Source organism: Cyprinodon tularosa, unplaced genomic scaffold, assembly GCF_016077235.1.
Source record: "Cyprinodon tularosa strain WSP-4 unplaced genomic scaffold, ASM1607723v1 ctg13, whole genome shotgun sequence".
Taxonomy (NCBI): domain Eukaryota; kingdom Metazoa; phylum Chordata; class Actinopteri; order Cyprinodontiformes; family Cyprinodontidae; genus Cyprinodon; species Cyprinodon tularosa.
In genome coordinates this window covers 862,558-1,107,293 of record NW_024038114.1, presented here as the reverse complement: position 1 = coordinate 1,107,293, position 244,736 = coordinate 862,558, and the positions used below count along the sequence as shown (strand labels likewise).

At 38.0% G+C, this 244,736-nt stretch overlaps 2 protein-coding genes across 3 annotated transcripts; one reads left to right on the top strand and one right to left on the bottom strand.

The window, feature by feature from the left end:
- Positions 1-334: 334 nt before the first annotated feature.
- On the top strand, positions 335-110,169 carry LOC119778006 (oxysterol-binding protein-related protein 10). Of its 2 annotated transcripts, XM_038277022.1 has the most exons (13): positions 336-864; positions 18,875-19,050; positions 33,099-33,178; positions 37,097-37,165; positions 48,642-48,836; positions 70,209-70,443; positions 78,354-78,484; positions 96,865-97,014; positions 97,088-97,586; positions 104,504-104,690; positions 106,308-106,490; positions 107,245-107,398; positions 109,017-110,169. In XM_038277022.1, the coding sequence occupies exons 1-13, from the start codon at positions 608-610 to the stop codon at positions 109,059-109,061; spliced, it is 2,361 nt and encodes a 786-aa protein (XP_038132950.1). In that variant the 5' UTR covers positions 336-607; the 3' UTR covers positions 109,062-110,169. The 2 variants fall into 2 exon arrangements, with proteins under 2 accessions (XP_038132951.1, XP_038132950.1); XM_038277023.1 differs by lacking the exon at positions 48,642-48,836 and having other exon boundaries at positions 335-864.
- A 2,351-nt stretch (positions 110,170-112,520) lies between these two features.
- On the bottom strand, positions 112,521-230,454 carry stt3b (STT3 oligosaccharyltransferase complex catalytic subunit B). Its single transcript, XM_038277021.1, has 16 exons — positions 229,898-230,454; positions 183,409-183,517; positions 171,639-171,926; positions 161,078-161,143; positions 147,229-147,328; positions 142,087-142,185; positions 140,174-140,320; positions 135,967-136,015; positions 134,865-135,019; positions 133,498-133,709; positions 123,266-123,453; positions 121,839-122,010; positions 121,195-121,368; positions 120,371-120,484; positions 115,891-116,097; positions 112,521-115,747 (listed from the first exon to the last, which is right to left on the bottom strand). Exons 1-16 carry the CDS (start codon positions 230,158-230,160, stop codon positions 115,673-115,675), a joined length of 2,418 nt encoding a protein of 805 aa, XP_038132949.1. The 5' UTR covers positions 230,161-230,454; the 3' UTR covers positions 112,521-115,672.
- Between the last annotated feature and the right edge of the window lie 14,282 nt (positions 230,455-244,736).

The window sequence follows — 244,736 nt, the reverse complement described above, 5'->3', positions numbered from 1 at the left end:
ATCTCCATATGAGTTTCGCTGTTTCAAATGAGGGACAAAAAAATGTTAAGGTTTTTTTCCTGCAATTTCTTTAGACAACCATGTGAGATATGTTTTTTTCCCCTTGGGAAAAAGTCTAAACTCTTTATAGGTTTATTTTTATTGCTTTCTCCTCCCTTGACATGATCTATGTTTGTTGGCATGCATCATAAAGTAACGCAATGATTGTCCTGCAGCTGTAACAACACACACTGCTGTGTTTCGGTGTGAAACGTGACTCATCTCAGGGTTTTCCTGCCTTTTTTGCATTGTAATATCCGGGGGCAGGTCCACAGTGTGGAGTGGGAGGGTCTGCTCTCCTTCCCAGCAGGAAAGACGCTGGAGCAGAAACAGTTTGGCAGAGCGCACACTGCAGCAGAGGAGAGCTCGGCTTCCACACACCGAGGATTATGTCCGCTTCCTGGGGACGCTGCAACCAGCTGATGTCTATCCACCGCCTCTGCTTCAGCCCAGCGGTCACTCATCGCCCTATTTACCCCATGCTCTGCTGAAATACCTCTACTACAGACTGCTGTTTCAACTCCATCTCTATCCTCCGCCTCCTCTCCTCCAGCGTCCCAAAGCCAGGATGGAAAAGACGCTCTGCAGTCCCGGGACCAACAGGACCAACTCCTCCTCGTCGTCACCCAAGAAGCCCGCAAGTCGGAGCGGTTCGCATAGCCCATTATCCGGATCTCTGGGAGGCTCGTTTGGAGCTGGAGGCGGCCGGGGGACGTTGCAGGGCAGCGGGGGGAATCTGCAGCAGCAGCAGCTTCATGCGCGCAGGAGGCAGCTGGAAGGAGTGCTGAGCAAATACACCAACCTGATCCAAGGCTGGCAGAACAGGTAGGCGCACAGGTGGAGCAGTGGGCGGCAGTGGACACATCACGATCACTGTGGATTCATACTTCGTGTTTTTATTTGCTCCGTCCACGTTGCACTTTTGTGCATCACGTCACTGTGACGTGGAGTAGGAGCCGAAACTTTAAGGCCCAGGCCTTTTTTTTTTTTTTTACACATGTATTTCTGCACAACTATGACATCATTCTGAAGTTTTAAAAGTCACATTTTCATTGGTGGAATAACAAATCCAACAAACAGGCTTATTGGTTAAGTTTTCTATATGGTAAATAGTCTGCATTTAATTTTATTAAGGATAAAATTAGACAAAGCAAAGTAAAAAAAAATCTATAGGAAAGCCCCAAAAAGTTTGTTTGTTGTCACTTGATGTTCTGTTCTTTCTGTCTAGTGAGGAGTGAGACTTGCGTTAAAAAGTTTCACTAATTGCCTTTTATTTCAGAAAAACATTCTAATTTTTTTACTCATATTTTCATTTGCTTCAGCATATAACATTTGTAAAAAAAAATGCTTTGTTTATATAAAGTTCCATAGTCTTGAATTTCACTTGTGAAAATAGGCATTAGTGATCTCTAATATCTTAATACAATCTAAACTGTTTTGAAATAGCTGTTGAGCTTGTGGGTAATCGTACAGAGTGACCTTGAGCAAAATTATAAATACCAGGATCTGCAAAGGTTATCACGAGAACGCAACAAGATTGCACTTTTCAACCTCACAATACATGCTAAAATGGGAAGGCAACTGGACTTTGCCTCAGTTTTTTCCTGAAACCTATCCAGGAGTCTCTGTCTATTCTGTCAGCTCTCAACGGAGTAAACAGCAATTGGAGCAGTGATGTTTTTAAGCAGCATGACAGTCCAAGTCATGCAAATCAAATAGCAATCCTCGTTATTCTGGATTCTTGGAGTCCGCCCCCCCCCCCCACAGTTCTTCCACTGCTATCTGCAATATGAGACCTCATAAGGATCTACTTAACCCCCCGCCACCATGAACGTTGGATATTTCTGTACTTTCACCATCTCTTTAAATTGTACTGCTGATTAGTCTACACAATTAGTTTTTTATAAGCTTATGATAGCAGTATGAGAGGGTGTAGGTGACAGGGTCTGTGCAGAGTTATACACACCTGCAAGTTAAGTTTTTTTCCATGACTAATTATAAACCTTGTTGGCCCTTGCTCAGGGTTTTTTTTCTCCTAGCCTGGTACAGCTAGACTGATTTACATGGAGCGTAATTCACTCTGGTTAAGCCGGGTATGCACTATGCGAGTTATAATTTCTTTTGCTCGGTTGTGCAAAACAAATTTGGGCTAACTTTCCGCCTGATCGTGCGTCGTGTAGTGTACATGGGGTAATGAGGGGCGATTAGCCTCTATCAAACAGCTCCCGATCAGGAATCTTAAGGTCGGGAGAAAATCAAACAAGTTTGAAATTCATTCGGCCATCAGTGTGAGAACATACATCGTGAGCTGTGAATGTAATCTTAAGCCTCAGCTGAGTCGTATAGATCCAGTGTATTCTCATTATTAGTTTGTATGAAATCATACGAAAAGTTATGCACCGTAATTTCGTACGTTTTAGACGTTTTTTTCGTCGCATTTCGTCGTATTTTTACGTCTTGCCTCAAGACAAGATATCCTTGCGCATGCGCATCTTACGCACCATTAAATAACATAGAATTTAACATACAATTAACCCTAACCCTGACCCTAACCCTAACCCTAAGATACAAAACAGCAAGCAATTTAGTTAGAGACCTGAAGAAGTGATTATTGCACTGTTTTTCCCAGTTTTACGTCCGTCCGCGGATCTGCTTTTTTCGTCTGTCTGCCTGCGCATGGGCACTGATCTGTATTTTCGAGGAAAAACGTCCAAAACGTACGAAATACTGTGCATAACTTTTTGTACGATTTCATATGAACTGATAATGAGAATATGTCGCCAGATCTGGCTGGACCAATCACAGCTTGGCATAAGGTACTTTGTGATGCATCACTCTCGACAAATTTTTGCTTTTCTACTAGCATGAGAGCAATATGGCGAGTTTGTTTCTACAACACAGCAATGTTGCAATGAAAGTAACTCACTAGAGAGCACACCTTATATCCTCAGATTGCTTCGGCAAAAGCAGCAGAAATTGTTCACTGAAGAGTTTCTTTAGTGGCTTGTCATGTTTCAATCATAATATTTTGAAAATGGAGTGCATTGCTTGGAGTTTTTGCGTCACATCCGTAGTTATCTAATTGGTACTTACCTGATGAGGCGGTTCGCCTTTGAAGTGGTGCTCTACCAGCTTTTTGCCAGACCCAACAAAACCTATTTTAATTAATTTATAATGTTTTTTTCTTTACAATATTCATCCCCACTGCGCCATTGAGCCACTCTGTCAGGTAAAAAATTACCTGCAGGCCATGAATAAATATATACATATTGAGAGAAATCAAAAACTTTGTTTTGGGTCCTTTTTACATGTATTTAGTTCAGGTTAGATCAAACTTGACGTCTCAAAATCCTAAAAGAATGATTTACATAACCAAATCAATAATTTTATCTAGTTTAGAGTGAAAACCATTAGTTTGAATGAACAGTTACATGTTACACTTTTTTCAGTGCATGTTCATGCACACGTAGCAATAAGAATACTGATTATGGGATTTTTGTTGCCATTATCTTCCACTTCTCTTTCCCCAAGGGTTACGGTACTAATGGTGTTGGTTAAAGAAAGAAAACAGTAGAGACAGAAAGCATAAAGGTATAGTTTATTTCTTGTTTGTTTCTGTTTTTCCCAAAAGCACCCACCTAGTCCCACAGCTCCACCACAGGGCACCCAGTACCCAGATATCCTGCTATTGTGCAGGTTTGGGTTCTTAAATCGAAACATATGCAGATCCTAACAGCTGGTGCTTTATTTGGTTTCAAAACAGTGTTGCATTAAAGGGAATATTTTTCTCTATGGCAAAACTGTGATTTCCTGGAAGGAAGGAATGATAAGTCTTTTTGTTACTGTATAATACTGACAATCTGTGACAGTGGCAAATAATTATATGTATGATTGGAAGCCAAAAAAGCATAGTTTTTGAAGGGAGTTTAAAGCAAAGATTGGGTGAGACATAACTGTTTTGGGCATTTTAAATTTACTTTGTAAATCTCAAATCAAAAATGGGCTGCATCTATCTTCAGTAGTTTACACTGTTATAAAACGTATTGGATCCCTTTGATCTTTTTCTCCGTCACAGTACTGTTTACTTCCAGTTTGTGTCATTATACAATATTAGACAAGAAGAAAAAAGGTTGTGATATTATTTTATTGGCTATCTAGCTTATCACTGTTTGCATGAAGTGGTTTATGCCAACCATTACCAAATGAGGTAATAGATATCGATAGAGCTTACTAACAGATAATCTTTTGTAAGTTTTACTCTGCACAACACCTCTATGGCACACGTAGTCCTGGCTCCTCACTCTGCTCTCAGTGTTCATTGCTAGTGTAGAATGGTGATTTCTGTGTAGATTTCTCCATATTTAGTGTATAATTATTTTTTAAAAAGCCTAAATATATTTTATTTATTCAGTCAAGACTTTTTGATTTTTTTTTATTCAAAACTTCTGGTATTTAATAATGACATGTGCCTTTTGTTGCAAGGTTCCAAGAGCCTTTGGAAGTAAAACAGGCCCACAGCAATATAGGTTCTCTACTGTGGTTTACAGTGAGTAGGGGAGGCTTTTACAGCTTTAGCCTCATCTGACCAAAGAACATTAGTCCAGCTAAAGTCCTGGTAGCATTTAGCAAGTTCCACCTGTCCATGTTTATAATGCTTGCTTTCCTCCCAAAAAGTTGGTTTGCAGGTTGTTTAAAAAAACTCTGGAAGAAAATAACCTTTGTCTTCTTTATTGGTGACTCTAAAAACTCTCATATAATCAACATACCCAGTGCTTTATTTTAATTACTTCTTTAATAAAATCTGCTCAACATATAGATATTTATGAACCCATTTGTTGCTGCCAAGGAATGTGTATAATTACAAGAATATTGTCCAAGCTTTATCTTTAGTTTCTTTTTTATTTAGACCTTGGTTATTACGTGCATTTGAGGTTGTCTAGATTTAATGACTCAGATCCCTGCTCCAGAGTGGCGCCATTGCTTTGTAGTCATAATTTAGTTGACCTGGTTTTCCCTATTATTTTTTGTTCACTGGTCGACCTTGATCAACTGAGTTTTGCCCTGATGATGTTCAAACGGCTGTGGCTGCTCTGCTGTATCAGAGACAGCTGGGCTGATTTCACAGGGAATTATTTTACCTCTGCTTCATGCTCAGCTGATGCCTAGGTTGGAGGAAGTAGGAGCGTGGCAGAGCCAGCAGAAAGAGTGGTCAGAATGTGGATTTGAGGAACGTTCTGCTCACTTAGAAAGTCTGTTCAGCAGATTACTTCATGGATCTCTGAAACTAAGAAAAATGGAGGAAGTTGTGTTGGGGCCTAATAAGGAAATTCAACATGTTTCATGCCACAAGGCTTGAATTGCAGCACTTATAAATATTACAGTGATATAAATCATGGTTTAAGAAACTGATTTCCTTTGCAAAATATAGTATCTATCAAACGTGTTCTAGCCTTTTGAAGCTTTATTAAATGTATTAATGGGGATTTTATTTTCTAGAACAGGGTCAACCAATTAAAAATCAGCGGGGTCCGAATAAAGAAAATCATCAGCCAGTAAAGGTCCGGAGACATTTTTAATCATAATCTGTCACTTTAAACAGAATTTAACACTGAAATAAAATGAGGTTTTTATGCATCAAAATTCTACATTGAATTTTTAAATAAAAAAAGTAAAAAAAAGAAAATTTTTCCATTATAAATGTAAAGTTTTTCTTTTTTTAAGTAGAGAATAACAATAGTTTACTTTGTTATATAGACAATTTCCTAAATTGATTGAAACAATTAATCGGATTAATCGATTATTGAAATAATGGTAAACTAATTTAGTAAGCAATAAATGGTTCACCGGAGTATAGAGACTCTTAAACATGTATTTAGCTGACAAGGCAACCCTCCTTGAACAGCAATTATATCATAACTGTAAAAACAAAAAATATGTAAACATTTTGCATTTAGAATAAGAAAACTTTTTCTTCTGTCAATATGCTCTATCCAAAACTTCCTAAGTGGAAAAGTTTTAGTTTCACCTGGTTTAATTCCATAAAAAATAAATTTTAACGAACGTTTGGTGATCAGATTATTAATCAATTGTTCAAAAATATAAAAGACAAAATAATCGTTAGTTGCAGCCCTAGTAACTGCAGCAGCTGGATTTTATTAGTGTTGGGTATTTGGGCCAGCTAAGCTTTTGGTTTCAGGCACACAGCCATAATGTCGCTTCTGAGTGTTGTTGTTTGTTTTTGTTGTATGGCTTGAAAAGAAATAAATAAAACGGTTTGATCTGCCAGTCATTTAATTCTGCGGTTTTATTTTTATAAATAAAACAAATCGAAGCAGAGAGGAGAGAAGTGTTTTGGATTCCATGGTCGCTTTTGAAAGTGCTGGATGCATGTAAATTCTAAGCCAAACACATCTTTATAGGAAAAGGTTGCCCTTCTAAAAGCTGAAGATTTTTCTTGAAAGTTTTGCGGAGACTGTTTTAAGGCATAATGGAAGCTCAAAAGAACACATTGAGGAAAATTGAGCCTGATTTCAGTCAGTTGCTGGAAATTAGTTAAAAAAGGTCTTGCTACAAAGACAAAAAATGTTCTTCCTGTTTAGAGACGTCTTCGCTTTGCTGCTCTTATCCCTGGGTAGAAGTTTCTAAAAAGCAGAACAAAACATCTCTTTGTACCTAGGCCAATTAAGTTGAAAACATTTTTTATTTCCTTTTATAATCAGTAGGTCTGAATAAAATGTTTTATAATTTATTTATTGTAGAGACAAATCAGAGCAAAGCTGTTACATATGTTTGGAATACAGGAGGTACTTCATATGTTTCCTTATCCAGTGCCTGTGTGGTGGCATGTTGTTGTTTTAGCATCGCTGCGGTTCTCATTATTAAGCTAAAGATTACTTTGCAGCAGCAGTCAAGATCACAGCAGCTCACTGTGGTGTGACTCATGCAGCATTTATGGACACCCTCCTCTCTGCCTCTTCCAGTTCATGCCAGCCAGAGTTTTCATAAGAAGTTCAGTGAGAGTTTTCTTAATTTAAAAGAACTGCTCTGGTGGTCACAGCTGTAGCTTAGAGCAAGACACAAAACTTCTGAACATTGTTTTTTTTTTTTTTTTTTTTTTTTTTTAGGTATAAAGATTTTCTTTTTTGCTGTAGTGTTAACATAAATAATATTATATAATAATAATATATGATTTCCGTTTTGCAGCTTCAGTGTGATTTGTTAATTTATTTATTTTTTGCAGTAAAATTTAGTTCTTTCCTTCCCACACAATAGCGGTACCCCATTGTGCCCGTGTGCTGTAGCAGTGCTGCAGAGGAGAAGGCTTTATGAAACTGTATATGATCTGGGCTTTATGCCAACATATGTGAGTGGGGAAGGGTACAGAGAGGGGGAGGCAGGGGAGGGGGGAAAAAGCTGTTCCCTTCTCTGTGAGCTGACAGGGAGGTGATGCACTGATCTGCATCTTGATGCACACCTACAGGAGAAAACCTGTGTAACCTTTATTCCAAAGGCATGAAACTGACTACAGAGCATTAGAATTGTTTGATGTGGAAATCTATTTCTAAATAAATATAAACGTCTTTTTTTTTCATTAAGGATGTTATTTCTCTTAAAGCAAAGGGAGGAATTCAACAGATGGATTTTCTCTTTTGCGGTGATCCTACATGTCATGTCTCCATTTCAAAGAGCCTGAAGGCAATGATCTGGCTTTATGTGAAAGATTTCTTTCAGTGCACCCACCTGAGCCAGTGCTGTGGCCTCAAGATAAATAAGTCTGTGGACACAGATAGCTAATATTGTCCCAAACCTCTTGGAAATGTCAGCTGAACCCAAAGCTCCAGTCATATCATAAAAAATGATCTCTTCAAATCTCATAAGCCTCAGTTTGGCTCAATGCTGTGGAAGGAATAAGAGTCATTTTCCCTTTCTTTTTAAGGATGACAAAGAATCATGGTTTGATTCGAAGCTGGTTGAAATGTGAGCTAAAACTTGATATGATGTAACATATCAAACTGGGAATGTTTAACTGTAGCTAATGCTTAGGCTAAATCTTTAAAAATACATTTAAAAAATATTTTTGTTAAATTGCTTTTTTTAAATCTAATCCATCTATAAAAACATACATACACTCATCACACGTATGCATTTACATAGCATCTCTTTGACAAACATATATGCACAATTTTGTGCATCTGATATTGTAGCATAAATAATGAGATCTGCAGCTTAGTACACACCATGCACCATTGCAACATTATTTGCTCAAGTGTTACACAAATGTTTAAGTGATTAAGCCATGCAGATTCTTGTGTTTGAACCAATATATGAAGATTGTTTGGAGCAACTTACACAACAGTGGAGTAAGGCCTGTTGAATAATTAAATAACCACTTTGGTTTGCTTATGGTCTGAGGTGGGTTATGAACTTTCAATCCAAGATGATTTGATCATTCATTTAAAAAAATTTGGGGTTCTATGTTAGACTGATATGTTACAGTTTTGCTCTTTAGGTCAGATGGGTTCCTTTTAAGAAACACCTTAATAAGTACTTTTTTCTCACACTTCCATATTTGTTTATACACCTAAATATATTCTTTGGTGCTTCAAATAGTTGGGTTTTATTTTAACCTTAAACTTTAAAAAAGGATAACCTTTTGGTCAAACTCATGTTGTTATAACAGCATTTGTCACAGCAGCTTGAGGCTCATGCAATCGTAAACCCATTAGAGGGGAAAGAGCACTATCTGGACAATCTATTGGTCCCCAGGTGTTCGATGTTTAAATCCATTCAAAGCTAATATTTAAAAGTGCCTGCAGCATTTCATTATGGAAACATGTGAGGGAGATGAGCCCAGGTTCATTTGGAGCGATTATGGATGTTAGTCACGTTTCGGAGTGGATCATGTGGGGAGACACACAGCGTGGGTGTGTGTTTGTGTGTGAGGCCGCCTGTGTCATGTGGAATGTAAACCTGAGTGGAGCTAATTTTACACAGTGTGGGTGGACGTTCGTTAACATAAAGTGCTTTTGTGTAATGTGGGATGCTCTTCTGTGTGCATGTCAGTTTGCTGGTGCAACAGCAGGCTAAATGTAGGTGAGAGAAAAAATAGATGTATACTCTCTGAAGACTTAGAGACTTAGACAAACTTTATAGTAATTTTGTATACACAGTGTATACAAAGAAAAAATTTGTTTTGTATAGTTTCGTACAGCTATCATTTTGTACAGCTCTTAAGACATTTCCATTTACAAGACACTTCCATTGAAGGCTAATATATATATATGTTGCAATTAACGCAGACAAGTCTTTTTAAAAATTCTATTATTTATATATAAATAAACATATATTCTATTGTTGCTCCAGCACCACTTTACCTACTGTAATGTTGCAGGTGTTACACACCGAGGTACTTCTCCATCATTAATAAACACATGTTTATTACAGATAAAAATGTAAAGTAACACAAATAAGACCTGCAATAAATTATACACAGTTTTAAAAATTATACATGACATTTGGATTATTTTATTATGTTTTTATTAAAGATTAACAAGACGAAAAATATCTATGCTACAAAGAAATTGCATTTATTTTTTGTTAGAAACTATAGCAAAACAGGGTTTACCAATTTATTTGAGGTTTTGTGGTCACAACAAAACTTCAGAAAAAAAAGAAAGAAAGAAAACTTTATTTTTCTTACAATGGAGAAATGAACTCTCTACATTTGACCCATCCCTTTGGGGAGCAGTGGGCTGCCATTGTGTGGCACCCGGGGAGCAGTGTGGGGTTCAGGATCTTGCTCAGAGACCCAGAGTACTGGCTGTGGGGACTGAACTGGATACTTGCAACCTTCCCCAGAGCACGAGCTCACTAATCTAACCACTAGGCCAACACTCACACAACAACAACACACACTAAATGTTAAAGATATTACCCCCTTGGATTGGTTCATTATTAGTATCTTAGCTTTCCTTTTTTTCTCCTCCTGACTGTTATACATATGAGAAGATATAGAAACATTTAAAGATAATAATATCCAGATTTATGCTGTCAGGATGTTCATGGTCAACAGCTGTGGATAGAAATGGGTAACATTTATAAGCAAAAAGCTCATTTTACGCTTCAGTCCATCCCCTTAGAGGAGAGTATGAAGTTGAAGCAGAACAGTTACAGTAAAGCTTTTCATTCCAGTCGAGCTCTGGCTCCTTTAGCATAAACACAAAGATGGCTCTTGTGTCTGTGAGGATTTATGCAATTTCAGGACAAACACCATCTCTGCAGGCTTAGTGTGGTCATTGAAGTCTGGGTGTAGTTAAGGCTGATTTGTTCTGCAGAGCTGGACTGCGAGCAGCTTTTGTGAATTGTGGCCAAAAGCTGCTTTACCAGTGTGGCTGTATGGAGACAGAGTTAAGAAAGCGATGGGAAATATTTTAAATTTAAATAAGTTTTAGACTTGCTCTGGTTAATGAGGACTTTCAGTGCAGTCTGGCTTTCTGTCTCTGTTTATGAAATGTGAGTTGGTATCTAAACACTTGTATGCACATCAAAGAATATAAAACATTTATAGCGCTCGCAATCTTCTTTTCAAACATCTCATCACATGAAATGAGGCTTTGATCTTGTAGAATTGAGGATCCTGAATCTATGCCTTCTTAAGTAGTCAAGAGTATAGGGAGCACACGGGGAGGATGAATCATTCCTTTTCAAATGCACTCAGGACCACATTTCTTTGATTAAAGCTGTGAGGTAATACAGCTTTCCTGTGAGTGTCTGTTGTTGATAAAAGGAAGAATATTTATAGATTTAGCTTAGTATCTTGGTAATTCTAGTGTCAGGTTAGACTTTTGATATCCAACTTGAGGAATTCTATCTGTTGCAGGTTTCTGTAGATGCCTTTTAGCAGCAAATGCGACGGAATTTTATGGACTTACCAGCTTTAAAGTAAGACATTATCTCTGTACAGGGTAGATCAATCTGTAGTTATTGTGGGTTGACCCAAAGTAAATAAAGCTTGGTAACAAGTGCCTTAAAACAATCAAGCGTTTGTAAATGAGCAAATCTGACTCCACTTTGTGAACATACAAATAGGTGTTACAATGATGCCAAGATAAATCAAAAAACAAAAAACAGTGATGCCAAGATAAGAAGACGGGAACAATTGGTTTAGAGAAGTGACTGTTGTTGTCTATCAATTATTAAAGGGAAACGCCTTTTCTTTTTTTAACATTTGGCCCTTGATTTTACGTTACGTTTACGTCTTCCTATGGGCAACGACTTGAAGGCACAAACTAAACTGTTAATAATTTATTCTTTATGGTACGCCAGCATTCATAACATGTAGGCGAATCACTGTCCCCCAGATATCCACGATTATAGTTTTTATATTTATATCTTTTAAAAACAAAGTGGCGCATGTATGACGTCATCCGCGCGAGCCGGCTACCATTCATTCCTCCTGTCCACTGAACTGCTACTAGTTTTACTCACATGCCTGGAAGATGACTAGTGCTATTACCACAGATGATCTCGCTCTCCAAATGGAATCGAACGATTCAGATTAGCTCGCCGAATGAATATAAGGGGTGGAGCGTAGCCGCCTGTGGCCCGGGCTTCCTGTCACAACTCCAGTCCTGCACGCGGATGACATCATACACGCGCCGTTTTGTTTTTAAAAGATATAAATATAAAAAATATAACAGCGGCCAGGCTTTTAAAATTACTAAAACTAATAGCATCACATAAGATCAGCAACTCACTGCAGGCTGGCTACGTAAACAGATAGCCTGACTTATCAGGACAGTATGGTATTCGCTTTTTATATTAGTGTAGCTCTATAAAGAGCAGAACAGCAAAAAGGATCATATGCCTCACAGATAGTACTTTAAAATTACCCCTACATTTATCTTGGGCAAATGCAATCATTGGGTGCGTCAAAGATGGACAAGAAGCTGAGTAAAGGGAGCTGGTGAACCACTTTGTGGTATGGAGTGGAAACAAGCTAGATGATTTTGGATCTCAGCAGAAGCAGGAACAAGTCGAGACCTATTAACCTCATGGGAAAAAGAAGTGGAGGGGTGGAGGAGTATAAATACCTTGGTGTTCACTTGGACAACAAACTAGACTGGAGACACAACTGTGAAGCCGTCTAGAAGTAGGGACAGAGCAGACTGTACTACCTAAGGAAGCTTAGGTCCTTCTGTGTTTGCAGCAAGATGCTACATATCTTCTATAATTTTGTTGTGGAGAGTATGATCTCTTCCTCCATCCTCTGCTTGGGTAACAGTATTAGAGCCAATGACTTAAAAAAAGCTCAACAAGCTAATAAAGAAGGCCAACTTCTAGAGTTCTAGGAACTCCCCTAAAACCTGTGGAGATTATTTCACAAAGAAGAATTCTTCATAAAGGGAAGAATATTATGGACAACAGTGGGAATCCTCTTCAGAAGATTTTTAAACAGCAACAGAGTGACTTTAGTCAGAGGCTTCTCCAGATCCGGTGCAAGACAGACAGCTTCAGAGGATCCTTCTTGCTTACAGCTATCAACACCTAAAACACCTGTTTAAAAAATATAGTATGAGTTAATGCAATATTTAATTTCCCGTTGGGATAAATAAAGTATTTTTAATTGAATTGATTCTAAACTTATTCAATTTTTTTAATTCTTGTATTGCAACAGTGAAATGAAGTTGTTACTCAAGGAAATATAGAAATTATTTGTCCGACAATTATTCTTCTTCAAGTTTTGATGTAAAATTAGGTGTTTACTTTAGGATGTTATACAGAATTGACTTTGAGAGGTACTTTACTTGAAACAAATAGATTAGATCACTGTTAGACATAAGACAAAGTGGTGCAAGTCAGAAAGGAGTAATTTATTCAGCAAATGAACTAAGACCAAGGAGTTCATTACTTATCCAGATAAATGGAAAGAGATTGAAGGAAATGCAAGAACACTGAGAAAAAAACAAAAACAAATACAAAACATGTATCTGTTAGCTCCAGATTAAAAATGTGTTGAGAGCCAGTGATTGTTTATCTAATTTTTTTATTAGAGTTAATCACATGTTCCGTGTTTGATGGTTGTGTGAGTCTGAAAGACTGTGATGAATATTACAGAAAGTAGCTTCTAACATGCATACAGTTTTTCACAGTCACTTTACTACAGAGCAACTTCCACCTATCCTCACTGCCAACGTTGAGGGTGATTCACTTCCTGGCTCTGCTATGTTGTCCCCCAGAGCATTTTTGAGAATTAACCACCAAACAAGCAGCGAGATGCAATTCTGCTGACGGGCTTGTCCTCGAACCATTGAATAGGATTGCAGTTAGAAATAAGAGCAATACTGCTGATTAGAATAAATGGCCTTTCTAGGCTTATTATGCAGCCTAATTGATGTTGTGATTTATTGGAATAATGGGAAGACCAAATAAGCTCTTTTTAATGCAAATTTTAATTGATACCAACTGGAAATTAAAAGTAGTTTTCCTGAAAAAATGTGTTTGCAAAGTTTGTTTTTGCTGTAATCTAGTATAGATTTTCATCCATCCATCCATCTCCTGCATGGTCCTGTCAGGATCCTGATGGGGCTGGTGCCTATCTCCAGCAGTCTATGGGTGGGAGGCGGAGACACACAACCATGCACACACTCACACTTAAGGACAATTTAGAGAAGCTAAACAACCTAAAAGTCATGTTTTTGGACTATGGGAGGAAGCCGGAGTACCCGGAGGGAACCCACGCATGCACCGGGAGAACATGCAAATTCCATGCAGAAAGACCCTAGGCTGGGAATCAAAACCTGAATTCTACTGGTAAAATAAGGTTAAGCAAAACTACCAATGTTTTGAGTCATAACTGTTAAAAGATGTTTTACATTCTCTGCTTATTGTTTTTTTTTATATATAAAAATAAATACTAGAACTACTGATCCTAAACAGATCTCCAATGCCATGTTTTTAGTTGTAAATATGTATTCCCTATGGTTCAAGTAACTTTGTGAGCTTTACAGTGTGATAGTAGCTTATCTTGGTTTAGTGCCCATCAAGTGAGCCCATAGTAAGCTGTTCTTCATATCAGCAGATGCTTTGACTCTCTGAACATATTGTCAGCATTTGTATAAAGGCAGGCATACATTAAAAGAAGCAATTTGAGTGTTCTATTTGCAATTAAAATATTTCCAAGCAGTTTTTAATAAAGAAGGACCAGGAAGTAGTTTTTGTTGCTCTGGGTTAAACATTAATAGGTTGTGGTAAATTTCCTTCATCCATTGGAGACGAGACAGTTGACACAGCAGGCAATGGAGAGGAGTAGAGCATATTCTGCAATATAGGTACAAGTAAAACTGTCTGGAGAAGTCAGAGACATTACTTTATTACAGAGATTTGCATTTCCAACTTGAATTCTTCAAGTTGGAAGCTGGTTGGAATCTTTTGTTGTTTTTAGGGTTTCAATGATAAACAACGTACTAAATTTTATAGCACAGCAGTCCAGACTCTGGCAAAGCAAACCTTTTAAGTTAGTTCTTACAGCCATTCAGATATGGATTTGATGGGGTTCTTTGGACCTTTGTTAGCTTCCTAACTTTAATGTACTTGACATAACGTTAAAAGCAAGAAGAGGGGAGACCAATTGATGGATTCCTCCTGTTACAAGTTGCTCAAAATCAGATTTACCAAGAGAACCCCAGACCATCAGTCTGCCACCAGATTATTTTCAGCAGTCTAACATGGTGGTGGGCCACCACCATGTTAGACTGCTGAAAATAATCTTTTTGTGACATGCAGCTTTGGCACCACATGTTACTGCTCAATTAGCTTTACCTAAGTATATTTTTTACACATTTCGGAAATAATTAAGATGTTTTCTGGAAAAATGTTTTGTTCTTATTGTGACCAATCATCTTGCTTGAGAAAAGAGAGGCCGGAAGGGCTTTAGATATTGTTTTGTGGTTCTCCACAGCTCCTGCATATGTTTTCTAAGCTCTCCTGAAGTAATTTTGTTCATAAGGTTAGCAACTGCTCCATGTTTTCTCTACTGGTAAATTTTGAATTTCATTGTAGTTTATATCAATCTGAATGTATTTGTAAGGTTTATTCAATGATGATTATAAAATTAATGTCTGTGTGTGCTTATGAAACATTTGTGCAAGGGGATGCTCCACTGTGTCTTGTGATTCAGTCAGGAGACCATCCTGCCTTGTCATTCTGGTGGAGCATCCTGTCTTTATGAACTGATCAATTGTTCTGTCAGAACAAATACTGTTTTGTAACCATGTGTTATGTTCTGTTAATAAAAGACGGCTGCAGGAGAGGATTTGGAGAAAGAAAGCTTGAAGTTGGGTTGGGCTTTTTCTTTCCACTCCTGCAGAAGTTGCTTGAATCTCTTTCCTGTGTAGACTCAAGTTCTTCTTTTACAAAACCTACATTTTCTGAACCTAACAGTATTTAATGAGTTTATTATGCTATTCACATTGTTAGATTTAAACAATTCAGTTTTGAATATTTCTCAGTTCTACAGGTATATCAGTAATAAAAACAAGTTATGTCTAATTTGAATTCTTAATGTAACAGGTTAGGGTATTCCATGCTTATTTGTCCTGCTTTTCATATTTATTTATTTAGGTTTATCTGAAGCATTTAATTGTGAACACCAAAAATTGTGATTGAATAAATCTGTAAGGGTAATGTTATATATATATTTTTACCTTTAAGCTGAATCTGCTTGGTGGCAGGTTAGCACCTCATCTTAACTCCGGTATCATCTGTCCTTTAAGTTATAAAAACTGACTTTAGGACCTTGAGCTTTCCCCTCATAATATCAGGAAAGGAAGTAATAACTCATGACTTCCTTTCAAAGCATTTTCTTAAGAAGTGTTAAACATGCTCAGAGCTACTAGACAGTTTCATCTTTTCTTTGAATAGTTAAAACTCTGTCTCTCATTTCGCACTTAGCTGAACATGATGAATTTAGATACTGGTTTAAGAACAGGTAGAGAGAATTTTTATAATTAAGTTACTCAACAAATCATTTCAGTCATGTTGGTTATCATGCCGTAGTTTTCAGGAATCGGCTACTTAATCAGCAATATAGTAGAATATCTATCCACCCTACACACCAAAATGCTACATTTCCTTTAACTACTGTTTGCAATTCTTACATTACAGTCAACTTTAATTTGGCTGTTTAAACTGTCCTTATTTCTGTCCCCCTGATCTTCCTTAAATCTGTTCAGAGTATCCTACTTTATTTTATTGTAGAAGACTGTATATGGTGCCAGCATATCAATTACTGCATTGCACTTTGAGGGCTGAGAACCTCCTCTCCAAAATGTGGTGATGATTTATTGAATTTAGTTATTAAACTATGGTCCATTCCCATCTGACCCCAGGAGTAAAAACGCTCTGCTGAATCTGTGGCCTTGCAGGTGTGGTATTATGAGCAGCTCTGAGATGACAGACTGAGTATCACGCCCAAGGTTTGCTACCCGGCATCATTCATCATGTTAAAAGTCTGCAGTGAGCTTTAGCTGCAAAAAAGCCAAAACGGCCTGGAGGGGTCAACGGTAAAAGGCTCCATTCTGCTGACTGAACAACAGGGTGATAGGACTTGATGTTCTGTCAGGGTGGTATACATGCAGCACGTTAGGGAGAAAAAGAGCATGCTGGATGTAAACTGACGCAGGCAGATTGTTCCCCGGTTGGCTCTGGTCGACATAAGTCAGCGCCTCCGCTGATAGAAGAGGGAAAGGCTGTGAGTGCAGATCAGTTTTCAAATGCAGGATCCACTGCTTCCTGTCTGTAAAAAAAAACAAAACAAGGATATGAAGTCCTAAAAGATGTCAAGACATAAAACTGACTCTACTGCATTTATATGAATGATATGAACAAAGCTGCATCATGAAGTTTTAAAAAAGAATCTGTATGCAGATCATTAGTAAAAGGTAAGATTATAAGTATAGATGGATATAGCTTCTGTGTCATTCAGGCACCCATCGTATGCCTGTTGATCTCTTTTGTGTCCCCAGGGAACTGGTGACTTCCTCCAGCAGTCATTGATTTTAAGGCAGGTAAAACAATTCTCCAGACGCTTATAGGGCAACACAGAACAAAAAAGCATTTGGTGTTGCACGCTCCCTTTTATGCAAAACACACATATAAGGGAGCTGTGGCTAAAAATATATTTATGGAAGGGCACAAATGAAAGGGTGTGATGTTTGTTTTTTACACACTTCTATTCATATCCCCCCATCATATTTGGATTTTATTTTTACTCTCTCCTACAAATTAAAAATTTGGTACAACAGAAAGATGCGCCTAAGAGTAGTTTAGAGAAATCTTGCAACCTAACTGGGATAACAAACTCCACGCAGAAAGACTATTGACCTTCTTACAAAGCATCAGTCTTAACACCTTCAACCCATGTCTGTGGAAGTAGTTTTCAAAATTTTCCATGAATAACATACATATGTATTTTCTCCTCAGTCAATATTTATGGAGACTGATTTTGTCTGGAGGGTGCAAATCTTTTGGGGATTTATTTACCAAGTTTGTCATACCCAGCAAAAGGAAGGCTGGAAAAAGTCTACAAACATCAGTTTGCAAGTCTTTAGATGCTCACAGGTATGGAAATTAGAATATTTATACCAAGGAGAGAATAAGTCCAATAGTACTGGGGATAAAGACCAAGACCAAACTGAGTATAAACAGTTCTGTAGCCATTGCTCTGATCATAATAGTAGTATTTTTTTTATTTATTTTTTGGTGTTGTGGTGTTTAAGGAAACTCTGGCATTAGATCATAGAAAGCAATCCTCTAAAAGTTTTACAGCATGGCAGGTTGCACTGTTGTGCCTTGCTTTTTCCATCCAATGCTCAGACACAAGATGATTTAGATGAAAGCCATGTGAGTAGAAACTCAGCTACATACCACTTGTCTAATGAAGAGTCTTGAAGTTTAACAAGTTGGAAAACATTAAACACACAAACCAGACTACATCCATTGTTGATGTGATTAATCCAGTTTAACTGGATTAATCCAGTTTAACTGGATTAATCAGAATAAGAGGAAGTGAACAGGTGAACACATACAGTATTTGTACTGTAAAATGCACCCCCCATCTCTTTGCATTAATTTGCAAAATTCGCAGCATTGTGCCTGAAAGCATTGGGCTGTGTAGTGATGCATGAATTTTAGAAATGACATTACAGGGCAAAGGTGATGTAGAATGGAGGCCACTGTGGACTGAAGCCTGTGTTCAACTGTAATGACCAGAACAGATCGTTAGGCAGCTCAGACAGGCCAGTTTATTGGGCGTAATATCCAATCCATTCACATCACAGGAGGTGAAATGCTTCTACCTCTCCTTGTCTTATAGGTTAAATATGTTACTGGCTCCGAATCTTCCGGTAAGAGACTAAAAAGGGAGAGATACAGTTACACAGGAGCTCTATTTAATTTGTTAATCACAGTATGGGGATCATTCTGCAGACTCCACTTCTGATTGCATCCTGCTCACGGATAATGGCTGGATGTCAGTCAAATGAATTGTTTGTATATATGACATGAAGTTAAGAATATCATGCATGGGAGGAGAAAACTTTTAGGTTATGATGGTAATATTTTTTTGCATCATTTTACTTTTATTCATTTCCCCCCTCCTTTTCTCTTGCTTTTATTTCTCTTTCACACAACTGAAAAAGTTTCCCTGTAATAATGTAAGAAGCAAAATGATGGCAATGATAACAGTAATGGTGCATTTTCTATTCCCCTCTTGGCTTATTTTTCTGCTTTATAAATCTCTTAGCTGCCTTCTGTTCTGGTCTCTGTGTTCCCTCAGGTATTTTGTGTTGGATCCAGAGCTCGGCCAGCTGCAGTACTTCATCAACGAGCAGGGGAAAGCCCAGAAGCCCAGGGGGTCGCTACCCCTCATTGGTGCCTCGGTAACGACTAGTGACGAGGCTCCGTTCATGTTCATTGTGCACTCCGTCAATGGGGAGCTGTTCAAACTTAAAGGTATGACCTCATATTAAGTTAGATTGCCAATAAAAAAAAAAAAAAAACTTTAAGTAAAATTGATGTCAAAGAAAGACTGCTGTGTTAAAAAGCCAATAACGATTGGAATTTTATGGTCCTTATAACATAGATTTGTCATGAGTCGCTAAACCTTCACCTCTAGTTTCAGCCTCACTGTTGATGTGAAGATGCTATTGGCATATTTAACTTAGTTAGGGTTGAAACAATTGGATAAACCTGATTAGACGATAATTTTCAACTAATTCATTAATTGATTAATCATTAACTGGAGTATAGAGACTGTAAAATGTCCCTTTAGCTGAGAGAGCAACCTACTTAGAGCAGTAATTATACAAAAATTGTAAAAACAAAATATGTAGACATTTTACATTTAAGATAAAAATCACTTTTTTCGTCTGTCAATATGCTCCATCAAGTGGAAAAGTTTTAGTTTCACCTGGTTTCAATTTTTTTTTATTCTTCTTTAGGGAACCTTTTGCTATCTGATTATTAATCGAGAAAATATTTCAAAATAAATCTTTAGTTGCAGCCCTAAACTTAATTCATAACATTATATGATTTAAGTGAGAGGCCTTTTGTGCACAAATAGTGGGATGCACCCGAGGATGCTACTATTAGCCACATTTTTAGCTCTTTAAATACTCTTTAATTGTTATGAAAGCTTTAAAAAGGATCAAGCACAAAATATCTAAAAGCAGTGTTTTAAAGATAGCTGTAAGCTAGTCATGCACAGGCTCTCACACCTACATTTTCCTTTTGTCATGGTGCCTCATGAAATAAAAACTTACATCATGCATATGTACAGTTTGGAGGTGTTTGTGCTTCTGCCTGGGCCAAAGCTGTGGTTCATGGAGAGTGGAACATCACTATCTCAATGTCCAAGAGTTCTTGGAATAAAAAAGATATTTAGATTTTGTCTTTAGTTTTTGGCTTGTTGATATAATTTTGGTTTCAGCTGCTATGCCAAAGGTGATATATTAAATTAGTTGAAGTGGCACTGTATATCATGGATGCAACTGCTTCATTCAGCATAAACAAGAAACTAATGCTTAAATAATGAACAACCATATTCTTACTCCAAAGAAAGCTTGCGTTCTTAAATCATTTAGAGAACTCTCATACTCCATTATTGGGGAAGGATTTCAAGATGCATGTTCAAATATGCTCTGCATGACTCCAAAAGACCAAGATATTATAATCACTGATTGCATTGCATTACTTATTCACAATATTAAATAAATAATGTAACAAATAATTGTAGCATAAATAATAAATTGAGTCATCATCTTAACTCTGTTTTAAAAGTAGGATAACAATGAATTAGTCTGCATTTTAAAAAAGCACCTTTCTTTAGAGAAATAGCTTCAGTTGGAGCCTGTACGCTAGCTGGTGGCTGCGCTGAGGGCCTTTGCTCTCTGTGACCTGTATCTACTGAAGCGAGGACTACCTCTTTTTACTGTTGCTCCATTTGAGCTGCTGGAATGCCCCTTTACAGCCTCAAGGGAGAGGATTTCAGAATAACTTGGCCTATATTCCCTGAATAACTCCATGATCCAGTAAATTGAGCCAAGTGAAGAAAATTATCCAGAAAAGTCTTGGTTCTGTACTGTGCAGATAAAATTCAAGTTCTAGTAACTTTGTGAGATATCAGAATAATACATTAAAACTGAGATCTAAATAGTTTTGATTTAATTAGATATCTAATTAGCTCAGACAGAAAAAAAACTGTTATTGTGTTGAGAAAAGGTATTTGGTTCTTACATTTTTTGATGTGCTCTTCAGTCATAATTAATTATTCAAATCACAAAATACACGTTGATATCAAACACGTAATTAAATACAGAAAGCTAATCTTAAATTACCATTATTTTAGTGACAATAAAACAACTACAGATAAAAGTAACTGTCCCACAGGGCTATAAAACGTTGTATATTCATTGGTACTAATAAAGAAACTCTGGAGTTTCTGTTTGATGGCACTTATTGATTTATAAATTCATCTTATGAAATGTATGTACATTTCCTCTTTGTAAAACTGTTCAAATACAGCCCCATTCCAGGGTTAGGGTTAGGGTCAGTGTGAGCGGCCATCTGCAGAGGCCGACTGGGGTTCGAAGAGACAAAAGTAGAGATACAAAAATCAGCTGTTAAAAGGCGGCCCGGTCCAGGAAACACACAGCCAGGCAGAACCAGCTCCCATGTCAGAGGATGAAGAGAGCACATCCAGTTAGTCACAGTCCGAGAATCAGGACTACACTGGAAAAACAGGCTGATCTCCAACATATATAAACAAAGATGTAGATGGCAGCAGAGCAGCTAATATTTCTCTCCAGGATGGTGTCACAGCCTAACAGGAACAGACAAGGCAAAGCTACTATGAGTAAAAGCAGAGAACAAAGTACAAATACTTCATTACCTATAGTATTCCGGTTAGTTTGACCCTTTGGCTGTAAAAATGATTAGATTGGTGTTAATTCAATTTATTTCAATTTATCTATACTTTTGTGATTAAACAAATGTCAGAAGCCTTTAACTGCATGTAATATCTCTGTCTAAATCTTATTTAATAGTGTTGCTAAAAGAAACAAAAGGTAATATTTTTTTTCTCAAAGAAGTGTTAATACAAGAATGTTTTCCCTCTTAAACTGTAAATTTAAACAGTATATAATACAATAATACCTTCATTTGGTCAATCAGCAGGGGTATAGAGTGCATTCAAGTGCTCCAATGCCTTTGATAATTATTTGCTTTACTCTGATCAGGCTTATGCACATGTCTTTCACAGGGTTAAGCTTTGGCTTTGAATTTAGCATGAAGTCAACTTTCAGTGTTTGAGCTTTATAATCTCACCAAGTAACTAGATCTTTATAAGGCAGCTCTGTTCTCAAAGGGGTATTGTTTAAGAAAAAAGGAGATTTCAGTAGGTTTGACTAATTTGTGCAAGGCACCACGGCCTGCTGGAATGAAGAATGATGTTTTTAGGCTCTTATCCAGTGAAGCACAGTGCTTTTATTGTCACACCTAATGTGAGAGTCTGCAAGAAATTATGTTTTGTTGCAGAACAAAGATGAATAGTGTTTCGTCTTTGTATTGCTGAGATCTGTGTTGGAAAATAAACCTATAAATCATATTAGGCTTCTGGTTGACACCTCATCAGATTAGCTATTTTTTTATCAGGATACAAACCAGCTCATCGGTTTGCCGTCATTAGGCCTCCAAATTATTAAAAAGCAGGTTTAATTCATTTAGATGGATTCCCAAATAAGCATCCAGTGAAGAATTAAATTAGTTATGGGGATATTAGGATTGTGCTGTAATTGATTAACTTTTCTTTCCTATTGATATGAAATACTACAGTTATTGTCCTGTTATCATTTTTAATTGTTAGCACTAGGTGAAAAAAACTACTTTTGTAAAGTCTAAACATTATTAAACTATACTGAATGTGAATTATCACTCTTTATTTTTATTATTTTTCCATAAAAAACCTGTTGCTCAGATAGAATGATTAATCTTCTAACACTTATGCAGTATCCCCCACAGTAGCTTCTTTTTGAGTTACAAAACTGACTTATAAATGGGCATGAAAGAAGACACACCTCTACAGGTATTGTAGTAGAAATATAGATAAAATATGTTTGTAAAGCTAAACCACCAGCATATAAATATATTAATTAATTCATTGATTCATTCATGGAATCCAGAATGTATTGTTTTATACAGGCATGTGTATAGGAATATACACTCACCGGCCACTTTATTAGGTACCCCATGCTAGTAACGGGTTGGACCCCCTTTTGCCTTCAGAACTGCCTCAATTCTTCGTGGCATAGATTCAACAAGGTGCTGGAAGCATTCCTCAGGGAGTTTGGTCCATATTGACATGATGGCATCACACAGTTGCCGCAGATTTTTCGGCTGCACATCCATGATGCGAATCTCCCGTTCCACCACATCCCAAAGAAGCTCTATTGGATTGAGATCTGGTGACTGTGGAGGCCATTTGACTACAGTGAACTCATTGTCATGTTCAAGAAACCAGTCTGAGATGATTCCAGCTTTATGACATGGCGCATTATCCTGCTGAAAGTAGCCGTCAGAAGTTTGGTACATTGTGGTCATAAAGTAAATGCTCAATTGGTACCAAGGGGCCCAAAGAGTGCCAAGAAAATATTCCCCACACCATGACACCACCACCACCAGCCTGAACTGTTGATACGAGGCAGGATGGATCCATGCTTTCATGTTGTAGACGCCAAATTCTGACCCTACCATCCGAATGTCGCAGCAGAAATCGAGACTCATCAGACCAGGCAACGTTTTTCCAATCTTCTATTGTCCAATTTCGATGAGCTTGTGCAAATTGTAGCCTCGGTTTCCGGTTCTTAGCTGAAAGGAGTGGCACCCGGTGTGGTCTTTTGCTGCTGTAGCCCATCTGCCTCAAAGTTCGACGTACTGTGCATTCAGAGATGCCCTTCTGCCCACCTTGGTTGTAACGGGTGGATATTTGAGTCTCTGTTGCCCTTCTATCAGCTCGAACCAGTCTGGACATTCTCCTCTGAACTCTGGCATCAACAAGGCATTTCTGCCCACAGAACTGCCGCTCACTGGATGTTTTTTCTTTTTCGGGCCATTCTCTGTAAACCCTAGTGATGGTTGTGCGTGAAAATCCCAGTAGATCAGCAGTTTCTGAAATACTCAGACCAGCCCTTCTGGCACCAACAATCATGCCACGTTCAAAGTCACTCAAATCACCTTTTTTCCCCATACTGATGCTCGGTTTGAACTGCAGGAGATTGTCTTGACCATGTCTACATGCCTAAATGCACTGAGTTGCCGCCATGTGATTGGCTGCTTAGAAATTAAGTGTTAACCAGCAGTTGGATATAGTTGGATATATATATATATATATATATATATATATATATATATATATATATATATATATATAAACTGCTGAAATAGTTGACTATGTTTATTTATATGCAGCCATGGATGGATACATCCATACATTTATAATTAATCTCTATTTCATAAATTGGATCAGAATATATACAAAATATCTAAAGATTCCAATAAGTTTTGCAGTGATATGGAATTTCAAAATGAATGAAAATATACATTTTAATTAAATGATAATCGACGTTCCAGTCCAATCTAAATAAATTCAGAAACACTAAATGTGGGTATATTAAATGTCATTAAAATTCATATTATACTGGATGGCTGTGGGATAGTTGTATCTCCTGTATTGATTAGTATTACAGCTGTGTTGTCATCTAATGTACTGCATTTTTACAGATAAGTTCCAGACCTGAGGGGGCCAATAACTGGTTCAGTCCCCCTCAACATAAGTTCTGCTGAAATCTGACAATAAGACTGTATGTCCACAATTGAAAGCTTAACCTTGTGAAAATAAACAATAAGAATAATTAAAATGTATTGATCTCACATTGGAGATATTTACCTCTCCATTTAAACCATCCCCTTGGGGAGCAGTGGGCTGCTATCATTTGGTGCCTGTGGAGCAGTGTGGGGTTAGGGGTCTTGCTCAGGGACCCAGAGTGGAGGCTGTGTGAGTGGGGCTAGAACTCAGAACCTCAGGATTCCAAGCTCTATTCCCTAACCATTAGGCCCCCAATCTCCACCAAAAAAACAAACAAAATATAACATCTATAATGCAATTGGGAATTTAATTAATTAATTTGAATCAGAATCAGAGATTTTGTATTTATTTTTTATTTTACACCACTCCTACTTTAAAGGAATAATGCTGGAATGTCTTTAAAAAGAACTCAATAAATATCTGAATTCAGCCATTGTAAGTATTCACATCACCTCTTTTACAATACCTTAATCACATCTGAAATCTCATTAAAATCTCAATAAAATGCCTTTTCATTCCTTCAGTGTGGCTACATTAATAGCTGTAGTCAAGATCCACACACGGATAATTCCAGCTCTGACGTCTTCGGTGTGCAGTTTGTCCAGATACAGCCTTAATAGTTAGCTTGGAAATTCAATCCATGTTCATTTGTAATTTGCACTAACTCATACCATAAAGGAGTTTGCACCACAAATTAGATGAAGTTAATAAATGCCAATTAGGGGTGCATTGAAACCTGTAATCACAGAAGATAATCTCTCAGTGGGTAATATAATGAGATAGCTTTAAGTCATTTGGTTTATATAAAGAATGATTATAATGGTTAGATGGGGTGGTTGCTTTAAATAAATGTAACTCCCCTGTATGTTATGATTGTTGACAGCTTGCCCGTTTGGTGGAAAATATATTTTCAGTGTGCTCCCTTAAAATCTGCAAACACTCATTAAACCAAGCTGCTGGTCCAAGAATAAATCCTCACCCTCAAAATTATTAGAACACATTTCACAAGGCTGTAATTAAAATGGCTGTAATTAGATTTTACTGGTGATGGTTGACAGAAAATAGTGTTTCTTAATCTATCTTTGTAGCTTTGGCATATAGTTCACCTTGCTTTAGAGATGAATATTGGAATTTAAATAATCCACTTAGATCTGGATGAGTGTCTGTCATTGCTGCTAGTTTTGGTACCACTTAAATTATTTCTTCTTACTACAGCTGAGTTAATAAACTGAGTTCCTGCTCCATTTTTTTCTTACAATAAAAAAGTAATGCTTCTAGTTGCCCTGTAGGAGAGTGTTATGAATGAAGTAGATTATTGCTTGTGAAAGTTTTAGACCAGTCATTTGTAAATTATCTTTTAAAGTGGTCTAAATGAGCAGTTTGAAAGGTTTCCTCGAGGACCTTTTTAATTGGATTTTTACTGGATTCCTATCCAGTTCGTTTTCCTGATCTTCCAGGCAGAGAACATACTGCTTTACTGTATTAAACCAAAACTATAAGTGAAATTAAGAAGCTGTGTGTGGAGAAGCTAAGAACTACACGACTCTGTAGTTTGTAGATACCTTTTATTAGCATTAACTTAAGGTGCTTATTTCCTAAAGAACCTTTTTAGTTTCTTACATTCTTTTGAAGGAATAATGGTAAATATTTCCTTCAATCCTTACTTTGATTAATTTATTTGTTTCTGCCACCTGTGGTTCTGGTATGAATGTTAAACCAAGTGAGCTTTCCCTTTGCCAACCCGCCAAACAACAAAGTACAAACCCACTCCCCCAATAAACCCGGCTCTACTGAACGTAGTAGCTTTGTATTTATAGCCTCAAGATTTGACCACTGATTTTTATAGTTACCTCTCTGGAGTGGGGCCTTAAAACCACATTAAAACACATATCAGTTTGTGTTTAGGCTCTTATCGTCTCCATTCATGTGCGATTTTAAACTTAAAGGTATAGTGGAGGATTTTCTTTTGCCGGGTGGAAATCAAAATAAGTTGTCCTAATTGTCAATGTTTATTTAAGGCCATCCTACGTGCTCGTCCCGTTAACTATTTTTTTATGTGTATGCACACTTTCAGGTGTATATCTTTGGTGAGCTATGGTTTCAGACAGTCATTGAAGGTCACCTTTCTTACGGCGGTTCTTTAAAATTAAGTAAGTATTGTATAGTAAGAGAAAAAGTGTCTACAAAGTGTATAAGAAGAAACGAAAGGCCTCACAAGAGAGAAAGAAGGCCACAGGAAGAGTATTTTTTGGGAGATTCTTTCCCACGTTGGCATACACTGAAAGCACAGGTCGAACTTCCCACTAATACTTTGATTGCGAAGTTTGTACTTGACATGTAAAGTTTGGCATGCTATTTGGAGAAATTAATTTCACATCACTGCTTTTAAAAGTTATCTACCTCTATATTGTAACTTTCCAGGGAATATAAGTTTATTTAGTAATTTGCATCGTTAGTAGTTATACGGTGGCCAAAGATCTTTATTTACGGCACAAACACGTCCAAAATTTCACTGCAGCAAATCCACACTCATTGGTACAATTTTTAATGTACCAGAAGTCTTATTTGGGGGGAAACTTTTTATATATAAATATGGGTGAGATGAGATCCATCTAAGCAACCATCTTATTGCGTCCCCGCACATCCTCGAGGAGAAATAGGCTAGTGCATGCTCTCACACGTGTTTAACAGACGTTCCATCACGGGAGCAGGTACAGGGTTGTGCATGTGCACTTTTTTCTAAAGCGGAAAGGGTGTTTTTTTTCTTCAAAAGTTTGCTTAAATCCTCCACTATACCTTAAAGATACTAAAATTGAGTCCGGCATGCTTAAGAAAATGTTGCTTTAATTGTGATTCAGACTTCAGTATTATCATGTATCCATGGTGTATAATGTTTGCTTGCAAAACCTAAACTGATGGATCAATTTGTATCTTATTTATGGCACCTTTAGCAAAAGAGAATGCTTTAATTAAGTTTTGACAATTTTTGTTTTGTTTTAGCATCATGTCACTCCGCCTTAAATAAACTGCTGCAGGATCTACACAGCTCTCTCAGGGTCGTACATCTGCGATTTATTTAGGTTGAAGCATGTAGGTAGGTTGAGACATGGTTAGTCATTTCATTTTGGGATGTTGCGGATAAAGGTGGAAGTCACCCTGAGAAAAATGTGAGGAAACTACGGTGATTTTAGGATTCTGCACTGAAGTGTATGCCAACTTATGAACAGGTGCACATTAGCATAGACACATCCGGAGGCTGCTCTTCTCTCTATAGAGAGTATTTCTCATTACAGCTGAGCTTTTGCACATCATAGAGCACATTTTTGGTGGATAAGAGGCATAGGGTAAGTGTTGCCTGCAGAATGGGAGATGTCAGTGGATGATGGCGAAAAGACAAGTAGTCAGAGGCTTGTTGCTGGATATTATTGCAGAAAGATAGCTCAGAGCAGGTGTTTCTACATAAAAACTATTCTCCTGCAGAGGCAAGCAGCCACTCTCAGCAGGAGAAAACATACTCACTGGTGCACTTGTCTCAAAGATGCCTCTTCACTCAGAAGCTCTTTGTAGATATTTTAATATTGGCACTGAATGTGACTGACAGCTGCTAAAGTACTTCTCTTGTATAGAGCAGCAACCTTTGCCAATATCTCTAGACACTTGGCTTAAGTCATTAATGTTAAAGGCATATATATGATGGATTCATCATATATACCTTACATCATATACTGACTTTCTGTAACTACTTAGCTGTTTCTATTGGGCTCAAACAGTTATTACAGAATAGAAGGCGAAGTATTGAACTGATCAAACAGTTTTTGCTCTATTTAAGGAGACATTATGTAAGTTTTTACTGAAAATAAAATAGCCCTTTTATTTGATCCTTGAAGACTAAAATATAATTTGATGAGCACCTCAGTAGTTCAGAGCAGATGCATCTATAAACATGTAGGCTATTTTGCTGAATTTACTTTGGGTCAGAACTTCCCATGCTGCTCGGCAGATGTGACGTCAAAGGCGTCCATTTTAAAAGGGTCTGACCTAGCAAACAATTGAAGTGCTATATTCAAGATGAATTTGTGGATACTCGGAAGCGACCAACACCCAGCTTAACTCAGACACTAATTGCAACTCCACGTAGCCTAAGGTGAAAAAAAGTCACAAAAACTGTCAAGGTTTGGTTGCGGTTTGGAGGACCCAAATGCAGAGAGGCTGAGGAGATTTCTTGGAGTTTAATGGTGAAAAAAACAGTAAACAAAGGCAGGAATCCAAAAATCCAACTAATAATGAAAAGCAAACCAGAACTATGGAGACATCTGGGGAAACCAAACACGAGGAGCCAGGGAAAGACGAGGTAGGTAGACAACAGCATGGGAGGACAGCAAAGACAAGGAACCAACAAAGAGTGAAAGAGGAGTGAGAGTATATGTAGCTGACTGAGACAAAGGCAGGGCTAACGAGCTGACAAGGAGCAGGTGTGAGAGGTGACAACGAGGGAGCCAAGGGGAAAGGAACACACATTAGAGGGCAACAGAGGAACACCACAGAAAAACCTGAAAACATGAATCAAGAAACTACAACAAAATAGGAATTAAACCAATAAAACTAAAAAACAAGGAGCAAAGTAAAGTACAACAGAACCAAGACCATGACAAAAACGAGCAGAAGAGTCCTGCAGTTCTGTCTTTTGGCCACAGGTGGTTAACATGGCATTAGCCAGATTGATATGTTTAGAACTGAGTTGAGTTCTACGTTATCAACCTTGGTTGGCTGCTGTTCAGTCTCTCTGTGAAAAGGAGGGAAGTTTAGTACAATACTTCGTGCTGATTGGGTGACGTCCCAGCTTGTACCGCCTTCCATAATACGCTTTTAGCCCATCGTAGCAATGAATTGTGATATTTATTGTTTTTACAATTAGCTGATAAATCAAGCTTTTTCCTAATTCCTGTCGGAAGACAAATGCACAAAGTGCTTCCCTTTTCTCCTTCCTTAAATGAGAAATTGTCACTGTTTTAGCTAAAACCAATTGCTGTGTCGACAGGTGAGTTCTCCATTTTTGTAATGTCCCTGCAAGGCCCTTCTGACTACTGTCATTCTTACATGCCCCACCCAAAAAAAAAACCACTGGTGGCATGTCATTGGTCCGACTCTCTGGTTGTTATGAGACGGACGTATTAGTGTGAGTCTTTCAAGATGGGTTTGTTATGAGACTGAAAACATAGATCTTGCAACAATCCAGCTTGCAGCGCAAAGTTAACAGGTGATAGTGTTATTAGAAAACCCCATAATGTTTCTTCAAATGAATTTAAAGGTTTTAACATCACAAACTGGAACTTTTGGTTTTTTTTTACACAGATGAGTCAAGTTTAAAAGATGGGTGGATGGATAAAAGAACAAATAGCTTTATGAAGGCATGGATGGATGGATGGATAGATGGAAAGATGGATGGATGGAAGGAAGGATACTGATGAGAGCTTCAACAGTCACTTGTGCTTTTACAAGATTTATCCTCTTAGTGGATGTCTTTAGTCAGGAGCTTCTTTAGATCTGCTCTAAGCAAGGCTGCTGCAGGATATCCTTCATGCCCACAGCTATGAATATCTACAACTCTCTCAAGAAACTTGAAAGATATAAGTAATACAACCTATTTTCTTTTCATATTAATAAACGATTTCTTGAATGGGATTAAACTGGATTTGATCTGGAATTTGAGGATTGCAGACTAGTCCAGTCTATGCAGGACCTCTGTCTTAATGTTTTAGTTCTTTCCTAATGAAAGATTTTATGTGCTCTCTCCTGGAAGTCTTTGCTTGACACTTATCCAGCTTAAAGGCAGTCATGCTAATCCTCTGTGTCTCCAGTGGGAAAATATTTAAGTCCAACAGTCAGTTTTCTTTTGATGAGTACCACAGAATTGGATCTAATTTATTCCAGTTCTGTGTAGGTCAGTTTTTACCGAGCTATTCTATGTGCAGCAGTTAATTCTAATTATACTACAGTTTTTGCATATTTATTGATTTAGGACACTGCATATTTCTGCGAGCCTTAGAGTGGAAATAGTAAGCCAACATAAAAATAAAAAAAAAGATTCTCTGGAGTTAATGCACTTCTACAATGTTTTTTCCTTCACTTGTTTAAAAATATTTCTATCAAAAATGCCACGGTTTAAATGGATAATCAAGTAACACCTTCTTTGAAGCTTAACCTGTGGCTGATATGGTCCAATGTCTGGGGTGGCCCCTGGTCAGAGGCTGCAGATGATGTTTCTCAGTCTGTCAGTTTCGCCCTTAATGAACTTTGCATTGCTTATTTTTCTGTGTAGTTATAAAGTTGTGGGAATGGCCTTGTGTTCTGCACCTATCATTGCTTGTGGAATAGATTTATGTTGCTCTTTCCAGAATTAAAGATGGTTTAGATCGGATTTGAGATAAAACAACATTAAAATACTTTTTACACAAACTAAATAAGAGTCATTCTAAAAAAATAGATATGAAACTCAACAATTTTCTTTTGGTTAGACCAATGTCTGACACCTTTTTCAAGATCTACAATAATTTATTTGTAACTTTGTTTCTTCAAAGTATTGCATGTATCCTTCAGTGATGAACATGTGAGATGAAAATAATTCACCATTTTTTAAGTATATTAAATTAAAAAAGAACAGGCCTTGAGGGTAGGAGCAATTTTGGCACACAGCTCAAAATGTTTGACCACTGGTATAGATGCAAAGAAAATTTGGTGAATTAACTGGCTAAAAATATTGAAATCTGTATCCGATTCAATCATTCTAAATCACCTCATTAAAACTAAATACCTGTGCAAATTCTTAGTTGTCTGGGTCCTGCGCTCCAACGGAGCCAAAAGAATTGACAAACACTTCTGGATAGCTGTTGAAACGTGCTCAGAAAAACTGTGCAAAGCTATGGCTTCATTCAATTTAGGTCTGTGCTGTGGTTCAAAGCATTGAATATTGAATATTGAAACATAAACTGATTTGGCTGCAGTCGAGGATTAAAAAAAAAAAGGAATGAAAGACCTTCAGATAGTCTGGAAATAAGGCCACTTTAGATATTACAGGGAACTCTGACTCCTTGAAGAAAAGTGTAACAAACTGAGAGGTAGCTAAACATTTTTCTACTATATGTGGGTTTAATTAAGGATTTTGTTTTTTGCTGCCATTTTAGTGAGACCTAATCTGCTGTGTGAACATTACTCCACTCATCTGTTCCATTAAAGACATTTCTCTGCAATAATTAGTCAGAGCAATCAGAAGGACCTAATCCTAATCTTGCCCTATAGGGGGTACATCTAACTGACTTCCTCAGCTCTAAATATTCAGGGAGGAAGTATGCAGGTAATACAGTGATGATCAGGCTCAGAGTAACTGATTATCTGTCTGCCTCTCTCCGTTAGTTGACCACATTTAAGCCTGCCTTGTAGCTGTTGTAAGCAGGTTGAATTGGCAGTTTCTGTCTGGTATTGAATGGTTTAAATTGATGATGCATACATGTGATTTGATGCTTATTTTAAAAAAGCAGTTTAATATTAAAGATAATAGATTTGATTGTCTTATTGTTTGTCTTTAATAATGATTTTAGTTTTAAGCCCGCTATTAAGATTCGGCTCCCCACATGAATTATAAAAAAATATGTCTGCACGACTCCAGGAGATTTAAAAAGAGGGCTTTTGTTTTTATAATTTAGGTGCATTTAATTTTAAAATACTTAGCTATTTTCCATATTTCTAAATTTTGATCATAATTAACTCTTCAAAATCTCTTAATATCATATATGTACAATAGATATTTGATAAATCATCCTAAACTGTTTTAGTTTTTCATCTTAAATTAAGAAAACAGGTCAAAAATCAGGTCACCAAGTTTGAAAGTAACCAAATTCAAGTTTAAATATGTATTTTACAATAAGGTAAGGTAAGAATAAAAAGAAAAAACTGTGTAGTAAAACTAAGTGCACCACATGATTCAGTGGCTTCTTATATCCCTCTTACCAGCAATAAATGCACAGAAAAGCAATGACAAGTGGAAAGTTAGCCACTTTTTGTCTTTCCAACATGGCGGAGACATGGTCACACTTACTGATGAATTAATGAAGTGCATTTGATACACTGCAACTGGGAAACAGAAATGGACAGATATGTTTTTTCCCGCTCAGCTTTTCTGTTTTGGACCTTTCTTTTTTAACCAGAGAATTAGTGACTGAACATGGGATAAGATTAAAATATTTACAGAAGCTGGCGAGATCAGATGAACGTACTTACGTCCTGACTTGTAAAGAGGATGTACTTTTTTATCTAACATATATATATATATCTATCTATATATATGTATATATATAGATAGATATATAGTGTATATATATATATATATATATATATATATATTCTTCAATAACAGCGAATGAATTTAGCTCCTGCTGTTTACTCCTCAATTCAATTTAAAGTTAAACTGCTGTATCTGAAACCACAGTACAGCAATAAAAATGGAATGGGCATCTTAAGGGAGATGACTCTCTTATTGCTTCACAACGACCTCCATGTGAACTCACATAAGGCTTACTAAAGGATTTCTAGATTCCTGAGTGTTAAGGATGAATTGGGGGTAATTCTGTTTCTCTGCTTTTTGCAGCATCTGATGCTAAGGAGCAGCAGTTTTGGATCAATCAGCTCCAAGCTTGTGCCAGACGCCACTCAGACAGCAGTGCCAAGGTAAAAATCTGTATTCTCCACAGTACATTACACAGAAGGTTATTAACATGACGCTGTTAGATTGGGGCTGTGGGATTTCCTTTATGGGGATCAAAAAACAGTTTAGACATTTTTGTAACTACTCTCTTATGTGGCGATTTTCCTTTTCTATTGTAATGCCACAAACACAGACTGCCAGCCTCCAAGGATCTTGAAACCACTTTGAGGGTTTGGGCTATAAGACCAAGACAGAATTGGATCAAGATTAGACAACTATTTAAATTAGCCCTTTATAATTTTTTTTTTGGTTAGTTTGATTTCAGTTTAGTTAAAATTAGAATGTGGATATTGACTCAAAGTTTAAAATGAAGACACAAGCATGAAAGATAAATAATTTAAAGATCACATTTACAGAAAATCATATATATTTAAATTTTTTTTGTTTTCTTAATTAAATGTATCGTGAAGGATTTTTGCAAATTTTTAAAAGACCTGCCCTCTCCACTTAAAAAAAAGAAAAAAAATGCAATGCACAACCCGGTACCTGCTCCCAAGAGGGAAGACCTAAAAAAAGCGTGCTAGAGCATGCATGAGCCCATTTCTTCTTGTGCACACTCTGTTTAATAGTTGCCGTTCTCATAGGTCATACAAGCTTACTTTGTCTAAATGTCTGCCCTAACCCTAAATCCCTCAATCACTCTATAGAGCGGGGACTATATAGTGAACTCAGTTAACTGAACGTTCGGACAGCTGGTCACTGCTTTTTGCTCCCCGTTGGTCACAGAAGGAGAGCTCTCGACGCAAAGCATTCCAGGATATATCTACCATTTCTGAGGCCTTTCTCTTCTTCTCAACACTTCGTAGACACTCTTTCTCTTATGACTCTTGGCCATTTTCAAAGAAGCGAGTTGAGAAATTTGAGCTTCAATGACTCTGAAACTGTAGCTCACCACAGAACGCTCACCACGCTTACACGCAGAACAAGACAGTTAACGGGACGAGCACGTAGGATGGCTTTACGTAAACATATCACCAGAATTATTCAAAATTAGGAGGATCACTCATTTAATGATCCACCCAGAAAAAGAAAAATCCTCGCCTATAAGCGTGTATTTACTGTAGGGTTGTCAAAAGTATCGATACTCAAAAAAGTATCGATACTGAAACGTTGTATCCGGATACAATACTCATTTTCAAAAGTATCGATACAGCCATCTAAAGTGCAGAATAGAGGAAAATGCACTTTCTGGACACTGTGTGATTGAATAATTCTGTGCATTTTTCAGTTTCAGACAATAAGACTTTTTTTTCTTATTGTTTTTTTTTTATTTCTTGTATTTTTTTAGTAATGAAAATATTTCTGTTGAATTTTAGAGTCTTTGTTTTTATTCTTGTGGTATCGAAAAGGGTATCGAGTATCGAATATTTTCCTTAGTATCGGTATCGAGTTGAAAAGTTTAGTATCGTGACAACCCTAATTTACTGTACTTAAAAAAAGCCAAAATGTGTTAATGTTGAGCATAAAAATCGAAGCTTTGACACAGATTTTCTCCAAAGTCCTTTCTGATTTTTCCTTCTTGAGCGCTTATTAGAGCAAATTAATCAGCAGTTTCAGCCATTTTTAAAAGTCATCCGGAGAATGTCAGGTCTCTGCAGACGGCAAGAACAATACGGCTTCCAAATGAATTAAGAGTCTCTTAAAATAACCCACCTGCTGAATGGGGATGAGAAATAAGATTGAACGAAATCAAATGCAATGAGATGAATAAACAATGAAAAAAATTTGGAAGATTGTCAAGCATTGTGATCAGAGATTGTCACTTTATGATCATTTCGACATTTTGATTACAAATGCAAAAAAATTACATTATTTATGCAAAAACGTAAAGCTATAATAGAAAACATACAAATACAAACATTTTTTTACGAATGAATTTAAGCAAAATAAATAACAACTAACAATTGTTTGTGTGCAGTTAACCCTAAAATTATCCATACCCGTGGAGACTGTTGGTGTAAAGTTATACTTCATTTTTATTTAATCGCATTTCTTGAGGAGGTATTGACATTTTGCAAGGCCAGAGTCCCTACATGTATCTGACAGAAAATCTGGAGAGGGAGCTAAGGATTATGGGGATGGCATGGTGGCCTTCCAAAATAAAAAACTTAGAGCTCAAGACAAAATACAACTAAGTTATATCTTAGTATGCTTTTCCCCACATGGAAGGCTTCATGGATTATTTTTAGAGATTTTTAATATTGGTTTTAGTTTAGGATTTTCCTCATATCCCAGTTTTACCATTATTTCTTTGGGCTGTATTCCTATTTCACTGATCCATTGCAGACTGAAACTTATTTATTGAGCTCCTGCTGGAGCTCTGCTGCCAGTGGTGATTGTCAAATTTAGCACTGCATGAAGGTGATATTATGCTAAAGTTGATTATTTAACTTTCAAACTTTTAGTATTGAATTTGACTTTATTCATGCAAAAAGGTGTGATTCATCCTGTGACACTGTAATCCTTTGACTTCGGCTTTTAGATGCAGAAGTAACAGAGAAATACTTAAGTGTTGGGTTTTTATTAAGTTTTACTTTCCATCATTGCAACAGCCTGGTTAAAGAGTTTGGACCAACTGAAAGCGGTCAAGTAGCTTTTCTATGAATTACTATTTATAGTGCTATACCCCAGTCTAGACAATAGAATATGACAGAAATGCTGAAAAAGCATAAAAGGTCTACTTGTACTTTTTGTTTTTCAGTTTGAAAACCTCAACATTTTTAAAGATCTGAACTTTCTAGTATAATTATCTATAAGAATCAAAAATGATATTTTGAAGGCGGGCATGAAATTAAAAGTGTGAACAAGCTTTGGGGTTCTCAGAGTATTAGAATGGAATATGATATAATATGGTTTACCCCGATATTAAAGATTCTTATTGAGATATGTGAGCTAGTCTAAAGTAAAAACAATTGCAAAGAATCTCTACAACATTAAGTCTGTAAGCTAAGATGGGACAAACATCTTTATTAATCATCAGTTTGGTTTATTTATGAGGTGGTATCTTTGTCTTTGTTTTGCTGGCTCTTATTTTGAAATCAACAATCATAAAATAGGTGTTTTTGTTTTTTTTTATATAGCTACAAGCTAGTTTTGGTTTTAAAATGAATCTCAGATTCTTGAAAGCAATATCAGAGGGTTGAAAAAAATATTTGGACAGAGTCCTTTGGGGAGTGGCAAAACAGTGTTTTTTGTTAAAGTTTTATTTTTTCACGCTACATAAAACAACACTTTCTATTTGAACATATTGTGACCCCAGCAGTTTTCATGGTATTTAGAAACCAAAAGCAGAAACTTGTCAGGATCAGCAAATCAGAAACACACTGGATCGCTAGAGTTACTCTTACACACAGCTCAAATAATCTGGCACCAATGTCTGGGAACAGGCAGCTTGAATAGAAGCAGGAACAGGTGGATCTGATGAGTGACAATGAGTGCTGGTAAGTTAAGCAGATGTGAGAAAATAACCAAATCCAGCTATCAGTGCCAATATCATGATAGAAACAATCTCTGAAAAAGATCGCTTTCACAAGTAAGTATCGGCTGATCACAGATCTCTCAAAATTAAGGATATTGAGGCCGATAAATTGGCTGGCCGATCAATCATGGCACCCCTACCTTTACTCTCCACTTTAAAGAATTATATTTTGTCAGTTACATACCAAGAAAAATGTATAGTTTGTGGTTTTACAATTAACCTTTTGTAAAAAAAATTCAAAGCTAAAATATGTTATTGCAATGCATATTTACATCATTTTATGGTTACTACTTGCCAATATTAATCATCATGATAATAGCATTATTGAGATTAATAATAGTGGGGAAAAGATGTCATTTATTAAAAAAATTATACTGAAAAGTTTTTATGATTTTTCTTTCAGGTAAGGAAACTGAAGAGCTCAGATGAACATCTGAGTGTTGACAGAGCAGGGGGAGGACAGGATGTTCTGGTGAGTTAAAAATGCAAGCTCTCTTTTTCATCACATCCTTTTAAACAAGTGACACTTTAAGACTCATCATATTGCCTCAATGGCAGGTCTGTTGTTTAGCATGTACCTCTTCATCACATGAAACTGCAGCACAGCTGGAGAAATGGAGAAGTCAAATGACTTTGCTCAGCAGTGTAAAGAACAGTAATAAAAGAAGAAAGAAAATTGGATGGTAGATTGGCCTAGTAGACAGTTTGGTGTTTTGTTCCTGCTCAGTGACTGTGGGACATTGCCACGGCTGTAGCCGCCACTGTTGGCTAATCCTTCCCTGAGCTGCAATGCCACTAAGATCGTTATCATATCTACTCTGCTTATGAGGCAGCCGGCAGCAAAGGCGCAGCTAAATTACTGATAACAGATGTGTTTGGGAGAGAATCTGGCAGGATTTATTTGTTTCAAAATGGACCTGATTAATCTTCTCTCTGAGAATTCATGAAAAACAACATACTGCCAGATTTTTCTTTGCCGATCGGTACGAGTCATAGGCTTCATTATAAAACAAGACACAACAAACAAAACACTTTTTTTTTATCTCTAAAAATTCTAATTTGAATTTTGTAGTCCAAATTCATATTGTGACCTCTTGAATCAATTCTTGGTAGAATTGCTTCAAATACATCTGCAAGTCTGACATCAAGGGATTCAAATGTTTTCCCATTTGCCCAGAATTTCCCCTATTTGGGACAATAAAGGGATTTTCTATTCTATTTCTATTATTTTTCATAGCCTAATAGTTATTTATTTAGATTAGATGGTGTTTTCAAATATTGACCCAAACCCTTCATTTTATTTAGGTCCTAAATATTTTCTTCACTATTCTAAAACATAAATCTGTTTTTATTTAAACCATGGCTTTACCTGTCTGTAAAGTCTATGATGAGAAAAAACACAGGTGGACTCTACTTTCTGAATCGATTTGCTTTAAAGGAATTGGTTAAGCTGATATTTTTTTAGGGGCATAAGATTAAAGGGAGACTAACTGAATACCACATTCTTTCATTTTGTGCTTGTAAAGAATCCCTTCACTTTATCTTTATGTGCAACACCCAATAAGACTGAGGCCACTCTCCTGTAAGTGGTCTTGGTGCTCAATTCCAGTTATTGGTAGAATCGGCTTTCCTTTTTTTTTATTTTTGCATGGTCTTTCATAGTTCAATATAATGGCCATAAGACATCTGTCTTTACAGGCCATGCGGCAGCACACTGTTTACATAAGTAAAATTGGATGGGACCATTTCTAAAGTGTTCAGTAGACGTAACAATTGATGCTGGGGTCCATGTCTTTTGGTAAAGCTGTTAAGAAAAGGGAGCTGATAATATTATGACCACATCATAACATAACAAAGGAAGGTTAGAAAAATATCAAGACTTAATATAACAACAGCGTTTAGCAGAGAATTTACTGTTACTGTGTAGAGAGGTCTGTATGGATGAGTATTCAGAGCAAAAGTAGTGAATTAAAGTTGGATAAAATGCATCATAACTGTTCAAACTGTTAAACATTTGATACATACAAGATTTAGTAAAGAATGAAACTGACTTACATTTGCATTCTCTTGTCTTAGAATAAATGATGGTAAGTGGGCCTTAAACTGCCTTAAAATTAGTCTGCCATGGGTTGCATTTGCCTGCTGTGTGAATGTTGCCGTAGTTTTTATTTTATTTTTTTCTCTTTCAGTTCCTTTTTTTCTGGCTCAGGCCACTGCTCTTAACTCACAAGGTTATATACAGTAGCTTTAACTCTCAGTACTGCTTTTAGAATTTAACTCTAAAGCAAATAGGTTTTAGGCATTATATTTTAATTAAGTCAAGTAAGTGCTTCACAGCTGTGTGAAACCAGAGTGGGCATTCTGTTTAGGAGCATTAAACTGAAATCGCTAAGTAAGACGGATCCATTATCGTTTGCTTTGTTTACATCTGCACAAATCCCCACTCTGACATTTTTAATAGGACTTTATGTTGGGTCGTCGGGTCAGAACTCCTGCAGTCATGTCCTGAACAGTGAGGCTGTTAGTAATGGCTGCTGCTTGAAAGCAAGGTTTGGAGCACAGCTGTGCTTCTCAAAGCTGATTAGCTTTAGCTCCAAACTGGACACAGAAAGCTGTAAAAATTAAACTAAAGTGAATTGTTATTCATATTTCTGGTTTAATTAGTTCTTTAGTGTTACATTTGGAACACCCCTACTTTTGAAAGAAAGTCCTGGGTTTTCTGTGACAGGAGTGATTGCATCCAGTCCTCGAGGGCCAATGTCCTGAAACTTTTGGTCCCCCTGGTTAATTAACCAGTCTGCAGGACAATATTTGACTGATCACATGATTATTTGTTTAAAATGTTGAAGATGCTTTTTCTCATTAGCAAATGAGAGGTGCTTCTGGTGTTGGCTCTGGTTCTGTAATGGCCCATGGTCTCTTTGCTTGGAGACTCTTGAATCAATGGCTCCAGCTGCAGTTCTCCTCCAACCATCTTAGATTTTGCATCACATTTCCTTGAGGCTGAATTTATTCCTGTTGTGTTTAAAACCTGTAAAATCATCCTTTTAATTCAACTAAACTTTCCAGTAATATACGTCTTAAAGGAGGACTCTGACTGCTCATAAGGAATTTTATACCTTGGCTCCTTGAAGTGCCTTAACTCTCAAAAGCTTTCCTGTCTACTGTGCTTATTGCCAGCATGTGTTTTTCTATTATGTTAGGAACATTTTGCGTAATGTCCTCCACATTTTAATGATCACACCTTTACCTTTGGTCGTTATTTAGATAAATGTTCCCATATGTTTTAACATTTTCTTCATCAACCTGGTCTTGGCAGAACCTCTGCAAAAAACGTTGTGTAGTGATGAAGTCGCTATCATCAATACCTTCCATTATATCTCTCAGTGAATTAGAATCTAAAGAAAGTTCAGGTTTGGCATCGGTCACAGTAAATATGTACTCCAACGAAGCACTATAATAGCTGCATTTTAGCTCTTGAGTGATGACATATCAGCTCTGTCTATCTTAATGTCAAATATTTCTTCTGAAATAACAGTTCCTTTAAGCAACCATATGCTGTCTTAAAGAAATCCACGTATTGGGGGACACCTAACAAAAGCTGCATTCATCCAAACAAAGGTGGTACATAAAATAACCTGCTGACTGTCCCTTCCCCAACATGAAAATACAAGTGTTGCACTACTTTCTGTGCACCATTTTATGTTATGACTCAAGGGTATACAGTTACTGATTTTCCTTAGTTTTGTGCGATAAGTCACAAATAATGTGGTCACAGACTATGGTGCAACACTGGTCAGCTTGGGTTACGACTGAAACAGCCAGAGTTTAAACACAAAGTGTACGATTTTAAAACCTCTTCAATTGTTATTTCAAGCATTGAATGGCTTCCCTCATAGCTTTAACTTGCACTTTTTGCAATTAAATGAAGTTGATGTTTTTTTTTCTGTATTCTTCTGTTTGTGCTCTGTTAACTTGTTCCTGTTTTGCCAATGACACATCACATGTGTTCGTATATCAGCAGAAAGCAACCAGCAGATAGACCAGGAACCTATAAAGGGAGAGCGGTTTGTGTTTGAACAGGGACTGGTAGGCAAGGTAAAGTTAAGTTAAGAAGCCTTTAACCTCAGAATCTGTGTGAGAGTGAAGATGCTGCATTTAGTCTCCTCTGCTTAACAGGCTGAAAACTGTACAGTGAAATCACTGTGACACTCTCAGAATAAATAGGAATTCTGGATTTAGCAATAGGGTTTGATCCATCATAGCCACAATCAAAACACACAGAAAAAGATCTTCAGGTTTAACTTACCCAAGAGTTTGGCAGGAATCAGTGAACAGGGGACCAAGACCGGGTCAAAGCTGAAATGGGATAGAATCCAGAACCAGGCTTGAATTGGTAGTAAGGGGTCAGTAAGAGGTTGATAATGACGAGGTAGATTCAGGCTGACTGGTCCAAGGGTTAGGCAGGAGGTGCCAGTCAGAAGGCAAAAACAAGGCTGATGCCCAGAAATCAGAAACCAGGAGAATTACCGGCATGGGCCAGGCAATGCAGAAATCCAGCAGGCAGAATCGAGATCAGGCATTCAAGAAGGAAAACGCTGGAATTTACTCAAACAAGGCTTTCAATGATCTGGTGCTTTTTATCCAAGGCCAATAAAGGAAGATAAGCGGGTGGAGTGAATGAGGCAGGCTTAGGATGTAGGCAGGGGAGATGCAGGTGATAATACAATAATAGACACTGCTTCAGCACAGAGAGGAGCAGAATAAACAGGGATGGTGCTTGTGTTATGATTCTGCAGACAATAATGCCAGAATCATTACACAAGCTTTCTGCAAGTTGTTTTTGTTTAGTTTACTTTGGACTTCTATCATGCCGGCAGATTATTTTTAAACCAATATGGTCACTTATTCTGTGAGGGGAAAATTTTAAAATACGGAAATCAACTGAAATAAATAAAAAACAGTCATCTTTATAGTTGAAAACATTCTTTCATCCTTAATTCTTTTCATAAAACAAAGGAGCATTACGCTACTAAAAGCCGTGTTTCAAAGTTATTGTTTTTTAAGTATTTGCAATTAGCGTTTAGCGTTTCCTGTGAAGCAGTAAAGGAGAAGTCTGCTGCCGAAAGCTGAGCTGTTTACCCATACTGCCTCACTCAAGGGACACATCCACCCACAGTTGCCTGACGGCTGTGCACCTGTGATGTGATTAAAATTTAGACTTTATTTACTGAAAGCTACAATTGATGGGGAGTGATCAGGAACCCCAAGTTTCAGAGTTATAATTGTCATATTTAAAATCTCAGCCGGTGAACATCTGGACTGTAAGAAGAGCTCAAGCTGGCTCTTTTTTGTTTTATTTAATTAGCTTAATGCTGAGTAGTCATGTTCTATTAGTTCTCTCTCTCATTTTCCAAGTTCTTCCCTCCCACTCATATACTGAAATTGTTGGTGGTTCAGTGTCAGTTTTAGAGGAGAAAAACCTCGCTGTGTCTGTCTGTTCTCTCACATTGAAAGTTCATCCTTTATCTGCTCTCTCACAGCGTGGTATTCAGTATTTCACAATGCAACAAAAGTCCTTTCTTGTAAGCTCATTTCCCTCCCTGACTCATCCTATCAAGTCAGCGTGTTTCTGATGCAAAGAAATGCGTACCAACAACCGTTCTAAGTCATGCCTTTCCTTTCCAACTCCTAAAAAACATTTCCGCAACATTATCCTCTTTGCACCAAACGTAACTCTTGACACAATGCATTCGAATAAGTGTTGCTCTTCTGAGAACTTCTAAGCTCAGACTCAACTGTTGAATTGCCAGGAAGGAATGGCTGATTTGTCACTCCACAGAACATATTCCCACAGCTCTATAGTCCAGTGGTGGCCTGCTTTGTACTTCTGCAGGACACTCTTGCCCTAGGCTTGGCTGCCACTGTTTGACCTGAAAAGTCCATTCCATAAAGCTCTCTTTATCATATTTTCCTGAGTGTATCCAGTGTTTCTAGGTGTTTCAGTCATGCCACAGACCTGACCTATATGAGTGGTTGATTGGCAGGTTACTGCTGCTGAGGAAATGATGGAATCATTTTAATTATCAATGAAAATCTATCAATCAATAAAATATCTGATGCAGATACTCATCCAGATTGTGCAAGACAATCCAGCCCTGAGAACCAGGATTAGGAAAAAAATTTGCCAATCTCAAGGTTACTTAGGTATAGAGGTTTTCAGCTGTCTCTGCTGAAAGTTGGCACATTTTACACCTCCTTAGTGTTCATTGATCAAGCTCTATAATTTACCTGGCCTATCATATCATGAATGAGTTGCTGTCACTCTGGATTTATTGCACAGTTGATATCATATTATATTACTGCGCTGGAATTCCCTGAAATACAAAGGGCACCCAATTCCAGAACAAACCTAGGTATAAGCTACTGGCATTCCAAGGTCCTGGACCTAATATGAATGTGGTCATGGAATTGACATCTGAATTGAATGATCTGGACATTTTTAGAACATTGGGCTCAATGTAACAAAGTTTTCATATTCCTGAAGTAAATTTGAGTTTTTCTCACACTATAGGCTCCTGCTAATGTGCCACATCAGATTCAACAAACGTTCTTCACTTCAGTATATGATCATAAATGATCCTCTGCGATCAACTCCACCTTTGTGTAAGGGAGCACATGTTCCCAAGAAATGTAAATCTGCATAATTACCGCCCTGATTGTTCTATATAAGGCTACATATAAGTAGGAGGGCAACAACTTCCCACGCTGTCAAAAGGTATTCATTCACATAAATGTCATGGAAGATGAAGAAGAAAAACTCTACTGTGTTGAAGATCGAGGTCCTGCTTACTGAAAGCGTAGCAGCAGATTTAAAGGACTAGTGAAAGCTAAGCAGTGGGAAATGATTGAACTGTTAATTTGATCCAAAAACAGTCAATAAAACTTACTGATCGAGGCAAGAGGTCCAACATATTAAAGTGAGTTTGCTGTCCAACACAACAACCTTCTGCTAAATCTCCTTTTAACATACAGTCACACCTGTACTGTACATCTCAAGACCACGTCTGCCACCCCTTCATCCTATTCTCTCTCACAATGCATAAACATATATAAAATGTTTACAGCAAAACTCTAATTAGATTATGTCAGATGGATCCAAACCCAAATATTCAGCATTTAGTGTAACAAAGCCAAGGAGCTGCCATTGACTAAAATGGATGCAAGTCCCACTGTTACATGATACAGCTGCAAATAAGTATTTGAACACCTGTCTATCAGCTAGAATTCTGACCCTCAAAGACTAGTTAGTCTGCCTTTAAAAAGTTCACCCCCACACCATTTATTATCCTACATTAGATGCACCTGTTTGCGGTTGTGAGCTGCACAAATACACCTGTCCACCCCATACAAGCAGAAAGAATCCAACTACTAACTAGGCCAACTAGGCCAAAGAGCTGTCAAGAGACACTAGATATTAAATTGTACACCTCCACAAGGCTGGAGAGGGCTGAGGGGAAATGGCCAAGCAGCTTGGTGAGAAAAGGTCCACCGTTAGAGCAATCAGTAGAAAATGGAAGAAGCTAAACATGATTGTTAATCTCCTTCGGACTGGGGCTCCTTGGAAGATCTCACCTGGTGGGGTCTCAATGACCCTAGGTGAAGTAAGAAATCAGCCCAGAACTACAAGAGAGGAGCTGGTCAATAATCTGGAAGGAGCTGTGACCACCGTTTCCAAGGTTACTGTTAGCAATACACTAAGACGTCATGGTTTGAAATCATACATGTCACGGAAGGTACCCCTCCTTAAACCAGTAATGTCAAGGCCTGTCTTAAGTTTCAAATGACCATTTGGATGATGCAGAGGACTCATGGGAGAAAATGATGTGGTCAGATGAGACCAAAATACAACTTTTTGGTCAAAATTACACTAAATGTGTTTGGAGGAAGAAAAGTTTGTACAATCTCAAGAACCATCCCTACTGTGATGCATGGGCGTGGCAGCATCATGCTTTGGGGGTGTTTCTCTAAATGTGGGACAGGGCGACTGCACTGTATTAAGGAGAGGATGACCGGGGCCATGTATCGGGAGATTTTGGGGAAGAACCTCCTTCCCTCAGTTAGATCATTAAAGATGGGTTCGAGGCTGGGTCTTCCAACATGACAATGACCTGAAACACACAGCCAGGATAACCAAGGAAGTGGTTTTGTAAGAAGCATATCAATGTTCTGGGGTGCAATAGGGAATATTTTGAGGAAGCTCAAACTAGACTGATCTAGAGAAAATCGTGTGGAGGAGTGGGCCAAAATCCCTCCTGCAATTGGTGCAAACCTGGTGAAAAACTAGAGCAAACATTTGATCTCTGTAATTGCAAACAAAGGCTACTGTACCAAATATTAACACCGATTTGCAGCTGTATCATACAAATGAATAGTTCTGGATTATTTCTTTTAGATTGTCTCTCTCGGTGGAGATGCAACTCGATGACAATTTCAGACCCCTTATAGTTTTTTAAGTGGGAGAACTTCCAAATAAAAAAAAATAGCAGGGTGTTCAAATACTTATTTTCCTCACTTTAGCCTAATATAATGGACAGTTACATGAAATGTGGTCATTAGCTGGATTGTGCAAGACTCCTACATCAGGTCTGGAGCACTATGTTTGTACCTGAGAGAAGATTAGAAATAGGGGAAAAACTGTCAATTGGACATTTTGTCCAAAATCACTCGTACGAACGATTTAAGAACAAATTTGTTTATACAAGAGCTTCTTGTATGAAGCCCACTGTGTCTAAAGAAGGTACATTTTTTAATGATAAAACATGCTGCTCTTGACAAACTTTTAAGATGTTGTAATTTGATTGTAAAGCTTTCCTGTGGTAATGCATTGAACCAGTTTTCCTTTTAGTATTTTTTCTCACGTCTCTACCAGGGATACAGGTCAATATAGAGGGTACTGTATGTCCTGACCATGTATTAAAGTGTTTGATCTTCAGGTTCTAACTTCAGATTGAACAGCTCATCCCTAAAACAAAGGCTTGTTGTTTTCCCTCCCTGTGAGGTAGCTCTGGAGGGGAAGTTGTTAATTTGATCTGTGGTGTTTTTCACTGCTGCAGTGACCAGACCCCCTGTGCTCCTCTGAGGGATAAATCTATAGTGCCTTGTTCCCAGTGTGCTGCTGTAAACTAATGGACAGTAAAGAAAGAGCAGACAAGATAGCGATCTGACTTTTGCTGCCTGTGTGAGCACAGAGGTCAGCCAACTGAGGATGCAGGAGACACAGAGGGGGGAGAGGGCCACCCATCAGAATGAAGAATGTGATCTGACTTTAGTGCAGGGAGAGACGACGCATAAAGCAAGATTCTGTGTGTGTATATATAACCCAGTTGTGTACAATTACATAAAACCAGATTACTAATGAGAATAAATCAAGGTTTTTATGTTAAAACAACCCTTTTACTGTTTCAATCGCTTCTTTTCCTGTTTTAAAAGGAGCTCTTTCATCAACTGTCACCTGAAGCTCTGTACTTACTCTGGAAAAGGGGACTGAAAGTCAATGGTATATAACACAGTTTGCTGGGTTCCACAGCCAAAAAAAAGAAGCTTTTTACAAATTATCTTATTTTCTATTTAATAAATGTGGCTCCTTTTATATTGCATTATTAATGGTCTTTTTTTAAATTGCTTGCTTAACACTTGGGTGCAATTTACTGATTGACATGCATAAAGAGATGGAAAGTACAACATTTATGATACATTTGTTTAGTTTAGTATTGCCCTTGTGCCACCCACCCAGCTCTCTCTTCTTAGGGTGCCCCCATTGGTAACCACCGGTATGACCTAAATCAAACTGCTGCAGGTTTATTTTTTTGTTTTAAAGCAAAGCTGTTAAAAATAGTCTGATTTGAACCAAAAGAACTGTTTCCCACCTGGGGCTTGTTACATACTGTTACTTTGGAAACTGCAGATAAAGCCTTTGAGTTCAGTCAAAATTTTGATCTTTTCCAGGATCTTTGTCTAACATTCCCCTAATTAAAAAAAGATAACCAAAGTTTTGCAGAATTTCCTGTTTTGCTTACTGATGTATGCTCTTTCATTCCACCACCTGCAGCCCTTGAAAAAGCTTTTGTGTTTCTTGTTTTAGATAAAACTGTGAAATGCAAATGTTGACATGTAATTTTAGTTTTGTAGAGGGGAACAGAAAATACTTATTTTCAACCCTTTAAAATAAGTTCATTCCACTTATTTAACATATTTCAGATCTCATATACAAATCCTATTTAAAGTGTTATTAAGCATGACACAAGAAAAAAAACCTGTACCGTCGACCCAATGTATCTTTTAGATATTACAGTCAAAGCTACATAACCTTGTCTAAGTGTGTATACCAACAATTGTATATTAAAGATGTTTGTTAGTTGTTGGAGAAAAATATGAAGCGATGGGGATATTACAAAAACTGGAAATACTCTAAAATTTTATTAAAAAAAACAAAAACAAAAGACCAGGAGTGTTAAAAAGAAAGAGCAACCCCAAAAAGATGAAAGTGTTTCAAACACATGAATAGCTCCACATGTTTGAGTTCAAAAGTAAAGCTAAAGATGGAAGCCTAGAACATATGAAGATCTGGATTCAAATCTCCCATTCTTTGTTTTGGAAACGGCCGTTCTCAATATTCACATAATGGCCACAATTTCAAAGGTTATGTTTGCATATTTAAGGATCCCGTGACCATCTGGCTATGAATGCTCTACATGTGTCTGCAGGTTTTCAGAAAAAAGGTAACCAAATTAAAGAAGCAGGTCAAGCTGCAGTCATTCTGAGACATTTTAAGCATAAGTAAATCTGGGTTGATAGAGGCTGCATATGTTATTATTTATCAGTACTATGACATTTGAGTAGAACTTGCATAATAAAGATTGTAGCATTGATGCATTTTTACAGAATACATATTGAGCTGTTGAAATGTGACACTCATGCCATGAATTTACAGATTTGTTTCGTCAAAGGATGGAAATATGCAGAGTTCCCTGTGCTTTAAATTTAAAACCTTTACCTTTTTGACTAGGTCTAAGAAAAGTGCTAAATGAGTCTCATTTTGCTGTTCTTAATGTGATGCTTTCATAGAGCGCTACAAACTTGTTTTTATACCATTTCATCAGGCATATTATTTGCAGCATTTAGTTAGCATCTACAGAGCAGGGGCTTTACCTTTAAATAAATGTGAATCAGATAAAACATTGTCTTTGAAGGACTAAGTAGTGGTAGAGATTTATATTCAGCAAACGGCCAGATTTTAAAAACAACAGTTTTCATTTACACGTTGAAAGCTCGAAATGCCATGCACATTGTTCTGATCCCTAAGAATAAAAAAGGTTTAAAAATACCCAACACTCACTAGAAACTCTGGATATTTGCAGACCCACTTTGTCGTAATGTAGGGATCATTAATGGTGATGCATTGATGAAATGTTGAGAAATAACATTTTTATGGGTTTAAGTCTAACGATGGAAAAATCTAATTGTTGTCCCAATATCCATGGCTAACAGCTATCTTAAATTCCAATTGCTTCTTATCGAATCGGAACTGCTGTATCATATCAAAGGCCTTTGGCTATTTCATACTTTTTATACCAAAATCAAAAAGAAATGAAGTAGGGTGTTTAAATGCTCAGTTGTAGTTACTGAGGCACCGGTTTGTAAAACTAGAAATGTAAGCAGAAATGTTTTTTTTTTCCTTTTTTTCCAAGAACATGAACACCAGGATTTTTCCAGGTGCTTAATGTAATTTCTAACCTGATGTAGATGGGAAAACAGACCTCCAGGACAAACTGGACCTTAACTTTAAAATTACCTAAAACTTCCTTACACACATAATTTCCTACATGACTCACTCTCTCCTTTCCTGTGTCGTCTCCCCTTTCCCCCCTCCTCCTCCTTCCCCCCAGGGATCCTCATCTGGTCGGGCACGTAGCTTCTCCCTTCTCCCCCACCTAACTCCATCTTCATCCCCCAGTTCCCAGAGGCATCAGGGCCACTCGGCCTCGCCCAGCAACATCGTCACCATCACCCACCACAAGTCTCCAGCTGCAGCTCGGCGGGCTAAGAATCAGTATCCAGGACAGCTGCTGGAGGTCAAGGAGGTGCGTGACAAAGGCGTAAAAAGGCAAAGCACTTTCAAAGACATAGTATGTTGTTGTTTTTTTCTTTTTCGATGGAATAAAGACAGTTTAAAAAAGGAGGATAGAAAGTTTGACCCACAGGCTGAACCCATTGTTGTTGCTTGTGAGCTGTTTTTCTGCCTTTTCCTCTTGTTGCAGTGTCTGTTATACTCTGGTAAATATCTGTGATATAGTGAATTACTGGTGGTTTGGTGTTATTCGAGTGATCACATATTTAGGGCATTAGAGGTGCAACATGGAAGTAGATTTAATATAAAAAAAGTTAGATTACAGTTTGGCAAATGGTAAATGGCATGTACTTATATAGCGCCTTTATTCAAGTTAGGAGACTTGACCAAAGCGCTTTACACTACAATCATTCACCCATTCACACACACACTCACACACTGATAGTGGCAAGCTACATTGTAGTTTGAGCAAAAGCTTTACATTACACAACACAAGTTGAAGGGAAGATCTTTGCTAAAATTAGTCCAGCTAGTATGTCGACTGATTCAATGAAAAACAATTATTAATCAATACCAGTAAAATTCTGTTTATTATTGCTGGATGTTATCCGAAATATAATCCATGGAAAAACAGTGCGTACTCTTTATCAGACAATATTGTTCCAAAATTTAGAAAATTTCTATTAAAAAAAGTCTTAAAATCTGTGGGTTTTTTTTGAAACTCTATGCAGGCCAGTTACTTATACGTCCGCTTGTACAACTAAATTCAGCCAATCATATATCAACGGCCATCTGTCAATCACATTTTTTCGGTCATAGCATCTTGATTCATATGTTTTAGCTAATACACACATGGTTGAAATAAGAAATAAGAATCATTTACTTTATCATTGAGTTATGTCCCAGTGTTCACGGGGATGGACGTCTGTGTCTTCGGCAGGCGTGGCATACTCTTCCACAGCATCTTCGTCCCTCATCCATGACCTCCAACACAAAACTCTCCTCCTCTTGCATGTTTCCACTGTCCATAGCGTTCCTTCACAGTGTCATTTCTAAGTCACGAATTTAGTGCTTCTTGGTCCCAAAGTAACCTACTAACACTAAGTGCTAACTGGTGAGCAAGATGCTTCGAAGAAAACGGTCACAATCAAACTTTCTTAAGAACCTTCGCCACAACAATCCTGCCCTTTTGATAATCGACGGTTGGAGAAGCCGTTTCCCTACGACTTTGAGCAGGGGAACCTTTCGTGACATGCATGATTTCAAACCATGATGTCTTATTGTATTACCAACAGTAACCTTGGAAACGGTGGTCCCAGCTCTTTTCAGGTCATTGACCAGCTCCTCCCCCCCGTGTAGTTCTGGGCTGATGTCTTACCTTTGTTAGGATCATTGAGACCCCACCAGGTGAGATCTTGCATGGAGCCCCAGTTCAAAGGAGATTGGCAGTCATGTTTAGCTTCTTCCATTTTCTAATGATTGCCCCACAGTGTACCTTTTTTCACCAAGCTGCTTGTCAGTTTCCCCATAGCTCTTTCCAGCCTTGTGGAGGTGTTCAATTTTGTCTCTAGTGTCTTTGGACAGCTCTTCGGTCTTGACCATGTTAGTAGTTGCATTCTTTCTGCTTGTATGGGGTGGACAGGTGTCTTTGTGCAGCTCACAGCCTCAAACAGGTGCATCTAATTCAGGATGATAAAGCGGAGGTGTAAATTCTGAAGGCAAACTAACAGATCTTTGAGGATCAGAATTCTAGCTGATAGACAGCTGTTATTCGCAGCTGTATCTTACAAATAGATAGTTACAAAATCATATATTGTGGTTTCTGGATAGTTTTCTTTATATTGTCATTTATGTGCAGACTGCATTTCTTAATGTTTTTTTTAATAATATTATAAATCAATAAGAAAGGAGCTGCAGTGTAAATTACTCATATTTTTAAAACTGGTCTTTTCCAACTTTACATCAAGTGTTCTGACCCGTCTGCTCATATTCCAATAACTTTATTTCAAATATGTTTTTTTTATTCATCATTGAAGGCATTTGAGTTCCGTGACAGCATACAGATATTTGGTATTAATATATAAACAGCAGCTTATATTTGTGTGAATAAGTGTTAAGATGTTTTTTTGCAATATGTTAGGAAAGGGAAAGGAAATGAAGTCTGTGATAATTTCAATATGCTTATTTCATTTCACAGCTAAGTAGCTGACTTTCAGGCTGAGAACTGTTTATTGTGTTGTGTAAAGTGGTGCTCCCAGAATGAGTCTGCAGAGGTGGAGTGAATTGTGCACAGGAAGAGGAGGAGTGGACTGTTAAAGTTAGCATTTAGGTCTAAAGAGCAGCTTAAATCTGATCTGTGGAATATATTCCATTTAAAATGTCAATGCAATGTCTAAAGGCACAGTATCTGTATTACAATGGAACATTTAGAAAAAAACAAATCCTTACTCAGATATAAACATGATTTTCCTTGGTGGAGTTTACCTGGAGTAATTGACTATACCTGACTCAGATTACTGGCTATACAGAATGCTAATAGTCACAGAGGGTTTATGGATGCTGTCTGCAGCGGGAGAACTCCAAGCATTCACTGGTTTTCTGTTATTTAGCTACTAAGCTGTTGTGGCATTTGGAAATTGAAGAGCATGTGAAGAACGAGGTCTGAACTTTCTTTCAAGTTCCCCTTCACACATGCATTTCACTGCAGGAGAGGATCAGTTTGAATTGTAATGTCACAAGTGGATATTTAGTGTACAGTTCACAAAAAGGTAAAGCTTGATGGAAAGGCTGTTTGGTTTGCAGACTTACTGCACTAAAAGCTTTTTGCTAATAGGAATGCTGCACCGAGTGGCTTTTAGAGCCATGCAATCTATTGATAAATGGATGGAAAGAAACATACAGGTTAGCTGATCAGAATCATGTCAGATGATTAGAATGGATATATCTACCAAGACCTTTTGCTTAAATGTGTATTATGATAGTTTAAGATCTCATTTTTTCTCTTTATTTAATCATACCCTTATAATTACCTCGTATGTGAAAAAAATGTTCCTTTATTTACAGTAGTTTCCTCTCAAGACTTCATTAGTCAGTTCAAGAGGGTGATTTGGATCGGATTATCTGACCTTATGCGTATGATGACATGCTGCGTGCTCTCATTTATTATACGTTATGTGGGCACAATACTGGTGTAATTTCAGAGGAGCCAAACTTATGCAAAAAAAAGAAAAAGGACTCAGGAGGAGGCATCAACAATCGCCCGGATCAAACACTAACTGACAAACAGAACACAGTTTGTTAGACTTAAGAGTCAGCTGTCTGATCAAGTAGTCAGCAGCACAGGAGCACTGCATGGGATGGGAGCAGACAGAAGAGTCCTGTCATCTGCAGAAAAACTCGGATGACTCAACAGTTATTGGGTGCATCAAGGATGGACAAGAAGAGTGCTGGTGAACCGCTTTGTGGCATGGAAACAATCATCTGATCCAGAATGTAAACAAAAAAAGGAAGATGATTTTAGACTCCAGAAGAAACAGGAACAAGTTGAAACCTATTAACATCATGGGAGAAGAAGTGGAGGTGGTGGAGGAGTATCTTGGTGTTCTCTTTGAGAACAAATTAGACTGGAAATGCAACTGTGAAGCCGTCTACAAGAAGGGACAGAGCAGATTGCTCTTCCTAAGGAATCTTAGGTCCTTCTGTGTTTGCAGCAAGATGCTACACGTCGTCTATAAGTCTGCTGTGGAGAGAGTGATCTCTTCCTCCATCATCTGCTGGGGTAACAGCATCAGAGCCAATAACTTAAAAAAAAAAGCTCAACAGGCTAAAGAAAGAAGGCCAGTTCTTTTCTAGGACGTCTTCTAGAACCTCTGGAGATAATTTCACTAAGAAGAATTCTTCATAAAGTGAAGAACATTATGGACAACAGTGGGCATCCTGTTCAGAAGAGTGTCTTCAGTCAGAGGCTTCTGTAGATCCGGTGCAAGGCAGACCGATACAGAAGACCCTTCCTCCCAACAGCTATTCACACCTACAATAATTCTATGGGGGAAAAGAAAAAGACAACAGGAAAAAAAATGTATGAGTTGCAACATTTAATCTCTTCCGAAAAGAGCTCTGGCAAAGTATTTTGGGACATAGCTGCTTGTCTAGTGACCATAGATGATCACTACATTTCAAGGTACATTGTGGGAAATTTCAAGTCCACTACTTTTTCATTCACTAGATGTTCACTCGTTTAAAATGGTGTAACCACTATATAATGCCCTATACAGTGATTAGGGCGGACCTTCGGACACAGCCACACTGTCTGTGCATGCCCAGATTTTTTTCATCAGCAGTTTAGGTGTGATTATGTAGCAGGGTCACAGTGCCACCAAATGGCCTGGCATATGTATTACAGAGTTTGTGTGGATGCAACATTTTTCCTTTTATGAAAATAACAGCTGTTTGTCTTCATGTAAACTAGGCTTAGTAAACTATTAAGATGTGCAGACAGGGGGAAGAAATGCGAGAAATAGGGTGTTGTGGACCAGGAATGAAGGCCCCTTCATTCAAGCAGTCAATGGTGAAAGGGTTGATATATAGTTTTGTTTAAAAATAAGCATGTAAACTGCTATCCACACCAATTTAGTGTTCGATGTATGCAGCTTCAATACCATAAACCTCCAAATATATCACAAGTATGAGTGCTTGCTTCTTCTCTGATCTTGTGGCTTGCTTTTCATGTACCTGTAGATTCTGTTTACATGTGGACCTTTACACTCATGTCAGCTTTTGGCACTTTGAGGGTGGAACTAACCTGAGAAAGTAAACTGTTCTATTGGCTACTTTTCAGGAAATATACACTCTTCAGGCTAATAGCTGTTCTCTTAAAGAGTATATTCTGGCTTGATATGTAACAGCTATCACTGTCCTCAGTTGACAATTTTGGAAACAAAACAAGAGACCAAATTATCTAATGTGCTGAAGTGTAAAACCCTCAAGTTTAAAGAGGGTGTACTTCAGACTCTTAAGCAGGTTTGACATCTAATTATCACATTGACAAAAAAATATGAATTTCCACACATTTTTCTAAACCAGTATATTTCTCATTTTGGCTGCTAGAAATATACTGATACGTCTAAGTAATTCCTCTTTCCTGTGCAAATCCTCTGCTGTCGGGGTCACAGCAACCACAAAACTTTAGCTCAGTTTATATGTCAATTTTTAAACATGTATCCAGGAGTCTTTGTTAGGGCCTGTTTGCTCATACAAGGATATTCACCAAAAAGTTGACTAGTTGACGTAATTAAGTTGAGTCGAATCACATTTGGTAAAACTCAAAAGTAGCTTCTCCCCAGTGGTGGCCTTAAATGCGTACCTGCATGGCGGTGTGCGTAAAGCCATGGGCTTAGTAGAAAGACACACTACCTACTTTTAAGCACGTAGAGTTCCATCCCATATGTTCCATGTTAGATGCATATTAAAGACCCACCTGTTGTACTCCATAGTCTTTTTATCCTGTATTGGTGTTGTCGGAAAATTTAGATTTGTCTTCTATATTAATTTATCTTATTTACTCACGATAAAAGTTTTCACTCAGTCTGTTTCACCTGCAAGGCCACATCATCTGCGGGATGATGTTTGTAGACCAGACATAGCTTTTTCCCATAACAAATCAGATTCTTTCTCAAGGTTTATTCATAACATGTTACTGTTAAACCAAAGTATCTGTAATTTGTTTTCACTCTGACTACTTTTCCATTGTTGTAAGTAAGGGTGAACGAACGCTGCCCAGATCAGAACAGGCCAGAATGCTGTGCCATAAGGGCTGTATAATGAACTGTTCTCTCTTTGCAAAGATATGAATATATATATATATATATATATATATATATATATATATATATATATATATATATATATATATATATATATATATATATATATATATATATATATATATATATATATATAAAAGATATAAATGTGCCGACTGATTGAAATACATCGATCTCCATTTATTTAACTAGGGTGAATAGTTGAATACTTTTTTTCCCACGACAATTGGTTTTATATTTAGCCATTTGAATCTTAAGTGTGCCTGTGCAACCTCTTTAGAATGAGTTCCAGGACTGAGTTGTAGCTACTTGGAAGGTGAAACCGCAATCCTCCCCCTCTTTTTACTATTTGACTTGATTCTGGGTTTGAGTCTTAAGCAGGTACAATTACGGACACAAAGGAGCCATTTGAAAGGTTAAATACTGAGATGGTAATGGGATTGGCTGACCGTTGGGGTGGGAATCTCTGAAGGGAACAAGATGATTAAAAGTTGGAGGGAGATGTAAGATTCCCATCTTTGGGGAGAATAATGACTTACTGTTCCCAGGAGGCTAAGGAGTTCCAGAAGGGAACTGTGTAGGGGCTGCAGGAGGGATCAGATCAGTAAGTAGTGCGAAGGAGGTTGGATAGGCTGATGATGGGTTTTACTGAAGCTTGGATGAACCATTTTCGTCAGCGTTGGATGTAGTCTTATACATCTACAGATTGCCCTAGTGTGAGCTGAGAGAATTGACAGAGACTTCTGAATAGTTTTTTACTCCTTTCAGAAAAAAATGATTGAAAATCCAGTTGCCTGTGATTTAAGACTGTTTTTTTTATTAATGTTACTGCCTATGTGTTTACATCATTCTTTCCTTCAGTTCTTTTCTCGATGAGAAAATCTAACACTATCAGAGAAAATAGTGTTAGATTTTATATAGATAGATAGATAGATAGATAGATAGATAGATAGATAGATAGATAGATAGATAGATAGATTTTTTTACTTGTCATTATGTTAAGAGAGTTCAATTAACTGTCTTTGCCTTAGCAATATAAATATTGAAGTGATTTTTCTCAGGTTGCCCCTGAATGCATGGAGCATTTACTCTTTTTTTTTCATATTTATTATAGTTGTCTTTTGTACCTTCTTGGGGAATAAATGCAAGCATTTGCAAGCCTATTAGAGGTTAATTAGAAATCTTTTTCCAAAGAGTTTGCCTTTAGATTTAACTATTCAGAACTTTAAATCCTCATCCATTTTCTCTGCCTCAGGCATTACCAGTCTTTTCCGGCTTCAGCTAAAACTAACAGTGGTCACACTAAGGAACCATTCTTCTTTCTCTGCTTATCTACTGGGAGAAGAATTGTTTTCTGTTTCATATTAATTAGCTTTATTTAGCTAGTTTAAGATGGTTAATTGCAATAGATTGTGTGATTTTATGAAATGGAAATGATACAATTTGAAATAATATAAAACAAATTTCTTTTACTTTAAATCTTTTGTTTAGAGACAGAATGTGCTTTTTGGATCTTTGCCTGGTGTGTGGTTGAATAGTAGAAAAAAGATTACTAAGCATTCAGGAAGGAAGGGAAAACACTGGCAAGGAGAGACAACAGGCTTTTAATGTTAGGGGAGCTGGAGAGCAATATCCAAGCTGATTAGGGGGGGTTAAATTCCCAAAAGATACTTGTGCGTATTGCTCCTGTTGAGCTTTAAAACATAAATTGATCATGTAATTGTGCATTATATCAACCTTACGTTTTGTGTCATTGCTGAACCCAGTCTTTCGCAAGATATTATTGTGAGCCAAACATAAGTAACCAAACATATTTTAGCTCCAAGATGATTCTCAAGGACTTGTGTACTACTTTGTAAAGACACAAGGTTTTGTGAAACACTTTTATCCAGTTATGAATTTTTAATTTATGAAAAAAAATACACCATATATAGTCTGGGTCAGGTACAAGCAATGGAAAGAAAATAAGTGAGAAAATAGCCAAAGTCTTGATCAATACTTATAGAAACCCTACTTTTTTTATATGATAAGCAAGTTCATAACTATATTTGATCATATTTTTTATTTTATTTTTTACAGTAGGGGAAATGCTTCATAATATCCTATCAAATTCCCATCTATGTCATTTAGGGATCTTGAAGAATTCCTCAACACAAGTTTTACAGCTAAGGCCATGGCTACATTTGGAATATCTACTTTACATTGCTACTGGGTCATTGCTGCAAATATTAAAGATTGCTTTTATCTATTATTTAAACATGTTATGCTAATTAAAAAAAAATTAACAATGAGACCTCAAGAGCATCTTTTTGCTGTTTGTCAAGGAAAATTCCTTCAAGATTTGGCATTTAGCAATGTAGGCCGTCCTCACAATCCACAACCATGGCAACCAGTCAGATTTGTTTGGCTGGCGGCTAGGAGCGAGGAATAATACATAAGATAAAAGGCCCGACCTTTACAGATGGGCAGCTACAGACCGATCTGGGCATCTTAAAAGTAATAACAGCACACAACGGGAGCAGGATGATGAGATAACTGCTCACTGCCATTAATTTATGTTGTTAATAACAATAATATTATTTTTATTCCATCATAAATATGGAAAAATCTGCTTGATGGTTGATGATTTTCCTTATTCGGACCCTGCTGATTTTTAATCGATAACCCCTGCACTAGACCACAAACAGCCTTTCAATAAATAAACCAACAAGTACACCCACACCTGAGCCTGAGCTGCTATGGTATCTACAGTAGCAGCCATTCAAAATGGCCATCCCCAGTCAAACTCCTGCAGAATGGTAGCCAACAGCTTCCAGCCACTGGAGTGACCCCCTCCTTCTCCGGGGCATGCAAACTGAATAACAGGGAGATGACAGTTCCCCTTAGATCTTAATGTCCACAAATCATGAGAGAAAGAATATATTAGTACAAAGATTTATATTTAAGAGGAATTGTAGGGGACCAGCCAAGGGCCCATCAAGGAAAGTGTGGAAACTTGAATGGCTACTACTGTATTTGCTGTGATGAACTAACTGAGCTGCTTATAACAAAAGTAATTTAACACAAGCACAAAATTAGAATGACGACAGATATGCTGTTAAGTAAAGACTGCTTGTGAAGCAAATCTTATAAAAACCACCTGCTTACCAAAACAGCAGGGGACATAAACGTTAGCTGCACTGCTAAAGTGTGTAAAGGATATAAGGCTAAGGAGTCTGACACAGTAAACTCCATTTCAGCTTCCACTTTGCAGCTTTGTAATGGACTTATACTTTACCATAAGAAAACAATGCAACATTTTATGGTGTGGCAGAAAACAGTTGACTTCCACACTTTTGATCCCGATACCTATGCCCTATTCAAACAGGGATAATATAAAAAGCAGCTCAAATACTTTGTCAATATAACTGGAGTCTGTTTCTAAGACATCCACCTCAACTACTCATCATAGAACTGTAAAAAAAAAAAAAAAAAACTCGATATAACTATGTCTAATATGAGTTTTCAATAGCAGACTGCTTTCTTAAATAATCTACCAAATGTGTGATAGTTTAGTACAGTAGGTGCTGCTTTTGGTGTGTTGCATTACTCTAAGACAGACAAAAGGAGGCTCTGTGTGATTCATATTCTTTCTGTTTTGGTTGAGAAGAAGTGGGTCATCGCTCACTGTGACCTGATTCGACTGTCACTCCTCTCGCTTTCCCTTCGCCTCCTCCTCATCATTTGAAAATTTTCTTCAGCTGTTCCTCCAAGGCCATTAAACTTTTCTGACAAGTTAAACAGAACCAAGAGAGCCTTTCAATCCAGCTGTTTAAGATTAGTTGAGACAAGAAAACTGGGCTCTGTTGATCAGTTGATTTCTGTTCACTGTCTCTGGTAATTTTCAGAAACACCACTTTTGATGTTGGATTTTTATTCTCAGCCGCAGAAGAACGCTGTTGAGGCAGCATCTCACTTCTATCAGCCCTAGCGTGATGATGTGTTCTGGCTGATCCTATTAAATGGTGAGAACTTAAAGGAAAAAGTGTTTGCATCATTCATATCTCAGTTATCTTATCTACATTCAAATAAACGATGCAGACCATAGTTTGCATAGTTGAACTACTACTTATTTTATGTAGAATATTTAATAAAGTACCTGTACTGTGATATTTTCATTAATAGTAGGTTTCAACATTCCTGCATTTGTTAGGGTGGTAATAGTGAGTGGTGTCATTGTTTCCATTCATGACTTTGCTTTTCAGCTAACTGTCAAAGCATAGGGTAATGAGACTAAGATACTAATGTCAACTACCAACCAATGCTCTCCACACCAAAGCAGTGCATTTATAAGTTGCTTTAATGATAGACAGAATATTAGAAAGTGGAGATGCACAAATCCAGTTTTTTTCAATCTGATACTGATACCTGGAATGAGTGTATCGATCAATGCAACTCATTACTACTGTTAAATGAATGAACTGCATACCTTGCCATGTGTGAGAAGGCATCAAGCTTGACATCACGGAAGTAATTTGGGGGGGACATGAGGAACGTGTCCCCTGCACTTTTTCAAAAGTCATTTTTTGGTCCCCTGCACATTTTACTGTCCAAAAACAATGTTACCCTACAGTACACCAATAATCGTCGTGCACTAGGACCAAGCAGAAAACCGCAGCTCAAGATGACCCCCGCTTCCCTGAGTTTAGACCGCTTACGAGCTCCTGATTGGCCCTCCTTCTATTCTTTTGTGATTGGCTGTCACCGCTGTCACTCAAGAGACTCACTTTATAAACATCTGATGTGCCACTGAATCGGGTCTGTGATTGGATGGTCACAGCGCAGCTAAAGCCCTAGGTACTACCATAATTAAAACTGTAGGGTTGCAAGTTTTTTTTTCTCTGCTTCCTGGTACGCTTTGGATTTTTGAGAAATCTTAAACGGTCCAGGTGCTACAGTCCTGGAGAAAAACCTGTGGTCTGTAAAAGACGACAGTTAGTGAGGTAGTCTGCTACTGTAAATTAGGGAGTTATTCTTCTCTTTGGTCACATAATCTACAAGGGTTGTTATATCAGTTGTAATAATTTACAAAAATCTTTGAATTGGTGTTGTGTGTGGGTGTGTTTATGTGTTTGGTTATCAAACTCGCTGCCAGGATGTCTGATAAAGTAAGAGAGACATAAGAGAGTGCTTTAAATTCAAAGTGTAAGTTACATTTAAACAACTGTGTAACACCCCTCCTAAAACACCTTAACTGGCTCCATTTATTAAGGGTTTTCACAAATAGAAGATGTTATTCAAAAAGAGGTCGACAATAGTCATCTGATTTTGCATTTATTCACTTAAAATTACCATTACCGGTAATTAAATTTTTACATTCATAGAATGAATATTAGACTTTTCTTTACTCTTAGAAGTATGAATAGGATACCTTGCAGGATTTAAATTAGAACGAAAGCAAAAGAATGTAACAATCAGAATCAGAATTACTTTATTAATCCCTTGCAGGAGATTCTTTTCTTGCAGACCCCTTTAGAAATAATATATTGTATTTTCTTCATCACTATGTCATAAAACATCCCAATTTTAGGTATGTGTAGCTTCATATTACATGCTCAGAGATATTCATAAAATATTTTTATATAAATCTTCATATGATAAAACAAAGCAGCTCAGTAAATGGGTCCAGTTAGGAATTGGTCATCTCAATTCTGAAACACTTTCAAGTTTTAAAAATGGTGGAAGCAGCATTGACACAAAAACACATCAGAGAGATCCTGTGCTGAGTGTTGATGGCTCTGACATGCTGTCACCTTCCATCCATTCGACTAATCGTGTGTAAATCTTCCTCCCTACTTGATGCGAGATGCTGAGAGTCAGATCTCATGTCCGTCTCCCTTTAGCCAGCCTGTCAAAGCCAGCTGTCGTGAACTCGTCCAACACTTCAACTCTCGCTGGAGCAACACAACTGGGCACTTGCTTTTTCACAGCAGAGAAATATGATTGGATATCTTCTATTTTTGGAAATATCTCCCCTCTCGTTGGTTTCACATAAGGCTGCATTTCTAGAAGTGTTTGGAAAAGCAGTGGGATCTGTCCTTGCTGCAAACCTGTTCATTCTTTGGCCTGGATAGTACACTGTAAATGTTTTGAAGTCATCATACCCACAGCAGCATGTCAGTAGAGATATCACAGCCATCTCAATTTTTACCCCTAAAGATGAAAATAAATCTTTTGTAAAATGCCTTTCTTTTAATGCTTCCCTACTGATGCTTGCATTCAGTAAATACTCATCAAGAACAGAGATTTCTTTTTCAGTGTTTCAGGAAATGAATCACACCATATTGTTCTTGCAGAACTGCTTAGGTAGTTTTTTGCTGATTGCCTTGCAGGATAATGATGACATATATAGAGAAATGCTGCAGTGCGAGGACCTCCTAAGAAGTCTGCTGCAGAGTTTCTGTGAAATGACATGGCATGAAAGAACATTTTTTAGTGTTGCTAGCTCAGGGATCAAATTTAGATTCTGCTATAGCAAAATATAATGGACTTAATCAGATTACCTGTTCTCCATCCAGTGACCAAGGTCTTGTCTCCTATATGATTTTTTGGTTTCATCAGATCCTTATATATCTGTTATGTTTCTTTCCAGTATTGCTAGAAGCTTTATTTTTTCTCTTTGTTTTCTGCAATGTTTTTGTAAGTTCCCTTTTATTCAAATACTACTTATCTGCCTTAATCTTTACGTCTTGTTTTTTTTTAAACTGAGATCCTTTCAGCACCACCTTCCTCCGGCCAACAGGTGCACAACAAAATAAGCTGCAAAAACACATATGATGCAAACTCTGAAACACGCAAGCACAAAAACAACTGCAAAAGAAAAATGATAGAAACATTAAAAAAAAACAAGCTGCGAACGGGTAAAACCTGCAGCAAATGGCAAAATGAGCTGCAAACACACATGTGATGCAAAGTCCAAAACACACAAATATAAAACATAATTTCTTTGCAGTCTTTTTCTGTTCCAATTTGGGAACAGAAAAAGACTGCAAAGAAATCTACAATCACGAAAACAAATAAAAACAAAAAAATTTTGCAACCGCAAGCAAAATACTGTTATCTTTCATTTCATATTCAAACACATACAGTAGTATCACTGTATTACAGAATAACAGCATCAGATATGGTTAGAATTTTGTTAGTGGTCTGGAGCACTTCAGTCTTTCACCTCCTTTTTTGCCCATGCTTAACTCTGTCGTTGTATTTTCTTTTTAATTTCCTCATGTCCAATATGTTTTCCAATTTCTCTTCATTGTTTTTATGAGCTGCCTATATCATTGCCTCTATTTACTCAAAGTTTAATAATGATTATAATCCTTTTTTCTCAGCTCTGTAAAAATGTCATGTTTTGCTAGTATCAAGAAAAGTGGCTTCATGTCAGTGAACGCTACAAAACCCAGTGAGCTGTGTTATATCTGAGGATGGTTTGTTTTCCCCTGAATTTCTTACGGTTGCATAGCAACAAATTTACTCTCCCAACTTTCATTGCTACACACTAATGACCCCTTCAGTGACTAATGGACCTTAAGGCATGCTCTGATTTACTACATTATTAGTGCCACAAAGATGCAGTTCAACTTCTAAATGTTTGTTTACTTGTGAGCATTTTTATGTCGCATTTTTATTTTACTTTTTTTAATTTCAGAGTGTAGCTGCCTGTAATCATAATATACATTTTCTTTCCAAATACAAATTAAGGTATTGAAAAGAAAGTGTACTTATTATTTTAAAATATGGTTGTGTGTTTCTTAGAAATTATATTTACTCCCTATAAGTGGGATCATTGTATTAAGTGGTATTATCCAATTTACAATAGAAAACTGGCTAACTTTCCCATTCATGCATCTAAAAGCTTGATGAAATATTCATGATAAACTCTGTAACACTGTACAATGAGAAGATCAAATAAATGCCTGACTGCAGGACAAAAACATCAAAGCAAGCATCAAAGAAATAATTATTTTTGTCAGATTCCCGCTCCAACGAAAGTTGAGGAGGAGAAAAAAGAGGATGGAATTTCATAATTGTTCATGGCTCGACAGGATAGGTGATTTTAAAGATCATAGAATGGCACATATTTTAAAGATAATGTCTAGCATGAGTTTTTATCTGCTTTATCTTTGATCATGAGAGTTTTACAATTGGTTGCAGTTAAAATTTTAGTCACCACCCCAATTTTAAACTCAAGACTAAAGATTTTCTTATAACTTTTACAAAAATATTTGTCTAGATCTGCTAAAAACCACACCCTGCTTGGGTAGTACAGTATGCTTTGAGGGATGCCTAACAAGAGATTTCATTACATCAGAGCTGAAGCAAATACATGCAAAAACATATTCCTGTCCTTGGCTATGGATTTAAACATTGTAATATCAACTTTAGCATGTTAAATTGGATGATATAATCCAATGATCATAAAAAGACATCATTGTGTAAACTTCTAGTTATTATTAGCACGATGCTGCATGACTTCCATAACTTTTGTGGAGAGTATGAATCCTTCTGCCATCATCTGCTGGGGTAATGGCATCAGAGCAAATTACATAAAGAAGCTTAAAAGTCGATAAAGGCCAGCTCTGTTCTAGGAACTCCTCTAAAATCTCTTAAAATAATTTCAAAAAGAAGAATTTTTCATGAAGTGAAGAAAATTATAGATGACGGTGAGCTTCCTCTACAGAAGATAGATAAACACCAAGTCAAAGAGTTCTTCAGATCTGGTGCAAACCGGTTCCAAAGATCCTTCCTTCCTGAAGCGATTATCAGTATATATAACAAATTGTTGAAAGAAAGACAACTATAAAAATTTCCTTTTTGGGATCTATTTGAATTGAATTTGAATTGAATGGCTAAAGTATCTGTTTTTTTGTGATGACATTTATTTGTTTTAACCACATACATTTTCTAAAGCCTGCCATACGCTTACATTATTCTGCTTGGTCTGGTTCAGGGAAGGGTCCAGGGAATGATTAAAGTGTGAAAATTTACACCTTTAATTGTTGCGACTTGCTTTCACACAGATTTTATTTATTTATTTTTTTTGACTGAACTAAACAGCGTCCATGGGAGCAGTATTGTTACACTATTGAAGATAACAGTCTTTCCTACAGTGTTTCTGTTGTCACTTTGGTCTTGAAATAAAGTTTTGTGCCTGAAAGTCTGAACAACTTCAGATAGTCCCACAATCCATGCTTTAAACTCCTTTTGTCTTCGTCACATCCTCTCTTCTTGCCTTTGATATTTCTGAGTTTGCCAGCACAATTCGCACTATGGCACTGTTAAAAGATTTGAAAAGGTGTTATGTGAAAGAAAGGTTGGTTCTGCTGTCAATGTTAATATATATAAAACAATTTGCTATAAGATGTTATAAGAGTAGTATAGTGCGGTAAATCTGACCAGACTTGGATAAAAAGTAACAAACTTGCACTGCACTCCTGCTGACATTAAGTTGTGGAGCTAACATATTATCTTTGAGAAATCCAACAGTTTACTAATAAAAATTAACCATAATAAATATCATGAGTTGCATATAAATTGCATAACAATTTCTTTTAGAATGATTTACAGTTAATCCACACATTGCTGGCTGCAACCTGTCCAGGGTGTACCCTGCTTCTCAACCATAGACAGCTGGAGATAGGCACCAGCACCTCCCGTGACTCCGCTTGGGATAAGCGTGACAGAAAACTGATGGATGGATGGATGGATGGATGGATGGATGGATGGATGGATGGATGGATGGATGGGATCCTTCTTTAAATGAGAAATTGTCACTATTTTAGCTAAAACCAATTGCTGTGTCGACAGGTGAGTCCTCCATTTTTGTAATGTCCCTGCAAAACCCTTCTGACTACTGTCATTCTTACATGCCCCACCCCAAAAAACACTGGTGGCATTTCATTGGTCCGACTCTCTGGTTGTTATCAGACGGACGTATTAGTGTGAGTCTTTTAAGATGGGTTTGTTATGAGACTGAAAACATAGATCTTTCAGCAATCCAGCTTGCAGCACAAAGTTAACAGGTGATAGTGTTATTAGAAAACCCCATAAATGGTAAATTGTAAATGGCATGTACTTATATAGCACCTTTATTCAAGTCAGCAGATTTTACCAAAGCGCTTTACACTACATTCATTCACGCACACATAATGTTTCTTCAAATGAATTTAAAGGTTTTTAACATCACAAACTTGAACTTTTGGGTTTTTTACACAGATGAGTCAAGTTTAAAGATGGGTGGATGGATAAAAGAACAAATAGCTTGATGGATAGATGGATGGATGGATGGATGGATGGATGGATGGATGGATGGATGGATGGATGGATGGATGGATGGATTGATTACTGGCTGCAAATGACACAAAAGAGAATAAGATAGCAAAAACAGTTTAGAGACCCTGAACTGATCTCATACCAAAAAGGTGCAGCATATTTTATTCCAAGTTGTTATTGAAATAAAAAAAAACTGTCATCAGTGAAAGGACAAAAGAGAATACATTGTTAGCCTGTTATTGGGGAAAGTAGTGTTATGAAAATGTTTGCCAACTTCTATCTGAAAACTAGCCTGGGTAAATTAGATGATACATAACATCTTCAACATTTTCCAAAACTTTATGCAAAGTTTTTCTAGTTTTTTTATTCTGGGAACAGCTGTGATACAAAGACATTTGTGTTCAACGTTTGTGTTATGAAACGACTGTGAAGCCATGAAATATTAATGAACAGAATATTTTCAAACTGATAAACAACCTAAATTCATTAGACCTTGGAGGAGCTTATTACCTGCCAGGGAGAACCAGTGTTGTCTCGTTCCTTTTTGTGATACATTTAGACTCTGATAGGTGAGTCAGACTAGAAGAATCCTCACAGGGAGGGATCTGTGTTTCTTGAGAAAGTTTTCTTCTCAGAAAACTTTTATGTGCTTCTTTTTTTAGTGCTTTTGTCTCACTGTGGTGTCTTGGTGTTTTAAGACTTGTTTCCTGTAGCCTAGATAGGGAGGATGTCAGCAAATTTATTGTTCACTTGTCAGCACCCACACACAACCAACATTATAGATGTAATAAATGTGGAAAGAAAATCCCTGACATTTACAATATGTCTTTATTTAATGAGCAGCCTTTTCATATTAGGTTAATGATCGTCAGAAACTGATTCCAGTCATCTGCTTTGTTGTTTTTTTACTTCAACAACCAGGTATCTTCTGTCTGTGTTCATATTTTTCAGATACTGATATTTCAATGCTACAGTCTTCCTACCATGTTCAACAAATCTATTTCTTATTAGGTAATAACATATAACATAACATACCGTATAATATGCACATTTTTAAGGCAACCTCTTCTACAACAATCAGACTAGTTTGTTGCTTTAAAGTCTTGGATGTTTAGTGCATTATTATCACATGAAAATAAAAAAAAAATGTCACAAGAAGTGTGTTTTTGAATCTGATTTCTTAAAAATAAACTAGAAGTGCACTGATATATTAAAATTTGTGGCAAAGATACCACTGCTCCAACATCTCAGAAGGACACCTGCAGTTGGCTCTGCTCCTGTCAAAGTTTGTGCTTCTCAAATCATAAAGAAGCTGCAAAAAAACTTTCAACACTCATTGGAGATGTGCACGGAGGAAACACTTTAGTGCATCAGCTGTTAAAAAGCAAATACAAAAAGGTAACTGTGTATTAGGGCTGTGTTATAGTGCTGATTCAGTATTGATATACTTGCTGTTTAAAGATTATTTCAACTTTGAGCCAAATGCCACCATAATCTATAAAGCCACCAAATAGTAAACCTTCCCTTTAAATAATGCAAGTAGTGACTTTGACTGCCACTTACAACTGTCCTGGGGTGAGTCCGATAAACAAAACTAACTCACATGCGAGGACTTATGGGGAGGGTTACTGAGGAAAAAAAAAAAAGCACTCGCAGCCATTTGCTGTTCTAATAAGCCACCAACTAATGTAAAATCAAAATATTTCTTTTCTTTTTCCAAAAAGATTTATACTTAGAAAAACTGATATGGAACCACAGCCACATTTTTTTTTTTTATTTATCAGGGGGGAAAACTCTCAACAGCTTCCAGCTTTATTGGTATGGCTGTAACGCACTCAGTCTCTATTGTATGAAACTTTCCATTTAGATTAGAATTCATTATCAGCTTAAACATTATTCCCTGAAAATAAATGGAGCATTATTCTTCTGTATTTTATTAATTCAAACTGCTTTTATTCCCAGGATTTGATGACACACTGAATCGCAATGAAACAACAGTCAAACTACTGATTACATCTACAATTCATGAGTCTGCAGTAAAAATGCGCCTTAAGGCTCTGATTTATTTAGTTTGCTTTCTCGTCAACAGTAAATGCCCTCTATAACCAAAACGTGACTTCTAAGGACTATAATCCATCCATACTTCATCTCTGAAGCTTAGCCTTAAGCAGATTGAAGACATAAATATTCACAGAGCAAGTCAAACACAATTTTTTTTCTACTTTCAGACAAACTAAGTTTAGAGTTAAATCTCTAAATGCACAAACTATAAAATGCATTTGTTGAATCGTTTTGAAGATTGCTTTGAAATTAACTGCTTGGTTAATTTAAGTCAGCGTGGCTGTATGTTTTAAATGCAACCAAAATAAATTTAAAAAGTAACAGTAGTTTTAATCGATTTTAGAAGATAAAATGAATGTAAGGCCCAATACCAATGTTTCCCACTTGCCCTTACTCATTACCATTGCACCTTTGAATTGAAGCCATAAGGGGTAGGGCTTCATAATCTTCCCCAGGAACAAGGGCACCTCTCACTACATAGTCGATGTTTAATTACACAAGTGACTGCATATATACGTACATGTGCACATATGTAAGATACGTCCCACCATAATACCCCTTTCCCTCTGGCCAAAAAACCTGTTTAAACCCAGGGGAAATCGCCTTTTAGTTGCAGTGAGAACAGTCACTCACTGACCGGTGGTGGAACACCAGACCCGGGTTGACCTGCTAATTTGCGTGATACCATTGAAGACAATGCATCTCAACACATCGCGCCAGTCACGTCTGATCTAACACGCTGAAACAACTCTGTTTACATTTGATAAACATTCCGCAGCACTGGTGAGAGGGATTCAGTGGGAGAAAAGAGCAAAACAATGAAGCCCGATTACTATACCCTGGGTTCCTTACATGTTTCTCTCACACTGGTGACATCAACAATTCTAACAGCATAGAATCATGTTTTTTATTTCCCCAAAGGGAGCCAAATGCTGATTCTTAGTCAGTCCACCCATGTTTCCCATAGTTCAAAAACATCACTGTTAGGTTAACTGGCTTCTGTAAAATTCTCCTTAGGTGTGATTGAATGGTTGTTTTTTCGGCCACCTGTTCAGGGTTTACACTGCCTTTCACCCACTGACAGCTGGAGATGGACGCCAGCACCCCTCACAGCCCCAGCAGGGATAAGAGTGTCAGAAAATGAATGGATGGATGAGATTTTCAGCTTTAAAAAGCTGTTTTAATTTTGCCCTAGAAGGAATGTTTCATCATCCTACCTCCAACAGAGACACCGACCAGCCACTGCCTCTGGTGGTCAGCCTGTCCAGCAGGCTTGTCCGATCTTCTGCTGTCCTCTTTGATTTCCATCTATTGCAAGTTAGTTCCAGAGAGGGGCATAGCTGACCACCTTTTCCCATTTCTGGTACTCCCTCTGCCAGAGCTGCCCTCTGCTCATGTCTGAGCACCAGCAAGCTATCTCACCTTACCTTTGTTGTCCAGAATAATCTAATAAACCCAGGGATGATGAGCCATTAGCTTTTTTTGCTTTCAAAAGTAAAAAAAAGAAAAATTTCTGAGTCACTGTGTAGAATCCCTGTCCTTCATGTTGAATCATTGTTGTTAAAGGAAAATTCCGGTTTTTAACACTTTTAGCCCATTTTCTGTAGTGTCCAGGATGAAATCGAATGATCGACACCAACATTTTGACAATTGGTCCTGTCTCTGCTATTTGGCTCATGCAGAATCCCCCCCTGGCTGCTTCAGAATGGCTTCCATAGTGCATGTCCGATAATGTCCTTAAAACAACCTTAAACGTTCTTTTTTTTAAATATGCTACTCACCGGGTCGTCAGCGCTGTTCAATGACGTTCCAAAAAAAGTTTCGTAAAGAAAAAACGTTCCTGTAGTGTTTTATTTAGCATTTTGTAAATCCCATTGAGTTCTGTTGGAATAGTCAATATCCCTCCGCCACCGGAAACGGAAATGGGGCCTGTTTACGCTTAGTTGTAGTCTTTTCGCAAGGCCCAAGTGTTTCTGCTTCACTCTGTGTACTCCGACGTCGAGGTGCTAACGTCTCTGTTAAACACTTTAAAAAACTCTGAAAATGGAATACGAAAGGTGGATTCTTGAGGAGGACATATTGGACTTTGAGTTTGACGGTAGAGGATACCGTCGCCAACTAGTAGTCTGGAGTGTGCAATGCTTCAGATTCGAACGGGAAGCGGAAGTTTATAAGCGGTTGTGATGTATCGGAAAAAATAGTTCTGGGATTTACAAAATGCTAAATAAAACAAGACAGGAACGGTTTTTCTTCACGAAACTTTTTTTGGAACGTCATTGAACAGCGCTGACGACCCGGTGAGTAGCATATTTTAAAAAAAGAACGTTTAAGGTTGTTTTAAGGACATTATCGGACATGCACTATGGAAGCCATTCTGAAGCAGCCAGGGGGGGATTCTGCATGAGCCAAATAGCAGAGACAGGACCAATCGTCAAAATTTTGGTGTCGATCATTCGATTTCATCCTGGACACTACAGAAAATGGGCTAAAAGTGTTAAAAACCGGAATTTTCCTTTAAGAAAAATTACGTAAAACATTCTGGGAAATTGTCTCTGGCTGTTCCTCAGCAAGTCAGTTTCTGAGATCCATTCTTCTGGAAGGCTAGATTCATACCCCTACCCCTCGTATGTCCACTAACCCTACATGCACAGAAGAATTGGGACACCACTACCCTCACAGAAAAGCAAAGAATTTAAGAGTAGGGGTGAAAAATAGGGCAAGGGGGTATATTTGGAATGGCCTTAAATGATGATCAGTTTTTGAGGAGGAACAGTGTTAAGAAGATAGGATGTTTAAATATCAGTAGTTTACAAAAAGACATCTCAAATAGTTTTACAAAACAAGTCAGTTAAATCGAATCAACCAGTGGAAATGAATCTTATGCTGTTTGGTAACTTTACCAGTCATAGCTGCAACATTTAATTTCTTTGCTTTTTCTTATGTTCTGCATGAAAAATGCTGAAAAAAAAATCTGCCACTATGCGTCTGTACATATATCTCAAACTTGCGTTCTGGAAAGAAATCTGTTGTTAGTACAGATATTATACCTTCAAGTCCATACTGTTTCCAATAGACCTGTAGATAAATGTTCCCTGCTTCACTCAACATCATAAAGCTTTTACTGACATTTTTGATGTGGTAGATTTATATGAATGTTGGTTGCATTTAAATGTCAATGTTCTGATTGTTTGCAGGTGATGTCCCAAGCAGAGGGCCAACAAAAGAACCTTGTCCACTCCATTGACTCTCTACCAACCAAAGGCCCCCTATCTTGTCTGGACCAGGACTTGCTGCTCCTTAAAGCCACATCTGCCGCTACGCTTAGCTGCCTTGGAGAGTGCCTGAACATCCTGCAGCAGACTCAGAGTCACAACAGCCAGGCCCCACCTCAGTCTCATGCCTCCCATCGTAACCGTGGAACCCCGTCCGGTGAGTCCACCACGGGACCCATTCCAGTACTGTTAGTGGAACCCCCAACCACTCCATCTACCCCACCCCCCTTATCTCTTCAGTCCTTGCTTCCTGAGCCTAGATACAATGGAAAAGCCAGGTTGGGGCAGTTAGACTGTGGCTCGTGTCCATGCATGACGAATACAATGAACTTAAATGTTTGCAGTAAATGCTGCTGAATGTTGCATTTATGTGTATAAATCTTTGTACCATTTGTGTATTTAGGTTTTTTGTCTGTTTGTCATGTTTTGTTGGTTTTGTTTCTGTCATCAGTCCCTTTCAAAAGGCCAAATATTCACTATTAATTTCAAACTTGAATGAGGTGTGTATGAAAGTGTTGTTCATAGAACCATTGAAAATAATTTAAGCTGCATGTATGGAAATAGAAATGGCCTAATTTAAATTGGTATTTTTAAAATAAAACCTATGTGCTTCTAATTCTCCTTAAAAGATTAAACCTCTGCCTGAAGAATCCATTCTGCTGCCTCAAATGTCAGCGCTCCACCTTGTTTTACCCTCCCTGTGCCTGGTCTAATAAAGATGTTTTGATTTATACCATCTGAAGCTTGAGGGTGGTTCTATTTGGCAATCACAACTAAGATGGATATCTGGAAGGACTTCTTAAAAGCATCCAGCTATATGACACAGCCATTTATCAATTTTTGAGTACTAATCCTGTTTTCTGCGAGTAAAGATGTACATTTATAATCTATTTATGGTGTTCAGGATGCTAAAGAACAACAGACTCATAAATATCTTTGGCTATGATTGGATTGAATTTAACATGGGTTTGCCAGAAGTTCATGTGTGGTCTAAGAATAATGTCTGTAGAAAATGAATCTATTAAGCCCAAAAGTAAGCATTCATGCTTATTGTGAGCATACACCTTTCAATATCAGTAATTAACTCAAAACTGAAAACTATGTTTGTTATATTAAGAAATTGGACTTAATTTTTGGGGTGAATATCGACTTTTCAGGTAGATATTGTGTTTTCAATCATTTAGAATAGAATCGAACATCACTTTATTGTCCCGCAATGAGTAAATTATGGAGGGAAAGCTTTATATTCTAGGTGTTTTGTTGACTAAATATTAAGTATAGCTTCTAAAATAAATCGTAAGCAATTGCGGCATGTTAATGTTTGGTTATATCCTCATTCTGTTGATGGTCCAATGGAGAATCTGAGCTAAATTTTTTTACAGGAATTCTGTTTTAAAACTCCAACCCTGACGGTTGTTCCAGTTTGTCTTTGACTTTAAGAAGGTAATTTTGCATCTGTGTGTAGATGGGGGACGGTTCCCACACTGAATTTGCCCCTCCTCACTGTCTCTTGATCTTCTTTTTGCGCCAGACATTGCCATACCCTGCAGAGGGTTGTGTGGAGTGGGACCGCCGGGCCGCAAGTACAAACCTCTTTCTTCCTTCCGCTGCCTTGCTGATGAGTCCAGTGGGGGTCCAGCTGCTCCCCATTTTCGGCATGTACCCTCCACACCTCAGTGAAGAGTACCTTGTTAGGATCCTTTTGCGAGTTATTGGTGGTGTGTTTCACCAGCATGGGCTGCATCCTGACTTCATGCAGCTGATAAAGGGATGTCAGGATAGAATGGTTCACGCTGGAAGCATTTCCAAGCATGAGGTTGCACTGAGTTTTTCTGGCACGTTGGTACTTTGGATCACCTGTTGCTCCTTCAACATCAATCAACCCATTGGAGTCAGCTCTAGTTGTGACAAAGTGCAGAAAACTAAATTTTTGAACTCCCAGCAAAAAAAATAAAGAGAAAACCTGCCAGTCAAAAACCAGAGAGCAGATTTTAAAGGTCATGCAGCAGAGGATCTTTGCTGCTCCCTCGAGTCCGTTTGGATTCCTCCTCTTTCCCTCCTGCCAATGCTAAAAAGAGCTTGATACCACACCCTCCCCCTCTCTTACCAGTGCACAGAGCTTTTTTTTTCCTTTAAGGAAATGAAAATCCATAAAGGAAATCTACTTTGCAAATAGTCTTCATTGCAACCTAAACAAAGAGACAAAGTAAAATTGCTCTTGATGAAAGCCTTTCTTTGAAAAAACAAACAAAGAATAAACCTTGTATGTACGGGATTATAAACTCTGAACTAAAGTCACTGGCCGGAAATAAATGATAAAACAATGGGAGAGATTTAGTGCATGACAATTTCATTGCATTCTTTCATTAGTCAGGCTTTTCATCCACTTGCATGCCCCTATCCAACAATAACATTGGATAGCTCCTGCTCATCAATTAACTCCACATCTTGGTGCTTTGTGGCGATGTCCCAATCAAGATGATTAATTATGAATATTAACTTTAATGAAGAAAAAACTTAAAAGTTTCTACATTTTTACCAGAATAAATCCAGATCTCAACACCAAGACTAAACTTGAGCTAAATTAGAAAGAAAACAATTGTATTACAAATAGGCTGTTTTAAATAATCTGTGATTGGCAGGCAATATGTTAGAGAGTTTTTATGTTGTATAATAACAAGTATTTTAATTTCCAATCCAAAATTTAGCAGGATTACAAAATATCTCCGAAGAAAATAGTTTTAAAAAAATAGAAGCCGACCATGTTTTATACAGAAGTCCTACATTATATTTTATAGTCAAGAATAATTTTTTTAATATTTTTTTTATAGGTCTGGATGATGCATGGATTTATTTTTCTTTTTATATTTCATTTTTAAAACAACAAAACTTGTTTTGATTTTTCTTTGATTTATATTTAAATTATCTATTTCAGCTTTTATTCACAATACCAGAAATAGATTTTAATCTTTTAAAACATTAATATTTTTATTTTGCCTTCCTGACAAGATAGGAGCTTGATAAATAAACCCTTAATGGTCTGTCACTATACTTATTGAACTAAAAATCTCTAGACAGCACAAACAGGCTCTCTTTTTAATGAAGCGTAGTTACAATGCCAAATAGACATTTTTCCTACCATTGGAATTTTTGAAAAGACCCACTCGCTCCACTTAAAAAAAAAATGCACATGCCAGGGCTGCAGACTTTTACCAAACCTGGGAGTGAGAATTTAAAAGAATTTGGACAGGCAACCCTTGTCAGGGTTAGACTGAAAGGCTCTGAGGACAGGTGCAGCTGTAGGTTGGAGGTTTTCAGATGATTTAACTGATCAAACTGGCAAAATGTGGAATTTTTATAACGAAGTAAATGTTACTGAAAAACAATAGGTGATCTGTAGTTATGTGGAATTTTTTTCACACAATATTCATTATTTTCTATATTCTGATGATTTTTTTAGAGAATTTAAGTAAAGAGGAATGGGCCCTACTAAAATACTTGCATCTTATGAATACTGAAAACTAAGAGTTTCACAATTGTGTGCTAGACAATTCAGACCTTCTAGGAGGCTGCATATTCTATAAAAACTTAAAAGACAGCATTTCTGTGGATGTTTAATTCTGGTAGATGTGATGGAATTTAAATTTTTAAACCTATTTGATGGACCAAAATAAGGAATAAGATAAGTAAAAATAAAGCTTTAAGAATTTAGATATTTTTGTTGGGTTAATTAGTCCTACAATCCAACTAGGGATTATTTAACTAGACCGAACAATAATTATTTAACTTGTGAGCAAAACATGGATTTAAATTGTGACTAAATCAGATGGCTAAATTTGAGCAGATAAGGAGTAGAGCTCATTAAAATAAGCATTTGTTATAGAGAAAGCAAACCATTTGATGTGATCCTACTCTCAGTCTCCACATTGATATAGGTATATTTTATTCATATTTACTCAAGTGCTAGATTGCTTCAAATCTTCATTAATTTACAAAGTGAATTATCTTAGCCCAGATAAGATAAAATTATAATGACATACCTTGTAATAACTGCTCAGAAATCAGGGACTTTTTTAATATCTTGCGCAGCTGCTGTCAACACAGCGAATAGGTGGGCTGGTGCACTAAGGTTATTATGAAAATGTGGGCTGGATTTTTATCAGCATGGTATTTTTATATATGGAGTGGAATGGACTTGAGCTTCAATGTCCATAATTTTTTTGTGTGAAAAATTGGGGACATGGAGTGTGAGCTTGTGAAGACACTGAAATGCGTTAGTCTCTCCCCCAATGGGTGAAAGTTGACAGCCCTGACAAGCACAACCCTGTACCTATTAAAAGAGTGTGAGAGCATTCACAAACCCATTTCTCCTTGTTTTACTAGCAGTGATGTGAAATGCATTTCTTCAAATAGCATGCAAAACTTTACCTGCCGAATAGAAATGTGCCAGGCATCAGTGAGAAGCCAGAGCTGTGCTTTCAGTGTACACCATCATGTGAAATAATCTCCCAAAAACACTCCGGTCATGTTTCTCTCTTCTGAGGCCTTTCTTTTCTTCTCATACACTTCATAGACAGTGTTTCTCTTACGACCCTCGGCCATTTTCAAAGAACCGCGGTGAGAAAGGCGAGTTTCATGACTGGCTGAAACCGTAGCTCAGCACATATATGCCAGAAAGTGTGCATGCTACAGCAGGAGGAAACCATAATTATGTGACTCTTCTGTTTGCTAAGAATGGGAAACCAAGGCTGCTGTTCATCCAAATAAGCAAATAATAGATATGAAAAAAATGTTCTCGTCTAATGAGTCTAGTTTCAGTTGCAGCGTTCTTCCGGTGTTCTTTTGTGTATCACCATCTTCATGTGTTATGCTTGCTGTCACCTGCTTTAGGGCAGTACTAGCTTACTTAATAACCCCTTAGAAAGAGTCTTGAGTTTTTAAAACATTTAGGAACTGATTTCCAAAATATTTTTGCATCTTAAAACATATAAACTTGTTTGATCATAGTTACTGAACAGACCAAAAGTTTGGATACACCTTCTCATTCAAAGAGTTTTCTTTATTTTCATGCCAAAGTCCACGAAGCAGCAATCAAAGCCAAAGGTGGCTACTTTTGAAGAATCTCTTCACTTTCTCACTTTTTTGTTAAGTATATAATTCCACATGTGTTAATTCATATTTTTGATGCCTTCAGTGTGAATCTACAGGTTAAATGTTAAAGGTTGTGTTTTCTTTTGCAGTTATTTTTAAAAACATGAAATTAGAGAAATGTAATTAAATTAAAGAAACAAATTATTTGGGGAGGCTTCAGAATATTTTTTGGAGGCTTCAGCCCCCCTTAAAATTGGCCTAGTGACCCCACTGGCATCTTCCATGTATGTTTCTTCACGTCAAACAGTTAAAGGCTGTATAGAAATGGCATTCCTTTCCTTCCCATGATAGGGTCTTATACCCTGAGCACAAAACATGATTTTGCATCTGATCCAACAGAAAATGTAGTTGTGAGTAGAGATTAACCGATGTGATACCTGTATCGGATATCTTCCACCATATTGACTATTTGCTGGATCGGATATCGGCGATTTGAAATCAGAGATCCAATCCTGTGCACTTTACATGGAGCTGTTATTTCTTTATTTATGGGATGAATTGGGATGCTGCCAACAGTCCAACACACCAGAGTCACATGTCTGAAGTAGCACCTACTGTACTGTAATCATGTAGTCAGCATTGTTACTGATCTAATTATGGGATGCAGGTGTATTAAGGTAGAGTAACATCAAGGACTCTTTTATTATCACATCAATATTTTTTAATTCATGTAATGCAACACTTCTCAATCTTGTGTGCTGGTCTATTTAACTCAACAATGCATTTGCATTAATGAGGAGAATAAAAACAATACTAAACTATAACATTTCAACAACTGTTCCCCTTCCTATATAGTTAGTCTTATTCTATCAATAAACAAAGAAAATGCACTTTCCACCTTAACAAATGGCTGGTCTATGATTACAGAAAGCACTACTGATGCAGAACTATGTCTGCTACATTACCCATATATAGAAAATTAGGAAGTCCTTTAACAAAGGACTGTGTGCAAGTGCAACACAGGCTTTTGTTATAACGCACAAGCAATTAAATCTGAAATCCAAAAAGGCTCCAGACAGATAGAGCTGTGGGAGGCATCTGCTGTGGTGCAGCTGGTCTAAAAGTAGCATGAATATGAGCATGTGTACGATCATTAAAGGTGGGGATGTTGGGTATAAGAATTTCTTACTGAATAAGAAAAAAATTGTATTTATTGTTTTTTTATTTTCTTCTAGATGTTACTTCATAGTGTCAATTTTTATTTTTAAAACTTACCTTGTCTGTTGGGGCTTACATTTATTAATAACCCTTTTTAAGCGTTGACATAAGCATCTTTGTTTTCATGTTATGACATTTTAAAGGTCACCTCGTTTTTTAGATCCCCTTTGCCTCTGCTGCTGTTGCACTCTGCTGCTTCTACATCACTGAAGCCTTTTCTTCCAATCCAGGCTTTATTTAAAACGCTTCCATAACTGCTATTTTAAACATTTCACTTTTTAGAAGATAACTTCTGTATCTTTAAGTTCTAGTCACACGTCTGTTAGATGAATTACTAAGCCTTGCAAAAGATGTCATACCCTTTCATTTTTTTTTTTTGTGCATTTGATCACAATACAAATGGAAGCTTCTGTATTTGCAGAAAAACACTTAAGTTTTGTCTGTGTTTCTTCACATGAGTCCATGCTAGTATTCCGTTGGTTTTACTTGTTCTTCTTATTTAAATAGCTACAGCTAAAGGTGTGAACAGTAACGTGTTTACGTCTTACAGCAGATTCTTGTATGACGTACGGACTTTGACTAGACCATTTTAACATATGCAAATCCTTTGATCTTATCTCTGGCTGAATTTTCTTGTCTTGCTTGTGGGTACACCTTTGTCCCAAAGCCATCTTTTGCAGAACTGTTTCGACACATTCCAGGATGCCTCTGTCCTTGGCACTCTGACCTCCTTTCCCCACAGCATGATGCTGCCCTTTTTCGTTATTCAATGCTAAACCCAGTCCCTTACATAGCTAGTGGCATGTAAGGGCCTGGAACTTTTTGTAGCTTCTTTTCATCAAAGGTTCTCTTTGTGGCAATAATATAGTCATCCTTTTGAAGCACATTAATATCAGACGTCCTGCCAACAGCTCATCCCACCTGAGCTGCAGCTCTCGGAAGCTTTCCTTAGAGTTTTCATTGGCTTATTCACTGCTTTCTTTTATTTATGTTGTCCTTGTTCAGGTCCTGTCTTGGAAATTTGAAATGATGGATTGAACAGTTCACTGTCGGATGTTTAAAACTAGCTTTGACATCTTTTTAAATTGAACCTATCTTTAAACTTTCCATTTGGGTTTATTCCTGTCTGCTGTGTTTATTGCTTTCTACAGTATGATGCTGCTTGTTCATAAATGTTCTCTAAGAAACCTTCTCTAAGAGGTCTTCCAGTACACCACCATTTATACTGAGACTGAATTAAAGTGGTTGATTGGTTTATCAATAACAGACATCCAAAGGCATCTGATTGCACTGGGATATATTTATCCATGTCAGAGTAATTGACACTGCATTATTTTTTGTAAACCCATATTTCTATTTTTCTTTGCTTGACTTTTATACATCAATTATCAATCAGTGTATTAAATAGGAAATGTTTTTGGTTGTTAAGTGAACAAAATACAAGGTACCCAAGTTCCTTTTGTGTAAGCTGGGGTCAGGATTATAGTTATTTTGTTCAGTTTTAATGACTAACTTTGATGTGGCACTAAGTCTAATCTATAAAGAGAAGCAAACAATCTTGCACGTAATTTCCTGGTTTCTCAGCTCCATAAGTCATCCCACACCTTTTTAATACTGAATGTCAGATCTAAATGGAAGATAGTGATATTTGATTTCTCCTTCGCCTCTGATTCAATCCAAACAAAACCACCAATGAATTTCTTAGCTGCTTTTGTGATCTAAAAGTTAACAGGTGGCTCCGATGCTTCTTTGTTTCAGATGGTGTTCCTGTGTGGACTGTACCAAAGTCGCCCTCAGACGAGACGCTGAAGAACGGAGGTCTGACTCCCCTGCAATCAGACGAGCCCTCGCCGGCCCTCAGGAAAAGGAATCTGTCCCATGGTGCAGAGGTGAGGGTCATTTTCCTTTCCATGTTCTCACCTCTGAATTTATTCTGTCACTTTTGGGAGGACACGTCATGTCCGATACTGCTGCAATATTACCTTCTTTGAAAACAGACAAGTTTTAAGAAAGAAAAATCTTTTTAGTATTTAGAACGATGCAAAATATCTATCTATCTATCTATCTATCTATCTATCTATCTATCTATCTATCTATCTATCTATCTATCTATCTATCTATCTATCTATCTATCTATCTATCTATCTATCTATCTATCTATCTATCTATCTATCTATCTATCTATCTATCTATCTATCTATCTATCTATAAAAATATATTTATATATAAAATATAAATCAAAATTAAACTGGAAACTCAACAAAAATTGGAATTTTCTCATAAAAAATGTACAGGACCTCTGTGTCTTGTTCTTTGTTCACCACTAATTTGCTGATTTAAAATGTATTCTTCAAAAATGTTCCCCCAAATCCAGCAGTCAGATTTCCTGTTTTCTTTTACTCTGAGCAGCACTTCTTTGTCACTAATCCTAATTCAATATGTGTGACAGAAACGCGCTCCTGCAACAGGTAGGGCAATAACATAACACATAATAAAACAAATCAGCCACAACAATAAAACCACAGATATAAACCAGTAATACTTTTATTGTGTATGAGGTACATGTGGATTTCTCAGGTTGGCAAACTACTTAAATATACTTTTTTTTTGTACTAATGTCTCTTAGAAATTCCATATCACTCTGAAGGGAGTTGTGTTTTCTCTTTTATAATATTAATTTAGGTTTAACATGATGAACTTTTGGGGCTGCTCAGTGGCGCATTGCTGCCTTGCAGCAAGAAGGTTCTGGGTTCGATTCTCAGCCCGGGGTCTTTCTGCATGGAGTTTGCATGTTCTCCCTGAGCAAGCGTGGGTTCTCTCTGGGTACTCCGGCTTCCTCCCACAGTTCAAAAACATGAATGTTAGGTTGATTGGCTTCTCTAAATTGTCCTCAAGTGTGAGTGTGTGCATGAATAGTTGTTTGTCCTGTGTTGCCCTGTGCTGGTGCCCTGTGCAGTCAATGGCCTCTCGCCCATTGACTGCTGGAGATGGGCACCAGCACCCCTCGCGACCCCACTCGGGACAGGCGTGTAAGAAGATGGATGGATGATGCACTTTTGACTTTTTATTGAGTTTACTCATAAGATCAAATATTCTTTATTCTCAATTTTTCATTATTTTTGACCTCGTAAAACAAGGAATAACAATGAAGATGATTGTAAGTTGCTGTTAGCTATAAAGTTCTATGTATTTATTTATTTTTATAACTACATGATTAATAGACTAATAATTTACTGAAGGCCAGGAGCATCTTCAGAAGCAGTTGAATTTCCTTCCAAAATTTGTTGTTTAGACCTTAAAATGTTACAGTTGAACTAACCTGACAGCATTAAGGATAAATGGATGTCTTTCCATCTCTTGTGTTTTTTCTTGATGCCCTGTGAGGGAACCACTCATCTGCAGTGGATGTTTTAGCAGGGCTGCTGTCAGATAAGTGGGTCACACAATATAGAGATGGGAATGAGCTGATCCCAGGAGGTCCTCACAGAATCCATCCTGGCTGTCTGTTGCAGAAATGGGCTGTCAGACAGTCTGGACCACCCTGTGCCTCTATCAGAAAACAGTGACAGGTGTCTGTGGTGTGTTATGGAAAGCTAAGAGGGAGAGGTATTAATGTTCTCCCTTTACTCCCTATAAGAACTCCAAACTATCTGCACACAAAAAGCTTCATATAAAAAAAAGAAAAAAAAGAAGCACGTTTGTCTGTAAATTTGCAACATCTTAAGTTATTTATTCATAATCATGCTTATTTGAATGTACAGCACAGACTCTCCTCTGTAAATGTTTAATCAGAGATGTTGAAAATCCTCTGTTTCAACTTGACAGAACCTTTGATTTATTTGTGTTCTGGTGTTTGTGCTGCTTTGTGAAGTACTTTGGATTTTTATTCAGTAAAGTTAAAAAGATGAAGTTTACTATTTTTTCTGGTAGTGAGGCATAAGGCTGAGCAAACCTTGCAAACATGTGAGCCACAGGGTTAACTAAAGTTAGGAATCAACTTTTTATTTATTTATTTTTTTTTTATAAATAAGGAAGAATAATTTGTTAAATAGAAGAAGGGAAAACTCTAGTTATCAAAGAAAATTACCTCTTTTGTTCGCAGTACTTTGGCTATAAGACCTTTTCATTACTTATTTATTTATTTTCTACTTCTTTATATATATAAAAAATTAAAAAAAGAAAAAAATATCTAAAATAAATTGCTTAATTGCTGTTTAGCACAAAGAGATAAAAAAACTGAGTAGTTCAGTTAAGCTTTTAAACTCTTTCAAAACTACATTTTCTCCATTTCAATCACCAATCTATTGTAATTAACCACATCCGTGTTAACTTAAGAATTTTAAATAAATCTAGCAGCAATATTACCTGCCATTCAGTATTTATACGCTCAAAGAATTAGGAAGAAATAATATTATAAATTAAGCCATCCACACCATTCCAGTCACTTCATTATCAACATACGTTATACATAAAGAATATTACGTAATTCAATATGTAATATGTAATTCATGACAAAAATACTCTATGAAAGTTTATTTTATAAAGTAAAAGCCAATCATTTAAGGAAAATTAACTGTATTCAGTAATATTAAAAGTATTTGGTTAAAAATTCCATGAGCCGCACCCGGAACTGAAGACAGTGATAGAAGGTCAGAAAAGAACCAGAACATCCCTCCTTAAGACTGATGTTTTGCTGTAGACTGATGAAGAAAGCATAGAACTGTCTGGAAGGGGTGCATTCACTTATACTGGATATCAAATCAACATAATGTCTCAGAAAAAGAAGATCATACTGGCAGTAGAACATGGTCATTTAGCGGTTTGGCTGTTTCACAGTCAGAATAACTTCTATGATGGACACATTCGTGAATCCTCTATAGGGATTATCCATCAGAACAGCATCTAAAACAAACCCAAGAGTCCACCACTGATTGGCTCAGAAGTTTTTAGAAGAGTCTAACCAAAGCTTGGACTTAGATACCACTATCAGACTTTAGAACGACCCAATCAATGAGGCTGAATTAAAACTGTTCTGTAAAGGAGGAAGGACCAAACTTTATCCACAAACATTTAAAAGCCTCTCCATCAGTTCCTGAATACTTCTGAAGGCAGATTTTGCTGCCAAGTTGGGCACAAGTCATTACGAGGTTTATGGGGTAAATAGATTTCCCACTGGGCAAGTAGGTGTGAACAGCTTCTTTCCTGAACAAATGAGAAAATACAAAAGATGTATTTTGTTACCTTTATCATAAATGTTATAAACCTTTTATTGATACAAAATACTATTTTTTTCCAAACTGTACAAGAATCCTATTCGTCCTCAGTTTCTATCCTGCTCCTCCTAAAAAAATTGAACCTTTTTTAACAAGATGTAAAGATTTATGACAGATAAGTATCTCTTTTGCTGTTAATATCGCCTTTGTCAAAGACTTTGACTTTGTCATAAGCTCTGAAATTCCTGATAGATACTGTTTTTCTTTGTGTCGACACTCGTGTCAGTCTAACCATAAAGGCCAGAGAAGTTAGGTAGTATTGACATCTGAGTGAAAACCCCTTAATAGTGACAGTTAATAATATCTGTATAAAGAAAGTGATGAGAGAAGAATTCATGTTGATGATCGGATCATCTACAGATTTAAAGACTGCTTGCAACCATCCTATATTATTAAAAAATATCAAGCATTATGGTGGAGTGATGCAAAAATGATGTGAGATAAAGTCACTAAGAAAAAATATGATTAAAGAGAGTTTTCTCCATTAACGCCTTTTTCACTCAGGCTTCATCTTTCAGGGTTTTTTTGTGTTTTTTGTAAAATTGAGGTTAGATTGGGATCCCTTTTAATCCTGCTAAAAATCCAGCTGCATTTCATTTCCTTACCTAAAGCTGTTGAACTGAAAAAAGTTGCATAGATCACGTCTCTGTAATATCTTCTTCTTGCCTGCTTTTCAGTATTGCATCAGATTCTAGATTAATTCCAGATTTCCCCTCGGCCGCTGTTTTTCTAAGCATTGTATGTGAATATCTCCTGCCCAGTGTGAGTCATTGGACATTTACTCCTGCATGATGAGGACAGAAAAGACGAAGCTTAATCCATCATCATCATCATGCTTAATTAATAAAGAGGACATTTCAGAGCTTTGGAGTCAGTGATGTAAAGTGTTCTGCACATGCTAAAAGTTGATATGGAGATGTAAGTTTGCCATCTTGTGGTCATGAGACATAATGCAGATAGAATTAAGTCCTTTGATTTTTCTGATACATGAATATGATGAACAATTTTTCCTAGAACAAAAGAGATGTAATAATTAACAGCTCTGATGCCATTTCTTGCTAAATACACTTGTCTCCTCGTAGAATTACAGGCTGACAATCTTCCCCATCTGTTGGTGAATCGTTTATGCTGTAATCTAATGAGCAGGTGCAGCATCAAGGCACAAAGTGCATTACCTCAGAATAATGAAGGTTTCCTGCTTGAATTATGTAGCACCACCGTGGCTTTTCATATTCAGTCTAAGTATGCAGCCAGCAGAAATGGAGATCAGGGATGGTGCGTGACTGTGGAGGAAATGGAGAGAAAATTGCTGCTGCTTGCAGAAATCTCTTGGCTCTATGCATGAGCTACAGCTCCGGTGCATTACTTATAATATTTGATTTCTGTATTCCTTTAGTTATAAGCCGAATCAGTAAAATGCAGATAAACTTCCGCAGTCACCATTATTAACATTGATAAATGGACTCAGTGCATCCTTTTCTTAAAAATCTGACCTGAAGTCTATAGTTTGAGGTGGACTCATAGATATTAATATAAGCAAAGATAACATCCTGACAGCTTAGAGTTAGAACAACTAGCATAAAATACATTTAAAATATTTAATCCTCAATGCCCCAACAGAAAATGACAGACTAAATATTTATGATCCTGATGATTTCCCTTTTTTACCAGCAGGGGGCAGCAAAGCAATCCAAGCGATTTTTTTTTTTTTTGTCTTCCACAAAAAAAGTTTCAGTAAATCTGATGAAATGATATTAATAATGATAAAATATTAACTGAAGTATGTAGATATCAGCTTTTGAAGATTTCTAGTTAACAATTTAGCAAAATCTTCTATGGATGTGGCTAATTTCTAGAATGAGACAAGTTTTTTTTTGTTTTTTTTCAAAATTCTACTTCAGACTGAATATTTTACTAAAGAGGCAAATAAGGTGCAGTGTGCCCTCAGCCATTGCTTATAAGTCACTTTGCTTTGTTTGCATCACTTTTAGGAGACACCTTGTTTGAAACTAATATCCTCATGATCTCTATTCTTTCCTTCTACCCTAATAAAAGCACAGAGCAAATTCCCTCTTTTAATATTTAATAGAAATAAGAAACCCTGCAAATGTATGCATTATGCAGTCTGTGAATGGAGACGTTTTTTAAAAATCACTGCAAAATCTCAAACCTGCAGACCCACTTTGTTCTTTACTCACAGTTATATGCTGACTGTTGATGTCCTTTAGGATTAGATCAAAATCTTAAATTTATTCAGTTATCAGAGGATGTTTTTTTTTATGAGAAAACTCACAGTTTGCTGAAATAAAGAGATTTCTGTGAAGAGGAGTCGGCCAAAATTCTCCTACAGTGACATCAATGACCCGTTGCCACTGATCACCCTCCAAGGAGGAGAGAAGCATTTATTAGATTAAAGGGAAAATATGTTTATCATCTGGTGGGTGAGCAATGATCTGGTTACATAGAATAATGATTATTATATCTGTTATGAAAAAATAGTTGGATAATCTTAAAAATTGATTGCAAAAAAACCTACTGGGAAAAATGCTTAAGTGGGTAAATACTTTTTTTCAGTACTGTTTGTAATACAATCATACTTGGAGATAGCTGAAGAGCATTGCGTTGTATCTTTAGGCATCTTAAGACAATACCCTACCTGGTTAAATAAGGTATTCTATCTAAAGTTGTATTGTTTTTTTTATTATATAAAGTTTGAAAAAGGCAATTGAAAAACAAAATCTATTTGTTCCTGAGTAAGAAAGCTTGATGAAGTCAGATTGCAATTTTAGACTCAAGGTTGCTTTTTTTTGCTGTTTTGCTTCAACTGTTCTTTTCAGTACCTGTAAAGTGTCTGGTTGTGCTTTTACAGTTCATTTATTTTGCTTATTTCTGTTTGTAAGGAAAGAAACTTTGTAGGTTAAAAACATGCACAGTTGATGAAGTATAAAACTGTTCTTTATTTGGTGTCTTTATGCTTTATTGGCAAAAATCAGGCATGTTAGAATCACAGCAGGCTGCAAAATGGTTTTGTTCACAGCAAGCAGTTTTTGACCTTCAACATCCAACAGAAACAATTGGACATTTGAAAGTGAAGTTAGAGATTCCCTCCAAACTTTCAATCTCATGACTATAATGAAGATTTTTATTTCTTCATTTAAGCTTTTAGCAAGAAAGAAATCATTGAGATTTTGATCTTTTACAAGGATGTCCTTGTATGTAAGCTACTACATTAAACATTAAAAAAGACACTTTTTTTCATAATAAATACATGTACTTAGCTAAGGTGAGCATTCCTCTAAAAAGAAATAAATGCTTGATGAGTGTTTTAAAACTTTCACATCTTTTAAAACTGCCAGATGGCCCAGCTCCAGCTAGCTTTGATTCAAATGCCAAATGGGAGCGCAGACAGGAAGCTCTTCAGTGTCTGCCTGGAAGCTGACTTTCAAAGCATCTCTGACATTTAACTTGGAAAACGGTGCTTAAAAAAAAAAAATTCACGCTATAACTGAATCAGTGTTTTCAAATAGCTCGATCTTTCAGGCAGGAAGTCTTATTTATTGGAAAGTGCACAGAAACAAAGTTCAATGATTGTCTGACTAAATGTCAAATAATAAAGTGGGTGGTGAAGTGTTTAATGCCGCTGCCTGGGAAAACACATCTACTCACCTGCGGAGTTTCAGAGAAAATGCCAGGCAAGTATAAAATGGCTCAGGGGGTTCAGAGTTGGAGGGAAATAAAAAAATACCCAGCAAAATACAAGGGAAAAGGGAGATGCACAAAATCTAAAAGTATGGAAAATATATTATTCAAGTTCTGACAGTTTGGTTTGAATATGAATACAGATCTTTAGACATAAAAATGACACATATGTATACATATTATATATATATACTGTATATATATTTATGTCCGGGTTGCTGCCTGATCAATGATTCTTCAAGAGATCTGAATCCTTTTACCACCATCAGCAAGCAAGGAGGCTGAAGTGTTTTGCTCTAGAACACAATTTAGATTGACAGATGGGGGGTTGAACCAGCAACCCAACAATTACAGAACAAACTCTGGCTCTACTGTTGCCCTGGTGGATAAAAGCCGGACCAGAAGACCTGTGATTATAAAACATGGAAAAATCCTTTATTGCCACAAACACAAAAGTACTTCAGGAGGTGACTGAGTCATTTAGAAGTAGGGAGAAGGTACCGCCCTCTACTTAGAGACTCTATCATTTATTCAATAAAATTCTACTCAAAAATACTTCATTAAAAGAAATGAAATGTTAAAACTCTTATGAAGGTTTCTGTAATTAGTTGTTTTAGCTGCAGACTGTAGAAAGATCAGATCTCCTGTTTCTGTTTAATTATGGTAACTACTTAACATTAATGATGCAGACATATACAATTATTGCTTAATAGATGTAAGCCGCTCCTTAAAAAAGTTACAGCCAACAAACTTTGTTTAAAAATAAGCAAATGTCCTCAATCCATCATTGTTTCTACCTTGGCATTGCTTTTAAGGGCAAATTGACAAAATCAGGATGAGATTTAATGTAATAAAAGGCAGTTGTATGTCTGATTTTATTTTTTACTTTATCTGTGCTTTCAATGTACTGCACATTGAATCATTTTTTTCCCCCTTCTTACATGCGTTTTATCCATAAATTAAATTGGAACAATCTTTTATTTCAACATTCCTTCTATAAAATTGTAGTAGTTTGAAATCTTTTTAGGCCTTTATGTGAAAACATATGACGGTGATGTCTAAAGGCTTTAATCTCAAGAGAAAAAAAGGAAACAGAAAAACTTTTTGTAGAAAATAAATTTTTTTTTAAATAACGTCTAGGATGGGGGCTGGTCATTCCTGGCACTTTGTGGGTTTTTGATAAATACCAGTTAAAAAGCTTGTCCACTGTAATGTCCCAGAGCTGATGGTGATTTTAATGCTTGACTGAAACCAAAAGGGCTGCTGTTATTTACTAGTTTTGATCTCATAACATCAGTTGATGCGCATGATGCCAAAGGATGTGGCTAATGGACTGGAGAAATGCTGGAAAAACTCCAGCCAGGATTGTTTCAATCGCAAACATATTGCAGAAATAACATTGTAAAAGTCTGCAACAATGAAATGTTGATCCAGAGGCGTCAGAATCAGCAGGTCAAAGCAAAATGAAGGAAAAAATATAAAAACCGCAACTTAATATGAAGGAAGAAAGTCTCTAAATGCAAATAAGCAAGGTCAACATAGAGCCTTGACATCTTATGGATGGGTTTAAAGAAAAGGAAAAAAACATCTTTTCCCAAGAGTTTTTAATATAATCTTTGCCAAATGTTATGGATCAGCTGATACTTCTGAAGAGGTTGGAACATTGGTATTCCCCTGGTGGAATGGACTCTCTGCCCTCAGCAAGACCTTTAATATTGCTTAAAGCCGGCTGCTGAAAAACAGGCTGAGTCAGCAGCGATGCAGGCTTTGCATTGGACCCTCGTGGCTCAGTGCTGGCCATGTATCAAGGAAAAAGCTTTCAATTTACCGGTTATTAAACAATCCAAGCCTTCACCCATGAAAACAAGCTCTTTGGGAGACTGAATGAAGGCAGTTGTGGATGCAAGCTGCTGACATCTGGTTGGTCTGTAAGGTTAAGAGGAAAGAGACTGTTCCTTTTTACTGGGAACTTTGAACCTCTCATTGCATTGTTTATGGCCGTATGGACAAATGGGCTAATCCTGTGTTTACCGCTGCAGGTCACATTAAAATACAAACACAGCATCACTGAACATAACCTAATTAATAGTTTAAATAAAACTAGACTCTACTCTTGACCTCTATTGGATTCTCAAGAGAGAAAACAGCAAGCAGGACTTTACTGGAGAGGATTTTTATCTTGACATCATCTGTCTATATGGCCCATGTTTTAATGTGAATGGAGAAAAGAAATCATTACGATGGAAGAAGATGAATAGCCAGAAAGACAACCACCTCAATCCTGTAGCCATTTGAAACTACAATAAGACTTTGAAGTGGCGGCATGAAAAGACCCTCCCTTAAACGCCCAGGAGGCTGAGATAGAGAGTTGATGAAACAGAATAGTAGATGGTTTGAATAAGAAACGACTTTGGAGAATAAGTTCAACAAAAGACTGGAGATGGATAAATTGGATACAGTCTGACTGCTACTTGGAGAAGTAGTATTTCAAGATGAGTTTGACTCACCTTTTATTTTTTGCAATATTTAGAAGCTCTAATGTGTCTTAGTTAGAGTTCAGTAAAAAACAAAACATCTGAGATGTAAATATGCATCAAGGCTAAAATATGACTAAATATAGTATAAGGCCAGGTTTGTTTCACATTGCATCCATGAGATATCATGTGTTTTGTACTGTGCTATCTCAGTGTAACAAGCGTAATCCATCTGTTCAAGCAAAAAAGCTGCAAAGTGATGAAAGCAAATTAAATCCATGAACTATTGCATGACTTCTTGATAGAAATGTATTAGGCTTTGCAGGATTCGATGTAGGGCCAACAGATTCTGCAACAGCTTCTTCCCCTCCGCCGTCAAACAGCTGACTGCTGAAAAAAACTCTAAATCATGTCACAGACTCTGCATCACTATGATATCACTATGTTAACACTGCTGCACTTTATGAAATGGAAATGTTCATTTTAGTGCTAAGCTGCTAAGAAATGTCGGTTTATATACACTCTGTGTATACAAAATGACAATAAAAGTAGTCTAAGTCTACCCCTTCATATGTTTTTTTTTTTTCAATGGAGAATCTGTTAGGTCTGCATGTTTACATAAAATTTTACTTTTGCCAGTAGAAGTGTAAATAACCATGTTATCCTATTTACTTTCCCTTTTGGAGCCTAAAAAATGTTTTTCTTTAATGTCTGCAAAAACAGTTTTATTAAAACGATTTATTCCGTAAAATAAAAAAAATAAAAATAAAAAAAATACACTGCCGTTAAAGGGGGGGGGGGGGGGGTTGTCAGTGCAGATCCAGACATTTGAATTGAGAAAGCTTCCTGGAGAGGTAGCGAAACGTCTTCAAATCTTGGAAACGGCAAGTCCAGTAGACTTTTTTTTTTTTTCTTTTACGGAATGACTATGACCTGGATGACTGAGAATCTTAATCAGCATTAAGCTATTTACTATACATTATAAATATTTATCAGACTCTCATGAAAATCACTTTTAGAGAACCTTTTTTATTGGATGCTTGCTTATCCTATTTCTTAAGGAAGAAAAGTTTATATATGAATCTGTTAAAAGAAAAATATATTTTTGTTTATTGTTAAAATGTCTTCAGCTAGATCAAATATAGCTTTATTCATACATAGGATTTCTCTTGTTTGATCAAACTTTGCTTAAGAAGCGGATTCTGATTATCTCATCATCTGCAAACTGATCAGGAGCCTTTGACAAGTTGCATGGAGAGATGAATGGCAGGAGGTCACGTGAGCAGAGGAGCGATGGGAGGAGGGCAGAGGATTTCATGGGAGCAGCTGGAGGATGGGAGGGAACTGGTTCTGACGTCATTGGGACTTTCCTTCTGCTTCCTTTCCTGTTTTTTTGAGTGGGTGGTGGGCAGAGAGGCAGTCACGCACAGAAGCTCCTCAGCTGCACTCAGCATCTCTTGGTACTGAAGTTGGACTCTTTATAGACGACTGCTCTCTAAGTCAGCAAATTCAGAGAAAGAAGAGGAAGTATGTTTTGTTTTTTTTCCTCAGGGACCCATCAGACATTTAGACTCATTAAATGTGTCCGATGTGGACAGGTTTCCTTAAGCGAGACCATCTCTTTAATGGGATTTTAAGCTAACTGAAGCTTCCCTGTTTGCGGACCACTTTCCTTCCTCCTGGTGGATTTTGCAGCCGTTGGTTCAACCTCCCACATACTTTTTCTCTTCATTAGAGATGAGATCCAGCTTTATGCAGGTCAAGCCTGTATCTTCACAGCAATGCAGCGTGAGTGTTTAATCACTTTTTGAGTTCCTCTTTGCATCTGTTCTCAGTACAGGATGAAATACTTATCCAGCATCTCCAGAGTGCATTATAGGTGAACATTAATAATCAGAAATGAGAAATACAGTGCCTGTCTAACACTAAGCATTGATGCAGTCTTCATAAATTATTAAACAAAGCAAAACAAAGCAGGCAGCAGGGATTGTTGTGGTAAACACATCAAACAGCTTTGATTATGGCAGACTGCAGGAAAAAGAAGGATTTTCTGGACTTTTATTTTCTACAATGTCTGTGGCTTTTTTCCCACCTGGGCCATCCTGGCAGTCGCCCAGGGCAACATTGAAGGGGAAACAATGTGTCTCTAATTTTTTCCCTGAACATTTTTTACATTTTGATGTATGGCCCATAAGGTAATTTATCAACTGTTAACTTGATTTGCTGTAAAAATTGCTGTCCAATAATGTCACCATTTATTTAATATTCAGTTGGTTTTAAGAGGTTAGTGTGTCTGTATATTTTATTAATCTCACGGTTGTGCCGGTGCCCATCTCCGGGCGAGAGGTGGGGTTCAACCTGGACAGATCGCCTGTGTGTCAAAGGGAAACACAGAGACACACCTAAGGACAATTTAGAGAGGCCTAACAGTCATTCCTTTGGACTGTGGGAGGAAGCTGAAGTACCTGGAGAGAACCCACGCATGCTCAGGGAGAACATGCAAACTCCATGCAGAAAGACCCCGGGCCCGAAATCGAACCTGGAACCTTTTTGCTGCAAGGCATCAGTGCTATCGACTGCTCCACTGTGCATCCCTTTCAAATTTAACATAAAAATAAATATATAATAAAGTAGACCTGACAGGTAGATGAAGGAAGCTGCATATATATTTTTTTAATTATTGATAAAACAAGATGGAAACTGGTCTGGCGTGGCCATAAAGGCCAACAGTAATACTGGCATATCTGCAGGATTTACCAACATAGACTGAATGTCACACATTTTTATTCAAACAGAAAAATAAACCAAATGGTAAATTTAAGACACATATTTAAAACTGAAGTAGGAACAGATAAAAATTTCAACAGTTTGCTTCAAAACAAAGACAAAAATTGACGGTTTTGCGATATGATCCTGGACCATGATGAGCTGATTCAGTCACCATAGGTTTACCTTTTGGCCCAGGAAACCTATAGAACCAAGTTAGCCTGATTGACAATTATTTGGCTGACCATATAACTACTTTACAGGATCTCATTTAGATTGATCCAAACTTTTGGGATCAATTAAAAAGTACATAAATATTGTGGCTATTATGTCTATACAGCATCCGTTACATTTAGGTACACATTTCCAATTCTGGTGTTTTTAGCATCTGTTGTAATAATAAAACATGTTTGGTTTTTGTTATTGAATGTAAGTTAGCTCCAAGGTATTGTTTCTTTTCAGTCTCTATATCATGCTGAAGCTGCAAATTATATTGATATATATATAATGGTATATATAATAATAATGGTTCCTATAATCGTCGAGTTGAGACCATATTTGGAATCTTTCTTCAGATAAGTTGGTCCTCATTTAGGTAAAACCATCGTGATGTGGTGATGAAGAGGTGTTGGCTACAGACCTCTTAGGGCTGCAACTAACCATTATTTTGTAAATTGATTAATCTGCTGATTATTTTTTATAATTGGATAGCCAAATCTTCCTTAAAGAGTACTTTTTACGAAATTAAACCATGTGAAACTAAAACTTTTTCCATTTGGGGAGTTCTGGATAGAGCATTTTGACAGATGAAAACATTTTTTTTATCTTAAATCCGAAATGTTTATATATATTTTTTACAATTTTAATATAATTACTGCTCTGAATGGGTTGCTCTGTCAGCTAAAAGCATGTTTTAGAGTCTCTATACTCCAGTTAACGATTAATCGATTAAAATTTAATTAGTTGACCATTATTTCAATAATCGATTAATCATGATTAATCCAATTAATTGTTTCAGTCCTTTGATGCTGAAGAGTTTCTGGTGGATTAGACCATATTTAAGATCTCAGTTTGAGATGATTTTAGTGTTTATTTAAAGCTGTCTGTCTAGATCCACCAACATCAAACTGACTCCATGCTCAGACTACTCCAGCTGAAATTTCCTCTTGCAGTCAGAAGTCTCTTTAATTAGTTAAAACCAGTGAAGTCAGAGCATACCTCCCCCACCTCACTGTCTTCCCACTCTGTTTCACTTCTCTATATATATCGCTGTGTTTCAGCTCTAGGGATTCATGTAGGTGTGTTGGAGCATGCTCTGTCCCATGCAGGATGTGCATGTGTGCTTTGCACATAATGTCTTTGGTGCAGAGTGTTCCCAGTGTGTGCATCAATGAGTAGTTATGTGGAGCTGCACAGATGTCTGTGCTGAATAAAATATTCAGGTGACAGTCAGATGGTTGGCTCCTGGAAATCTCTCTCCTCCTTCTGTTTCTTTTCCTACATAAAGTCATGTTGCTGGGAGCTTTTGTCAGATTGTCTTCTATATCCTGCAGGTTTGCTATAATGAAACGATGTTACAGACACATTCAGGATAGTGAGAGAAGTTTTAAGCAATCCCTCATTTCTTTATTTTTTTATCAGAAACCTATCAAAGTGCTCTAACATTTCCTCATGACAACCAAGAGTCTTTTAAGTTATTATTGCAGCTATGATGTTTTTTCATTTGTTTAGCATCAGTACATGTACTTATATATGCCTGGATTTATATTGGCCAGTGTGAGCTATCTAAATTAGAAGAGGAAATAAGTAAAGAAAAAAGAAAATCTGACACCTCCAACATAAGCCATTCGCCAGTTGATCATCTATTGAGGTTTGAAATGTAATGTACCAGGTTAAAAAGATGAAAATGTCCAGCGATGCACTTAAGGAAATCTTTGAAATACCTTTAAAAAGACTAGAGATCTTTTAATCAAAGCCAAAGTTATAAAAAATCTAAAGAAAGTCTGGCTTCTAGGGAAATGTTGTCAATCCCAAATAATTCATACCTTTAAAGCTTTTATGTGTTAAAAACAGTGTTGCACCAATGCCATTTTTTGGCCCCGATACGATACCCGATATCTGGCTGTATTAGCCGATTTCGATACCGATATCATCTGTGTGAATTTGGTATGTGTGTGTGTATATGAAGAACTGCGTACTACTTGGATGTAAAATAATTGCCATCATGGTTTTGTCAAGCTGCTGCCTACCTTTGTGAAGGAGGAAAAAGACTAATACAAAGTGAATTCAGAAGAACTTTTTACCTGGAATGGGTGACAATGGTTGAATAAACTTTTGGCTCTCAAAATGGTATCGGTGCCCTATTGTTGATACTCGCCGATACCGATACCACCATTTTAGTGCAGGATCAGGGTCCTGCCTGATACTGGTATCAGTATCGGTGCAACACTAAATTAAAATACATGCAAATTTGAAGTATTTTGAAGTATTGCCTTATTGAGAAGGGAAAGTAGTAATAAATTATTACCCTTAAAAATGTAAAAAGTTACAGTGTGTGTTTGGATTTAGCCCACTCAGTTTGATTGAAGAAACAACTTTTAATACAATAACAGCTGAAGTTTTAGGTTTGCCTGCATAATGTATCAAACTTAGTCTGGATTTTGACTGAGCCTTTCAAACACATGAACATTTCATAGCCTCTCTAGTTCTATATTCATGGTTGTCGTCCTGCTGGAAGCTGAACCTCCAACACATTCTCAAACTCCTGCAGCTTCTGTCAGACGTTCCTTCAGCATTAGCTTGTATTCAGCTCCATTGATCTTCTTTTCTATCCCCCACCAGTCACTGCAGAGGAAAAACATGCTTTTTTCTGCCATCACTATGTTTCACGATCTCCTTCACAGAACAGCTCCTCTATTCTGAGATCAAATTGCACAATCAGACTTGATTTAATAATAAGGCAACCTCTAAAAGCCCCCGGCTCCAATAGGTTTTATTTAGGTGACTCAAGGTAAAATGCTAAATATAAATGCATACCGTAGATTGTTTATAGTTAAAAAATATATATAAAGTGTTAAAAAAATACTTTACATTAGTCAATTTACCTGCGATCTCAATATAATATATTAATCTTGTTGCTTCAGATAAAAAAGGCTAAATCAATATAAATGAATGCTTTTGATAAAGAAAAAACTATTTTTTTAGGACACAGGGTAATTATTTGTCATTTCTTGCCTTGTATTTTAACTGTGATGAAGAAACCTTAGCCAGAAATTTTGGTTTCTTTGATTACTGTTAAAGATTATTTTTAAAAAGCAGTTTTAGTTGTTAGAATATGTACCAGAAGGCTAAATAATAAGGCAGTTACACTGTGTAGGCATTTAGCATCCAGTATTGCAGATCCAATTAAAAAGTGTATGCCACTGACTGTCACCAACTAAAGGATTAATTGGCTGCCGCCATGAAGAAAAGTGGCCACAGCCGCTGAATTTGAACTTTAAATTCATGCAAATAAAATATAAAATGTTATTCAAAATTGTGACTTCACAAGCGAATAGTTAAAATTGATAACAACAGAGGTATATCCATAAGTGTACAGGATTTTGTGCAGCAATAAAGACACACAAAATACAAGAACAGACATACAAACTAGTAAAAAGTGACAACATCACAAACTAAAACCCTCTTCATTCACTTCTACTATCATGGTTGACATAAAAAGGAGAGAGAATAAGGAATACAGACATGCACGATTCTGCACACATGCATGCATGAGGGTTCCAGCAGGCTGGGATTTATATCCCAAACAAGCTTAATCTTTTTCTATCACTGAAAAATCAGTTGATTAGCGGCCAGAGACAATTATAAAAATTGGGATTCTCATGCATAAATTGGGAGAGTTGGTAAGGTTTTATTATCTGTTACTGTAAGCTCATGGAAAGCACAGATAGAAGCAGAGAAAGAGGAGCAGGAAGTTGTCGCCCAAGGGTTTGGGAAGAATTTCTGCATTATGCATCAACCTCTTGTTTGTTTCCTATTTTCCTCCCTTCTTCTGGCCTCAGTTTGTTACAAAAGAAATCACAAACAAGGCAAACTTTTTTTTTTGCTTCAGCTGGAGCCGACTTTAGTTAAACCACTGAACAAAAGCAACGGACACAAATCTGTCTGCTTTAACTAATGATGCTTACTAACTAACAATGCTTTTTGCATCTAGGGTTATTTTGTGGTTATATTTTTATAGTTAATTTATGTCTTGACCAAAATCTCTCTTAATTTGCACTCTGAAACTCTTTAACTCTTAACTTTTGCAAACTATACATTTCTGGAATTGTATTCCTTCTCGAAACATTTAAGAACCGTTTTGATCGTCTATCTGCAAGGTTTAGTCATGCAGAGCTTTGATAGCAGGACATTCCTGTAACATTTGCCATAAATAATGAAACCTATTTTTGAGTTAAAGCCAAAAACATGTTTGATGATGAACATCTGTGACAGATGTAACGATATTCCCTCATGACTTTCCCCCAACATGACGCCTCAGGCAGCAGCTGTCACAGATGTGGAAGAATTAAACAGCATTATTAATAATACATTTTTACTTTTTTAATGAAAGTTCATTTAAAGTCTTCTTACTAAATATTCATAAAATACCTCAATTTACAAAAAGTTTACTTTTTTAATTTTAATTAACTATTTAATCAAACCCCAGAAGTGTCTCAGTTTTATTATTTTAAACAGGGATTTCTACTAAAAACAAAGTGAATATTTAGATTTTCAGTCCTCATTGGTAGACGATGAACATTTTAAATGGGAAATAAAGAAATTTGCAAAATTTGTTTTCTAGATTAATTCTCTGTGTTTTCACAAACAACGGGAAGCTGTGTTGTATCCAATATATGAAATTCAAGCTTCTGATTCAGAATTCAGACATAATCAGTAACCCTAAATGCTATTGTTATACCGCTATTGTTATATTTTCCTAACAGTTATGGTAAAATCAGGCTGTGAGGAAGCATTAACAATAGTGGACTACCAGAAATCCCTTATTTCCTTCTCTAGTTTAATGGAAATTGTTTCAGGCTTTGGAAATGGCTATTTTGAAGAGAAGAAATTAAAGAAAAGGACAGGAAAGTGAAAAAAGTATACATTTACCGTATATTCCCAGTGGTCTAGGGTCACCAATGTAAACCATTGAACTTAGCTGTTCCTACGTATCACTTCTTTTACCACAGGTCTATAAATCCATCACCAACCATATTGGCTGCTTCCACAAGCATCTGTTAGGCCTGTAGAAGCATTGGTGCTGCAGAGGTAGAAAATTTTTAGCAGTGTGAACAGCTAGAGGCTTCACATCACCAAGTGCAATACAGAGTTTTAGCTGAATTGTTCTAGGATCATGCCAGCTCTGGACTCTCACCCCTCTGCTCCACCTAGCTGCATATCACAGTTGATTCCAGCAACTCTATGCAGTCACAGGTTCCACCTGGTTAACCACCATGCATCTCTGAAGCATCCCAGATGCACCAGCGCTAACTGCTTCTTTAAGTTAGACGACTGTTCTATCTTTGCCACTTACCAAAACAACTCAACGTCTGTGAGGAGTAGAGTGGATTGTTCTGGAAGTTGGTTAATGAGAAGGAAAGTGGATCAGGTTAAGTTTATAAATAAAAGCCTACATGTTGAAACTGTGGAACACTTTTTCTAGACTTCTATGTAAAAACTAATTCTGTTTATAGAATTCATCAACAGCAATAATCAAGCACATATTAATTTTCATCTTTCTGTTAGCACTGTTTAGGAGAACATTACGTGTCAGACTGCATGGTATAAAGTTTGGTGTAGATTGTTGAGATTATTAGCCCTGGAATTACAATGAAGGAGAATCCTTAAACTTTAAGCATTCCAAGTCATTTTATGTAACTTCATGCTCCCACAGCTAAGGGAATAGTTTTGGGAAAAGCCTGAACTGTTTTCCTCCATGAATTAGTTTTCGTTCATCTTTGTCATCGTTAAATTTAAAAGTCAACCCTTTGTTTTCTTATCCGTTTGTGTGGGCAGCACCACCAAGGCCTGGAGGACATCAGTCCCAGTGAGGAGGTGACCGATACGGAGGACAATGAGGAAGAGGATCTGGGCGTTCTGGATGACCAGCGGAGCGTCATTCTTCACCTGCTCTCTCAACTCAAACTGGGAATGGATCTCACACGGGTGAGACCCCGCCCACCTTTTCACGTTTACAGCTGCAATACTGGAGGGTTTTTAACCTGTTTCTTGTCCATAGGTGGTGCTCCCTACATTCATTTTAGAAAAGCGATCTCTGCTAGAGATGTACGCCAACTTCATGGCCCACCCCGACATGTTTCTATCGATCACAGCCGGGGCCACAGCCGAGGACCGAATCGTCCGCTTCGTGGAGTACTACCTGACTGCTTTTCATGAAGGACGGAAAGGCGCCGTAGCTAAGAAACCCTACAACCCAGTCCTGGGAGAGACCTTTCATTGTTCCTGGGAAGTACCTCGGGATAAAGTCAAACCTTTGGTCAGATCGAACCCAGGGCCGACCCGGGAACCAGGCAGAGGATCCAACAACTCGCAGCAAGGCAACGATTCACCCGAAGGATCCTACAGAGTCCGATTTGTGGCAGAGCAGGTGTCCCATCATCCACCGGTGTCTGGGTTTTACTGTGAGTGCCGGGAACGACAGATGTGCGTCAACGCTCATGTGTGGACCAAGAGCAAGTTCATGGGCATGTCTGTTGGAGTGTCCATGGTGGGAGAAGGTAAGTCAGACCACCAGGACACATCTACTCTAACTGTTTACAGAAAACGCAACTCTGTACTTTATGTAGTCTTGGTTGAATTTCTGAAATTTTAAACAAATAAATAGCTAAAAGAAAAGTAAATCACCTTGGTTTTCTTTGGGAACTCAATGTTTGTCAGCCGATGAAAACACAGGGTGAACTCCCCCTTAAGATTCACTTTTGATATTTTTTTCGTATTTTAAAGTAAATGTTGGCTAAAAGAAAAAAAACAACAAAAGTTTAAAAGTTGAACACTAAATAGTACAGCTTTGTTTCAAAGTATAAGTATTTAAATGTATAGAAAAAAACAGTTTCTGTTCATTCTTCCCAACTAAATGGAGATTAAAAATCAGTCATCTTTCTGTTCTACATTTTTCCAACGTCTGCGCTAAAGATTTCCTTTCACCAGACTGGTCTAGACTAAAGCTGTTTTCATTTTAATCAAGGTTGTAAAATTGTTTTAGAAACAAGTAGATACTGTGATTACAGCCATTTTAAAAAAAGAAAACAAAAACTTGTTGAACCCTCAAACGGAGTACCAACAAACAGTAAATAACAAACCAATAAAACGGTGCCTAATAACTGCCTTCTGGTGTAATTGACCCATAAGAAACCAATGCATTAGAATTATGTCCCCCTTAGCTTTCCATAGATTTATTATTTGCTGTACTCTGAGAAAGGAAACTTAGTTTGAGGCTGATTAAATACAAATACTATGAGTTAACAGTGCCTCCCATTAATGCCAACCAATGTTGTATTGCATTGGTGTGGAGAGCTGCTGTGTTGTTCTTTCACACAAAGCAATAAAAAACAGATTTCTGCATGTGCCAGATTGCTTATTTCTTTAAAACACCATAGCAAATTGGAATTACTATTCTCATGCCAAATAGCCAGATTTTTCTTTCATCATATTTTTCATTTTCATTTAATTATAAATAATAATAATACATTTTATTTAACAGCGCCTTTCTTGACACTCAAGGTCACTTTACAAATAATACAAAAAATAAATAAAAAGAGAAGAAAATACAAAATACAGATACAGGAACATAAAAAACAAAAAACAATCATGTGCTAATGATTTAGTGCAAGAAAGACCCGATAGTTAGTGTAGTCATGCAGTGCTAATTTATTTCCTTTAAAAAGCTTCTCTTTTAGGTTTTTAAAACAGCCTGATGTCTTTATACTGTATGCTTTAAACTGATGCTTTTGTTTTTTGCTTATGGAGAACTTTTCTTTAGTGTTATTCATCACAGCTTGAAAGTTTGAAAGATACAAAATTGCAGCGTTGCAAGAGAAGTCTCAGCAACCCGCCTGATTCTAAAGGATAAACATCCTAACATAATAAAACCGCAGAAAAACAATGCCACCATACTGTCTCCTGATTTCAGCTGCTTCTGGACAACAGAACCATAATATATCTGCAAAGATGGTATCCAGCTTTACAGAGAGGTAGCTTATTCATTATTCAATATGATGGAAACTAGAAGGGAATTTGGCTTGGAATAATATTAAATAATTGTTGCATCAACACATCTGATAATTTTGAATCTGCTGGTAGTTTATAAAAGAGAAGTTACTCCATTACAGTACATTGTTATAGTACTTTTATTTTAATGTTTGAAGACAGAATATTGTAGCTAAAAATCTAGAAAAGTTAGTGCATTGAGGTCAAATACTTGATGCACATCTAATAGAGTGAAATGGTAGTTTGATTTGACAGCGTTACACGACTTAGAGCTCTGTTTATATCATTTACTGGGAGTTATAGTCCTTGTGGTGAATAACAGGTTTGCACACATCTCAGGTGGGATTTTGATCCACTTTTCAGAAACTCTACAATCCTCCAGATCATTTCTCAACATATTGACAAATTTTAAGTTTCCTTCACAGATATCTGAAGTTCTTTGTTCTTGAGACTGGTCAAGACGATGCCATTGTTCATGACCAATCAAGTGTCATAACTGATGAAAGATTTTATAGTGCGCTGGCCGATATAAGGCATTTTTTCAGGAGCTAAATAGAAAGAAAAACTGGAATTATAGTTATAAACAGATTTATTTACAGGTCTAAATCCTTAGCCTGCAAACAAAAAAAGAAAAAAAAGAAAAACAATCCTGTATGTTTGAGGTTTGTAGCAGAAACTTTAAAATCTGCACTTCATTCTAGTAGAAAACATCTCAGTTTGAAATGATGACCCTGACCTTCCCGTCAGCACCTGAACAATCCCTACAGTCAGTGACGAATCACCTACAGCTGAAATACAGGAAGTCTGAGATTCAGACCTCAGATCGCCTGTCGACAGATAGTGAATCATCACTGTTCCAGCTGGAGAACATGGTGACCTTCACCTCAGGACATATTGATCACTGTTTGGAAAAAAAAAACTTCTGAGATTCCTTTCAGGCTCAGTCACTGATGGGCAGTGAGTCACGAGGAGGAGGAAAGCTGCAGGTGATTTATTCTGAAATGAACCTGAGGGGTCAAACTGATCAATATTTAGGGGATATCTTTATGGACATAGAGCAACAATATCTAAACCAAAAAATGCACTGCAGAAGTATCCATAGCCTTTAACCTTTAATATTTGGTCAAGTCAAAGCTACAAACTTTGATGCATTTCATTGGGATTTCATGTGATAAAGCAAAACAAAGTAATATATGATTAGTAAGTGGAACTTAATTGGATTTTTGAACTTTTACAAATTAGAATCAGAAAATTGTGACATACATTAGCATTTAGGCACCATTCTGACCCAACCAGATAGAGATGCACCCATCAGATACTAGGATTGGCTGATATTGGCTCCAATATTAGCGGAATCAGATATCTAATCGTTACTGAACTGTTGTTTTTTTCAGCTTTTTTGTTAAATAAATAATATTAAGTAACTTATCTGTTAATTTTTCGTTAATTTGTTTTAACAATGTTTATGTCGAGGCTGAAGCTTTCACACATATGGCAATGTTCATTCATTCAACAGATGAATCAGTATTGGATGCCGGCCAATGTGCCTTAAATGTAGACATGGACAGAGCTTGATGGGGGCTCAGGGGTGGCCATGACCACCCTTACCCCTTGCTCACACTGGCTGCGGTGCGGTTACCGAGCCGACGGAGACCGCGACTCCCGCACACCCCCTCTCACACCGCCCTTTTGACTACGGTGCGGTGCGGTGCGGCTCCGGCAACAAGTCCAGAGATTTAACTCGCGAGAATAGAAGTTCACGTAACTTCACGCGATAACGCGGCCCAAATAAGGATATTTGCGAGAGCTTGTTGCGGAGGGCTCCGGCACGCCGCAAGGATAGCTTTCTTGCTGAATTTTCTGCAGCGCCGGAGTGTCTCGGTAACCGCAGCCGGACAGCTCAGCAGCCGGTGAGAGAGGTTTACGTCTTTTTAATGACTTGGAATCACTGCGCCGCCGCACCCAACGCACCGCAACGGTAAGACCGGAGTTGGTGTGAGCCGGGGGTCAGCCAATCATTGGACATCATTCATAAGCAGTTCTCCTCTAAAACAGAGGGTGGCAGCAGTGATACACGTGATGTTATAACTTATTTCAGATTGTTTGTACATTAAAAATAAACTGTAAATGAAAATACAGTAGTTAATAACTCTCTTTATACTAACACTAAAAATTATAAACACATAATTAATTTACTTTTTTGTACTCTATTTTATTTTTTGTGTTTTATTCAGTAAAGTTATAGTTATGACTCTGCATGTCATCTAGGAATCTTCAATATAATAAGAGATAAATAACTAAATCCATTTAATGTAGTAGTAGTATATGTTTATACTGATATTATGCAATAACAATTATTATTGTTCCGCCAGAGCTCAAAGATTGTCGGCTAAAGCTTTAATTTCAGCGCATGGATATGTTAATATAAGCATTTAATTATCAGCAATGGCTTCAGGAAAATCTAGTTTATCTTATTTAAAATTTATATATGGTGTGGTTGTTCATTTTCCTGTTGGTACAGTGCAGATTGAGCCTGAGGTTCTGGCGTCTATCCGCTCTCAATCACCTCCAGCGGCACATTGGTCCCTGCCACGCCACCCGGATAAAAATGTTCCAGCTACGCCTCTAAATCTAGAAAGTTGTCTAACTTATTTGTAGACCATGGTTTAATATATGAGGACTATTGCCTGATAGAAAAAAAAGGACTTGAGACTTTGCATTTTTTTATACATTATGGTTGAATATTTATATCCAATTTATGATTGAATAAAAAACAAAAGGATTTTAAAAGATCTTTGAAAATGTAAATGACACAAATGCATGTTCTCTGCCTGATTTCAACAAAGAAACTTCTGGAAGACAAGATCAGAACCAAAATTGATAAATTTTAGGGCCAGAATTAAACAACAAGAGTTAAACCTCCCCGGTAGGTTCAGAGGTAGAGCAGTGAAACTCGAAGAGCTCTTTTTTTTCCTTCTTTTCTGTCCACGTCCTTATACCCGACCATGGCTTGTTTGGAAGATTAAGGAGATAAATGGAGGACTGAAATCCATCTGCAGCAATTGAAAAACATTCAAACATCACATCTTTAGGAGACAGAGAAAGCTAATTTCAGCTCGTCTGGGGCTCTTATTTTAAATCTGAATGCTTTATAAGTGGCTTAAACAAAACATTCAATTGAAACTGAACAGCTACAAACGTTGGCAATTAGTCTTAGTCATATTTTATCTACAGGCGCCTTCCTGGTGTATTTTAATCCTTGAGCTTTAGGCGGTTGTTAAGACTGAAAAATTTTATCTCTAACAAAACCCCTCTGTTTTTTCCTGCTCACATTAGCACCACATGCAGATCCCCAACCCACCCCCCCACCCCCGCAGCAAAATACAGCCCCACAAGTGGTCTGCTGTAAGCTCGCTAAAACAGAAAAGTATTCAAGAAGAAATGTCACTTTGTTTATGGTAGAAGACCTTAATGATGTATGATGCACATGTATTCGGGTGTGATAAGAGGATGGTTTGTGGCCTATTTGTCAAAAACCTAAAGATAACAGGATGTTATGATTAATACAGAACTATGTTGTTTAATCCTACTGTCTGCAAGATTAAGAATTTTCCTCATTTGATTTAATTTGCCTCAGAATTTTCAATACATATATTTTTGGAAATATTTGCTACAGAAAAACATGGTACAACATTGTGAAGTGAGCTCTAGCTCAGTCAGAATGGGTTTAGAGGGTCTATGAAAATTGGCTTCCAAGCCTTCCTCCATTGCATTTAGCTCTGGACTTGGACTAGACCATTCTTTACCAAGCTCTGAAAGATTACATGGGCTGTTTTGAGCCGTTCCCTGGTGTTGGGGTTTTCCTCCAGCTCAACCTGAAGCCCTTTACCGACTACAAGTTTGCTTCCATGATTTCCTGTATTTTTCTCCATCTAGCAAAAAAAGATATTCCACAGCATCATGCAGTTCACAATTTGTTTTACAGTGAAGATTGTTTATTGATGATTTTTTTCCCCTTAGAATTACTTTTGTGCAGCTCTTACCAAAGCATATTTAGTTGTTTTTTGTTTTGTTTTTTGCAATTCCCACATTTCAATGTTTTTTTGTTTTGTTTTTTTTGCTATTCAACCTACATTTATTCAGGTTGCCTCCAAAAGTTTGACAATAAAAGACCAAATTATCCAAATAAGAATTAGAACTTTTCTTAACTTTTTCTGGACTTTCTCCCTGCGCTGTCTGCTGTGTTCCTTGCTAATCATGAAGTTGCTGCTTCTCTATTGTTCTTCTAACAGAAACGTACTGATGGAGTGGATTTGCTGATTAGACCTTATTTAATCTAAAAGCAACTGGTTTACATGGATTGTATTTTGGGGTGTTAGAGTCATGGGGGAAAACGCATGTGCAGACCAAATTTTTATATCCAAAAGTTTGTCAAAAAAACAAAACAAAAAAACAGCTGAAACCTCTATGGCGGAGGTCTTCAACAGGGGGGCCGCGACCCCTAGGGGGTCCACGGAGGTACTGCATGGGGGTCGCTTAAGTTCTGGTTGATTAGAACTTTTTTTTATACCCCCCCCCCTGCAATTTTTCCACTAATTGAAATGTCTTTAAATACACATTAACATGAATTCAACACACTGTAGTAAACAGATAAATGGAGGCAGAAGATGTCTTTCAGTCATCAATGCACACATTCTGAGACACACAGGAGCTCTTTCAAGCTGGGAACCGTTTAATTCACGGTCCCATTAATGAGGAATCAGAATCAGAAATACTTTAATAATCCCAAAAAATACTTTCATTACATTACTACATATGTAATAGAGTGACTATAGTTTGCTATAACACAATTTCATATAATTTATACATATATTTTGGGGGGTCCCCGCTCTATCTCGCCATCAGCTTGGGGGTTCTTGGCCTAGAACATGTTGAAGACCCCTGTTCTATGGAGTTTGTCTGTTTTTCTGGTGGAACAAATTGTGAATTTAATGCTGGAAAAATGCAGAACAAAATGCTAATTATAGATGTTATCATGATGAAACTGATCAACATGCATAATTTTCTGTATAGCCTGGCTTTTAAATTTTTTTTTAATTTACACTTGTGACATAATAAATATATATATATATATATATATATATATATATATATATATATATATATATATATATATATATATATATATATATATATATATATATATATATATATATATATATAAAAAGCTGAGGCACAAATTCTAAAAAAACATTTAACACTAGATGGTTAGAAATGTATTTAGTTATAGAGACACTTCAAGTGGTTTGAAGAAGTCCAAGTTATTCCTCTACGGCTTTGATTTTTATTGAATGATAAAAAGAAAAAGAAAAAAGCTGCTGTTACTCTGATTTCTCTCAAACGTATCGCCTCCTCCTCCTCCTCCCAGGAGTCCTGTGTCTCCTGGAGCACGACGAGGAGTATATCTTCACTCTGCCCTGCGCCTACGCCCGCTCCATCCTCACCGTCCCCTGGGTGGAGCTGGGAGGCAAAGTCTCCATCAACTGCATCAAGAGCGGCTACTCAGCCACGGTGACCTTTCACACAAAGCCTTTTTATGGAGGGAAGGTGCACAGGTGAGCCTTTTTTTTTTATCATCTCTGACAGCTTTTTTATGTACGTCTCACTGCAGGGCAGGACTACAGGCTGCTGCTTATCTCTGACACTTCATTCATAAAAGCTCCACACACTGAGGAAGATTATTCCTTTGTGAGGCTGTCTGACTTTTTAATTTATGCTCATCTATCTCTATTGTTATAGAGGTTGCAGACTGACGGCCGCAGAATGAAAATACTATTTTCCTCTGCTGATTCTCTATTGTTTAGGTTTTACTTAAATTGTCTGCAATAATTTTTTTTGTGACAGAAAAGCATTTGTTCCTACAATTGAATGGGAATTCATTAGAAAACATCTGACATGTTTTTCTATTTTTTTTTTTTTTTAGATTTCTATGCATTAAATTAAAAAGACTGTTTAAACACACAAAGAAATCCAGATATGAATAGAGAACACCACTGTGTGGAAATGAGCAAATTAATTTCTAATTGTGAAATGCTAGAATACAGGCCAAGATTAAAATGCCTTCAAACAATTGTGAAAAGAACAGGTGATGATGTCATAGATTAGCAGGTTTAGATAGGGCCATTATCATTCATTCTAGTTGAGAGAGTTTACTCAAGTGACATTATGGCATATTTGCTAAAATATTATACAGGTATATGCAGAATCCTGAAGGGTCCGTGTCTGATAGTTCAAACAGAATGATGCTTAAAAAAAAAACAAAAAAACTGGGTTCTGCATCAGAGGAAGATGTGCTTCAGTGTGAAATGTGTGACCTTTTACCAGAACAAAAACTAAGGACTATATAAAGATGCTGACTACAGAAAGAATGACAATCTTTATCCACGGGGAAACAACTCCTGTGCCAACATGGGCAGGAAAATATTGAAAACACGATTATGTCTTAAAATTGACTCTTTTTCTCAGAAAGTACTTGCAGAAACGCCTCATGTTTCCTCCTGGAAATGGGATGTTTACAGCCCTAGAATAGCTACTATAGATGACCTGCCAAATCCCTTAAAATCAGAGACTGCAGTTGTTTTTTCTTATTTTAATCGTAAATTGGTAAAGCGTCTCACCTGCTCAATTCAAGAAAATAATGCACTTAATCTTAGAAAAAAAACTTGCTTAGATTTAATATTTTTGCAGTTCATGTGACCTGCTATATAACTGCAGATAAAAAGTATTATGTTGGCTAACTTTGGTGCATTTGCACTAATGCACAATGCCTCTGCAAAACCTACTATTCCCCCAGATGGGGAAGGTTTAGACTGATTTAATGTGGAGAGAATTTTTTTTTTTTTGTAGGTTTCGACTGTGGGTAATTTAAATGTTGATTTAAGTGTCCTAAAGCAAAGATCCATTTCCATCTGGGATCAACAAGGAATTAACAGAAAAACTCTCTGAATCTAAGAGTGCTTAATGTCTAAATGAGTCAAAAGTCAAAGTTAAGTAGCTTAAATGAACACCAGGTTTAAAATCTGGAAATCCTCAAACATCCATCTAAATTATGCAGTCCGGTCATTTTTGTACATCATGTCTGCTTCATGAATCTTAATGGTTCATTTAATAGAATAGCTAAAAATCTCTATTTTCTGAAGTATATATATATTTTTTTATTATTCAACCTACAGGGTGACAGCAGAGGTGAAACACAACCTGACAAACACCATCGTGTGCAAGGCCCAGGGCGAGTGGAACGGCACGCTGGAGTTCACCTACAGCAGCGGGGAAACCAAGGTCATCGACACGTCCAAACTCCCCGTCACCAGGAAGAAGCTGCGGCCCGTTGAGAGGCAGGGCAGGATGGAGTCCAGGTGAAAACAAACCGCCTTCCAGTCACTGAAACAATTCACATTTAGAACACTGGGATTATATAAACCTTTGGGAATTTCTTCCTTTTAGAATTTAAAACTACAACCTTTAGTTTACGTTATAGGGATTGTGTGGGTACGCCAACTCCAAATTGTCCATAATTAATGATGCATGACGTTCGTTTGTTCTCAGCCTTCCTGAGTCAGCACTCTGTAGAACCACCTGGGCTTATTTTGCCCTTTATAGGCTCAGTCAGATTTTCCGTCTTGCCTCAGATTCTCTATTGAACTCTGTGCAGAGACCAAAGATCAGACCTGATTATATTTCCGACAGGAGGATTATGTTAACTAGCAGGAAAGTCTTATAACTGCATCAATATGTGACACTGGATGAAGTGGGAGTGAAGGAAATCTTTTATTAGACTTGAGTTATTCTGTTACGATAAGATAGACTTGATTCTCACCGTGGAGAAATTCACTCGGCTCAATAGTCAAAAGAAGGCGCCAAAAAGAAGGAAAAGGTTCATATATACATATTTAACAGGATTATTGCACAGGATATTAAATAGTAATTGCAGTAGTATAGTAAAGTTTTTAAAAATGTCAATTTCAAAGGGAAACAGGACGTTTTCCTGTTGGCTCATAGCAACCAGAAAGTACAACCGAAAACTAAGGAACACGAGACGTGGCCTTCAGTTGTCCATTGAGAAGATTTACTCTGAAGTGCTGTTTTGTCCTGTTTCCTCCTGGTCTGCAGGCGGTTATGGCAACATGTCACCAAGTCTCTGAAGGAAGGGAACATGGACCTGGCCACGGAGCACAAACATCGGCTGGAGGAGAGTCAGAGGGTGGAGGAGAGGAAGAGAATAGCCGATAACAAACCCTGGAAACCAAAATACTTCACTAAAGAGGTACTGAATCTAACTGAACCGTAGAGTTTGGGTGTTTGCTTAAAAGGGACAGTTTGGATATTTTGGTTTCTAGTTGTTTTCAGCAGTTTGTTCCCTGCATCAGACAGCATGTTAAATATTTTCAGTTTGGAGAAGTTCTCAGGGGGCAAATAGAGCTAATAAGTTATGTTTTATTGCTCTAGTCAGCCAAAATCATCTTAGAAACAAAACAAACAACTTGCCTAAAGAGCAACGATGGAGGGAGATGATGGCCTTCAGCTGGCAGAACTTTTAAGAAAACTGGAGCAATCTGAAACAAAAAAACAGCGAATGGCAGCAGTAGGTCAGTCAAGGAAAAATAATAAAGGATAAACTGTTTACAACGAGAAACAGGAGCAGCTTAGAATCTGTCCATTAAAATAAACTTTCTGATGAGCCGTTTGCTTCACTGCAGAGGTGTTGCTGTGTATTTAGAATGAACTGCTCTATAAAGCTAAAATTAATTTAGGTGGTATAGCTGAGCTAGATGCTCCTTTCCTCCCTGTAGTCCAAGCAAGCCTTAACTGCATCGTAGTGAAGTTTACCACCCTGAGGCCTGGTCTCACGGATGGATTCCCTCCTTAGCATCATGTGTTGAACACTAAAACAGGAAGAAATTCCATTCCTCATATCCTTTGGCTTTTACACATCTCCCTGGTTAAACACCTGAATAAAAAGGGTTTAATTACCTCCTCACTGGAAGTCAAGATCTCCAGAGTCCTGCAGAGGACCTGAATCTTTCAGTGTTAAAGCAGAGGAGCATCTATAAGGTGCAGGACAGGGACTCTCCATGGCTTCTGACATCCCTGCTCTGAAATATTGATTTTATTGTCCTAAAGCCACAAATTCAAAAAGTAAAATCAGGGTCTTTACTCCTTGGGAAGATCCATTTGTCCCCAACATATGGTTGAAAGAACCCTTTTAAGAACCAGTTCCTCCAACACCCATATATGATGCTACCACCTCTCTACCCTACAGCTATGAAGGTGTTCTTAAGTTAGCAAACTTCAATTTTTCTTCCAGATGTAACAGAAGGTGTTTCTGACTGAGGGTATTAGTAGTTTACCTTCTTGCTTCCTAATTCAGTCACTCAGGGAGGAAAATTTTCATATTTTTATTTCAGTAAAACAAAAATAGAAAATAAATGGAGGAAGCTGGCAAGCATGATTGTAAAGTATGGTGGTGGCAGTATCATGTTATGGGGATGGTTTGCTGCAGTAGGACTTCTGGACTTTATACATGGAGACAAATGGGTCTTTAAAGTGGCCGTCGGAAGACATCAATGTTTCTTACAATGTTGCCTCAGGGAAGTGGCCATCATACAGTTCTGACCTCAGTTCCATAGAAAACCCGACAGCGGAACTGAAAAAGCAGTTCAGTAAGAAGGAAAGGAACTATAATCACAGCAAATCGCACCCAAAAAAATTAACATATACTCTCAGTCACTGTTCAACCAAATATTTAAGTCTGTCTGGAGTTGATGAAATTCAAATTAATTCTAACATCCTAACTGACCTAAACCCAAAAATGAAAGCTGGTTTTAATGTCAGACGATCTTCTAATAGTGTGGACATCAATATGTGGTTTGTGTTGTGTGCAGGGTGAGGGTTGGATCTACAACAGCCCGCTGTGGAAGTCCACCTGACATCGGAACAACGCGCCTCACGAGGATAAAAACTCCAGACTCCAAACTGAGGCCGGGGATCAAAGCGTTTTCCTCCGCAGACCTTCAGATTCAAAGGCTGTGGAAACAAACAAAGCAAGCGAGGTGCCAAAGGGATTTCCTCAGTTCCAACCAACGGAGCGAGCTTAGGGAACCCTCGGGACAGAGGAACACTTTTATAGTCCTGCTAGTCAAAGTAGAATATTTCTATTTTTCACTTTACTAAGGCCTTCGATGTCCCTCCTTCCCACAGTGACGACAATTAGCACTTGTATTAGTCTGACTGATCATCAGTGTTGAAGCTTTAAAGCAGATCAAGTCTTCTGTAACACACCATACTGTAGCTGGAAATGACTGTCAATGAAGCACTTTTATCAGAGAAAAATCTACTATTTTATACGTCACAGTGGCTTTGAACTCCCAGAGCTTTACAGGAGAAAATGTCTGAGTGACTTCAATTAGTATATATTATTACACAGTATTTTACAGCAAACGGTCCAGTTTGTTCTTGTCTGCACTCTGAATGTATCTGGGCACATTTAAATACTAATCACTGTAATCGTATTGATTGATTCTACATGTTTCCTTTTTTTTTTCTTCCTCTTTTTGGACAACTTCATTTATCTCACTCAGTGGAAAAAAAAATAACAGCTGCCAAACTGAATATTTTCCATTACTACCTCTCATATTGCTACAACACATGTTTTCTGGTGGGATTTGTGGCTCAAAGCTCCTGGGTCCACTTGGTGTGTTTTGTATCTGTAACCCCAAGATGACACTGGTGTAATTAGGCAGCAGCAGCCTCACATACACACAGCCTTGGCCTGCTCCACTTCATGCTTCTCTTTAGGTTGCCCATGTCTATTAATATGGATGAGGCGGGTTGCAGCAACTCTGTTGTTCCTTACATGCGGGGGTTTGCTGGAAGGCTGCCTGTGAAGGTGAGAGGAGCGTCTACTGGAACAACAACCACAGGGGACCGGTGAAGCCGACTGGACGGGGAGAGGATGATATGTACCAGTTAATAGCAGCAGACAAACTATGTGGCCAACTTCCAGATTTTATAAAATAAAAAGAGATTAAAACATTGCAACAGCTTTTATTTTTTTTGCAGTTTATGAGCAAATTAACTCAAAAAGCATAGAACTATAATTTTATTTCCTACAAATTGTCTATAAGCTCCTTCCTTCCTTTCTATTTGTATTTCTGCTCCTTTTACAAATATACTTTTAAGTCAACCAATGGCAGTAATTACCATCAGATGTCACTAATTAGAGTCCGTCTGGTTGTGATTTATTCTAATCTTTAATGGCCATTGATGCACTGCTTCATTAAGACACAGAGGTTAATGCTAAATGTGAAGCTGCAGAGATCCTCTGCTCTTTAGAAGAGGTCCTGTCAGTGGAAAACAGCGTCTCCATGGGGATATTGCGTTAGCAGCTGGGCGGGGCGGTTCCTCAGCATAGTGAGAGGAGCTGGTCAGAAGCGATGAAGTGACAGAAGGAAGGAAAATCAGGGCGATTCTCAAAGAAAACCTGTCTGCAGTAGACTGGGCCTGAAGTCTTCTTCACACCACAGATCTGGTTCAGTATAAAATGATCTGTTTATTGTAGGATGTTTTTTTTTTTTTATAACCATGTTTTCAATTATCCCCACATGTTCAACCCTCGCTAACAGATGAAGTAGCTTTCTGCTCTCTGCCCACAGTTAAAGTCTATAAGACATATGGTTATTCAGCTCTAATAATCTAAAAAAGTGTTTAATCTGTTAATTATTAAACTGTGTATAATTTCCCCCCCACTTCATAAGGATCCATAACTTTGTTTTTATCTAGGAGGTAAAACCAGACTAAAATATAAAATTAGTCAGAAAAAGTCCTAAGTATTTTTTCCCATCATCTTCTCTTCTGATGATAAAAGCTTCATTTTGTCAGAACAGAACCAAACTAAATGACTGGGTGGATTTTAACCCCAGAATCAGTTCATGATTTAGAGTCTCATTATTAAAAGTGGTCCAGAGATATATTCTCTGTGTACTCATACCTGAGGGGGACGGCAGGAGATTCAAGGTTTAAAGGACATGAAAGAGCCTCAGTTCTGTTTCTGAGCTGTCGGCGTCTGAAAGCAGACTTGTTCCTGCAGCAACATCTGCAGGAGAGGCAGAATTTCTCAGCAGTGAAATGGGTCGTAGCAAGATGTTACCCAGCAGAGGCCTCAATACTGAGAGAAAGCAAAAATCTTAGGAAAAGGCAAATAGAATCAGTTACATTTTACAGTTCAATGTTGAAAAGTGGGTTAAAATTTAGACCCGATCCTAAACATTCGCTTTCAGGTTCTGCTTGCAGAACAATCGATCCTGCGACTCAAACATACTGATGGCTCTGAGGTTACAAGTAACCGGTTTGATCCCCCTCCAGCCTGCACTCTGGGTCCCTAAGCAAAACCCCTGGCCCCACAGAATGGTAGCCCACTGCTCCCAAAGGGGACGGGTCAAATGCAGAGAGTTAATTTCCCCAATGTGGGACAATAAAGAGATTTTCATAGACTTCCTGGATTGTTTACTTGGGGCAGAGTTTCTCCGATCAGTTCTCAGCATGATTCACTGAATTCGGTGGATGATTAACAGAACCTGATGGGACAGAAGGACTAATCGGTTCCTTTAAAGCAGCTGTTAGAGCCGATGAATCCGAAATACGCAGGAAAACCCAAGACCCATTTTTTTTCCCACCAGAATTCCTGAATATAAAAAGAGAATTTACCTAATGAAATTATTACTGCCCATTTCTAAAATAAAACTATATATAAGAAAAAAGGGACAAAAATCTAAAGCTTAATACAGAACTCTTTAGACACATTTTAAAAAAAAATCAGACAGGAAGGAAAGATGGACATATATAAACTGACTGACAGATGAAAGGAACCGATGGAAAACACATATCAAAGAAACTGATGAACCTCTGGCCAGAAGCACTGATGGCCTGATGCATGAAGGGCAAACTGATTGATGGATGAAAGAAAGAAACTGATGGATGAAGGAAGGAGGGATGAAGGGCAGACTGACACATGGATGGATACGCCACTTTTAGATATTAGGGCAGGAAAGTCTTAAGTAGAATTCTTCCATAATCATTATTCCTCTTACTGATCCAGAAAATGACGACATTTCAGATTTGTACGCAACGAGAAAAAAACAGTCACATCATCACACTGCTTATGTAACGGTTCATCTCAGAAGCTTCTAGTTTGGATCAGGAATGTAACCAGGAATATGATTTCCCTGGAAAACCCCATCATTCCTCCCAAAGACAGATCTGTAGTTAAAGGTGAATGCTGCCATCAAGTGGTTCAGTTTGCCCTCATCTGGCTTTTAGAATAAAAACCTCCAGAGGAAAAACTAATAAACATAATCACATAAATAAATAAAACATCACACACAGGCATGGCTGTCTTCCTTTAGGAGTATATTTAGAGGTGGCACAACTGAACAAGATGTAAACTCTGAAGGTGAGCAGGGACAAGTTGGAGACTGCATCGAACGAAAAGAGTCCAGGAAGAACCGCACAGAGCCAAAAAAAAAAGCAACAATTTAAGAAGATTTAAGGAAAAATGATCACATAAGGAAAAGTAAAATTACATCACATTAAGGCTTAATCTGAACTCTGTCCTCTCTTTACAAAGGTGACCCCAAAGGACAGGTAGAGTGCAACGACGCGTCCAAATGTCCCCGTTCCAGCAGCCTAAAGCCTCTGATGATAACAGTCAGAAAAATCAACAAACTGATTCAGAAACATAAAAAAAAAAAAGTTAATTTCTGTGTGATGGAACAAAGCAAAGACAGGAGAGTGTCTCTGGTTTGAAAGAAAACAGAAAAACGTTCCCAAAGCGTGCATAAATCCCCCTTTCAGTTTTTGTCGACATGAGCAAACAGTGCAGGGTCAGAGCTGTGTCCCAAAGCCGTACGGCACAATCCAGCTGATGCATCTTTCTTTATTGATTCAGTGGAAAACTGTTATAATTCTACACCTGTTTGTTGTCTGCTTGGCTAAAATAAATAATGATCAACACAGAGCAGTGATGGTAGGTTTTAAAATGTCTCTTAAATGCTTAAAGTCTGTTGTGCTTTTTCATTCAACCTCCTTTACACATATATATCCAAATACATGTAGATTTACTTTATATGAAATTTATTTTAAAATTATCCTGTTAATGGAAAGATCAGGGCAAAACGGATCCATTAGGGGACAGTTTTTGGCCAAAACTGAGTAGGTAGGTATAACTTAAGGCCATCAACTCAGCAAATGAAGGAGATGCAAAGATTTAAAACTGTGAAGAGAGCAGATTTATCCTCAGCCAACTAAAAAAGTTTCTTTTAGGGGGAAAAAACAAAAAACTTCAGGAAACAGAAGACAGCTGACAGAAGAGGACAGTTTCTGGAAAGGCTAGGGCTGAATCTCTGCTATCCACTGTTTGTCTGCGCAAATTTATCAGGTTTTTTCTTTACATTATAGCATCACCTGTCAGTGAGAAATTTTTACTAATGTCAACATAACTTTCTAAACCGTCTTTTTGCATTTTAAGCCCTAATAATTAGCCTCTGCTGTGACGAATATTCCTCTAAACCAAACAGAGAGTGCATAATGTGCATAGTTTATAAGGTACAAATAATTTAACTCTCCTTCGGTTAATTTGCAACATTCCATCATGGTGTGTTAACATGAAGCAGGTTGTGCTGGTTTGGGGGGGAATGATGCATTCTGGGAGCTGCAGTTTTGTCCAGCAGGGTTATTTAGATGTGAAAATGTTCTCAGTGGTTGAAGCAAAGTCCAGACTTTAATTAGATAATCTGTGGTGGGAGTTTAAGATTAGGGTGATGATGAGGGGCTCTTCCAACCTCAAACACTTATATATAAAACTTTGTATATAATCAGAATTACAGTTAATCATGCAAGAAAAGTTGCTCAGAAACATGAAGGTTTGAATACTGTAATGCTGAAAAAGATTTATCACTGGTAATTCAGAAGGTTTGGTGAAATAAATTCTCAAAATCTATCCTCTTTTTACATCATTTTATTTACTTTTTACAAATTTCCTCAGCCGCAGAAGAATGATTACAAATAAAAGAATGATTTATGCATTTGTCTAAAATTGCCCTTGAATTTTCGTTTACATTCACAAAAAACAAATTTTCCTGCAAGTTATGATTTTATGATGGAAAAGGATTTTATTTCGTTCTACAAATATTTTACTGGAAAAAAAACAACAACCCCCAAAGACTTTGTGGAACAGTTATCTCCTCTTTTTGCCCATCTGATGTAATCCAACATCGACGCTGAGGATAAGTATGCAGCATAGTATTAGGACACAGCTCTGTCAATAATTTTCCCCTCCTGGTTTATAGAATGTCACTCCATCTACTCAGACATCCGTCTTCGTCCAGTCTACACCAAAAACCTATTTCACATTAAGGTTGATTTCCAGATTTAAAAAACAAAGTCATCACTATGTGTGGTCAGCAGCAGATGCATGACGAGCAAAAAAAACAAACAAAAACAAATCGTAAACGGCAAGTTAGAGTTCGGCGATATAACTAGGCTTTACTCAATCAAGAGCTCCCCCTGAAGGCCTAATTTGAAATCACTACCTATTTTTTTTTGTTTATTTGTTTACGTTTTCTTGCTTCCGCCTTAAAAACCCAAACAGAAATGTACAGTCAATGCAAGCTGTGGAATAAAAGAGGGGAGATGTTAAAAAATCTAACATTCAAATTCGTTCTTCCAACATGATCTGAAGTACCCCCCCCACTCTTGTGTATGATTATTGCATTCACTGTTCTACTTGCTGTCCTATAAAAAAGACAAAGAAAAACCAAGAAATTTGCATTTAAAAATCACAATGATCCAATATATTACCATCATTTTAGAGCTTTTTTGTGTCTTTACAGAAGGTATTTACATATTAGGCCAATTGGTTAGAGAATCTGTGGAGAACAAAAGAGCCAGCCAGACGTTAAGGAGATGAGGATGGTAAAAAGGTTAATATTACAGATGTGCTGTGTGTAGACGGTGGCGTTCCTCCATACCGCATACTGTTCTCTGTACACGCGTCAGGAACAAGTTCCTCAGCTTTCATTCCGGCGTTTCCCTCGCTCTTAGCAATGACTTCCCATGTGCTATGGAGCCAGGTTGATGGGTCTTTGGTGCAAACGTTCCTCATCTTCCAATGGATCACACTATCTCCTGACTAATAATCAAGTCATTAACAACCCCTTTAAACACACGCACACACTCACACACACACACACAAAAAAGATTTTTAATCAATCAGAGCCGCCCTATGCCTCGCCACATTCAAGTAAAAAGTAGAAAACAAACAGAAAACAAACAAAAACAAACAAACAAAAAAAAGCAAGACAGAAGTCCTCAGGATAAAACGGACAACGATTCTGGTCAGGCCGGATATGACGCTCCCTCGATAAACAAGGGCGTATTAACGAGAAGCGCTCCTGACCAAGTGCCAGGCACCTGGCCGCCCCTTGTGTTCTTCATCATTGGTTGTTGGAGGTTTCTTTACGTTCGTGTGAGTTCAGAGCCATCTTTATTTTTTGGGGAGTTTCTTGCCCTTCTTCAGGACCAGCTTGTTCTTGATGTGTCCTCGCTTCCTCTTCGCAGTCTGTTCAGAGACGATAAAGTAAACTCAGTCAACCTATACACTGCCAACCATTTATAACGAACAGTATTTCAGGAGATCATGTAAATGTTTTATCAAAAATGGTTATTTCTTGTTCAAGATGAAAAGTATGTTAGAACAGATACCTTCTTGGAGGTGTACTTCTGCTTGGTCACCACGCTGCGGATCTTGTGGTCCAGTGTCTCCCTATTGTCCAGTTCCTTCACCTTGTAGATCCTGACAAGCCAGTGCTCAGAGGTAAATGCCTCCTCCAGGTGCTTGAACTTAATGTCCTTGTTGCCGATCTCAGCGTTGCGCGTTCGGTCAAAGCCAGGTGGGGTTCTGAAATCCAGCTGGGAGAGAAAAGATAAGAAAAAAAACTTATTTACACAACCCCTTTCACAGACACCATCAGAAAGTGTTTAACAAAATAAACCCTTCCTGGCACTAAGTGTCGCTCAGGACAAAGATCTTGCCCAAAGTGGGAGTCTGAATTTTGAACCAGCGATCTTTGCAGCCACACATCAAGCTAGAGTCACATTAATGTAAATTTATTCATCTAGTTTTTTACGAAAACAAAGCAAGTAAAACTTTTCAATAAAGTTGCATCCCAAAGCTGCTTGCCCAGTTTTATAGCTCCGATTAATATATAAAAGAAACAGCTGAAACTTAATTATAAAAGATAAACATTGTGTTTAACAGCTCTTTGATAACGCTGTGGAGTTTCCCCTTGAGCAACAAATCCATTAAAGTTTTTGTTTGAGCCACTCAAACAACCTCTTGTGTCTGTTACTCGGCTCTGAAAGTCCTTGACGCTTCGTCCTTCAGACGCAGCTACTGTTACCGTGTCCTTCCCATTTCCTTCTTCTGAGCTTCTGTTCAACATTGTATTTTTCTCATATTTCCTCTTTTCCAGACACAACTTTTCCTTTTCTGGGCCACATTTACAGCGTATTTACTTCATCCTCTGTCTGCCTCAGAGAGCAGATTTCGTGACACAAACAGCACAGTAGCAGTCACATTTATTGGAAAATCCCAATCTCATCTTTGTTTCTCCTGTTTCTACATTGCACTTTTTAAAAGATAAAAAATATTACCATCATTGTTTCATTGTAGTTTTGCCTACTTTTACTCACTACACTTATGAAATTGATAAAGTTTCTTTCATTAAATCACATTTTGTGATGTTTGTTAACAACTCACTTATGTTTCAAACTGCAAATGAAACCAATACAAGAAGACTTGCAGACCTCAAATTCGTTTGCATATTTTCCTCCATCTAACGTTTAAGCTGCTGGTTTCATGGCAGCATTAATAAAAACCTGTATTTCAAAATATCCTGAAACAGACGTTTCTCTTTGGTTTAAGCTTTTTCATATTTCATCCAAAATAATTAGGTTACCCCGAGTTATTTTCTATATTTACACTCATCAGCATCTTTATTAGGTACACCTGTCCAACTGCTCGTTAACACTTAATTTCTAAGCAGCCAATCACATGGCGGCAACTCAGTGCATTTAGGCATGTAGACATGGTCAAGACAATCTCCTGCAGTTCAAACCGAGCATCAGTATGGGGAAGAAAGGTGATTTGAGTGACTTTGAACGTGGCATGATTGTTGGTGCCAGAAGGGCTGGTCTGAGTATTTCAGAAACTGCTGATCTACTGGGATTTTCACGCACGACCATCTCTAGGGTTTACAGAGAATGGTCCGAAAAAGAAAAAACATCCAGTGAGCGGCAGTTCTGTGGGCAGAAATGCCTTGTTGATGCCAGAGGTCAGAGGAGAATGGCCAGACTGGTTCGAGCTGATAGAAGGGCAACAGTGACTCAAATAACCACCCGTTACAACCAAGGTGGGCAGAAGAGCATCTCTGAACGCACAGTACGTCGACCTTTGAGGCAGATGGGCTACAGCAGCAGAAGACCACCCCGGGTGCCACTCCTTTCAGCTAAGAACAGGAAACTGAGGCTACAATTTGCACAAGCTCATCGAAATTGGACAATAGAAGATTGGAAAAACGTTGCCTGGTCTGATGAGTCTCGATTTCTGCTGCGACATTCGGATGGTAGGGTCAGAATTTGGCGTCTACAACATGAAAGCATGGATCCATCCTGCCTTGTATCAACGGTTCAGGCTGGTGGTGGTGGTGTCATGGTGTGGGGAATATTTTCTTGGCACTCTTTGGGCCCCTTGGTACCAATTGAGTATCGTTGCAACGCCACAGCCTACCTGAGTATTGTTGCTGACCATGTCCATCCCTTTATGACCACAATGTACCCAACTTCTGATGGCTACTTTCAGCAGGATAATGCGCCATGTCATAAAGCTGGAATCATCTCAGACTGGTTTCTTGAACATGACAATGAGTTCACTGTACTCAAATGGCCTCCACAGTCACCAGATCTCAATCCAATAGAGCATCTTTGGGATGTGGTGGAACGGGAGATTCGCATCATGGATGTGCAGCCGAAAAATCTGCGGCAACTGTGTGATGCCATCATGTCAATATGGACCAAACTCCCTGAGGAATGCTTCCAGCACCTTGTTGAATCTATGCCTATGAGGCAGTTCTGAAGGCAAAAGGGGGTCCAAACCGTTACTAGCATGGGGTACCTAATAAAGTGGCCGGTGAGTGTATGCTGCTATATGTTCAGGCTGCTGGAGGGGGTGGGGACCACTTTCCCACATTCTATCTCTATTCTCCTGCTCTGCTGTATTCATTAGTTCAACTGATAACTTTATGTTCCCTCTGCTGTTTTTCATCATAGCAGCTTCATCTGATCTGTCTGTTCAACTGTGACTCCATCCTTGATTGAAACATTAGCTAGGCTGCTATCAAAATGTTTCATTATAAATGTTGGAGTTTGCCCTATTTTTCACTCCTGTTCCTGTTTCTTTTGCTGTGACTAACTGTATGCATGTGGTCTCTTTCATCCTCTGACATAAGAACTAGCTTGGAGCTCGTCTGTCTGGCTGTGCCTTTCATGGACCTGTAGAGCTTCTTAACAGTTACCTTTTGTATATCTGCATCTTTCTGTATGTCTGCTTCTTTCTCGTTGAACCCCAGTCGGCCTCGGCAGATGGCCACCCACACTGAGCCTGGTTCTGCAGGTTTCTTACAGTTAAAAGGGAGTTTTCCTCTCCACCGTCTCTACATGCATGCTTCCCCTAAGGGATTGCTGAAGAGTCAACAACAATACAATCGTCGCCACAAGGTCATCAGACTGGTTTTCAAAACCAATCTGACAGTTTTGTCTCTGTAAAGTGCCTTGAAATGACATGTGCCCATCGATTATTGGCACCCCTGTTCAAGACGTGGTCGAGGACTTCTAAAAATTATTTTATTATACAACATAGAACCCAAATGCAAAAAGGGAGAAAAACCCAAAATTTTATTTAATCACATTACTTTGGTGGTAAAAATAAAATCACACATCTGATTTTACATCTTAGACAGGGGTGCCAATAATGGTGGAGGGCCCTTTATAAGTGAATTTAATTGTAGCTAAAGAGGCGTTACAGCTGTGCTGCTAATTACGTTTTGCAGTTAAGCAGCCGATCAGATAGTGGGAGGGGTTATTTTCCTTAGACTCTAATAAAAACTGTGATTCATTTTTAGTCATAATGCAGCTGCTTTAAAAATCAAAACATTTCATTTTCACATTTTCCATCCTTACGATAAATACAAAAAGCTACGATATTATTAAATATTGAAGCTTTTAGTAAAAATATGATTTTTCTTTTCCAACTGAATACATTTTTCCATCCGAGATCATCTTGTTGCAACAGAAAAGGAATCTAGTGTATTTAGTCTTGTTACACATTTTCACCGTAGGCGTCAATAAAAGGAGCTGGAGCTGTAAGTCCATATATGTAAGGAGTAATATTTAGAATATAATGTTAGGAAAATGAGTGTTTTTTTTTTTTTTTTATCCCTGTGATGCGCTCACATCTCTGTTATCTTGGGCTCATCTTATTTCTGTAAACCTAATCTGCTCCCCAGACTCTCTCCCTACATCCTGAAATCAGAGTGTGTCTGTTTTGACTTTGTGCTCTGAGCTTCAGCTGATGTTCTCTCTCTCTCTGTGGTCTGCAGCTGCATTGATTCACCCAGTTTTGGCCGAGCGGCCTTTATAGCAGGGATGCGAGCACCTAGCAGGGCGGATATCCCATTTTTCCACCCAAAATCTGCCATGAGAAGCTCTGACAGATTTTTTAAAAAGCTTCCACCAATCCCTCATATTTCCTCTGACAGCCTTTGACACCACATGCCCCCTGAAGCAATTCCTTTTAAAATCCCTTCCTGTCAGCCGGCACCGCTTTGAAACTTCAGTGGCAGGAATCCTTCACCTTTAGTGCTGACAGATACCTGTTATTTCCTGCTGAAACTGTGTACTATAAAACAGAGTGGTGCTTCTGTCTTTGATTGGCGATGGCAGCTGCTTGTTAGTTTTTCATTGTGCCACCGAACTGGAGCTCATTATTTGTAAGAATGAAGTGGATCATAACACCAATAAAAAGGAATCTCCTAGGAGGGGAATTGTTCCTGAGACTTAACCCGTGCCCCAGGTGGTAAAGAAATGATCTGCTGAAATGACTTTTTTGTAGACGTTTGTCCCTCACCTGCATCTCGCCAAATCGATAGTACGACATCTTGTACATGAGGCAGTTGAGCAGAGTCGGTGAGCCGGCCTTGTCCACTCTAAACTCTCCCTGAGGAGTGAAGTAGTCACTCTCCTGAAAAACAAAAGGAAACATTAATAAAACCAATAAAACGTGGAATCTGGCTGTTTGGTGAAAACTTCAAGAAGCACTGAAGAACCAAAATATTAATTCTTAGTTTTATCATTGGGCTCATTTAGTTTAAACAAGATTTACTGATCTGCAAAAGAATCAGCAAATCTTGATTACACTTTTTATTAAAATGAAAAATGTATGAGTTTTGCTGATTATTTGCTTTTCTTACATCTTAGTAAAACATTTAATGCAAAAGTGAGATGAAATATTGACATTTAGCTTGTAATTTATGGTTTTAAGCATAAATGGTAAACTATTTATAGTAAACTTTACTTTTAGTACATTTATTCCTCAGAAAAAGTTTAAGAACCTCAAAGTTTTTTCTCGTTACACTTGTTGATCAAAGGGTTAACAAACTGAATCGTGATTTTCGAAGTATTGCTTAAAGCTGATCTATAATAATGAAAGGCAGCTTCAAATCTACCTTTACCCTAAAACCTCCATTGAGGCTGAATTATTTCCAAAAGTATGTCCTATTTTTGAGACTGTCTGTGTGCAGGGATGCAACTACCCTCATTTAAATAAATCTAATAACATCCTTTAGAATTACCATAATTGTCTGACATCCAGTTTGCTGCATTATTCCGACCATTTTCTTTTAACAGTAAACATCCATCTCTCACACAGCAGGTCTCTATTCCATCACTCACCCTGATGTCTTTGGGGTGCTCCCCTTCAGCGATCCTCACCATCCACAGGAACTTGTTTATATCATCGCCAGAGTAGCCGATTACTCCTCCGAAGATGATCAGCACGTAATCCACATCCAGTGACCTCATAATCTCATAGGCTGCGCTCTCATTGGAAGACATGGCCTTCCCCACCTGAAAGCATTGACAGCTGAAGTTAGACTTTAATTGGGGTTTCTTGTTTTGAAAAGACGCACCGTTTCAATTCTGCAGGGGCAGAAAGGAGAATTATTGAACAGAAATACAATCATGTGTTCCTTGTAATTTCATTTCCTGTGGACAGACGCCGCAGAGACGAGGCAGCAGGTAGAAAACAAGATAGAGCGGAGCTGCAGGGCTTTAAGATTTAACTAAGAGATAAAAACATTTGTCTGCATTTTATTGTTTAGGGCTGGAAAAATAAATCAAAGCAAGGAAATCTGACTCTCAATTGATGACTTTTCCTACAGCGAAAATTCTAGTTCAAACAAGTGATGATGCGTAATGTTTCAATTAGACAAAAACTTAAGATCTGCTGATGATTCAATTGTAAGAAGACATTGGTTTCCCTGTGTTTATCTGAGCAAAAAGATAATAGAATGATAAGTTGAAAAAAGAGGTCTTACCAGCGCTATGTGACTATTATTCCATGTGTTGTTGTCCACCAGGGTGGTCCTGTTAGCCATGCCGGCTATCTGGTAGCCATAGTCCCACCAAGACATCACACGTGCATGTTCGTCGGTGTTCTGTCTCAGCCAGTAATAAGCCTCCCGGAAATCATCCAGGATGTTTCGAGTCCTAAAGTAGGAGAGGAAAAAAAAAAAAGTTAAAAAGTAATCCCCCTCAACAGGCCTACTGCAAGTATCTGTTATCTATTTAGATTTCTACATTTTGTTGTAGTACGGACATGAGGTTTATAAGATAAGCCAAGAAAAATTGTATTTTTTCCCCTCAAAATCAAAAAACTGATGCATATTTTTGCTTAACACCCTGAATTCAAAATGTGCAGAAAATGCTTCAATGCAATCTGAGCTGGAGGCCTTTAGAGGTGCTTCTTCGCCACATTTGCCCAACTAACAATTTAAAGAATTGACCCATCTTTTGTAAAAACATCTCTGCTACATGTATACATGGATAGAAAGCACCCATTAATATCTAATTTTAAAACATGCTCATATGCTTAACTTGACTTAGGTCTAACTTTGACTACGCCACTCTGATACAAACATACCTTCATCTAACCCCCTTATTGCAGCTCTGGCTGTTTGTTTAGCTTTGTTTTTCTGAAAGGTAAATTGATTTTTACTAAGAAGGAATTTATTTAACAAACAAAAAAAACATTTAAACACCTGACAGTTTCCATTAATATAACAGAATGTAAAAATAACAGATACAACAGAATGTAAAAATTAGAAGGACATTCACGTCTGAAGAAAATACTGTGTTACCCTGATCTGGAAAATAAGAGATTTAGGCAAAGCTATGAATAAGAATAAGATAATCTGTTCCTAATCAAGTAAGAAATCATTAGTTATAAAAGACAAGTCTTTAATTTCACTAAAGTTGTTGTTGGTATGCATGCATCCAAAACAAGGAAGCATACCTGACAGTGGCATAGCTCAGAATAGCATGATTAAAGTATTGTCTGTGCACCTACTGTAATGTCATAAATATATGCATGAGAACTTGTGGATCTAACATTTAACCTTCAATATTTCTTCCTTCGGGCTTCAAAAAAATAATTAGGCCAGTGAAGCATTTCAGAGAGAGGAATATGAGCTGTTTAACTCATTCACAGAAGGTCTACATGTGCTTGCTGTAACCTGGAGAAACTATGTTAAACAGACTTATCGGATTTTACGATGACATCAGTATTTCCATACACCTCATGAAATATACATGCACCAATAAGAACCCACAGCTCTGTGCTGCCCTGTCTATGCATTTTGAGCTTATTTGCAAGGTGTGTTTGGATCAGTCTTCCTATATTGTGAACCACCACTGGGAACCTAGGTAGTGGCAGTTATTAAATCTTCACTTCTGCAGCTCTCACCCGTCATGGTTGTATGACGCCAGCACAACGCTGGGACTGGAGTAGGCGTTGCTGGTCACCCAGGTGCAGTGGACGGCAAACATCATCAGCAGCATCAGCATCAGCATGGTGACGATGGACTTGATGTTGGGACCCAGACCCTCTTCCGCCTTCTCCTGCTCAGACACATGCTTGCGCACCTTGCCTGCCTGCAGGGGGAGACATGCAGTTTTATTATTATAGATAGAAAAATCTAAAAGCTTCCAGAAATATGAATTATTCAATGAGATGCATTATTAACACAGCCAAATGAGTTAAGTCCTTAAAAGTGCCCACAATTTTTTATTTTTTTTTTGGTGCTGTGCAAAGACGCGTCAGAGAACTGCTGCATGAACTCTGGGATGAGTCAATATTATTTCACACCAGAAAATCACTGCTCTGCTGCAGAAGAAGATTGAATTATATTAGTATGCACAGCCTCTTCCGCAGACATCAAAACGGCGAGATTAAATCGTGAAAGAAAAATTATAAAGGGCATCATCAGATATTTTCCAGGTGATGAGATGTTAAACTGAAACCAACATGTGTACTGATACAAAGAAGGGCTGAAAGAAAGACAGCAGCTTCTGTGGAACAAACTCCCTGGTTTTCTACAGGAGAATGAGCTTAAAACTGAGACATCCTTTACAATCTAAATAGTTTTGCTGCTTTAGGCTTTCAGCGCTTGAGGACTTGTTCAACACTTTTTGCAAATTTTATTTATTTTGCTCCCCTTCAACAGCACAATATTAGTGATTCCTGCTGCCGCTAGCTCAGTTTTTCTTTCCAATGGAAAAGACTCCTGGTTTAGCACATTTGAGTCTATTTCTCATAGAGGGAGTCACTGATAGAGCTTTTGCTGGCAATGAGAGTCTATCCTCTCTAGTGCTGCAATTATTGATTATTTTATGAAGACGTTAATCTAGCAATTCATTTTGTGATAAATCAATACATCTTAAAAGGAAATATTTTTAGCAAATTAACATTTCCCAATAAAGAAACATTTTGAAGTGAAAAACAGAGTATATTGTAAATTTTGAATGATAAATGACTAAATTACGAACAAAAAAACCCCTCTAATTTTATCATTAAGGTCGATATATCCATATTTTAATACAAACAGTTTAAGCAGCCAATTGATTTATTTCAGGCATGCCCAAAGTTGGTGCTCAAGGGCTGCCGTCCTGCAGGTTTTAGAGGTTTCCGTGCTTCAGCACAGCTGATTTTCATTGATTGCTTATAAACAGGCTTTTGCCGAATTGCAATCATCAGAATCAGCTGTGCTGAAGCAGGGAAACCTCTAAAACCTGCAGGAGAGCGGGCCCGTGAGGACCAACTTTGGGGATCTCAGATTTATTTGGAAAAATCGACTGCAATGAATAGATGAATAGGTTGGTGATATGGCTTAGGAATGTAATCGTCAATGTTTTCCTAAAAAATCAGAATGATCGATTTTTTTTCCCCTTTCACTTAAGTTTCTTATAATGACAAATTACATGTATCGCTTTCCAAAAATATATTTGATTACACTTATCTCTCATCTATCTCTCTCTCTGGGAGTTGACCTTAACTTAAAGCTGCAAAACATGCTTCTAAGAAAACCATTTTTCACAACAGAGGATAAAAACAGAACATTAAATCTCTGGAGCTGGTGGTATTAGAGGGCTAGTTTATCAATTAAAAGAACACAAAAGAACAAAGTGATGAACTGGCATCCCTCTAAGCTATGATAGGTGTGCTTTTGGTGAAAAAAATGTGATACTCCGAAAATCAAGTGAATAGATTTTTTGTTTATCACCAAGCCCTAATATATATGATTTTTTTCCCCTAAAGCAACTTAACAGATAAGAATTTTTATAATAAATAGAAAATGTTTATATTTTTTATACAATTCAGACTCAATCACTTCTGAGTGACTCTTAAGCAAATATCATGTTGAAGAATCTTTATAGTCCAGAAGGTTAATGACCCAAATAGTTGGTCATTTCAGTAATAGATTAATCACAATTAAACAGATTATTTCTTTCAGTTGAATCCTCTCCTTTCTGTCCACATAGAAGATCATAATCTCAGTGTCTGGTCATGCATCTCTTAATCAAATTAAAAGTTATTCAAATCAACAGTTTCTTTTTCCTTGCAACTGATTTAAGGTCTACCTCTTTTTTTTTTTTTTTTTGCCATTTGTACCATTAACCAGATGTTCCCAAATCAGATTCAACTCACGGATAGAACTTTATTATTAGTGTAAATGTTTTCCTTTATTTCTAGATGACATCCTTCACTCATTTGAAATGTTTTGCAATTCTACAAACTAGGCCATTAGGCTTATAAGCTGTAGTCATTACTAGGGTCTTTACGGACACACAAGACACCGGCCTCATGCTATATTCAGTTCTAAAAGCTATCTTAGAGGTGTGACAGCTGTTTTGGTCACATGTCTTAAGGTGTGAAAGGCTGTAAACTGCCTTGGGAGATGAGTCATGGCTGTGGTGTACAGTAAGATGGATGAAACCTGAGGTGACCTCATTTTAGCCTTACTAACGCAGAAGGCTTCATAACCTCCTGAGTAGAATAAACAGTCTTACCTGTGAATACGTTCTTAAAGGTGGAGCCCATGTTCCTGAGATATTAAACTGCTTATTCTTGTCGCTAAGAGATGTCTCAAGAGTTTTGGTGCAGTTGCCATTTAGCTTATCGACTGTTGTTCTTTGCTTTGCTGGACTAGATAGATCGAACAGCTGAGCTGGTTTGTTTGCTTTATCCTTTGACATAACCAGTCTTTGATAGTGTTCTTTACTTTAAAAACCACTATCAAAACAACGTACTCCATCTGTGCTTGGATGCTTTCAAAGCGAGAAAGAGGGAAAGTACAAACACCAACAGACAGAGGATGTGGCTTTAGGTTTTATCTTCCTCACATCTAAAGGGCTGCGTTGACAAATACTAAGGTGGGAGACGCATGGATGTTTAGAGCTGAAAATACCTTCTGGTTTAGAAGTAAAATGGTTTCCAAGAAGACAGGAACTTTTGTCCAGCTCCTTTGTAAATAAGCATTTGTGATTTCATTACCTATGAAGACACTTTTTAATGCATTCAATTCCTATAAAGGAAATCCTAGTCAGTGTTTCTGTGTTTAGCTACATATCTGTTGGAAGGAGCCACTGCCCAAACCATAGCTAACGGTTCTTTGCTTTTCTTTCTCATAGAGATTACCCCCCGACTCTCTGCATCTGAGTTTTTCTGTGTAGCCCATTTCCTTCATAGTTTAAGCACCAATCTCACTGCCTCTGTGTTTAGCAAAATGTCTGGAATAATAGCTACAACTATTGTTACAACTGACTAGTGCAGTGGTTCCCAAAGTGTGGGGCGCGCCCCCTAGGGGGGGGCGCAATGCCATTGCAGGGGGGGCGCGGGAAGCGGTATGGATGAATGAAGAAAAAAACAAAAACAAAAAAAACAGCGCTTGCTGGACTGAGTATAATGGACAGTTGTGACACTGCAACCCAGATTTGAGAAGATCTACAGCAAAAAGCAGGCTCACTACAGCCACTGAAAAGATGGGAGGATTAAAGTACAAAGAAAAAACTCTCAGGGAGCTGTTCAATGTTTTCAGTCCATTTTGCACAGAGGCTTTTTTAATGTATAGATTATAGCAAAGTTAAATATTGTTACAAATAAAAAAAAAGAAATATGTTTAAATAACACAGACAACAAAGAATTTTCTTCTAATCTACATTATAGAACTATGAAAAGTTTGAAAACAAAATATGTGTATAGATTTATTATATGTGGTTGAACGATGTGTGTGCCCAGTTTATTCTTTTTTTTTTTTTTTTTTTTTGGGGGGTCGTGGGGGGGGGGGGGGGGGGGGTCAATGGGGGGGCGTGGAATTTTTTGTGTAATCCAAAGGGGGGCCCAGAGGAAAATCTTTGGGAACCACTGGACTAGTGCATCATGCTTGCTGTGTGTCAATCTCAAATTTAGTTTATTTATAAAGCATCAATTCACAACACGTCATCTCAATTCACCAGATCATACAGTCTAATTGATTCAAAGTTTTCTATCTAAGGAAAACCAGTTGATTGCATCGACTCCCACCGGAAGATATGTTGTAATGATACCATTTCAGTTTTGTGTTTCCTGTCAACTCAACCCCCAGTTGGCCGTGGTAGGAGACCACTCATTCTGAAGCTGGCAGAACAGAAACCTCTTTCTCGTTAAAAAGGGGGATGTTCCTTTTCGGTTTAACCACATACACCAACTGATGGAAAGTTACTAAACACTTGGCTATGCTTCAATCAACACCAGGCTTTACATGACTGTCACTTTCAATGCAAGAACAGAACAAAATGGACTGATTTTAATACAGTTAAATGATAAGTCAAAACTGAGGTGTGTCTAATATTGTGCTTTGAGATCATGTTTGTTGTTATAGGTAAATTAAACCGTATTTAAATGAGCGGGATCTAAATAGTTGCAGTTTACTGGATTTTCTGCGATAAACGTTTGGTGTCACTAGCTTTCTGATTTGATAAGAGCTAGTATTTTCTTCACAGGGTGCTCTTGTGGAACAGACCCATTACCCTGATTAAACTGCCTGAATAAATAAAACTTAATTAAGAGCCCGACTAACCAAACGTAAATAGGACTACTTCAGGGGAATAAGACAGGCTGATGATCCCAAATGATTTGCTCATAAAATAAGAGTATTTAAAAATCGGCCTCAACGAAGCCATCAATATAAACAAGACTAATTTATATGTCTATTAAATTCACTGCCTAAATCAATTAATGTGGCTTTATGATGTTTTTAAAAAATATTTATTTAGGGTTGTCATCCTGCTGAAAGGTAAACCTTTTGCAACATCTACTTTTCTAGTTTATTCTTCATATGTATGAGACCTGTTTTTTAAAGAGAAACACCTCGAACAAAGTGCTGTTGGGGTCAGAGGTCACCATATGTCTTTATTTTTCTAACCGTTTTGCAATGTTTCAGGAATGTGCCTCTGAATCAAACAAAGCGAGACAGCCGAGAGGATGGCAGCAACATCAAACCGCTACAGCTGAGTCACTGCTGAATCACAGTTTACTCCAACAGTTGGGGAGTAAGAAGGGAAGCAGACGGATGGGTAAAATTCAAACTACAAAGGTTCTGCTCACGCAATGCCAGAAGAACAAAGGGACATTCAGCTGGTTATTCAAATGAGTAGTTCATGAGCAGCTTTAATTGTTAAAAATGAAAAATAAAGATCCGTCACAATCAAATAACTTCCTTAAAAAAGGAAACCAAATGTTTTTAATATAAATATAACACAGAGGGAAACATTTGAAGTGTTTATGTTTTGATCAGGTTTGCAAAATACCTAGATCATTAACTCTATATCGACACCCAGGAAAATATTTGATACTCGATACCTTTGGGATAAAAATACCAAATAAATCCATAAAAATATGTTCACACAAAAAACTGGAACTTTCTTTGTCAACATAATAGCAGGTTCTATGAGTTAAATAAGTGTGCAAATAAATGCTAAATAAACCAAATATAACAATTTGACAATATTTTAAGGTTGTTAGAAGTGATATTCTTTCAGTCCAAAAATTATCTTGAAATCAAAATTTATCTAATGCAAAAATTGCAAACAAAACTTTTAATAAGTATCTTTATAATCCTAAACTAGTGTTGTATCTGGATGCAGCAGTTTTGCATTGATACTTTAGATAACCCTAGTTTTGATTTTTTATTATTGGTCTTATGCAGAAACAGAAAAGATGAGCAGGGAAACTGATTATGGACGGTCTTAAGGGTACAACATGTCATGACATTGGCATAGTTTTGCATAGGGACCATAGGGACATGTCCCTACCAAAATTTTGGACCGACCTACTTGTCCCTACCGATAATTCTATGTGAATAACATGTCTATAATTTCCAATACAGCATTGATGCAACAGTTGCTTCTTTTCCTCTTGCAGCTTCGCTGCCTGGTAACTGCTGCTGCCGCTGTTATGCACCAGGCAGGCACTCAGATGGAGCAGTCTTATATCGGCTCTTTCCTGTCCCTTAGAGTCAGCAATTGTGCAGTGGCGGCTCCAGAAATGTTTCATAGGGGTGGCCAGATGGGGCCACTAAAAATCTTGGGATGGCACACTGAAACTAAAAGCCCTAATTTAAGGGTTTGAATCTACTATTGTGGTAAAGCTGCCTGTAGAGATCAGAAAGACTTAGGTAAACACCTACCGGTACTCATGGTTTGGTGTATTGTGTGATTTTTAATGTTATGTCGCCGGCTGTACATAGTGGGGTGAAATGCTAAAATGAAGGTACTACAATTTACACTGGCAAGTAGGGTGGCCAGGGCAATGCACAGGGTGGCCAGGGCATTGCACAGGGTGGCCATGGCCACCCCCTGGTGCTGTGGTGTTAAACTTCACTCTCATTGGTTGTTCTGCTTTAAGTTCCACCTTCTCTCGTCCTGACTGGCTGTTTTCTGGTCTGTAGTTTGGCATGCTTGGATTGCGAAATAAAAATGTTATTCATGCTAGAATACCACGGTTACTACAATTAATATTAGGCTACGAAACAAGTCCCAATAAAAAAAATAGATATAAATCATCTACGCTAAAACAGGTGAAAGCTGCTGATCGCAGTTCTGTTAAGAGGCAGGAGAGTGCTTTGATTTGTGGAACCAACATTAGCATCTGAAAATCTTATTTAAATCTGAAGTATCAACAAAACCCTTTTTTCTTCTTTTATAAAAGTAAATATTCTGAGTCAGGCAGGAGTTCTGAAAACTGCTGAAAAAAATGGACAACCAAACACTGTAAGCCATCAAAAATTCTGATTTTTAACCACAGCCGACTGAAAAAGAAAACGCAAGGGTTTCCCTTTGTTACCGTTTTCATTATTGAGGCAGTTCAGGTATAAATAGCAGGTGTTTCTATTTCTTTTATAGAGTATAACAGCACGAGATGGCACCTAAACATCTGCTACTTTATGTCTAGAAAGCATAATCAGGGTGATATTTAATTAACTATTTCTACTTCTAGAAATAGCTTAAAGACAAACAGAGGAACACTATTTACAGTAATTTTATTTTACATAGATTTCCACACAGTCCATAAATAAATTAGTACAAACAGCAGTGTCTGGAAAACATGCTTGAATCTGGCTTTTTATTTAGGATATAATGAAATTACAGATAAGATAGTGTTATATTTTCTTTTATAATTTTCAAGTGATTTTAACAGTAAGCAATATAGGATTATATAAAAGCTTGTGCTACATTTAATCCTTTAATAGTAAAAACACACTTGTATAATAGTAACATTACATGATTATGGGAAACATATCCAGTGATAATGATGCAGGGCAGCTATATATATATATATATATATATATTAGTGCTGTCAATCGATTAAATTTTTTAATCGCGATTAATCGCATCAATGCCTGAGTTAACTCGCGATTAATCGCATTTTAATCGCACATTTTTTTCCTGATTGAAAATCATTTAAATACTCTCGATGACATACAAAAAAATACATACAGGCTAGGTTTGTGCCAATGTTCTTTTTTTAAAATGAAAACAGGTCACAGATACTGATTTATGCCATAGAAACATATGGCAAGAAGATGGGGAGGCATGTAGCAAAAAATAACAAATATGTAGGCAAAAAAAAGGCCCTGAAAACAGGCTGATGTAAAAGACAGTCTTTACAGTTAATACAGTCTTTTGAACAAAGACAAGCATTTTACCCTACTGCTATAAAATTTAGTAGAGTTAACATTAGATGTTAATTAACCAAGGTAATAATGAACAATTTTCAATCAATACATCAAAATCAATAGACCGACATCACTAGATGAAGGTAGTCTATGCTCTCTAGAAAGTTACTTTTCAGCCTCTTAACAAAAATGAGAACACACACACACCCACTCACCCACACACAGACACACCCACCCACACACACACACACGCGATACCGACCTGTTGCGTACACAGACGGCAAGAGTGCTGCTACGAGATTCCATTTCACCTCAGTAATCAGTTTTCTCAGCGTATTTCAGGTTGCTACTAGTTACCAGACACTCAACTTGTTTGTTGGTGGTGGGGCTTAAAGAAAAGGCACTAGCGTCACCCAGTGTATGAGCGTCTTTTTCCCTTGAGGAGCTCCGCTCTAGAAGCCTATGAGAAATGCATAGACTGGGGGAAAATAGCCCCGCCTTCCCGCAGGCTGCAGCGGGATGTACTTGGAAAAATTGTACCATAAAACCACATAGCGTTAATCTCACGTTAAAAAAATTATCGCCGTTAAAATGGCCTCGCGTTAACGCGTTAATAACGCGATAATTTTGACAGCACTAATATATATATATATATATATATATATATATACACATATACATATACATACACACACATACATACATATATACACACACACACACACATTTGTATTTGATATGGCTGAATTTAAGGGAACTCAAACAATGAGTGGTGATGTTGCAGCCCAGGTAGAGAGGGAAGTGGCTTCAGGTGAGAGTTGAATTTTGGTCAGTAATTGCATTCTGGATTCTGTGATCTGTTGGAGCTCACAATGACGCCATGTGTATTTTAGTATAGTTTGCTTGATTAACATGTTTGTTTATTTGGCTGTTATCTCCACTTTAGATGTATGTAAGAAATGTGTTTTATAATGTTATGATAAAATTAGGGCTGCAACAAATTATTTTGCAAATCGGTTTCTTAAAGAAGATTTTATACAACATTAAAACAGGTAAACAGAAACGTTCTCTAAGTGGGTCGCTCTGTCAGCTAAAGGCATGATTTAGAGTTTCTATACTTCAGTTAACGATTAATCAATTACTAACCTAGTTGATGACTATTTCAATAATTGATTAATCCGATTGTTTAAGCCCAAGATAAAATACATGAAATGAGCTACACAGAGTAACTACAGCACAGATGTACAACTTGTATATTTAGGTTAATATTTTAAAGGCTTAGTGTCAGTTCCTCATCTAGTTCCAGTGTACATGTACATATAATTTATTTACCCTCCCTTTAATGTATTATTTTGCTTTGTTTCATGATACAGAGAGAGCATATAAAAGATAAGAGTGGGTTTTACCTCTGTTTACCTCTGCACAGTTCTATATCTTCAAAAGAAAACAGGATAAATCCACATAACAGTAATATTTAGGCTATTTTTGGTTTAAATATGCATTTATCTACTGTTTTAGTCGCTGGTAAGTTCAAATGCAAACCTTTTCAAAGTGAAAAAAGTCTAATTCCACATTCATCATAGCCGATGATGCAAGAAATGCCGCTTTTCTCTTTAAACGAAATGCGCCCTGATGTTCACATTAAGCATAAAATAAAGAGAATGGATATTTTTGCAAAGAATCAATGAATCTTAAGACCAATATTGTCCCTACCAAAGTTGATATCAAACCTACGCCCTTGTATCATCCTCTACCTACTGTAATCTGTTCATATGACACCTGTCCAGCAGTCGGTCATTAACAGACACAGGCGGTCGGTTAAAGCAACACAATGCTGTGTCCAATCATGTCAATAAACATTTAGTGAAGAGTAAACCTTTCAAAAGCAGCAGCGTTAACCACAGCCTTCACAGTAGAGAAGCACTGCCTCAGAGCTGCCTGAGGTGCAGAGTGAAGGTTTAACACTCAGGGATTTTAGTAGCTGGATCATCAGCTGGTGTTAAACTACTCATTTTTATCAAGTCCAATTATCTAGAGAATTTTAAGAGAACCTCAAGCTTCCATCTGCCGAGAAGCTTTATTGAAAAGCGGATTTCATCTTCCAACAGGATGAGGCACCTGCCCACACGCCAAATGTCACAGGATAAGGTTTATTTAATGACCACGGCTTCACAATGCAGATAAATTTTAAGCTGCATTAATTCATACAAAGAGTTCAGACCAAATAGTGAGTGCAAATGCTAAACTGCACATCGACATACTTTTCTGGAGAATTAATGATTTTTTTATTTTATATTAATCTTATGCAACTTCCAAATGTTCCAAGGAAAATAACTTTTGAGTATCTATTAGATATGAGCAATAACCATAATTAACAGTTTGAAAAATGTCACCCTGTGTCTTAATGACTCCATATAAAACAAGAAATACTGACTTACACATTTTTGAGACAAAATTCTTTTTTTTACCCCCCACCCCTACTTGCCTTATCATAAAGATTCCCAGAATTCCTCTTGTCGTCCTCGTCGCTGCTGTCTTCAGCAGGAGGCTTTTCCCTCTTGGTGTCGTCTCCCATGTAATGCTCAAAAACGCTGGAGAAGGCCACGGCAGACAGCATGCACACCACCGGAGTCAGGGTCAGCATGAGCCGCACCATCACACCGGCAAAGTACACAGCGCTGATGGCATACAGAGCCACTGGAACGCAGAGAGGAAAGAGAGCGGCGGGTAAGAGATCGTTTGAGGCAGAACAAAAGGTCAGACAAGGATAAACACGCTGTGAATCTGGCTCTGTTAGAGCTGAAAGGAAATAAACCTGAAAAATACACAGAAAGACTGAGCAGTAAATGTAAGGCAGTCTAATACGTCTTTCCAGAAGCATAAAGAACGGATGCTGATCGTTGTCCTTGAAAAGTGGCCATCCTGATCAACAAGTGCACGTATAATCAATAATGATTATCGGTTAATGAAGTGTTGAACACAGGTGCACTGAAAAGACTGTTTCCTTAAACACACAACTTCATCTGCACTTAATCCCTAAGGCGTCTTTTTGCTGCACATTTCAGAAGTTTGGTAAAGACACCCAGGCAGCCTCTAGGTCATTCCACTTAAAAAGGGAAAGCCCTGAAAACCAAAGGAGACAAGGAAGCCTAACTAATGCAGCTGAGCTTTATAGCAGGAGGCTGATATAGAATAACACATGAAAAACATTCTACCAGCTTGTAAAGATACGAATAATATACCCCCGCTGCACCATGAGGGGGCTCAGGTCTATCCTGACACAAGGAAGATAAGACATTACTGTTTGGAGGACAAAGACGCTCAGCTCCAAGTTATCTACAACACGGGGCAACATATCGACTTATTGTTTTCTTGCAGCAGCTTGACAAGTTGAAAACAAGCTGGAAGCAGAGCTCTAGCATTATTAACTTATGAGTAAACATTCTGTATGCTGTTTCTGTGAATGTGGAGGGCTCCTTCACTGACTGAAAAGAAAGCGCATCCAAGGAGATACATGAACTGCATGTGCAATAAAAGAGTCAATTTTGTAGTCTTTATTAGCAAGCTTTCAAAATGACAGTTAGCTATGTGGACAGTTAAGGGCCCACCAACCATTCTAACTTCCAAACGTGAGAAATTTAAACAGATTTGTTGCAATAAAAAAAAGAATTAAAAAAAATTAACGGAGGAATGTAGTGTCTGCCAAAATCAAGCATAGTTAGATAAGCTAGGCGAGGGAAACAGTGGTAGCAGAATTAACACCCCCACCCACCAGGACGACTCGTGTTGCAGCTCAACTCTATATGTCAAATAAAGCTTTTATGATGCAAATACATTTAAAAAGCTTCGCACCAAACACGCGCTCATCATTGATGTTCTTGATGCAGAACCAAAGGCCTGCTGGGAAGGTGCAGACCAGGATGTGCAGATCAAAGAAGAAGGACACCCACGTGGTCGGCTGGTGCTCCGACACAGATGCAATGATGGGGATGTGGATCTTGGCATATCTATGGCGACAAGATGGGGGAAAAAAACAAAACACACAAAAAAAACAGACAGATTATGATTCATGTATTCTCCCATCAAAAAATGAAGAGAATAACACATTAGATCTTCCTCATCACACTTAGAAAAAAATTATATTTGTCCTGTTTCAGTGTTTCATCTTTAATGATCATATTAATATTGAAAAGAAAAAGATGACCTAGATAAAGCAAGTTAATCTATTTTGAGGAAAAAAGCAATTCTAACCAACCTGGAAAAATTAAACACTTTAGAAAAAGTTGTAATATGATGGCTAAAGTCAAACATGATGATAGTGCTCTGACGCTTTGTTGTTTCAGCATACACTTGAAGTGTAATTAATGAAACCATAAACTCTGCTTTCTACCTAATGGCCATCAGTTAACCTTGAGCCTGAGCTCATCTGGGTTACAGAACAGAATAATGAAAGACTCCGATCCAAGTAGGCTTAAACAGACCGTTCACGGTCAAAAACCCTCCAGTCTGGCTTCAATTTAAAAAATAATCTGTAAAAGCTAGTGGATTAAAATGCTCTACAGTGTTGTAATCAAATACTTCATCACAATATTGTTCATGTTAAAAACTTATTCAAGTGGTTTGTTTTTCCTGCTAGTAGAATTGAACATTCGTTTACTAGGTTTACTTCATGGAAGGACAGAGTTAAAACATGATATCAAATAAAATATCCCTGATTCTGCTTATATTAGCCAGTCAGAGTGTGAGGGATTGATTGGCTGCGCTATAAAATCCCACACAATGCAGAGCATCTGGAGAACACAGAGTGCCTCCTGCATTGTTTAACAGAGCCAGGATCGGCAGCCTCTTCCCTCCTGGGAAGCTGCAGGACGACTTTATTGCCGTCTCGGAAAACAAACGCACACATGCAGTCGGTTCCGTCGATAGAAGGAGTGTGAAGGTCAGCCGAGCTTACCCGGTGTCCCAAAGCGAGTAGAAGCGGCCACTCCATGGAGCAATGTATCCTGGAGGCAGAAAAGATGATCGATGAGAAAATGTTTGTGTTTTAATGCCTCTTATTTAACATTTGGCATGCAAGGATTGATTGCCGGTGTGCAGAAAGTTTGCAGAAGTATATTATAGCAAAGTTTAGGAAAAAGTTCCAAGAAATCCGGAAGAAAAAATTTTCTTAATGCAATAAAATGTGTCACTTTTATATTAAAAATATTTGTAAAGATAAAAGAACATGTTGGACATCAATGAAGATTTATAAAACTGGCCCATCTATTGATGAGGGATTAATAAGAGAAGCCTTTAGATTAAATACTACAGATGCAGTGAAAAAAAACCCATCAGAAAATGTATCGATGTCTGACATATATTTTATTAATGTTATTTAATTAGTGGAACTGACTTGTTTTTTTAATTCAAGTGAAACCGTTTAAGTTGCAAATTAGACCACACAGGGCATTTACAAATGTCTTCTCATAGTTGGGCTTTGATCTAGAATACATTTCAGTTGGTTTCCTGGGGGGTTCTTGGAGCTTCAATTCAAACGGTGCACACACACCCGACACTTTGGAAAATTCTTTAGTTGTCCTGTAGCTCTCTTTTGCAGGCGTTTGAAATAAGATGGAGAGACCTCAAAATAAAATGGCACAGGGATATAAAAAAAAAAAAAAACTAGGGAAGAGGAGACCAAAGTAATGCAGAAGGAATAAAATGGAGGTGATGTATGTGAAGGTACAGATTGATTCAATCAATATTTGGCTAAAGTTAAAGAAACTGAGGAAACTGTTTTCAACAGACTCTGAAATAAGAGTTTGACAGACAAGACTTAGTAGGTTGTGTCTCTGAAAAACTGGCACCCTGCACCCAACAGTCACCGAGGCTCACTGCTAAATTCGAATGGCAGACAGACGGCAATGTTTTACCAGACGAAGCCAACGTCCAAGTGACAGAACGTCTGCATTCATGCGAGTCACCAGCCCGTCCTGCTGGAAACGTAATGCTCAACCATCTGTCTGCACTTGGAAAAGTCCTGGACAAGCTGTATATATTATCCTGAGCAGCAGAACATTGAATTTCAAATGTTACAGCTAAAACTTTGCAAACAGCATCTACAAATACCTAAAGGAATGACAGCTTGTTTTTTTCTTTTACTTTAGTAGGGACAATGAAGAAAAACAGCACTTTGTAAGGAAAAAATATGAGGGGCATATTTTTTCTTTATAATTAGAAACAAATCAATAAGCAGCAATGAGGAATAGCAAACCTGCATAATTTTCACAGCAGGTTATGATTTCTAAGGATAATCATCGAATCGAAAACTCACAGCTGGCTGCACGTGCAAAATACTAAGCAAGGTCACTAAAAGGCACAACATAATTTAAAAGCTAATAAAAAATATTGCAAACCTCTGACGTCCATTTCTGTTTATACTTGTTTACCATTCTGCCTTCCAAGTTTAATTCTCAGACACACAGAATGCTGATTAGCAGCCCACTGGGAAGGCCTGCATGTCAGACCATGAGAGGAATGGAAGATTATGTGTGCATTTGGCTAAAATAAAGCAAAATGGAGATCTGAAATGGCTTAAATCCCAGGTCTGGATCACCATCAGAGGAAATAAAAACTGATCTCTGCCCAGGAAAACTGTCCACCAACCATATTCCCTCCACAATCAAATCATGTGAATTTGGAGGGAAAAACAGGACTAATATGTGGTCTTTCCTTCCTTTTAACAAGCTGTAATGCAAAATGTGTATCAGTTAGGACAAGCTATCAATCTGGAAAATCATCCTTAGAATTTTTTATAGAGCAAATAATAGAAAAGCATTATAACTGCTGCAAATTATGTTTCAACAAATATTCGTCTAATAATGGATTAAAAATAAGACGTACTGCAGAGTAAAGGCCAGGGTTCCTACATGTTTATCATGTAAAAGCCAATATTCTCCAAGGTTGTAGATTACAACCTTGGAGGTTACAGTTAATGATAATGACATTGGATATTAAAATAAAGCTAAAATAAAGCCTTTCCCTACTGTTTATCCAAAATATTTATTCTTCATTAAAGCAATTAAGCCATCAGGTTTAAATTATGAAATGTGTGTCAGCTTTCTAGAAAAGTGTCTAATCCCAGTTGATCATTTGCAAAGCTTTAAAGGGGAAAGCTGTTTTTTTTTTTTTTTTTTTTTTTTTTTTTTTTAAATATATACATAAAAAAATATAACCGTGGATGTCTGGGGGACAGTGATTCGCCTACATGTTATGAATGCTGGCGTACCATAAATAATAAATTCTGAACAGTTTAGTTTGTGCCTTCAAGTCGTTACCCATAGGAAGATGCTACTTGGATATAACCTAACGGAATATCTTCAGAATGACACAAAACTCATATGGGTGAGTAGAACATGATGTAATAACGTAAAATCAAGGGCCCAATGTAAGAAAAGTGTGACATAAAAAAGCAGGAAAGAAATCCGACATATCTCTAAAGACTGATGACTGAAAGAAAAGTAGTGATGAATGCATAAACATTTATTTCTTTTTATATATATATATATAAACATTTATTTCTAAGCTACCTTTATGTATCTTAATGCTACTGTAACTAATATAGGGATATCTTGTAAATAATGATGGCTGCGGGTCTTTAGAGTCTGACAGGTTGAAAACATCCAAAAGCTTTCTATAGATTAGAGCTGCTCATAATGTTATTTGTTTTATGAAGAAATATTTTGTAAAATCATCTCTAGAGCATCCAGGGGCTGCTAGAGCAGATAAGGCTTTTTTTTTTTAAATCAGCTTGTGGAGTTTCTTAAAGTCATTTGCTCTCTGATGCCGTTAAGGCAGCAGATAATGGCAGAGGAGATCACACTTATAGAAGATCTGCAGCATCTCTTCCCACCTTTAAGGATATTCTGCTCTGTTCCTTCTTGTAGATGGATTCGGCTGTTTTCGGTTTATACTATTGTTCAGGTGAAGACACAGTTATTGAATAATAAAGTAATAACACTGAATGAACAAACTGAAGTATAGAGGGATGGGCTGATGGATAAATGAAAATAGAATAAGGCAGATGGGATCCGTTTATTCATTGAGGATTTGTCCTAGAATTTTTATCACAATCTTCTTTTACATTTATATTTAAAGGTTTCAACTAAATGTATAATTAATTAATAAATATATGCACACTGAGCAAATGGGAACACCAGGAAGCTCCTTTGGTGTAATTGTTTGGGTAAGAACAAAAACAAAGAAATGACCAGGAACAGAATGCAGACCTGAAAATGGAAGGACACCATCATGAAAATCTATTTTGAATAAATTTGTGCCTTTTTTTAATGTTGCTAAGTTACTGTTAAAACCAAGAGCAGTACATTCAACAAAATGTCCCAGTTCTAATTTAGGGACCGCATAGTTAAACTTGTGCTAGAGACCAAAGGATAGCCGTCGTCTGCTTCCCCACCCACTGGATGGGGTGGAATATGGAATACAGCAGATCAGGTATGACCATAACATTCAGTGTTGCTACAGGCACAACAATGGTTCCTTGTTAAGGAAAAAAAACCTCTGAATTTTCTACAGTGGTGTTGGATTAAGGATGGTTTGTATTTACACCAGAAGCTAACCACAACTGTGTCCATTTGGAGGAGGACTGCAGTCAACTCAATGCAGTCTGAAGCAGAGTTCACACCTAAATATCTGGACTGAGAAAAGAACTATTTTAAATCTTAACAAATATGAATACATCCTTTAAAAGTTAAAGCATTGGAATAGCCATGCCTAAGAGGCTGAAGGAGCAAAACCCAGAGGTCAATGATTACCTAAAAAACCCAAAATGGTTCAATAAGCTGGGCTTTTTTCTTATTTTGGTTTTTAAAGATACTGAAAGCTGAAACCCATTTTACTCTGTTCACATCAAAAAATGTAAAAGTTTTAATATCTTAGTAAATCCAACTTAATCCAAGCATCAAATTACATTATTAAAAAGTAGAACTCAATTTGCAAACTTCTTCATAACTGGAAGGGAAAATAATAAATTATAAAAATTATTATTTTCAGAAAAAACGTTTTCTCTGATTTAACAAAAGGTTAAAAACATTTGACAAAAGATTTAGGACAGATAAAAGAGTGAATTAATTAGTCAGCTCCCTGGTTTAATCACGGATACAGACCTGTGTAGGTGAGATAGATGACTGTGAGGAAGACGACACAGGCAGCAAGAGAGATCCCCAGGAAGAAGAGCGTCTGAAACTCCTGTCTGGTGAGTCTGTCCTTCAGGTACTGCAGGAAGGCGTAGGCTTGGAGGAGTGCAAACACACCTGAGAAAAAGGCAGAGGAAGACATCAAGGACTGAGACAACATCCAACAGAACCTCCAGCTGGATGTTTGAGGAGGCTCTGATTGATTCGGCCTCCTGCTGGGTACAAAGTGGCTTTGTCATTTCAGCAGTGTTGTCTACAAAGCAGTCCATGAGATCCCCCTTGGCTATTCAGGCAGATGCTGAAGAGTAATACCTCAGGACAACATATTTGAAATGCATGAGTGGCATCTGTGTAAATAAGCCCATCTCTTTGCTTGTATTATCTTTATTCGCAGCACTTCAGTAACGCTGCTTTTTTTTCTTCCTTTACTCCAACTTTCTTTGGAGCATTTTCTCCAGCACCTCTTTGCCTGCCTGGACCATTCTGTCTAACAAATGAGAACCAAAGAGTGGCCTGCTTTCCCCAGTTTGCATCACCTACCCTCCTCTCTCAAACCTTGCATGAAATCCACCCCCCCTTTATGCCAGGCAGCAAAGCTTCTCACTCATTTCCACGGTTAGGTCCCTGCCTGTCTCCTGAAGGGCTGCCGTGCTGCTAACAGCCTTGTCAGTCTTTGCCGCTCTGCTTTGCCGCCTACGGGGCAAAATCTCACCGGACCCGATGGGTCCGTGGCTCAGTCACTCCTCACAGCTCTCCCTGAGCTCCATGAATGTCGCCACCAGATGTTCCAAGCAGCTGCTATCTTGATGATACTGAAACACATTTGCTCACTAAGAGAGAGGGAAGCCAAAACCAGGGGATACACTTTTTTTATTTACTGCCTCTCAAAGCTGTGAGTGATGAAAAAGGGACACTTCAACATGCACCTGCTCTAAAGTTCAGAAAATTCTCCCAAAAAAAAGGGAATTCACTCAGTTTTAAAAGGAGCCAAAAAGGCAAACATGAGTTGAAGAATGGAGCGCTTGCCAATGTATTCATCCCTGTTTCCCAGGCAGCAGATGGGTCCACTTGAGAGTTGAAACCCGGCAAGCTTTATTAAACTTTCCTCAAGCTAAACTGGAGAGCAGTGAACAGGCTGTAAGCATGCGAGGGTCATGGAAAGGTGCTTTCTTGTTACTTTTTTTGGAAATGGATCAGTGTTTTCATGCAGAGCTGTAACGATTATGATTATACACCGTATGTGGAGACTATTGCAGCTTTTCTTAAAACTTGCACCATTTTTTAGAATTTGTTTTGCATGCATGTGTTCACACCATTTATGTATTTGCAGGATGTTTGCACTTTGCATGTCTTTTTTCTGTCATTTCTTCTCTGCAGAAATTCCCTTGGCATTTGGATATTATGTTTCATTTTGTGTTTTTAGTACTTTTTAAATTTGCTGTGAATTTATGCATTTATAGAGCATCTGTAAAAATATGTATAAACTGATAGTCTTTGCACTGAAACAGTCTCACACCTCTTTGAACCCCTCTTTTACAACTTAAACCCTACTTTTCTTCCATTATAAATCTTCCAACATGTGTAGATCCTCTCTTAGACACTCCACAGGTTCTTAAGGATTAAGCTTTAGGCTCTAAGATGGTTATGTTCAATCCATTCATCGTTAATAATAATAATCTGCTCCCTCAGTATAAATAAACCAAAATTAAAGGCTGGGTTAATCTACATTTCTCAGTGTGGTATCATTCCTCTACAAAAAAAAGAACAAACATATAATTGATCAGGCTTTTAACCAATCATTTAACACTTTTATAATATATTCCCATAAAAAGAGGCCCTTCTAAGCAACCTTCAGACTCTGCTTTAAAAGGGGAGGGTTGTACCTGCAGCAGCCATGTGTTCGCTGGTCCTGATTGGCTGGAACCCGACAAAAGGGATCTGCATCGACAGTATGAGGCCCACGATGTAAAAAGTGCTGTAAGCTGATAAAAGACAAAAAGAAAACGGAAGGAGAAAAGGATAAACAGAGGGGACACCAGATTAGACGCTGAACAATGAAAAGAAATTACAGCATTAAAAAAAGCCATTACTGGGCTCCACTTCTTCTCCCTCTAAGGGGCAAAAATCAACCTCAATAGAGGTGTTTAAAGTCTATTGATTTCCACTGCCGTACCTCATAGGGAGTAAACACAAAATAGCTAATCTAACGTCATTTGCTGAGAAAATGGGAGTTGGCTCGGCACAGTGTGGCAGGGGGGCCTGGCGTGTGACAAAGCTGCCAGGAATGAAGCGACTCCCACCTTTTGTGGCTTCGAGGGGAACCGATTTGCAGACACACCGGCTTAATTAAGATTTCATGCTCTTCCTGAAGAGTTGGGCTCATTTTTGAAGTAGCTATGCCTTCCCCCAGCAATCACTTTTTATACACATCTGCTATTGATTCAAGTCAGAAAAAAGACAAATTGCTGGTGAATCTAACCTGGAAGGGTGTTTAATTAAAGCAAGAGATCTTTTTATGTGGGATCCTTATTTGAGACACCTGGTTATAAAAAGGAGCTGTGATGTGAGGAAGAGAAAAAGCAGAGAACTTAATGTCTATTTCTATCATAAAAATCTCCCTTCAAATTCATCTCTGTTGCTCATTTGCTATCAAATGGGGTACAAGCTTTCTGAATAATGCTCAGGCTGAAAACGGGGAAAGACAAATGGAAATGGGACATTTTCCACCTCATCAAACATTTCACTTCTGAAGAACTGTTTGGAGATAAAGTAACAGACAATACTGTGCTACAAATCTCTCAACAGTATGCTTTGTGAGTACAGCTAATAGTCTAAGCCTGGATGATGCTTGACATCCGCTCATTTATCTTGACCATGAAAGGGGCCCTGCTGTGACCTCGTGGCTACTGTACGCCGACAGCTTCCGTCTAGAGAGACTAGGGCGGTTAGTTAGCAAGCAGAGCTGCTGTGGGACACGGGGCCTCTTAGAAGTTTTCACAGCAGACACCCAGGGATTTCCTCTCATCACATAACCAAAAATTCTAATGTATTTTATTGGGATTTTATGTGACAAAACACAAAAAGGACAAGGTTTAAGGGTTAGCCTATTATTTAGCCACCGTGAACAAAACCATTTTTTACAGCAGCAGCAAGTCCTTCTGGGTATGTCTCTTTGAAAGCCAAAGACTAAAGATTTTATCATTCTTTTCTGGATGGATGGATGGATGGATGGATGGATGGATGGATGGATGGATGGATGGATGGATGGATGGATGGATGGATGGATGGATGGATGGATGGATGGATGGATGGATGGATGGATGGATGGATGGATTAGGGCTGGGTGATATAGAAAAAAAGCTTATCGATAAAAAAAATGCATATTGATCGATATCGATAATTATTGAAAAGATTTGAAACCATACTTTATGTGCAGCTCTGCCTGGACTTTTTATAATATTGCTAAATGATTTAATTTTAATAAAAAACACAAACACAGACTTCGAATTAAATCTTTATTTAACCAACTTTTTTAACCATAACAGAATTGTTTTAAAGAAAAATAACTTAAGAGACCTGAGTTATGTTATTAAATACTGACAAAGAATAAACTAAAGTGACCAGAAAAGTGACCAAAATAAATATAACAAATAAATAAATGCCCCCCACCGCCGCCGCCGCCCCCGCCGCCCCCGTTTCCTGCTTTAACCTGAGTTATTACTTTGAAGTTTCTGGCCCCTCAGCATTTTTATCTCAATTGTTAGAACTACGTGGGAAATTGCCCAGAACTGAAAATATATATATATTTTCCCGAAGATTCCTCGGAGGAGAGCCGCGCCGGGGCCTACACTGCTCGTACTCCTGCGGGTGTGAGCGGCTGAGATGATAAAAAAAAAAAAAAAAGTTGGTTGTGTTATCAGACTTCGTTTTCACTGGTTCCAGACACATTTTACAGATGACTGTGGTTTGTTTTTTGTCCGACTTGCCATGACCGAAATACTGCCAAACTGCCGAACTACAAAAACCCTTCTTTGGAACAATTTCCTCCGCCTCTCCTTGCTGCGACATCTTCATGTGCTCTGTGTTGAGGTTTGAGAGTGCGGCGCTTGGTGACGGCGTGCCTGGGTCCGCCATTGTGATTGGTTGGGAGGAAGCAGTGACTAGCATAAACCTACAAGGCTAGGCTACAATGAGAAGGAAGGAAAACTGCGTTTCTTTTTTATCGAACTTTTATCGACCCTCTTTTTTTCTATTGCGCCACACGTCTATCGATCGATATATATAGTTATTGAATTATCGCCCAGCCCTAGGATGGATGGCTCCCATCTAGATTTAGATCTAGACTTTGACTATTGCCATTTCAAGAGACGAAAATGCTTTGACCTATGGTACGCCATCATGTCTGTGGCTCCATGTTTATGGTTTGTTGTCTGATGGAACGTGATATTCAGCTGGGTTCATCTCTCCATGAGCTTTAGGGAAATTCTTTGGAACCGCTTAATGTTGGTTTTTTGTATGCAGATTCAGCAACCTGACTAGACCAGAAGGAGCACCCAGCCAATTAGAGGATGAAGAGAACCACCTGTTCCCTATAAAAGGCTCCTGAAGAAACTCCTATGGTGGGGCAGCTTGTGAAAGAGATTTTTTTTTTTTTTTTTTTTTAAGTTGACCCCATTTTGGTTTCTGTGTTGACTTTTAAAGACTATATGGGCAGCTTTGAAGCATCTTGTACTGCATTTTTAGTATGTTTGAGAGGTTCTGTTATCCCCATAATGTTTCTTTGACTTTGGATCAACTCGTCTTTGATTTGATTGTTTAATGGTGGATTTATGCCCCTCTAGTCTATTTTTAGCCAGTTGTTTAAAGTGTGTGTTTGGTAGGTGGAGCCTTTTTTCCCTTTGCAATAAACCCCTTTAAAGTTTAGTTTTTTTCCTCTGGATACATTTAATATTACAATTTCTGATGTCCTAGAGCCTGGGGTCTGACAGTGCTGCAGTAAAGAAACCTGCAGCATGATGCTGCCACCACCATTTTTGCATTCAGGAAAATTATTGAGTGTTGGTCCCCTCTGTCTAAGGCTACATTCACACTGTAGGCCTTAATGCTCAATTCCGATTTCTTTGTGAAATCCTATTCTTTTGCTTGGTTCTACACATTTCTAAATATATGCGATTTGTATGTAATCTCCTGTGTGAATGGGTGGCAATGGAAAAAATCAGATCTATGATGTTCAGAATGTCATGCAAAGATCGGATACAGTTCTCATATGGGCGAAAAAATTGGATTCGGCAACATATTCTCGCTCCCAACTCGTCACATATTGTGACTTCGTCGAAGCGGGTACCCCTTGCGTCAGTATTTGGTAAATGACAGGTCGAGGACAGTATCACTTGACCCGTGGAAAAAAAAAAAAGTTTAGCTTACAACATTACTTTGGTAGCTTTAGAAGTGTATGGTAGCATTTATACTAGTGTTTCTTTAAGGGTTTAAGGATTGAGTAAGGGATGGGTTAAGGCTGATTTATACTTTGAAACTGGGTCATCTGCGTAGGTGTCGCAGTGAACAAAAAGCAGTCCCTGCCCCCTCTGCTGCACCTCTCCCAAATTGTAGCTGACCGCAGACAGTGCCGCAGATAGGACGCTGGCTTGTTTTGTTTTTATGACCGAAATTGCGGAAAACAACTTGTGAAGTTTGACCAGCTGGAAGACAGAGGTGTGTGAGAACGCTGGGAACCTTTTTCCACCTGGATCCCCGCTCTTTTTCTCCTTCATGTCCCTCCGCTGTCGGACTAAACTCGCTCCCACTTCCTCACCGCTTCGGCCATATCTAAACCCACAGCGTATAGCGCAGACCACGCTTCAATATTGAGCATAAATCAAAAATGTCTGCGTCAAGCTCACTGTGACACACTGCTGCAGGAATATAACCAGCCCTTTAGTGGGATGTTTTTACTTCACAACTCTTGGAAACATTTTTGGAAGTTCCTGCTACAGCCCATCATGAACGCCACGCGTCAGTTAATCACGAGAGGGGTATCCCTGTCACGTCAGTATCTGACACGCACGGGACTTTACCAAGCGTCAATATGTGAGGAGTTAGGAGTGAGAATGAGTTGGATTTGGGTCACTTCAGGCTGCTGTGTGAACATAACCTAAGGCACCTCCTTCCACATGTTCATCTTTCCATTAAATGGCTTGCAGCAAAGACTACTTATAGCTTTTTTTCCAGAGCTTACCCTCTTCTAGCTCCTCTTCAAATGAAAAGGTAAAATTTGTTGAGTTCATGATTAGTCTTTATCCTTTTGGCAGAATTCCTCATTTAAAATAATGATCCTTGCAGCTCTTCCACAGCTGATTGGCTGCTTCTCAGATTATTAGTCAACTTCTCCAGGCTGTGGAGGCATTGAACTTCTGCAGTTCTTTATATCTTTTAGACTTTAATTTGTAAAGAAAGAAAAAAGGAAAAAACCTCCAGACAATGAATCCCTTCTGTTCCACTTAAATATGCACTTCTTTGCAGCGTTCCATCGCATAAAACCCCATAAAAGCCATGAAGGTTTCCTGGTTGTAAAGTGAAAAAAGTCTCTAGGGGTATAAATGATTTTGCAGGACACAGCAAGTGGAACTGGGATGCATTGAGAAATAAAAAAAAACTGGAATGTGCTGATATTCGCAAAAAAAAAATAAAATAAAAAAAAAAAATGGTAGGGGGACCAGGTAGTTGCTTCTACAGTACGGAGGCATGTGGGTGTGTGACCGGCTGCTGATGAAGCGCCTACGGCTATCAGTAATGAGTACAGACGTGATGGGCAATGGAGCCTGTAGCGGGGGTCAGATGCTGGGGGGCTACTTTGTTTGGAAAACGCCGGTGGAACTCCTGCTTACGGCACACATTTCTGTTTCACAGGGAAAGACTGAAGGCAACGTCTCCATTACATCCACCGTTTGCACGGGCAATTTAAATACGAGGTCAAACGGACAACGATACGTTTTATTTTAATTGCCAGTGCTTTGTGTGCATCTTACCGATGTAGACTCTTCTGCTGTAGCGTTGCATCAACAGGAGGACAAACACATGGAGCGGAATCAGGTTGATGATAAACACATAACCCCCCCATGCCGACACCTGGAAGAGACAGAATAAAAACATAAATGTCAGGAAAAAAACGTATGCATCACAGTTAATTAGTATCTTTAGTTTGTTTTTTTCTTTACAGTATAATCTAGGAATACGCTTTTATCAAGTTTACATAAATAAAGTTGTTAACAGGTCCAGCTTGATCATGAGTGGGTATTAAACAGTCTTAGAAACAAAGGTAGCTTACAGCCCACTGATTGCTCATTGTGCGCGAACCGAGGTTGTTGACATTCGGCGATCCGTCATTATTGCTTGACAATTAAATATAATATATGAGTGAAAAGAAAATTTGCTCTCAAAATGTGGCTATAGAGACGATCATTTGAGGCAAGGTTTGAGAAAACAGTGAGTTTGTAGTAATCCACTAATGGCAGGTTGTTTCTAATCAAAAAAAAGTTGAATATCAGATAAAAAAAACGTATCAAACTTCTGTCTCTTCAGACAAACCGGTGATCTTTTCCAGCTTGAACAGCCCTGACTTATGAATGGTGGATTAGTATTAAAGAAGACACTTTTTTCTTTACTTTAGGTAAATGGATAAAAAAAATATAGGAGAAAACTCAAGGATGAAAGGAGTCGTTTAAGAAGTAAACCGTTTTCTACAAAAAGTTGCTAAGGGTTCATTTAGGCTGTGAGGGAGACAGAAAGGCTTTAAACAAATAGCAGCATTGGCAAACATTCAGCCTTCCTGCAAAGTTTTCATCTTTTCAGCGTTCAATCTTTGTCTATTATGGGACATGAAAAATAAACATGAAATAAATGAAAGCGATTCCCTCTTGACAGTAGATCCTTCTGGCTCTGCACAGAGACAAAAAAATCTAAATTGTAGCTTTTAGTCTTAAAAATAGCCTATAAAGAAGAAAAACCATAAGACTGGAAATTTCTAAACATTAAATAAATCTAACCACCTCACCCTGATTTGCCCTATTCAAGTTGATCGTTTTTTACTAATGATTTCAAAGAAAAAGACGACTTTCCTTGCTCCAACAGGTCAAAGTCCCAATGAATCAACAATCATTCAGCAAATATTTAAAACTGCCCAAGTTCACCTTGATCAGCTCAGTCGTCTGCAGCTTAAACAATGAAAAACCCAGAGCTTCACTTTGTATTAATTGCACTGAAATTGAAAACCATAATTTTTTTTTTTTTTTTGCCTGTTAAAATCGGATGGTTTAGGAAGCAATTTTCACCTAAAAATACAGAATAAATCTTGAATATTTCCAAATTGATCAGGTCCACATGTACCACTATAATGGTAGGAAATACAAGAATAGTTTCCAATGTAAAAACTATCACAGCTGTTATTACATTATATTATTATGAATTATTCCTATTTAAACAAAGTAGAAAAAAACAATTCAATTCCCTTAAGCTAAAAGTGTTTATGAAAAATCCCCACTTGTTTTAGCATTAAAACCCTTCTTCCAAGGTTTTTGTTGGGTAAAAAAAACAACAATAAAAACAGGCTTAAGTTATAGGAAATAGAAATTTAGCAACAAACTAACATTAACATGATCAGTTACATTTCTCAAAGGCAGAAGATTAAAGCCTATCTTCCACAAAAAAGGCTAAAGAGTAGTCCGTCAGAGCTTAAGATGGGGCTTATTAAAATAAATATATACCGTATATATATATATATATATATATATATATATATATATATATATATATATATATATATATATATATATATATATATATATATATATATATATATATATAATTTCATTTAACAGCAATATGGTGGTATAAGTCAAGACTACATCAGGGGAGAAGGACAGAGAGAGGGCGAGGAATCTTAACTAGAGGATTGAGGGAAAAAAGCTAAACGCTACTTATAAAGTGCTGCCTTCACTGTCATAAAGGGTTTATTAAAAGATGTTATTTTAAAAAGCATTTTGGGATTAAAGCGAATATGAGCTACTGTACTAATCGTTTTGCTCACTTATTGCAGTTTTCTTTCAGGCTTCAGTTTGTTTTTCTTCTTTAAAAATATTACTTTTATATTAGCTATTATATTACCAAAAAGGAAGGTGGTAATGACAAAAACTGAACGAGGATAGAAGCCATGGACTGAAAAATATGAGGGCGAGATAACCACCTGGTTAAATGTGCATTGTATTTTTATTTTTTTTTAAATCAATAGTTTGAAAACATTTTAACAGGAAGAGTTTCAGGGATTTTGTAAAAAAAATTTTAAGGAGTTTGTACAGGTTTGGTGTTTTTCCTTTTTTCATTTTCCTAAGGCCTTTATACGGTTTATATCAACATTGTCAAAATGAAGAAATATATTTTTATATAAGTTTTGGCCGAATCCTGCAACCCTGACCAAGAGAATTCTTCCAAAAACCAAACCAACTCCCACAGCAGAGTGTAAAACTGTGTCCTTATCTGCCAACAACTATAAACTTAAAAAGAGACAGTTTTATCAATCTTATATATATCAATTTAGTATATAGGATCGATAGAGGATCAAAGCAATTGAGGTCTATAAAGTATTACAGCATTTAAGATGCCATTCAAAAAATTCTAAAAATATATTTTTTTGGTTAACAAATAATTCAGATCAAATATAAGATGTAAGCTGCTGGAAAGTCAAACTGGGAACAGCGATTGCATACATGCATATTGTTTGATGCTTATTTTCTACATCCACTGGTTACAGGCCTAATTGCAGCAGGAAAGGATGATAAAATAAACATGTTCACACATTTATAATCACAGGAAAAACAGGCAAGTTTTATTACAGATGATTCCCGTGCAATATTAAGGCAGAAAATTAAAAACTAATCTAAATAAGCTTCTTGCTGGTGCAATTATCTTTTGGCAGTCACTTGAATCTGTTGTCTCAAATAGCGACAACCAATTAGAAGCCTGTGAACCAGAACTTGAACGAACAACAAAGATGACTTCAATTTAACACTCATTTCCAGTGTTGACACAGGAGCAGCTCATCAAGTCTATCTGGAAACTGACTAAAACACTGCAGACACAGCAAGGGGCGAGCAGCGACATCTTGCAGTGTTAATTTTTTAATGAACTGTGGAGTCAGGCAAACTAAATCTGCACAGCAAGATTAAGTGGAAGTCGGGGAGAGCACATTGGAAAGGAATCTAAATTCCCTCGGTGCATCATGCCAAAAATGACTCCAATTTAAAATCCTGTTTCTACAACAGTCTGGGAAGCTCCCAAAAACTCCTATCGACTGTAGAAGACCATTAAGTAAGAGCAAGGCATTGAAATAAGGCATAGGGAAAAGGTACTGCTGCAGAGAAAAATGTGGGAAAAATTTGTCCTTGGACTTCAATTAAAAAAAACTGTGGGAAAGGAACCCTTATATATACATTTTTTATATATATCTCCTGCTCTAAGCGACAGTCGTAAGTAAAGTATTTGTCTCCTTGCAGATTTAGTTTTTGACCATCTGTCCCAAACAGCAAGTAAAAGGTAAATGCAAGTATAAAGAACAAAACAAAAAGAAAATCAGAATCACAACAATTATTTGTTTAAAATAAAATAATTAAACAACCATAAGTATACAACTAAAGTGTAACCAAGTATAAAAACAGGAATGAAAAAGGCAAAAACAGCAGGTAGACGCTCCTGATGGAAGGAGCTATAACAACACTGCTTTGTACATTTAGGACACAGCAGTCTCTCACTGGAGGAGCTCTCTAGCTCTGCAACATCCTGAAGCACCTCTCATAGAAGAGTTTAAGTATTAATATATTAGATTTAAAAGAGCAAAGTGCAGGTTCCAGAGTTCTTGCAGAATTTCCCCCCTCTGACGACAAGCTCATATGACACCGGTGTTGTGAAAGTACATGGGAGAAAAGAAAAAAGCATGGTAGTGTACCGCAGAGACGGCACATATCTTTTGTTGAGAGGCGTTATGTCGCTTGATGTTAGGGCTGGGTTAAAAAAAATCTATTTTGGATCGATTCCTTTACATTTTTGCAAAATCGATGTTTAGGGAATGAGATCGATTAGTTTTATAGTGACGCACGTGACGTTCACATTCAAATGCCGACCCAAGTAACACACACGCTCAGCAAGCTGTCCCAACTGAAGTCTGTCTGAAACCATATTGGATTTAAAACCGCTAAAGATAATGTGCTGGATATGTGACATTAAGGTGGCTTCCCACTACACTGATGGTGAGTGGCGCCTCGTATCTCGTGCTACAGACCCCCACGATGACTTCAAGCCAGACAGCTGCAAATATAGCCAATAGGTTGACTGAAGACATTAACAAATGGGGGCTGACCAGCAAGAACCCTGTGGTTGTTACAGACAACGCCACAAATATGGTTTGTACAGCGGAGATAATGCAGCTCATGCATGTCTGCTGTGTCATGTCTACCTGCTCGTGTGAGGCTTTACTTTTTCACTTCTCACAAACAAGTTTGCACTTTTGAGACAATTTTGTAAACATCTCAAGTTTAAACTGTCTGATTTACAAGTTTGCACTTTGTTTTTTTTTGTCCTGTCATATTAAACACAAACAGTTGAACCACTTTCATTATTGTAAAAACAGATCGAATCGAAATGAATTGATTTAGAACTGTATGAATTAAAATCGAATCGATTCAGGACTTTGTTATACATCAGGTCGGGCTGGGTATTTTGGCCAAAGTTATAAATCTAGCAGTTGTTTTGAACAGAGCAGCTTAAAAAGAGGAACAACTGCGCTATGGGTCCCTTTCTGTTCCCAGGGCAGATCTGAGGTCTCGCCATTTTACGTAAACTGCCCCAATATTTACTCATGAATTACTCTGCTGCACATCAGATTCCAGCAGTCTGGCCACCCTTGATAAAAGCGTAATTTCTCACTCTTGTGCTCAGTCTGTGATGGGGTTTGAAGTTCACTAATGACTGGCCTTTACTGATCCATCTTCAGAAATAGTCAACCGCATTCTCTCACCAATACGCCAATGAGGGCGGAGACTCAACTAAATAGCCAGGTGTAAAATAGCATGTAGAAAGTCACCCAGAGAATCCAACCAGAGAGGGAAAAATCAATTTGCACATTTCATTCATTTCTTTGTATAGAAAAGAAAACTTGACCTTTAAATGTATGCAATGCCCCTTTAAACCATGGAGTAACTAATTGAACATGTTTTTTAATCAAACCAGGAAATACCAGGTTAGTTTGATTAATGACCAAACATTTCTTTAAGCTAGTAATAGTTCATTAGTAAAAGTTTCCCGTTTCTTTACCGATCTTGCATTCTATCATGAAGCCTCATCTATATATCTAGAAGTCAGGAAGTCTGAAGTCATTTCCTTTCTAACTGCGTCATGAGACTTAAAATATCCGTTACAAACCAGTAAGAGAAAGCTTCGAACAGAGAAACTCATTTACTAAGTATTTTTAGACACTGGTGAGTAAATTGGCTTAAAATATCAGAAAATTAGAAGCTGATGGAAGCTCATTAGATCTACATTTAATCTGGTTTAAAACTAGAGCTCTAAAAATTATTTTGACCCGATAATGGCTGTAAATGAATAATGCATGAAGGAAGTTGTTCAAACACTAATGTGATTACAAATCCAGACAACAAATGTGCATGCTTATATTTCAAGACAATCTATTTAGTAGCTGCAGGGACATCCCCCCCCTCGGAGAAAAGTCTGCATATCAAAGCATACAGGCTCTTCCTCTATTCAGCTAATTAAAGAATACAACAAGAAGAATGTAAATCTGGGGCTTAAGAGGAAAACATGGAAAGATGGGGACTCCTCTCCGTGCCTAACTGTGATTCACATTAACGAATTGTGTTTCAAACCACGTCCTCCAACGCTAGACTGAGACAGCAGAGGGCAATAATCTTAACATGTTTGGAACAGAGTCCAGCAGCGTTTATCGCTCTTTGCACTTCAAGTCGGGCTTATCAGATGACCACTGAGGTCCTTTGAAGAGGATTTAAAGAGCGCACCACGCAACAGGCGGAGGGTTCTCTCTATGCAGGGGCAGATTAGAATTTTAGGTAACAAAACAACAAAAAGTAGCGTAAGGGGGAAATAGAAGATATATATGATGCATGGCTTCTAAAACATACCAATATAGGAAGTTTGGTTTTGTAGCCTTTCATGAATTCACAGTGGTCCTAATAAGCATTAGGATTATTAGAGTACATTTACTGGAAATAGCTAAAGCTCAGTTGGATTGGACAGAGTTTCTGAACTCAGGATTCCCTAATGGATTTAGGTTTGGACTTTGAATAGGCCATTCTAATGCCTGGAAAGGTTTTGGTCAAATCTAATATACTGTACCTCTGTTTATATGATGATCGTAGTGCTGCTGGAAAGTGATCTGTATTTAGTTCTATGGGGATGCAATTTAGGAAAATCGTCAGTTAATCAATATTGAAAGAGATCAATCAACTTTAGATTAAGACATTGGTTAGTACATTGCAACCCCAAGTTCTATCTTATCTTCCCAGCGAGGAAATGCGGGAAACAAAGAAGCTCGACAGCAGATTCCAACTGGAATGTATGTTTGACTATACGTTTTTTGTTATGAATTGATTGAATTTTTCCTCTCTTTTTTCCCCAGCTTTTATTGTCATTACACTGTCTCAAGTACAGACTAGAGCAACGAAAAGAACTCTACGCATTTAACCCATCCCCTTTGGGAGCAGTGGGAAGCAATTGTGCGGCGCCCGGGGAGCGGTGTGGGGGTTAAGGGTCTTTGCTCAGGGACCCAGAGTGGCGGTCTGTGGGAGTGGGGCAGTTTCTGGTGCTATATAAATAAACTAAATAAAATTTAAATCAAAAATAAGGTTTGAAAACAACATAACCTTCCCTTTTCCTTGTATCTTATTCAGCAGATATGAAATGAGGGTGTGAAACAGCATTCAAGTTAACAACTACTTGAATTCTAACCAAACTCCCACCTCATTTGAAGTAATCCTCCCCTATTTTGCATACCCAAATGGAAAAGAAAATAACAGAGGAAGTGTAAGCCCAAATTACATGTGTGACACATCATTTGAAAACTAACACCTTTTTTCTGAAAATATAAATGAAAATTGGGTGAGTAAAAGACAGCTTAAGCTGCATCAGTTCAAACATGACTCAAAATTGTTTTTTTTTTATTCTTGAAAATGATAGGTCTTTTTTGAACAGCAGTTATAAAGACTTGCTTGAGAATAGTGTAGAAAAAATCAGACCTCTAGCTATAACAGTTCCAGAGCTGTCGGGTTTTGAACTTTTCCCAAGCGTCCCCAAACCTCTCCAAAGTGCCAGATTGTGCCATATTCGAGGGGTAGACAGTGAATCTATCTTTAGCAGTGCCAAATGCTTTTTACTCAACCATTTGACCCATAGAATAACACTGAGGCATTTTGATGGCCACTTTTTTCAGAATCAGTGTATATAACAAATTACATTAACATCTATAAACCTAAGATAACATAAACGTCTATAGAAAATAGTGAAACTGCTGCTTTTCAAGCTAAAATAAGCTCCAGTTTCTCTTCTGAGCTGTATTTTGTTTTGTTTTTATCAGCCTTAGTCATTGTAACAAAACAAAATCATCCAAACTGACAAAAATATTGGACCGTTGTTAGTGTTCAGCTTTGAGCTGCGCGCACTGATCCAGCCTCTGCAGTGCATTTCACTCTTATGCAAGCCGGGTAACACGGCTGTGCTTTATACAACCCAGCCATGTCTACCCTTATTTCATTGGCCACAAAGACAAACAGCCCATGTGGTCTTAACCACCAACATCCAGACTCTATGAGGCGTAATATCACTCTACTCTGTGCGCCATTGGCGTACAGGAAAGGAGCCCTTGTGAGACTTCATCGGCTCTCCACAAGTCAAATCGAGCGATACGAAGATGTGGACACATTAGTCTTGTAGGTAAGAAGATAATGTAAAGAAACATACCAAACATTGCAGGATAACAAATTAGGGGTGGGTATTGGCAAAGAAGTCACGATTCAATTCGAATCACGATTCACATGCCACGATGCGATTCTATCACGATGCATCATGATACTTGAAATATTACGATTAGGGCTGCAACAACGAATCGATAAAATCGATAAAAATCGACTTTTAAAAGCGTTGGCAACGAATTTCATCATCGATTAGTTGTGTCGCGTGATTAATGCGTCATCCGCCGCGCCGTCATCACTGCCTCTTGACTGAAAGAGGAAGAAAAAAAAAATACGGCAGAGCGAGCCAGCGCTGAGGTGCAGTGTTGCCAACTCAGCGACTTTTCAGACCCCTCCAGCGACTATTTTTCAAAAAAGCGACTAGCGACAAATCTGCCGACTTTTTACGGTGTCACTGGCGGCTTTTGGAGACTCTTACGTGAAAGCATGTATCGTTCCTACTCTGCCGTGGGGCGCCTCCCCCATCCCAACCGCATTTTCCCGAAGGAGTCCCTCTCAGCGCTGCAGTCAGAGCCTCAGCGTCCAGACTGCAAATGAAGCGCGCATGCACCGGGATTGACGGCACAAATTGATCACAATAATTAAAATAGCTTGCGCTTTGTAAAGCGAAAAAAGTCGTAACATGCAACTTTTGTCAAAAGAAATTAACATGGCACGGAACCACCATGTTTGTTTGGTTTTAAAGTGGGGAAACGTTACGTTAGTTTCTCAGGTAGCTCATCTGATGCTTTCCTTACCGTGTTAGTAGGTTACAGACAGTGATAAGGTTGGCTACTTATTTTACTTTTAATTTCATTTGAATTAGCTTAAGCAGCGTTTATATTTTTACTTTATAAATAAATTAACTTGCAAATTATGAGGGCAAGGCTTTTAAAGTTTAAATCTTCTGGCAAAGATAAAGAAAAGAAGATCCTGCAATTTATGGAAGTAAAGCAGAATAAAATCCAGCAAGATCAGTAATATGTCAATTAATTATCTGCCACATTCCCATGTAAATATCTGTCTTTGGAGGATGTGTTTTTTAGCACCCCTAGTTCTCTCATTTTTATTCCAAATACAATTTATAATTTGAATCACAGGGCTATTTTTATCTCTATGGTTGAGTATTTTCTCAAGTAGCAACTTTAACTGCTATATTTTCCTGTCTTAAAAGGCAGAACTCTTCTAGTCTAAAAAAAACTCATTTGTTGAAATGGGGGGGGGCTATTGTTTGAACCCCTTAGGGGCTTTTAAAAACAAAAATGTCTTTTTTTGCGCTTTATGAAACAAAGTACCCTATATTTTGTGGATGTACAGCTACATTTCTCATGTAAGTTTGCGTAGTTTTAACACAAACATTTATTTTTCATATTGCACCAGTACAGTTAATGAGCAACCTGTACTTGTGTGCTTGTTTGTTCTGTCTAAAATGTTTATTTTGGAATAAAGAGGTTAATATAAAAAAATATTTTTTGTCCGATTCATCGATTAATCGAAAAAATAATCGTCCGATTCATCGATTTTTAAAATAATCGTTAGTTGCAGCCCTAATTACGATGCATTGCAATATTTTCACTGAACACTGTAAGAAAAAGATACAGCCTTTACCAGTGGCTGACTGGCTGGGTATGATCTGGATAGTGTCTTCATTTGATACATAACTGAAAGCAACTGAATTCATACATAGCTGTATTTATTGAAACGACTTTTGGAGGTGTTGCCATGAAAACAAATACTGGACAGAAATATTACTATTACTGGCGTGGACACACTGACAAAAAGATCTTAGGATTCATCAAACTTAAAATAACAAAATTAGGATAATCAATGCCGTTTACATGGCCTCAGTGGTCCTTTAAACCAATGAAACTAAAACATTCAAATGTATATTTCCCCTTTTGCAAATTACATGCGTCAAATGTATTTCATTTTTACCTTCTTTGTTTTTAAAGCCAGAATGTATCCAAGCATCTGACTTGAAATGTGATGGAGCCGCGGGGCGAATTTTCATAGTGTCCTCCATGTTTTATTTCATATGACTCGTTGCAGTATCCCACGGCTGGAAATGCTTGTGACACAAGGCAGCGGGCGTCAACACATCCGCAGCGAAATCTGCTGGACTGGAAGTTGTATTCCACTTGTGCGCCAATGATTAATGTATTTTATTTGTTCATTTTTTTTTTATTATAATTGATTCTTGCCTTCAAGAATCGATGCAGTAGATCACAAAAATTTGAATCGCAATGCATCGTTATGATGATTATTTTTGCACACCCTTATGACAAATGAGGAAGTAAGTCTTATTAGCAAGATGCTAAGGATTAGCTATGACCAGCTAACTTTTCTGGTGTCAAAAACCAGACGTTAAGTGGTGATTTTATCATCATGGAAAATTTTTATCATAAATATTCACGATTACTTTTGATCTGTGGACCCTTATGGACAAATTAAATATAAACTTCTGAAGGCTGGATTTATAAAACAGCTTTTGGATGCCTTCAAAGGTATGTTGTTGTGGCTGGTTTGGAATGTTTACATTTTGACATGCTGCTATATATGTGTTAATTGTGCTTTGGTGCTTGCTATGTCCATAAAATGAACTTGGTTGAATTGTGGAGAATCTAAGCTTTCCAACAATGTCTAACATGTCTATATTGGTAAAAATGTTAAAGTTGTAATTTCAATGCATTCTGAGTTATTAGTTGTAAACACTATAAAAGTAGCCGCCGGCGAGTGGGTGGGTTTTGAGAGGTTAAGAAACTTCAAAAGCCAATCATGGATGAACAGGTTTCTCTTTCTCTCCAGTCATGCTTCAGTAAGACTTTTCAGTCTGGCTAAATGACAGTCTTAAGAGCAGGCGCCTAAGGAGCCCGGTGTTCAGAGCATTTAATAAGCATTTGATTGAGCCAAAGGGCTTTTGACACGCACTGACATTACAGGTTACTTTATTAGAGAACGCTGAAGGGTTTAGGGAATTGGAATTTGGTAATCAACAGTCCAGCTTTGCCTCATGGCTTCCGCCTCAGATGATGATGTGTAGCTTCCAACTATGTTCTGAGCTTTTCTGTTCATCTGAGCTTTGAACCACTTCCATCCTTCTCTTGATCTTAACCACCTCTGTCATTTCTCCTTTGACTCATCCAACATAAAGAAATAAAAGATCCTTTCCTTTCCATTTTTGTATTTCCTTAATGAGGGTGTCACATTCAATTAAGCATCACTGGGCTATCTAACCTTGACTGTATCCTGATCAAATAATGCGGTGGAAACAATCTACAGTGTCTCCACTACTGTCTGCCATGCCAGACACTGTGCTCGCAGTGCAGATAATGCCAGAGTTATTAATGGAGACATCCAAGCTTGGTTTATTGCTCTTTGCAGGTGGACTTGTCTAGAGGGGAACATCTGATCACTTCGGACAAAGAGGAAGGTGTGGGTGTGAAGAAAAGAGGATCATAGCAGGAAGAAAGGCTAAATGTTTTCACTGCTGCTGACTAGGACAATGAAGTCAGGTCTTATCTTTTTGTTTTCCTTTCCTCTCTGTCCTCTTTGTCCTCCTCCTTATCTTTTACCACCTCTCTCTGTGCACCATTATGTACCCCCTCTGTTTTGTCTGCCGTTCTATTCATCTCTCACCCCAATCCTCTCCCTGTAATCTCTCGTCGATTCGGTCCCCCCGCTGCAGTGTGACCGATGAAGCTGGATTTCAGTAATCTGCTGGATTTGACATCTGTCTCGCTACTGGCCAAATAGCTTTAGCTTTGAATGAAGGAGACGCCGGAGATTTTCATAGGCGCCCATGCAAACAATCTGTCGCTGAGGCACAGTGTCTGAACTGTCTTTTATCTCATCTCTCATCAACCCCCCAAAGGGAGTCTGTCTGAATTGATAAATAATGCAGCCAAGCACCGACTACACCTACAAAACAACTGTCACAGATTCCCATGAAATTGCAAAAGAGGAGAGAGACTTTACTACAGGTTATTAAGACATGGTTGGAGAGGTCGTTAGGGGAAGGTAGAGCGTAGGAGGTGTGTATGCAGAGAAAATAAGGCAAAGAGTTTTCCTGCATTGGTTCGGGTGCATCAGAATTTTTTATGTATTTTCAAATGAAAAATGTTGGTACAAGACAAAGTGAACCTCTTTAATAAGCCATCTCTTAAATGTATCTTTATATTTCATACTAAGTAGGATTAAAAATAGACTTTTTTTACTCCTATAAACAGAATTTAAAATCAAATTTAGCAAGAGCTTGCAAAAAGTGACTTTCGCAGCATTTAACCTGAAAAGTTAAGAAACTACACATTTATTTAATCAAGAAAATATCAGAGCCTTTTTCTAACTTTAGTTTCCAGCTGGGCAATATAACAACCATGATATGCATCACAGTAGACACCCAATTCTAGGAGATGCAAGTACTAAATACGGATTTAGTTTCTCATTCCCAAATCAAGAACGGTAGGTGGTAGTGCGGATCTCTTTAAAAAAAGCTAATCAATAATTATCAATAAATTTTCCACCATATTGCACAGCCCTGCAACAATGATTTGCTCTTTTCTACAAAAATACAATTCATTTTGTTTTTTCATGAATATATTGCTTATTTCATCTTTAACTTACAAAAAAGAAGGCAAAATTCGACTATTTTGCATTACAAGTGGCAAAAAAAAGTCTGATATAAATTATACATTTTCAGCACAGCATAAATACAGTATATGATAATAAATTATATATACTGTGGTTTCATTTTCTACTTTTTGTTCAGCTTTATACGTTTTTCATAAATCTGAGATGAAAAAGTCATTTTATGGAAAACTAAATTCAGTGATTTGTTGGCTGCTGCATTGAAAAAGCCATGACTTCCCGCTTGGTATGTCCGTCATATTTTCAGGAAGACGACTTTCACAGTTAGCCGTTTAGTCCACAGATGATAGTCAAAATGCTCAAGTTATTTCATTTGCATGATTTCCCAATATCCTCCAGCCCTCATCAATGACCTGATGACACACGGAAATAACAGGAAATATGCAGCTCTAGCTTTCTATCAAAAGCCACTTCCCTCCTGATGCTTGGTGTCGGCACACTTCACGATTGCTTAAGAAATAAAAATCTGTGCTGCATCAGCCAATAGATGGAATAATTGAGAAAAAAACTAACTCAGTAGAGATTATAACACACTAAATTGGATAAACATTAAAGGCAGAAAGGTAAAGTGACTTAAGATCACAGCTGAATTATTGATTTTCTTGAATTTGATTAAAACCCGTTTAAAATATCAGACAGGTGAAACTCAATACAACTGTTGGAACATCACCCCGACTCTGTCTGAGATATAAGAGTCAGTACAAACATCAATCACGAAACAACTCGGCTATAAATACAGATAAAAGGTCGGCTAAAGATTCCCTGACGGAGCTGATTGGAGAGATTCTGTGTAGCTGCTGCTGCATTAGATGACATAAAGACGAGGTTTTCTGTGAATCACACATCCTGGAAGTTGGATAGGTCCTTTAGACCATCCTTTGCTCCTAAATGGGCGATAGTGAGAAGGTCTGAATAGAAGCCATTGAGGCAACTTAAACTGGTCTATGAGCAGAGTCTGAATTTCTTCTTTAAACGAGGCAAACGTTTGGTTCCAGGGTTCTTCTGAATGAGGTCTGGCTGATTAGATCTAAACACAATAAAAACCTGAATGCTAACGTCAGATCAGCAAATATAAAAATAAGCACAGCTGCACATGCTGGTTGTTAACTTTGTTGAATTTCTTTAACCATCACATTTCTTCATCACATGGGAAAAAAAACACAGTATGTAACATGTATAATTCAGGTCTCCAATTACCAGCCCTTACCATGTAGAAGTAGGAAAGACAGCAGCCAATGGTCCAGAACACTGAGCCAGTCTTCACAGATTTCACCTAAAAGAGGAGTAGAGGAGAGAAGTCATTGGTCTGTGTGTAAAATGCTCTAATGTCCAACAATAAGAGATCCGTAGGAGGCTGCTGTCCATCAGGACCAAAACCTATCACTGCAAAACCAGCTTCTTCCCGACTGCAGCTACCCTCATTAACAAAACCAGGGCCTCTAAAGAGACCTTCCCCTTGCTAATTGTTATTTATACTTCTCTATACAACTTGTTTATTCCAAATTATTCATTTCAAAATCAATTTTGTCAACAGTATGTCTATTTATGTGCTGCGCTTTATCAAGGCAAATTCCTCATATGCGTAAAACACTACTTGGCAATAAAGCTTCTGATATGTTTTTTTCTTTTCTGATTTAGAGCAGATAACACCAGACTAGCAGAAGGCTTAGACTTTTTTATAATTTTATAAATGATACAGCACTATCTCGCATCAATTACATTAATTCATATTCAATATATAACAGAACGCCTTTTGAAAATTTTATCATAACATGTTGATCATGAACATAAAACAGTGTTTCTGTTGCAGAACAGTGGGTTAAACTTGGCCGATCTGTAGACCTGAAAACACTGAAATAGAAACTGATAAAAACAACAAACCTAGTTCACAATTAAAAACCCTTAATGACATTCCTTTACATTTAGATAATACAATAGTGATTGGTTAAGTAGGTGAGAGGTGTCAAAGAGCTTGATTACATTCAGCAAAGCTCATTTACTTAAACTAAAAAGGAATCGATGCTTGTTGGACAAAGGTGGTCTCGGTCCACAAAATACCCCGACACACACCCCTGGATCAATAAGCTACAAACAGCAGTGGTGCTTTATATAGCCAGTGCAGGTCAGAATATCCCGAAAAAGAAAGGAACAGGTCAGAAGACGATAGTCTGACTTCTTGCCAACAAGGAATTTGCTTGTAGGAGGAAATGAGAGAATTGGAGCCTCGTAGCTTTATATGGGTTGACATGACAACGCAGTTAAAGCCCCAGTTAGGAGAAAGGGTTTTTTTTCTCTCTCCTTGGAAGAGAAAAATGGCTGAAATAGAGCTGCAATTCATTGCAAATATGCACTAAAAAATTATTCAGAGGCTTGTTTATTTTGTATTTATTTATTTTCTTGAATTCCATTTCCCATTTCACCTTAAGCCAATTTCACTTCTTATTTAAAATCAGTCTTGATTTAGTCTTCATCAACTTGTTTAGTTTTTCATCAGTTATTCATTTATTAGTCTTTATTTATTGGTCTATTTTAGTATTCTACCATGCATTTAACCATTGATCAGTTTGTCTTTATAAATAAATGTAGTATTACCATTTGATTTTAGTAGTAATTAATAACAGAAACAGATAAATGTGAATAAATCTCCTTCTGCCTGACTAGGAAGCTGTGTCTGTAATAAACTGAATAGTTCTCGCTGCCAGGCTGTAGGAAGAACTGTATTTAGCTTATTTCAGAACTTGGACCATGATGCTTGTTTTCAGATGTGACTAATAACCAGCTCTGACCATCTACCTTTGGGCATATTGCACTGTCAGACCATGGCTTTGAAACCCACTGCCCCACTTCATGTGTAAAAGGAAAGCTTGAACATTAACACACAGACACACACAAACAAAAACAAACAAAAAAATGCAATCAACAAGGCAGTTTTTCTCGTCTAATTTGTTTTCCAGTCCAACTGCATTCAATCTCATTTAGACTCTTTGTATGAGGTTAACTAAAGAAGACTACCCATTAAAACAAATATAAATGTGATTTAAGCAATAAATAAACAGCTGTTTGGATACAAAAAAAGAGAACGCCCAAACGTGAGTGTCCACCAGGTCTCTGCACTGCAACGACTAAAACACTAATGGGATCTAAAATGAATAGCCACCATCTGTGAGGTCATTCTTATGGGGAATGACAATATTTCAATTCAGTTCAGTTTATTTATATAGCACCAATTCACAACACGTCATCTCAAGGCACTTTACAGTTCACCAGATCATACAGTCAACCTGATTCAAAGTTTTCTAAGGAAAACTAGTTGATTGCATCGATTAATTTACTTGAATGGTTAAACCTCACTTCAGGCATGCTTGTAGCAACAGTGGAGAGGAAAAACTCCCTTTTAACATTAAGAACCTCCAGCACTGTAAGTGGCCATCTGCTGAGGCCGACTGGGGTTCCCAAAGACAAAAGCAATAATTTATTTTGAACATAGAAACTATTTATTGAACCGTCCGTTTTAACAAGCTAAAGATTCACCACATTTACTGGTCCTTTATATAAGCTTTATTTACAACTTTCCTCCTGTAAGAATCCATTTATCGAAACCCACACAACCTCATACAATGGCAAACTCAGGATACAATTAATTTATCTGACTATTTTTTCGCTTTTTTATGTATTGGGGGGAAGGACAGAGAAAGATGGAACATAGAAGAAAGGAAAATAGCAGAGAACCTGAAAAAAATGTGAAAACAGAAGTATGGTACTAACCAAGCACTTGCTCCAGTTGAACCCTTGAAGTGGTTTGCTTAATAAAAAAACGCTAAGCACAAAAAACCCTGGCCCATAAATGTGGATTCTTCACTCTTTTAAAAGCAGCAATCCAACATTTTCTTTAATAAAAGTCCAGATTACTTTAGAAGACCTTGGTCCTACTCAGGCTCATTTTATGGATGGGTATAATGTTACTTAGAAGGGTTTATAACATTGTGTCTATAAGGGAGATAGGGAGATTAAGATAAAATACTTTTATGTTCTTATCCTGATCGAGAAAACCCTTTATCTAAATTCCAGAGTTTTCCAAATGTTGGAGGAAACCTGTGGGGCAGACAACGACGACAACACAGGCAACCCAACTACAGAAGCTGAGCCACATGCAGCCTAGTGTTCAACTTGTGGCTGCCCCCTCAGGGCCGCTGCCTCTGTATAGCCTCACAAGTCTCTCAGTGTGGTACCAGAGCAGCTAATTAAATATGAGCGAAGAGAAAGAGTGGAATTACTGGACAACAATGCAGCCATGGTGTGCAGGGTTAAAAAAGATGGGGGGGATGCTGTGCAACTGTGTGCTGGGCGACTGTTGTTCTTATGCAGACGAAAGGCATGGCTGTCCTCTATGTGAGTGGATTCAATTATAGATTATAGTTGGATGTGTTCACTTTTTGGCTTGGGGTTTGTAGGGGGGATAAACATTGAGATTAAGAGAATAGAGCTGAATGGGTTTCTTTTGGTGCTTAAAATGAAAGTCTGATAATGCTGATTGGCCTGACACCGGAGAGAAAGACGCTGTTTATGCCATTCTAAGGAAAGAAATTAATGAGTGATAAAAATGAAAAATACAGAAAGAGAAGGTAAGTTAGGAAAAACCAGGAAGATGAAACAAAGCTTGATAAAGACAAAGACAGAGGACGACAAAGACAATTAAAGCTAGACAATTCAAGAGAAGGATGGAGAGGAGACAAATGTGGGTAAATGAGACTGATAATGGGAAGCACTGGTGCATGGCCAGGATGATTGTTTTCCAAGGCTCTCACCAAATTGAAGGGAAGATGTGAATGGGGGTAAGATGAGTGCAGCGTGATTCTTTTTGATGGCGCCGCTCCGCTCATGACATGCCGCCTTAAGAGGCGTGATGGCTGCCGCGAGGAACACCTGCCTCACTCGGAGATATATAGTCCCACCACGTGAGATGACAAGAAGCCATTATGATGAAGCAGAAACAAACACGTGTCTTCTACTACCTCTTCCACACATAAGCTGAGGGGGGGACACCGTCGGGGCAGATATTTAGGAGTCGTCTCTAAAGGTTAAAAAGTTACAGCCCTGGTCTGCTGCCATTGAATTTTCCAACGTTACATTTATACTAACAGCATAACTGTACTTTATAAGACAACGGATGGGTTCTGTCATGATGTGGTTAAAAAAGTCAGAACGAAGCTGCAGCTAAATTCTTCCAAAATTCAATCAGCTGCAGCCCTCTGCTCAGTTTTCTGCTGACTCTGCAGTCTGTGCAGCTCAATTCATCTCAACTAAACTCTGTTCTGTTTCCCACTTTCCTTACCTTTCCTTTTCAATCTTAATTTTAACAAAGCCTGGCAATAGAACTAAAATCTCTTGAACTTTTCCTCAGTTATGCAATACCAACACAAAGCAGTACACAAAGTGTAAAGGGGAACAAAGAGGATATAAATGTTTTTTACACAACAATTTAATAAATATATGACCCTCTGTATTAATTTTCCTTGTGTATATCTAAAAGGTGAATGAACTGAACGTTTATACTTTTCTGGTCAAACTGACCTGGAATCCAATTCTTCCAATGGCACACAAACACACTCATGCATCCATATCATACACAGCAAAGTGTGAACAAGTCTGAGTGGTGTGATCTTTTGCAGGCTGTGTATGGTTCCTTTTTCTCATGTTTGCGGTTAGGCTGCCAGGTTTCTGTCTGCCGTTTGATGCATGGCCCTTTTCTCATTCTTTCTTTTTAAAACGCATGCTCCTCTCTAATTTAACACTCACATCAGTAACATTTTGCCTGGGAAAGCGTTCTAAATCCAGAATGGGCCGTCTGTGGTGTTTATGTAAGGCACTGGTGTAACTATAAAGTCCTTTTTGTGGAAGCGCACAGCATTTTTATTCTTTGTCCTTAAACTTGAAATGATTTCTCCAATGTTGAAGTGTTCCATTTTCCAGAAGTCACCACTGTGACAAGCACACTTTTCAAAGAATTGGCTCCTATCCAGCAGCTGTAAAGGAAGCTGGGGGGATTCTCATTATGGACACGGGCTAAAGTCAATCCAGCTGTGCCAACAAGGGTCAAGTGCAGGCCAGCCTGTCACAATACAGTACTGAGCTGAAACCAAACAGGTGTTTATAGAGGGACTAACGGCTTAAAACTGAGCAAAAGGCAAAAAAGACAGGTGGATCAATCAGGCAGAGTTAAAGAGGAAGACTTTCTGCAGAAAGGCTGCGTTTTATATCCTTGAGCTTTGGAAAAGTTGGCAGTATTTTGGAAAATATCAAAGTTTAGAACAGGCTCGTTATTTTCTACTGTAGGGAATAAAAAGGGAAGCTGCCGTTTTAGCAATGACAACCCAACGCTGGCTTAAGATGCAAGAGAATTAATGGCGTGAACTCCATATTTTTTTATTGGTTTTAAAATGGTCACTTCTGCAGAAAAGTAAGAGATCATTTGTTTCCCTGTTATTATTCATAACAATCATTGAAATCAGTTAAAAGGGAAAAAAATCCCTTTTGTTCATTGTAAATCGTTTGGCTATTTTCTTTGATGCCTAAAGGTTGAATTTCATAAAAACTAAGCTGAAAGTTGCACCACCACCTGTTCATCTGTTAAGTCATCTGCCATATTTTAATATCTGAACATGACTCTATAGGAGAAGTTGTCTTTTTGGAGGCAAAACATCAAAATTGTGTGTTTGACATCCTGTCCCTGTCTGCCATATGAACGGTTTGACATGCACATGTAAGAGCCCACATAGAGGATGCATATTTTTGAAGCAGGCATTTGGCAAACATGTGCACAGTGTGTTTGAGGATCTAAGTTAAAGAACGGAACTATCAATGTGGTTAGATTGCTGAGTCAGAGCACAAGCAGGGTTTGTCGTTAGGCCAGAAATGTAGAAACGAGCTCCAAGAGCTGGTCAATAAACTGCGGCTTCGAATCAGATAAGACACAAAGATACAAAGCTGCCTCAAAAGGCAACAAGTCATATGACTGTAAAACCCCTCGCAGTCATGTGCTGATAAATGGCTTAAAGGGGTAGGGACTAACATGGGTAAGGATACAGAGATGTTTTAACTATTTTTAACCTCTCATTCATTAAGATTTATTTCAAAATATTAAACCTGAAAGATTAACTTTTATCTTTGTGTAACTTATTTCTTTGTGTCGCGAAGACTAAAGGGCTGGTTATACTAATGCAGCAGTGTGTCGCAGTGAGCTTGTTGCAAATATTTTTGATTTATGCCCATTATTGAGCGTTGCCTGCACTATTTTATTCCACGCCACAACACGAACTAGCTGTGGATCTAAATATGACTGAGGCGGTGAGGAAGTGGCTGCAAGTTTGTGCGACAATGGGGCGAAAAAGGGCGGGGATCCAGGTGGAAAAAGGGTCCCAGCGTTCTAGTGCATGCCGCTTTTCTAGCTGGTCCATCTTCACGAGTCGTTTTCCACAATGGCGGTCATACAAACCAAACAAACCAGTAAGGTACCAAACAAGAAATACGCATAGTGTGTTTTGTGGAGGTGCAGCAGAGTGTCTGTGGATGCGGCAGAGGCACATTTGCGTTCCCTGCGACACACCCGCAGACAACCTGGTTTCTGAGTATCAATCAGCCTAAGAGTATAAAGACTGGAAAGCTTTACAAATCGATGGAAGGAAAGAAGGACAGAAAGAACAAAGATATTAAGGAAGACACAGGAAACAAGAAGGACAAAGGAAAAGAAGGAAGCATGGTAGGACTCATGAAACAAATGGAAAACTTCAGGAAATAACCATGAAGAAAGGAGAAAAGGTGGAAGGGATAACAGAAAACGGACATAAGGATAGAAAAGTAAGGTTACAAGAAGGGGAAGACCAAAGGACATGGAGGAAAGGGGAAGTGCAAGGAGGAAGAAAAAAAGGGTTAGAAGAAGCCTATGAGGAAGCAAGGAAACGAGGAACAAAGAAGGAAGGACTCAAGGAATAGAGAAAATACAAAGGAAGGAAGGACAGAAGGAAGCAAGGAAGGAAATAAACCATTTAGACAGAGTGATAGAGTAGTCTGGAAGAAATGTTCATTATTGGAAAATACTGAAATAAAATGCCAGACTTGTCCAGACAGTGTTGGAGCCTGTATATTAAACTCCTGTTTAGCCTAATGGTGTTCATACAGTTGGACAAGCAGCAGCGAGGCCACCCTGGACCCTCTACCTGGATGAGAGTCACGGCCTGTTTTCACTCAAATACAGATTAAAATCGATGCCTCAAAGGTAAAATAAAATTGGACAAACACCCTCTGATCTTCCATTAAAAATTGAAACCCGCCTCTGCCGTGTTAAACAAAAGCTCTTTTACAGTTTGCTAACTGAACCAAGGTTGAATAGAAATAATCAGGACTGCAGCAACTAATCAGGCTTTTTTCCAAGGCTGGAGGCCAATGCTATTCCGCATCAGAGTGGCATGAAGGAAATTACTATCTGAACACCTTTAGAGATTTTAAGAAATAAATATGGCATTTTAATGAAATATTTTAACTTCAAAATCAAATCTAGCCAAATACATTGCAGTTATTTTAAGAGTCTTAAAGATTCTTGCATACCTGCTGTTCAACTGATGTTTATTAATGATCCATAGAGATTTAATATTATTTTAAGCACTGTTAGATATGTCAAACTGTTTCATGTTTATTAAAGGTACACTATGCAACCGGTGTTGATTTTCCAGTGAGGCTCCCTCCAGAGGGCGAAAGTAAAAGTGCACTGTCGTAAATATGCTCAGCTGTTCTCCTGGTTTCTCCGTCAAGCCAGGCGCGGTTGTTTTGAGCTTAGCAGCGAATGACTAACGCTGCGTTCACACTGGATGTAGCTGGCGCGACAGAAGCAGCGAGTTTACATGCAAAGGTCCCGCAGCGCGTTTTGAGCTGCAGGCGCTGCACGTCTGAGCGGCTGCAGCAGCGCGTCGTGCGTTTAATGCAGGGAGAGAGACACAGCGCTGATGATCACTGCTCTTAAACAGTTTATTGACGCCTAAATTAACTTAAAAGGCAGAAATCTGCCGGCAGAATATGCAGTTTGGATTATTTAGATGAAAAACACCTACCAGCTGCCGCGGTGAACCGCTGCTGATGAAGGGATCCATACTGTCGGCGCATCCCTGGTATGTGGGGGTCTGAGCGGCTCCGACAGAAAAAATATTGAAGGCAGGATAATAATCTGGATGAACTGACTACACTGATTACGTTTTCAGGTGTATTTTCTCACTTAAAAACATATTAAAACCACTTTATTCCCACTGATCACAGCAAATATAGCTGCAAGGCAGAGAAAGGATAGTGAAGCTCCGCCCAACGCGCCTCAGACACACTTTTGCAGCCAGAGCAGCAAAACTGCTTCAGCCGCGCGTCAGTACTAACTGGTACAAGCAGCAAAAATGAAGCAGCAGATGCGATTTTGCTGCTTTTGCTGCGTGAACGTAGCATAACTGCACAAAGATTGCCACTGTGCTTGCAACGAGAATGCTTTTAACTGGGGGGTGTAGCAGTTCTCGCCGTAAAGCAAGACTGACTCTCACGAGACTTCTGAGCCTGTGGGTGCGGGTCGGTGCTCCTGCAGTTGCAAGTGCAGTATTTCCCCCACAGACCACCAGGGCGGCCGAGAATACCTTTGTTCAACCTGAAATGACTCATTTAGTCATCCATAACGTTATGGAACACATTAATTAACTGAAAAATGTTGCATAGTGTCCCTTTAAAATTGAAAAAAAACACAAAGAAATGCTCACTATTCAAACTAAACTGTTTAAGTATCTTTTTAAACTTGAGCAGAGGTAAGAGTTTAGAGGCAGAAGTCAATTGAAATTGAGGAAGTTTTGAGTTTGATATTGGAGGAGAAACTTCAGCAGAATAAAACTCATTTAATCATAAATCAATGTTAAAATTGCTTTTTTAAATAATTAAAAAAAAACATAAGATAATGAAATAAGTCTGAAAATTTTCTGTGGTATATTTTCCTATACTTGGCTAGATTTATACAGTGTTCAACTATTTGGCAGGCTCTGAAGGTAAGGCAGCTGGCTTTTCAGCAGCTGTTAGAAATAAATCTGCAAAGATAAATTAGTTTTCAGCTAAAATATCTTGATTTAATCCCACAGAGCAATATTAAGCAGGGCTAGTTAAGTGGCTCATAGTATTTTGGCGTGTCCTTATTCAAACATCAGGAACATTATGGAGATTTATAAGGGGGATGATTTTTTAAGACTTAATGGGAAGAGAATATTTTACAAATATGCCCACAAAGGTTTAAAGACGGCAACAAAATTAGGAGCAACAGTGGCGTCAGGTGCAGTTTGCCCTACAATGGGAGGGTTGTCTGTTCGAGCCCGGGTCTGGCTCTCAGTGTCATTGTGTCCTTGGGCAAAACACTTCACCTGCATTGTCTACTGATGGTGGAGTCAGAGCGCCTGCTGGCGCCAGTGTACGGCAGCCTCGCCTCTTTCTGTCAGCCCCAGGGCAGCTGTGGCTACGATGTAGTTTGCCACCATCAGAGTACAAGCGTGAAGCGCTTTGGTTAAGTCTCCTGATGTGCAGGCCATTTACCAAAATGTGCCCACTTTGCTCCAGCATTTAACTCTTAGTAAACTGACCTAAAAGCAGAAACCCTGCAGACATTATGGTTTAAATCATAGCTAATTTGTGCATAATTTTTCTTATTCATAAAATGTTTTGAATATCTATTTTTTTGGGTTGATACAGCTCTCTCATCCTGTTGACATTCATATTCTTGACAGTACATTTTATGCCAAGAGCAGCATGTTTTTATAGATCGAGCTTAATATAGTTTCAAGTGCTCTATGCAGAAGCTTAAGCACAGTTCAAAAGCGATAAATAAAAACGACTAAACATCTGAACACTAAACTTATCCAGAAGGAAAAGAAATAAGAAAAAAAATAAAATCGCTATAGACAAGGTCAAGTTTAATATCAAGAAGGAGAGGCTGGCTGATCAAACTGTTTGCATTGCTGAGCATTTAAATTTCACGCATGCATGTATGATGCTTTCATTTGAACATATCTGCAGGGCTTTAAGGCAGCAGCTGATGCAACTAGAAAGACGTCCAAACTCGGGTGGAAAAATGTTTTTTAAGCGTCTTTCATCTTGAAAAGCTGCAGAGTGCTGTTTTGGTGCAGCTTCAGTAAACAGCCAACTTATGCTGGAGGAAGAGAAAAAAAATTTTCGTTTAAGATCAAGGATAAGAAAAATAAATAATTTCTTTGCAACTAAAAGGATGCACTATTTTACAGAAAAAAAAAACATCTGAAAGTGAAGAAATGTTTTGTTGGTTAAAGCACTACCTCTTGTTTTTTTTTTTTTTTTAGAGGGAAAGTTAATTGGAAATAGCGGCCTACTGCACCTTAACCCAGTTTGATTGTACTCTGAAAGGTCATCTCATTGTAAAGAAGTGTGAAGGTTTTTTTCTCCTGCAGCTTGTTGTATTCTGTGAACCACACGGCCTGCAAAGATAGCCAGCTTTCTTTTCAAGGCTGTGGATAAATAATTCAACATCTGAAGCAAGCAAAACTTGAAAGTAGGACCATTTCCCTGACTACTCAAACACCGTTCCTCAAAAATAAGAGACTGGAAGTCTAAATGTAGCAGAGACTGAGCAAAAACCTGATGAAGTTATCTCAAAAACAAACTAAAAGCATTGATAATTAGCTACATGTTTAGAAAAATAATACTTCTGCATATGAAACCTCCATTGCACATACCCAGAGGTAGTAGGTGAACTGCAGGGCAAAGATGGCGATCCCTTCATTGTCGAAAGAACCGGCCACAGAGCGGGAGATGTAGCCTGGAACGATGGCGATGAAGCAGGCTGCCAGCAGCCCGGCGCCCTGGTTCCACAGCTCCCGTGTCAGCAGGAAGGTGGAGATGGCCGTCAGGCCGCTGAACACGGGCGCCAGGAATACACATACGTCGCGGATGTGCACCGTGATATGGAGCAGGTTGAGCACATAGTGGATGAGGCCAGCGGTCACCATTAGCCCTGGGTATACCTAAGGGGAGGGACACAGAGTTTAGAGTGACATAAAAAAAATGGCAGGTGATAAAGAAGGCGAGTAGGAGAGGATTCACATGAGAGAGGTGCAAAATAGGACAAAGTTACCTTCAGACATCCAGAACATAATATACACTCTTAACACTCACAGATTCTTGTGTGATATTGAAGAATTTACTCCAAATATATATAAAAAATATTTTAAATCAAGTTTTTTTCACCATGTAAAATGTAGTTTAAAAAAAAAACAACTTGATATCAGTATCTCACAGTTGTTGCTGTTTGCAGGAGCTTGTCAGAAGCAGCAGGGTTTTATGGCCTGAAGCCATATTGGCTGCATAATGCAGAGCAGTTCCAGGTTGGTGATTTACGGGACCCAGCTGTGCAGCACCCCACTTTGGATTAGCTGCTCTCTCCTGACTTCTTTTACCGGACATCATTCTGCAACCTGATTGGACTGTTCATCTCCTCCCCTCACAGAGGAGACCCTTCATTTTAAACCCAGCTCACCTGTCAAGGTATGCTGCTGGGATTGAAACTGAGCATCTTGTATCTTTGTTTGGGTTTTATGGGAAACTGTTGACTTTAACTTGCTGAATTTACAGTTTGGGGGAAAACTAAGTAGTAGTATGCCAGGTAGTAGGTTGGAAGTGTGTTTGTTTTATTTAGTTTTATTTAGTACATGAGGCATCTGAGGACCTGATGGCTGGCTCAGACATATAGTCTGGGGTTTAACCAGATCAGAATGTGAAAGCTGTTTCCAATTTAGCTAACTATTTGTTTCCTTATTAGATTTTTGTCAACTTCTTTCTTTTACAGTTTCATTTTTTAGAAACCTTATGTGTTGAATTTTATTCATAAGAAGCTTGTAAACCACAACTGTTTGTATTTTGTACAATTTTTTTCTGCCCTCCATTTGTTATCCGATAGCAACTATAGAACTGGCAGTACATTTTTATTAAGAGAATAAAGTCTTATTCTTTTTCAATTTCCCTGGTTGAGCTGGGTTGTAAACCCTTGCAAAAAGAGAATGGCATTCAGTTAGAGCTTCAAAGTTTGAAGCGAATACAACTCCATATTGTGCATATAGGTAAGATGTGGCAATATTGACAGTTCTTTCCTCACATTTTTATTAAAATGCAAAACAAACTCAACCTGGGGTAAGATTGTTATTGAATAAAAAATGACATGATCCTTACTATAAAGCAAAGTAAATAATTCCTGTTGTCATTTCATTGGAGGCAAAACAATATTCTATTTTAACGTGATGGAATGTTTTTGCCGAAATCAGGATGCCTGTGTTGTGTTTTTTTTTTTTTATTAAAGCAAAATGATAATGCTTTAGGTTTTAAATTTTTATGTAAATACTGTACCACAGTGGCATATTTAATTAAAGCTGGCAGTCGATGCCTAGTTTGTGTATTTGTTTAGTTTTTTTTTTTTAAAGGGAAAATGAGCAGTTTGGTAGCCTTTTACAACTTCTCCAATTTAGTTGCTTCTCGAGGGAGCAGTGCTAAACTAAAATTCAAATAAAACAAATTCACCCCCTGCAGATTTTATTCATTACAATAATTAAAAAAAATAATCTACAAGGAAAACCCCAGTTTGGATTTTTTAAGACATTTTGAACCTACCAAGATGTTGAGTTTAAAAAAATGTCCTTGTTCCTAATAACTTTAATAACTGCAAGGCATGAAAAATGCAAGTACAAGATTTAGACTTTTTTATATCTTTCTTTTTCTTTTCTTTTTTTGCCAGGGGAACTTTTAAAAAGGTTGGTTTAGAGTCTCTACATTCCTTCTTCACATATTTAACGTTGTGGAAAACCTTCCATTTGCCAGCGATTTGAATTCTTTGAGAACTCAGTGTAGCGCATCAGCAGACCTAATGTGTTAATTTCCCACAGACTCACTGGTTTACACTCACAGAAAAAATAGTTCAGCTCTGTGTGAGCTCAAAAACAGCCAGTAACAAATTAAACATAACATTTCAGATTAGTTTAAGTCACTGCTGATTTTGCAGCTTGCTGGGGGAGATTAGAATGGAGCTCAGCAACAGCTCGGTGCTACATTCTTTCTAATCTTCACTTTTCCCTGTAGGATCAATAGTTTGGCTGATTTTTAATTCCTTAAAACTAAAGAGTTAACAGCTACAAACAGGCTTTGTATCAACTTCCTCTCTTAATAAGTGATTTAAGCATAATACAGCTTGACCAAGGATAAAAACATGTCAAAAAGGCTCAGGCTAATAAATGCTAATAAAATTCAGCTTGAACCAAAATGGGCATTTCAGAAGGTTAAAAGAAGAGGGAATCTCATCTTTATGGATTTACTCCAGTCTGAATCAAGCCTGCAGCAAAGGGATGATCCTGACCAACTATTTTAAAGCTACGGTAAGGAAAACAGAGGCTTTTACTCAGCAGCAAGTATTATCATGAGCTCCATGTGCTAAACCGAACTGTGGCCCGTGAAGGTGAAGCCTCACGCCTCTGTCTCGTCTAACCATGAGAGACGACCCAATTAGGCCTGCTGTGCTGTACTGGAGATGTCAGAAGGAAAAGTAGGTTGCACATAAAAAGTAAGTGATCTCTAATGTGTATTCAGTGTAGCCTCGGTCCATTTACTTCTTCTGCTAATAAACTCGTGTGTATGTTTGTAATTAGTCTACAAGATCCAAGCTTTGCCAACCAATCTACTTCCCTGAAAGCCAACCACCTTTCCCATCATTTTCTGCATTATTCCTACAATCATTAGCTAGTTTGAACTCTGTATTTTGGTTCAAAGTCTTAATGTTTATAAAGGGTTGATTTTTTTCTGGTTTTTCTCATGAAGCGTTTTGGTTTTCTAAATGAAAAGACTGTACTAAAGGACAGAGTTCTCATTATGAGACTTTCAGGACCTGACAAAAGCCTTTAAAAAAATATGTATTCCAATTGTCCTTGTGGAGACAAAGAGTGGGTTATCGGCTTGACAGCCCTCTGTTGTTACAGACTGGGACATTAAAGAGGCTTTCTTTTTCTTATTCGCAGCTCAGAAATAAAGAGCAACTGACAAGCATCCTCTGGGGAGAGGGGAGTGGGCTGGGGGATAAGGGAATAAAAAGACAAAGCCAACTGGACTGGTCTTAGGAGAGGCATTTTACTGTCACACTAACTGATATCAAGTAATCTGCCCTGCAACTGGTGCAAGTTGTCCAAGAAAGAAGTAACGTTTTCATATAAGATAAAGGGGATCTGTCCAGATTCCCTATCAAACTTTGAAATAAAGAGCGCAGTAAGGATAAGCATTGGAAGAAGAAAAAAACCCAAAAGCATCAGACTTTGGAAGCAGGAGTGAATACTACAAATTAGTGGTGGGTTTCCAGTAACAAATAGCAGGCATTGCTTTCAAAACCCAGCAACTTCAGTTACCTCCTCTAGAACGTGACCTTAATTTAAAGAATAAGAAGATTCAAGCTGTAAAACATGCTTGTAAGATGATGTTTCATAGCAAACGCTGGAGATATCACACACTAAAAGTTTACAGCTAGTGGTATTGCACTGTCACTGAGCTTTAGAGGCCATGGAGTGAATTAGAGAAAAAAAAATATCCAAACTTTTCTAAAATTAAATCTTCACAAAGAAACGCTTGATAAATCTAATAAAATAAATTAATTGCACACCCAACTACAAATGTACAGATCAGAAATTTGTAGCACATTTCTGATCTGGTTTTGGTAAAGCTTTAATTTAGACACAGTAGGCATGGGCTGGTTACTAGTTTCTAGGTATAGCTCTGCATCAACAATGTAGTTTTACATCACTCAAGTCTTCCTTAAAACTGTCCCAGTAGTATAAGTTTTTTTTTTTTTTCCCTAAAGACAGGTCAGGTTGTGAGGAGCTGCAGCAACACAAAAACTCCCCCAGCACTTCCCCATGTAGCCACTAGCTCCACATGCATTACTGAATGGATGGCAAAGGCCCACAGGATGAAGGTTGCTCTATTGGTGCTTGGACAGCGGCAGCCATAGAAAGCAATACAGCTAATATGACAGCACATCTGGAGGAGCATCACTTTGTGCCATTTATGAAGTTAAATAAAGTTTAAAGGTTTATGCCATCTTGAAATTAAAAAGTTACCTCTAGCTTTAGGCATTAGTGAAACAGTTACCGTAATTTTTGGACTATAAGCCGCGACTTTTTCCCCATTTTTCTACCTTGCGGGTTATATAACAATGCAGCTTATCTATGGACTTTTACAGCTAACGGCCACTAGGGTAATACCTAAATCTATGGATTTTACCATCCACCATGTTGACATCATATTTGCTTCAACACACAAGTATGGTAGCCGTGCGCGCGGGAATGCGGAGGTCCTCCGGAAGCAGACTTCTACCGCGAGTGGTACGAGACAGAACGACAGCAAGAAAGACGGACATTGCGACCGCAAGACAGTTTGTGTGTAAACAAAAAACCTGGGGCTTATAGTCCGGTGTGCTTGTATATGTACAAATCATGCAATTTAGCTTCTGCAGCTTATATTCAGGTGCGGCTTATAGTCCGAAAATTAAGGTACTACCAGCGTGTTACTGAGGCAGACAGCGTGGTGATTGAGCTGGTAAGGAGTTATCAAGCAGAGGCTTTTGGAGTTGTTGGGTTTTGTATTTAATTATTTTTTTTTAGTGATAGGAGAAAAAACTAAAGCTTTGTGTAAATTCGTTCATACTTGTAATTGCTGTTGCTTCTTTGTGCGTATAATCATTTAAATATATGTTGCCTAAAATCATAAGGTATGAATGCGTAGGATGCAAGGGAAAAAAAATTTAAGCATTATGCCTGTAATCAAAAAAACTGTTTCCTCAGTCAATAAAGGTAACCATGACTACAGAGTTTATGCTTAAGAGCCAACAACAATTCAAGGAAAATGTAATGTTTTTCTTCCCCCCTTTTTTAATTAAAACTTTTCACAAGTGGAACAGTAATCAGAACATTGAGATAAATTTCAACTTAAGGTTTTATGCCATTAGACTCCGATGCCGACCCTTGCCTACAATACAGGGAGTTGATTCCATGTTTTATGTAACGGATACTAATTTTACATTGTGTGTGTATTAGCCAAAGTAAAAAAAGATTTCATTTTTTTTAAAACAGATTACTTGTTTGACATTTTTCAGTCTTCAGCATCCTATCTTAGCGGTTAGGATGTTTAGCATCACTGAAACAGAAGTCCGTTTTAATTAGACCGTTTCTTTAACCACATTTTGCATTGAAAACAGGAGAGAATTTCTTCCCAACTCTTCCCCCTCCCTCTATTATCAATGGTAGGTTGTCAGCGCCTACCATCGCAAAACACACTGTTCATTCAAATGCTTTATTGTTAGCATACATTCAAGTCCTCCTGAAGAACTGTGGTTGCTCAAATGCGAGGCCAATTTGACAAACATTTGCACACTAGAGCTGTATTATCGATCGGTTTGTCACGATTTGGACCAGTTTAGTTACAATTTTGCTAAAAATGAATGCGTTTTACATTCCTACTGTTTCTCATTTCATTCTGGCTCATGGTCTTCCCATCTAATTACTGCTTATGTCCAACCAGGAAAGAGTCAGAGATACAGTTGCGGGTAATTGGCAGCGGTCTGCAAGGCTCCATTCACGGCAATAAATTTTAACAACAACTGGCTTCCAATAACCTTACATTCTCTTAGATCAGATCCTGTGAGTTTTGGCCTTAACGGTCTTATGCCGTTTTCTTTTGCTTATCATGCTTATTATAACCGGGAGTGATTATAGAAAGCCATGTGCCAATAAATGAGCATCCTAACTGGAAGCATTAGCAGGCAGTGCTGGTGTGGGCTGATCGATAGAAAACAAAAGGGCCATATTTCCTGCCTTTTTAGTGTTCCTCCCTTATTGACAGACATAGTTCACACTGAAAAGTGATGTTTAAGCATTATGGTAGCACGGATCCAAACAAAGGAGGGGATTTTTTAGTTTTAGACTGGCTGGCAGGTTGTGTTGAATATAATCAGAGGCAATTTTTCATTACATTGCTGGTGAATACAAGAGATTATATGAGACTAAATGTGGAAGCAAAGAAGAGAGGGTTATGGATATTGACTAACTTTTAAACCAAGGCTTTCAATGCTTTTAACTGCACTATGGTTAGGGTTGGGGAAAAGCCCAGCTCTCATCTGCACTCCTCCATGTTTAAAAAGCACAGGCTTGATGTAAATGAGAGCTCTCGCACAATCATTTTATGACTTTGAAAGCAGTGTGGGAGGTGAGGTAAATACCATGTCTCTGAAGCATGCTTAGGTTTAAAAAATGATTTGGCACAGTCATGCAAACAAAGCTGGATTTTTCCAATTAACCTACACCGTAGAGAAGCGAGCGACTTCCTGTAACTCCCTCAGCTGCCATCAGGGTGCTCCAGAGCAGTCAATGTAAAGTCTCTTTTTGGTGGGAGCAACATTTAGAATAAACACTGTCTGGAATTTGCATCTCATTTGACTGGACTGCAACGGTCAACCTTCAAGTCTGAAAAATTAAAAAGGACTTCATCAGATTCTTCTGTTTTGAGCTTAATGATCAAAAAGTTAAATATTTTCACATCACCCAACCTGAACTCTATTTAATGTCAACTTTAGGCTCTATGCGTTTTTATCGGCCTTGCTACATCTTTATGCAGCATCACCTGGATGTTTTACGACTTTGCATAGATTTGCATGTTACACAGACATTTGCATTTAGTATGAACAAACAGAATGACCCTCCTGCCTGGCATTAAAATGTCTGCAAACTCTATAAGATAAAATGCGACTCACCATCTGGTGTGTCACTTCTGCCAAGTTAACTCCAAGAACTAGAAGACCTTTTTATATTCAGATGTTTTAGACTTCGCTTTAAACCAAGTACTCAAACACAAAGATAACAGACTTTATAATTGTTTACAGTATTAAAATACATCTGTATTAGCTTATTAAGTTCAACTCAAAAGAGATCGAACTACAATTTTGATGGTGACACTGCATGACCCCCAGTTAGGATGAAGAAACGACATAATGCAAAGTCTTCATTCACCATGAGATTTTACTTTTAGAATTAAAATCAAAGTGCTTTTGAACGTTTTTATGTAAATTGATGCAAGTATTAAAGCATGTTTAATCCTTCCTGGATGTAATGATTGAACATGAAGTAACCAATTAAAAATGATGTTTAAACAATCATCTCATATTGATATTTCAATACGTCCTGATAAACTGAAATACTTTGAATGTTCCTATCTTAGCGGTCCTCTAATTTACAGCACTTTCAATGCAAGCTGTCCTTTGATTTTGTGCAGGAAAACATAAAATAAGTCACTGTTTTTAATCGAGTTCATTGTATGAAATCATGCAAAGTTCATTACCAGGTTTTTTAGTTTAGGATTTTGATGAATCCATGTTTATTTCTGTACCACTGGGAAGTCTAGATTCTTTAATACTGAAAGGGAATAAAAAAAACTGATGAAATATTTTATACTTCACAGCATTAAAATCTGCAATAATTATATCCACTTTCATCCAATATTGGATAAGGTTTGATATCTACAAATTCCATTTTTCCCAAATGATCTAGATCAGTCATGAGACAAGTCCTCGTCTAAAACCAAAATACATTAAAACCTCTTCAAGGCATAAGATAGACGTCTGTTAACAGTGTCATCCAAAAAAAAAAAAAAAAAAAGCTAACAAGCTAGCTACTGATAAACAGAATGTAGCGACAGTCGTCTATTAAGCTCAAGGTCCAGGTCTGAATCAATGAAAGCCGTTTTATAGTATGTCCATGTCCAAGAGAAAATAAAGGAAAATACCATTAAGTCTGAAATCAATTTGTGCAGAGCTCCATTCAACAGAAATTAATCTGCTTCACGTGATTAATGTCTAAATTATTCAGTCATTCTTTCTAAGAAGAAATTAGATGCACGTGAATAAAACAGTGCAGAGCCAAAACAGATCAACGGTCGGAGAAGCTGGTGTGCAAATATCATGAGATTAAGTTGGGACTAAACGTGCTCTAATTCTAATTACTTGTTTAATCATGAGTTTCAGCTTGAGCCCTGTGGGAACAAAGATCTAAACCAAGTAGCCATGAACTGTAACAGAACCAATAAATCCATTATTAGATGGGTTTGTGTACAACCAGCAGCTGATTATAAATGCTCACAACAAATGAGGAGATATTGCATTCAAGTTCTATTGAGCTTTTCATACGCTTGGGGAAAACATCTGTGTATAGCGTATCTATATCTAATTGTTACAAAGTAGCACCAGCTCAGTGATGCCTACACCATCTCCCTGTGAGGGAATGAATCAGGAGAGTCGGGTCACAAGACTCCGTCTCATTATTTGAGCAGGACTCAGTGGTGCCAACACTTTGGGAAACATTCTCACTTTTACCTCACACTGAGGACTTTAGATTATAAACTCCTGCTACATCATTAAGGAGTGCAATTAGAGCTTGAGAGCGTAACCCCGCCGCGTCCATGAAACGTGGCTGGAAGAAAAGGAAGCAGGTGGTGTGGTAATAGATGGAGGGAGACGGTTGGACCTGGAGTATTTAACGCAGATGAGCCTCACGGCTTGTTCAGCTGATGTCAGGAACTACAGAGAGGACGGCGAGGATGAAAAGAAAAACACCAGATTGACATTCACCACAGTAATGGTTGCTGGTAAGCAGGGACGCAGTGAGAGCCAAGGGGAATCTGGCCGGTTAATACATCGCAACTGGAACCTGACTTCAATTTATGATGTCTGGAGGCGGTTTATACTCCGCCTTGGTTTCATTGGTTAAACCTGGAGAATTGCTCAAACATCTCCCTCATGGTGCACAGAAAACCTATCCGGAAATCACCTGGAATACCTTCAATATCAAAATAAGCCCCAGAGCCAATGACAAACCAAGCCTAACATCTCTTGTTTTGCATTCAACAAAACTATTTCCATGTCCTGGAATCCAGTAAAGTATGGTTTTGCATTTCTTTAAACTCAGAAGTTTACATACATTCGCTTTGTATTTATTAGTTAAATTTTTTTTCACTTAATTTGTGTCAAGGGGTTGAATGAGGGGGATAGTTGGTAGCACAATTGTATTACAGTAAGAAGGTCCTGTGTGTGAATCCTGGCCTAGTTTCTTTCTGTGTGGAGTTTGCATGCTGTCTGAATGCTTGCTGCTTCAAAAAAATAGTGCGCGCGAATGGTTGTATGTCTGTGCGTTGCCCCTGTGATGGGTTTCACGAGCTCCTTAAGCCCAGGTCACACCAGTTTCTATTATATACAAAATATAATAGGAATTATTAAAGGAAAACACGGCTGAGGAACGGTTTAGGTAATTTTGGGCGGCAGTGAGGCGTGATTCTAAGATCAACCTGTAAAGTTCGCCAAAGCTTTTTTTTCTCCCCCCTTCATAGAGAGAGGAGCGTGATAAACTGCACGTGTCCTGTACTATCACTCCTTTTTTGTTTTTTCTCAATGATCACCATTTTACTTTATCCATCTTGGGTAAAGAGCTATGCTTATTAAAACATCGTATTGATTGTTATCTCCTATTCTGTCAAACTTGCTCTCTGTGACTCCAAACAGGCAAAACCTGACCTTTTTCCCCTGGGATTGACAGATTTTATTTTCCATTTCCCCCAAAGCTTATGCGTACTTTACCACTTCATGTCAACTTTTTTTTTTTTTTCTTCGCATTCATTATAATTCATAAAGCAGACAACAACGTCCTAATTTTAGTATGCTTAGAGTTTCTTTCCATTTGGTAGACCAATTTGTGCCCAACTTTTAACTCTGGCTGATATAGTTATGCTGCTATAGGCTTAGACCGCTGGAGGACATAGGGACTCCTTTTTATCATTTTGCTTAATTTGATCTCTATTCACCCATTCTGCAGAGTTTAATTTCATCTTGTCCATTCCTTTTTGGCTGTGACACCATCCTGGAGAGAAATAGCTGTGCTGCTGCCATTAACACCTTTTTGTATAGATGTTGGATCTTGGCCTGTTTTTCCAGTTTAGTCATGGGAGCTGGCTTAAGAGCTCATCTGCCTGGCTGTGTGATTTTTCCTGTGGAGCTGGTCGACAGTTGCCTTTTGCATCTGCTTCTTTCTGTACGTCTTCTTCCGTATCCTTGAACTCCAGTCAGCCTTGGCAGATGGCCTGGTCTAGTCTGGTTTTGTTGGAGGTTTCTTCCTGGTAAAAGGAATTTTTCCTCTCAACTGTCACTACAAGCAGGCTTGGTGTGAGGGATTGCCTTCGAGTCAATGTATCAATTTGAAATGATGGTTCAGATTTGATCCAACACTAAAGTGCTACTAGAAGCTGAGAGAACCAGGTGGTTTAAAATGTTTCCTGAATAATTTCTGCAGTTACTTTGCTGTTCAACTGAGTGAAACGTGCCAGACCCATTCACTCATTTTAAGAAGCAACACTTCAATCTGGTTTTGTCCAATACCACTTCAAGCCTTTCAAAGATATTTGCAGCTTTTTGTGCCTTTTCAATTGGTTCCAATACTTATATGTCTGAAGGCATTTTCACAGAGAAAAAAAAAACAGCTTTTATTTTGTCATTGCTTCTATGAGAAGAAATGAAACAAAACAACACACCATTTGGCCTGGTTAAAAATGTGTTTCTGTACCAACAAAAAAGCTCCCTATAGAGCACTTTGTTGAAAAATAAATATCCCAAAATAGTGTGCAGTGTATCAATAAAAATGGTTTGTGGTATTTTACAAGGACAAAAGAAGCAGTGGCAGGCTATTATAACTGTGTAAAGCTAATAAACTGTTGTCGAAAGCAAGGCTCTTAAGAAATCATGAATTACTAAAGCAAAGAAAAGTAACATCTTTGAGCTTAGCCATTAACCAAATGTAGCGTTCTTAACTAACAGCACTTTGCTGGGGCCAAAACCATAGTCCAAAGCATTTCAGGCTGGATTTAGAGAGACTTCCAGAGAGAAGAGAGAAAGAAAAATAATAATATGCATATAGGAAGGAGGGAGAAAGGAACATGCACTATATTATATACAGTTTAAACAGTTGGGTAATCTATATTGTTTGGAAATATTATATTTTTCCAACACTCATTTTCTCTTTTCCATACTCAAAGCAGGCCTGGAAATGAAAATACTGATTTCAAATGACCTACTTTTCTAGACACTATGGGAACCCTGGCTGTTCAAACACGTTTGGCAGTGTTAGTAATACTGCAACAACTTTATGATACACCTAAACATGTAACATGTTTACTTTATCAAGCAGATTTTTAAGATTTTAATTTCAAACTCATTCATTCCCACATAAACCCAGCAAATCTGAGCCTATTTTCACCAGCATGACACATTCAGGGCATAAAAAAAACCCAGCTACTTTATGAGCATTGTTAAATGCAGCCATGGATGCAATAAACAGAAGAAGAAAAGCCCGGTTTTACAGCTGGATTGATTTGTTTCAAAGAGACACTTACTGTTCCTCCAACAATCCTGCCCAGGGGGTACCAGGCCCTTTCATCAAACCAGTTGAGGAACTCGTAGAAGCCATTTGTGGTGAGATGGTGCGTTGATCTGTAGTTGAACCTGAAGCAGCAAAAAGCAGAAAACAGGGATGGTTTATTATAATGCAAAATGAAGATGGCATGCTGCGTTCAGATCAATTTGTCAAAGACACAGATGAAAGTAAAAACCGAAAAACACAATAGAATGGAGAGGATATTTTATACACAGATTTTAAAAAGGATCTAAGGAATGTTAAGCTCCTTTGACTTGTATGAGCCACGACAAGAAAGTTCTCAATTCACAATGTCAGGCTTTGTTGTGATGCCAACCACTTCCAGCTGAGGCTTTGGTTTGTATACATATGTTTTTATATATTTTAGTATTTTTCTTCAATTCTGCAGTGTCTTCATAAAAAAAAAAAAAAAAAAAAAAAAAAAAAAGAGGACGGGTAAAAAAAAATTCCTGCTGACTGCTCAGATCATTTAATTCAATGGTATGTGGAGATGATAAACACAACAGGTCTCAGGGTTACCCCTAACTGAATAATTAAATCAGCATCCAGGAATAAATATCAGAAATCCCACTTAAAGAGGACCCAATTCCGGCTGTAGCTGAGGTAAGCCGAGGCGGTTGGAACGCTGTCAAACAGCCAAGAGAAAGCGCTGACAGTCTTTAGAAAACTGCTGCCGAGGAGAACTGCAGAACTCCAGACTGAACTCTCAGGGGCAGCTTCTCCACCACACAGCTAATTAACCTGAGATGCATTGTGGTTCAATCACAGGCTCAAATGAATGGTGCGAAAGACTCCATGTGCGAGGCTGAGAAGTCGGCTATAAGCCAATTACCTGGGCGCAGTACAAGAGTGAACATGATAACCTTGTGTGAATAAAAAGCTGTTTTACCCCACAGAAATTCTTTGATTCATTTTTCATCAAATAAGGTAGTCTTATTTAATCGTCCCATGAGGCAACGTTGCACTAAATACATCAAGCTGCTGTTCATCTCTAAAAAGTCTGACTCTTATCTGATTTTAAGCAAGTCAAAATTAAGAACTAACACTGCATAAATGGAGCCTTGCAAACGGTGGATATTTAACTCAATGCAGACTTTGAATGCTTCGTCCCTGCTGAAGAGCAACTTCCTCATATCACTATGGTATCAGTGTTTCACAAGGGGGGAAGTTAAAGGTGATGCAAAGAGTCGATAGTATTTATATCCAAAATAGATTTTCATTTTCTTAGCAAAACTCCTTATATGCGTTGGCTGAGGAGTTCTGCTCCAGAAGTCTAAGAGTGTGGGAATCCACCAGGCTCCCTGAGATGTTTGGAGTTTAAATAAATTGTTTAAAGCTACTCCTGCATAAAACTTCCCCATCTCCTGAAAATGATAGTATGCTGCTTCCACTATGTTACAAAGCTGCTGCAATTTTACTTTGCATGAAAACATAAAGCAGCAAAATGCAACCATTCATTCAAACAAAGAAACTAAACCCCGCATCCTTTTTTTTAATACTTCAATTCTATAAAGATTGAAAATAGGAAGTTTGGTTGTTTTTTTTTTCTTGTGTACCTGGAAATAGTGGCCTTTATTTGACAATATGCTGACAGGAAATGAGGTTTAGAAAGAGGGGGAAGACATATGACATACCCTCACCGGCCACTTTATTAGGTACACCTGTCCAACTGCTCGTTAACACTTAATTTCTAAGCAGCCAATCACATGGCAGCAACTCAGTGCGTTTAGGCATGTAGACATGGTCAAGACAATCTCCTGCAGTTCAAACCGAGCATCAGTATGGGGAAGAAAGGTGATTTGAGTGACTTTAACGTGGCATGATTGTTGGTGCCAGAAGGGCTGGTCTGAGAATTTCAGAAACTGCTGATCTACTGGGATTTTCACACACAACCATCTCTAGGGTTTACAGAGAATGGTCAGAAAAAGAAAAAACATCCAGTGAACGGCAGTTCTGTGGGCGGAAATGCCTTGTTGATGCCAGAGGTCAGAGGAGAATGGCCAGACTGGTTCGAGCTGATAGAAGGGCAACAGTGACTCAAATAACCACCCGTTACAACCAAGGTGGGCAGAAGAGCATCTCTGAACGCACAGTACGTCGAACTTTGAGGCAGATGGGCTACAGCAGCAGAAGACCACACCGGGTGCCACTCCTTTCAGCAAAGAACAGGAAACTGAGGCTACAATTTGCACAAGCTCATCGAAATTGGACAATAGAAGATTGGAAAAACGTTGCCTGGTCTGATGAGTCTCGATTTCTGCTGCGACATTAGGATGGTAGAGTCAGAATTTGGCGTCTACAACATGAAAGCATGGATCCATCCTGCCTTGTATCAACGGTTCAGGCTGGTGGTGGTGGTGTCATGGTGTGGGGAATATTTTCTTGGCACTCTTTGGTAGGGATGGGGATCGTTAATATTTATTGATATCGATACCTTTATCGATACTCCTTATCGATCCGAGTCTTTATCGATACCACTATCGATACTTTTCTGTTATTTGGTGGAAAGACGATGCGACAATATGTTTTTAACAGAACTGGTATTGCTTTTATTGCTTAACAAGTGAGCATAACAAAAAAGTTTCTAGCCTTCAGTAAACATGGCTAATGTAATAGGCCACTTCTAAATGACATAAAACTAACTAGAATATATCAGCAGCACCAAATGAAAAATAAAATGTCATAATGTATATAAATTAAATGAATAATATGCTGTGTCAGAAAAAAAGGAAATAAAATATCAGCCCATAAATTAACAGGTATTTTTTTGCAGAAAAATTAACATGTCTGTCACTTTTCATCAGGTTTTTAGAGATTAGGAAAATATTTATCAAATAAATAATTTTATTTTAAATTAAATGTAATTTTTAATAAATGTTGGCATCAGTAGTTTAATTATATATTGTAAAATAATTACAGCAATATACAACTGTATTACTCATGTTTCTCGCCAAAAACTCAATTTCCCTTTTCTTTACGTTACACTTGAACGCATCATGATAACCTAATTGTCGTTTTACTGAGCCAACCTGAACACATCATCACGCAGCACGTCTGAAACTTTATTTACTTTTTAAGCTAACTAGCTTGTATGCTGCCGATTACAACACGGATTTCACAATTACCATTTTTAAGTGACCAGACAAGCTACAAAGTCTGTGTGCGCGCTAACCAGTGGTTCTCTGAGTGGATGATGAAGACGGGCCCGACTGTGGTGCGGCGGGGCAGCAGCAGGAGGAGGAGGAGTCTTTTCCGTTCAGCCATTCTCGAGTTGCGAGCAAAGTTAACTGCCAGACTTCACTTGTTTTACTTTTAATATCTGTTTGCTTACAATTTCATTCCAAAACATTGGTAGACATGCTGCAGTGATTGGATTGATTAGATTTAAATGCTGTGACGCGACTCGAGGGACACACAATTATGTTACAGGACCTCCGGGAAAAAAAAAAAAAAGACCAGACTCGATAGTGGTATCGATAAGCCCAAACGTTATTGATTTTCGGGTTTTGAAAAAACTGGAACCGGGTCCTTGATAGAACCGGGTTTCGATCCCCATCCCTACTCTTTGGGCCCCATTGTTGCTGACCATGTCCATCCCTTTATGACCACAATGTACCCAACTTCTGATGGCTACTTTCAGCAGGATAATGCGCCATGTCATAAAGCTGGAATCATCTCAGACTGGTTTCTTGAACATGACAATGAGTTCACTGTACTCAAATGGCCTCCACAGTCACCAGATCTCAATCCAATAGAGCATCTTTTGGATGTGGTGGAACGGGAGATTCGCATCATGGATGTGCAGCCGACAAATCTGCGGCAACTGTGTGATGCCATCATGTCAATATGGACCAAACTCCCTGAGGAATGCTTCCAGCACCTTGTTGAATCTATGCCACGAAGAATTGAGGCAGTTCTGAAGGCAACCGGGTCCAACCCGTTACTAGCATGGGGTACCTAATAAAGTGGCCGGTGAGTGTAGGTCTCCTACTTCTTAAAGCAATCAAGTTGTTCAAGTTCATCATTTGTGTATATATGAAAAAATAATAAGTTGGTCCTCAAAATTAGAACATCTGCAAACAGTCCTTTTCCTTAAGGCTTTTCCTGGCAATCAAATTCCTCAACAACCCGAGTTCTGAGGTACCAACACCAAGATCAACCCTTTAGCTGAACAGAGAAGAGCGTCTCTTATTTCAGAGTTTGGGAAATGATAATTCAGCTTTTTTCATTAACATACAGCACATCCATGCAGGTGATAAGATCTAAAACTTATAAGTGTGAACACATAAGGGACTTGTTCCGTAGATATACTGAGAAAAAAAAACTAAACCAACCCCAGAATGCAGGAAAGGGTAAAATCAAATCAGCAGGTGTGAGAGTTCTCCCACAGAGACACCCAGGAAGTAGATGGAACTGGTCATGCACTTCAGCCCTGTTGTTCAGCAATTGTCAAATCAGCGAAGCATAAACAAAGCCAATTCAAAGAAAGGTCTCTAAAGACACGACGCCTCACACTGCCAAGCAAAATCCACAAAACCCATTTTCCATTGATCTCATGGACAGCTGAACGGATTGTTTCATCCATGCCCTTGTCACGTCGATGGGACGGATAACGTAGCTCTGCCGGGCGCATTAGCAATTTAATGCATAGCTGCCTATGTGGTTTCAGGCCACAAAGCCTTTGATGACTAGCAGCCTCTTTTAGATAAGAAACTCATACCCCTAATACTACAACGCCACACTCCTGGGTGGATTTCAGAGAATAAATGAGAAAAATGAAGCCTATATGAACTCCTTATATCATAGCAAAGAGCCAGTGGCTTAGCTTTGCCTCCTCTGTCTCACTGATTAACAGCTTCCTGTTAGGATGGGGCCGTCATCATCACCATGACTAAGTGAGCTTCGTCGCCATTCATAAGCTATACAGTGTGCTTCATTTAGCATCAGCCACATAATCAAGTGGATCATAGTCCTCCGCCCCTTTTATAATTAGCTACATGTGTAACTTTAAGCGCATAATCTGCAGATGACCTAAAAGATAAGAGACATGGAAGCCATAATTCAAGCTATAAAAAAAACAACTAAATCCAAGCATTAAATAAAGGACTTTTAATAAAATGTAATCACAGTATTGACATGTTTGATATCGCGGCTGTAAAAGACTACCAGGGGGTAATGTTTGTTTTCTATGAAAGGAAAATTTATGCTATATGACAAGTGATATAACTATAAGACAGACTCATCCATGACCAGAAATGTTAGATTAGTTTGATCCGTCTGGGGTTATGACTGCAAGGTAAAGAAAACCAAATAAAAGTGAAGGCCCCGGCTTACTGTTTTCATCTCGTCTCTGATCACTGTAAAAACTGCAGCTTTAGGTATCAGAGAGGTTTTACAACTCAACGCAGAGGAGGCATCTGGATTTAAGAAGGCATCTTGGGAGTATGTCTGTTTATGGGGCTTGGACTGCAGTTACATGCCTTCACATGTATATAATAAAAGACCGTAATGTATTTCTACATCCATCAATAAGAAAACACTAGAGTGACTGCACTCCAAATGTTTTAAGGAGGTTTTTTTTTTTTGAGATTTTAATTACAGCCGGCTGTAACATTCCCTCTGACTAATCCAATTGTTCTCTCACAGGTTAGAAATAGCTTCCTACAGATTACCTGCAGACGTGGCCTGGGATGGCATACAGCTAATGAGTAGCGGTTGAACAAGTGTAGTTTATTTCTCATCTCTTTCAGAAATAACTGAATTCAATGCAGTTACCACATTATGAGCCAATACAGCCTGTATAAAAAATCTCTACATGTTGAATGTGCAGTTATGGAATGAAGGCTGCAACTAGAATGAGAGAACATGATCCGTTTATACTTAAGGTTTTTCTTTTTTTTCTTTTTTTGTTCCGATTAATTTTGTTCAATATTTTTCATTTTTGATGAGGGTGAGTTATGTAAAGTCCAAAATGTGTTCTTCACCATTTATCACACTTTCTGTTAAAAGGGAGCTTTTCCTCTCCACTGTAGCTACAAGCATGCTTAGTGTGAGGGATTGCATTCAAGTGAATGAGGCTACGTTCACACCGCAGCCTGAAGTGACCCAATTCCGATTTTTTTGCCCATATGTGACCTGTATCTGATCTTTTTATGACAGTCTGAACGACACAGATCGGATTTTTTCAAATGCGACCCAGGCCACTTGGATATGTGGTCCTGAATCCGATACGTATCTGATCTTTTCAAATGCGACCTGTGTCTGTACGGCCAGGTCGCATTCATCCGACCTACACGTCATTGATACTTGACAAATATTACTAAACGTTACTAATCTGCGTCCTACTAAGCGGAGGCGGGAAAAACTAACAACCATGGCGGAAGATAACACAGAGAGCAGTCAATGGAGAGAAAGTGAGGTTGCTGACTTAATTCATATTTAGAAAGCTCGATTCAGACCAAACTCGAAGGGTCTTACCGGAACCGGGGGAGGGTCTTTCTTTTTGATCTTCTTAAAAAGATTTCGTTCGTAATGTGCCTGCTCCTGTTGGAGAAGAACTTAAAGAACGCAATATACGCTGCGGTATTACGAGTCATGTTTACTTCCGCAAACACTGAGGACGCTTGCTACGTGTGACGTCATCGCGTCCTCGAGTGCGCATGCGGGACACTTCGGTTGGACGCATTCAGTTCACACAGTAGATCACATACAAGTCGCATATACTTGGAAGTGTGAACGGACACGCAAAAAAATCCGATTTCACAAAAAAATCGGAATTGAGCATTAAGGCCTGCAGTGTGAACGTAGCCTGAGTCAATGCAATCAACTGGTTTTCCTTAGATAGGAAACGTGAATCGATTTGACTGTATGATCTGGTGAACTGTAAAATACCTTGAGATGACATGCGTTGTGAATTGGCAGTATATAAATAAACTGAATTGAAACTTATAAACAGCTTGTAAGCAAAATAACTACCAAAAGAGACTTTGATGAACGAAAATCAAGAGAATGTCTGAATATGAATATAGTTTGAATGATAAAAAGACCCATGGATCTGTTTGTTGACCCCTAAAAAAGCCACTGTGTGACTAGACTGCATGGTTATTAGCATTTAGAGTGGGTAACTATCAATCACTCCGAGGGGTTTTACAGTCAAGTTTAACAGTTGTTACTAGGCTTATCTTGATCTGCCGGGATACATGGCGATACCAGGTCTGAATATGGCTTCCTGATCCTGGTGTCATGAAACAAACTGGATTTCAAAATGCTGGCTGTATTTTGTAAGAATCAACATTCTAATCATAGCAAAACCTCATTTTTAACTAAGCTAGTAATGCAAATCCCTAATGAGAGATGCCAAAGGTGAAACTTTTTCTTGTTTTTCAGTAAAACCCTGCTTTTTTTTTTTCTTTTTCTTTTTTTTTTTTCTTATTTTCAGGAAATGTCAGTTAAAGGATATCTTAAGTGAGCTTTATGGGAGGTGGAATACAACTAACCAGCCTGATCCAACATTTTGATCTCCTTCCTACTTCAAATTGGCCTGTTTTTCATTTTGTTTTTTTTGTTGTTGTAAAAAATGCCTACAATATTTCAGCCATCTGCTTTACAGTGCAAGGCAAGTTTCATCAGGACTCACAGAGGACAGGACACACTTATTGAGAGAGCAATTGAATGAAGTGACAACCACCAATAGCCACAACATCCGATGCTTTAGATGTAATAGGATCAGTTTCCCCAGGTTTCATACGCCCAGCTTTGATCATCATCTAAATAGGTTATATCTTCTACAGATCTAAGTTCCTGTATTTAACCTGATACTCTTCAGTTACTCCACACATGTTTCAACTGATCTAATTTAACTACTTGATACAACTTAGAAAATGCTCACTAAGACAACTGGAAAGGATCAACCTATATTATTAAAAAGGTTCAAATTGATAAATTCAGTATTAGAGATGAAGGCCTAAAATTGGAGATGAATTAAATTTTGGTAGCACAACTTAAGTCCATTTGTCCATTTCCACCTTTTATTTCCGAAATATTACCGTTTTCATAGTGTTTGCTAAGGTGCAGCTTTGGTAATTCTTTGGGTATTTGAACATGACCCAACAAGGATTGTGGGGCTTTAACCTCAAGCAAGGAGGCCATGTCAGTGTTGTGGTCATTTTTTCAATGGGTAGAGAAACATCATTAGCATTGGTAAATGTCAGCAGCCAATAAAGTAATACTGGAAATCCATATTGGTGCAATTCTTCTCACTGATGGGTACCTACTTAAAATCTGTGGAAATCTGTGGATTTTTTAAATGTGTTAATTTGACAAGAAATAAAAAAAATCCTTTTTTTTCTGGGTGGGTGTTGGTTCAGAAGCCTTGTAGGTTGATTGGATTCCACAGAAGTGTGGCTGCAGCACATTGTTCAATCTGCAACTAAAACATTTCTGTAATTACCAAATTCCCAAAAGTCAAATGTCATCAAAAGGTAACCATCAAATAAGATTTGCTCTGCCAAGTCAGGCTCTGGAAAAAAAAAAAAAAAAACACTAAAAAAGGAAACAAAAAAAATATATCAATACTGCATTTCAGTGGGTCAAAACACTGATGTGGAAGATATGTCGTCTTTTTTCCCATTGAATAGGAGAGAAAACGCATCATTTAAGGTGAAAAGGTGCAAAGGAGAGCCTTTTTATTGCAGCACTACGACAAACTGATTCCTGATCAAGTTCAACTTGACGTGAAACTTGCTTTTAAATGCTCAGCAATATGCAATTTTAAAACTGTTGCAAACAAATACGGTTTAATTTTAATGCAGATGAATAATTACATGCATTTTCCATCAAATTTTAAACAACTGAATGCAAGGCTGCTGTAGATTTGTTGTATTATTAGGCTGTCCCAGAAACTAATATTTTAGCTATTGTGCATCCAGACAAACTGAATTTTCCATTTCTGCCCCCACCCCCCCCAAAGCACACTTTTATATAGGCATTGTTTGTATCCTACAGTAGCCCGGTATTCTTGACTGTCAGGATATAGATCCTCACATTAATCGCTTTGGTGTGTTTGAAAAATAAGGCTGCCAGGAAGGGGAATATATACTTCAGAAATAGACCATGCTATAGTACTTTTAGTCTAGGTGGTTGGTTTTATATGTAACAACATCCTGTCATCTATTTATACTCTGACAGATGTGTCTGACACTGTATTGAGTTTGGATCTATTTCATAAAAAATAAAAAAAGGAAACCTTTTGGTGGCCTAATTATTATTTCACTCATGCATGCTGGGTTTTTCTTACACCTCGGCACAAACAGCTTGGCAGCACCCGTCACAGCAGAGCTGACTTTTAATGCCTTTGAAGTGATACGGTGATGACGCACACATGCTTATTAGCACATGTCATGAGGTGACGTTTGATGGATTCTTTTTGCAGACTGGAGCTCATGACAAAACGGGACAGACCCAAAAAAACAAGAGTGAAATAATCCTTTTAAAAGAATAAAGGTGTGTTCTCTTTGGAGTAAACTTTATCTATTAACAATATAGTCAACTTTAACACAGAAAAATTAGACTGTAACAGCAATGCAAGCATGCCCTGGTTCCTTATATGAGAGGGGTGTTAATGATTTATAACCACAATTAATAAGAAGCTAGAAAAAGTTACAGAGCAACTGGAGCTTTCTGCATGGAGGGTTGAGCATCTGTTGCTGCAAACTGCCCTTCAGCTGGCTTTTTGTTCAAACATTTCTGGTCAAACTGATGTATTTCCAGTTTTAACAGCAGCAGTTGTAGGTGCAACACCCCCTCTCTTTTATTAGCCATTGAAAATACAATTGAACAGCTAAAAGTCTGCTTAATAAAATACCTCAATTTCGCCTCGTCATGCTCCCAGTCCTCCTCCAGAAGGAAAAACTAAAATAAAAGGAGGTATAATCTTACTGATAAGCACAGGGAAACTACAACTAAAGCATGAAACATGAATCATAATCAGCCTCTCTGTTGCTCTAAGTGTATGAGTAATTTTAACAGCCCTGTTTGAGAGCAGAAGAAGCCTTTCTAAATGCACCTTACAAATAACAGGAAATGCCTTATGTGGACACATTTCCTTTTTTTTTAATGCAACCAAATAGTGTTGAGGAAATATACATGAAACTCTTAAAATCTTAATGTCAAAGAAGGGGACAGCTCCAACATGGTGGAAGGTAATGACAGCTCATCTCACCGCTACCTCAGGCAGACTCAGTCAAACCACAGAGGTTAACAACAGCTTTCTGCAACTTCAAACTCTCATAATAAGAAACCGCTTCAGTTTCCGTCGCTTTTGACTCATTTTGTCTTCCTCAAGAAAATGTTCAAATCATAATATTCTCTTTTTCCAAGTTACAAAAATGCTTAACTTCCCATTAATATACCATATATGTAGCGTTAGCTTCAATCGGACTCTAAGCTAAGCTAACTGGGTGGACTAGCACATGAAGCGGGAAAAATAAGTTTCCGCTACATTTAGCTAAGTGATTGTGGTGCACTGCCACAGTAAAATAAAAGGCTTTTTTTTCCTGAAATCGTTACACTAAAATAATCACTTTATCCCCACACAACTTTAAGCACTTATTCAAATCATATTGTGTGTGCCTCTGATTACAGTCTTTGTGGTGATAGATGTATGTAGAGTGAAAAACATTAATCACTTCATAAAGTAAGGTTAACGCATATTGCATTTAAATGACATTTTGATGATGACACTCACATAGTTATTTATAGTTTTGTTTGAGATATACAGATATGCTACCCCACCCCAGCACAAACAAATATCATCCAAAAACATGACATTTTAAAATGATAAATCATTTTAAAAATCCTGTCATTGACGCTTTTTCATCAAAAGTAAACTGTAAACTTTAGAAGTAGGAATACTCCATTTAAATCTAATTAGATGTCACACTTAAGAGTTTACGCCTGAGGTAAGGGAATGTCTTTGGATTTAAAATTTGTTAAGAGAAAACAATCAAACTGACTTTTACCAAACGTTAATTTCCTTTTTTTGCAGAGGAAGTTTGAAAAATATAATTTCAACATGTTACTATAAGACCCAATAATAGGTAGACCTTATAAGTCATGATTGAACACCCTTTTTCTCCAAATGTGTCACTATCCTGCAAAAATATCTGGGCCAAAAACATCAGAGGAGTTTAAATAAAGATGGAAATTAACATATTGGCATAATAAAACCAACCCCTGATTTTTTTATGAGAATCTTGAATGAATCTGGGCAATTTAAACAAAAGGAGTAAGTAATAATTGGTCTGAATGGAAAAATCCTCATAGAAGAAAGTCTGCTGGTAATCTAGTAAATACATTCAGAATCAAATCTCAGCAAGAAACTATTTCAATGGAAGTTAAAACTCTAAAAAGTGCATAGAAACTTCACATAAAGAAAATAAAAGTTTTCTGGCACCTGGAACAGTCTAGAGGGTTGTACAATTCTTTAGAAATTACAAAAAGTAGATTTGGTACACCAAATCATTTCACACTTCACTGCATCCTACATTTTCATCCCAGCAGCTACAACAGCATTGGGATGTTAATAAATCAACGTCCTGGGCCATTTGGCCCTCTGCTGTGTGGTTGGAATCAAAAAGAAGCAGTCAGGTCAGCCGAGTCCAACGACAGCAGCTCAGACGTTTCTATATCTTTTACAGGAGCAAAAACTAAAGAAGACGTAACCCCGTTTTGGCAGCTTTGTGTGAAAACTTGCTTGAGGCGTCCAATTTCCACCAGCTCAACTGTGATTTAAACATTTTGAAAAAAAACAACCCATTAGTTAAAAGTAAAAGGGTTAAAGTAGGCCGAAGATTGTGCGTCTTCTGGTGCAGTCGATGCCTTGAAGCAGTTTTTATTTATGGGGTGTTAAATTTTAAAATCTCATTGTTACACTGACATTAAATCTTCAGCAGACAGACATATAAAGCTTTTATGTTCACTTTTTTTTAGTCCATCACTTATGTTAATTAGTTGGATAAAATATAATGGATCATAATCACAGTTGACTGCCTGAAATATGTAAACCCCCCGCTAAAAAAAGAAAGAAAAAAAAGTCTGTCATAAAATAGATCAATGTAATAAAAGGTGTTTTATTCAACGTACAGAAAGTGCTATTTTCTGGCTATTCAGTGTGAAGGGCAGAATGGTAAAAGTAATTGCTGAGCACATGGTGTGTGCAAAGGCTTTACAATAAAATAGCCTGCGACAAGAGAACATTGACGGCGGTTCAATCCCGGTGCGTGCGGTAGAGATGATCAGCGGCTGACGTGAAAAGGATTCATCAGAGACAGAACCAGCAGGGAGCTGGGCTATATTGTTCAATAACGCCATTCAGATGTGAGGCATACAATAAGCCAACGGGGGGGAATCGATCAGATCTTAATTGAAACGTGGAAAATCTGAACTTTGGCAGTAATTACTGTAGAGGAAGAATGTAGGAGTGACACTTTAAACTAAAACTTTGATTGATTCTGACAAAATATGTCAAACTTCCATCAGTGTTAATATTCTCACTGCCTGAAAATGTGAAGCTAGTTTTCCCTCCTCCTCAAATCATCCCAAGACCAGGTATGGGAGCTCTGGGTCTGTAGGTAAGAAACATGAATCCCCAAAAGAAAACAGCCTCCTCCGTTTAAACATTTTATAAGAAAAAAAAAGCATCCAACAGAAATCCTAAATCCATTTTGTTTTTCCTAAAACGTTTCAATAACACCGCTGTTATTTTAAAAATAAAGAATCGATTATGCATCTACAGATGGACAAATTGCAAAGAATGCAAAAGATTTTTTGTAAATATAAGAATGAACATAAAAACAAATTTTAGTTTAGCAAGAGTGCAAGACAATTAAGGAAGATTTTTTTAATTCCTGATTTTAAATTGAAATGTCATTATACCAACCTTCTTTACTGGGTGTGTTATGCATTTGTCTTGAATGAACAGAAGCATGATGGAGTTTCCTAAAGATACTGCCACCTGTGGCCAAAAGATAAAACTGCAGCACTCTTGTGCTGGTTCTCATAGCTTGCGCTCATACGTGATCATTTATTTATTATTGTTGTTTGGTGTCCGGATTAAGCTGGATGCTGGTCCCTTCTGAGTATGCACAAAATCCATCCTGAATTAGGGCTGAACAATTTTGCCAAAAATCTAAATTGCGATTATTATTAACTAAAATTGCATTTTTATTTCGACTTTCCTTTGCACTAGCCCCAAGCTTGTAGAAGTTTCACCCCAGGCTTTCAGTTTTTGAAAGCTTGCTTACCCAGAGTCCATTGTTGCAGGATTTTACTGTAACCATTGTGTGAAAAGGTGTTTATTTGTGCTTGCATGCATGAAGCTTCTGCAAGCTGCAACTCTCTTTTATACCACCTAAAGGGCTAAAGAGAGAAATTTAGTGTCTTACTGGAGTTTAATATAGTGTGATTAAAAAGCAGTCTCTGCAATTTGAAAATTACGCTTTGTTATATTACAATTATATCACAAATGCAAGCCCTAACCTGAATACAATGCTTCGATTGTTTGCTAGTTTGACCCATTTAACATGGATGCCTTTGACGAAAACAGAAGTGGAACTTCCAACCCAAAGTACATGCAGGGAAAATAGGCTACCGAGGTGTCAGCGTGCTCATCAAACTATGTTGTAGTCATAAAGGGTTAGATAAAAAGGCTATTTTAAAGATATTGTTTGGTAAAAACGTCCTAAGTGTTTCTTTAAAAACACTAAACTTTACATATTTAGGCTTTTCAGAAAGGCAATGACCCTATAAACAGTGAAAAACACATAATGACCAACATGAGTCCATGCACATTCTGATCTTCCATAAATTTGGTGATATAAAAAAAAGCATTAGAAATTATCAAATAATTTTGCAGTTTTCATTAAACTCAATAAATCATTTTAACAATGAAGTGCCTTGCATTGACAATCGCTTAGTCATTGTTAATCTTAAGCAATGGGATACTGCTTAACAAGACAACAAAAAACTGTGAGCAGATATGTGAAATGTGACCTAATTTGAAGCATAAGATGAAACAGCTTTATCTCAGGTGCTGGCAGGGAACAATTACAAAGACTACTCATATTTTACCAATACATTAATTAGAAATCTGTAGAGAGATCCTGACATGTTTCCAAGAGAGTAATAGCAAGGCTTGATATTTAAATGTCACTGAGCACCACGCAGCTTAAGGCCAAGAAATGTCTCCAAGCAAATCTTTAGATGTGTATAATTATCCTCCTAATAATGGAACTACAACATTCAAGGTTTTATGTTATGGACTCGACATGAAGCACCTTTAGGAGAGAGTTTCACCTCCTGGCCGTCTGAGGAGATGCAGGACCAGCAGGTCAATCCTTCCCCTTGTATTCAAGGCTTACTTGGCTCTGCCGGAGAAATTGCCACCTAGAGTTGGAGCTCGACGGCAGCTTTAGAAAGGGCTTCATGCTGTGAGCCTCAACCTTTAAAAGGCTTTTGGCCCCCAGCTTCCCCCTAAACTGTTATTTAGAAGAAAGCTCGGTTCCCACTCATAGTAAAAGGATTTGTTCTTTCCAAGCAAACAGTTTTTAGAGTTACTGGAGTCCTGTGGAACAGCACCGTTTTATCTTTTACTTTTTAGTCATACTTCAACATCAAAAAGAATACCTTTAGTAAACACAAAAGGGGATTAAAACAACCATTATTCATTAAAAAGGGTAAAAACAAAAAAAATCTATCTGAAGCGAACTGCATTGTCATTTCTTGATTCCCCAGTTTTAGTAAAAATTAGGCCTTTGTGTAGTTGGGAGAGAAAATAAAAGAATCAAACGCAGATTAAAATAGAGGCTAATCAAAGATTGATTAGTTGTTTTCAACAAGCTGCTTTCATAAGTTTAATTCCTCAAAATGAAACTCATTAAAAAAAATAAAAAAATAAAAATTGTGTTTACTTAAATTCTTTATTTTACCTGAAACTTAAATGTGAACAAATTAAAATATATAAATACATATTCACACATCAATAGTAAAAAGAATGTACCTTTTTTATAGCAATGTTTTGTATCATTGCATGAAAAACAAACATGAAAAAGGTGTCAGACAATAAGATTTTAAGCCAAATACATTTTATGTTATTCTTTAAAGACTGTAAATGTTTTTCATTTGCGGTCAGTGACATCAGGGCAGGAGGATCCAGTTCTTATAAGCAGGGAATGTGGCATATTTCCCTCTGCAGGTCAAACATTCCCCCCCCTCTCTTGCCAAAACGCTGCAAAGCCCACTTTGCTAAATGCCAGATTGTCTATAAAAAGATGGATTCAGAGGCAAGAAAAGATTTGTACTGCCCGTCCGTTTAATAGGTAAGGAGGGAGATGAGAAATGAGATGCTCCCAAAAGCACAGAGTCACTGAATTTCCAACAGCAGGATCTGAATCAAAGAGAATGGATGAAAGGAACACCAATTCCACATTTAGAAAAGAAGTCCACTGGGAAGGGAGCTTCTCTTTTATCAAAACCTACTGTTACCACTGAGCAGAAATAGGGAAAACACTGGGAAAGAGCCAAGCAGCAACAGCGGGAAGTGGTGTATTCCAGAGATCGGGAGTAATTACCGGCACAGATGGAGTGCCGCAGTCATAACGGGGGGTGGTAATCAATGGGAAATCTGTAATGCAAACCTTTGAAATGGCACCAATATTTCTGATCTAATGATCAAAGGCTAATGTCTGGGCTGAAAGCTTTTCCAAAATAACTCATTTTTGATCATTTGCTGTATAGATAAAAACATGCTGGCAGGTTTATCCTCAGGTTAATCTGAGGTCAAGACAAAACTTCTTTCATAATTTTAAGTAAATCTGCTCAGTGATAGATGACATGTTAAGCAATGGTTACCCCTTTCCCTGACACCATTCTACTTGTAAACAAACTGAATTTTACTCTGAAAACTTAAAAATCCAAAGCAAAGCTGAGCCCAGGGGTCCATGGCAGAGAGAAGCACCAAGATACATCAAGGGAACAGCTGATGATCGAAACACATAATTTGTACTTTATGAGCCTTTATCAGTTTTAGACGTGTTGAAAAACCCCATGTTTTATCCCATCAGTGAACACACCACAAACTTCACCGTAGAAGTTGTGAAAAAGTGAAGACTCAAAGTTTATTCTGCTTTGTTTTAATGAGTTGTTCAATCAGGATTTTAAGTCAGAAGCACATCGACTTCTTTCAGGAAGCCGTTTTACTTCAACAGGTAAGGAGACGGCAGATAACAGGAAGCTGAGGCTCCCATTTTCTCTCTATAATGCGTCCTATTCTATCCAGCACTCATGACGCTAGAAAAGGACGTCCTATAATTCTTTTAGGCATTTCAAAGTAAAGAGAACAAAGTTTTAATGGTCTATGGTTATTAATACTAATCATATTAAGCACTTCAGTCACTAAAGTGAACATTGAAAATTTGATAAAAAAGGTGAGTGTTAGCGTATGGGTTAGAGCAGTGCGCTTGTCCTCAGAGGGTTAAAAGTACCTGGTTGGATCCCCACAGCTTGCACTCTGGGTTCCTGAGCAAAACTTTTAAAGGCTGACTTATACTTCGAAACTAGGTTGTCTGCGTAGGTGTCGGAGTGAACGCAAAGACGTCCCCCCCCCGCAGACACACTGCTGCACCTTTCCCAAATTGTAGGTAACAGACAGGAGGCCTCTGATTGGTCAAATCTACATCCACTCTACACTATGCATCTCCTGTTTGGTACCTTACCGGCTTGCTTTGTTTGTATGACCAAGATTGCGGAAAACGACTCCTGAAGTTGGACCAGCTAGAAGAGAGAAGTGGGAAAGAATGCTGGGACCCCTTTTCCACCTGGATCCCCGCTACTTTTCATCCTCATGTCCCTCCGTTTGTGGACAAACTTGACTCCACTTCGGCCGCATCTAGACCCACAGCTAGTTCGTGATTTTCCCCTTTTAACGTTGTGGCATGGAATAAACATGGCGCAGACCACACTTCAATATTGAGCACAAATCAAAAATATCTGCGTCATACCTGCGACAAGCTCACTGCGACACACTTCTGCAGGAGGATAACCAGCCCTTAACCCCACACTGCTCCCTGGGAGCCGCACAATGGCCGCCCACTGCTCCCCAAGGGGATGGGTTAAATGCAGAGAGTGAATTTCTCCATTGTGGGACAATAAATGGATTCACGTCACATCAAAAAGCTGCAGAGCTGAATAAATCCCTCAGCATTCTAACACACAGTTTGTCCCCATCTTTGGTCCCAATATTAATGATTAATGACCATTCATGGCTGCTAAAGAGTCATTGGTGGTGACATTTATTGAATGATATAACCACACATGGCAAATGGGACTTTTTGCGAAGCTGGATGCATGTTGTAGCTACTTATTTTGAAATTGATAGACAACTTCTACATTTTTAGGAATCTGAGTCGTCTTTTAGGGAGTATTTCCTGTATTTTTTCCCTTTGATTTAGATAACCTGGATCATTTTTACTGTATTTAATGATTTTTAAAAATCAATAGAGAAAGCTTTTTGTCATGTATATGTTTTTAAAGGGAGAGGTCTGACCTTCACAGAGTTATTGGTCACAAATTCTTTAGTAAAACAAATAAGCTTAAACCAGAAAACACACCTGCAGTTTCATAAACCGGGATAAAGTATGGTTATTGCACCCTTTCTGGTCATAATCGTCCCGTTTGGATCTGCAGAATGCCAGGAAGACATTTATGCCTCATTGGCTGAAGTATCAGCGTAAGGTGCTGCACAACGGTACCGTCCGGAAAAGATGAGGCACTTTTCACCCCAGCACCCCTCCCTGCTAACTCCACAGCCATTAAGACAGTGTGCCTACATCATATTACAAGTTATTGGTGCCCCAGAGCTACCACGTCTGCATGAGCAGGCATGCCAGCGTGTTTCCAAAATCCTCTGGGGTCAAAATTTGCTGCAAGGGCTGAGTAATTATATGCCGTCCCCTGTACCACTGAGGTCTCCTCATCATTATTTCCCAGCACATGGCTGCATCTGCCGTTTCATATTCTATGGCTATGAGATAATGGGACAGAACAGAGGAGTGTGCTCCTTTCTTCCTTCCCTCTGTTCTTCTCGTGCACTAGTAGTGACAGAGCAATGTTTCACTTATCCACAGGGGGGACTCTGGGAAGGTTAAATCCCCAAATTGTACAACCGTTTTTAAAGTTAACTCTTCTAAATTCAGCACAACCTATGCCAGTGACTTCAAACGGAGTGTTTTTTTTTTCCTTTTTCAAAGAGTGAAGAGCAGAAAGCAGACTGATACATCAATGCCAAAAAGACTATTCTAAATAGTGAAAAGACGTCATCCCTCTGAGACAGGACTTCTACAGCAGGACTCAGAGCTGCTGAAACAAGAAATCCACCAGTTAGTTTTTATGCACACAATTAAATCTACACATGCAACTCCTGAATACATTTTTAAATCACTCTAGACTACACTTAAAAAGTCTAAATAGAGCACAATACATAAAAAGAAACAGTAAATCAGGTTTTTAATCAATGTCCCACTGAATGTTAGTTCTCTTTTCAAAGTCAACAGAAGCAGCAATGGTGTATTTAGTTTCCCTAAGACTGGAGGTGTTAACAGATGCTCAATAAGACCATCAGTGACAACAAACGTCAACAAAATCCTCAGTTTCTCACTATTCTATCAGTCTGAAAGTTTCTCACTATTTTGTTCCTTTAATACCCTTTGACCTTTAAACCTAATTCCCATCACAGTGGGAGGCTAAAATATGGTTTATTCTGTTTCTAAAACCGGGACTGATTTGAAAATGTACCCTTCATTCAGATCTTTCTCGTTAAAGTTGCAGCTGAACGTCAACATTGAAAAAAAGACGAGTGCATGCAAACCCGTTTTTGTTTGATGTAGCCGCCTTTAATGATCCGGGCCACGTAATGAGCTACTGTGCCGATTACGGTTATCACTCCGGGGGCTTTCAGACTTTGTAAAACACAAAAAAGGCAGCTTCCTCGTAACTGTGATGCTGAATGCCTAATTGTAGAAGCTGAAGAGAACACAGTACTGGGTGGTGGAGAAATTGCTGTAATAATATCCAATAAAGGGAAGACGATGAGCCTTATTGCTCTGATTAAATGTCACCCAAGACGCATAAAGGCTTCGGCACTTAGGGGCTTATGTGACAGAAATGAGGGACTGCTCGTGGCTGTAAAGAAAACACTGCAGCTATGTGCAGTTTCACTTATAATTCAGGTCAAAAACTCCCAACAGATGGCTGCGCAGGGATGAGATTGCTCAGCCACCGAGGCCATGCAGCGAGACTTCCCCAACACGTCCACAGGCTCGCTGCAGTTTGAGATGCCGGCTTTACATACCTCTCAACTTGTGCTTCCTGCAAAAAACAGATGCATGACCTATATTGGTCTCCTGGCTTTAGAAGAGCTGAGACCGAAGGAACAGCTACAGGGCCTCATCAGTTACAGAGCAAACCTTACACCCATGTAGGTACAAGTTCATTTCTCACCCCCCCAATCAGCGCTTCACTGCTGGCCATCATTCCTCTTCCAAGCTGCAGTGGTCGATCTACTGTCTCTGATTATCATGGCGCTAAATTAATGAAGCATATGACATTGGCTATAAAACATGACACTAATTAGGAGAGCCGCCGTGCCCCAATGGGAGGCAAGCTCCCCTAAGACATGCATGTAAATTACAATGCAAAAGTATTCATAGACACCTGGAACTTTGACTGTTTTTGTCGTCTTAAGATGGAAAACTTTGAAATTAAACATTATTTGAGAGGCAGCATAAAATGAAACATCATTGTGAAATGGAAACAAAGCATGCGTTTTTTTTTTTTTTTTAACACAAATCGATTTTAAAGAATGTTGCAGAAATTTGTATTCAGCTCTTGTTACTCTGAAGGTTCCCTGCAACAAATTCATCCTTGAAATCCCCTAATTAGTAAGTAGAGTAGATTTATGGTGCACAGTTTAATCCCGAGTAGAAAAATTCAAACATGCCCGTCGAACTAATCTTGCAGTCAGGCACACAAGAGGAGCCGGGAGAATCTGGTGAAAGATTTTTATTTTTTTAAATAGCCCTGCTTTTCCAAAATCTGGCCTAGTTGAAGAGTAGTTAGAAGGAACAGTGCAAAAGCTTTGCCAGAATCATATAGAAAGTCCCATCAAGCCTGAAAATCTAACTTTTGCCCATCATCCTGGAAAGAAACATCCAAAATGTGACTGAACAGCGGTGGCACCATGATGCTGTGGGGATGCTTCTCCTCAGCTGAATACAGGCCAACTGGTTTGAAGTGGCTTGAAGTTTAAGGAGTTTGACATCTCTCACAAGGCACTGGATCTTTAAAGGGAGATGAAACCTCATCATGAATTCCACACTGAAAAGATGGTTGTCCTAACCTGACTTTCAAACTTCAGCCGAGATAAAAATCAAGCAATACAAGCACTCAGAGATAAAGCATCTCTGTGAGATGCACAGTGATAGCATCTTAGAGAAAATTTGGCTGCAGGCAAAAAGAATGCTTAAAAGGCAACAATGAGCTCATCCTGGATGAAAAGTCTGCCTGCTCCCCCCCCCCCCAATCTGACAGAGGAAGAGAGGTGAACGAGAGCAAAGGCTTCCGCTCACTGTCTCCAAATCCTGACCAAAGGCAGAAACAGATCCATCACCCTGTTATGATGAACCCGGGAGATGGGAATGAATTTCACAGCCAAAAATCAGCGTTGGTTTGTTGGACCCCATCACACAGGAGCAAAGCTTTACTGCGAGGCTATGTAGAACGCTGTGTCTCTCCGTTTATGTGTGAGATGGGAGAAGAGCTGGATGGAGGAAAGAGTCCTGATTGAACCAGGGCCCAATATGTAAAAGAGCAAATAGCTGCTCTGATTTCTCCCTTCAATCACATGAGCCTGATGCAAAAGGCCAGATTATTGTCACACAAACATCACATATATAGGACACAATCTATTAACGGACAACAGATTTGGAGAGACGGCCTCCCTTAAAGGCAAGATACGGCTTTGAGAGATCACAGCATTAATAATAATAATCGTTATTGAACTTTATTGATCTCACATTGGAGAAATTTACCTCTGCATTTAACCCATCCCCTTGAGACCCAGAGTGTCAGTCTGTGGGAGTGGGGCTCAAACTCTGAACCTTCAAAGCTCTATGCCCTAACCACTAGACCACCACTCCCCAATATTATTCACTAGCATTTTTTTTGCATTAGTAGATAAGCAACAAAAGGAACAGATGTATTTGATCAGTGATATTGTTTGCATCAAATAAAATGGTTACAGAGGGTTTTCATTTGTGTGGTCTATATACAGAACCAAACATAAAAAAAGTAAAATAAAAACAAAAAGTATTGTTTTTCATCAAAACAATACAGATTTTGACAGATCCAATGTCCAAAAATATGTGCATGTGATTTTTTTTTTTTAAGAGGGCGGGTTTAAAAAAGAAAATTTAGCAAATCCTCCGATATACCTTTAATGCAAGCAAACGTCTGCTTCCTTTACTAAAGGAAACGTCTAAATATCAAAAGGTTTATTTATATGTCGTCTCAGTACTCTTTCAGCCTCAAACACATTTTCATGATCTTTAATCCTTTTCTTCATCAGCCTGCAGTATTTTTTTTGTCTTTAGTCGAGGTCTTTTATCTGCGGTTAGCACTATATTCCAAACATAAGCTAGCCCTTTAAATTGAATATTTTTTTAGCTGATTTTCAGATCTCTAGAGAATATTTCATTCTATGCATAAGACCCATTACCAACCCAGTCTTTCAACCCAGTCCTGCTCCACTTTTTTTCCTCCTTCTCCATCACCTTCTCACTGTCCTTTCCTTCATCTGTCCCTGTCCTTTCCTCTCTGCTGCAATTGACATCATCTAATCCATCTGTACCAAGTCCATGACCACCAGTAATACTGACCTACTTGTCTACTAAAAACAATAAGACTAAAACTAGACAAACCCCTATGAAACTAATCAACTAATTGGCATTTTTCTTAACGGTAAACAGATCAATAGTAAGTTTGTGTGCAAATTTATTCAAATTCTCTCCTGTAATGTTTTCTCATGCAACAGAGAAATGTGTCTTTAAAGGTCAGGCAATATGGATTGACAAGAATTTTAATTGATACAGCAGATTTATTATTTATACACAAATGATGCAACATTTTTTTTTTTTTTTTTTGCCTTTAATGTTCAGTTTACCCTGAACACATCCAAAATGCAAATTCACTATATTCCAGTCTGGGATGGGATGAGAGGACCATGTAGACAGTGTTTGCTAACCTGCTGTGACCATGCTACTCAGTCCAGTGTTGCTAATGACCTTAATGCTAACCATGGCCTTTTAAAAAAAATACCTTTGCTGCATCCTGCACCAACTTTCTCCATTTTCTTGGGTCTTTTCTAACCGTTGATTTGCTGATTTAGAACCCTTCCCAAAGCTTTCCTATGAGCACCCAGGTCCTGCCTTCAAAAGGTTGGACTATCTGCTGGCCGGAGAGTGTGCATTTGCAGTCGTGTGAGCGCACATGACTCGCCGTGAGTCTGCGTGACTTTCTTTAGGCCACTGAAACGTATCCCCTTCAGGCCTGGTTTGTTAAACAATAGAACTGTTCTTTTTTTCTCAGTTTCCCTTTGAATAGACGTCTTACTCCAAACAACTAAGTGTAGATCCTCTTTGATCACCTTGGTGTGAGTACTGAGCAGTCATTTTGTCTCCTTATTTTATGCTTTCCTCTGCATCTTTCCATTCTTTCCCTCTTTTTAAAGCTTTTCAGATTATTTAAGTTGATAACCCTGTAAGTTAAACTTTGCTTTTTCCACTTTCCATCATTTCTTAAACTTCTAGTATGCTGTTCTTAGCCCGTTTCACTCCTATTGTTGCAGAGGAATCCCTTTTAACCAGCATGAGCAATGTTTGCTGTGTTTGTCTTTAAACAAGCACAACCTTTGTTACACTCGATGGAATGACATCACTCATTAAACCCAACAGTTCTGCTGTTTGTATACGATCCTTTTCTTGGTTTTCAAATTAAAAATTAGAATAAGTAATCATGTTTAGTCAACAATTTTTATTTAACAATTTTTTTTATTTCATTTAAACCTGGAAAAGTTTTAACGTGGAAATATTTCAGATAGCGGTTTATCTGGTTGGTCGTGTCTGACTGCAATAGGAAGCACCAAGTGCTACATCACTATGTTCACCTGCTTGGATGCAGTACTGTTATGCCATGAATTTGCACTTTGCATAGAATATAGAATTGAACAATAAATATTGAATTCCAATGGCTTCTTAAAAATATCCAATCTACAAACTCAATATTTGGCTGCCTGCCCTGATTTTTAAAATTAACTATTCACTCTCTACACAGATATATAGTTGACGAACTGCCTATTTGCCATTTTATTGCCCACACATGAGCCATATTTAAATGGACTGAATGCCAAGATTCATAGAGGAATCGTTATGCAATAGTAAAAAAAAAAAGATCAGAAGAGACTGGTTTTAATCCTTATTATCAATGCATTATTTATCCACAGCGTCACAATTAAAGGAGTCATCACCCAGAAATTGGACTCTTTCATATTAAAACGTGTGTTAGTGTTGGGCTATAATTAAAACCTGCCAGAAAATCCGGAGTGTGAGAATGGCTGGTTTATATCATGTGGGCTCATTTTTCAATCAAGAAAAGCTTTCCACAAATCCCCTTTTTTAATTTACGTTATTCGTGGAGGGGTGTGCTAACTTTAGCCCATATTGCTTTCATCACGCCTCTCTCCAACTCATCAATAGGGGAGATTTCAACAATCAGGGACCCATCTGCTGGGAATCGGTGAGTTGTGCTTCTTTTATTGTGTAAGATCAGGAATCTTAATGGCAATTTGCTAATATTGCTAATACTATAAGCTCATAATTTTTTTTTATTAATTTCCCCTTTTCCTCCTAAAAATGTTTCAAAATGAATTGAAAGATAATTTCTGAAGGACTCTTACATGCTTTTTTGAAATAGTGTTTAACATTATACTACATTTCCCTAGATTAATTGCCCTAAATATCTTCTCAAAATTATGTTTCATGCAGGAAGTCAGGATATGAGGTGGAGGAGAACATTTTTTTTTTTTAAATGAAGACGGAACATGAGGTTTCTTGTGCAGCACTTGCATAGAAAGTGTTTTACCGACTTTCTGACAAGTTGGTATCACTATAAAATGGAGCCGTGAATAACTTGGGTCACACATGAGTTAAGTTTTCCATTTGGGAGCTGCGAATACAGGATAAAGGAAAGAAGAGTCAATGTAGCCTAAAAAATCTGGCTAATATAAAACTGAGACTCCCATTAGAAAAAGTTGCTAAATCAGTTTGGCACAGAGACTTAAAGAAAACGGTTCAAGGTCAAGATAAGCAGTCACAGTAAATGAAATTATAATGACTGCGGTAATTGCTGAATCGCTGGAACTTTACTGATATGGAAATGTAGAAGTTTGGGGTCACTTATATCTCCAGAGGTAAAATTGAAATATAAATAAAATTCACATCAAGCACCTAATGATCTTATTCACATACTGGATTCCAATAATGCATTGGGAGGGTTTAAAGGAGAGGTGCCATTATCAGAGCTCGAATTATTAAATGTCAGAAATATCCCCCTTGATCTCACTAACTGGAGCACGTCTAGGGAAAAGAAAGAAAAAAAATCTTTGAAATTTGCAGGTTGAGAGAAAAAAAAAATGGGAGGTGAAGATGACACCATCAAAGGCGTACATTAAGCCCACAGTGTTTGCCTGTAGAGCTTCATGTAAAAGACTAAGGAAGGGAAGCGAGGAAGGCAGAGCTTTCCACAAAAAGAACTAAACCAGCTGTTTGAAGAGCTATTCCTAAAATAGGGCATGCTTCAGTTGTGCAGTGGTTAGCGCACATGACCAATGTATGTATGCCTTCGTCTCCAATGCCGAGTAGGGGCGTAAATAATCGGTTTGTATCGATGCATCGATCCAACAGCCGATGATCCGATGCATTGACACGTCTGCAAGAGTATAGATTCATGATTTTTTTTTTCCCTATGGTCTATTTTTATCCACTTGCTCCTGAACATAATTCTGACTCCCGCGCTGCGGTGGCGCTAAACCCCATTTTGCCCTCCTACCTCGCTTCCTTTAGCAACTACCCTCTTTAAACATGCACACACACAGTCGCATAAACAGACATAGCAGAGGTGAAAGAAGAGGTAGGCAAGACAGACGTGGTGGAGAAAAAAAGATGATGTATTCTTGAGTATCGAAAATAATCGAATCGTTGGGTCAGGAAACCGATACTGAATCGAATCGCCATGATGGGTGTGATTTAATCCCCTAATGCTGACCCAAGCTTGAACCCGGCCTGTGGTCCTTTGCCCCGCGACTCTCCCCCTTCCCTCATCCTCACTGTCCTGTCAGCCCAGTGTACAAAAAAACGAGCCACTAGTGCCGTAAAAACCTCAAAGTGGCAGAAATTTGTATTTGGCTCTTTTGCAGATTTCGGACTCAATTATACTTTTGTTACTTTGAATTTTTTATACATTTGCAAACAAAAGTTACCAGTTTGGGCTTTTTTCTGACCAATGACCTCCAGCGCTTGGGGGGGGGGGCTATGGTGCATTCACACCAAATGCAATGACAACGACCTAAAGCTAGCCATTTACACATCATCAATATGTAGACGACTGTTCAGGGGTGCAGCAATGCAAAGATAGCTCTTCCAGCGGTGGATTTTGTATGATTAGGGTGACTAAAGTAAGCTAGGCCGAAAGCGATGCAAATTTTACTAGACATTTGTCGGGATAACTAATCAGGGAGTGGATGCTGCTGTGATGAAGAGCAAATTAGCACCATGGATACTAAACTTTATTTTAATTAAAATTAAATAGTTCCTCTCTGCTCTTCCACCATCCTCCCCAACCTCTAGAGCAGAAAAACACCCCTTTCCCCCAAAACTTATTCAAACCTGGAAATTATGATGACAAACTTTACACAAGCAAAAATCTTTATGAATTGATGACCATTAACAAAGCAAAGAGAGTAGAGTAGATATATTAAAAAAAAACTGCATTATCTCAAACTCAAGTGGGTCAATCCACTTTGGATAGGAAAACAGAGAAGGAGCCCAGCTGATATGAAGTACGCCTGCGGGGACAATCATTAGAATTTGGAAGGAAAGCCTCCTACTCTCCTGCTGTGCCACATGTCCCAGGGACACATTAAGTTGCAGCGGCAGGCTCAGAAGAAAGAAAAAAAAAATCATTTTATTCATTAAACTTGAAAAAAAAATGTGTTGAGAGGACTTGGCTGCATCAGGAGGAGGCCTCATAAAGAGGCAAAATGAGTAGGCAGAGATGTGTCTCTGCAGACTGAAAAGCTGCAAGATGAGACAGTAAGTGGAGCGAAAAAATAAATAAATCTTAAACTGACATCTTGTTGAATATGTGTGAAATTCAGCTATTGTTGTAAAGAGACATAAAGTGTCCGATTCGAGTGCAGGGATACTGCGATACCCTCACAGCACACATGAGAATACAGTGAATTTAGAGTCAGCTTCACCGTTAGCCGTGGGTAAGTCGAGCTAAAAATCAATAAAAGCCCAAGGTTGATAATATTCTAGAAGCAGTGGCCTTGAAGGAACTGGACAGGTGTGCAAAGCAGATATAATTGGCAGAATGGACCGATTTCAATCTTCACACTGTGTAAATTTAGACACAGCGTCAAACAATCCATCCTCTGTAATCACACAGGATCAGCTTTACGTCTATATGTTAAAGGAGCCGTTAGTGTAGTTATCTGCCATTAGAAGCAACAATCAAAACAAACTATCCATCTAATGGCCTAAGAGGAAACCTTAGCCTGCCTGCAGCTTGCTGCCTGGGGCTACATTAAGTCAAGCAATCTTCAAAGCACTTCGGAGACTTTTTATAGCTGGAGGTTTTCTAATGCCAACAATGCCCACAGTTTCCATTAGCAAACCCTTCCCCCTGCATGCAATTGTATTATAGAGCACTGAGACCTCCATCTTCTCTCTGGCTCGGACTGAAACGGGTTAGAGTTTATCTGCTTGAGGCAACTAACCAGACCTTTAAATAAGAAAAAAATAAAGAATTGAATTGGCTACTTGGACCAAACCCATAGTTTTCCTTGGGCTTTTTGGCTCTTTAAAAAAACAAAAATTAACTTTCACCATTTGATTATTTGACAATGAATCAGATAATGCAAACAAAGAATGCAAACTACTTAGAACCAAGAGACTATTGAGTTTAAGAAAAGACACAAAACATTGTGGGAAATAAGAAAACCCATAGGGAGAAATTATCGTTAGCCATGATGACAACCAACCATGAGAAGCCCTCATATCCCAGCGTCCTCTAAGAACAGTATTAATATGGCCATAACTAAGATCTTCTAATACTGATGAAGCCTTTTTTGTTAAAGGTTGACCTCTGACATCTCTATATAAAGGGCAGATTATACTTCTGTAGCTGCACTCATAAAATGTCGCTTGGGTCTGGTCACAAACCAGTTTTGCTGTTATGTTTCTGCACAGTCAGCCTGGAATTTCTATGGACGCACAGCAGTTTCCTGCCAAACCACAAGGGGGAGCCTATTCGAGAACTCGCAACCCCAGAGGGAGTGTTTATCTTCCAAAACAACAATTGCGCGTCTGCAAGATATCACAGTCACGGAGATGGATCTAGAGTTGCTAGACATCGAACAGGAACAGGTTCTGTTAATGGAGTTGGCAAAAAGACCAATTAACCTTTCGTCGTAGTTGTTCCCCGGTTTTTAAAAATGGTGCGCCCTGGCATAGAATCGAGAAGGGCGACTACACAGACAGCAGGAAAGGCATACCACGAACCAATCACATCTGCTTTTTGTCTGTGCACTTCCGCTTGAGGTCTGCATGGGTTTGCGACCGTCTGATGTGTAGTCAGGATTTTTTTTTTAGATGCGCAGCAACGGTTGCAGACCCTCTGCACGGGGGGCGTGGTCACAAAGAGACAGATTTGATGGTTTTAGAGGCTATGCGTCCGAAGCATAAATTGGCCTTAAGCCTGTGCCCTTCTGGTTAACAGCTGGACTTCCGTTATGATAGTAATAGTAGGTCTTTTGTTATGAGTCAGACAGACAGTGTCAAATGGAGTCTAAAATGCTGCCATTATGAACGTGTGTCCAGTATTTCCACATGATTTGCATTTGGAATTCCAGCTTAGAAAGTCAGTTTGCATGTAGAGCGGAAAGACAGAGTGGATCAACAGAGCAGGTGGATACTGCGCTTGGAGAGGAAAATTCCTGGTGTTCCAGGAGAGGCTTTATTACAATTTCTTTTCTCCATGTTGGTATGGTCCATCTTCTTTTATTAATATGCAAATCTAATGCTTAACTCGCCCTAAACTTCCTAGGGAGCCCTTAATCCAAACAGATTCTGAGGGTCTATCCTAAAGTCAAGCCTGTTGGACCTTAATCTCTAATCAGAGAGCGATTTAAGAGGCTAATCCTTGTCTTGAATAGCTGTTACAGGTGATTATTTTCCATGTCAGATTCCTCCAATGCACATTTGAGACATCCCGATACATCATGTGGAGATTCCAGAAATGTACTCTCTTGGTGGAAATGCAAGTCAGGAAACATCTTTCAGTGTTGATGCTTTTTTTCTTAAATAGAGGAAAGACACGATTAAAAGTAGCAACAGCAGGTATATCCAAGCTAATTGAATTAAATTGCTTTGAACGTACTCTAATCTAGTTTATTTACCCTACTTTGAAAAAGCCCTACACTGAAAAAGCTTTTTATTGGTTAAGCCTTCTGAGGAATTATATGTATTAAAACTGAACGCTCTACTTGGTAAAATCACGAGGCTGGCCTATGCATTTTCCATTCGACAGATCTGAATTCAACTGCAAGCCAAGCATGTAGAAATATAAGCTACAACTCTCCAGTCTGGCCTCAACATCAGTGAATTTCAGCCTTTTTTCCAGCTTCAAGCCCTCCCATCTCATTTTATTGCCAGGCTACCTGCCAGCTGGTCAACTTGATAACCCCTCTGATATAAAAACCTCCTGACTGGCTCGTTTTCAGCAACCACTCACAGATTTGACAACCTATTCCAGCTGTCGCCGTGTCCTATCTGCCCTCCTTTCGTCCATCTGCCGTTTCTCATCCTCTGCCCTGAGCCCTCGTTCACCCTCACATCCCATCGACTGCTCCTCCGTTCAGCCTGTGCTCTGCCCCAACAGGAAGAGACCATGGGCTGTTTTTGTCCTTGCCTCCCTGTCAGCTGCTGTCGTGACCTGAAACAAAGCCACGGCCCCAGATAGCGATGATCTGTAATGTCACGCCAGGTGAGCATGCCGGTGGCGAGGTCGGGATAATAAAGTTATCCTCCAAGTATGGCTGGGTGAAAACCAGCAGCCCAACAGTGGACAAATCTGTAGCAGAGGAGAAAAATAACTAAATGGGATCCAGCTATGAGACAGGATAATTATGCGCTGAAAAACATCCAGTACCACAGTTAATATTTCTCCTGAATTGTTAAAAAAAAAAAATATATACCGTAAAAAATATGGTTAGCGGGAGTGTCAAGTGCTTCAGAAAAGTTTTCATTGTTCAATTTGTCATCTTAAAAAAAAATCCCCAAAATCAAGCTTTAAAAACGGCCTTCCCGCCGGTTGCCATCCTGCTGATCTTTCAGATGCAGGAGAAACTGTTCACATCTTAAAAAAAAAAGCCTTTGCACGGAAAAGGCACTTCCTGTTTGATCGATGCCATGAAAAGAGAGGCAGCCGTGTTCATAAAAAAGTGACCAAACCATCACTAGTGAGATGTACCTTCTTATTTTGTTTATTAGACTTCAATCTGCTGGAAGTTTGTGGTTTCTCTCAAGTTTTATTGTAGGTAAAAACCCTCTCGACGAATAAAGTTTATCAAATGCTTCATTAATAACATTAGATTGTACCCGATATATAATTTATATAATATATGATTTGCAGTTGTGTTTTATATGGAGATATCCAATTAAAGAGAGCTTTCAGTCTACCTGATGAAGTGTTATTGGGAAACAAAAAGTCTTAATGTATGGCTTTTTCTTCCTTTTTAATATTCATTTTAAACCGCTGCGTTTTTTTATGCTATTATTAAATATAAAGAAGAGAGATGTCCCCAGCTTTGATCAATTTGTTTTGTTTTTTTCTTTGTGATAAAAGGCTCCAACCGTGTTAAAATTCTTAGAATCTAATTACTTATATATTGCAGGTTAGTGCGCATTACTGGAAACATGGCCGCCTCAAACACAGGGTTTCTGATTTAAATGTTGCCTGAAGGCTCACTGTGGAGTTTACATCTTCTTCCTGTGTAGATTTCATCCTCGTTCTTCATCTTCAGGCCACAACACAGACATTTTATATCCAATAGGGATTTAAGAGTCACTTTAGGGCGTGCATTGTCATTTCTCTTCTGCCTTTTGTGTTTGGCAAATTGAACACCTGTCAACCTGCTACTGATGCATTATGCCTCTCAACTCAGGGGTGAGTAGCATCTCTGCAGGATGAAGCTGGCATGGAGACAAAGTGCTGCATGAACTGGAGTTCCAAAAATCATATATGCCCATTGCAATCAGACATTTATCCAAGAAAGAAGGGAAGTTAATCTAAGAGAATAAAAGCAATGAGAAGCTTGCAATGCAAAAGCATGAGAGAACTGAAATATTAAAACCACATGGCACACACCAATCAACTAACCAGGTAGCTGGGAATTTAATACAGGAAGATCGTAATAACCAAATATTTGTGTTCTATTTGCAGTGGCAGCTACAGAAAATCAGTCACCAGCTCCATGACCTCATTTATTTTAATAATACACATTTCTGTAAAGGTGGCAACATTTTTAAAGCACATTAGTGATCAAAGAGCATAAAGATGAGCGACCAAGGAAGATCTCAACAGCAGACCAGTTCTGCATAATGTGAAGCAGGATGTGTTAAAATAAAAAGCTCATTAGATCCGATATCAAGTAGACCATTAAATCCTGAGTGCAATGTATTAAAACTAGGGCTGAAACAATCAATATGATTAATTGCTTCTAATACATCACAATCGATTATTGAAATAATCGTCAACTAATTTAGTAATCGATTAATCATTAAATGGAGTATAGAGACTGTAAAACATGCCTTTAGCTGACAGAGCAACCCAGAGCAGTAATTATATATAATTATATATGTAATATAAAAAAAAAAAAAAAAAAAAAAAACATTTTGCATTGGAAGTGGAAAAGTTCTAGTTTCACCTGCTTCAATTTTGTAAAAAAAAAAAAAAACTTCCTTAAGGAATCTTTGTCTATCCGATTATTAATAGATTGATTGAAAATATCAAAATCGATGGATTAATTGAAATGCAAAATAATCGTTAGTTGCAGCCCTAATTAGAACTGTGTACTAATATTACATATTTGGACATGAGGTCTATGTTAATTCAGATATGCGGCTGGGATGAATGGAGCAAAAGACCGGAGCAACGTTTCATCTTCTATCTGAGCAATGACCTTAGCCACGCAGCCTAAATCCAATTGGACATCTGAAGGAAGACAGGAATATCTATCTTTAAAGGTACTAAACTAATCTGACTGAGCTTGAACCATTTTGCACTGAATGAGCATAAATCTGCCTGCCACATCTGCAAAAAACCGTGGGTCACACATTTGAGGAGTAGCAGCTGTGGTTCTACAAATGGAGGTTTTACAAGTACGGCCTCCATAAATACAAAAGCTCACCGTAACTTTTGAGTTTGTATACAGAAGTAAAAAGACATTTGAGCATAAACGTTGAGGGTTCCAGCCTCTCGTGTCCAGGATGTGACCGTACCACATTTAAAACCACTTCCATCCTTGATATAAATCTGAGTTGGTGCACAGCCACCTACCTAGTTCCTCTGCCAGTTTCAACTAAGTTTCTGCAAAATGTTAGAGGGATTAGACTGAAAGGAGAAAATTACTTAAGAATAAGCTGAGCAAAGCCGTTTCAACTATTCAGTAAGTCTTCAGAGATGCCTTAAGCGGCTGATCTTATTAAACAGGCTCTGCAGTAAGCAACCTATCAGCTACAGAACACATTCAGAATAACCTGAGGCAGAAAGTGACAAAGCCCCTGTCCTCTTTCCACGTCAACAGTAAGGCACCAATACTGTCGTACATATGAACAAAAACTGATGAGGAGGCTTTAAGAACAAAGCAATCTCTTTGGCCTCCCCACCAAAACCTTCCTCAGTTTGAACACTTGGCAGGCAGGCCTGTCTTTTCTCCCTCCCCGTCACTGTTTCTCTCACTGCTCCTTTTTTCTCCTCTCTGTATGCAGGTGTGCTCATCCTCAGAGCTGCATGCCGACTTCTGTCGGTAAAGAGGACAAGGATGCATAAAGCACAGATCCTCCTTGTTGTCCTCCACCCCATGCCTCCCCTTAGACCACACAGAGGGCATAGCAGGACCACTTTAACAAAAATCAAAGCAAAGTGGGAGGGAAAGAAGAGAGACTGAATAAATAATTAAGGACTGCCTGACCAATAATGAGCTACAGTAAATGGAGGATATTTCATGCCTACGCTTACTACCTTCTATCCTGCACATCCATTTCAGATGCTCTTCAATCGATTTTAAATGAAGGTTTCAAAAACATAAAAGCTCAGCTTGGTTTTAGAGGTATTTTGAGGCGTAAAAACCTAATTAAGACAAACTTGCACTGAACAATTACTGCAGAGGGAAGAAAAGGTAGAAGACGTTGGCTCGCAAAGGCATAAAAACAAATGCCTGCAATTACAGTCTTGCATCGGATGAGCAGAGACTCTGCTCCGCCTGCCGGATGGGTTCTGCAGGCTGGACGGTCACGGAACAACAATCGCATCACAACAGCCGTGACGGCGCAGAACAAACAGCTTGACAATAGCCGCTTCAACCAGCCGTTTCATCTTGCACTCTGCATGGCAACACACAGATGTTGGACAGAGTTTTATTTGTGGACAAGGAACCGGGGGGATGCATTTATCTCGCCGTTGTGGTTTTTCCATTTCTGGGCCAACTAAGACCTGCTCTTGTGTTAGAGATGCCAAATAAGCCAGCTAATCCTGATCCCCTGCCCCAGCTCCTGCAACCACAGGTTAAAACATTTTCCAAGATATTCCTACTTTTATTTTGGGAGGAATTTCTCTTTATATCATTGACTATATGAAGTCCTTTCTTTCAGAAAGGGCTTTCAATCGTATGCCTGACAAAGAACGTTTCTCTTCTTTAGTTCAGCACTGAGGTCGCTGCTTCTTCCATCACATGCTCTGTTAACAGCATGAGAGTGGGGTGCAGATGTGAAAAGAAAAAACAAAACAAAACAAAAAACAGATTTGTGGAGATAAAAGCCTCCTGTACAGGGATTCTTTACAAAAATGTGGAATGCAAAGGTTAAGGGCGCATGAACTGCAACACAGGTTTAATGCAACATAATGTCAAAACTCTTTAGCGGTAGGGATATCATAGGGGGGAAAAAAATAAGATCAAACATCTTCAACAGCTCTACCAAAATGTAAACCTATACAGAAACATTTTAACTACCATGCCTTAGTAAAATGTAACCGCTTTCTCCATTTAAATACATGTCAGACCAGCAACTTCAAAGGTTGTGGTCAGAAATGTACAACTATGAATATCCATTTAGCATTTCCAACCCATGCAGTTAAGTAATGGATAAAGTTATTTTTGGTGTAGTTCTATACTTTAATGAATTCTACAGAGAAATGATCAAACATGTGGCAGAGCTGCACTGTATAACAAGCACAACAAAAGAGATAATTGGATGCCACATTTGGTAGAGCATTAAAATTTGAACTCAATGCATGGAAATTACATATTTGACCTGTTGGATGGACTTATTTTTTTTGCCTTTGATGCCCACTTATCCCTACACAGCAGAAAGAATATATTTAATTCCATTATAAAAACATACTGACATTTATGTGTGCTCTATGAACAAAAGTCAAACACAAGGAAATTACAACATTTTACTATATTTCCCAACCCATATGCATCATTTTACCATCTTAGATTATGAAGTAAAACCTCCTTAGTAGACCTAAAAATTTCCATTTATTTCAGCTCAATGAAGCTTAATGTTTGGCTTAGAAAAGCAGAGCTGATGAAGTTTCAAATGCAAGCCATGGCAACGATGACTGGAGCCGGAGTTAGCAGACATGCAGGTCATGTTGCATGACAATGTAGCAGAGGCTTTTAGAAGACAGAAAAAAAAAAAACATCAAGAAGACAGACTCCGTTCTAAAAACTGGGGCATCCTCTTCAGTTCGGCCTGAGTGAATCCGGCCATGCCTCTCACTTCTGTAGCGTAGGTTCTGAAAAGCTACTCGGTTTCCTGAGAAGCTCAATTCACAACCTTGGTCACATTATCCATAGCAAAGAGGATAACCTCAAAAGGGAGGTCATGAATGATGATTCAGTCATGTAAAAGTAGCCAGCTTAAGGCTGTTAACTCCCGATACAAAGGGGAGTGGAAAACCTTGATCACTAAGGCCAAATACTGATTAAATTGAATCCCGAATCTTTGAGACTGCTTCCTCTGGCCGCATACGTCTTCCTGTAATAGAGACTGATCTGCATGTGAAGCCATGAATCCTGGATCAGCTCTGCGTTTCACACATGCAGCACACTGCACTCTCACTACACTCTCCAGACTCTAGAGCAAGCAGAGGATTCACATGAAGCCTCCCGGATGAGGTGAAAGCAGAGAGCAAAAGTCAGACAAGGAAGAGCAGCAAGTAACTCAGCACGACAATAAGCCACTGCACTGATTCCTTCCTATAAAATACATGCGATTGTCCAAACTGGCTTTGCCCAAAAGAAAAGCTATAATAGCTTCAAAGCAACTCTGTGGCTTTACCCATCATTCTATGATTAACGAGCACGCTACTGGCAGACGCCCTGGTAACCAGCAACTCTTTCATTCACCAGCTTTCTCTTGACCTCTTGAAGCTGCCTTAGATTTATCTCATCTGTTCCTTTTCCTACCGGATTTGTGCAAGAGCTGTTCCCCAGCAGTCAGCGAGGAAACACACAAGTGTTCCTTCAAACCAAACGCATTCTGGGACGCTTAACGCCAAAACCTGAAACCTGGGGCAAACGGGGTCATGATAACCTGACAACAGCCAGATGCATGTCTCGCTCCGCCAAGCTCCACTCACATACATCTGGGAACCCGCTCATTGAAAGTGATTTCCCCAACCGAATTTATGGTCTGTCCAATCAGGACGCAGGGTGGGTGTGTCCTGGAGTGGAGAAGCGACCGTGAGATTCCAACAACAATGGCGGCTCGCATGCAGGAAGCAAGCGTTAGCATTGATGCTGCTATTTCTTCTGTGTTGTCCAATCTATCTGATATTGTTTAATTAAAAGAACATCAGAGAACGGCTTTGAAGGCTTTTGTTGGTGGAAACGATGTTTTCGCCCTTCTCCCGACCGGATTTGGCAAGAGCTTGATCTACCAAATGGCTCCTCCTCTCACAGCGTCACGGGTTAGCTTCGGTGTGAGTGGTTGAAATAGCACGTCAATAAAGATGACAGACAAGTGGCTTATCCAATCATATGCAAGTAGTTTTGATAAGGCCCAGCCTTCAGTAAAGGCAATTCCTATGGCGGGTTCCCAGATGTATGTGAGCGGAGCTAGGCGGAGTGAGACATGCATCTGGCTGTTGTCAGGTTAGGGTCATGATGCTTCGACACTCCATTTGTTCAGCTGATCTGTTCCGTCGCTGCAATCTAGGAAATGGCTTTGGCGTTATTCGCTCTGATGAGTTGGGGGAAGAAATGTGTTTTTGAGCGAGAAAGTCCACCTTAAAACGTCATCTGTGCTGCCAGTTTAGCAGAATAATGATGTAATATTTTACAACAGTTTTGCCAAAGTTCAGTGGGAACATTCGTTAATGGACCAATACCGACCTTTTCCTTGTAAATTAAAATCTATTTTCCTAGGTTTTGAAAACCTGTCTAGTTTAACCCCCTGTATATAGACACATTGTTCAAATTACACTGACTAGGGTTGTCAAAAGTATCGATACTCAAAAAAGTATCGATACTGAAATGTTGTATCCGGATACAATACTCATTTTCAAAAGTATCGAGTACCAGTCGCACCTAAACAGTCATTCATCTGAAGTGCAGAATAGAGGAAAATGCACTTTCTGAACACTGTGATTGAATAATTCTGTGCACTTTTCAGTTTCAGACTTTTTTGTAACAGTTGCAGCTGCTGAGAATTATTTTTGTTTCTTAACTGGTTTGGCTAGTGTCATTGTTATGTGTGCAAAGCATAGCCAAGTAAGGAAAACTTAATTTTAATTTTTTAAATGTTTTTATCAAGCTTACTAAATACTGTGCACAGCAAACAACCTCAATTGTTGTTCTTATTGTTTATTGTATTTATTTATTTATTGTATTTTAATTATTAATCAAAATATTTCTGTTAAAATTTTATCCTTGTGATATCGAAAATGGTATCTAGTATCGAATATTTTCCTTAGTATCGGTATCGAGTTGAAAATTTTAGAATCGTGACAACCCTAACACTGACAGCTCTGCAGAAGTGATCACAGCTTGCATGCATTGTCTGTCTCAGAAAACTCTTGGATTAGCTTTTCTGATTGATTGAAGCTACAATAGTTCAGATTTCTGAGCTCCAGCGTTGAACACTTAAACACACATGCCAGCATACAAATACTATTGTTTTTCGCAGAGGTGAGTTTTAAGGTGACTCAGTTAAACTTAACTAAAAAGTTTTAAGTGAAAACTTAAAAACGTGTCATTCTGTTCCACCGTGGGCCTTGTGACGAGATTTAAAAATTTTAATTCCTTTTTTTAGTTACAATTTATAATGCAATAATAAAATCAATACAAATTCACAACATTTTCTTAAAAGGGAGCATGTTTTTTTTCCTTTTCTTCAGAGTTCAGACATAACGCCTTTAACATAATCTCAGAAATCACTGCTGCAATACAGACTATTTTAATAAGATTCTTATTTTAACTTATTAAAACAACACCTGGGAAAACATAAGTTTGTACATTACAGAGAACATCTGGGTTATTTCTACTGCCAATAGAGAGATTAATTGTGCAATATCACAAATGCTTTCTGGAACCTTAATTAGTTTAATCTTTAATTACATCGCTAAGCAAAAGAATCAAAAACTCATTTTCTGAGCAGCATATCAGAAAAGATTTAGGGGCAAAAAGTAAATACAAGCTTTTCTAGGCAGATGGCCCTAAATTTTAAGCTATAATTTGACAAAAGGTTTTACATGATCAAAATCAAGCTAGTTGGGGAGATTAACTGTATTCTCCTGTACTGAGCAGAGAATGTTTCACAGTTTTACAGCCATTCTGAGGATAATTCACACTGCTTTGAGAAAATTAAGAAAGAAAAAAAAACATCTCAAATGAAAAATAAAATGTGGAAAGAAGGAGTATACTACTCCCACTAATTGTGTTGGGCTTTTGAAAAAAAAAGAAGAAAAAAGCTGAGATGCAATATTTCGTGCAAGGAGATTTTCTTTTCACAGCACTTAGCAATTTTCTGCAGCAAAGAATAATTCATTACGCCTGTAAGAGACGCTGCGAAATCCTTGCAAAGGCGTGAACTGATATCAAAGTGTTTCATGAAACCGTAGGATTGGACATAAATTCTGTAAAACTGCTGATATTCTAGGTGTTAAGGCAGCACCAGAGAAATGTGTGAACCTTCAAATTTGGCTTTCTAACTTGTTTTGATCTCAACCGTGCGTTCGTCATGCAGATTCCTGGGACTAAATGTGCCAGAGTGGGTAAAGAAATCCTGCTTTGCTTTTATTTAGGCCAATTTGGAGGAAATAAAGCATTTCATTTTATAATACCTCCTTAATTAGCAAAAAAAGGTGTACTAAAGCTATTACTTATCGATTGGTACCGTAAGTGGGTTTACAGAAAGTTTCAGCTTTGCTCTGTGTTTCAAGTACCGGTAAGCTGTTTTTAATCTTAAAAAAATAATAAATCTGAAACAAAGATCGAATGACAGACGGCGGCGAGGGAAGTTGAAAAGCTGAAACAAGAAGAGGAATACCACCTTTTTTGTTGGAGACCTATTTAGGCAGCGTTCCAATAGCTTTGGGGCTTCAAACAATGTCGTATAGTGAGGAAGTGTGCAGCTGGTTGATACTACAGGAGCAGATGGTGAAAGGACAACAATCTTGCTTGCCCTTAGCTTAACCTCATATAACTACACCCACACTTGAAACTTGGCAGGCTTATACATTAGTTAAGCAGCCTCTTCAACCAGAGCTGCACCCAGATCCATTTTTTTAATAATTTAATAAAGAATGTATATTTTGCCATCCGTTTTATTCAAGTTGCAGTGATTCAAAGTAAAATTACACGTTAACACTATCCCAGACTAACTGAGATAAAAGCTGGGTGGTATTGATCTCTTATATGCGTGTCCATTAAAAAAACATGCTCCAATTTCTGTAAATCTTTATCAGTTTAAAATGAATTCATTCCTTGCAGATACCTTTGTCCAGTTTCAGTCAGAGATTATCTTTCTACCGTGGAAGCTGAATTTTACTGCTTAATAAGCATCCATCTTTGAAGAAAAGGTGGGATTCGAAATGATAAAACTCCCTGGCAATCATTTGAAATTGATGGGGTTGTTATTGTAAACAATCATAAGGCAAACCGCTTGGCTTTGCATTCAGGCAGCAAACGTTGCAGACAACAGCCCAGTAAGGCTCATTACCTACTAATTACATGAGCACTTTAGTAAACCCAACTTAACCTATATTTGCACGCAGTGTTTAAAATATTACGAATATGCTTTTAGGAAATAATGGCTGAGCAACAGCTCTGCTAGAATGTAGTTCACCAAAAGCTCTGTCTGTGCTGCAAGATAAATATGAGCACAATAACTGCTGCTCTAATTGGATCGTATAAATAAACTGCACTACATCTAGCTCATTTGATACAATGCCAAAAGCTGTTTAATAAAGCCACAGAATGGAGTTTATCTATCAACATCGATAGAGGATGCTCCCCCCTTCACAATGCTTTAGATTGGAGGTGCACTCACCTGACTCGATCATGATCAAATATGCTTGTTGATTAGCTCCAATTATTGATAGACCAGATTTTGTTTTTTTATCTGTGAAATGCATCAAAACTAAAAAGACTTTTTTAATCTATAAACACATGAAGCAAGAGCATGAACTATGATTTTTTTCTTCAGCCTTTAATCATTTATTTATTTATTTATTTTTTTAAATCGAAGGTACCACCATCCAAACACCCTTTAGCACTTTAGGTTTAAGGCTCCTTAAAAATAGATCAAATGAAATGATCAAAAGCAGACCTCTTATTTAAATTGAAATCAGGAACACACAATAAACCTTCTCAATCTTAACATTTTAACTTTAACTTAATAAGTGATCAATCTCATATACAGCTTCTGTTACTTTTTTTAAAAATGGCATTGACGAAAAGACCAAACAATGTTTATTTCATTCATTTTTAATGATCTGATCAGTGAAAGCCACCGGGTTTATCCAGGTAGGCCTACCACCAACTGTAATGTAAGCCTTCAAGACTGTAATCAGTGAAATTTCAAACCTTTATCTTGACTAGAGTGATCCATAAGACTAATGGGTAAAAATCAAAAAGCGTTAAGTTATTCAAACTTAATAAAAGAATCCTAAAAAAAATAAATAAAAAAAATGCATTTTTTAATCAAAGAGGCACTAGAGAAACACAGTTGATGTTAAACTGAGACTTCTGGTTCATACAAAAACCTTGTTAATTAATGTTATGCGTCTTTCAATGATCCCATTGGACCATTTGGTTGTGAATTTACTGTAAACACTAGATATTGTCACTGAAAGGACTTTCTGTTAAAACAAATATACATTACCTATTTTCAGGACTGGTTTTATCACTTGAATGTAGAAAAACTGGAATTGGGGTCATCTTGTTTAAATATTTGACCATAACATTGACTTTTTGGTTATACTTCTTACTAAAATTAGCTGCTATGATCAAACATTAACTACTTGAGAAGCCATTTTACCGAATATTTAAAGGGGTCATGGAATGCAAAACCGAATTTACATTGTCATAGATGTATAACGATAGTTCAGTGGGTGAAATTATATCTCTGGCACAGAGGTTATATAACTTGTCAGCCTCTGACCCAAACAAAAAACCTACCAGAGTCCACTAACGACTCAAACTATTAACATTTTTACAAAAATCGAATAACCACGGATGTAATCATATTACAAACAAGATCAAAAATCAAAGTAGCTGATTTTTGTTCATTTTTAAGTGATACCTTTATATCTTTATGCACTTTAACATCAATGGTTATAGTTCTGTTTCATTTCTGTGGTGTGGTCATTCATCGAGCAGAAACTGGTTAATGAACGACCCCAACTTTGGGGATCAATGGTCTGCTGTATGCAGGGTGACCCGCCTCTGCACCCAACATAGAAAACCAGGAAACTAGAACTGAAGAAAAAAAAAATAGATGAATAAGTTGGGTCTGCAACTAAAGATCATTTTACAAATCGATTAACCTGTAGATTCATTTAACAGCCAGACTTTACAAGATTAAACTAGATTAAAAAGGTGAAACTAAAACTTTTCCACATGAGGAGTTTTAGATAGAGCACACTTAGACGAAAACTTTTTCCCCCTCATCTTAAATGCAAAATCTTTGTATATTTTTACAATTTTTATATAATTATTGCTCTAAGTGGGTTGCTCTATCAGCTAAAGGCATGTCTAACAGCCTCCATACTCCAGCTAACGATTACTAAATGATTTGACGATTTTTTCAATAATCGATTAATTTATCCTCCCTAAAATAAATAATCTCCTTACTGATTTTGGGTGATGAAAGAACCACAAACCCATAACAACATGCTGACTGGTGCATCTCTGGTACAATGTGTCTATTCATTGATGTCTGAGTGTAATTGTGTGAAGCCAGAACAGCTTAGTCATGGGAGCAGTCATGTGAAAACAAGTTTCTTTTTATCTCAGCCTTTCCAAATGAATTATGATTCCAGAGTCAAAATTATTTTTTAATTTTTTATTTATGTTATTCGGAATTAAACTTGAAAGAAATCATGTTCCCATAAAAACAATACAACTTTACTCTAATTAAAAAAAATCCACTCATTCACAATATGGTCAATTGAAGTCAATAAGTGCTTAAATTTTACGGGAGAAAAAAAACTTTCATCAGCCTCCCATTGAAAGCTTCCCAATGGGTATCACATTAACTGAAGAACACCTGCCTGGCTGTGATAACCCTGTACTGCGGTATTAAAAAGCATGTAACAAGCTCTGGAGGCTCTTGTCACACATGAACACAAAGGACATTCAGAAGAATACTCCTGCAATTACCTACAGACCTTTTCCACCATTTGTTTTTTCCCCCCCACATGCACTTCACAGTGAGAGGCTTTCTGCTGCAGATGCGCTCTCACAGCATGATAAACGAGTGAAGAGGAGGAGCTCATGTCCACAAGGCTTAGGAGAAAGGCTATCAAGCAGATGTATAGCATGTAAAAAATATATTTTCTTAGCAATATGATGAAATCTGTGAGTGGGGCTCCCTTTAGAGAGCAATGAAATCTATAAACAGAGACATCATTTATCAGAAGAAACCTAAAATGTTTATCAATGCTCTGCAGGTTCGCATACAGTGCTCCTTTCCGTTTACTTTTCAGGACCGGATGAAACATTTGACCAATAAGGTGAGCGATCCAGTAAATCATGAAATATCTCATATTAGAGTGGTCATTGGAAGTTAACGGGGCCACATTTTGTAATGCAAAGACGGAAATCTTTCTGCCTCATACTGAAATCCCTTTCAACTTAAAACTGGAGCAAAAACTTGTTCTGAAGCAGCTTGTGGTTTATTCTCGGAGCTTCATGTTCATTGCTATGAGTCCATCAGCATCCCACATCTTCACTTGGCAGGAAGTTGTTTAAAATGTTTTCCCTTTTGTCTTTCTAGTGGACAATGTTTTTTCAGGCAAAACCAAAGGATGGACAAAGAGCAACCACTGAACAATGAGCAGCCACCACCATGCTTTACTGTTGGCACATTCATTGTTGGGGGTTTTAAGCATTGAAGAACAATCAGCCAGACTATTCTCCTTTGGAACAATCTTCTCTAAACTTGACGGCTTCAGGTACAGAAGGAATACAGGAGATTTTTCTCACAGACCTAAACCCATACTTAAAAAGTTTCAGCTCCTGTCACATCTCTTTACACTCTCTATCCTTTCTTGTCCATTAAGTTTAGAAAATAGTTATATTTTAGAGGTTTGATGTCGTCCCACAGCTACATTTAATCATGCATGTCATCACTGTGCCATTGTGTAAACTTGATGCGGCCAAATTATTCGTACACTGCTGACGGATTCCTTTTGTACACCAAGATCCTTTGGATGCGTCTCTCTTTGACATGGAAATGCTAAAGGCTGGAAAAACTCCAACTATCAGGAGGACTGTTCAAGGACAGCAGAACATCATTTCAGGTCAATCAGATTCACTGTAGTTGGTGTGAACAGAAGAAAATAAAAAAAGGAAAACAATTAAAAGTGTTTTGTTTTTTCAAAGCCATTATGTTTAAGGCATTAAACCTATGCAACCAGGATGATGCACCTTTATTTTTTTCTTCTTTCCCTCCCTTTTAGCATGTAGAGTGAATACCCATACCTGCTACTTGTACTTATGTTGTTAAGAACTGAAATATCTTCACACAATACACTGTAACCACCAACTCAATGCTTCAGAGGACTAACAATCTAGAGCCGCGTTAAGAAAGTTGGATTTTTTGACAAGGACAAGACTGCAAAGGATCTCCTTCAACAATAAAGAGCATTAAAAAAAAAAACTATGGCTGGAATGAAAAATATCAGAGCTGAATGAAAACTAGTGAAACTCATTAAGCAGTATTTGACAGAATTAGCATTGCTTGCGTTGTTTACATGTTTCAGAACACCCCTGACATTTTTCAAGCTTCTAAATTCAATCATAATTCCAGAAATTGCTGGCTTGTTCAATGTGAAGCTGGGCGGCAGATAGCGAGAGAAAAGACAACAACAACACCAACCGAGTCTGTTAGACAGATGGTGCAAAATCAAACATTTGACTTTTTTGCTGTCAGAAAGGTCAGAAATTAACCAGTAAAACAGAATCTAGTAAAGAAACAAAGTATGATTTATAGATAGAGCTGACAAAACCTTTTTTTTTAGGTCTAGAAAAAACTAACAGCATGGAGAGAAGTGCATCATGAAATAAAGATGGAATAAAAAACGAACTAGGAATTTTAGATGGTGGTTTAAGGCACCACTCAAGGTAACGCTTCACGTAGAGGTTGGGAGAAAACCATCAGAGCGGATCACTTGTTTTCAGATTTAACAGTAGGAAGCTATGGTAGCTTGGAAAAATAATCACAACCCTTAAACTCCATCATATTTTTTTATTGTATAACAATAAACTGTGATATAATGTGATAGGATTTAAATAAAAGAAAAATACAAAGGGTTTCATAATTTCTGTGCCGATTGAAAATGTCAAGCTTATATGTTTGTGAACTATGATCCTACAAGTTCAGCCAGAGCTACAACAGAATGGCGTGGAGCCAAATGTTGGAATAATCCGGTCAAAGTCCTAAATCTGACCAAGATTCTCAAGCAAGGTTTAAAAAAGGCTTTTCACAGACCCTCTCCATCACCCTGACTAATCTCAGTTTATCTAGCAAAGCAAAAAATACAAAAGGTTCAATCTCTAGACACACAGCGCTACAAGATTTCTTTCTTAATGAAAAATGCTTGAGACCACATATCATTTTCCTTCAAGATCAAATAAATGGAATACCATGCACTTCAAACAAGGGCTCACTAATAGTGACAGGATTCTGTAAAGATATATCCTTGCTCTCTTTCTACTCTTTAGCTTTAGTGTCATTGGATCCTTCATTAGTGTCACTGGTGCACTGGATCAGGAATGGTGCAAAAGCAGAACAGCAGCATGCATTTTTATATAAACTTAGCAAAACTGTAAAAAAAAAAAAAAAAGTACACAAACAAACCCTTCCTTGCACATTGTGAAATAATTGAAAACTGTCTTTATTGCACTTGGGGGGAAAAAAGCACTGCTTAGTATTTTTTGGGGGGGTGGAAAGAAAATCTTGAGAAAAACAGATCAAGACTTTTCACAGCTGCAAGGCCTTTTAAACTTTTGAGTATCAAAGACGATCTTTGCTCCTCTTTCTGTGACAAGTTGCCAAGAAGCTGCACTGTTCTGTAACTGTGGAAACCGGTGCCTCTTTACAGCCTCACAACTGAAGCCAGGCAGCACACAATGCTACAGTAAAGCACAGAGGGGTGGGGGGGAAGCATCGCAGGTACGTATGTGCTAATGAATACTAACGAACGTGACACACGAGACCACCCGTGATTAAAGAAAAGGTCAGCTCTGCACATTTCCTTCAAGATCACCTGAACCGTGCAGAACACTCTCCTGGCTTTAAACCTTGGCCTTATAAAGAGCAATCAAGTTATCAACGTAATTGAAAAGGTAAGCGTCACCCTGAATGAGATGGAGCCCCATGTCCTTGAAAATTAATAAATGAATGCATCAGCCATGGAGCCTGGCTGAACGCCACACAGTATAGGAAAACAGCGAGGGAGTGGCGGCGCATCCCGGCTGGCTGTCCGCTCCTCCCCACCAGCCCATGTGACACAGTTCCAACAGGGAATAATCCTGCATTTTGATGACAGACATACCAGACCGGATCAGTTGGATTCCATGTTGACTGCCTGCAGTGATTACCTGCAGCAGCTGAAATATGGAGGCCCAAGAGTGCCAAAAAAATGAAGGACGATCGTTCCTATAAATATAATAATCTAAGCTCTATATAAAAATACACATTCCAATTTCAAAGTTTAATAGGCCAATAATTGTAATAGCTAAATGTTTGACATGGGATCAGTTTATAAAGCAGCATAGTGGTTTTATTTTATAAGGTTGACAACAACAGAAAACTAAGTTGATATTCGGCTCATTTCGACTATGAAACTGTTTTCTATTGTTGTATTTTCATTAAATAACAGAGATAATATAAAAGTATAATTACTCATATAATAATAAAAGTGTGTTTTTGCGATCATTTTTTAAACCAACAGTGTGAATTATGAAATAAACACACTGCTCTAATGGGCCCCATCATCGTCCAAATATGTCTAGTCTTCGTTTTAAAGCGTAGTCAGGACCAGTTGCAGATAAAAAAATAAAGAAAACTTTCTATAAGCCCCCCCATAAAAAAGAAAAAAAATAGAAGCACGAAAACTTTATAATGAAAAATGTGAATATTTTTCGAATTTGACGCGTACCCATTTAGCAAATTTAAATCCGTAATTGCAATATGCGCAATTTGCCGGCCAATATAAACGCAACTACTGACGATTAGTTACTGCACAGCTTATCTCATTTATTTATCAAGCCACATAAATGATTTAAACCCCTTTAATGATGTAAAAAAGCATGTAAGGCTTGCAGAATGCAAAATAAATGAAATTATACCCAATTGTTGCAGCTGTCAAAAGATTAAACAAGCTTTTTTTATTTAATCCCCCCATCCCTCCTTACATTAACTGTCTTTACAATCAATTTATTCATCCACATCATTTTTGGCACTTTTAGTCCTCCACAGAGCTTCATTCAAACCATATTCCTGCAGTAAAGCAGCACCAGATCAACCACATCGACCTTATTTAATGAAGTTTGGATTGATCTGCAAACGTGGCTCTGGTGGAACAGGTGAGGCTCGAATCTTCCAGCCTAAAACAAAGTTTGACCTGCAGTTTAAAGGCTCCACGCACGCAAACAGCAGCCTGCGGTCAACAACCACAGTTGCACAACCAGCAGAAGATGCAGTCAGACCAGTCCGGTTCCACGGTTCAACACCATAACTGTCAAGGTCCCACGGATATTCCGCTCTGCACTCCTCAGATCACTATTGTCATTGTGCAAAGATGCAGAAATTCCATTCACGGTTCACCAAGAGAAATATGAAGTCCAAAAAAAACTTATTCCTGTTTTGAGTAAGTTGCGCAAATATGCGCCATTTTTAGGAATATAAGTGAATAGAAGCATTTGGAGTCCCTCGTGGGGGAAATTCAGGAAAAACTTTTTTATGTTTAAATAAAAAACTGTCTCGATCTAAACATCTTTATTGGCTTGCTGTCATTTGCAAACCGCTCCGAACAGCTTTACTTACCATGGATCAAACTCGTGGATGATGCTCTCGAAGCGGATCACAGCGAAAAGTCTGGAGCTGAATCCAGCGAGGCAGGCCAGAAACAGAATACTGAAGGAGAGTAGAGACTGCCACCCGGCCGGCTGTGTCAGCCCGCCAGAGAGGCCTCCTTTGCCCCCTGCTCCTCCGCCTCCAGCGCCCGCTCGGCTGTTCCCGTGGACCGAGCTCCCGGAATTACTGGACGCTTTGTGCTTGCCGTCGCTGGCTGCGTGGTGCTCCGCCATTTCTGCGTGGTATTTCGGTCGGATTCAGACAGACAGCGTCCGTCCCCCCACTTCTCCTCCTCCTCCTCCTCCTGCCGTGCTCCCGAGTCTCCCTCCGCTCCGTACCCGCTGTAAACTCTCCCCGGTCTTCCCCGCTGGAGGTTCCTCTCTCTGCAGCTCTCCCGGTGTGTGTTTGAACGTATTTTCAGCTGAAATCGCAGCCCTTATGTCCCTGCCCGCATAGTCCTGCGCCACAGAGGAAGAGCCGCTCGTTCAATCCGCTTCACGACTGAACGCCGGTGGGAAGAGGCGGGAGGGATGAGGTGGGCGGAGCATCCGGGAGCACTTGTGGCCTTTCAGAGATCGACAGGTACGCGGGGGTGGGGTTCCAGGCGTATGCACCAATAGAAAATAGAATTAGCTAGGATTGACAAGTCACTTCACCAATCGGTAAAGAGATAAATCATGGCCAGAAGTGATTGAAAAAAACCGATCATCTGCTGCATAGAAAGGCTAAATAAATACAAAATTTCATGCTTTAAATTGTGTCTTGACTTTTTGAGTACTTAATATTCCTGTTTTTTTTTATTAGATATGGGTATTTAAAAAATACAGCTATATTTATACGTTACAATTTAGACCAAAAAATAAGTCACCAAATGGAATAAGTAAATGCATAGTCAAGTATTTCTCATCATAAAATTATAATGTATCTTCCCAGAAGTTGTAGTCATTTTTCTTCTCCAAAAGCATTTTACAGACAGGCTATACCTTATTGAAAATGTATTATATTTCTCCATATGGTGTTGGTTCAACTCTACCACCTTGTGGAATAGTAACTGCCTTCATCATATTGTAAAAGTGTGTTCAAAGATTACTGATGTTTCTGTTCCCCACCTGGGCATTTTGTATGAGCAGCAGAGTATAGCTCTCTTATTCTAAATGGTTAAGCGTAAGCTTTGTTTACAGGGTTTAGAAGTTGCAATATGGCTGCAGGCTTCACTACCGGCTTGTAAAACCCAGAGAAGCAGAGGAACCTTTGTCCCCAATGCATTACTGATTCTGAGCGGTTTTATAACAAATATCTAATGAGAATATCAGAGTATTTCCTATGTCCATTATCATAATATTGTCATCAGATCTGTTGTTCGCTTATTGCATCGTCTGTATCTATTTATGCTTACTCTTAGCCTATTCAATTGCCTCTGTGGGATCAACAAAGGGATTCTGTTCTATTCTTTTCTACTGCAGCGATCACTATGTTTCAGTTGGCATCTAGTTCCGGGCATCTAAGTGATGCAGTTAGTTGCTTCTCCTTTCCCCACCAACCATGTCAGAAGGCACGTCCTGTGGTTGCTCAAAGGAAGTATGCCTGATTCAGATGAGAGCTCTTTGCTTGCATCAACTAAAGAGAATTCACAGAGATTGCTGAAACTACAACCGCTCAGTTAATTTGTGTCCAAATAGAAGGACACCAAGGAAACATCACCTTTGCGGAATAAATTGGGCAGGAAAAAAAAAGTCTGAAATGATTATTAGCAGGGATCACTTAAACTTTTGTTGAGATCAAACTCCATAAATTCAATGGCAGAACTCGTGGCCATGACGATAAATTGAGAGTAAGAGCAATTCCACACACACATTATGAAATGAACTGACTGGACTGGGTCCAAACAACTATGCAGCCCTAAGAAAATCGCTGATTAATGAGGTTTATTTAAAATAAAAAGGTTATATTTGCTTGTGAGCATGAAGATTAGACTTTGAAGCAAAAGCAGAAGGTATTCTGGTTGGATTAGTCCAGATTACCCCTCCTCCTCGTGCAGAAGACGATGCACCCATCATGCTAAGTGCTTACTGCATAATAGCACAGCTATAAGCATATTTTGAGCACATAACATTGCTGAAACTACATTTGAGTTAATCAGCCTACCCAAATATACTGAATGATACACAATTCATGTTTTTCTTCCCTGATGGCATAGGTATATGCAAAAATAGCAATTCCAGAATTTCTTAAGCTCAGTTCATGCAACACCTGTTTAAGTTTCACATACCAATTTGACTCCATGAGTCCTTCCACCTTATGAATCTAGAAAATATAGGAGAAAAAATGTACAGTCATCTATATGCAGTTAATTAATTGATTTTATTTATTTTTAAAGCACATGTAAATAAATATAGCGAGACAAGAGATGCTGTTTTTCTTTGTTTTCTTTATTTGGTGGAACCTCAAGACTGAAAGCAATAAAGAATTTAGATTTTTTTTTTATGCAATGGCATGAACTGAAAGCACAGATGGGGTTTCCCACTGATGCCTTGGTTGCAAATTTGTGCTTGACATGTAAAGTTTGGCATGCTATTTGGAGAATTTCATCACCGCTAGTAAAAGTTATCTACCTCTATATTGTAACTTCACAGGGAATTTAAGTTTATCTATTATGTAATTTGCAGCGTTAGTAGTTATACGGTGGCCACAGATCTTTATTTACCCCGCAAACATGTCCAAACTTCCAATGCAGCAAACACACACATACCAGTAGTCTTATTTGCAGGGAAGCTTTTTATCTATAAATATGGGTGAGATGAGATCCATACAAGCGACCGTCTTATCGTTGCGTCCCTGCACCTCCTCGTAGAGAAATGGGTTCATGCATGCTCCCTTTTAATAGGCATTCCCTCTCAGGAGCAGGTAGTGGAGACGGTGAAACTTTCAAAAATTCACGAAAATCCTCCACTATACCTTTAAGCAGAAATTTGAGTTTTTACTTTCAGCAGTGGTCCTATAAAGGCAGGCAAAGACAAATAGATCTTATATCATCTTTATAATATTTGTTTTCAAAATGTATTGTATTAAAAATGTCATATTATTGTAAATTGTAACATACTTTTGTTTAGAAATACTAGTTATACCTAAAGCTCCACTAGAGACAAAAGTTATTTAGTGTTAGCTGATGTTAGCAGCCTGTAAGTTGCTCTTTATGTAATAAAACAGAGTTTGACTGCAATGTCAATAAAACTTCGTTTTATTTTTATTCTATGATTGTTTTAATCCTTGTTTTAATGCCTTGATAAAGTATTTAAGACTGAGAATATATATTTTTAGCTTATTTGCTTATTTTTATTAAGTCTGCTTTCTCATAAATAGCTACGTGTGTTTTTTAACACATACACGGATGTGTTAGACCTATTAAAACTTTATACCTACAACTGAAACAAATCTCACCGATTTTAATATACTTTCTAATCCGAAGGATAATAAAGTCCACAGAGCTCATCATCCTCCAAATATCAGTTGCCTTTCTGTTGACATCAATAGGCAGGTGGGTGAAGATGAATTGCCTCAGTGAGAGCAATATTTCTGTTGCTCATGGATGTTCAGGAGTGTTGAAGAGGTAAGAAAGACTGATGCGTTTCATCATTCTGTGTCCCACAGCAAAGACAACAACCCCATCATTCATCAATCCTAGGAAGCTTTTATTGAGCTCAAACATTTTTTTTTCTAACATTTCAAATAATCACCTTATTAAAGCAACTGTCCAGACTTTTCTATACCATTCAAACTCATGGTAGATAACTGAGATGGTCTATAGAGCATGACATTCTCAGTTTTGTTTTTATTTCTTTTGCTAGTTTGTTTTGAATAACTTAATAAAGATACTATTTATGCTCCTTTTGCTATTTCATATGCCTCCAGGCACTGGCTTAGATCTAAGCCAGTGTTTCCCAACCTTTTTTGGCTTGTGCTCCCCTTTGGGTATTTTGTCTTACCATGACTACCCCTCTCAGTCAACAGTATTGATGATTGTCTAAAAGTACAATAACTGTTTATAAAATAAAAGCTATTTTACTTAATCTTGTAATTTGATCATTACAACTTAGGTATTTTATGTTTTCCATCGCAAATAAAAAAACATAAATATGTTGCCTGGAAGTTAGTAAGGAATCAAAATAAAAACAAATTAAAATCATATGATAAACCTTTGATGAGCTCCAATAGTTCAGCGAGAAAAACAGCTGATCCCAGGCTGTTCTCTACATCCAGTCTGCTCCTCTGCTTGGTTTGGATGTGTGTCAAAGCTGAAGGTGAACTCAAACATAAGAAAAACTTTTTGGTTGATAAAAGCTTGTTAATTTTTTTAATTGGGCAGCCCTATTGTGTTTTACTACCTAAGAAATTTGAATCCTTTCATGTCCCCCTTGCAATACACTCGCAGACCACTGGAGGTAAGCGTACCCCTGGTTGGGAATCACTGCTCTAAGCTATCAGGGAGGGAATACAGCTTTCCATTCTTTTATGTGTGCTGAATTTGCATAGAAACCCTTCAGTCTGAAAGACTTGAAAAAGGATAAACACATTTTTACCTGCAAAGATCTGAAAATGTGTATCTAACTTTAATGCAAGCTGAGTGCATAAGAATTTCTGAGGAAATCTATTTAAAGTGTATATCTGATATAATGTTTCCTAGAATAATTTTGCAATTCTAGTGCATCACATAACCATGAAGCCCTGAAACATTTCAGATTTATCAGATCTATGATTAAGTCCCAACAGAAATAAGAACTTTATTCCCACCTTCTAACGTTGCCTTCAAAGGGCCTTTTTCAGGTCGAATGTTCCGGGGACACTGTTGCTAAACTAATGATACCTCCTATAAAACCTTTTAGCATTTTTTCATCATATACACAAACATTTTATGTAATAAACAATTGGCATGCATCTGCGTTAAGATCACTTTACCCCAACACTGCCCATATATAAAACCCTGCATTCAGTTGCCTTCATTAGTTCTTCTTGGTATAAATCTAGCTGTTCTGAGAAGGCCTCAAAGGTTTTTTTTAGATAGCAGATTTTTTTAAAAAGCATCATGACAACCAAGAAACACAGCAAACCGGTCAAGTAAGGAGAGCGGAAAGCAGGGTTAGATCATAAAACAATATTCTAAGCTTAAAGCATCTCACAGATTACTGTTGGTTCCATCATCTGAGGACAGATTATTACATAACTGCAAAACATTGCAGAGAAACTTTGATTAATAGTCCTGCGTGGAGAAATAAATGAAAGAATGTACATTTTCAGTCATTTTGCCAATTTTTCAAATGGGAAACATCACGTTGGCAGCAGGTGTGGTGTGGGGAATCTCTCCCCCAGCATGGACATGTAAAAGCATATGAAATCACTGTAAACCCTGTTAGATTCAATAGAAGGCGTAAGACTGAGATGCCATAGAGTACAACTGCAGGTGCATGGTTTATATCAAAGCATACTGATCCTTTAGAATGGCCTAGTCAAAGTGTAAAGCTAAATTCAGCTGAAAATGTCTGGCAAGGATGCTAAATTTATCTTTGTGAACGTTTTTATGTCAGTCTCACTGAGTTAAAGTATTCTGAGAAGAAAAAAGTGGCAAAAATATTTATTTCCTGCTGTACAAAGGTAAATAAACATTTATCAAAAGCATCTATGCAGTTACCGGAACAGGAGTGTGTTCTACAATATATTGATTTAGGGGGACTGAATACAAATGCACATTACTCTTTACAGATGTTTCTTTTAATGATGAAATACTTAAGGGATTCTTGTTTTTTTTAGCATTTTGCAGCTTCAAAATGTAACATGCCAACATGTAAAAAAGTTCTAGGAAAATCCCCCTTGAACCTGTAGCCTCTGCGATGAGGGATTGGAAGAAAGAGAAATTGAAGAACGGACAAATGAACTGACTGGCACAATCGAATCCCTATCTGAAGCGTAGTTTGTTTAAAATCCTTCCAAAAAGTTAAAAACTTTCCTTCTTTGTGTGTAGCATCATTATCTAGAGCTTTTAGTTTAATCTGTGAGACCATCATTTCAAAGATGCAAATTATATATCCATGTAAAAGGATTGGACAGGAGTTTGAGCCAGATTAACAAAGCAGAGGATTTACACTGCCTTTTTCAGAGACAATAAGGAGATAAGAATGAGATCAAAGTAAAGATGTGGAGAGATGCGGAGATTCCAGGATAATAAAGGAGAGTCACTGGGGATGATTATGAAAACTGATGGGAGAATAGATGGTGAGGTAGATGTAGCATTTTTGAGTTCACCAAGGGATTACAGGTTAAGTCTCACTAAAGATAAGTAATATCACACGCATAAACATCAGGTGGAAACACAAGATGGTCAGTGAAGCGTAAAATATGTGTTCATGAATACAAATAATCCAGTACACTCATGAACAGATGAATGCTGATGATTGCTTTCCTGTGTGGCCATGCAGCAGTGTTTGTGCATGCACATTTACGCCCTGTATCTCATTCATTTGAAGCCGCTGGTGCCTTCAGGAGCAGCGTGCTTTCAGTTTCGCACTTTTTACCTCACCTGCAAATTCTGAACCCATGACCTTTCAAGCAAACACAAATGTGGGCTGTGAAGATTGCATTAGTGGCACCTATTGTCGAAAGGCCAGCCCCCTCCTGATGATAGCCAGCCAAAAAAGTGAGCTGTTGCCAAGCAAGGCAGCTTGTCTTTCCTTAATCGCTAAGGCCAGACTTTGGTGTTTGTGTTTGCTTTGAATCTTTTTCCCTTAAGACAACAGAAAAGATTTGCAGTGTTTGCTTTGCATTCCCACACATCTACATTTTGATCAAGCTAAAAACAAAGTTGTGCAGAAAAAATATATTTTTCCTTATAATCTTTTGGTTTTGATGTCGAAATAAATAATTTTAATACAAAATATAAATTTTTAATAAAAAAACATCTGTGGTGGTGGAAACGACTGCATTTACTTCTATAATTTCTGTGAAAATACATAAAAGGCTGAAAACCTCTCAGTAAGTTGTTCATGTTATAAGATCATATGACTGAAGCAGAACTCCTCTCTGAAATTGAGCTACTTACTACAAGAGGCTTTTATCCTAACATTGGAGGTGCATAGAAGTCCTTTGGTTCAATTTCACAAGCAACTCCAAGAGCTGTTTACTACCACCCTGTAATATCAAGAATTCCCCTAACAAGACCGGATCTAAAGAAACCAAAATACCGATTGGCTTGGAAAGAATTACAAATCCTTATAAACTTCTGAGCATTTCCACACCACTGTGTGTTAAGCTCTGCATTCAAATTTAAATCTAAAATATGCCAGAAGGTCAAACACTTCTAATTATAATGCATCCTTCTTAAAAACACCTGTGCATGTCCGCTTTAGTCAAAACATAATGCTCGAGTTTTCTTCTTTTGAGTGGTACCGTTGTTTTCAAAGGTACTGCAGGTTGAAAGATGCCTGTTCCATGGCAACACACATCCACCAGCAAAGCTAAGAAATAGAAAGAAAGATGTTTTATGTTTTATCCTTTCTATTCACAATTCTACCATCTGAGGATCATTGCTTCAGGCTGCTATTCTCAGGGATCACTGGAAGGCAGAAGAGCAAGTTGATTGATTTCCAATTTAACTCCAACTGGGCCAAACGCAGTCAGACATCTATAAAGTTCTCAGTTCACCAGTTATAGTTTTTTCCAATGCCTGAATATATAGTTAACAGCAGGGATTTTACCTGAAAGAAATCTTTAAGGGTTTTCTTTTTATATCTTACTTTTGTCATTCCTAGCTCGCTTCAGTACCTTCCCAGGTGTTGTTTCATTTTACTAAATAACAGACCTGTCTTTAGCCACTTTTTGGCCTGGTAAATGGCCTGTACTTATATATCGCTTTTTTAAGTCAGAAGACTTCAAAGCGCTTTACAGTCATTCACACACACTCACACACTGATGGTGGCAAGCTACATTGTAGCCACAGCTGCCCTGGGGCTCACTGGCAGAAGCCAGGCTGCCATACACTGGCCCCACCGGGCCCTCTGACTACCATCAGTAGGCAATGCAAGTGAAGTTTATTGCCCAAGGACACAACAACACCGAAAGCCGGAGCTTGAACCGTCAACCCTTCGATTACAGGGCAAATTCCTACACCTGACGCCACTGTCGCCCACAGCATTATTACCTCCACTATGGCCAGGCTAGTGAAAAAGCTGCAATACTTTTAAATCAGCATAAAAGATTTTAGCAAGAGAGTATTTTTTCATCATTAATTAAACTATTGTCTCTTTAGGCAAGGCAAGGCAAGGCTGCTTTATTTGTATAGCACATTTGAGCAACAGGGCAATTCAAAGTGCTTTACATAAAATCAGTAAAAAAAATAAATAAAACACAGAAGAAATAGTTAAAAATAAAAACAAAATAAAACAATAATAAAAATTACAGTGCAGTATAAGAGATTAAACAGTAAAGAAATGAACGTCATTTAGAGAAAGACAACATCAAAAAGAAAGGTCCTCAGCATTGATTTAAAAGAACTGAGAGTAGCAGCGGACCTGCAGGTTTCTGGGAGTTTATTCCAGATGTGAGGATCATAGAAACTGAAAGCTGCTTCCCCTTGTTTAGTTCTGACCCTAGGAACAGAAAGTAGACCTGTCCCAGATGACCTTAGAGGTCTGTGGGGGGTCATAGTGTACTAGAAGAAAAAAAGAAACGTTGGTCTCAGAATAACATCATACAACTAATTCTCTCAAAGCTCAGTCCACAGGAATAATTCCCCCCCCCGATGGGTTACTTAAAATATTAAAATCTAATAATTATATGGAGCTCAGAGGAATCCAAGAAACCTAAACAAAGGATTTTAGGCCTAATTCTGATTTATCACAACCTTTGCTGAAGGGCTTTGGGTAGAGAAGTCTTGGTGAAGAGAAGCTCAGTCTCTAGAATCTCATTCACTCTCATTACCAGAGCTAGTTAACAGAGCATCTTTATCCATATTTGGCTGACAAATTATAGATGTCTTCAAGATGTGGTTTAAATAACCGCTGATGGGATTGAGTCTGAGGGGGGTCCCAACACAGCGATGTTTAAATCATCCTTTGATCGATCCACCGATAGGAGGCACCATCCCTCTTGGCACAGATGTTGTATTCCATGCTTTTTCTCTGGCTTTTAGGTAAGACGCAGACAAATTCCCTGCATGGTTGCAAAAAAATCATAAATCAGATTTATATTAACCAGTTTGTTTAAATTAGGGATAATTTTCCTCAGGCAGATCTTTCCAATGAGGGCAAAGAAAGACTCAAGTTCCACATGAGAAAAAAGAGTTCTCTGTATATTGGCCTGTCTGCAATGGAGCCTCTTTTATTTTCAGAGTCACAAAGCATTTGGATATATTGTTAATAAATACTGTGCAACTTTCATAAAAGGTAAAATGCACCTTTGCTGAAAAATATTAGCTCTTGCTGACAAAGCACAATGTTATTAATCCAATGTTACACAGCATCGGCGCTTTATCAATCAGCTGCTGAAGCTTGCTTTTTCTCACTCTACTTTTAGGACTACTGTGTTTGTAGGGGAAGGTTGTATTTAAATGGCAAGGTGAGAAAAACTGTGATCTGATGCCAAAGAAGGGCAATCTGCTCTCAGCAACTACTTAGAACACCAACTTTTTCTGATTTCCATCCAAAATACAAATAACTTTTATCTAAGTGCCAAATAATCCCTCAAACTTTAAAATGGCTACATCCAAAAAGCAATAAAATAGACATGTGGTAGAACAGTAATTAGATCCACGTATTAATAATAAGACTGTTTGTTTACCTTCAGCGAGGATGGTCACTGTTTGTTAATCATTCTAACAGCTTGTGGAGGGAAGCTGTTTAACATCCTGGTGGACCTGCAGCAGCTGCTCTTGTATCTTCTCCCAGAAGGAAAGAGGCAGAACAAGCTGTGAAAAGGAGTGTGGTGGTCTTTAATGATGGATGTGGCTCTGAAGATAGAGGATGTGCTAAAAATCTTCCTTAAGAGGCAACAATGGCTTTACTGTATAACCTTACAAACCAGGAAGCTGTAGGTCAGGCAGCAGCAACACTTGAATCAAAAGTGCATCTGGGCATGTCCCCCATTCTGCAACCCCATTCAACCAGATAAAACACACAAAAAAAATTAATAAAATATTTTTACATCAAACAGGGGATGGTTAATTAACACACAGAGGAGGCAAATGCTCATAGACTGCGAATGATCACAACCCATATAAATCCTAAATGGGGCGTAGCTGAGATGACACCATGAAATCTACACTGCAGATATATCACAATGTCAACTCATGTTTGTAAGACATAAAATGTGTTTAATTCATGATTTAAAAAGTTTAATATGTGGGCATATAAGGCAATATAAGGTAACTCAAACTGGTTAAAATCTTGGTTCTCTAAGAAGGATTAAAATCTCCTGATTTTAGGGTAAGTTGTGAGTTTGATTTCTGATAACTAAAGCTACATTTAAGCTGTATTTCCAGTGTACTGTTAAATGGTCCATTAGTCTGGGATCAATTGCTTTTGTCTCCAGCTACCTATGCTAGAGGAATCAGTGGTGTTCCCTCAATTGAGCCTGACCATCAAGATTAATTCTTCTTAATTATCAGCCACCCCTATCCAGGGGCGCAATAATGACAGAATAGTTGTGTTTTATATCCACCTTCATTCAGTATACAAACTCCATTGCCAATTATGGAACCTAAAACTGGGGTGTCATCACCATACATGGTGTTGGAGTTGATGTTAGTTGCAGGACAGACATTGGATAAAATAATAAACATTAACGGGTCCAAAACCAGCCATTATAAAAACTCATTACATTTGTTTGATTTTTAGACTTACTTTACTCGTGTAAAGAAACTGTTATAGATCTACAGTATGTGCCTACCTTGTAGAATCACATCTTTTTATTCAGCTTTTGTGGATCAACAGTGTATAAAGCTTACCTTTATGGTTACATTGATATTAAAGTGAATGGGCTTTTTGGTGGGATCATGTTTTTACTTGCATTGCAATTTAGATTAAAACGTTAAGCAGAAGTAGAGCGTCGCCTAATGAACTATTTAGAAAACATGCTGTGTTAAACTTCCTTGCCTCGCTGAACACTTTAAATCAAATACGACTAATAGCTAAACATGCAGCAGAAGTTTTGAAGTTTTTCACTTGGTGCTGCCATACTGCAAAAGGAAGCAGTGTCTAAAAAACAAGATCAAATCTCTTAATCTGTGGGAAAAGGTACTTACAGAAAAAGAAATTACGTGTCAGTGTAGAAAGATTATTTCACTCAAATAGGTTGATTAAATTAAGATTTGATTGTTAAATCGGGGCCAAAAGGAAATAACTTTTGAAACAAGTTTATCTAACACTTTTAAGTCAGAAATGTATTTTTAATCTTGATAATAAATAATCTCTGTGCGCTTGTTGCCACTGGATTTTTCTCTACAATCACTTCTCAAGCTTACAGAGAATGGCACAAAAGGAGAAAGTACACAGTTGTGTAAATAGAAATGTGTTCTTGATGCCAATGAGGAATTGAGAGTTTGAAATGTCAGCCAGAAAACAGTAGCACAAAAAACCACTCATTCTAACTAAGATGTGCAGAATACCATTTGTGAACGGTCAATATTTCAAACCTTGAACCTCCTGCAACTTAGCAACCAAAGCAAGAAACTTAAGCTGTTATACCCAGCTATTATCAAAATTAAACATAGAGATAAAAAGCAAATGCTGTATATGTTGATAATGATTAGTTATTTTAGTAACAATGTTGTTTGAAGCAGTTCACGGCTGCCTCTGTGCCTCTACTACAGAATTGGTTCTGTGCTGCACAGCAAAAAAGCTCCATGGTGCTATTTAACCGACCAGAAGTGCAGAAGTAGCCAATTTCCCACCCTTGCTTAAAATAAAAGAATTTTTATTTTTTATTTTTATCGATACTAGGAGCTGAAATATTGATATTATATAGGGCGGCTGAATACATACATTTTTCCCACACCCCTATACTGAAAGGGGTTAGCAGGGTAGAGCATAAAACAATTGTGTTAAAGTAACTAAATATGATTAAGTAAATGCAAAAATCGGTTGCATTCTTTTTTTCATTGTACAGGTGAAAGGTTTTAATGTTGTAAGCAGTATTGTCTTGTGACATTACACCATCTACTGAGCATTGTTAGTTATTAGTGTCAAAAAACACATGTTGAGCAAAATGAAGCTTTAATGCCATTAGGCCCAAAATCTAAGAGGAAGGCTTCTGACATTAATCCCGACTAGAGCTCTGAAGGAAAAAGGAGGTCCAATCTGGTAAGGTGCAACTAATGAAGGGGCTGTTGAGTGCAAATTTGAGTTTATATACCGTATTTTCATAACCATAAGGCGCACCGTACTAAAAGGCGCAGTCTCAGTTATGTGTGCCATTACTGTATTTAACACACACATAAGGCGCACCGGACTATAGGGCGCGGGTTTTATATACCGGTACATGTCCTCTACTACGTTTAAATAACTCTACTGCGTATTTAAAAATACAGCTGGAGCAAAACTGAGTATGTTTGTGCTTTATTCATGTATTTATTACAAAGTATTAATCAAACCCATCAAAGTCATCATCCTCTGTTTCTGAATTAAACAGCTGCGCTAAATCAGAAATGCCAATTTCCCCTTCTTCGCTGTCAGAGTCACTTTCTGTGCCGTGCGGCTCCTTGGAAATGATGCCGGCTTTTGCGAAAGCTTTAACAACAGTGTCAGCAGACACGTTAGCCCAAGCATCTACAATCCATCCGTAAACTGTGGCGTAACTTGCCCGGCGCTGCCTTCCACTTATCGTGAAACTGTGGTCTCCGTCGGTCATCCATCGCTCCCACGCCGCTCGCAGCCTTACTTTGAACGGCCGGTTCACACCGATGTCGAGCGGTGGAAGTTCCTTTGTCAGACCTCCCGGAATAACAGCAAGCACAGCGTTCATTTGTTTCACCTTGTTTTTCACATCAGCTGTGAGATGGGCACGCATGGAGTCACAGATTAACAGCGATGGTGATGCGTGGAAAAAACCACCTGGCACATACCTGCTCTTTTATGCACAATCCCACCCACACTTCCCCCTTTAACGTTCTCATGGTGGTCTCAATAATGTCCGCAGTAACAACACACATAGGGCGCACCGCACTATAGGGCGCGCCGCATATTTTGAGGGGAAAAAAAGACGTTTATATGCGCCTTATAGTCGCGAAAATACGATGCCTAATTGTCTGCATTCTGGAACAGAACTCCACCCAAACACTGCAGCTTCTGACATTCTGTTTTCTAAGTTATTGTTTTCTCATTAACTTAGCATCGCACCTCACTAACCACCATCATCCACATACTCAACCCAAGGGGAACCTCATCATATTACTTCATAAAGCATTATATAAAAAAGATATTTTCTCATTGTAAAAGCTGGAGGCTTGGAACAACTCCTCTCACTCTGTTCTGCTGTGATCCAGTTTAAGAGGATGATTAGCCTGGGGAATGTCACTGCACTCACTGATCTGCCAAACAGTCATTAGCAGAAATTAGAGCTCTTGAAGGAAACTGTTTGAATCCCAAAGCATCCAAATGTTATGAACTATTTATTTACTTGTAGACAACAGCGATATGTATATACAGTCTGTTTAAATTCCCTCTAAAAACTCAGTATAAAAAGTTCAGCTTCAAAGAGGTTCTGATGATATCTACTGTAATTAGGAAGCATAATGAAGAGGATGCATAATGACCTGAGATAACTTCAGCCTGATGATGGAGAGTTTCTCACTAAGCAGACTGAGTTACCTGTTCAGGGTAATCAGTAATACAACATTTCACACTGAAGGACGCCTCATTTCCCTAACAGCCGGTCCAGCACACAGAGATAGTTAAATGTACTAGATGTGCATCCAGCTTGGTCTCGCCTTACATATTTGTAAAATATTCTGTATCTCTGCTCAATGTGTAAACCTTGACTTTGATGAAGGGTGTGCAAGGCAAATGTTCAGACATTTCTGTTGCCCTAGCGAGACAGAACTGTTCATCTCCATCCGCTGTGATCATCTACGGCACTGCATTATTTGGGTATTCATATGCAAAATGCACAGTTGAGATACCAGACTACATATTTAAAGTAATTTGTTTGTTGTGATGGAATACGAGATAGCACAATATGCCTCTGTATTTTGGTACGTAATGAGGCGTGATCTATCTTCCCAGAGATCACAGAACTTTTGCTCATTTTATGAAAGCTGCGTCTCAACTCAAGATGCTTTTGCATTCATTGGATTCCCCTGTCATTTTTCAAAGCGTGAAGGAAGTTATTTTTCCCTCAAAGAATGAACTGCCGAGGCAGAGACAGTGTTCAATTGATAATATCTTTTCATACTTTTTATATGAGCACAAGAATACCTTAATCTACCAGACAGCCAGAGATGCAATGATGAAAGCAGTGTCAATAAGCTTATTTTTTTTCTCATTGAAAATGTCTCTGTTCACATTGAATGGCCGCACAGTTGCAAAGTCGACCATTTTAACTTCTACACAAACTCACAGTGCCCTGCAGAGGTATTCATACACCTTAAACTTTATCACATTTGGTCATGTAGTAACAAAAACTTTGGAGATTTGTCTATGCCAGTAGTTTTCAATTTTGGTCCTCAATTTCCACTGTCCTGCAAGTGTTAGGTGTCTTTTTGATGTGATAGACATGACTTACATTAAGGGATGATTAACAGGCTTCATGGCTCCTGAGGAGCTCATGCAAT

Excerpts from the sequence above, each read along its gene's own strand:
- LOC119778006 (XM_038277022.1), top strand. The coding sequence starts at position 608 with ATGGAAAAGACGCTCTGCAGTCCCGGGACCAACAGGACCAACTCCTCC. Across the intron at positions 19,051-33,098 it reads GGAGCTGTTCAAACTTAAAG|CATCTGATGCTAAGGAGCAG; the intron begins GTATGACCTCAT and ends TGCTTTTTGCAG. Across the intron at positions 37,166-48,641 it reads GGGGAGGACAGGATGTTCTG|GGATCCTCATCTGGTCGGGC; the intron begins GTGAGTTAAAAA and ends CCTTCCCCCCAG.
- stt3b (XM_038277021.1), bottom strand. The coding sequence starts at position 230,160 with ATGGCGGAGCACCACGCAGCCAGCGACGGCAAGCACAAAGCGTCCAGT. Across the intron at positions 147,329-161,077 it reads GTCTTTCCTACTTCTACATG|GTGTCGGCATGGGGGGGTTA; the intron begins GTAAGGGCTGGT and ends TGTCTCTTCCAG. Across the intron at positions 115,748-115,890 it reads AGAAGTACACCTCCAAGAAG|ACTGCGAAGAGGAAGCGAGG; the intron begins GTATCTGTTCTA and ends GTCTCTGAACAG.